A 236770-nucleotide genomic window follows, 5' to 3' on the forward strand; every position below is an offset into this window, starting at 1 on the left:
CTTTTCACAAGTTTTCTCCTTGCATTATTATTCGTAAAATTCTTTCCCTAGAGTTATGTTTCATTCCATTATCTCATCTCTGAATATTCATAAACTCGATAGATACATTTTTTAAAAAATGAGATGATTTTCTGTATTGATTTACTCTTATTGATTTGTAATAAAATGAAAATTAATGGAAACATTTGCTAAATAAATAAAAAATCCTGAAAACTGTTTGCTTCCATCTTCTGCATTCATTTAGAAGTTTTATTTTTTTTCGAATTAAAAAAAATAATGCTAAAGTTGTATTCCAAGATCTATCTATTGATCTTATCAGATTGTCAGAGATCCAACATACAAGTAGAAATTAGAATAAGGTTTTTTTTTTAAATTCTATATGCTCACTCTTGAAGTGCGCCTACAAAAAAATTTACAGACTTACCCATTCTTTGGCGATGGGAAACCATTCAAAATCATCAGTGTATCAAAATACTGTACATAGTCGTGTATAAGCCAAGTTTTCCAGCACAAAATAATGTGCTAAAAAACTCAACTCGGCTTATAAATGAGTCTATAGGAGAGGGGGCGCTGCAGGCAGGGGTGTACCTAGCCTCTCTGCTGCCTGAGGCGAATTATAGAAAGAGTTAGGCCCCTTCTACACTAGCGAGTGTGATGCGATGAACTCGCATCACACTCGCAACGCAAGCTGCCGGGAACGCACGGCCCGAACCCTGCACCGCGGGAGTGAACTGACATGCTGAGTTCACTCCCGCGGTGCAGCGTTCGGGCCGTGCGTTCCCGGCAGCTTGCGTTGCGAGTGTGATGCGAGTTCATCGCATCACACTCGCTAGTGTAGAAGGGGCCTTATACTCTTAGTGGTAGTGGTAATATTCAATTGGGGTAAGCACAAATCACAAAATTAATAGAGAAGCCGGTGACACATGCTCCCTCACATATAATGTGCCATTTCCAGCAGCCCTCAGTCTAAAATGCCGATTTCCTGCATTTGCCCCCTTTTTTATAGCCCCTCCTGATAGTGTTACGTTTTGTTGTCTTTCTTCATAACACTCCTTTTTCTATACCACCACCACCCACCACCCACCATATATAAATACTATATATACCCAAGTTTAAGCAATGACACCTAATTTAATCACAAAAAAAGGAAAAACTTATTGGGGTACATTTACTTACCCGTCCAGAGGAGTTCACAGAAAGTGCATTGTCCGACAATCATGCACTCTGCGGCAATTCACCAAAATCGTGCACCCGATATCCTACATGTGTCGCGTCCCCGCTCAGGTCCGGCAGAGTTCACCTTCTTCTTCGTGGTGCATGTAAGTGCTTGATCTTGCACCCCCGACTTCCATCGCATGAAAGCCAGCACAGCTGCGCCAACAATCCCCTGTTAAATATCTGTGACATCCGCGCAAAATCTGAAAACATCGAAAGTCCGGCGAAAGTACGTCTGCGGACCTTTAGTAAATAAGCCCCATTGACTGGAGTATAAACCAAGTGTAGGAAATGCAGCCGCTACTTTTTAATGAAAATTTCCAGCAGTGGCCTCCCCTGACTAATGTAATGTCCACTGAAGAGCCCCCTTGATGTAATGTCCACAGCAGAGCTGCCCCATTAATGTAATGTCCACTGCAAAGCACCCCTTTAATTAAATATCCACAGCAGAGCCCTTTAAAAAATGTCCACAGCAGAGACTCCTTCTAATGAAATGCCCTCTGTAGAGCCCCCCCTTAATGTAATTTGTACTGCAGAGCTCCTCTTTAGTGTAATGTCTACTGCAGAGACCCCCATTAATGTAATGTGAACTGCAAAGCACCCCTTTAATGAAATATCCACAGCAGAGACCCCTTTAAAAAAATGTCCACTGTAGAGTCCCCTTTAAAGAAATGTCCCCCATTAATGTATTGTCCATTGCCGAGCCCCCCCCCCCCCCCATTAATGTAATGTTCACTGTAGAGCCCCCCTTTAATGAAATGTCCACTGCAGAGCTCGCTAATGAATTGACGGCAGCAGAGCTTAAACCCCTCCACCCCCACCAATTAATGAAATATCCAGAGCAATGCCACTTACAAAATAACAACTCTATACTTACCTCCAGCCTCTTCTCCCTGTGGCTCAGTCTTCTTCTCTTCCTAGCAGTGCCCTGCAACCACGCACACACTATGATGTCACATGGCCGCAACACAACGTATGTGTGCTTACAGGGAAGACGATGTAGGCGGAGAGAAGAAGCCAGTAAGTATAGAGACATAGTTTTTTTTAAAATTTAAGTTCCTCAGCCACGAATAACTGTTTTACTGACAAGAGGAGGAGGTTAGCACTGTCCCAAGATGCCGTCCCTCCCTCCCTACCGTCATGCAGCAGGAGGCGCTGCCCGTGAGCCTTCCCTCACTAACAAAATGCCCATACAACCTCCCCCAGCAATGAAATGCCCCATGCAGCCCATCTAGTAATGATATGCCTTTCAGCCAGGGTTGCGCCACCCGTGAGGCAACTTGAGAACTGGAGGAGCTGCTGGGCATATTACTGATGGAGGATGTGATCAATGCATTTCCCACCCTAGAGAAAAAGTGCCGGGCAATGGTGGGTTGGGTTTTCAGAGGAGGGAGGATTAGAGAGTGGAGCCACAGTCTGAGTGTAAGGGGAGCACTTAAGAAAGTAACTAAGGGTAGCATGGTGGCTTAGTGGTTAGCATTACAGCCTTGCAGTGCTGGTTTACCTGGGTTCAAGTCCCATCAACATCTGCAAAGAGTTTGTAGTTCTCTCCATGTTTGCGTGGGTTTTCTCCCACACTCCAAAACATACTGGTAAGTTGATTAGATTGTGAGCCCCAATGGGGACAGGGACTGATTGGCAATCTGTGTGTACTATATAAGTAAAGGAATTATTATTATAAATAAAGGAATTATTATTATTAAACCACTACATAGAGGCTCAGCTATGGCAACAGTCAACAACATGTAGAAGAAGGGATGCATCCTAATAATACCTGAGGTTGGTCAGGCCCACCTGCACTCCTAGATTTCAGAATGTACAGGAGAGTATTCAACATAAAGTAAATGTTTGTGTCTCATTGCCAAGCTTAACAGTTTCACTGAAAAGTAGAGGAACAAGCAAAAAGGGATTAACTTTTATTATATTAATAAGAGTGCGAGTACGAGTGCAGAACACTTACAGCCAGACAACATATATCTAAAAAAAAGCTACTAAAGCTAATTAATATCTTTTGTGCTATGGCTGTCAGACATGGCTATCTAGTCTGTCCTATGTAGCCTGCAGCCCCATGGGGAATAATGGGCTAACCCTATGATTATTCTTCAACCCTATAATGGTATATGGCTGTAGACAAAGTTATGAAGGTGTAAAGTAGATGGGGTAGTACATTCATTATATAGACAGCACTCCAGCCAATCAAGGAGTATAGAACCTTAGATCACTTGGAAAGGTCCAGTCTCCCCGTTTACAGTATAGGGTAGATGAGTCTAGTACTCTAGTAAAGGAGTCTGTTACCAGTTGGAAGTGGAAAGAAGAAGGTTGGTTTGAAGGGATTGCAGGAGGGAGATGTTAAGGCCGCCGACATTCTGTAAATGAATGAACAAGTCCTTAAACCTATGGAGTTTGGCCACAAGATTGGGAAAAGAGATCAATGGTTCAGTGATGAATAGTAAAAAAGCATTGGCATAAAGGGTAATTTATTCCCACATTCAATCCACAGATGCAGGAGCCATCCCAAATTTGCCACAGGAGCGGCTCTAATCTCAGGAGAAAGGTAAGCGGGGAGAGGGGGCATCTCTGCCTGGTACCATTTCTGATGGCAAATTGTTCCGTTTTCTTCACAGACGCTAAGGAAGTCTGATATAAGGACTGCATCCAAGTCCTTATAGTGGGGCAAACACAGCCAGCAGACAAGGGCATGGGGGATGGCATTCAGGACTTTCACAGTGTTGTCTCTACCTTTCCCCGATCTGTGTTAATTACATCAGGAAGGAATTGGAAAAGGTTATTGACCAAAACTTTTGCAAAAAGCCTCAGGTAAACGTTCAGAAGGGAGATGAGCAGATAACTACTGTCTTAGGGATGACACAGCGCATCATTAAAAGGATGATCTACTTAGATATCTGCATTGATCTGTTGCATATTCCCGTTCTGATTTATTCTTATTTTGACTAGTATTATGTATTAATAATTTTTCGCCAAACTATATTAAATGCAAACAGCTAATTTCAGTTATTCGCCACATATAAATGCACTAAAATGTCCCAGATAACAATCTCCGTCTGCCTTGCCACCAACAACATTCTATTGGCAGAATCCCATTACAATCAAAAGAAGTATAGAGCGGAATTAGAGAGATCGCATTTATAAGTTATCAGTCCATATTATTAGCTAAAACCAAGATAAGGTAAAGCTAACCCCCATATACAATACCAAAAAGAGGTGAATGAAGGTGCAGACAGGGGTCACTTCATCAGGGGTAGAGGTTCCAACTCCACTCTATACTTCTTTTCTTTGTAATTGTACATTGGTAGTTGATTGTTGTGGGTGGCAAGGAAGAAGGGTTTTGGGATATGGGTTAAGCCAGCTTCACATGACTGTGGCAAGGAGATCCTGCTAGTGGAACAGCAGCACCAAACCTAAACACTCATAGGCATATTTCACTGTGATGCAAGGACTCCAGTCTCCAGCACTATGCTTAGTCCATGGAATCTGTCCAGTGTGCAGCCAGCCTTGTAGTGTACAATCCCCATAGATATCCTTGTATAGAGATGTATGGACTATTTCAAGTGGTTTTGATGTTGTGAGTCTATTCCATGTGGGTTTTTAGCAAATCTCTTTTCTCTGTTGCTTGTTGCAAACCATCCTCAATGCAGTAGTCAGACTCATATTTCTGCCCAACATGACTCACCACAGCTTTCATGCAGTGGTGTAAATTGGAAAGGCACCACATAAACACTATAGGCTGAAATACACATCATTATGACTGTGTCCTATGGGTGTCCATACACAGTCGGGGTCATTTATTAATAGTCACGTTATCATTATTGCAATAGAGGCAATTATCAAAGTCTCATGTTTGGAAAAAAAAACAGTATCAGGAACTTATACATCTGCAGGACTGAGACTTATAAAGAATGTCCAACCGCTTCAGTACAGCACCACGTAAATTTACAGCAGCTTTTACTGTGACAGCCAACTTTAAACTGCTAGATCTCCTGATCCCTGGCATCTAGAAACACAATTCTGGTGTCAAATTAGACAGGAGAATATCCACCCTTAAATTTGCACTGAAAAAGTAACTTTAAGAGTGCATATCTCAGATTCTGTCGAGCATCCATACACAATATGGCACAAATATTTTATTTCTAGGTGAAAGGGTTCAGGACATATAGGCGTTTAACTTGTTCCCCCCTTCAGCCGGTCAGCAGAAGCTGCAGAAAACACTTTCACCATTGCGGAAGTACATGCACCCTCTGAATCTGTAGCTGAACCTGAGAAAGGGTGATGGAATAATGCTCTACATATTTATAACATAGTTTGGTAAAAGTTACTACTTTTAAAAAAACACTAATTGGAGAAATGAGGAAAAAATCTTATTTTTTCACATTTGTAGTCAATTATTGGCAATTTTTAAATATGTAATTATCAAAACTATATTATCACGATGAAGTCTCACATGTTTTAAATAAAACAGAGTTAAATGTGTTATTATATTTAATGCTTGTTTCTATATTTAATGCTTTTCCAGAGATATCGTCATTTCACTCACTAGTGATGCGTCCTGAAAAGACTAGTGACCGGGCAATTTTAGCAAATTTTCATATTCACCGTTTTTTTTGTTTAAAAACAAGTTTTTCATTTCGGGTTAAAAGTTTTTTTTTGTAATGTATAGTACTTTTCTGTAATGTATAGTTAATTTTTTAATTAACTCAAAATGAACATTATTAACGAATTCCCTATTTTGTTTCGGTCTTTCGATATATAATATATATGGCGTTGTAGTGTAGCAGGGGATTTTTTATTATATTAGGAAACGTCATACCAAACTTATTTTTTTTATGTTTTACTAAATTTGCCAAATAAAACCTAATGTGGGGGGAAAAAAAATTATCTTTTTTGCATCGCCGTCTTCCAAGTGGCATAACATTTTTAATTTTTTTTTGCTACAGAGCTGGTTTGATGTCTTGTTTTTTGTGAGACATGTTGTACTTTACAACAGTATCAGTATGGTTTTTTGATCACTTTTTATTGCATTTTTTGTGTGATGAAATAGATAAAAAAATCATAATTTTTGGTGAGTTTTTAATGTTTTATTTCTGCAGTGTTTATCAAGCGGGTTCAATAATGATCTTTTTTAACTCTTTGGGTCCTTACGGACAAGTGATGTTATTTATATATGTGGGGTTTGCTTTATGATTTAGATTTTTTTTTTTGCATTATAGATCTCTTTATATGTTTATGGGGATTATGGGCATTTTTATTAATTTATTTAAGAGCATTTTTTCCTTTTTTTTTATTAGTTCCACCATAGGAAATGAACAAGCAATGATCTGATTGCTTGTTCATGATAATATCCTGTAATACTGATGTACTGCAGGGTATTAACTGCCATTAAGATCTCGTCACAGACGACAAGCAAATTATTCACATCATTGTAGCACATATTTATTAACCCTAAGTAAACAGCATTGCTGTAATAGTAGCCACTCAGGCAACAAGCAAATTCTACAGCATTAGCCACCTAGGGAACAAGCATTTTCTATAGCAGTAGCCACCTTAATGTTCATTGCCTAGAATCTAATTTTTACAAGTTGGGGGGACGTTTCAAACCGACATACAGTATATAGGTGCAATAGTTCTACCTGTGATATATATTCTTCAGAATATCCTGAGAAATGGGGAAGCACATATTAGAGAGAAAATAAAATCTGAATTATGACAAGTTCCCAGAAGAAGTAAATCATGTTGAAGTTTAATTATGTCTGAAGAGCTTGAGTCCCATCCATGTCCACAGGTGAAAAAACACATAGACGGGGAGGGTGATGGGGAGCAGCAGACTGTAGAAACACACACTCGCCGTGCTGGTACATCCCTGGGGGAAATCATCTTCCACTGAGGCAGAATAAAATATTCCAGACAGTGACAGGAGAGGCACAAGCACAGTCAGCGTGGGAAGAGATAGAAACATGGCTTCAGATTCCTCCAGGAGGCTACTGCTGAGTATTATCAGATTCCTCAGACTTCTGCTCTTTATGGATCATCCTTGCATCCTGAGGAATCATATTGGGGATCCCATCCACTATGGGATAAGCTATGCCAAGCTCATCATTAATAAGTTCATTAGTAGATTCCTTATACCTACGATACAAAAACAGTGTTATATCACAATATATAATCTGACATATTCACCAGTAGATTACAGAAGACCCATAAACTAGAATGGAGAATGTACATCTATACCCATGTGTAGCACTGGGAAGCCAGTTACATTCTCCTCTGGTAACACATACAGAGTTCCACACGATCTTCTCTCAGACCACATAGAAGTTATCCTGGAGCTCCCCAGGCACCAGACTAGGTGACTACCTCAGGGTCTTCCTGGAGAGGGGACACACCAGGAACTGCAGCACTGACGGGTTAAAGGCGGCGCTGCCCGTCACCTCCTGCCCCTGTGCAGCTCTACAGGCGGGAGCAGTGTGCAGGCCCTGCCGTGTGATACAGGAGCCGAGCGCCGTGCGCTGTATCACCGCCCTCCACACACTCATCCCCGGCATCACCCAGCGGCCCCTTACCCAGCAGCCTCTGCACGTTTACATGCACACTCCTATAACACATTCGGAATGGTACGTTCCTCCTTGTGTATGCGGAAGTGCCGGCAACTGCAATAACTTTGATAGCGTTAGACGAACAGCAAAATCACAGGCATATAATATACAATGTATTGTAATACTTGTTGACTGTTGATTGTTTAACACACTCTTTACTAGACTGAATTTGCTCATAATGAACTCCAAGTGTACTTGCGCGTCAAATAGGGATTAGTTCATCCCGGACAACCCTGCACCAGCGTGCAATGTACCTGTACCATAGGAAATGCACGGGATGTTCCATATGTCCAAATAGGGGGAACAGATACCTATGTGGACAGGCTACCATAGTTATAATAAGCATAAGCGCCTCACTCTCCCTGCTTTCTTATCATATTATGGCGTCTTACTTTAAAGAATATTGAGGAGAAAAACAGAAAGAAAGAAATGTATAAATCATGAAGGAGATTCCAACCTCAAGTGATTTGTAAAAGTGAGACTAGTATATTTTATTTCATATAAAAAAATCAAATACTTTACCTGAATGAAAAATATAAACACTGTTTTCGCTCTTATTTCTCATCTTCACTGTATTGGGAACTTTTGATCACATACAGATTATGGAATATATTCAGAATATACCAGGGGTGTAACTAGGAGAGGCAGGGTCCCATAGTAGAGTTCTGAATCTCATAGAGGAGTAGAATTTTTGGGTCTCTTTTTGTAGTGCCTAGAGAAAGGAATCTTTGTGTGGTCACCACTGTATTCATAGTGGTCATGATACACAGTTGGCAGTGAAAATACCCTCATCTATCCGATGTTAATGTTATAACTGATGTAAATGCCAAAAAGGTAATAAATGATGAATGGAGATGCTTCTTCCTGCTCTGACTGTACCGTAGTGCTGCACTGGCACCCTACAGGACAGCTACTAAAAAAATCCAAGCAGTGGACATAGCATATAACATAGCAATATGTAATTTGCTTTTTATAACAGGAAAACCCCTTCCATGGCTGACACTGGAAATGTTAGCCAATAAAATCAAGTAGAAAAACCTCTGTTTAGTGTTTAACTCTTATTAAACACCAAAAGGGGTATTCTCACCTGGGCATTCACATTTTATTTATTTCCCTCATACATCCATTACTTTAATTGAATGTTATTTAAACAATTTACCTGTGTTACAACAGATTAATTTTGCAGCATCCCACCAGAGTTCCCCTTGAACAGGAAGAATTACAAGTAGGAGCTTTAATGACAATCCAGCTCTATCCACACCTCCATGCTCCTTCAGATGTCTCAGGTAGAGTTGTTTAAAATACAGGCGGTCCCCTACTTAAGAACACTCGACTTACATACGACCCCTAGTTACAAACGGACCTCTGGATATTGGTAATTTATTGTACTTTAGTCCTAGGCTACAATAAACAGCTGTAACAGTTATCACAGGTGTCTGTAATGAAGCTTTAGTGTTAATATTGATTCTTATGACAACCCAACATTTTTAAAATGCAATTGTAACAGAGACCAAAAAAGTTCTAGCTGGGATTACAATGATAAAATATACAGTTCCGACTTACATACAAACTCAACTTAAGAACAAACCTAGAGACCCTATCTTGTATGTAACCCGGGGACTGCCTGTACTACTGAGTGCAGCATATCATGGGTTACCCAGGACTGGTTACCCGATTGTGCTGGGTGATGCCCTAGGTCAGTGATGGTGAACCTTTTAGCGACCAAGTGCCCAAACTGCAACCCCAAACACTCATTTATCGCGAGGTGCCAACCAAAAATTAATCTAAAATTCTTCGAGTCACCCGTGCCATAGGTTCGCCACCACTACCCTAGGTGAACACAGAGATGGCTCCGAGTGACATCTTTGCCAGGTACTTGCCAGGTTCGCCACCACTGGTCTACGCCTTCTTTATTACAACTCCAGCACATAGTTCCATTTCTGTGTAGAAATGTCCATATTTATAGATGACGTGCAATATTACATAATGGCCTTATACCAGATATGCAGCACATACAGCTGCATTAATTTATACTATACATAAACATACTAAAATGTGACTGGGGTCAGGGTATCCAATGTGTAGCGGCTTTCAATAGCTTTATACATGGACTGGTCTACCACCTAATGAACTCCTATACAATCTCAGCTCTACAATGCATATACAGATCTGGATTCTTCCGCTGTACATCAGATCCATACTGCCTTTCCATGCACAGATGTTGACATAAGTTTAATTACATACATTCTTAGATCAGCTATTGAATGAATATGTTTGCATGTAGACATCTACAGAGTTCATACAGCACTTAACACAAGATGCACGCATGTCTCAGACTAACACAACCATTTTTTTTTCGATAAAAGAAGCCTGCTTATATTCACTGCAGGCACAATGATGATGCATCACTCTATACCCTAGGAAGAGGGCCTGGGGCTGGTATTCCCAGCTGGAATGGAGGTCCCGGAATGAGGAGAATTTTATGGAGCTACTTACTAGTCTTGCAGTCAGTTTTGCTGGAGATTGTGTAGACAAACACTTGTACCACATTTACAAACTGATACTATAATTCTGGCACATCTTTAGTTTTGTCCTGAAGGGTTACTACACTTTATAAACCACTCCCTTCACTGAGTTTGAGGAAAAACCTTGATAAGTTATATGCTGGTTAAACATAAACAAATATGTTGCTGTGTGTGTACCAGACTAAACCTTAAACTGTCAAATTGACATGCTGAGTTCAGTTTGGTCAAGTAAATACTGTACACGGGTGCCTTATTTATCAGGGCTTGTACGTATGAAATCTGGCATACTGGTCTTGAAATATACCCACTTCCACTGGCGTGGCCAATTGAGGCATGCAGGGGGATGGCTGGTAGCAAAGTGGACTGGAATGGATCGTTCCTGCCCCACACCTACACACAACAAAGATCCAAGGAATATTTCGATTGAAAGATAAAAATATAGATTTAAAAAAAACGTACACACATTTAAAATCTGAACAAAAACAACATACACTGAAGAGATTATATTGATTGAGCTCCACTATGGGAAAACAGCTCTGCTTGCAATAACCAAAACACATTAATATATTTCCACAGTGGTTTTATTATAAAAATGGCACAGAAGTATGGTATAAGACTACACAAAAGATACATTGCAGCAGAGAACATTAGCTGAATAGCCGCTATCAAATGGCTTAAGAAACCACTGCAGTAACAAATTAAATTACAAATAATCATTTTAATACAAAATAACAAGCTAACATAGTCATACTAGCTAGCACGCACGGTTATGTTCACTCCCCGTTAAGAGTCTGAAATTCAGACTTGTAAGGTAGAACGCAAATCAAAAAGTGAAGTAATTACATATTTTAAACACAAATGTTTAAAAATATTGCTTTCGTCATTGCCAAGTTGGATGGAGTGGAAAACAAGCAAGTCATTTACAAGATGTTCATACAGAAGTTCTAACCTTCAAAAAATTGCATACTCAATAGCAGCATAATTTTTTTCACAGAATAACTGCAGCTACATGTAGAGAAGGGGGAAAGAAAAAAATATATATAAAACCCACAGGTGGCAGTTCTTTAAACTTGGGATTGAGAACAGGTACCCATTCATGCACCTATGGAGCAGCCCTCAAATTACTTTCAGAGTAACAACTAAATGTTATAGGCTCATCCATAATGTATCAAAAGTGCGCCATCCCAGCTACTTCAACAGGTCTCTGGTTATTACAGTATGTGCACAGGAGGATCATAACATAAAAACATGAAGCATGTCAGAAACTTTCTTGTTTTAAATAGACTGCGTGAACAGAAATGTTGCTTCTTTGTAAACACATGAAGGACAAGTAGAATCTAAAGCAAACATCCATGTGCACATAATCAAAGCTGGACAATCATCTATCTTCGATATCTTCCTCGATCTCCTCTGTCCCTGTCGCGTAACCTTTCTCTGTCCCGATCCCTGTCACGGTCACGACCTCTATCGCGCCTGTTGTCTCTTGGTCGTTCTCTTTCACGTTCTCTCTCCCGCTCTCTTGGGCGACTTCTCCTGCTACTGACAACAGCTTGTGTGCGTCTAAGGAAATCATCCACTCTCATATCGTAGTCATGCTGCAGGGGGAAGAAATTTGGTGGAAGAATGTGTGTGTTAGGACTTATTCACACTAGCTTTTTTTCCCCTCAGTATGCAATCTGTTATTTCCAAGGACAGCATAAGGCCCCCCCTGTTTTATTTCTTCCCAACGTTCCCATGGAATCCATTGATCTATTTATTTTCACGTCCGCAAAAAAAAAAAAAACACAAGACAAACAAAATGTATTCAATTGATTAGATTGTAAAACTGGTTGCTTAAGTAAATAGAGAGAAAAGGGCTGCACATACATGTCAGCGTTTGAGGAGCTATTGAAGCCAAAGGCGGCAAACGTCAAATAAGGGCTTATTCAGGCAGGCGTGTTCAAGTAGAGTACACCAAAGCCACGTCCAAATGTAGTCTGTGGTATCCTCATTGTATTTGCATCAGTTATTTTTTAATCTATATTGCTTTTTTTTTTTTTTAAATGAAAAATATTGCTTCCCACAAAATTCCCACCCACAGTTAACAACACCTGTAGAGAGATTTTCCTAGAAAAAAAACCCCACACCAAAAAAAGAAAAACCCCACCCATCACACATTGTGTACAACTTTATTTTTTTTTCTTTTTACAGACCCAGTTTTTTCTGGTATAAAATAGGCAATAGACATTTAAAATGTTGTCTGAATGAGCCCAATCAAAACACACCGCAAATCTTTTTCCACAGACCACTGAATCTTTGAAGAACCCCCCCCCAAATAAACACAAAACAGGTGAAGCGAGAATACAGAAAAGGGTGAGTATGCTCTCCTTGTAAATTGGGGACAGAATGCAAACGAAAATAGAAATACTAATATATGAATGAGCCCTTAGTGTTGCTTAGTGTGAAAAAAAAAAAGATAAAACATTCAGACCCAAAATTAGCTAGTTAAGGCTAGACAGGTAAAAGAAAACAGATATTAAAAGTGACTTACAACCCGTTTATCCCGGTATCGTGTATCATGCTGAACTGGATGGTGACCTGAGAACTGTGGATGTGCTTGAGGAGGGGGAGCATGATGTTGATAATATGGGTGATGTGGGGGTTGTTCCATTGCAGGATATGAAGGCTGAGGGAAAAAAGATTTATTTCATAAACATAAACCAGCAAAAATGTTACAGAAACGTTACCGCAAACTAAACATCTTAAACCTCATTTACAATCCCTACATTTCAAAAAGTAATAAAATAGAAAACCATACAAACCATTCCCTGCCATGGCGGAGGTGGACCCATGTTATGGAATTCCCTCACATAATCATTGTATGACTGGGAAAAGAAAAAGAAAGGCATTTGTAAACATTTTAAAAAAGGCAAAATATCAAAGACAAAGAACAAGTCACTCATTTCTGCTTTTAGGTTATATTCTACATTAATGCCATCAGTGTTATTTAAAAAAAAAAAAAAAGCTAAAAACTAGCTTCCTGTAAAATATACTCAAGATGAAATTTCTACGCTGCCACTTAGTAGCAGAGTTGCCAAAAGCGTTATACTTACTCCATTTAAGAACACATCCCTGCGAACACCAGTGTATCTTCTGCAGAAAAAGAAGAATTAGACCAGATCTATGACAGCTCAGACAGAAAATTCAAGCTGTAGAGCTTTGTTTTTTTTTTTTTTTTACCTGTCCACTTCTTGGAAGCGAGGATCCTTGACAAAACCTGGGATTAGAAGGAAAGGTACCATGTTATCCAAGTGTACTATGAGTGGATCTCTACAACACATGCATTGGGCTAATATAAAACAATTCAAAGAACAAAAAGTATATGCAGTTTAATGACAAATGTTGGGTTGGATTTTATCCTAATTTAATAATTTTCTCTATTCAGGTCCATCATTTTACCCAGTAAGTACACTAGATAGCATATAGGAATGATTGCTATGGATCCGATCCAATGTCAATAACTATCTTTACAGTCAACCATTTTGAGGATTTAACATGTTCACAGCAAGCACAAAACAATATTAAAAATTCTTCAATAGAATTAGCATAAGAAACTGGTTATATGGTCCGTTAAAGGAAATGTTGCCAAATCATTGAAATATATGGGCCAAGTATGAATATATTTGGGGATGGTTTGTGTACTCTAAGTTTTAAAAAATATTTAACATTTATAGACACACACACCTGTCAATAAAAGAATCCTGCTCTTGTTTTCCCGAAAGCAGGAGATCAGGTTTTGAAAACACTAGTGTGAATGTTATGCAGTGCTGACCTGACTGCTGTAGATCAGTAAAGATGCCTATAACATTGCAGTAAGCTGTGTACTCATCATATCACAGGTATTTTTCACGGAATATAGGTGGCGATCGAGTAAACACTAACTTTTTGAACAATGCCTCTAGTAGCCAACTGCAGAATATATCTAAAAATTATCCTACCATTTTAATTATTTCCTCAAGCATATAAAGCAGGAGTAAAAGAGCGCAAGAAAACAGGACTTTGAGGCCACAAACAGGTGACTCATCACATGCTTCAGGTCGGCCAATTACAAACATGCTGTCCTGACTCATGTGAAAGGCCTTTGTGTCTGCCAACGCACCTTCAGTGATGTCACAAGCATAAGACTTATCACAAGCTTCAGATTGGCCAATTAAAAACATGCCCTTAGCTGATGTCACAACCAGAATGAAGTGCCGCCCACTTCAGGAAGAGCTGAATATGATTTTATAGAAGGGATGATAGATATACCAGGATGTATCTCAGGCTAGGAAGAAGCCAGTAGCACGATACAGGTGTTTTTTGTCAGTAACTTTACAGTTACAAATTAAGGTATAACACCTTTAGCAAATGCACGGAATACAGGAGAGTTATCAGAAGTGTCAGAGCAAAACTATTCTAGTTGTTCAATACAACCAGAACTCCGCTTTGATTTTCCCTGATTAGTTCCCATGAGCAACTAACACATTTATGCTCTCAGACACATCTGATAAATCTCCCTCAATACCTATTTGGCTCTATTGATTTACACTTATTGTTCATTTTAAGGTTAAGTGTTCCATAAAAGTCTGGCTAAAAGGGGAATCATTGGAGAAATCTTGACTTTTCACTCTCCTTAAGCCTGAATAAGAAAGTAAAACTTGATGAGAAGTTTTCTTAGAGATGTTGAGATAGTAAAACATATTAACCTGGTCGCTGGTGAAACTCAGGTGGATAGTCAATTCTTGGTTTCTTTCTGTTGTTATGAATATCATAATCTTCTGGCCGACGCCTATATAAATTAAATGTAAGAATTAAACAGAAAACTAAGCGAAGATATTACCAAGTACATACCTGGAAAAGCCACTCTGAAGTAACATCATGAAGCCAAAAAAGGCCTGACACTATATAGTTAAAACACAGGATATGGCAGAAAACCACTGCGCTTCATGCTCACACTGCTAACAGTGATTCACCCTGCATGCCTAGCATTACATGCAGAAAAAAAAAAAAATACAACATATTGACAGTCAATGTGAACTTCAGTAGTACATAGGCCTGATAAACTATACAGTAGGTATATAGTCATCAATGTCCAAGTGGACAGGATATGACCAGAACATATAACACGTCACAGGATCTCTTAGGTCACTGTATGTCGTTTATATCATCATAGTGGATGCTTTGGCTTATTGTGTGAATCTGGTGAAAGGTCTTGGATTTTGACACCTGAGGGCCCCCGGTCTGCTCTCCTGACATGTTATAGGAAATACTTGAACATTTTCTGTATGATTACAATCATAGATCACCCTACCTTAAAATTCTATGACCTATGCTTTGTTATTTCAACTGGAAACTTGAATTAATACTCCTGCTTCTCGGTAAGCCACTGAAAACTAGCTAAAATGTATGGAATCCAAAAAAGCCTTTTTTTTTTTTTTTTTTTAAAGGGGAACTACTAATTGTTTTAAGCTTAAAACGTTTATGAATTGGGAGTGCTATTTTTTCTATGTTTTGAACTTTAACTGGCACAAGGTTCCAGTATACCTACCTGTGCTGGTGTTTTGTCTTTTGCTCTATTTATTTATCTATCTATCTTTCTATCTATAGATAGAGATAGATATGTAGATAGAGATAGCTAGAGATTTAGATAGATAGAGATATAGATAGAGAGACAAAGAGATATGATATATATGTGTGGATATATAACCCAAGTAATCCCGTCTGCTCAGGCACCTCTATTGGTCTGTTGTCCTGCGGCGATGAGGTAGTGACGTACATGTAGGACAACTTGAACGGTCTCTGTGGTGATGGGTATTAAAAAGTTTATTTTAAAAAATTCCCTGCATTTACAAATTATATGTAAAAGTTGTTTTGCCTACTTACTACCCAACCTAAATCAAAGTCAGATTTCCAGGGTCAGCCTACTGAGATCCATAGTGATGATGAGAATGGTGTGCATGCATGGCTACTGCTCCATTACGTTCGGTAGGACACATATTAGGGAATAGTATGTTCTGTAGTCCTCGTAGGGTAAACGGAGCAGTGGTCAAAACACTTTAAAACTAAACCAAGTGATTCACTTTAGCAGTCCTGAATTATTGTACCTGGGCAGTTCTAGATTAGAATGTATCATACTGAAAACTTACTTCAGATAAAATTAAAAACATTTATACATTTGAACACAAATGAATAGATGAAAATGGCCTAAAGCAATTATTTACAAAATTGGTTTGTTCAATATGTCATCAAATCCCCTAGTAAAAAGCTGGGTGAATTTTTATATTCTGAGCAAGAAGCACAGCAGTTGCACATAAAGCAAAAAAAATAAAGTAGCAAAAAAATAAAAAAAATAAAAGCTGGTGTAAAGAGGGAACATACCGCATTCTTGTAGAGTGCATTTATGACCGGTATAAAATTTAGCAACAGTTCATATAGAAGTCCACTAAGGTTTTTAAGATGTATGCCCCCACATATACAAGGCGGACCTGAGAAGGTGTAGTGGTGCCGTTACAATATATTTTGCAGTCCATTGCAAAAGTGGCGTAAAAAAAAGATCACATGTATGCCCTTTAGTGTAATGGTAACCTCAGCTTACAACTTCTTTGCGCTCAGTCCATACAAAGCAAAAACGGGGGAGAAAAAAAATGTAAAAAGAAATGAAACGGGGCGGTCAGGTTTCCTCCTACCTAATCGGTGGTGTCCAAGATAGAAATGGGGAAGTGGAGCTGGCTCTCTACCTACCACCGTATCACCCACAGTAAGCCAACACATCCAGTCTTTAGGGGAAACCTGTAAGCTTTATCTTTTTGCAATAAGCCTATATATGGGAAGGGATTGGTTGAAGGGCTTTTTAAGCATCAGTTCTTTGAAAGCCTTCTCCAATTCTGAAACCATGTTACACCCTTTTTCCATGGTACAGGCTGTTAAGTTCATAAAGCAGTGAGATATTATTGTCGATCCACTAAATATTTATAGTCCACAGGTACTGCCAGCATCTGGAAGGGATGTACAGACACAGCAACAGCCACACTTTCTGGTTTGTTGCCGGGTCTCCAAGTGCAACTTGCTCCCCTTTTCACAGAACCTAAAGCGGTTTCAGGAGCTCAGCAAGATGTATTCACTGTGGGTTACTTATAGATCACATTTGTAATCTGCTTCTAATACACATCATGGTGAAGCCATATGGAAATAGTCCCAACAAGGCTCCTCTTGAAAACAAAGCAACATTTTTTAAAGCTTTATCTCCCCCATAGGGAGGTGGCATCTTCTGCAACACCAATATTGATCCATTTAAAAGTCCCATATCTGATAGGGGATATCCTTGGTTATACCTGAAAGAAAAGGCTTTTAACAAGAAATTAACATACTTTCTTCTGGCAAGTAGATTTAAATCCTTAATTTTTGTTCTGCCTAAGCATTTAGAAAGGCTCTGAAATTTAAGCATCTAGTCTATTCTAGTCTACAAAAACTGCTCTCCAAGCCTTAATGGTAACCACCTCTGCAAGATCTTGAAAATCGGAATGCAACAATGAGGTTGGGGGGAGAATGGGTGGGGCAGGAGGAATCGAATCAAAATGAAATCCTCAATGAAGCCACAAACTCTTCCATGCAGCTTGATTTGAGGATTTTTGCTCTTCATCACTGGCACCGACATGTGTGCTGTGTTGTCCGTCATGTTACTCCAGCACAAGTGCCTAATATCAGTCCAAAGAACGTTTCTAACCTTCCCACTTCTCGTGTCGCTTCTCGGCGTGAGGGACGACCACGGGATCGGGGCTGTGAATGCATTCTTCTCTTGTGCCTCATTTTGTGAATGACTTGATACAAGTCAATGCTTTCATCCGTTGGAAACAAAAGGCAAAGTTGGGTTCCACAATCTGGTTCAATTTCCTGGAAACAGAGAAAATGTGTTTAACAAATACAAAATTATAAAACAAAAACACACCTTCTACTACGCCTTTAATAATGGTGAAATCCACTCAAACACAGTACAGGATAGGAGCCTTAAACCACCGCAACCCTTAATGGTTAAAGGGAGTTTACTAGCAGTTGTGAACATACATAGATGTACACAGTTTTAGCAGCAAATGTTATATCTGCCTGAAAAGAATACTATATTTTGGCACTCATTATTAACCAAGTTTTTGTGTTTAAATTTTTTACTCTCTACCTTCAAAAATCTATACCTTTTTTCCCCATGCTAAGAGCTGAGTGAAGGCTTGTTTTCTGCATAACAAATTGCACTTCATAGTGATGTTATTTAATATTCCATGCTGTGTACAGCAGTGAAAATTGTGAAAGAATGTATTTGCACCATTTTCTTGTGGGCTTGGATTTTACTGCTTTCACTGTGTGCCCCAAATGACATGTCTTTGTATGACCTAAGGCTGTCATAGCAACCGATCACCGCCTCTCGATGACCTCACAGGGGAAGATGTTTGAATCCAATATGGCGGTTCCCACACGCTGCCGCGGTTTAAATGCTTACAGCAATATGCAACAAACACCCACCTTGTATGGAGAGGGACACGTAGAAGAAAGTAACAGCACTCACCCACTTGCAGGGGGAAGCAAGCCTTGGCAACGGGGCAGTTTCTCTCGAAGTGGGTGAGTGCCGTTACTTTATTCTACGTGTTGCTTGTGGACTTTTATGTTTATTAACTGAGCACCACCGCATGGTCCTCTACCACGATCTCCGGTTCCAGGATTGGTCTGTGGCTTAATGTGTGTCGAGCGGGGATACTGCTCTGATGGAAGATAGTGCCTGCCAGTTTTCCTTCATGTGAACTTGTATGGAGAGGGCTGAGCCCATACAGCGGGAGTAAGGGGTTAAAAAATCATAGTAAGAAGTGGTATCTTTAAGTACAGCTGGTGTTAGGCTATTAGCTTAGTTTGCAGCATACATTTCCTAACAATACTGAGTTTAATGATACATCGAACTTTAGTAGAGCACCTATGTAAGGCAGATAGGCTTGATTAAAATCACATTCTAACTAGCTGACTGAGAGGCTGGAAAATCTGCATGATAGAGCCAGTGCTAGGACACATCTATCCACCCATACTTAATTTCTCTAAGCACCTTTGAGGAGTCCTCATCCACTGTTGCCCTAACTGCTTAATGGCACGAAACACATAAGGTGCAGGTGCAAAATGCTTAAGAAGCAGGTTCCCAGAGTGTTTGTATGAGATATGTCATACAATGGAATCGTGCATTGGTCTGAGAAATAGTCACTGGCTGTGTGAAATGGGGCTGCAAATAGAGGAACAACTATCATTAGGATAGGAAGATACCAATTTGCAGATGATGGATACGGCAGTGGAATAGATTAACTACTGTGTGTATCTCAACGAAAACATACATCACATTTCTGTGTGTGTTTTCGGGTGGTTGGCCATAGCGTTTTCGTATGTGTGTGTTAGTAGCTGCAGGACTGTGAAAAACAAAGTCTTTCAGGTTTGTAGCAAGATTTTGATTACCCTTCACTGAACACAGCCCCTACCCTCTTCCCTGAGCACCAGAAAGCGTCTAGGGAGTAGGGGGAAAGTTGAATGCTGAGGGTCAATTAACAATACCCACAAGGGTATGATTACACAACTCTCCAGAGCAACTCCCTTTAAGACATCATAAGTGGTCAAGTTATTGGGGAGCATTTGATGATCAGATCAGCTTCACAACAATTGAAAATATGCTACATGTACATTTCTCATACCTGACCATCACGTCCAATTTTCACTTGCTTATGTTCATTCCATGGGTTGGTCAAATGGGCAGATTTGGTAAATGGCAGTTCTCTCCTAGTTAATGAAAGGATGAAGAAGCATCCGAGGGAAAGGGCATTAGTTTATAGTATTAAAAATAAACATACATACTCTAACACCATAGCTTTAGGTCAAGTTCTTCAACCTCAAATTGTCCAAAAAAAAGTCCACGGAGTGTGTCAAAACATCTCATTACAATTTTGTACTTTTCTTTCATATCCATCATTTTACTAAAAAAAGACTCCCCCACAAAAATAGTCTTGGTTACTGCCTACTAAAAGTATTTGCTGTTGAATGATTTTAAAATGCCAATAACGAAGTTGCCCAAAAGACAGTCTTACCGTATTTCCAAGGCTAAAGACCTGATTCTAGAAATGTGACTCGCAAATGAACCCAAAATTACTACACCTTGGGGTGATCCAGGAAAACAGCAGATTTCAGAAGAATTTTAAAATTATGCTAGACCAGCAAGTGAGAAGGTAAGAGGTCATTTACATATTAAAAACTAAAAAATCTAGTCATACAGTGTTCCAGCTATGAAAAAGAGGGGTACAAGAAGCGGCCATCATTAACTTTCTAGTAACAATTGTTACAGAAGTTCTCCAAACCTGAATATTTCATGATCTTCTCATGGACCAGATGGGAAGAAAGAAATTGAAAAAAGAAAGGCTGGGCAACTTTGGTAAATGCAAAATGACAGGACAACATACTAACGTTTCTCAGGGCTATTGCATATAGAAGTACTTTATCTGAGCATACCTGCATATCCAATCAATCTTGAAGACTCCACCAAGCATCTTTGCATTCATTCCTGCAGGAAGCACCCAGTGTATTGGTGAACCACCATGGTGAGATTCGGATGACAACCGTGCAAACCCTGAGAAATGAAATTGTTTTAATGAAATTAATAAAATAAAAGGACTCAAACTCTTGGCACATTTGTCATTTAAAGAGGGCCCGTCACCCTTAAAAACACTAGGAGCGGTTATATACAGTCCCAGCAGTGTTACACTGCTAGGGTTATTGGAAACCTCCGATACTGCTAGCAGAAAAACCGGACAGCGCTCAAAGCAGTCTTTGGTAATCATGAGGGGGAGGGATTAGGGGTGGGTACTGCCACATGACGATCAGCAGTCACCCCCGGCCCATGGAGTGGGCAAGGCGCTCCTGGGAAGAGGCAGCCCCTTGGATCGCCCCCTCATGAATATGCCGGCCTGCTTTAAAGGGAACCCTACCACCCCGATTCTACCTATAAATGTAGAAGGGGTGGTAGGTGGATGAATGGGACGCGAGGATAGCCCTTTTTGGGCTAATCCTCATGTCCCGGCTATCTTTTAGAAAAGTTCATTGTAGGCATATGCAAATTTATTTATGCTGGAGCGTGGAGTAGCCGGACATGAGGCTACTAGTCGCGGCTACTCCACGCCCCAGTAGCCACTTTACTCCGCCTACCATTTAATTTTCGGCGCGCAGCTCCTCGTAGCTGCACGCCCTCGTCCGAGTCCCCCGGCATCTACGGCCTTCTGCGCATGCGCAGTAGCTCCGGCCCCGCGCAGCCGAAGGCCTACGTTCTGCGCGCAGAAGATTAAATGGTAGGCGGAGTAACGTGGCTACTGGGGTGTGGAGTAGCCGCGACTAGTAGCCTCATGTCCGGCTACTCCACGCCCCAGTAGCCGCATAAATAAATTTGCATATGCCTGCAATAAACTTTTCTAAAAGATAGCCGGGACGTGAGGATTAGCCCAAAAAGGGCTATCCTCACGTCCCAGTCACCCACCTACCACCCCTTCTACCTTTGTAGGTAGAATCGGGGTGGTAGGTGCCCTTTAAGAGCGGTCCAGCGTTTCTAGTTTCTACATCGCGGCAGTGTCTGCTAGCGTTAACTGAGGTTTCCGATAAGGCTAGCAGTGTAACACTATAGTAAGCAGCTCCTAGTGCCGTTTTTATGGGCGACAGGTCCTCTTTAAACGGTAATATCAGATTCCCAACAAAACATTGTCATAGTGGGAGGACTTTATTAAGACTGGCATATTAAGTTCCAGTCTTTAACGACAACTATCATCACTGATGGTAGAGGTGTCCTAATAAGTTCCTGAGGAACTTCTGTTATGACTCTAACAGAGTGACGGGCGAGACCAGTAGCACTACAGGGCGAGCACGTAAATTAAAATACAAGGCTTCTTAAGGCGCTCAGTGACGTAGCATAACTTTTATAACTCTACATTTTCGCAATTGTTGCATATAGAGTTATAACAAAACATGTCCTGAGGAACATATCAGGACACATAAACCATCATTAAACTGACAGATGTCCTTTAACCCCTTAACAACTTGGTCTTTCATCTTGCGTTTCCATTTTTTGCTCCCTACCTTCAAATATCTATAAATTGGGCTTTGAAGTGATTTATCTAATATTCCATGCTGTGTACTGGTAAGCAGAAAAAAATTCCAAATGTGGCGAAATTGGCGAAAAAACACACCACTTTCTTGAAGGCTCTGTATTTATTTATGCCTTTCACTTTCGTTGCAACGGACACCTCCACTTACCTCCTTTTTTTGGTTTAAAAGAAGAAAAAAGAAAAAAATATCTTGGTTGTGGGAGCTGACAATTGAAAAGGTTACAACTGAAAAGGTTTTGACTATAGCCAAATGCAGTCCTGAAGGCTTACCTTGAAATTTGCCACTTTCTCTAACAGAGAATACCAATATCACACTTCTTGCAGACCTAAATGCTGCGTTCAGCTTTTTCTCGTTTACTGGCAGGGTTGACCAAACACCCTGTATAAATTAAATATAACATCAAGTCAAAATGATGCATAAAATGTCAGAGAAAAACCAAAGCAAGGAAATCGTAAGATGCATTATGCAGTATATTATGGAAAAAGGCAGGGAATGATAAGTGCAAACCTGTGTTCAGCAGGTTCCATCTTGCTACCTTTATTAATAGAAAAAAACAAAATACACCACACCTGCATCTTTCAGCTTCTGTTCACCGCTTTTAGTTTCCAATACAGGCATGAACTGGTTTTAACCACAAATGCACCACTGACTCATCTATGTTTAGAGACCAGAATCATACAATCATGGCAGCCATGTTTATTTCAAGTGATCAGTGTAATTGTTTCCAGGGAATTTAGTATTTCAATGCTGCCCATTTCCCTTATACCCTTGCATAAGAAGCAGATTATTTCCTTGTAGTCTTACAAGTCATAAAAAAGGTGTTTCAGCAGACACAGATTCCAGAAATACAGACATCCTTTCTGTCTTTAGGCTGTGTAAAAAGGGTACCCAAATAAAGTACATCCATTTATTTGTGTCCTTTTGTATAAAGCCAGGGTTTCTGTGGATTCTGTTTAAAAACAAAGCTGAAAGCAACAGTATATAACAGAATATGTCTTTCAATAGGATACAAAAATGTGGTTTGCATCTTGCAAAAGCCCAATATGGTACCACGCATCTTTACATATGGAGGATTTAAAAGAAAAAAGTAAAATTTACCTTTGCTTTGGCCAATGAAACATTTTCATGATTGTTGCTTTTAATAAGGAAGAATCTGGCATCTTGGAGAATGTACCTAATTTTATTAATTCTTTCTGAAAAATAAAAATCAAACAAGAATTTTAAAAAAGACATGGTAGCAGTTTACACATTTTTCACATTACACATGACCCTCTAATCTGAAACCCCTCTCTACACTAGGCACAACTTTTTAGAGTTGTGTTTTATTACAAAAGCACAACTGAAAATATTAAAACTCTAAACTCAAAAGACATCTACCAGGATGAAGGATTGTAAACATAGTACACTTAAATGGAGGTGTATTCCCAACTGATAGGATGCGCTCTTTTAGCTACTTTTGCCTTTGCTTTTAAATTAAAATTTGCAAATTTTTTAAAGCTTTTCTTTCTTAAAAACAAGGGCATAAAGAGCTAATCCTTCCAGAGGGGGCACACACTAGTATGTCAGTGTGCTTGGTTTACAATGCTTCATCCTGGTGATAGATGTCATTTAAAAGGCATTTAGTTCCTGTATGTAAGGTTGGAGGTTTTTTCACACACAAATACTACTTCTTAAGCCCATTGCTCAAGGCCAATTGCAACTTGTGAGATGTATAAGTGTACAGAACCAGTTTGTTGGATCCAACTTGCTCTTGAACAATGGACTATAGACTGGCCCATTAATATCAGCCTAGTAGCCATTTGATAAGATTGCAGATCTTTTATGGGCACTGCAACCACTTTGTTTCCAACATTACAGCTGTGGTGCAGGGTAAAGAAGCTGTCTCAATCCAGTTAATGGGATAAGATGCCCTTCTATGCACAGCAGTTACTATGTAGATAGAGTACAATGTAAACAGTGGAGAGGCAGCATAGCTTGTAGGGAACCATTTCTAATAACAAATGACCACTGAAGATGACCTCAACTAATCAGATAACAATGGCTTGTCCTAAAGGCATTACAACATGTTATCATGAAGAACATAGTTTAATTTGCTTACTTTTATTCACAAACAAACCAAGCAGCAAGTCTACAAATCACTAAGCAATGAACCATCATTTCAATAATGTATGCTCTGTGAATAACAGCAGGACACGTCTTTTCAGAAGAGCTGCATTACAGAAAAATAAGAATAAATGCTATTTAACAATTATTTGGCCAGTATAATGGCCCACTGGATCTTAAAATGTAAACTACAGGGTGGGCCATTTATATAGATACACCTAAATAAAATGGGAATGGCTGGTGATTCCAACTTGCTGTTTGTTGGCACATTAGTATATGGGAGGGTGGAAAATTTTCAAGATGGGTGTTGACCATGGCGGCTACTTTGAAGTCAGCCACTTTGAATTCAACTTTCTTTTTCCAATGGAAAGAGTCATGTAAAAAATAATTAAAACTTATTAGGAATTTCACAAGAAAAACGATGTTGTGCTTGGTTTTAACATAACTTATTCTTTAATGAGTTATTTACAAGTTTTGACCACTTATAAAATGCGTTTAAAGTGCTTCCCATTGTTTTGGATTGTCAATGCAACCCTTTTCTCCCACTCTTGACACACTGATAGACAGAAGAAATTCTAGCACAGGCTTCCAGTATGCATGGTTTCAGATGGTGCACATCGTGTATCTTCATAGCGTAGACATAGCGTTGCCTTCAGATGGCCCCAAAGATCTAAGGGGAACAGATCAATGGCCATTCAACTGGTCCATGACAACCAATCCACTTTTCAGGGGATTGTTCATGTAGGAATGGTTGGACAATTGGGTCATCTGAAGTCAAAGAAGTCAAAAGATACGAGATGTGCAGCATCAGGAACAATGGATACTGGAAGCCTGTGCTACCATTTCTTTTGTGGCGTTGCTATCAGTGTGTCAAGAGTGGGAGAAGAGGGTTGCATTGACAATCCAACACAATGGGTAGCACTTTTGACAGAGGTCATAAACTTGTAAATAAATCAAGAATAAAGTTATGTTAAAAACCAACCTCATTGTATTTCTAGTGAAATAAGTTTGATGTATTAAATGACCCTCTTACCATTGGAAAAAAAAAGTTGGATCTAAAATAGCCGACATCAAAATGGCCACCATGGTCAAGAACCATCTTGAGAAGAGTGCCCTTTCCATATACAGACAGTCACCGGGTTACATACAACATGGGTTCCATGTTGTACATTTTATAATTATAGAGGCAGCAAATATTTTTGCTGCAATGGGACCATGGATTATAAATAAAGCTTCATTACAGACACTTTACAGCTAATTATTGCAGCCTCCAGAGAGCTTCAGAAGTAGAGGAATCCATCTTTAACTAAGGGTCATCTAAGTCGAGTGTTCTTAAGTAGGGGACCGCCTGTACTAATGTGACTCAAAACATGAAGTTGATATGACAAACCATTTCATTTAGGTGTATCCATATAGATGGCTCACCCTGTATATTACAAGAAATTTTAGCAAAGATAAGTCAACTTCCCGGCCCAATGATGCATTCACAGGTTGATGTGAAAAATTACATCTCAACGACATTGTAAATAACGCCATTCATTCATGTTTCTTTTGGGGAAGTTTTTTATTTTGCAGGTAAAACCTGTCAAAATTGATTCAACTTGTTCAATTTATTTCTTTTACCTGTTAAATGAAAAAACACACCTAAAATCCCATCAAAACCAATTGCAGTTATTTACAATACAGTTTGAACTGCAATGTGGGTGCACAGCCTAATTCAGTTTGCACACCAGTGAGTTTTTATGTAGGGGTGCTTGGGGGATGTATAATTGTAGTTATGACACTTCTGCCTTTGTCCAATCAACTCCACTTTTCACTTCAGGCTACTTACTCCAGATTTAACATGCATTAAAGGGGTTTTCCCATCTGGGCAGTTACATTTAATTAAATTCATTTTCCATATGTAAACATTTCTTCAATTGGATGTTAATTAAAAAAATGTTCCTGTGTGAAGATAATTTCTCATAAATGTAGTCATGTTGTCCCTTAGAAACCAGATAGCTTCCTCGGATAGGACCACGTCACACTCTGGCAGCGGTGGCCAGACTTGCGCTAGAGTCCTGCCGGACCACCAGGATTCAGCAATCATTACCACAGGACGGCTGTGCGACATGTAGTAACTCCCAGACATTTTATATACAAAAACCTTTTGTTTCTTTGTGCACTCAATTCATCAGAGGTGGCCGTATCCGAGGAAGCTATCTCTTGTTTCTAAGGGACAACATGACCACATTTATGAGAAATTATCTTCACACAGGAGCATTTTTTTAATAACATCTAATTGAAGAAATGTTTATTAATGGCAGATTAATGAAATAATGCGAGTGCTCAGATGAGAATAACCCTTTAAGGTATAAAGCACATACAAATTGGAAATTCCTCCCCACTGTGCTTGAATATAAACGCAGCATGTGAACACTGCCCAACACTTATTCTCATAAAACAGAATAAAAAATAAAAGTGATCAAACTTAGAAAAGGCAATTTTCATGAAAGATTATTTATCCAGTGAGTAAGAAAGGTTTGTGAAAAAAAAACCCGTTATGGCCTTGGAAACAAGGATTAAGTCCTCTAAACCTCAAATTTGTGGCGATAGGTGGATGTAACTCAACCTTTGGTTTGCAAAGGCTGAATGTTAAACTGAACACAAAGCAATGATTCTCATGCTGTGAAATCAGTATCCTAACAAGGTTTTTTTCAGAAAAAGCACATGGGATCTGTATACTGCTCAACCACTAGGCAGTGACTAAATTGTTGAACAGAGGCTAAAGTGACAGGTCAGAATAGCTACAAACAGTCACCACCTCTGACACTTGTACTAAATGCAATTATTCACATAGGCAACAACAATTCTGGAGCATCTTTTCACACAATTGTGTTCTGCCATTCCTTTGTTCCTTAAGTTAAAGGTGTTGTACTAATTTTGATTGTTATCTCCTAAGAGTGATCTTTATCGGTGGGGTTTAAAAAGCTGGGACAACCCCTGAAAAGGAGAGGGGTGCCATTTTTGCTGATGAAGCAGAAAATTACAGATGCGATCTGCAGCCCCATTTAATACTACGAGATCATCAGGATTTGTCCTAGCAGTGTCAGATACTGTAAAATCAGTTTAGACAGTTCTAGACATTAGGAACATAGCTGCAACTCATAACATCCAGCTGTCAATTTACTCAAATATTACGGGAGTATGGGGTTACAAGGAATGGCAAAACTTTCAGCTATGCAAATTGCTTTAAAATTTTTATTTCATTGGAAATTCAAATAATTATTAGGAGAGAATTATTAGAACAGAAGTGTCAGGAAAGGCGAGATGTTATCTACAACTTTAAAAATGCAGATCTAAATCAATCATAGCTCCGGCTAGCCTGAGTCAATACTGATGCAGGATCTGTTCTTGATAATCCAATAAACCTTGTGTTTTCCAAATAAAATAACATTTGAAATCATACGAATTAGCAGTTGGCACTCTAGCACTTGGGCCGTTTCTAATAATGTATGCCTACTGGGTTTTGTATTTTCTATTCACTCCCTTCCACAGCTCCAGAGACGTCACCTGGTCCTCGGGAATTCTTGCGCATGCACGCTTGTCACTGAGGAGTAGATGGCTGCATGATACGACCCCGCAGCCGTCTGGGCAACAGAAGTGACGAGTGCGCATGCATGAGAGTCATGATAGCCAAGTGACGTCACCAGCTCTAGGTAGCTGTGGAAGGGAAGGAGTGTATAGAATATACAAAACCCAGTAGGCATGCATAATTAGAAACAGCCCAAGTGCTGGAGTGCCAGCTGCTAATTCTTATTATTTCAAGTTTTATTGGATTATCAAGAATCCTGCATTAGCATGTACTCAGCTAGCCAGAGGCATGCTTGGTTTAAATCAGCATTTTCAAAGTGGTAGATTTCCTTTATAGCAAAGAAACAATTCAGATATAACAATTACATGGAAACCCCTGCCCTGTCAATGCTACACAGGAGTGGCACTACCGTGTATGTTTAAGATGGTACATGTTTTCTGCTGCCTCCTGGATGAGGGGTTTAAAGGGAGTCTACAGCAGCAATGTATACTATCCAACACAGTTGTAGACAACTGTTTTGGATAGTAAAGCAATCATGGAGATATGTGTAACCAAACGTATGTGTTAGTTGCAGCAGGACTGTGAAGTTATAATCCAGGTCTGAAGCTCCTGAAAGTCCTCTGTGAGGGTTCTTCTGGTGTTTTCTGTTCCCTCTATTAGCAACTACTGCAGCAGTCATTCACTTCGCAGTTCTTCTGCTATTAAATTCATAATGATATGACTATACATATTTGCAGGACTGCTACCTAACATTGATTGCAGTTCTGCATGGTCAAAATGGCTGACTTGTCCCCTTAAAAACATGTAGGAGCCACAGAAGAAAGGTCAAGAAGGAAAAATGAGAAGAATAAATGTATACATGGGTTTTAATGAGGTGGAGATATCCGCATATTCTCAGCTAAGGTTTATTCCCAGTGACAATTGAATATTGTGCATAATACAGCAATCTAGGCAAATGTAAATCCTCCACTGAGTATAACATTGACAAGCCTTTGAGGGGGGAGAAGAGAATCAGAAGGGAAAAATTGAAAGGATACCTTTTCGAACATCACGAACAGAGGAGGACAATTTTTCATGCTTCTTTTCTGAACCTGTGTTTAGTCAAAGTAAATGGATTCAGATTGCGCCTTCAGACAAAAAATACATTTTCAAAACAGCTGTTTTCAAATGCTACAAAAAAATAAAAATCTTGCAAAATCAATAAATTAACACGGCTGAGCAGATCTGGTGCAGGAAAACAGCACAGGACTGTTTAATCCTTACATGAGCTTTCGATAGTAAATAATTGTCACAGTGGGTTAAGCTGTTTTTCCGTCGGGTTATATTAGGAGAGAATTTCATCTAAATCCCATAGACATCAGAGAGGGAAGCACAGTTCCCAACCTCCACAAAAAGGTTACAGGCCGACTACAGCCCACTCACCTTCCCCACTAAAGATTCCCATGCCAACAGAGGCTTTACTAGCAATGTGTTATTGTGGAAGAAATCAGAAAAAGGATCTGAGAAAGAAATAATACCTGCATAAGAGTCTGATGCAGAACTTCCACTTCTATCAAACACAATTGGAGAAATACCTCTAGCCCTTTTCCTTTCCTTCTTTTTCTGATCTAGAAGATACGTGAAAAGATAATGTAAGCAAGGCAGGGGTCTAAGTGCTCCAACAGCCAAGCTCTCAACTTGCAGGTATTTTAGACAGCACAGAATACTAGAGCCCTGCTACATAAGAACTACACAGACTGTAGTCTACTCTCATCACAAAGGCCTAATAGTATGGTGTACAGACCAGACCTTATTGGAAGAAGCTGTAATTGGGATAGGAGGGGGAAAAAAGGAGGAAGATCACCTCCAGCTCTCAAACATGCTTTGGCATGAGACCCTATAGTATAGTTTCAACACTATGCAATGAAGAACAAAATTGCTGTCTAAGGATAGACTCACATTGGTGTTTATTCACTACAGCCATTTTGGCCTATGGACATACACAGATTGGTTTTCAGTGAATTTTCACCAATGCCTTACTGAACCATTATTTTCAATTGGCCTTCTCACACATTTTTGTCTTACTGATCAGTGGTCAATTTAGAACCTGAAGTGTGAAAAAGCAAATTGAAAATAAAGGTTCAGTAAGGCATCAGAGAAAATTAAATCATGGAGTCCACCCTTAGACAGCAATTTTGTTCTTTGGTGCATATTGTTGAAACTATACTGTAGGGTCTCATGCCAAAGCAGGTTTAAGAGTTGGAGATGATCTTCCTCCTTTTTTCCCTCCAATCCTCCTAACACTGAAGCCAGGCGGAGAAAACCAATCTGTACATGTCTATTAGACAAAATTCACTGATGTATATTAAAAAAAAAAAAAAAAAAAAGTGAAACCACCCAAAGGGTCAGGGTACCAGTGTAAAATTAAAAGGATAGTCGCACAGATATCCAGGGACAGCTTTGATTTATTAAATCTACATTCTAACTTTCTATGTACATCAATCAATTCAACATGATGATGATCATTGATATACAACATTGGGACAGGGAAGAAAAAAATTCAACTAGGTAGTGGAGCAATAATATTATAGTGGTATAACATGAGAATCCTCTCACCCAGTGCAGCCCTCTTATCAGCAGCACTTCCCCCAAAATCCACCACTGCTTACAAGTTTATGAATAGTCACTCAAGCAGAAATGCAGGCAAGTAAACACCCCAGACACGACTGGTCATTAGCAGATTACTTTAAAAAACAATCATAACTGCTCCCATTTTTTTCTCTACCGAGAGGTAACCCGTCTACTTTAGCTTTGAGAAAATTATCACAACTTTTTAACACAACTCAAAATGTTAGGCCCATGCTGTGACTACTGTTGACAAGATACTGTACAATGGTCATTGACAAGAAGATTTAATTTAAAACATCACTGTTAATGTCTAGTGATTTCTGCTAACCAATAAGACAGGCTATGAGGCCCTGTCATATGTAGGCTTATGTTAGAGAAGGATTTCTGAATAATACAAAAAAAGTAGGGCATGTTCTGACAGAACCCCTATTCCTATTCAAAAGCACACAACAATGATTAACCTTTAGCTTCAGCACAACAACTCTGTAAGCCAATGCATTGGTATGGCAACCAAGGATCTAGTGAAAGCCCCCAGGATTGCCAATGTTAAAGGGATTGCCCACTTTAAGCAAATAATTCATAAGGTTTATGCAAGGAAAAGTTATACAAATTTCCAATATACTTTATCAATTCTTCATGGTTTTCTTGATCTCTGCTTTCTGTCATTCCATAGGAAGCTTCTAAGTTTACTTGATAGACAGGTATACAGCTCATTATATCACATGGTGATAAGTATTCAGAGCCTTTGCACAGTATTGAAAAGAAACACCTTTAGAGCTAGAACAGCCATGAATCATCTTGGGATTGATGCAACAACTTTTTCACATCTGAATTTGGGGATCCTCTGCCATTTTTCCTTGCAGAGCCTCTCCCGGCAGCCATTTCCAAGTCTCTCCAGAAATGGTCATTAGGATTTAGGTCTGGGTGGACCAGTTAGGAATGGTCACAGAGCTGGAAGAGGTTTTCATCCAGGATATCTCTGCACTTAACCACATAAATCTTGCCTTCAATTGCAACCAGTCTCCTGTCTCTGCAGCTTAGCTTAGAATGATGCTACCACCATGTGTCACTGTTGGGATTGTATTTGTCAGAAGATGAGCAGTACCTGGTTTTCTCCACACATTCTGCTTAGAATTGATACCAAAAAGTTCAATCTTTGTCTCAACAGGCCAGAGAATCTTATATCTCATATGCAGTCTTTCATGTGTTTTTTTAGTCCTTTGATCTTGGGGTTCCTCTTCACCAAGGCTCTTCTCCACCAATCGCTAGACTGCCAGGTCAAGTAGGAGTTGTAGTAGTCCCAAACTTCTTCCATTTAAGGATAATGGAAGCCACTGTGCTCTTCGGAAAACTTGAATGCTGCAGAATTCTTTTTGTAACCTTGGCCAATTATGTGCTTTGCCACAATTCTGTCTCTGAGCTCCTTGGGCAGTCCCTTAGACCTCATGATTCTCTGACGTGCACTGTGATGTCTTATATAGACCGGTATGTGCCTCTCCCAATCAAGTCTCAAGGAGGATCAGAAGAAAATGCACAGCAAGTGAGTTAAATGAGTGTCACAGCAAAGGGTCTGAATACTTATTCCCATGTGATAGTTTTCTTATTTGTTAAATAATAATTTAAATATCTACATTTGTTTTTCAAGATGGGGTGCAGAGTATACATTGATGAGCAAAAACAAAAAAATGTTTAAACCACTTGCCGGCAAGGAAACAAAGAAGAAGAAGAAGAAGAAAAAAAAAAAAAAAGGGGTCTGAATACTTTTCGTACCAACTGTACATGCTGCAAAGAGCATTTAGAGTTAATAGATTCTCTGCATTGTGCAGAGTAGCAAGTGGGGAATGGGTACAGAATGAGATAGAGAGAAGTTTCTGTAGAATCATAGACTGGGACAGAGGGTCTGTTGGAATCAGAGAAATCGTGTACCTCACTATTCTGTGTAACACATCTGTATACACAGCACTGAACACATTCAGCTCTGCTCTAAATACAGAGAGCACTGTCTCTTTAGTTGAAATTGTATTCAAGTCGGAACTGTATGTTTTATAATTTTAACCCCAGCCAAAACTTATATCAAAACAATATTAGCGTTTTATTTTTATCCTCCTCAGAAAATTAATAAAGTACAGTCAAGTTCTAAAAACTCCAAATGAGTATCAAAAAGTACAATTTGTCTTGCAAACAACAAGCCCATACAGGGAAAAAATTTTAAAAAGTGAACTCCCATCCACAGAAGGCCATAGCCTGTTTACACAATATGCTATTAACCATGCTGTGTGGGCAGGGTTAGCAGGACTCGTCTCTCCTAGTTGTTCAACTTTTTACTCAAAAACCGCATTTGAAAATAAACATATTACCGAACTCAGCTCTTAGGCGATTTCTACTACCCTAGTTGAAAAACACATTACAGGATCACTTTAATACAAGACCTTGGAAACAAAAACACATTCCAAAGCGAGAAATGAAAATAAAACGTTCATTTGCTTTGTTTGGTTTTCCTGGAACAGCTGAAAGAACAATGTATTTTGTCTGCAAAAGGCAAAATCTTCCCCTCTCAAAGGTAGAGTTTTCATTTAGATCGAAAAAAACCCTCTAACATGCACAGCCATGCCTAGCTTGCTGTAGCCGCTATAGACAAATGTTTATACACACATGGCAGATTGCCATAGGCATAAGAATATTATCACCTCCTCCATTTGCTTTACTAAGTGTCTCTTTCAAAATAACACATATTCAGGTATAACTGTTGAGTACCCTCCAAGAAAAAATTAATTCCCAACGTTGCCATGTAGTCTGCTGTGTGACTTAGAAACAGCACTGTTATGCACCGAATAATAGGTAATCCAATTCAGCAACATTTAGCTAGGTATGGGTTTTAATTTCCCTTTATATGTATGTCCAGGACCTGAAAGGACCACAAGTAACTGCCTGACCTTAATCCCAATAACTTAATAAGGCTCTAATTTTGGTTATTGATATAGGAAAAGTCTCTTACTGACTTAATTTGACAAAATGTCATCTCAGAACAAAAACAATTCACTATAATGCCACACCAAATGCAAGATTACCTGAAATATCTGAGCCAGATCCAGAACGAATGGAGTCACCGTCAGAAAATGAAGCAGAATCAGATTCAGAGTCACTGGCTTCACTGCGAGTATCATAATCATTTCCCTCTCGCTGGTCTCTTTCATGTTCTTCTTGGTCATATTCCTCTTCATCCTCGCCTTCCTCCTCTTCCTCTTCAGCTTCTTCTCCTTCATCCTCATCTTCCTCCATGCCTTCCTCATTCTCACTGTTGTTAGCCTGCTCTTCGTCAGATGATTCACTACCACTGACACTATCCCTGTCGGACCCATATTCTTCAGAGTTGCCATCAGAGGAGCGACTTGAGCGGCTTGGCCTTCGGCTTGAATCATTCCGTATTTTCTAGCATAAAAAGGATGGTAAACTTCAAGTGAATGATTTACCTTTGCTTTAGATGCAGGTTTAATACATAAAGTTTTCAAACAGCATGTATTCCCTATACATAAAACAATTGCAATGAGGATGAACAAACAATCTCTGCTACTCCAGTCTGTATGGAGCGGTAGAGTACGTGTTTCCAACACTCAAAAATATTTACTGAAGTTGTGCAATTTATGTGCCCCTTTCTATTGATAGAAAGGCCTCTATAAATAACATATTTATTACCTATCTGGGGAAAACGACAAAGCCCCTTCCAAATTCTAACGTCTTAAAATGTGGCTTTGAAGAAAAAGTCAAGTGAGCTAATGATGCACATAGTAGTACATGGTAGTCTTCTTATGTGCTAAACATAAGAATGAGGTAGATTCCCTTTTATGTAACATCTCACCTGTTTACCTTAAAAAATCTCCTCCAAAGTCGTGTGAAAATGAGCACTTCACTTCAGATACCCCTATCTTTGGTATTACACAGCAGACACCGGCAGGTTACTGTCAGCAGTTACTGTGGCAATTAACCTGTTAGGTCACATGGTTGAGCCAGACAGCGGCACCTAACAGTGTTTTACCTGGGCACCGACATCTTTAAATGGCGGTTGTTGCCTCACCAGGGCATCTGCTGAAGGCACAATAACAGCCTGTTAAAGGCTCCAATAGTGGTCATTTGCATATGAATGCTGTCGGAGATTCTGTTCGGATTCTGTTCTACAGGGCATCTACAATATAATGCAAGATTAAGTACCCTACGGGACCGAATATATTAAAAATAAAAAGTTCAAAAAAACAAAAATGTTAAAATTTATAAAAATACTTATCACTCTCCTTTTCATAAAACATATATAAAAATAAACAAGTAAAAAACAAACACGCTAGGTATCCCTAAAACATCTGGTCTATCAAAATTTAAAAACAAAATTATTCCCAGCTGTGAATATGGTGCTCAAATTGCCACTTTTACGCCATTTTGCAAAAAAAAAAAAAAAAAGGGATCAAAATGGTATCAATGAAAACAGCAGCTTGTCACCCAAAAATGGCAGCTAACACAGGTCTATGAATTGAACAATGAAAAAGTTATTGGTGTTAGTATATGGAAGAACTACTTTTAACATTATGTTAATGGGTGTGTTACCAGAGTCCATCTGCGTTGTTGTTTCAGAAGTTGTTGCATTCTGAAGGACACCCCCCCCTCCTCACTGAGACATGCTCCTGCACAGTATAACAGCCTGTGAATAGCCCTTCTGGCTTATTAGCATAAATTTAAAAAGTTTATTTTACAAGGGAAAAGGCCATGGATAAATTTAAGAAGATTACCAGCAACGATGCCTGGATCTATGAGAAAGTGCCCCTGGTTTATCTTGCTTGAGTATGATTTCCTTTAGGCCCCTTTCATACAAAAGTATTTTTTCTCCAGTCCTGCATTTCTGTACCGTATGAACCTACCTATGGCTGGCTGACAGAATGCACCTCCCACTGGTTCTGGTCTCCCTGGATACTGCACATACACACGCCTGCAAACGGCACACAACCGTTTTTGCAACACCTATTTTAAAATGTTCCCATAGACTACTACTAAAATTAATGAGGACGTATGAAAACAATACGGGTTGAATATGGTCGTTTTCATACGTCGTTTTGCTAGCAAAAGAGGAGTTTTATGCTCATTTTCACATGACTTTAAAGGAGATTTCCACATGAAATAGGGAATTCTAGAAAGGAAATTTAAAACACTACCTTCGGGGGCAAGTTAATGTGAAGGAAAGAAACCGAAAAAATGTAAAAAGGTCTGCTTTTCAAACCACAGACTTGACATGCAACAACTATGCCAATGACAGTAAGAGTCTAAACTCATTTATGACAAACACTGTAACCCAATACCTCGGCAGCCACATCGGGAGTACTGGATTTGGGTCTTCTCTCAGATTCTCTTTTCCTTGAGCTCATTTTATCTTGCGGTCCTTTAAAGCCATCCCTAGAGGTACTGCTAGATGAATGGATTCTTCTATCACTGTCTGGTCTTCGGTTCCGGTCGTGTCTCTGGTAATCGTCGCTCTTATAATCAGAAACCTGCTTTCCTTTGGAGCTGACAACTCTTTTTGCACTTCCAGATAGCCTTGGAGGTGGAGGCCTTGCTAAATGAGAGGACTGTTTCTGTCTCTTTGGTTCAGTCATTTCAGTTCTATCACTTTTTCTTTTTGACCCTTTAGATACAGGGGAAAAAAAAATCCCATTAATGTATTTAAAATTACATTTAATTACATGTAAAAAGATTATAATTAGGTTTCCAACAACAGACAATAGGTGAGTAATCAACAAGGACCAACTGCTGGGACACACACTAATCACAAAAAACAGTGCTCCCATGTTTTCCTGTATAAAAGTAGCAGTTTTTGCATAAAAAAACCTGCTGACCAATTCATACATGGGCATTTCCATGCAGTACAGCTGCTGAAGCAGAACTGAATGTACCACACTATAAACTGTATAGCACTTAATCACTTATATACAGCTACTGAGCACAAGCATTGTAACCATCACCGAAAAGGTTCACAAACTTCTACAAGCAGGGACCTTAAAAGGACATCTATCACCAAGATCAAGAACTGTAAACCAAGCACACTAACATGTGTACGTGTGTGTGTGTGCGTGTGTTCCCTAGGGCAGGATCTGCTATTCTTTTACCTTCTATTTTTATATACATATCCAAAAAAAAAACAAAAAAAAAAAAACCTTAAATAATTACGCAATTATGCAAATAATTGATCCAAGAGGATCATTTTTGCTCTTCATTTTTAAAGGCTTTTTTCAGTAAAACAAGGGAATAATGAGCTTAAAGAAGAGCAAATCCTTCTAGAAGGGTACATACCAGCAGGCAGACCCTAGTTGTGAATTTACTTTGAAGGACATCGACCACCACATATAAGGGTGGTAGATTGTCCCCAAACGTATGCTTGTTACCTTAGGGGTGATGAGGACCTCGTGCTAGCATGCGTCTTCTATACCAAAATATGCAGCTAAAAAATGTATGCAAATGAGCTGGATGTGCTTACCTTTTGGCTAGCTGAGGGCCTTGAGGCTCCGTTGGAACATAATTTATGCACACCCCCTCATCTATATACATCCCCGGTGCCGGCGGAGAGCGCTGCAAACAGCTTGTGACGTCACACAGCTGTCTGCTAATCTTGAGCATCCGCAAGAACCTTCCTTGTGCAGCTGGCGGGAGAGAAGCGCGACTGCGTAAGAAAAACGCATGTGCGACTTTGCAGGTGCCGAGGATGTATACATATGAGGGGACAAGCATACATTATGCTCCAACAGAGCCAGGAGGCTCTCGGCTAGCCGAACAGTGAGCGCCTCCGGCTCATTTGCATAAGGTTTATCATAGCCTATTTCGGTACAGAAGACAGTCCGGAGCATGCCAGCAGGAGGTCCCCATCACCCCTAAGATAACAAGCATACATTTGAGGTCAGTCTACCACCCCTAAATGTGCCGGTAGATGTCCTTTAAGTGGTTAAAATTTCCCTTTTGTGTAAAATTGTGTGTAGAAGAGTGATTTGTACAGGCATTGGAGCAACTTCTGTCTGAGGAATTAAAGGAAACCTACCACTTGTAGTGGCAGGTTTCCGATGGCAATACCGAGCACCAGCTCAGGCTGAGCTGGTGCTGGAGCTTATTTTAGTTAGAGTTTTAAACCGCGGTATCGCGGTTTAAAACACTTTTTAAACTTTATAGCCGGCGCAGGCAGGTACGCGCTCGGCGCTTACCATGCGCGCGGCTCTCATTCACTTCCTATGTAGCCGCGTGCACCGTAAGTGCCGAGCGCGTACCTGCCTGCGCCGGCTATAAAGTTTAAAACACTAACTAAAATAAGCTCCGGCACCAGCTCACCCTGAGCTGGTGCCCGGTATTTCCATCAGAAACCTGCCACTACAAGTGGTAGGTTTCCTTTAAATGAACCTACAGTGGGGCATATATACACAGCTATATCCAGAGAGCAATTTCTTGGCAACTAGGATGCTGCCAGCTAAGCATTTTGGAGAAGATTATCAGCATATTACTTTAGGCTACCAAAGATTTACCTTTCTTCTCATTCACATCCTGCTCACTTTCAGGGTTATACAATTCATCATCTTGATCTGGAGCTTCAGTTAAAATGTCATCCAAAACATTCACCTCACCATCTAAGGGAAAAGGAGAATAAAAAATATGAAGGATACAGCAGAATATTGATCTTCTATTAATGGCTTTCCACATGATAGGCCATCAATACCTGAAAGGTAGGGGACGGATATTCAGAGGTTATGGAGCCAGAAGCAGGTGCACCATGCTCTGAGTACTGGGTGTACTGTAACTAAAGAGCAGAACCTGCAGTACCAGAAAATACAAAACCAATGGCCTCCAACTCCATACACTGCCAAACAGCTGATTGGAACAGGGGCCAGAAGATATGCCATGGGGTGGGGAATGCATTGGTCAAAACCTTCAGCCAGTATAATACAGGCAGCCAGTCGCCCCCCCCCCTCCCCCAGTATAATACAGGCAGCCAGTCGCTCCCCCTCTCCCAGTATAATAAAGGCATCTAGTCGCTCCCCCCAGTATACAGGCAACTAGTTGCCGCCAGTTGCTCCCCCCCCACCCCCAAGGTATACAGGAAGCCAGTTGCTTCCCCCCACCCCCAAGGTATACAGGAAGCCAGTTGCTTCCCCCCACCCCCAAGGTATACAGGAAGCCAGTTGCTTCCCCCCACCCCCAAGGTATACAGGAAGCCAGTTGCTTCCCCCCACCCCCAAGGTATACAGGAAGCCAGTTGCTTCCCCCCACCCCCAAGGTATACAGGAAGCCAGTTGCTTCCCCCCACCCCCAAGGTATACAGGAAGCCAGTTGCTTCCCCCCACCCCCAAGGTATACAGGAAGCCAGTTGCTTCCCCCCACCCCCAAGGTATACAGGAAGCCAGTTGCTTCCCCCCACCCCAAGGTATACAGGAAGCCAGTTGCTCCCCCCCCCCCCCCAAGGTATACAGGAAGCCAAATTTGTATAGGTTTTATAATGTTTTCATACATTTAAAAAAATTAAAACCTCGTGTACAAAATTTTGGGGGGCGGATTTTGCCATCTTCTGGCACTAATAACTTTTTCATACTTTGGTGTATGGAGCTGTGGGTGGTGCCGTTTTTTTCGGATTTTGATGACGTTTACAATGTTATCATTTTTAGGACTGTGCGACCTTTTGATCACTTTTTATAGAATTAAAAAAAAAATTTTAAATGGCAAAAAGTGCCATTTTCGACTTTGGCCGCGATTTTTTTACGTTCCGGGGTTAAACGCAGTGAAAAAACGTTATCATATTTCGATAGATCGGGCATTTTCGGTCGCTGCGATACCTAATGTGTTTATGATTTTTACTGTTTATTTATATCAGTTCTAGGGAAAGGGGGGTGATTTGAATTTTTATTATAATTTTTTTTTAAACTTTTTTTTAATTTTTCCTATTTTTCAGACTCCCTAGGGTACTTTAACCCTAGGGTGTCTGTACGATCCTATCATATACTGCCATACTACAGGGATTTTACTACTCATACATTACAATGTGCTGATAGCACATTGTAATGCATGGGTTAACCTGAAGTAGCTTCGGGTCTTCGTGAGACACGAAGTTACCATGGCGACGGACCGCCGTTCCCCGATGACGTCACGGGGAGCGACGATCCTCACAAAGATGGCGGCCGTGTTTTTGAGGCGGCGATCAGCAGTAAAACACCCGCGATCGGTGCCGGTGTTTAATAGTCTATAAGCAAGTTAGGTTTTTTCAGCACATTTTTTGTGCTGAAAAACTTGTCTTACATTTATATAATGTTATGGGACACGTAGGAATAGGTAATGTCAAAGGTCGCTAACAGGGCAGTTAAGGGGGACTTTCGGTCACACATTCTGCTGAGCAGAGGGGCACCAAGACTCCCTATTATCTGCCATTTTTTCCCTTAGCCTGTGAATAGGGAATAATTTATGGGAATATCCTTATAGAGAATCACTACGGACTTACAACCATCATAATTTACACATCATTCATGATATTTCTGACCAAAAATATACATGTATAAAATACCAAACATGAAAACAGATTGATCTGATCTATGTTTTTTACTCTTGTATAATGTGCATTGACGTGTGGCAAGCTAGGTATTACTCTCTAGGAAAAACAGTGTAAGCCCTCATATGCGCATATTGTTTGGGATCGTTATGACTAGCTCATAAATATCGCTGTGGTTCCCCGTGTATAAGCAGACAGTCAAAGCCCAGAATCTCAGCGCAGGTCCTATTCCTGCCAAAATTTGCAGCTCTGCTCTCCTATAGAACTCTATTGTGACATGAAAATTACAGATGCCACGCAGGCGTCATCCACACTGGTCCACGTTTATGGATCAGGCAAGAATCATGTGACCCTACAAGGGGTTGAGAACTTGTGAAAAGCTAATAACAATTAACCAACCATCTTTTTTTTTTGGGCAAAAAATGGTTCCGAAACTTTAAATATATTGAAGACACGCTGACCACAAAAAGCGAACAAGAGATTTGTGGTTTGCGGGCAGAGAACAAATGTTTGGGTAACCTAAGGCCAAGATGACATTGGTCTGGGCATATTTTTGTTATAATAAAAAGGTAATAAACCCTTTAACCCATTATGACACTGATGGATCCACAAATATGAACAGAGCCCTAGAAAATATTTATCTCAGGTTTACACTCTCTACATAAAATCCTGACCAGTATTGCAACCCAATGGAAAGCGGCTGCACACAAGTATGAACATAGGTGTCGCCGTCTAACTAGTATACGTTGCATTCGCTGAAAAAGGCAGCAACATATACGCTCAGCAGAGGCAACAGTAGCCTATGGGGAGCGGATGCAGCATATTGTATCCTGGAGCCACAGCTGCTGAGCTGTTATGTCACTCAGCAGAAGAAAAACCATCACCGATTAAGCAGCACAGAACTTGCCAAATCAGTCCCTGTCCCCAATGGGGCTTACAATCTAATAAACCTGCCAGTATCTTTTGGTGCGTGGGAGGAAACAGGAGGACCCCAAGGAAACCCACGCAAACACGGAGAGAACATACAAACTCTCTGCAGATGTTGACCCTGGGACTTGAACCCAGGTCCCCAGCGCTGCAAGGCTCTAATGCTAGCCACTGAGCCACCGTGCTGCCCACAAATTGACATTATCACTTGTGGATGGCTTTACTTTATACAGATGACCACCTTATGAGAAGCAAGGACTGAAGAGCAGCATGCTTATATTAAGTGCTAAATAATCCCATCTATTTACCATACACATAGCTGACAGCATCCTACTTCCATTGCAGTTTTGTCTGATAGTAAATGAGGGTTTATACATAATCTAACGCCAATATGAGCCTATGGTGCCCATCAGTAAGCCCTCCAGTAATACAGTACAGGTTTATATGTCACACAATGAGCTACTTTATTATACAGTAGAATGAATGTAGTCACACTGGCTGCGCCCCATTCACACACAGGTGCCATGTCCTGGGCGTCTTGTGTAAGAGCAGGCACCTGCACCCCAAGGCCTCACATCATGTGCCGGGGCCGCTCACCTTTGCTTTGCTCTCCTCTCTCAGGCTCCATTCTTCTCCCGGATCTCCTTCCTTCTCCCTTCCGCCTCCTGCCCCGGTGGTGGTGGGCCTCCTTGGAGTCTTGGCCGCTGGAGGATGTCACAGTGGCCCCCCCGCCCCGCCGGGCGCCCCTCTCTCCTGCCGTGGCGAAGCAGATCCCGTGTGGGAGTAACCCGTCCTAAGGACCTAGTGGCGGTAAACGCCGATCACGTAGCGAGTGCTACGGACTGTCCAGTGCGCGGCGCTGTGCTTCAGGGCCCGGTACAGCAGACTGTTCTTTCTTCTCCTCTCTCCGATGTACGCACAAAATGGCGGCACAAAACTATGGCCTCCTGCGACAACAACACCCACCTCCCAGAATGCAGCGGGAACCGTCCATCGTGCGTGACGTCACCGTGCACCGCCTTCTGAGGTGTTGAGACTAGAGCGGATGTTAGAATCACATGTGACTTCTGAGGGGACTCCGGTGAGGGCAAGCGAGGCTGACAAATGTCTGAGGAGTCCTGCAATGGGTCAACCCAGCACTGACGATGATGAAATGGGCTATAAGTGGTATTGTTAGGCCGTTGCGTTTTGGTAGCGGTTTTGACTCATTGAAAACGCAGCAAAAGACCAGTTTGCAAATGTGCTTTATAATCCAAATCAGATGAAAGCAAGTTGGGACTTTGATGAAAAAGTGAAGGAAACTGCTCAGCAAAACGTAAATGAAAAAAACTCATTACAAAACGTGACGCAATGCAATTTGAAGTTCGTTTGCATTTTAAAAACGCAAAGGCAAAAATGTGACAGAGACAGGAGGGCCACAAACACATGCATTTAAGGTTCGATAACAATTTTATTTGGTATGCACATTGACGTTTAAAGTAGGTTATATCAAGTTTAAAGGTTCCATTATGTCGAATGCTTAGATTGGCAGGATTAAGTGTGCAACATCCCCCACCGGGGCCTAGCCCTTGAGGTGAGGCCTGGAGACAGCCGGGGCCCGCGGTACCGGAGTGGCTGGCGGTTGCGGCCTAAGCACGCTATTGTCACGGTGCTTGGTACGGGGGAACCGGAGGGCTGTCCTACAGCCTGGCAGGTCTCCAGCAGGGTGGTGTTGGCAAGAAATGATGAGGGAGCGGCTGCTATAGCGGATCTCCCTGGGGCAACCCCTTAATGTCCCGAGTGTGAGTCTCTGGGTGATGGACAGGGTGCCGGTGATGAAGGCAGCCGTATTAGCAGGGACCAGACGGAGGCAGAAGTTGAAGAAAACAACTTACAGTTCTTTATTTGAACCGCAGGAACCGCAGCAAACGTGCCTTTAACAGGTAGGTAGGGTGCCGAGATGTGAGTTGGAGGGAGCCTCAGGAGATAGTTCACCAGCCTGGAAGTAGAGGGCAGGCTGGGAGGCAGCTGTGTCCTGGTAGGAAGCTTCAGCTTGTCCTGTAGGGCTTCAGGTATCACCTTCAAAGGTAAGATGATACCCCTTTTCCTCACTACACTAACTCTAGTCTAATGTTCCACTCTTCAGAGGCAGGGGCTAAGCTCTTCCTGCTCTGGTATGGGCTAGACAGAGATTACTCACTCACTCACTGATTCTCCTAGGATTCCACACTAGAATAATCATCTAATGTTCTGATCTGAGCTGAGCTCAGACTAAACTGTTCTCCAGAACATTCCTGGCCAGAGGTTCCATTACCTCCCCTTGGTCAGGTGGTGGCTGCTCCTCCAATCACATCTCAGCTTACAAAGGACAGGATGTAACACATATGATTGGACAATAGCATCTTGCATTATACAAAATACTTAACCTCTGCCTTGCCAGGCAGGATTCACCACTGCAATACCCCTTTCCCTATCAGGACCATGTAGTATCATGTGGGTATATGCAGGTGGGACGTATTCGCAAGCACTACCTCGCCATTGCATCGGCGAGGGTGTTGCATACCCCGGGGGCAATTGAAAGAGCCGCCCTCGGCTCGACTACAGATGGTTTGGGGCACAGAGGGGGCTAAGGGCACTTCTGGGAAGTGCAGGCTATGTGAGGTGTAGGGACAAACCGCCCATGGTCCTGGAGACAGGCACCTGGGTTGGTGTCGGACTAAGACAAAACATGTAGCTGTATGACAGTTGGTCGCTGACGCCATTAAACCGAACTGTACAGTAGGAAAGGTGTGGTGTCATGTCCTGTAATCCACTCCTTGCACCAAGGCCTGTATATTTGTTTGATCAACGCTTCTTCCCTGGCGGCAATTATATAATGTGTATATGCATTGCATTAGCATATGTGACACAATAAAACATTGTACTACATAGAGACGGTCCGACACAGCCACACTACAACCTGAAAAGCCTATGAAAGGGTTAATGCAGACTACTGGCAGATATGACAGTGTGCAACAGGTTAGCAAAATCACATTGGCTTAGCAGCCCAATGGGTACACATCTTATAACATAACGTTACAGATAGATAGGCTACTCAGAGTAGCACGGTAGCAAATGTCTCTTTTCCTGCAAAGAAAAGGCATAAAAAGTGCAAACAGAATGTCCATACCTAAAAAGGAAGGCATTAAGTGCAGAATAATAGTCAATAGCAATAGCAACTTTTCCCTGGAGTATCTGGCAAAAGTCTCACAGAAGGTCTCTACTGACAAAGTCCATCTTCTGGGTACAGCCCTTGAGGTGGGGAAAAGTGCACTGAGAAGCAAAGGGTCTCCTCTTTTTTTGGAGAGGGACAGAGTCCTTTGAAGCAATCTCTGCTGTGGCAGAGGAAGGGTGCTATCATAGCACATGACAATAATCAGTTCAAGGTATGTCTCTTGACTGAGATAAATAAGGGTGAGAGTCTCAGGAAAGTCTCTGGCTCTTTGGGGTAAGGACAGAAATATACACAATATGTACAGTACCTGAAGTGGGCTACAGCCCTTCAGGGGTTACTCTGCATCTTCTTCGGTGGTAAGTACTTCGGTGTCAGAAAAACGTACCTGCCTCCTGCTTCTGCGTGTCACCAGCTGGTACTCCTGCAGGTACGCAGGAGCTTTACCTTTTGTCTCCCTTTGAGACCTTCGAAGTTCCGGCCTGGAGAAGATAACAACCTCCTCATCGTCCTCCTCTGAGTCAAGCACTGGAGTCGGAGTCTCAGCTGCCTCTGATGCTTCAGGGGTTGCAGACACTGGAGCCGGATCATCCTCCACAGGCAGCAGTATTGGAGACTGCGGTGGGGATGATGGTCTCTCCGAGGTACCTCTTACTGGAGTGGAAACAAAACAGAATTGAGGCACAGTCACAAGTTCCAAGAAACTGGGGGTAGGTGAACACAAGGAGGTCTGTAAGTTGGGGGTCGAGGTGAGAGGTGTAGACATAGGGGCAAAAGGACGAAGACATCTCTTCAGCCGGTTCCTATGTACCCGGAGTGGTGGACGGTCTCCTCTTGAAATCTCGTAGACTTCAGGGGAGAGACTGTCCCTAACTAGGTATGGCTCACGCTCCCAACGCCCATCTAGCTTACTGGTAGGATGGTTGTTGCGCAGCCACACCCGATCTCCTGGGGCAAAAGGCTCAGCACAGGCATTACGATCGAAGTCCCTTTTTTGTTTCTCTCGGGCCTCTTCCAACCGCAGATCCACAACTTCTCTGGCATCCGCCAGGCGCCTCTGGTGTTCGTGAACCCAGTCAGTCTGGGGGAGTAAAGACTGGGAATCAGGGGACTCCATGTCCCAGGTCATATCCGCAGGGAGATGTCCGTGTCTCCCGAACATCAGATAGTACGGGGTGTACCCTGTGGAGCAATGATTGGTATTGTTGTACAGGTACACTAATTCGGGCAACAGCTTTGGCCAGTCAGCCCTTTTTGCAGGGGTCAGAGTCCTCAGCATATTGATTAGAGTCTGGTTCATCTTTTCACAAAGCCCGTTGCCTTGGGGATGATAGGCTGTGGTCCTCAGCTTCTTGCAGCCATAAAGAGTGCACAGCTCCTGGAAGACTTGGGACTCAAATGCTGTTCCTTGGTCTGTAAGGATCTGGTCCGGACAGCCATAGGGGAGGATGAAGCTCTTCCACAGGGCCGCTGCGGTGGTCCTTGCAGACAGATCTCTGACAGGTACTGCAACCACAAATTTGGTATAGTGGTCGATGATCGTAAGGGCATAACTGTGACCGGATCTGCTGGGCTCCAACTTCACGTGGTCCAATGCCAGGATCTCCAAGGGCCGTTGGCTCACAATGGGACGGAGAGGGGCCCTTTGGTTGTGTCGCTCTCCTCGAGCGATGGCGCAGGCCGGGCATTCTCGACACCAGGCTTCAATGTCGGACTTCATGTTGACCCAGAAGAATCGCCTTCGGAGGGTGGCTTCAGTCTTCTGAGCGCCAAAGTGTCCAGACTGGTCATGATACATTTCCAGTACTATCTTGGCGTCCCTCCTGGGAATCAGAATCTGGTATATCCGATCATAAGTGATAGGGTCCAGAGTTCTTCTCTTGAGCAGACCTTGGTGCATGCTCAGAGTCTTTCTCTGGCGCCACAATTGAGACAGTTCTCCATCAGCTCTTCTGCGCCGGATTCTTTCAGGCACTCGCCCACTAGAGAGATAGTCCATTACTTCTCCTATGGCACGGCTATCAGCCTGAAGACTCATCCAGAGGTCCTTCTCCGCAGGGGGCTCTGACTCTTCTTGAGGAGTAGCTGGCTCTGCCTCTGTCGGTAGGGAGTAAACTCTCTGGGCATCTTGATGCACAAACCGGGCATAGAACGCTGGCATCTCCACATCTTCCCACTGAGCATCCGTGGAGGGTCCCTCCCACTGGTCAGGGAGACGGGACAGAGCGTCGGCGTTGTCATTGGTCTTACCAGCCCGGTACTTGATGGTAAAGCTGAAATTGGCAAGTCTGGAGGCCCACCGTTGTTCCAGTGCTCCAAGACGTGCGGTGTTCAGATGCGCCAACGGATTATTGTCTGTGAAGACAGTGAAAGATGATGCAGCTAGGTAGTCCTTGAACTTTTCGGTCACAGCCCAGACTAACGCCAGAAACTCCAACTTGAAGGAACTATAGTTCTGGTCGTTTTGCTCCGGTTCTCGGAGGGAACGGCTGGCGTAGGCTATGACCCTTTCAGTTCCGTTTTGGAGCTGGGAAAATACCGCCCCTAGACCTTGCTTGCTGGCATCAGTGTATAGGGTGAAAGGCAGACTATAGTCTGGATATCCCAACACCGGAGGTTCAGTCAGCCGTTGCTTGAGCATCTGGAAGGCAGCTTCTCGTTCGGCCGTCCACTCAATGGATACTCGGGAACGTTGGCTCTCTTTTGGCAGGCCCCTTAGAAGCTCTTGCAGGGGAGCCGCCAGCTGGGCAAACTTCGGGATGAAACGCCTGTAATAACTGGCAAATCCCAGGAAGCTTTTGATGTCCCGTACGGTTGATGGGGTAGGCCAGTCGTGAACAGCTGCAATCTTCTCTGGATCTGGCTCAATTCCATGAGCGCTCACCACATGTCCCAGGTACTTGACGCTAGGTTGTAGCAGGTGGCACTTGGATGGCTTGACCTTCAACCCATGTTGGGTCAGGATTTGGAAGACTTCAGCCAGATGGTGGAGGTGATCTTCATAAGTCTTGGAGTAGATGATGATGTCGTCCAAATATAGCAGGACGGTCTCGAAGTTGCGATGACCCAAACATCTCTCCATCAGCCGTTGAAATGTGCCTGGGGCGTTGCATAGCCCGAACGGCATGTTGTTGAACTCGAACAGGCCCATTGGGGTGGTGAAAGCCGTCTTCTCTCTGTCTTCCGGCGCCATGGCTACTTGCCAGTAGCCACTGGTCAGGTCCAGGGTAGAGAAGTAGGCAGCTGACCCTAGGGCTGCGAGGGATTCCTCGATTCGAGGCAGAGGATAGGCGTCCTTGTGGGTGATATTGTTGATTTTCCTATAGTCAACACAGAATCGAAGGGTTCCATCCTTCTTCTTCACAAGGACCAGCGGGGCAGCCCATGGGCTGCGACTCTCCCGGATAACGTTGGCTGTCTTCATCTCTTGTACCAGCTTCTTCACCTCTTGGTAACGGGCTGGAGGTATGGGCCGATATCGTTCCTTGATAGGAAGATGAGAGCCAGTAGGGATGGTGTGTTGGATCAGAGTAGTCTGCCCAAAATCCAGTGGGTGTTTGCTGAAGGCCTGGTGGTGCTTCATAACGACATCCAGGACACCTTGTACTTGGTCTGCAGGAGTAAAATCGTCGTCTCCAATATTGAGCTCAAGCCACCAGGATTGCTCGGCAGGCTCACCTTCAGCACTTTGCTTCACTTCCAACTGTTGGGAGGCAGACAGAGCGGTTTCCACCAAGTCTTCAGGATGCACGCTGAAGAGAGTGGCTACGGCTTGGTACTTTCTCAGATCCACTGGGGAGTCTCCCACATTTAGTAGTCGAATGGGTACTTGTCCTCGGGATACAGTGACTAGGCTCCTGGCGGCTAGAATGGGCAGGTCTTCATCAGCTGGTAGAGGTTCTACTATCGCCTGGTAGTCTTGACCTTGGACGCCCATGCAGGCTCGACACCATACTAGCGTCTCAGTCCCAGGTTGAAGACGGACAGGTTGGGGATCCTTGATCCGGGCTCTGCAGATTTCTCCATTAGGGCCAGCAAACTTCTGTTGTGCCGCTAGAACCTGCATAGTCTCCTGAATTACCTTCCGGGAACCGTTGGGCACTGTTGGCAGGGAGTCGTGGAGAGCCTTCAGCACTTCAGGGTAGCAGTTGCGGAGGACATTGGTACCCAGTACCAGGGAGAAGTTACCGTTTTCGGGCACACGTGTCACCACTACGCCCTGTCTGGTTAACTCAGTGTCCCCAATGGTTAGCGTGGGCTCCCAGTAGCCGCGGATGGGTACGGGTTTTCCGTTCGTAGCAATAATGTTCAAGTAAGACTTGGGAGGCTGGATTAAGGATGCTTTTCCTCGGCATTTCTCGAAGGCAGCACTCCGGAGGGTGGTCACTTGAGAGCCGGTATCAATTAAGGCCGGTAGGGTAACTCCATTGATGGTTACATGAACCATGGGGCGAGTCCCCACGAACCTGGGCATCCAATTGGCATCTCGGGGACTTACAAGTTCTTCCCTTGGAGGTCGTCCCTTAGCTCCAAGGGTTTGTCGTTTAACTGACGACAATCATTCTCTTCAGGCCCATATTTATGGCAGTAGCTGCACCGCTGACGGGATTTATTCTGACTCCAGGTGCTTAACGACCTCGCTTCTTTTGGGCGCTGTTTAGTCGGAGATTCACGAGGAGTAGCTGACCGTACCGGGTTCTCTGGAGGTTTCCTCCTCCTAGCGGAGACAGTTACTTCCAACTGGGTCAACCGATCGAGGATTTGATGCAGGGTGTCCGCCAGATTAGAGACCTGTCCTGCTAAGTCAGCAACTTCTGTAGCCGCAGGAGTAGGTGATGTCGACTGCATTGGATAGCAAGCTAGAGCAGATTCCTCCATTTCCACGGATTCAGGCTCTTTCTGCGGTCCAGTAGGCGGTCGGTCCCCTAATATGTCAATGGCAATTTCCTTAAACTCAAGGAAGGAGGCCTGGGCATGTTGAGAAGAGATGATCTTTAGTTGACACCTTTGATTTCTATCAACAAGTCCATTAATAAATTGTTCCCTTAAGGTTTGATCAGAGGTTTCAGCGTCTTTGGGCTCCAGGCAGGTGATGGCCTTCCATGTCTCCTGTAGGGAGAGGGCAAAGTCTCGGAGGGACTCTTGAGGCTTCTGTCTTTTCCCGAAGAATTTCTGCTTCAACTCGGAGACAGTACACTTGTCAAAGGTGTTACGTAGCCTATCAAGAATCTGGACCACATTCTGACACTGTTCTCGGGGCCAAGACTTGACTTCCCGGAGAGCGGGTCCTTTCAACTGCCCGATGAGGATGCCCACTTTCTGTTCCTCTGTGAATGGGAGCAAGGCGAAGGTGGCTAACAACTTGTCCCTGAATTCAGGGAGAGTATGTGATTCTCCCTCGTAGTAGGGTAACCAGGGGGCCCCCAGATAGTAGGGCATAGTCAGAGGCATCATGGTGGGAGTCCCAGGGACACTAGCTGTAGCAGGGCTGAAGGGACTCTCTGGAGGACTTAACATGCTCCGGTACCCTGAGGAGGGACCAGGGGACGGGACTTGCTCCAGTCCCGTATCTTCGTCCTGGGCGGACATGACTGGCCTAGCTGAGGGAAGTCTGTAGGGTTACACAATGTCCGTTGCTATGGGCGATGGCTAGAATGGGACGTGGGCACTTTAAGACACAGTCACTATTCCCTGGGAGGTGAGCCAATAACCTAGCATCGGAAACAATCTCTACCCCCCTTTAACTTCCCCAGCGGTACTCACTCAGGATCAGCCGCGGTGACAGGACAGCTCCGGTACACGAAGGTCTCCGTTCCCGATGTCCGGCAGGCAGCAGGGTTCAGTGATGCTCCGCGGTGTTCTCCAGTCGCAGGACACGTGCGCCGGAACTCCGGATGAGGCGCACACTGCTGGCAGGCTTCAGGCGCGGCCTGCGCCGAAATCCAAGATGGCCGATTAACCCTCTTCGTTGCCGGCTGCACTCGCTCCAGCTCCTCCTCCACGGTAGTTCGCGCCACTCGAGCAGGGGGCGGAGCCTAGTGACGCCTCTGGAGTTCCCGCCAGTGAGGATTTGGCGGGCTGGAAATACTTGCTGCGCCACACGCCTCTGAGGTAAATGCTTCAGGCGCAGCAGCGCCGGATGTAGCAGAGCTGACACAGTTCTTGCAGGAATTAACCTCTTGAGTGCTGGAGCGGCGCTCGACAGCACATGGCAGCAGTATAAAGTTCAATGTAGAAACACACAAATACTTGGGCCTAAACCCGGATGGCAGCAGGGTTAGGCAGCACAGTCTTTTTCTTAATAAAGTACAGTCTTTAGTGCCAGGATAAGGCACAGAAGTATATATCCTGTGATTCGTGACGCCACTTGCAACATCCCCCACCGGGGCCTAGCCCTTGAGGTGAGGCCTGGAGACAGCCGGGGCCCGCGGTACCGGAGTGGCTGGCGGTTGCGGCCTAAGCACGCTATTGTCACGGTGCTTGGTACGGGGGAACCGGAGGGCTGTCCTACAGCCTGGCAGGTATCCAGCAGGGTGGTGTTGGCAAGAAATGATGAGGGAGCGGCTGCTATAGCGGATCTCCCTGGGGCAACCCCTTAATGTCCCGAGTGTGAGTCTCTGGGTGATGGACAGGGTGCCGGTGATGAAGGCAGCCGTATTAGCAGGGACCAGACGGAGGCAGAAGTTGAAGAAAACAACTTACAGTTCTTTATTTGAACCGCAGGAACCGCAGCAAACGTGCCTTTAACAGGTAGGTAGGGTGCCGAGATGTGAGTTGGAGGGAGCCTCAGGAGATAGTTCACCAGCCTGGAAGTAGAGGGCAGGCTGGGAGGCAGCTGTGTCCTGGTAGGAAGCTTCAGCTTGTCCTGTAGGGCTTCAGGTATCACCTTCAAAGGTAAGATGATACCCCTTTTCCTCACTACACTAACTCTAGTCTAATGCTCCACTCTTCAGAGGCAGGGGCTAAGCTCTTCCTGCTCTGGTATGGGCTAGACAGAGATTACTCACTCACTCACTGATTCTCCTAGGATTCCACACTAGAATAATCATCTAATGTTCTGATCTGAGCTGAGCTCAGACTAAACTGTTCTCCAGAACATTCCTGGCCAGAGGTTCCATTACCTCCCCTTGGTCAGGTGGTGGCTGCTCCTCCAATCACATCTCAGCTTACAAAGGACAGGATGTAACACATATGATTGGACAATAGCATCTTGCATTATACAAAATACTTAACCTCTGCCTTGCCAGGCAGGATTCACCACTGCAATACCCCTTTCCCTATCAGGACCATGTAGTATCATGTGGGTATATGCAGGTGGGACGTATTCGCAAGCACTACCTCGCCATTGCATCGGCGAGGGTGTTGCAAGTGCATAATGATATCAAATGTACTGGAACAGGTAAAACAAAAAACTGGAACAGTCCAAAAAGGACCGTAAAAGACTCAATTAGCTTAGTACGAACAACATGGGAACATAAGACAGGAAGGGTAGTGTGTATGGGGGAAAGCAGAGACACAACCTAGGTCCAGAAGTTACATTTTAAGATGTAGGGTTGCAAACCGTTAGCCAAGTTTCCATAGCCGGGAGGGTTCTAAAAGTGATTTAGGGACTCCCAAGTATTTTGAAAAAGGTCATGTTTGCCCTCATTGCTAGCTCAGCTCCTCCATGTGTAGTATTGCATTGAGTGCTTCCACCCACTGTGCCTAAGGCCCCTTCTACACTAGCGAGTGTGATGCGATGAACTCGCATCACACTCGCAACGCAAGCTGCCGGGAACGCACGGCCCGAACGCTGCACCGCGGGAGTGAACTCAGCATGTCAGTTCACTCCCGCGGTGCAGCGTTCGGGCCGTGCGTTCCCGGCAGCTTGCGTTGCGAGTGTGATGCGAGTTCATCGCATCACACTCGCTAGTGTAGAAGGGGCCTTAGTAGGTGGGTTAGGGGATCTCCATAGCCTTAGGATTATCTGCCTCGCTGATTTTTGAATTTGGAGATAGTCCCTGGGAACATTGAGAGAAGGGCCAATTTAGGTGATGGGTCGATTCTTGGTGAGATATGTCCGTGTACAGGTTAAAGATTTTCCTCCAGAGTTTGTATATCAGATGCATAGACCGACAATTCCAATGCACTGAAACACATTGTTATTGCAGTGCATTAGTATGAACTAGTGATCACATGATCAGTAGTTCATATGATAGTACTGTAAAAATTTAAAAAACCCAAAAAAATAAAATTCATTAAAATCTCCCAAAAGCCCATAACACACATTAAACAATAAAGAAATAAAATGAAAAAACACAACATATTAGTTATCACCGCATCCCAAAATTCCCAATCTATAAAAATGTAGAAACGATTATTCCCGGCGGTCAACCCCCTAACAGAAAAATGGATTTAAATGTTTGAATTGACACTTTTTTGCCCTTTCACAAAAAAATACAAAATGTAATATATAGTGATCTAAAGGTCGCACAGTCCCCAAAATGGTAGCAATGAAAATGTCAATTTGTCCCGGAAAAAAGGACACCTCCGTATTCCTAAGTGTGAAAAAGTTGTTGGAGTCAGAATATGGTAAAGGTAATAATTTTTTTTTTTTTGGCACATAAGTGTTTAATTTTTGGTAAAATCTATTAACACCAATAAATGTGGTATCCCCGTGATCATACTGAACCAAAGAATATATCAGAGATGCAATTTGGAATGTACAGTGAAAGCCATAAAAACGGAGCTCACAAGAAAATGTTGCAAATGCAGGTTCTTGTCAATATTACCGCAATTTGAATTATATTTCTTACTTCCCAGTACACGGCATGGAATATAAAATACCATCATTAGGAAGTACAATATATGCAGAAAACAAGCCCTCACACAGCTCAGAATACAGAAAAATAAAAATGTTATTGAGTTTTTAAAATGGGGAGCGATAAACAGAAAGTAAAATGGAAAAGCCCATCAGTGGCTAAGGGTTGAAATGCCCCCTATACTGTGGTAAAAACGTACATATTCTCTGGGATAAAGGTTTTCGGTACCTGAGGCCACGTTCACATGTGGCATTTTGGTTGCATTTGGAAACGCAATCCAAAGGCTCCACTTGTGATCTCATGTTTTGTTAACATTGTGTTTCCAACACGTTAACAAAACTTGAAGTAAATGCGATCTTACCTCAACGTGCGATCACAGATGGAGACTTTGGATTGTGTTTCATAACGCAACCAAAATGCCAACATGTGAACGTGGCTGCAGGGGCTCCACAAACACGTCATGGCACCTGAAGACTAATCTGCCCTACAAAAGCTCAATGGCTCCTTCCCTCTGCACCCGCCATGTACCCTGTACCACCTGTGGGGGGTCCTCTTACTCGGAAAAAACTGCCCAATATATTGATGACTAATTTGGGTAGTAAGACTATCAGTTTGAAAAAAAAGAACATTTTAAAGTTTGAAAATAGCACATTTTTAAAAAATGTTTACCAATTTCACCCTTTTTTCATAAATAAATGCTAAATATATCAACCTAAATTTCCCACTAACTTGAAGTACAAAATGTCACAGAAAACGTCATCAAGGTGCAAATGAGCTTGGTCACTAAGTGGTTAAGCAAAAATGCATTGAAAACGCCATGAAAACATACGTTTTTACATAATACTCACATCAAAGCGAAGGTTTAAGCACAAATAGGGATTTAAAAATAATAGCGGTATATATACCACAATACACAACCTCAACAAGAATTTATTCTCCCAAAAATGCTAAAACAAAAACCATGCCATACTTGGTTAAAATCCACAAATGTGTTTAAAAATATATTACAAACAAAGAAAGAAACTCCTATCCTGTCAAAATCATTTTTCCCCCAGAAATCACTGCTTACCATCCATACAAAAATAACAATTTTCTGTAAAATATATAGAAATTCAGAATCTGCCATATATACTCGAGTATAAGCTGACCTGAGTAGTAGCCCCATGTAGTGTATACCCAGCCAACCCCCATGTAGTGTATAGCCAGCCAACCCCCATGTAGTATACAGCCAGCCAGCCCCCATGTAGTATACAGCCAGCCCCTGTAACATATAGCCTGCTAGCCACCAGTTGTATACAGTCGGACAGCCCCCCATGTAGTGTACAGCCAGCCGGCCCCATGTAGTATACAGCCAGCCCCCAGTAGTATACAGCCTGCCAGGCCCCAGTAGTATACAGTCAGCCAGCCCCATGGAGCGTTATCGTAAGTCATTCCTTCCTGCTGCCATCAGGCTGTTCAACAAACAAGGCCCAAACAGAAGTAACCTGCGCCCCCCACCTAACCAGTCCCTGCAAGTCCCATCCACAGACTAAACATCAAACTGCCGATCATTGCTTGTCTCTTCTTTTGTCTTTTTATCCCCCTTTTCTTTTTGTTCATTTATCCCTAATATTATTGTTGTCATAGTTTCTGCTGCTGTAATGCTGTGAATTTCCCCACTGTGGGACTAATAAAGGATTATCTTATCTTATCTTAGTATACAGCCAGCCCCATGTAGCATACAGCCAGCCTTCATGTAAGTTGTCTGACTTAGTATGTTGGAGAAATAATGAATGGGATTATTTAGGATCAACACAAAAATATGTTGGTATGGGTAAGGGATTATTAGGGGGAGAACCCATTTAAGGCAACAAAAATACATTCAATGAACAAAACTTTTCAATCAACTTAACCAAATGAGTCATCCAGCTCAGGTTGATTATTCCTGTCTGGACAGTTCAGGAAGCTCTGTGTAATGTGTTTATGAATGTCAGCAGTCAGTTTTCCCAGGGTCCTGAATTTCTATTATTGTTTTTTGAGCAAAACTACTGGAATCAGGGATTAAAATCCACAAATGTGTTTAAAAATATATTACAAACAAAGAAAGAAACTCCTACCCTGTCAAAATCATTTTTCCCCCCAGAAATCACCGCTTACATCCATACAAAAATAACTTAAATTCATACAACTTTGAGTAATAAAATGCAAATATTACAATTTTCTGTAAAATATATACAAATTCAGAATCTGCTGTATATACTCGAGTATAAGCTGACCTGAGTAGTAGCCCCATGTAGTGTATAGCCAGCCAACCCCCATGTAGTATACAGCCAGCCAGCCCCCATGTAGTATACAGCCAGCTCCTGTAACATATAGCCTGCTAGCCACCAGTTGTATACAGTCGGACAGCCACCCATGTAGTGTACAGCCAGCCGGCCCCATGTAGTATACAGCCAGCCCCCAGTAGTATACAGCCTGCCAGGCCCCAGTAGTATACAGTCAGCCAGCCCCATGTAGTATACAGCCAGCCCACCCGCAGTTTGCCAAGCACATTAAAAAAATAAACATACATACTCACCCTCCGGCACCCCGATGCTCAGCACGGCTCCCGGCGGCTCCTCTTTTATCTCCTCTTTGCGCTCTGCTGGCCAGCGCACACTGTGACATCGTCAGCGGCAACACCCCCGCATCTTAGTGATGCGCCAGCCGGCAGATCGCATGGACGCGACTCTGTTGGCAATACAGCAAAGAGAAGATAGAAGAGGAGCCGAAAAGGTGCTGAAAAGCTTGGCTTATACATGAGTATATACAATAATATATAAAGCTGAGTGTATGTGTGTGTGTGCATGTGCGTGTGAATGTATGTATGTATGTCTGCTAAAGGAATCTGCACCGTCGCGTTTACAATCACCAAATTTTGGACAGCCGCTGTCTGTGACTCAGGAAACGTCATAGACTAGGTTTTGAGCCAAAATTTTCACCCCACGCTTACCAAAATCCACTTACTGACCAACATATACAGGAGCCATTGTCTGTTGTGGCTGTGGCAGTTAGAAGCTGAGTCGTGAATGGTTGCTGTTCTACCCCAGGTTATTAATATGAGCTCTGAGGTTTTGATTGGTTACTATAGGCAATGAGTATAAGCCTCTTATGTGTGAGGTAAGATGGATAGAGACAGAAAGGCACACAAGGAGTGTTGGTGACATAGAGACAGACAGGGAAATTGAGTGACAGAGAGACAGTCAGTGAGTGTGAGTGAGAGACAGGAAGAGTAAGTGAGTGAGAGACAGACAGGAAAGGTAAGTGAGTGAAAGACAGAGTGACAGCCAGGGAGAGATAGATTAATAGATATATATATAATTTTTTATTAACCGATTCTATTTTGTTATAGCTAAGAAAAGTTATTTACTATACTTTTCTAAAAACAGTAAGATGTGAGGCGATCATAAATACCCCACATTTGTATATTCACCAAAATTTGCAGCAAAGGGAACGTTAAATCCCCAGGGGGCGCCACACAGATATATTATTGCATGCTCCCTTACACAACGGTAACCAAAATAAAAAAAAAACATGTATCCATAAACCAAGCTAATGAGATAAAAGTAATGTTTAGATGTGCACCATTGTATTAACCACGCAATAAAGGAACCATCCGTGGTTCATAAGAAGTTGAGTAAGAATTCCATAACATAGATATAAATAATGGAGACCGGAGATATTAACTGTTAAAGTGCTGTTGAGCGATTTTATATATAAAAATGTTTCCGAAATTCTCACTTTAAACGTAAATATCTAGGGTTCGCTGACACTTAGAAACACACTTTTAGATTCATTTGAAAGAAGAGGAGCCACAGGAGCCGATGTTTTAGCCTTAAGAAGTGAGGACGTATTACATTCTATACTACACTGCTATAAAAGTTGGGAGGTATGCATTTTTTCACAGAAAATTATGATGGCATCAGTATTTTTTTTCAGTTTTTAAAAAAAAAGTACTGTATACACCGATTACAAGCCAAGTTTTTCAGCACAAAAAATGTGCTGAAAAACCCAATGTCTGCTTATACTCGAGTCAAGAAAAAAGAAAGAAATGTAATACTCACCTGCAGGTCTTTACATCTTCCATCCATAATGGCAAAATATTGTGTGTGCTGGCTTATACTTGAGTATATTCAGTATGCATAATGGATGTTAGAATTTTTACATTGAAGACACATAAAAAATAACTTTTACCAACTATCAGTTATTACATCAGTTTTTTTCAGATAAATAGATACATATCGATAGAAAGACATAGATTGTTAATCTATTGCATGTAAGGGTGGTTTCAAATTGGCGTTGTTTTTCACATCTGTGATTTTTCACTGAACCTATTGTGGCTTATAGACACATAAAGTTTGGGTTTTGCTTCCTGGCTTCAGTGATTTTTCACTGATGGCTTATTGACCTATTCTTTTCTATATAGTTTCGGTTTCAGTTTTTTCGACTGATCTGAACACAAATAGAACAGGTTTTAAACTGCCACTGATCAGTGGAAAAAACTGACTGCTATTCATGTCTTTAAGATCTGACCTCTGATGCGACTGGCCCCATAAGTGCCCACCTTAACCCCTTAACGACCAGGCCCTTTTTCATTTTTAACTCCCCTCCTTCAAAAATCTATAACTTTATTTTTCCATGTAAAGAGCTGCGTGAGGGCTTGTTTTCTGCATAACAAATTGTACTTCATAGACACGGTATTTAATGTTCAATCCCATAGGATTGCACGATGCATCGAAATCTCGGTACTTATACGATACTTTCAAAGCCAGAAATGATTCAATACAGGTTTCTTTTACGTCTGAAATGTAATGGAGAAAGGGGCGCTCCAATAGTATAGTACCCTCTGTTTGACGTAATAGAATAAAAAAAGTAGCAATGGAACTACTAACCTGCTGGCAGACACAACTCTGGGATTCACATGTATCTTAGTAATTTTCCATTGGCGTCTTCCTGAAGCCACTCTCTAGGAGTAGATCGTTCTCCAACACCGGGAATAAACTCCTACAGCAAAAGCTTTCCAATTGCACTAGGTTCCAGTGCTTGATGAGCTTTCTGTACATCGCTGGAAGACTCGATTAGTAGTTTAAATTCCAATTTTATTTATAAAAATTCAATATGAAAAGAACACAATAATGTAAAACTTTACAACTTTTCCCCTGAGGAAGCCAGAGAGCTGGCGAAAAATGTTGGGGGGCTGTTAGAATAAGTCTTTTAGCAACAATGAATGTGTGGGAGTACTGAGCTAAATAGCTGCAGACAGAGTTAGCCTACATTCAGGCACGTAGCCTGCAAATAGTACTAGCTTTCAGTCCAGTATAGGCTAAGCAAGTGCTTGCTTGAGTGTTGTGGACACCTCAAAGACGTACTTGCATTAACACAGATATTCCCTGTTAGAAAAGAAACATTAAACAATACTGACACCTAGTGTCAACAATTAGACACTTCCTGATACAGTGTATCTATTTAGAGGGCACCTACCACCCCGATTCTACCTATAAAGGTTGAAGGGGTGGTAGGTGGATGGATGGGACGTGAGAATAGCCCTTTTTTGGGCTAATCCTCACGTCCCGGGTGTCTTTTACAAAACTTTATTAAATCTATATGCTAATTTTTTTATGCGGCTACTGGGGCGTGGAGTAGCCGGACATTAGGCTACTAGTCGTGGCTAAACCAAAAAATGCCCCGATATCCAATACACCAACACAGCTCTCAACAGTTCAAACTAGTAAATATCAGCAGAAAAACGAGCTAGTCAAATCATTACTTGAAAAAACACATATCTTTTTATTCGTAATATTCCAAGTCAAACATATAAATATACACACAAGTCATATTAAAAATATACCAAGGGAACCAAGCGTCCCGGATGACAATTGGGACCACACAGAGTACCAGAACGGCCCCCTCCGTCTAAAGCCCCGAAGGTAAACAATATGTAAATAAATATGATAGTTTATGCCCGGTGATAGGGCCAACAAGGTGAGAAAGGGGTAAGTGACAGTGCAACCCTAGCCTGTTTAATACCCCGGAGGTACCTTCCGGAGTATGTAATTAATGGCTTAGCATATTGCACTTACCCGCGGGCATGATGACAAAGGGCAGACAGGAGGAAGACCGAGCAGGCACACCCCGACGCGCGTTTCGCTGATGCTTCGTCAGGAGGTGAAGAGTGTGTGTTGTGTCCTCCTATATATACATCTAACCGGCGCATCCGCTTAAAGACGCGCCCACCGCGTGATGCGTCGGTCCACTGAGGTTGCGCACCGGGCATATGTCACCATGGTGCGCCCGGCCCCATCACGTGGTCAGGTCGCCGCTGCCATGGAGACGCGTCCCGTCTATGTGCACTCCCCCATGGACCGGCGCGGCGCACGCGCCTAGGCGCGTCAGCAGAGCGTCGAAATGTACATAGCAGGTACGCATGAATACAATACAATCAAATGATAAAAGAGCCTGTGGATACTTGGCGCTAAAGGGTTTGGAAGGCAGAAAAACAAAGTAATTAGTCAATATGCTTTGTGCATACATTATCCAATTATTCCATCTATAATCAGACCCTTGTGCTGGATGAGCGAAAGCACATACATGTTCATTATACATTATACAGTGAGTGCATAAAAAACATACTTATAATTACACAGAACGAAAATAATAAACAGATACACCGGTACATTCATATATTTACACAGAACGAAAATAATAAACAGATACACCGGTACATTCATATATTACACAGAACGAAAATAATAAACAGATACACCGGTACATTCAAATATATGAATGTACCGGTGTATCTGTTTATTATTTTCGTTCTGTGTAATTATAAGTATGTTTTTTATGCACTCACTGTATAATGTATAATGAACATGTATGTGCTTTCGCTCATCCAGCACAAGGGTCTGATTATAGATGGAATAATTGGATAATGTATGCACAAAGCATATTGACTAATTACTTTGTTTTTCTGCCTTCCAAACCCTTTAGCGCCAAGTATCCACACTCTCTTTTATCATTTGATTGTATTGTATTCATACGTACCTGCTATGTACATTTCGACGCTCTGCTGACGCGCCTAGGCGCGTGCGCCGCGCCGGTCCATGGGGGAGTGCACATAGATGGGACGCGTCTCCATGGCAGCGGCGACCTGACCACGTGATCGGGTCGGGCGCACCATGGTGACATATGCCCGGTGCGCAACCTCAGTGGACCGACGCGTCACGCGGTGGGCGCGTCTTTAAGCGGATGCGCCGGTTAGATGTATATATAGGAGGACACAACACACACTCTTCACCTCCTGACGAAGCATCAGCGAAACGCGCGTCGGGGTGTGCCTGCTCGGTCTTCCTCCTGTCTGCCCTTTGTCATCATGCCCGCGGGTAAGTGCAATATGCTAAGCCATTAATTACATACTCCGGAAGGTACCTCCGGGGTATTAAACAGGCTAGGGTTGCACTGTCACTTACCCCTTTCTCACCTTGTTGGCCCTATCACCGGGCATAAACTATCATATTTATTTACATATTGTTTACCTTCGGGGCTTTAGACGGAGGGGGGCCGTTCTGGTACTCTGTGTGGTCCCAATTGTCATCCGGGACGCTTGGTTCCCTTGGTATATTTTTAATATGACTTGTGTGTATATTTATATGTTTGACTTGGAATATTACGAATAAAAAGATATGTGTTTTTTCAAGTAATGATTTGACTAGCTCGTTTTTCTGCTGATATTTACTAGTCGTGGCTACTCCACGCCCCAGTAGCCGCGTTACTCCGCCTACCAGGAAATCTTCGGCGCACAGCTCCTGGTAGCTGCGGGCCCTCGTCCGAGCCCCCCGGCTACTGCGCATGCGCAGTAGTTACGGCCCCGGAGCCACGGCCGCGCAGCCGAAGGCCTGCGTTCTGCGCATGCACAGAACGCAGGGGACCCGGACGAGCTCCTGGTAGCTGCGCGCCGAAGATTATCTGGTAGGCGGAGTAACGCGGCTACTGGGGCGCAGAGTAGCCGCGACTAGTAGCCTCATGTCCGGCTACTCCACGCCCCAGTAAAATAAAAAAATTTGCATATAGATTTAATAAAGTTTTGTAAAAGACACCCTGGACGTGAGGATTAGCCCAAAAAAGGGCTATCCTCACGTCCCATCCATCCACCTACCACCCCTTCTACCTTTATAGGTAGAATCGGGGTGGTAGGTTCCCTTTAAATGAGCTCATGAGCCGAACCCAAGCAATGCAACTGTGAATAACACTTTGATTGCTAGAAAACATTAGCAATCACATTGATAGCTATACAGACAGCAAAATAAATAATTTCTTCCACACAGACATTGGGTTTTTAACACCTTAGCGCTCTGCGCCGTAGCTGTACTGCGCTGAGTCCCGCGATTAGCGCTCAGCGCAGTACAGCTACTGCGCAGAGCCGATGCCGGTTCAGCGCTGTATAGCAGCCGAACCGGCATCGTTAGCCGCGGGATTTCAGCGGTAATTTACCGCTGACATCCCCGGCTAACACCCGCGGTCGGAGTGGGCTCCGATCGCGGGTGTTTAACCCGTTAAATGCCGCGGTCAACGCGACCGCGGCATTTAACCTGCCTTCTGGGGGTCTTTACCCCACGATCGGCCCCCCCGCACCGTTTTCGGGGGGGCCGATCGCTGTTTTGGCTCCTCTGGGGTCCGATCGGGACCCCAGAAAAGCCTGGAGGGTTTACCTTTAAGATGGCGTCTGTGACGTCATCTTAAAGGCAAAGTGTCAGCCTATGCATCTGCATAGGCTGGCACTGATAATACCCTGCAATACATTAGTATTGCAGAGTATTATCAAGAACAAGCAATCAGATGATTGCTTGTTCATATCCCATGGTGGATCATGTAAAAAATGTACAAAATAATGTTTTTCAATAAAAAATTACTTTATAAATCACTAAAAATGCCCATAAGCCCCAAAACATATAAAGAGACATATAATGCTCAAAAAAGTCTAAATCATAACACAAACCCCACATATATAGTATCACCGCGTCCGTAACAATCCATAGAATAAAACTGAATAACTATTGAACCCATATGATGAACGCCGTAAAAAAAAAACGCCAAAAACCCGCCAAAAATTATGATTTTTACCTATTATATCCCACTAAAAATGCAATAAAAAGTGATCAACAAAACATATGTACTCCAGAATGATATTGTTGTAAAGAACAACATGTCCCGCAAAAAACAAGCCATCAACCAGCTCTGTAGCCAAAAACGTAACAATGTTATGCCACTTGGAAGACGGCGATGCAAAAATTATAGATTTTTCCCCACATTAGGGTTTTATTTGGCAAATTTAGTAAAACATAAGAAAAAATATTCATGTCTGGTATCCCCGTAATCGTATCGACCCATAGAATAAAGATAACATGATTATTAGGCTATACGGTGAACACGAAAAAAAAAAAAAGTAAAAAATCCAGTACAGAATTGATGCTTTTCTACTCATGACCTCAAAAAAAGTTCCAAAATTTTCAACAATAGGTGATACCAGCCCCAAAATGGTAACACTGGAAAAAGCATCTCGTCCCGCAAAAAAAATGCCATCACATGACCCCAATAACGGAAAAGCGAAAATTTTATAGCCTTCAAAAGGGGGCAACCAGAAAACTAAAATCCTGGCAGCTGCAGGGTGCTCCTTCCCTTCTGTGCCTCGCTGTGCCCCCATAACACAAGTAATGTCCACGTGTGGGGGGTCGCTGCACTCAGGAGAAATTGTGGAACAAATTTTCTGGTGAGTTTTCTCTTTTTATCTTTTGGAAATGTGTAAATTTTAGGGCTAAATGAACGTATAACCGACAAAATTTGACCATTCTAAATTTCACCGCCACTTTGATTCAATTACTATGAAGATCTCAAGGGGTTAACAATCTTTGTAAATGCTGTTTCTGATAGCTTGAGGGGTGCAGATTTGAAAATGGGTTGGTTATATAGGGGGTTTTGTTGCTAAATATGTAAAATTTGATTTCAAACAGTATTTATCCCCAAAATAGTCAATTCCGAAAATACGGAAAATCGCTATTCGATTTGTAGGCCGCGTGACGTCAAAATAAATTATCCAAACATTTCAAAAATTATGAAAATGTAAAGTAGACAAATGGGAAATGTTATTCTGCAAGTTATTTAGGTGGTAAATTTATCTGCCTGAAAACGCGGTGATTTTGAATTTCGAAAATGGCAAATTTTTCTAAAAATTCATCATTTTTTTCTTTTTTTTGTAAATAAACGCAAAACTTATCAGCCAAAATTTACCACTAAAATGAAGTACAACATGTGGGGAAAAAACAATCTCAGAATCGCTTTGATAAGTAACAGTGTTCAAAAGTTATTACCACAGGAAGAGACACTGGTCAAATTTCAAAAAAAAGTTGCGAGCCTTAACCTGCAAACAGGCTGCGTCCTTAAGGGGTTAAAGAAGTTTATTTGCTTAAATAATTTCTGTTTATTTTATTCAACTAATAAATAATGACTTATTCTGTTAAATAAGTCAACCATGCCGAGTTTTATTAGTCCTCAAGATGGTATATTGAGAGGGATCTTCTCAGAAATTATTGATGATGATTGATATTGATGATGATTGATATTGATAATGATTGATGATGATGATTGATATTGATGATGATTATATTTTAAGCATATAATACAGTTAAATTACTTGACAAAAAGACAAAAAATAAGGGGTCATTCAGACAGGCATGTCCGCTGCCCATCTGCAAAAAATGTGGACGTTATGCCTGTGTTCAGACCATATTGTATCCGTTTTATTCACGTCCGTCTAATCTACTTCTTGCAGTTGGTTGGCTAGCAACATTTGATAGAAAATACTCTGCATACAGATATCATGCATGTGCCGTCCATTTTTTTGCGGATCCATTGACTTGGATGTACGTGGTCCATATGTGAGACAAAATAAGGCATGCTTAAAAAAAATTGACATGTGAACAGACCAGGAAACAGTGGGTCCGTTTGTCATCCACAAAAAAAAAAGGATGGCACACAGACATCAAAAATGCCCGTCTACATGAGCCCTAAATTATACTATTTATTATACTATTTTAAATACCAGGACAACCTTTACAATTCGGTTACTACATTGTCATAAAGCAATAAAGCTTCTCCTGGCAAATCACTGCCTGACCATTGCTGATTACATGTGTTTCAAAGTAAATGCAAATGTGATCAGACTGAGCCCCTCCCCCCAAATTTTTGCGTTTGATTTCTAAACGGAATGTAAATGCCCCATGTGACTGCACCCTAAACATTCAGATAATACTTTTTTTCTTTTCTTGAAAGTACTGTATCAAAATTGAGTATCGCAATACTTTTCTGGGTATCATTGCAATCAGTGCAACCCTACAATGCCATGTACTGGGAAGCAGGGAAAAAATCCAAATGTAGTGAAATTGGAGAAAAAATACTTTTGCACCATTTTCTTGTGGGCTTGAATTTTACTGCTTTCACTTTGCATCCCAAATGACATGCACTTTATTTTTTGGGCCAGTACAGTCACGTCGATACCAAATTTATATAGGTTTTATGATGTTTTCATACATTTACAAAAATTAAAACAAAAAAAAAATTTTCATTTTGCCATCTTATGGGGCTAATAACCTTTTTATACTTCAGTGTACAGAGCTGTGTGTGGTGTCATTCTTTGTGACTTTTGATGATGTTTTCAATGCTATCATATTGAGAAGCCTTTTGATCACTTTTTTTTTTTTATGACATTCTATTTAAGTAAAAAAGTGGCATTTTCAACTTTGGACGCTTTTCCATTAAGAGGTAAATGGCCGGGAATAATCGTTATTATATTTTGATAGATTGGACATTTTGGGATGCAGCGATACCCAACATGTTTTTGATTTTTACTGTTTATTTATATGAGTTCTAGGGAAAGGGGGGGGTTTAAAATAAGCCCTTTTTCCAAATTGCCAAAAAAATAAAAATTGTATAGCCGTTCTAAAGGAACAATGCATAATCTGCTCTGAATGGCGGAGTTTCCCTTCAATGCCCGGGCACGTGCCCATCCAGCAGGTTACCACCTCATATGGGGTATTAGCGCACTCAGGAGAAATTGGGTATGAAATTTTGTGGAGCAAATTAGTATTTATCCACTGAGAATTTGTACATTTTTTGAAAAACAAACTTCATGAAAGTTGTTTTGCATACATGTCACGGGTGGTCCCGCGGGTTGCGGGCTCACCTGTGCCCTTCTCTCCCTGCCAGCACGTCCCACAAGCAACTTACTGGTCCCAGCTCCTGCTCTGCCCTCTTCAGGCGTGCGGTTTCAAAAGCTTTAAAGGGCCAGCGCGCCGCTAATTGTCGCTGGCCCTTGGAGCTGTTTTCCAGATGTTCCAAACAATCGGAAAGGGGATTCATCAGAGAAAATGACATTACAGCAGTCCTCAGTAGTCAACTCCCTGTACTTTTTGCAGAATATCAGTCTGTCCCTGATGTTTTTTCTGGTGAGAAGTGGCTTTGCTGCCCTCCTGGACGCCTTGCTCCAAGAGTCTTCGCCTCACAGTGCGTGCAGATGCACTCACACCTGCCTGCTGCCATTCCCAATCAAGCTCTGTACTGCTGGTAGTGCAGAGCTCGATCCCAAAGCTGAAACACTTTTAAGAGATGCTGGTGCTTCTTACGCGACCTGGAGCCTTTTTGGCAACAATGGAACCTCTCTCCTTGAATTCCTTGATGCGATAGATTGCACCTCAGTTAACAATCTTTCTAGCTGCGATACACTTCCCTGTTAGGCCAGTTTTGTGCAGTGCAATGATGACTGCACATATTTCTTTAGAGATAACCATGGTTAACAGAAGAGAAACAATGATGCCAAGCACCAGCCTCCTTTTAAAGTATCCAGTGGTGTGATTCTTACTTAATTATTACAGATTGTTCTCCAACCCTGTCCTCATCAACACCCACACCTGTGTTACTGGAGCAATCACTGAAACAATGTTAGCTGCTCCTTTTAAGGCAGGCCTGCAATTAAGTTGAAATGTGTTTTGGGGGAAAAAGTTAATTTTCTAGGCAAATATTGACTTTGCAATTAATTGCTGTTAAGCAGATCACTCTTTATAACATTCTGGAGTATATGCAAATTGCCATTAGTAGACTTTGTAAAAATTAACATTTGTATAATTCTCAAAACTTATGGCCATGACTGTAGATACGTCACTGCTTCTGATCACTGGTTCAAGGCTGAAGTACTCCTAAATTCTTGCTCCACAGTTTAATCATCGCCACAGCCAACCAATCCACCACCTTTTGTGCCGGTAGGAAGGACTGTTACCAGACTGTTTCTTGTTGCTATGTGGTCGGTGTCTGCCTTTAAAGAAACTGTGAGTTTCTTGAGGATTCCTATTGTCCCACGTGGGCCCTGGGCTGCCGATAACTTTACTGGCCCCCCTTCTCCATCTGCTCGGGTATCTCATCTACATTGTGCCCTACCCTTCTTCTTGGTCTCCCTGCTGACCCTGACGGGCATCGATAAAACCTTTTCCCATGGAAAAAAAACACCATGACACATTCTGGTGCTAATCCTCAGCTACAGCCAGCCACTCTGGTGCCTGAGAATCCATCTTCCCCTGCACTCAGGTCAGGCCCTGTTGGTTTATGTTGCACTTTCTTCTAAAATCAACTTCTACATTTATGTTAATGTACTTATCTTTAAATCTTTAGCCATCAACTGTGCTTGCCTAGTAAAATGTTGGTAAATTCAAGGTAGTGACAATATAGCTCCAGCATAGAAGCAAGAAGCTGAAGGGTGCGGGTGCATGGAGAGGTTGAGCCCTCTCCATAGCCGGTAAGTCTTTGCTGCATATTGCAACAAAGGCTTACTGATAACACCCGCGATCGGTGCAGGCGATGTTTTCCCGTTGATCACCGCTGGCGAAGCTGCTGGTGGCTTCAAAAGGATGGCGTCGCTCCCCGTGACTTCAGCACATTGTAATGAATAAAATATATATGATATATGAGTAAAATCCACATACACTCACCGGCCACTTTATTAGGTACACCTGTCCAACTGCTCGTTAACAGTTAATTTCTAATCAGCCAATCACATGGCGGCAACTCAGTGCATTTAGGCATGTAGACATGGTCAAGACAATCTCCTGCAGTTCAAACCGAGCATCAGTATGGGGAAGAAAGGTGATTTGAGTGCCTTTGAACGTGGCATGGTTGTTGGTGCCAGAAGGGCTGGTCTGAGTATTTCAGAAACTGCTGATCTACTGGGATTTTCACGCACAACCATCTCTAGGGTTTACAGAGAATGGTCCGAAAAAGAAAAAACATCCAGTAAGCGGCAGTTCTGTGGGTGGAAATGCCTTGTTGATGCCAGAGGTCAGAGGAGAATGGGCAGACTGGTTCGAGCTGATAGAAAGGCAACAGTGACTCAAATCGCCACCCATTAAAACCAAGGTAGGCAGAAGAGCATCTCTGAACGCACAGTACGTCGAACTTTGAGGCAGATGGGCAACAGCAGCAGAAGACCACACCGGGTGCCACTCCTTTCAGCTAAGAACAGGAAACTGAGGTTACAATTTGCACAAGCTCATCGAAATTGGACAGTAGAAGATTGGAAAAACGTTGCCTGGTCTGATGAGTCTCGATTTCTGCTGCGACATTGGGATGGTAGGGTCAGAATTTGGCATCAACAACATGAAAGCATGGATCCATCTTGCCTTGTATCAATGGTTCAGGCTGGTGGTGGTGGTGTCATGGTGTGGGGAATATTTTCTTGGCACTCTTTGGGCCCCTTGGTACTAATTGAGCATTGTTGCAATGCCACAGCCTACCTGAGTATTGTTGCTGACCATGTCCATCCCTTTATGACCACAATGTACCCAACATCTGATGGCTACTTTCAGCAGGATAATGCGCCATGTCATAAAGCTTGAATCATCTCAGACTGGTTTCTTGAACATGACAATGAGTTCACTGTACTCAAATGGCCTCCACAGTCACCAGATCTCAATCCAATAGAGCATCTTTGGGATGTGTTGGAACGGGAGATTCGCATCATGGATGTGCAGCCGACAAATCTGCGGCAACTGTGTGATGCCATCATGTCAATATGGACCAAAATCTCTGAGGAATGCTTCCAGCACCTTGTTGAATCTATGCCACAAAGAATTGAGGCAGTTCTGAAGGCAAAAGGGGGTCCAACCCGTTACTAGCATGGTGTACCTAATAAAGTGGCCAGTGAGTGTATACTGCCATACTGTAGTATGGAAGAATACAATAGGATCGTACAGACAACCTAGGGTTAAAGTACCCTAGGGAGTCTGAAAAAGAGTAAAAATAAAAAAAAAGTTTTTAAAAAAATTATAATAAAAAAACCTAAAAACGCAAATCACCCCCCATGCGCTAGAACTGATATAAATAAACAAAAGATCGCACAGTTCTAAAAAATAACATTGTAAACATCATGACAATGCCACCTCCCAAAGCTCTGTACACCAAAGTATAAAAAAGTTATTAGCCCCAGAAGACGGCAAAATCCCCCCAAAATTTTTGTACAGGAGGTTTTAATTTTTTAAATGTATGAAAACATTATAAAACCTATTCAAATTTGGTATCAACATAATCGTACCAACCCAAAGAATAAAGTAGACATTTGGGGCGCTCAGTGAAATCCGTAAAATCCAAGTCCGCAAGAATACGGCACAAATGCATTTTTTTTACCATTTTCACTACATTTGGAATTTTTTTCCCGCTTCCCAGTACACGTCATGGAATAATAAATACCACCATTTTGAAGTATAATTTTTGGAGGTGGGAAATTAAAAAATGAAAACGCAAAAACGAAAAAGGGCTGCGAAGTAAAGGGGTTAATGTGTAGTAGGGTAGTTCATACACAGACAATAGCACTTGTTATTTATAGGCAATTCCTTCATGGATCATTATTTCTGCATTAGTGACACCCAGTGGCAAAAACTGGGAATATCACTCACTATATTTAAAGCTTAACTGTAAAGTTACTGACAAAAAACTGTTTTAGCACAGCTGGAGAGGGCCTTTGATAACAGTTCTAACAATGCCTGTATCATGTTGCTAGCTTCTTCCTAGCTGGAGATATATCTGGTATATATAAAAATTAGATAAAGATTGAGCTATTCCTGATGTGGGTGGGTACTTCCTGATTGTGACATCAGCTCATCCCACTGTAGCCAGAAGAGGAAAGCATGTTTGTAATTGGCTGATCTGAAGCATGTGATGAGTCACATGCTTGTGACATCACTGAAGGTCCTTTACATCAAACTGAGTACTTTCAAATGATGCAGGACTGTTTATTTGTAAGGTGCAGGCCTGAAGCATGTGATGAGTCACATGATTGTGACATCACTACAGGCTCTACAGACCATCTCAACAAGCCTCTTGTTGTCTTTAGCTGTGCTATACAATTTCCCATGGCAACCAGGAAGCATGGCAAATGGAGATTAGCCTGGGGGGCAAGGTAAAACCTCTGCTAGCTGCTAAACAGCTGCAGATAGCTAATCATAGTAAATTATTTTTGCTTCATACAGAGTTAGGAAAAAGTTTTTATACTTTACAGTTGTACTTTATATGTATACAAATTGAAATCACCACACTGCCCTTTAGAATGTGTTTCTAGTATATAGAATCAATCAAACAAATCGCAAAAAATATTGGGGCACATTTAATTACAAATTCGGACATTTCACTAAAAGTGCATTGTCTGTCTATAATACTGTGTGCGGTGATTCACTAAGATCGTAGTGAATGGCTCTACAGAGTTCAAAATCTTTTTTGTGGTGCACTTTTAACGTAGGGTGTTTGACAAAATTTGAAGTTAAATACGGCGCATGGTCCAAATAAGTCGGACTATCCGATGACACGCCCCTAAATTTGTGTTACATGGACGCCAGCGCAGCGGCTCCACAAAAGGGTTGCGTGCAACACAATTGCATCACAGACACTTCTTAAATACCTGTACAAGCCGTTTTAAGCCTTGAAGAATGTGCATAGTCCAACAAAAGTGCACAGCGCAACCCTTAGTAAATGTGCCCCATTGAACATCACATTATGTAGGGTTGAAAAAAGATGCAGGTCCAACCTATAAGAATTGAATAAATGTTTTGTCCCTAAAACCTGTAATATTTTTGCTTTCCCGAAAGTCATTTAGACCTTTCTTGAACATGTACATAGAGTCCGCCATAACAACCTCCTGCGGCAGAGAGTTCCATAGTCTCACTCCTCTTACAGTAAAGAACCTTTGTCTATGTAGATGGTAAAACCGCCTCTCCTCCAGGCGCAGAGGATGCCCCCTTGTCCTGGTCACAGGCCTAGGTATTAAAAGATCTTTGGAAAGAACCTTGTACTGCCCATTCAAGTATTTGTACATTGTAATAAGGTCTCCCCTCAGCTGTTGTTTTTGTAATCTTTCCTTGGATTTTTTTTTTAAAATCAGGTAGTTTTTATTGAAAAGTTTTTAACCCCCCCCCCCTTTTCTCCCCAACAGGTAAAAACATTACATAAATAAAGCATATTTAAAGACTGATTCAACAGTGCTTCTTTTACAATACCACATTTGCATATAGCAGCCATAGTTACAGTGCAGTATGGAAATTTGCAGCCTTCAAACATACAATATATTAACCCAAGCAATACACAGAAATCCCCCCTTATACCAACCCCCAACCCCCCCCCCCCCCCCCCGTGAGCCAGCTTCAACTATAACCATTCGCTACCTTGTTTCCTGACTTGGGCATATGCAACCTAATATTTTACCAGTGATAATTAGTATTCAAGACTTGCTCTTAATCTTAAAAGAGCTGCTGACGGAAGTCCAGGAGTATCCATCCACTTTCCCCAGATTTTTTCAAACTTCGGGATGCCATTCCGCTTAGCAAAGGTACTGTATTCCAGTCTTATAACTGCGTTCATGCGATCTACAAATTCCTTCTTGTCCGGAGGTCTAGGCATGATCCAATGTGCCGCAATAACTTTCCTAGCCTGATATAAAGACCTTTGGATAGCAATGTTGTAATACCGTACACTTGGAGTACTCCCAGAAGACATGCCAATGGGTTTCCATCTATTGACACAGAGTAGGCCGTGAGTATGATCTCCAAAACTGCATTCCATAGAGCTCCCAATTCCCTACAACCCCACATCATATGTAGTATATCAGCTGCCTCTGTACCACATCGAGGACATTCAGAATTGGGTCTAATACCTATCTGGAACATTAATTGGGGAGATTTGTATGCCCTGTGCAGCAACAGTAATTGAGACATTCTTCGAGCTTCATTGGGTGAAAGGAGAGGTATCAGCTCTAGCGCCTCTTCCCATTGTTCGTCTTCTAGGGAGCCTATCTCGCTGTCCCATTTGGCATGACATTTCAGTTGTGTATTATTTGTAGAATCATTAAGCAGTACTGTATATGAGTAGGAAATCAATCCTTTTGTTGTGTCTGCCCGCAGTATCCTATTCAGCGCCCCTCTAGCCCCCACGTCCATGGATTCTTCCCTTGCCTGTGTGTCAAAGGCATGGTGGATTTGCAAATATTGGTAAAACCATGCGTGTGGTAGCTGAAATTCTTCCTGCAATTGGTTCTTTCCTTGAATTCTAGTTCCCCCATTCACCTAATAATCTTGGTTGCTCTCCTCTGCACTCGTTCCAGTTCTTCTATGTCCTTTTTATACACCGGTGCCCAAAACTGTACACAATATTCCAAGTGTGTTCTGACCAGTGATTTGTATAAGGGTGAGGATATGTCCTTATCATGAAAATCTATTCCTCTCTTGATACATCCCATAATTTTATTTGCTTTAGCTGCAGATGCCTGGCTCTGGTCACTAAAATTAAGTTCACAATCCACCAATACCCCCCATTCTTTTTCAGCTACAGTTTTACCAAGAAATTGACTGTTTAGAACATAATTGTACTTTTTGTTTGGCCCAAGTGTAAATAAATTTACATTTATCTACATTAAGCCTCATCAACCATTTCTCTACCCACTTCTCAAGCTTTAATATTAATTACTTTACAGAACTTAGTATAATCTGCAAATATTGAAACTATGAAAACCCTTTATAAGATCATCAATAGAAATATTAAAAAGGGGCCCAAATACTGAACCCTGTGTCAACCCACTGACAACTTCCACCCACTCTGAGGATGTGCCATTAATGACAACCCTCTGTTTTTTGTCAAGCCAATTCTAACACAAATGCACAGATTTTCCAGTAGTCCCAGCAGTCGCATTTTATGTTCTAACCATTTATGCAGCAAAGTTTTAAAACCCTTCGAAAAGTCCAGATACACAACATCCACAGCCTTACCCAGGTCCAGTCTAGAATTTATTTCCTCACCAAAGCCAATCAGATTAGTCTGACAGAAACAATCCCTCATAAACCTATACTGATGATGTGTTATAAGATTAAGTACAGTGAGATACTCCAGGATTGCATCTCTAACAAACCCCTCAAATATTTTCCCAATGACTCATAGGTCTGTACTTTCCAGGATCGTTTTTTGATCCAATAATGCCTGAATGGAGGAGTTTCTTTCATCTCCTTCTTCAACCTCTTCTACCCATTTTAGCTTCTACCAGCCACAACTACTCTCTGCAGATTTAGCAACACAAAAAGTTTAGGTTTACTTCATCATCATCTTCTCTATCTTCTTATCACAAATTTATTACTGCTCTATTGTTCATCTAGAGATCACTATGATGTCCCTGCAGCATTCGATATAGCAACATTCTCCATACAGTAGCTAATATAGTACCAGTACCACATATAGTAGTCAATATAATCACAGTTCCCTCGCACAGCAGCCAATATAGTAATGGTACTCCCCCCAGTTGCCAAAATCGTAATGGTTCCCTCACACAGTATCCAATATAGTCATTCAATGTGTTCAGCCACAGTAGTTTATCTAGTTATCCTGCAAATGGTTCAAAAAGCTCTCACACTGAAGGCAATAGTCAAATTGTCCCCACATAGCAACTAATAGTCACAATCATCCACAGTAGCCAGTTGTCTTCACAGCACCTGCCCCACATTAGCCAGTAGTAACACCGGCAGACCCCTGCAGCCATTAGTCACAGTGCCTGTCCCCAGTTGCCAATAGACACAGTGCCTCCCCCAGTAGACAGTAGTAACAGTGCTTGCCCCATTAGCCATAGGGTCATAGGTTGATACACCTTTGACCAAGCACAGGCAGATACTGGAGACTTGTGCGATTGAAAGTAGTGGAGCATGGGAGCTAAACGAGGGCAAGCAAAGCAAGCTCTTTGACCTGGTCCGTCCAGCTTGGTGGTCATGATTTTAACAACTGGCTTTTCCGAGCCAGGGCAAACCATTTGGATCACGCCCCTGCTTGACATGTTAAGGTGGGCATACCATGCAGTCAGTTCCTACGACTGAGATGTTTTAATAACAATGATCCTTCTTATGAGACTCAGGCGAGGGAGGTAAATTCCCAAGTTGTGGATAGAGGTTATCCCTTACCTTTATTAGAAAGCACCCTGCACTCACAAGAAGGTCTGCTGGAAAGAAAGCAGGTGGATAGGAATAAAAAAAGTGGGCTGCTGCTTTTTTTTTAAAACACTTTGCAGGTTATGAGGTCTCCTGAAAGTAATTTTGGGATTGCCTGGAATAATGTCCCTCAGAAAGGGATCATGGAGTAACAAGTCCCAATGTTTCTTTAAAGGGGTTTGGCCACAAAAGAAAATTCTCAAATTTCAATCCCCTAATGATGTTTACACAATAAAGATAATTTTTAACCCCAAACTTAACAATTTTACTCAGTTTTATTGCTGTGTTAGTTCCTATAACTCAGTGTTGGTCATTGTAAGATTCCAGAGTGTAGGCGGAGTCTTTCAAAGCAGACACATTGGGGCAGATTTATCAAGCTGTCTGAAAGTCAGAATATTTCTAGCTTTTTCACAGTTCAGCTTTCATTTTACCACTGCTCATGAATATTTCAAAGGGGAGCTGTGATTGGTTGCCATGGACAGCTTGATAAATCTGCCCCATTATGAACCCTGTAGTGCTGTGAGATGCTGTGTGCTGACAATGTGGTTAGATCAGGGAACAGGTTTATATACACTTTCTTCGGGTTGTTGCTGCAGCCGACGACTTTTCACATGTGATAAGTCGCCGTCTGTGTTTATTTTTACGCCAGACAGGGCCTGGTGTATAATTAAACTCTGTGCAGGGCTCTGCCTGATACATCAAGAGGCTGAAGTATGTGTGATGTATCACGCTGCACCAGCGCACAAGCCATATGATAAATATCCCCCATAGAGTAGTTGTAGATAAAACAATGCTCCACTAGAATGCTCCACAAGCTCTACTACACAATCTCTAATTGTGAGTATTGACTCTACTTTCCTCAATATATCACCTTGGAACTGTACAATCGTATATAAATGATTTAGCTGGACGTTGGTACGGACATTGGTACAGGTACGGACATTGCCAATGACGCATGCGGCTTAATGTGAGATATTTTTTCACTATTTCTACTTATGAGATTATGATCTGACGTGCTATATTGTTACATGATGAGATTTTGAACACATGTTCATCTATATTTATAAGAAAGAACTTGCATGAGCTCTCTGTTTGTACATGTTTACATGTTTATTTTATGTATAGGTATTTTTAGATATTTTATGTACTAAATTTAATTTATTTTATCTACATCTGCTAAATATTTCCATCCATTCAATCCATTTTTAATTTTGTATATATCTTTTTCATTGGTGATATCCTAACTTTTTAAACGTGTGCACGCTCTATATGTGGTCAAAGTGTTTGTGCATCCCCAAATCCATAGTTATTTTTTCAGCACACCAAAAGATGGCTTCTGGTAACATGTTTAAAAAAGCATTGCAAATGCCACGTATAACCACACCTTCAGATATCTTTGTTGGGGGATCTGTTCATGAAGGTGAAAAGTGAAGGTGTGTGAGGCAGGAATGTACAATAGTGATGCAATTTATGTTAGGGGAGTAATGTATGTACATGGGACTGCATGTTAGAAGGCTGGAGGACAGGAGGGATGGCTTACACGGGACTTCATGTTAGGAGGCTTGGGTACGGAAGGGATGCATTTACAAGGGACTGCATGTTAGAAGGCTGGGGCGCAGGAGGGATGCATTTACAAGGGACTGCATGTTAGGTGGCTTGGGGTAGTAGGTATGCATTTACATGGGATTGCATGTTACGATTTTGGGGGGCATGAGGGATGCATTTTCACTGGGCTGAATGTCAGGAGGCTGGGGTACAGAAGAGATGCATATACATAGGACTGCATGTTAGGAGGCTTGAGGGGGGCAGTAGCAATGCATGTACATGGGACTATGTTGGAAGGATTCAGGAAGTGCCTTATATGTAGCACTGTGGGGCAAATTTACTTACCCGGTCCATTCGCGTTCCAGCGGCGGCTTCTCCGCTCTGGATTCGGGTCCGGCCGGGATTTAATAAGGTAGTTCTTCCGCCGTCCACCAGGTGGCGCTGCTGCGCTGAAAGTAAACTCATCGCGCCGGAATGCACCGAGCTGGACCAGGTGAAGGTAAGCGGTCCTTATGCGACACATTTTCGGTTTTTAAATGCGGCGGTTTTTCCGAATACGTCGGGTTTTCGTTCGGCCACGCCCCCCGATTTCCGTCGCGCGCATGCCAGCGCCGATGCGCCACAATCCGATCGCGTGCGCCAAAATCCCGGGGCAATTTAAGTACAAGCGGCGCAAAACGGAAATATTCGGGTAACACGTCGGGAAAACGCGAATCGGGCCCTTAATAAATGACCCCCTGTATGTTGGGCAGGTGATTTTTTTTTTTTACTTTGCTTGTTGGTGGATTTAAAGGGGTTGTGTCGGTGTCTTCTAACTTCCATAAACAATTAATACATGTGATTAATGACATTGGTACACATTTATTTATTTGTCCTTACTTAAGCCAGCGCAGATGCGGCACAATCCGATCGCGTGCGCCAAAAACCAGGGGCAATTCGGTGAAAAACGGAAATATTCGGCAAAACTTGATAGAAAAAATAGTTTTGTCATTTTGATGGGGGTAAGAAACAGAAAAGCAAAGACACTGAAAAAGTGGAAGCATCTTGTTTGAGTGTCAAAACAAAAATAGGTAAGTACATAGACAGCTAGCTGTTCAGTACTTTCTTTTTAGTCTTAGCTCAATGAGAACACATTTCAGTTCACACGTATGCACCAACAGAAAACAGTTGACTAAAACCTAGGCTTCACTTTATCCAAACAAAAACTGAGCACTGTCTATGTAATAAGGATACTACAACATGATGACAATAAGCCTGTGATTGAGAATGATATTACAACTCTTAAGTAAATATAGAACACAAATAACTGAGCAGTGCCAGCTGCGTGGGACAGGTATACTTTACAGATCACAAAAAGGAATAATGTGGCATTAATCTCATGGGAGTAATACCCACCTTATATATAACCCTTTCTCACTCAATAAACTGTTCCTCCACATGTAACTGGCAATTTATACAGAAGTATTTTATTTGGATCGTCATTGTCAAGGGAGAGCTAAGTTTGTCAGAACATTATTGCATACATGTACAATACAAGTCATTCACACCTTTGTCACCTTTGCAGCAGGCCTGCTTGCCTCTCCATGTTGGTGCTAGCCGGCCGCCTTTCCAGTTACATTCCCGGCCACTTCCTGTGTCCCTTGTCAGAACTTTGAGCCTCGTGCCTTAGAAAAAGCTTGTTCCCTATGTCCTGTGCGTTTATAGTGATTTTCCGTTGTGATCTAGCTTTGAAAGCTAGCTTTATGGCCAGATCGCCTATGGAATAATTCTTCTCTGTGGCTGTGAAGGTCTTTGAGAAGTAGCCGTAGGTGAGGATTCAACCTTTGGGCCCTTTCTGGGTGAGAGCGGCTCCAGCACCAACCGAGGAGGCATCAACCTCTAGCGGGAATGGTTTTTCAGTATCAGACCGGGTGAGAATAAAAACAGAGGCAAAGGCAAACTTCAGTTGGGAAAAAGCCTCTTTAGCCACCAAAGGCCAGAGTGCGTTTTTTATGGTCAGTGCCACAATGGGAGACACAAGGGAGGAAAAATGCGGTATGAACTACCGGTAGTAATTAGCAAAGCTACAGGAATCTCTGGATTGTGCAAAGTCCTACTGGGCGAGGGCATTGAAGTACCGCAGACAGTTTAGTGGGATCCAACTGTAGTCCTTTGTCAGAGATGATATACCCAAAGAAATGAAGACTCTTTTTGTGGAACTGGCACTTCTCGAGTTTGGCATATAGGCAATTGGCCCTTAGGCGCCTGAGAACCTGTACATGGGCCTGATGGGACTCAAGATCTGTAGAGAAGACTAGGATATTGTCCAGGTAGACCACAGCACATGTATGTAGCAAGTCTCTGAAAATATCATTGACAAACTCCTGGAATATGGCTGGTGCATTACAGTCCAAACAGCATGACAAGATACTCGTAATGTCCATCATGAGTAATGAATGCAGTCTTCCATTCATCACCTTTGCAGAATTTGGATGAGGTTATACGCCCCACATAGTTCGAGTTTGGTAAAGACCCCCTTCTGCAGGTTCTCCTTCATGTAGGCTGACATAGCTGCAGTTTCAGCTATGGAGGAGATGTGCCCGGCAGCAGGTCTATTGGGCAGTCATATGGCTGGTGTGGTGGCAGAGTCCCTGCTTGCTTCTCCAAGAAGACATTTGCAAAGTCCATATATGGAGCGGGGAGACCCTCCAGAGTGATTGGCATTCTAGTCCCCCACGAAGAACCTCCCCCATATGCCAGTTGAGCACGGGTGTGTGACGCTGCAACCACAGAAGGCCCATAAGGACGAGGAAATGGACCAGGGTAGCATATAAAATGATACTCTTTCTTGGAGCAATGCCCCGACTTGCAGAAATAAAGGCTCAATGCAGTACTGGAACGGATCGCAGGGGAACTGTCCACTGACTGACCACAGGGAGATGTTGCTGGGAGACCAGAGCCAGAGTCCAGAAAGACAGAAGCTTGAAACTGGCCACTTGTTCCTGAGCTGAGTAGGACCGGAATATTCAGGTGAGGCTTTGCTCTCACCTAGGGACATTTCTCCCAAGAACTCTAGGTGCATGCATTTCACGAACACTGTGGACGGACTGGACAAGAATCAAGAAAGTGCTCCGGGCTGGCACAATAGAGGCAAAGATTCTTCTGTCTTTGTCTGAAGCGCTCTTGAGGAGTCAGATGAGCCTTGTCCACCTGCCTGGGCTCCTCTGCAGCAGACATAGAGGTGATCTCTGGAAGATTGGAGCCAACTTAGGCAGTCAATGGGTCCTGATTTGCGCTTGTCCAAGACGCTGCTTGTCCAAACGCTCAGAGAAACGGATGTTGATCAGAGTGGTCAGGGAGTTAAGGTCGCTCAGTGAAGACGGCAGGTCCCGTGATGACAGAGCATCTTTAATACGACAGGCCAAACCCTTCTTAAAGGTGGTGATCAGGGCTGCTTCATTGCAAGAGAGCTGAGAGGCAAAGGTGTGGAATTAAACTTTGTAGTTACCAACAGAAGAGTCCCCTTGGAGCAAGTTCAGCCCAAGCTGTTTCCTTGAAGACGGAATGGAATTCAGCGAGGAATGAGGTGAGATTAGCCGTGACCGGCTCATTCCTCTCCCAGAGGGCCATGGCCCATGCCAGGGCTTTTCCCAGAGAGAAGACCGATCAAGAGAGCCACTTTAGAGCATTCAGTGGCGAACTGCAAATAAATCAGTTCCATGTGCAAGGAGCACTGGGTAATGACTTGGCATCTCCATCATACTTGGATGGCATTGATTGTCAGGATTCTGCAGTAGATAGTGTAGCGGGAGGAGCCCAGGTACTGGACGCTGCTGCAGGGTAGCCAATAATTTCTGCAAGATGGTGATGAGCTGTCCCAGTTGCTGGCCCTGCAGAGTCATAGTCATGCAGAAGGTCAGGACAGGTGGCACAGGATCGGAGTCGGGGACGTAGCGGAAGGTCAGGACAGGCGGCAGAGAATCGAAGTGAGGAGCTTAGCAGGAGGTCACAACAGATAGTACACAGACAGTCAGGGAACGCTTTCTCAATGGTATTAGGGCACAAAGATCCAGCAGGTGTCACAGGAAAAGGCCAGCTATTTAACAGGTCAGCGGCTGGCCAGCGTCAATTAGTGGTGCACCTTCCCTTTAAAGAGAACCCGTCATGCAAAATAACCCCCTAAACTAAATATATTTTCATAAACTGCCATTAGAGACCATTGTCTCTATCCCTTCATTGTCCCTCTACATGCCTGTAAACCTAAGCCATGAGGTCCTAAAGCTGTATGCAAATGACCTGTGAAATGTCCAATGAAGCATTAGCATATTCAAGCTGTCCACTCTATTCATGAGTGGGAGGCACAGCCACACCCCCAGTGCATGACTGACAGCCTGTATAATGATGTGAGGCTGTATAATGATGTGCTTCCTGGTGCTGGAGGCCATGCCCCCTGCAGCCTGTGTGTGCATGTGTGTGTTTAGGAGAGATACAGCAGCTCCAGGCAGCCATGTTACAGCAGAACATGTCAGATTCATGTGTAGCTGATGTCTGTGTCTCTCACCTGTGTATTAGGAGGATGCAGCATGTCAGCAGATGCAGCACACACTAGCCATGCTTTACTATACATTACACACAGACATGAGCAGGGGGAGGAGAGGGGAGGGGTAACAGAGGTGACATCACTGCCTCTGACCATGTGACCAGTCTCATTTACATGATAAAGAATAGATGATTTTACAATGAATAATGTATGAAATAACTAGATAAAGGCTGGGACGGGATCCTTGTGAGCTGCTCCAACAGGTAGAGGTGACAGGACTAGTGACACAGACCTGATGACAGGTGTCCTTTAAATTTAACAGAGCCAGCACCCTAGGAGGCAGGGACACGCACCAAGCAGCGGGAGACGCTGCTGGAGCGCATAGAAGTAAGTGAGGTGCGGAGGAGCTCATAGGGGCACACAAAGGCACATGGGTGCGCCTATGACCCAAGATGTGGGTTGCAGGGGCACCTGTTACAAGTGCAAAGTACAGGCTGGGCCATTTATATGGATACAACTAAATAAAATGGGAATGGTTGGTGATATGAACTACCTGTTTGTTGCACTTTAGTATATGGGAGGGGGAAATTTTTCAGGATGGGTGCTGATCATAGTGGCCATTTTTAAGTCCGCCATTTTGGACTTTGAGACAGGGACAGGAAAGCACCACGCCAGTTGCATTTGCCCGCTGGCTGTGACACCACCCCTCCTTCCTTCCTTGGAGATGGCAGAATGGGGAAAATAATCGCAATTGCTAGCATATGCAATTATTTCAGGGCTTCAACCAAGGGATTTTTAAAAAGAAATACATCCTCTGGTCCACATGCAGGGGGTTCCTTTAGTACCGGGGCCCTGAGCAAATGCCCAGTTTGCTGCCTCCCAACGCAGGTCCTGATGACAGGACAACAAGTCACTATGAGACATATAGACTGTCATTGTAATTGATCAGCTTCCTCGGACATCCAAGATGCCGGCCCCATGGTTACAACCGTGGAACTTAACAGTTTCACTGCTTCAATCGGTGAACCACAGCCGTTAGCAGAAGGTGTCAGCAGTGTTATACAGTTGACACCCACCATGTATGGAGAGAGCTCAACCCTTGAGCTCTCTCCAAACAACCCCCGTAGCACCACGACGTTGTATTACATTATAGTACATTGTGGGCTGTGAAGGGGTTAAGACTGGCATGCAAAGAGTCACTCTTCATAAATCACACACACACACACACACACACACACACACACACACACTGTTTTTTTCAGATGCCAAATTAAAGACGAACCCCAACTCCAAAAAAAAGGGAAAAAATTAGCTTGTAAAGGTTACTGTTTGATGATGTGATCAGATACTGAGGAAAGGAGGAGAGAAAAGAGTTTGATTGGGTAATGTTATATTCTTACGAGATGTTTGAAACCATGGAGGTTAATCTTCACAATTGCATCAGTGCATTTGTATGTTCTCTGTTTAAGGAAAGTGTACAGAAACTAAAAAGGAAAGGTGAACAGATGGTTTTCTGTTCACGGCCCATTCCCCATAGACTTGAATGTACAGAAAGTTATTTTCTGTTAAAATTCTGTAATTAATATCAGAAGATTATGCCGTTTTTTTCTTCTTTTCAATAACAGGATGTTGCAGTGGACCCTGTCAAATGCAGGTGTGAACTCAGCTTTACAACTAAAGCAGAATTTAGGAAAATAAAAAATATTCAGAACCTGAGCACTATGGTAGCAACACATGGTAGTCATGTTATATTACGATAACTCTAATCCTTGTAGACTGTTAGAGCAGCATATGAGGGATTGATCAGAAGGAAGGTGTGTCCTCTGCTCCCTGATCATAGCTTAAAAGAGGATAACAGCTATAAAATGTCATTTGTACAGTATGAAAATAGAACCAAAGGTACACCCTGTACATGACACAGGGTGCTCAACCAAGGGTGCAACTACAGCGGTAGCAGCCATAGCAACTGCTATGGGGCATGCAGTGTCATGGGACCCTGGCATCTGACACTAAAGAATGGAGGATGTGCACCATTATATACATAATGGGGCACATTTACTTACAAATTTAGACAGTTCACTAAAAGTGCATTGTCCGTCTATAATGCTGCGTGCTGCAATTCGCTAAAATTGTGCGCCAGAAATTATTGGCGCTTCCCAGCAATGATCCTACAGAATTCACCATCTTTTTTTGTGGTGCACCTTTAACATGGGGTGTGCGACTCAATTTGAAAGTTAAATACGGGCTCGGTCTGAATCAGTAGGACCGTCTGATGGACAAAGAGTACAGAACTATTATGTTTTACCTTTGTAGCTTTAAAAACTCACAAATCTCTCCACATCACCATGCATCTGCTCCCTAACTCATGCTTTTCAATCTTCCCGTGACCTGTAAAAACTCTGTAATGGAACCTTATATTCTCTTTTTTTGGAATCACGTTTCTTTTCCATGGCTTTCCAGGGCTTTTTTCCCACCATTTTTATATGAACGCATTTGCAGGATTTAAACAGTAATGTATTAAAAACAATGATAATAATCTCTACAAACTCCCCAGGTTGAAGTAAATAGGGATACCATTTTTGAGAGGGAGTAGATAATGTATTTCTTTAGATTCTGTAAAGGAATTTAAATATGGTTGGCACCTGTGCTGTTTTATTTACTAATTATTAACTTACAGCTCACAAACTACAGTTAGTAATAAGTTCAAAATATTACGTATTATTCATGAGAAAGGAAAAGCAATAATTGGTAAAAATGTTGCCCTGAGTCAAATTTAAGCGAAACCTTTAACCCCTTATCACCGACGCTTGTTTTCAGCTCAAGGACCAGACTAGATTTTTCGCTTTATGTCACTATAATTGGTTATAACTTCGGAACGCTTTGACATATCCAGGTGATTTTGAGATTGTTTTCTCGAGACACATTGTACTTCATGATATTTGTAAAATTTAAGTGATAAGTTTTGTGTTTCATTCTGAAAAAAAATTTTAATTTGGTAAAATTTGGTAAAAATTCTTCATTTCCAAAGTTTGAAATGTTCTGCTTTCCAGGCAGATAGTTAAACTGCCCCAAAAAATAGATAACTAACATTTCTGGAATGTCTGCTTTATCTTGGAATGATATTTTATCTCTCATCTTCTTTTTCTAGGATGTTATGAGGCTTTATATGAGGATATTAGAACTGTAGGTGCGATTTTTCAAATTTTCATGAAAAATGCCAAAACACACATTCTGAGGGACAACTCAGCTATCAAGGTTCACTGACTTTGGAGTTATTTTTGAAATTAAAACGTAACTTTTATTTCACATAAATAAAAGAGGGCAAAACTGTGATTGTCAACATACAACATAAATGTGATTGTTTTGTTAGTTTTTCTTTAAGTAGGTACATAGACTGATCATGCTCGTGTGTCCTACTTTAGTTGTTGCATCTCTTTTTTGGCAACATTACTAACAACTGTTTAAAAATGTTTTATACAGCACAGTGGTGATTTTAGGTATGCTGTTACATCACCACTCAGTGTTTATGGCAGGGCGACTGCAGCAGTACTAGGTCTGAACTGCTGCTTCTTAACTGATAGTTTTTCGGAGTAGTTATATGGTGTTGTTAACTGCCTTTGGTTAATAGAGACTGTGTTAGAGCCATAGGCGAAGGTTGGCTTGAGCCATTTGTGTTACTTTTTATGTATATTCCTTCTACCGCTCTTGTCTACTGCTTGTCTGACAGTATCATTCACACATATACTCCTGACTATTCAGCTAATTACTAGAGGCTATGGACTGGCCCTATCACTGCCATACACACTGAATTGACCCTAGGACCCAACGCGTTTCGTTTTGCCAGAACTCATCAGGGGTCTTTAAGGAGAGGCACGAAAAACTAGGGTATAGATTGTTTAAACGGATGTGCTGTGTGCACGCCCGGCATGTTGTTAGCCGCGGCGCGCGCCGCATCTGTCCTCCTTTTAAATCAGATCCTGGGCTCGTCACCGCCGACGAGCCTCCCTGGGTAGCCAATCAGCTGGCAGCGCGTCATCAGTGACGCTGTGTTTGATTCTGATTGGTTTGACCAATCAGCGCCTGGGGGTGGTGTCTATGTGGAGAGGAGGGCCGTTCCCTGCCTGATCCATACTGTACTGTGTCAAGCACTTATTCTCTGTACAGTAGGAGGCACATCAGAAGGATTGGGTAAGTATTCGCAATCAATTCAGCAGTCGTCGTGGATTCAGAAGTGACTGCGTGTGGAGTCCCCGACGCAGCAGTATTCGTGCTGCCTCTAGGGTCCACATGTGTCACAACTGTCAGGTACTGTCTGCAATTGTTACTTATGCTGAATACCAATCCCTATAGTATAGATCTCTCTTTTCACATTCTACAGGATTAGGGGGAGTAACAGATCTGACTCCAGACTAAAACCTGAGTTTATGGCCAATATTCTAAAAAATGTTGATGTGGATTGAGTTTGGATTTCTCTGTACGTTCCTCCATCAGTGTATACGAGGTGTTGGTTCCATACAGCTTATCCTAATTCAGATGACCCCCATAGTTGGTGGGGAATCATTACACTCATTATCCATTCTATTTTATGCATTTCAACGCAGGCCCATAGATTCTGAGAATGTGATATAAGGTTCTCTTATAGAGTGCCCGGGGTCCTCACCGGGTTCCATTATTCCCTAACTCACATACTGGTCAACTCGTTTCGTTCCGTGCCTGCTCAATGCACTTTAAACACCGTAAAATTTGAAATATTACTTCGTTAGGCGGTATTGGGGCAAAACTGTGTCACCCTGCCAGTCGGCTACTGGTTAGGACTGTTAAAAACGGATCTGAAATAATTTTTGTTTCATGGAACAGCACTGCTTCCAGTGCTTTTATTGCAGGAACGAACTGGCAGTCCTAATGATTTCTGAAAATATATATCTCTAGAGGCGTATTCACGATGCTCTCTAATGGTTTTAGTGGGCACACTACTCGGTAGTTATGCTTACGTTGGGTATTATTGGCCATACGACAAAGGGGGGGGGGGGGTGTTTCCGCTATGTCCATATGTGAAGTGTCCTGGATGTTACTATCAAAAGGGATGAGGGATTTGCAGAGAGGGCATTATGTACCCAAGCAAGGTCTCCATTTTATCATTCAATGAAGCTGGCGTAGGATATGAAATCGTTGATTCCATGTGGTTTGATGGAATTAATTTTGAAGGTCCACTGGGCCTCTTTCCTGAGGATTGTTCTATCCCAGTCACCCCCTCTTACAGATTGTCTTACCATTTCTATGCCCCTGAATGATATTTCTTTCACGTTACTCTCATGGTATCGCCTCATATGCTCTGCTATTGGAGTGTCCCTATTGTCCCTTATGTCCCGTAAATGTTCCTGGATCCTTTTCTTGAATTGCCGGAACGTCTTCCCCACATAATCTTTAGGACATGTGCAGGTGGCCAAATCCAACCGTCGAGCAGTTTATAAAGTCCCTTATCTCGTAGCTCTCACCTGTGGACACACTTGTCACCTGTTTGCAAGGTGTTATAGATTCGCATGCCGAGCAGTGCCCACAGCGGAATGTTCCTTTCGGTTTTCTATCCAACCATGTTCCTTTCGGTTTGGATGGAGGTAGATAGCTATGGACCAATAGGTCCTTCAAATTTCTCCCTCTTCTATAGGTAATTGCTGGGTTAGGAGGGATTATTTTAGCTATCTCCTTGTCATGTAGCAGGATATCCCAACAGTTGCTGATGATTTCTCTAATCTCTTTGTTGTTACCATCATATGTACCAATGATTCGAGTTGGTTGTTCACCACTACCATCTTTTATTTTTGGTGTGAGTAGAGAACCTCTATCAACCGTGCATGCTTCGTGGTAGGCTTTGTGCAGAATATCAGGTGGGAAACCCCTTCGTGTAAAACGATCATGCAACTCTCTGGATTTTTTTCTAAATTCTCCAAAACCGCTGCAGTTCCTTCTCATACGAAGGAACTGTCCTTTTGGGATCCCCTTTTTAAGGGGGTACGGGTGACAGCTATCCCATTTTAATAGGTTATTCGTGGCAGTTGTTTTTCTATATACTGTTGTTGCTATTTGCCCTTCAGCGGTTTTACTGATCTCTAAGTCCAGAAACGCTATTTTGTGATCCTGTATCTCTGACGTGAAGCGTAGGCCCAGGTTATTGCGGTTCAGTGTCTGCACAAATTTTTCAAAGTTCTCTAACGAAGATGTCCATATTAACAGCACGTCATCTATGTACCTCAGCCATAACGGAACATATTGTGTCCACTCTATCATCTCCTCTCCGAAGACCACCCTATCCTCCCACCAGCCGAGGTACAAATTTGCGTATGTGGGGGCACAGGGTGTCCCCATAGCTGTACCCCGACACTGGTGGAAGTAGGTGTCTCCGAAGAGGAAATAGTTATGGCTGAGGACATACTTAAGGAGATCTGTGAGGAACTCGTTATGTTGGTAATATTGTGTTCCCCTTGTCTGTAGGAAGAATCCCACCGCCTCGATCCCCTGTTGATGTGGGATCGAGGAGTATAACGCCTCGACGTCTAGACTTGCTAGATAGTGGCTTGTGTCGACCTGTAATCCATCCAACTTTTTAAGAACCTCCATAGTGTCCCTCACATAGGATGGAAGGGACAGTACGAAGGGTCTCAGCACTTTATCTAGATAGCAGCTGGCATTTTGTGTCAGATTGTTCATGCCAGACACAATTGGTCTACCCCTCAGGGGTGGGTACCCCTTGTGTATCTTCGGGATAGAATAGAAGGCTGCTATTTGTGGGTGTCTAGGGAACATAAACTTGTGCTCTGTCTCCGAGATGAGTTTCCGATCCAATGCTGAATCCAGGATAGTTTTTAACTCCTCTCTGAACTTCATCGTCGGATTTCTGTCCAGTTTTTGATAGCATTGGACTTCACTCAGAATAGACAGACACATGTCATTGTATGTTTCCCTATCCATGCATACTATGTTCCCACCCTTGTCTGATGGTTTAATGACAAGGGTGGGATCATTGCGCAGGGAGTTAAGTGCCTCCGTGTCTTCTTTGCTGAAGTTGTTGTGCTGATGGTGTTTAGGATTAAGCTTTTTCAGTTTTTTTGTGACCAGGTCAACAAAGAGATCTACCTCTGCATAGTCTCCTATTGGAGGAGCTTTGGTGCTTTTTAAACTGAGCTCTGTAAAGGGACCTTTCCCTTCTTCTCTATTTGCTTCACTGAATAGAGATTCCAGATCACAAAATCCCACAATGTCTGACTCTTCAAGGCCATGTTCAATACAATTCTTTCTATTCTGTATCTGAAAATATTTGCGCCATTTCAGCTTTCTTGCAAATAAATTTATATCCTTTGTCCATTCAAAGATGTTCGTTTTGACATCTGGGACAAAAGATAACCCCCTCCTAAGGACGTTCATCTCGGAGTCAGTTAGAGGGTGAGTGGATAGATTTATCACTTGGAGGTCGTCTGTTCTTCCTGGTTCTGGGTTTGTCTGCCCCTCAGGGGGTATGGTGGTGGGCCCGGGGGAAGATCTAAAAAATTTCCCCTTTGGCCTCTACCTCTTCCTCTTCCTCTACTCCTACCCCCTCTCTGTCTATTATGACCTCTTCCACTTGATGTGGTACCAGTCTCAAAATCAGAGGCTTCTGCCTCTGATGACGTGATGTCTGTATCCACTACCCTCGTTGTTTTTTTCTGTAAGACTTCGTATACCTTTTTGTCCCTAAAATCTTGTGTATCTCTTATGTATTGGGCGTGTTTACGTTCTTTTATGTACGAGGTATATTTATTGTTGTTTCCAGAATTTTTTCCCTTTTCTCAAAACTTGGGTCTGATGCGAAACTCCTCACTTTCTCTATAGTTGTATTTAGTTGTAGTAGTAACCTATCTAGTTGGATTTTTTCTTCTTCGGCTAAGATGTGCATCAGTCTGAGAGAGCTTTCAGTTGCCTCTCTCTCCCATCTTTCTTTGATATTTGTCGTCTTAATTCGATTTGCTGGGAGTAGGGGTATCCTCAGACCTCTTGGAACTATCTTATCAGCCAGATAGGTCTCTAAACTATGGAGCTCCCACCATGAGCGTATATGCTCTTTATACAAAGTTGTTAGTTCATTAAACACGGCCTTTATTGAGGAGGATTGGGACTGAAAAGATACAGAATTTTCGGAAAACACCTCTTTCGCCTCATCTAGCCATTTTTCGTTATTCACATTGGCTGCCAGAAAACCTGCCATTCCTGATTTTCTAAATGATTAAATTTAATTATATTATTTCACTGAGAAATTGTTTAGCGGTGTTAAGCCAATAGCTCCTTTTATTAGGCTAGGTTCACTGACTTTGGAGTTATTTTTGAAATTAAAACGTAACTTTTATTTCACATAAATAAAAGAGGGCAAAACTGTGATTGTCAACATACAACATAAATGTGATTGTTTTGTTAGTTTTTCTTTAAGTAGGTACATAGACTGATCATGCTCGTGTGTCCTACTTTAGTTGTTGCATCTCTTTTTTGGCAACATTACTAACAACTGTTTAAAAATGTTTTATACAGCACAGTGGTGATTTTAGGTATGCTGTTACATCACCACTCAGTGTTTATGGCAGGGCGACTGCAGCAGTACTAGGTCTGAACTGCTGCTTCTTAACTGATAGTTTTTCGGAGTAGTTATATGGTGTTGTTAACTGCCTTTGGTTAATAGAGACTGTGTTAGAGCCATAGGCGAAGGTTGGCTTGAGCCATTTGTGTTACTTTTTATGTATATTCCTTCTACCGCTCTTGTCTACTGCTTGTCTGGCAGTATCATTCACACATATACTCCTGACTATTCAGCTAATTACTAGAGGCTATGGACTGGCCCTATCACTGCCATACACACTGAATTGACCCTAGGACCCAACGCGTTTCGTTTTGCCAGAACTCATCAGGGGTCTTTAAGGAGAGGCACGAAAAACTAGGGTATAGATTGTTTAAACGGATGTGCTGTGTGCACGCCCGGCATGTTGTTAGCCGCGGCGCGCGCCGCATCTGTCCTCCTTTTAAATCAGATCCTGGGCTCGTCACCGCCGACGAGCCTCCCTGGGTAGCCAATCAGCTGGCAGCGCGTCATCAGTGACGCTGTGTTTGATTCTGATTGGTTTGACCAATCAGCGCCTGGGGGTGGTGTCTATGTGGAGAGGAGGGCCGTTCCCTGCCTGATCCGTACTGTACTGTGTCAAGCACTTATTCTCTGTACAGTAGGAGGCACATCAGAAGGATTGGGTAAGTATTCGCAATCAATTCAGCAGTCGTCGTGGATTCAGAAGCGACTGCGTGTGGAGTCCCCGACGCAGCAGTATTCGTGCTGCCTCTAGGGTCCACATGTGTCACAACTGTCAGGTACTGTCTGCAATTGTTACTTATGCTGAATACCAATCCCTATAGTATAGATCTCTCTTTTCACATTCTACAGGATTAGGGGGAGTAACAGATCTGACTCCAGACTAAAACCTGAGTTTATGGCCAATATTCTAAAAAATGTTGATGTGGATTGAGTTTGGATTTCTCTGTACGTTCCTCCATCAGTGTATACGAGGTGTTGGTTCCATACAGCTTATCCTAATTCAGATGACCCCCATAGTTGGTGGGGAATCATTACACTCATTATCCATTCTATTTTATGCATTTCAACGCAGGCCCATAGATTCTGAGAATGTGATATAAGGTTCTCTTATAGAGTGCCCGGGGTCCTCACCGGGTTCCATTATTCCCTAACTCACATACTGGTCAACTCGTTTCGTTCCGTGCCTGCTCAATGCACTTTAAACACCGTAAAATTTGAAATATTACTTCGTTAGGCGGTATTGGGGCAAAACTGTGTCACCCTGCCAGTCGGCTACTGGTTAGGACTGTTAAAAACGGATCTGAAATAATTTTTGTTTCATGGAACAGCACTGCTTCCAGTGCTTTTATTGCAGGAACGAACTGGCAGTCCTAATGATTTCTGAAAATATATATCTCTAGAGGCGTATTCACGATGCTCTCTAATGGTTTTAGTGGGCACACTACTCGGTAGTTATGCTTACGTTGGGTATTATTGGCCATACGACAAAGGGGGGGGGGGTGTTTCCGCTATGTCCATATGTGAAGTGTCCTGGATGTTACTATCAAAAGGGATGAGGGATTTGCAGAGAGGGCATTATGTACCCAAGCAAGGTCTCCATTTTATCATTCAATGAAGCTGGCGTAGGATATGAAATCGTTGATTCCATGTGGTTTGATGGAATTAATTTTGAAGGTCCACTGGGCCTCTTTCCTGAGGATTGTTCTATCCCAGTCACCCCCTCTTACAGATTGTCTTACCATTTCTATGCCCCTGAATGATATTTCTTTCACGTTACTCTCATGGTATCGCCTCATATGCTCTGCTATTGGAGTGTCCCTATTGTCCCTTATGTCCCGTAAATGTTCCTGGATCCTTTTCTTGAATTGCCGGAACGTCTTCCCCACATAATCTTTAGGACATGTGCAGGTGGCCAAATAGACCACTCCAACCGTCGAGCAGTTTATAAAGTCCCTTATCTCGTAGCTCTCACCTGTGGACACACTTGTCACCTGTTTGCAAGGTGTTATAGATTCGCATGCCGAGCAGTGCCCACAGCGGAATGTTCCTTTCGGTTTTCTATCCAACCATGTTCCTTTCGGTTTGGATGGAGGTAGATAGCTATGGACCAATAGGTCCTTCAAATTTCTCCCTCTTCTATAGGTAATTGCTGGGTTAGGAGGGATTATTTTAGCTATCTCCTTGTCATGTAGCAGGATATCCCAACAGTTGCTGATGATTTCTTTAATCTCTTTGTTGTTACCATCATATGTACCAATGATTCGAGTTGGTTGTTCACCACTACCATCTTTTATTTTTGGTGTGAGTAGAGAACCTCTATCAACCGTGCATGCTTCGTGGTAGGCTTTGTGCAGAATATCAGGTGGGAAACCCCTTCGTGTAAAACGATCATGCAACTCTCTGGATTTTTTTCTAAATTCTCCAAAACCGCTGCAGTTCCTTCTCATACGAAGGAACTGTCCTTTTGGGATCCCCTTTTTAAGGGGGTACGGGTGACAGCTATCCCATTTTAATAGGTTATTCGTGGCAGTTGTTTTTCTATATACTGTTGTTGCTATTTGCCCTTCAGCGGTTTTACTGATCTCTAAGTCCAGAAACGCTATTTTGTGATCCTGTATCTCTGACGTGAAGCGTAGGCCCAGGTTATTGCGGTTCAGTGTCTGCACAAATTTTTCAAAGTTCTCTAACAAAGATGTCCATATTAACAGCACGTCATCTATGTACCTCAGCCATAACGGAACATATTGTGTCCACTCTATCATCTCCTCTCCGAAGACCACCCTATCCTCCCACCAGCCGAGGTACAAATTTGCGTATGTGGGGGCACAGGGTGTCCCCATAGCTGTACCCCGACACTGGTGGAAGTAGGTGTCTCCGAAGAGGAAATAGTTATGGCTGAGGACATACTTAAGGAGATCTGTGAGGAACTCGTTATGTTGGTAATATTGTGTTCCCCTTGTCTGTAGGAAGAATCCCACCGCCTCGATCCCCTGTTGATGTGGGATCGAGGAGTATAACGCCTCGACGTCTAGACTTGCTAGATAGTGGCTTGTGTCGACCTGTAATCCATCCAACTTTTTAAGAACCTCCATAGTGTCCCTCACATAGGATGGAAGGGACAGTACGAAGGGTCTCAGCACTTTTTCTAGATAGCAGCTGGCATTTTGTGTCAGATTGTTCATGCCAAGCTATCAAGTGACTTTGAATGGCCTAAATAATAGTAAAACCGCATAAATTACCCCACTTTAGAAACTACACACTTTACACTTCACGCTACACACGTCTACATATGTAAAACAACTTCTATTAAGTCTCTTAACCCTTTTAGTGTTTTATATGGCTTTAGATACTTTAGAATTTTGGGGGAAAATACATTCATTTAGGCCAAAAATGCATGTTCTTAATGAATAAAATGATGAAATGCTCTGCAAAGTTTGATGCCCAATTTCTCCTGAGTACCGATACCCCATATGTGGTGGTAAACTGCTGTATGGGTGCACGGCCGGGCATGGAATAGAAGCAGTGCCATTCAGAGCAGATTTGTATTGTCACAATGTACAACCTATAAATTTTTTTTTTTTTTGGTAATGCGAACAAATGAGGGCTTATTCATTTGGGGGGTCTATAGCTTATTAACTATATCAAGCGGGACACAAACAAAATTATCCAATTTTATTTTGAATTTTTAGCACTTTTTTTCCCGTTCGCCATAACATAAAAATAATATTTTATCAGTATTCTCTGGTTCACTACGATTACAGTGATACTTCATTCATATACCATAGATACTCGAGTATGATGTGCTGAAAACCCAAACTCGGCTTATGCTCGAGTCAAAAAAATATATCAAAACTCACCTTCCAACGCTGCTGGCTATATACTGGGGCAGGGGGCTGGCTATATACTGGGGGCTGTGATGAATGCATTTCCCACCCTCAGTTTATACTCGAGTCAAAAGGTTTTCCTAGGTTTTGTGGTAAAATTAGGGGCCTCGGCTTATACTTGGGTCGGCTTATACTCGAGTATATACGGTAGTATATACGGTAGCATAACTTTTTCTGTTGACAGGTCTAGTTGAGGGCTTATTTTTTGCGAACAGAGTTGTTCTTTTCAGTCATATCATAATAGGTCATGTAACTTTTTTTGATCACTTTTTAAAACATTTTTTGTGAGGGTATTTGATTAAAAATAGTATATTACAGGAAGTTTTCATGTTTTTTTTGTCATTCACTGAGCGGGTTCAATATTGTTTTAGATTTATTGCACAGATTGATACGGACGCGGTGATACCAAATATGTACTTTTTTGTGTGTTTTTGTGTTTTATATACTTTATTTGGATTTTATAAGTAATTGGGCTTATTAGAGGACTTTTATTTTATTTAATTATAAAATGATGTCTACTTTTTTTTTTAACATTTTTTAAATTTTCCAGATGTGGGCTTGAACAAGCCTTCATCCGATCTCTTGTTCAAGCCCTTACACTTGTATTGCAGTGTACAATGTACAATGCTGCGCATGCTCAGTGACCTGGGACCGGGTCTTGCCTAGAGTCCTCGCCGGACCCCAGAGCTGCCGCAGAATGGATCGGATCCCCCGGTTAGCACACAAAGGCGGGGGTGTTCCAATCCACAGGGGATACATGACCGCGGCGTGTAAGGGGTTAAATACCTGGGATCAGAGTTTTTCAGATCCCGGGGGCTAGTGCTGGGTTGGGCTGTGATGTCACAGCCCGACACCGGCACCAGTGAGAACCGATGTCCCAAAATCTTCTTCTGATGCACTGCCATAGAAAGGCGTCACGTCAGAAGAAGTACCCTTGATGACCGATAGGGCAGTCATTAAGGGGTTAAACCTTTGAGTCATTTAGTATTAATCCAAGTGGCGGTGATTTGTTTTCCAAGTGTAAATGATAACATGAGAACATTAATACCCATTTTATAAAGTGCCAATGACCTTGTCTAACTTGTTAGTGCTCATGCTTTTAGCATGAATAAGACAACACAATGCACACACATGTATTTTGTTTATCTGAAACTTAGGAGAAATTGAAGAACCTCAAGGACATCACGTTTCTTTTAGATAAACAGTGTTATAATATTATTGCCTTTGTTTTGCAAATAAGGCTGCTTAGGGGTTAACAATCATTAATGAAATGTCCTTCAACAGAGCCTGTCTTTACTGAAATGTCCACAGTAGAGTCCCCATTTACTGATATGTCAACCGCCAGGGTCACCCTTTACTGAAATGTCCACCAGCAGGGTCCCCCTTTAATGAAATGTCCACACCTGATGTCACCGTTTAATGAAATGTCCACTCCAGATGCCCCCCTTTAATGAAATGTCCACTCCTGATGCCCCCTTTAATGAAATGTCAGCTGCAGATGCCCCCTTTAATGAAATGTCTGCTCCAGATGCCCTCTCCATCATTACTGTTATGTCCACAGCCGCGCATCAATTCGACACGGCATAAACTATGACGTCACGCGGCCGCGACACACTGCTGCGTCATAGTGATGCACCCGAACAGAAGACGAAGCCGCGGGGCCAAGGAGAAGAAGTTGAAAGGTGCGCATAGTTTTTATTTATTTGAAGACTGATGGTGGATCTTCGTATAGGGAAAAATCGCTTGTGGGTGGGATTACACGGTGAGACCCAAGAGGTCCTTGGTCAGTCAGGCCAAGTCAAGTCTGATGGTTTAGTCAACATTTGAGAAGAAAGTCCAGTGTGCAGCTCCTACAGAGCTGCCATCCAGACCCACTACTAGGAAGCAGAGGTGTCTCAGGCCAGCTGCCTGACACCTTGGGCAAGTCAGGAGACTAAGCCCCAGAGCAGAGATCCACTGTCCATACTCGGCTCCATCTTACCCATCCCAGTCTGAAGTTATTACCAGGCTGTAAACAACACTTCCTGCGGACCAGCTACTACCAGCTTTTCAGCCTGCTAAACCTACTGTTGTTGTTAGGCCGTTGTCTGCTGTTTGAGTTACAATAAAGAACTGTCAGTTGATATGCACAACATGTCTCCATGTGATCCCTGGATCAGGCTACTTCACCATCACGGGTTCCCCATCCCCCATCCCCCAGGGATAAACCTCTTTCATCAGCGACTCCCTCCATCTTTTCTTTCACACACCACTTGCTGGAGACCTACCAGGCTGTAGGCCTGTCCTGCAGTCCCAATACCAAGCACCATGACCATAGCATTCCCAAGGCTGCATAAGCCAGCCACTCCAATATTCTGGGCCCCAGCTGTCTACAACCACTGAAGAAAGGGTAGGCCCTGGTGGGGGATGTTGCCTGGTTCCAAAGCCCAAAAAAGCTATAGTGATTGTCGGTTCTAGATCAATGTCAAGGCCCCTTTTTAAACCGGATTGGGGCAAGAAGGGGGAGGACAACATAACCGATTGTTAATAGTTAATAGTTACCAGTTAACAATTTCATAATTAGTACTGTTAGTACCATAAACACAGCAAACCAGATCTCTCATTCATATAACATTAAGCAAAAACATTACAAATCATAGAATGAGGGGGAGCGATGCATAATTGACACCGAAAGTCGAGAGGGAGTAATAGTTGTGTTCCAGTAAGAGTTACTTATCACAGAAGCATAGAGTTAGCCGTTCCTAAAGATGAATTGTTAGTAGAGTTATTAAAGGAACTCTCTTTTTTTCTGGTTTGTCATATTAGAAGGAATAGGGAAGATAGCAAAACAGTTATTAGCTGTTAGTAGTCTTTAGTTCGTCCCGGCTATTAGTAAGGTCACAAAAGGCAAGGGAGCGCAAAGTAGGCAAGCGTTTTCCTTAAGAGAACACCATAAAGAAGTAACTTGTACAACCTGAATCGTTGAGCATGGGGATTCTCAGAAGAGTCGCCGCAGCATATTGAGCACTAGACTCCTGGCGTCGCCACAAACCATCGGAGAGACGTTCTCTGCAGTTCCTGATGAGAGTTTGGGCCAGTGTACACTTCTCGTTGGTCCGATTTCAGAGCTGATGCCTGGCGTGTGCAAGGCCCCAGCGCTTGGCGATTCCTCCGATGAGTGAAACACGTGGCTTCTGCACTGTGGTCCGGAACCCTCCTTCCGGTCTCTCCAGCGGTTCAGGTCACCCTTGGTCTCGGCAACCGCAGCTTCCCGTCCGCGGCAGCGTGGTATTCTTCACCCCCACAGCTTCATAGAGGGCAGTGGGGGATCAGCAGTAGGGGATCAGCGGGGACACACGTTACCGGGTCCCGCCAATTCCCGGCCCGCGGTACAGCGTACTGACGGTCCCGGAGATGCGCACCCTTCAACCCTCGTTTCGCTCAGTTGAGGCGGTGGGGAACGCTAAGGTGCCGGAGCAGTCGCATCAGCATGCGAGTGTTGGGAGGCGGAGCGGCGTGCAATCACGTCATCCCGTCACGCGCCCTCGCTAATTGGACACTACTATGTCATTTTTTTATATGTAATTGGTTAACGGTCGGCTGGGGAGGTTAACACTTAAACGGGTAACCCGGCTGTACTGGTTCCAAAAAGTGGAACGCACTACCGCCGGTCAATCAGCTGTGACACTAGGTGACCCTGCTAGGGTCACCTAGGACACTGCTCCCCCCCTCCCTTTTGGAATACCCCTCACCCCCCCCAGTGTAACAATGCCTCCAAAAAAAACAGAAAGGAAATCTGGGGGTTTAGAGAAAATGTGGAAAACATCACCCACAAAAACGAGACAAATTAATAGGGATGATCCCCAACTCACATCAGCCAACCCTGACCCAAGTAGAACTATCCCAGATAGTGAAGACACAAGCATAGGGAACGAGGGGGTCTTGGCCCAAATACTACCTACGGTCCAAGAAACCAAAATATCAATAGCAGAATTAAAGTCAGATGTTGGGAGTGTCCGATCAGATATCTCAACCATGAGAGAAGAGCTGAATTCATTAAGGGATAAATTTAAGGAAATAGAAAGAAATGCTAAGAAAGAGGAGGAGGACATTAAATTAATCCAGAAAAGTATGAAGGATCTGAGGGCAGAAAACGGAACCCTAAAAGAGAAACTGGTGGACTTTGAGAACCGGTCCAGGAGATCCAACATAAGAATAGTAGGGTTCCCAGAGCAATCGGAGGAAGGGAATTTGGCAAAGCAAATCCAGAAGTGGCTACTGGAGGTATTTGGAAGTGAGGGACTCTCTTTAGGATTCGCAATAGAAAGAGCCCACAGAATTCCATTTCAGAAACCAATTGCTGGGGCTGCCCCCAGAACAATTTTGGGTAAATGCCTGAATTCCCAAGATAGGGAATATATTATTAGAAATTCTAGAAGAAAAGAACAGGAGTTGATGGTAGATGGTAACAAAGTTGCTATCTTTCCCGATTATGCGAGGGAAACTCAAAAGCAAAGAGCAAGTTATAAAATGGTGAAAAAGAGGCTGCACGAGGGAAATATTCAATTTTCCCTGTTATTTCCAGCCAAGCTGAGAATTATTTACAAAAACAAAACGTGGTTTTTTGATTCGTCTGAAGAAGCCTCGGAGTGGCTGGAAAGACAGGGGATTTAAGTTAAAATGTGAAGTAACTGAAGTAGGAAAGAATTAGCAAAGAAGAAAAATGAACGCTTAATAAAATATGAGTAATGAAGATAAACGGGTGTTGGGAGGGCGATGGGAGAAATGGGGATCTACCTTATGCTGGTAAAGGTGGATCAAGTTTGTGGGGGGTGGGACCTACTGACAGGAGGGCTTTTTTTTTGTTAAATGGAGAAGGTAACAAGGATTTTATGTTGGAATATTAGGGGTCTAAGCGACAGGAAAAAGAGATGCGCAATATTTGATGTAATAAAAAAACATCTACCGGCAGTGGTAGTACTATTGGAGACACACTTAACACTAGAATTCAGACAGAGAGTAAAGAGACGATGGGTGGCATGGGAACTACATTCTTATGGAGACAGCTACTCTAAGGGGGTTTCAGTCCTTGTCCATACTAGTGTCGATTTCAAATTAATGAATAAGAGAATTGACAGCGAGGGGAGATTTATATTTATACAATGTTTATTGAATGGCTATGAATATCTTCTGGCATTTCTGTATATCCCTCCCCCCTCCTCATTGAAGGTGTTGATGGAGTTCACTGATTTTACTAAAGATAAAGACTGTAGTAGGATTTTGATAATGGGAGATCTGAATATGGTATTTGATCCGACCCTCGACCGCCTTAATCTCCTGGGGGAAGGGAGAATAAAAACCTGCGAAGGGAGAAAACTGAATGGTTTTTGCCAGGACATGGGGCTAGAGGACGTATGGCGAGCCAAATACGGCAGGAAGAAGGCCTTCTCCTGCCACAGTAAGCAAGTCACAGTTTGTCCAGAATAGACCATGTTCTGGCAAGTTCGCAACTAATTGGGAATATTTCCAGAATGGTTTATGAGCCAATCGTAATATCAGATCATGCCCCAATGATGATATCACTTGGGGCACCCTTACTTTGCAGGAGAAGGTTCAGACTCAACCCCTACTGGTTAACTATCCTCGAACCCACTCTGGATCTAAAATCAGTCATTGAAGAATTCTGGGACTTGAATATTAACACCGCAGATACACGGGTAGTATGGGATACTCTAAAATTATCTATTAAAAATACTTTGTCCCACGCCATTAATATATCAAAAAAGAATTTTAGAAGTAAAGAAGACGACTTAAGAAAACAGGTTGGACAGACTGCTAAGAACCTAGACAAGCCAGGAGAAAGGAGACACACACAGGCGTTCAATGTAGCCAGGGAAAAATATAATGATTTTTTGCTAGACAAAGCTCAACATAGAGGGGGTCATTTACTAAGGGCCCGATTCGCGTTTTCCCGACGTGTTACCCGAATATTTCCGATTTGCGCCGATTGTACCTGAATTGCCCCGGGATTTTGGCGCACGCGACCGGATTGTGGCGCATCGGCGCTGGCATGCACGCAACGGAAATCGGGGGGCGTGGCCGAACGAAAACCCGACGGATTTGGAAAAACCGCCGCATTTAAGAAAAAAAAATGTGTTGCGAAAATTACACTTACCTTCACCAGGTATAGGCCGGTGAATTTCAGGGCATTCCAGCGCGCCACCGGGGAACTTCAGCACAGCAGAGGCGGAGGAACTGCCTTAGTGAATCCCGGCCGGACCCGAATCCACCGCAGAGAACGCGCCGCTGGATCGCGAACGGACCGGGTAAGTAAATCTGCCCCAGAGTGTTCTTCGAGGGACAACGATATTTTACAGAAAAGGGTAAACCAGGAAAACTCCTAGCCAATATGATTAAAAATAATACAAAAGGGAATGGTAACATTCGAGCCATAAGGGGACATAAAGGCCAAATCTGTAGGGAACAAGATGAGATCCAACAAGAATCTAGAATGTTTTTCCAACGGTTATATGAAACCTCGGAAGACATAGACTCAAGGAATATTACAAATTTTTTTCAAGATATCACCTTCCCTCGTCTAACTGGGAGCCAGGTAGAAATGCTGGACGCCCCCATCACGCTAGATGAGCTGAAGCAAACAATTGACTCCTGTAGTACGGATTCAACTCCAGGCCCAGATGGAATCCCCTTTAGTCTGTATAGGAGATATAGGGAGGTACTGGCCCCTATGCTGTGGTCGACATTACAAGTAATTCAAAGCAAAGGAAGGGTATCAGACTCAATGTCGGAAGCCAGTATTATACTCATCCCCAAGAAGGACAAGGACCCTCTAGAGATGGGCTCATTTAGACCAATATCTCTCATTAACACAGATGCAAAAATTATTGCAAAAGTCCTCGCCATACGGCTTAAGAGGGTAATCACCAGTATCATTCATGGGGACCAGAGGGGGTTTATCCCAGGTAGGAATGTGAGCGACTGTTTAGATAGATTGTTTGTATCTATAGAGAGGGGTAGGGGGGATCTCTGCTCGATCCTGTCCTTGGATGCGACAAAAGTCTTCGACAGGGTCGAGTGGGGATTTCTATGGGAAGCTATGAATAGATTCGGATTCGGAGAAGAATTTACGAAGTGGGTAAAGTGTTTATATGACTCCCCTAAAGCCAGAGTTTATATTAATAACAGAGAATCTGAGTCTTTCCCCCTTTCTCGTGGTACAAGACAGGGTTGTCCCCTCTCCCTTCTCCTTTTTGCTATTTTTATTGAACCTTTGGCCATTAAAATCAGGGCTTCTGAAGGTATAGGAGGAGGGGGGAGCGGTGGACCCCTGGACAAGCTGATTATGTATGCAGATGACATCCTGCTGTGCCTCCGTGACTCCCCAACATCCATCCCTAATACGGTTAGAGTAATTACAGAGTTTGGTCAGTTCTCCGGCCTGGAGATCAATTGGAGTAAATCGGGTCTGATGCCCCTTGATGGGAATAGGACGGAAGCCCTTAAAGACGGTAACATCATGAGCTGCCAAGACTCGCTGAAATATCTGGATACTACGATATCAGCACAGGTACAAGACTATGACCTTCTGAATTTGAAACCCCTAATAAGTTCTGTTAGATGCAGGATTCATATCTGGGATAAACTACCTCTCTCCTTTGCAGATAGGATTGCATTAATAAAGATGGTCCTCCTGCCGCAGATTTTATGTTTCCTAATCTCATGTCCAATCTGGATAGATAGCTCTTTTTTTTAAAGCATTGGAAGCACTGTTCAATGAACTTATTTGGGGTCGGAAAAGAACCCGAATCAAACTTAGCTATCTATATGCACCTATGGGAGAAGGAGGACTGGGAATCCCTTTCTTGTATGAATACTTCCTCGCAGCTCAGATGTCCCGTATAGTGGGGTGGAAGGATAGAAAGGAACCGTTAAAAACATTACTTATGGAAGATGGGAAAACCTACACAGTTTTTGAAGCCTTAGAGAGCGGGATAGAACAAAATAAACAAGATAAGAACCTGATAAAAGAAGCCATTCATAAAGGATGGAAAGCTTTAAAAAAAATTAATCTTATCTGTGGTCAAACGTTAACTTTCCAGAGCTACGAGACCTTCCTGACCCCATATTTTGGGAAAACAGAGGGGTGCGTTTGTTTTCACAGGTTTTGGAAGAGGGGAAAGTCATGAGTTTCTCAGCACTTAAAGATAAAGCAAATTTGAATAATGGTGATTTTTTGAGATATTTACAGTTGACACATGCAATTAATGCAATTAAAACCCACAGGAGTATAAAATTTGAAACACATCAATGTATAGAGTTTATTAAGCACACTGGGAGGAAAAAAGGTTTGATATCAGGGATTTATAGATTCCTGATCAAAGGGAATAATTTAGGGCTTAAACACAAGTCACAGGAACATTGGGAAGATAAGATAGGAATGATTCCGAGGGAGGGATGGAGGGAAATATACAGGAATGTAAAAATTGGATCAATTAACGAAAACCACAGAGCCATGCAGACAAAAATTTTATATATGCTGTACTACACACCGTCCGCTCTGTGCAAGATGAAACTAAGGGAATCTTCTAAATGCTATAGATGTGAAAGGGAGGAGGCTGACTTCCTTCACTTAATATGGATATGCCCAAGTATAAAAATATTTTGGGATAAAATATTCTCGAGGATAAATGAAGTTCTGGGGAAATCCCTGATCCCATCAATTAATGTTGCAGTTATGGGAATTTGCGGAACCAGCCAAAATATTAGCGTAAAGGAAGGTATATCAATAACTAAATTAGTGATGATTGCTAAAGTCCTCATAACTCGAACTTGGGGAAGTCATATATCGCCAAATATAGATCAATGGTTTAACCTTACTCAAAGAATCAAAAGATATGAGCAAATTTACGCTAATAAAGCTGGGAAAAGTGGGAAATGGGCAGAGATATGGATGAGGTGGAGAGGGAGAGAAGGAGGAGAGGGAGAGGGAAAAAAGAAAAAAAAAAGAGAGAAAGGCAATAGTGAACTCAACAAGAATTTCCCTTTTTTTTTTTACTTTTTTTTAAATTTTTTTTATTTATTTATTTTTTTTTCTGTCAGTAGGCGGGAGGGATGGGGAGGGTAGGGGATGATTAACTTTAATATGAATTATTGATGTATATACGGGTGATGATATGTACCTATATGAAATTGATTTGTATAGACTATGGTGAATGTCTCTCTCCCCCGTTTTTGTAAATAAATCATCAAGGGTGGGCAGGGGAGGGAATATATGGGTAATTAATATGGGAATTGCAAATTTGGTATATACTTATTAATGGAAGTAAGAATTGCTGATAATTATTGTCACATTTTGTATTGATGTACACTTTGCATATGATAATAAAAAAATGTATATTCTAAAAAAAAAAAAAAAAATGTCAAGAGTTACTGAGATCTTCTTGAAGATCTCTTCCCAGTAAGTGCGTATACCTGGGCAACGGCAGACTAAGTGGATGAAATCTGCTTCTGCTGATTGACATTTCCAGCAGTTAGAATTTGCCCTAATCCCCATTTAATATAAATCAAACGGTGTATAGTATAGTTGATGTAAGAAAAAAAACTGAATCAACCCATGGTTCCAATTAATAGATCCTTTCTTCGCGTTCCTGTGGCTTTCACACGATTCTTTCTCATTAAGAGTCCCTATGACTTTTTCCCATCTATTCCGTGAATAATGTTTCATATGTGCTGAAAAACTATTTCTTATATGCTTACGGTATATATTTTAGATATAATTTTATTACAATGTCTAATAAGATCCAAACACTCATGCGAATCTAAAAAAAATATTATTCTGGTGTACTTTACTATTAATTACATGTGCTAATTGACTATAACGCAACCAATCACCTTCTTTCAATCCATAATTTGATTGTAATGCAGTAAAGGGCAATATTTGACCACCCATCATTATTTGGGAAAGATGTCTAATCCCTAACTTCCACCAGAAGGGTTCTATCTGAGATTTTCATCATGTCCATCAGAATAGGATTATACCATAATGGAGTTTCCTGTATGTACCCTTGTAACTGCAGGATTTGTTTGAAACCTTTCCAAGCTTTTGCCAACGTCTTAGATAATAACCAGTTTATTTTTTTGAAGGGAGCTTTCTAATAATTCCAATATTGTCACCACTGTCCCATCTGTTAACTGGATCATTTTTGTGAAAAAATAGTTACCGGTATCTTTCCATTTCACTAATCTTCCAATCTGTGCAGCTATATAGTTCCCCTGGAAAAATGGTAAACCCAACCCCCCTTCCCCAATAGGTCTATATAGAAATCCCATCACTCTCACTCTTTTCCTTCCCCAAATCAATTTATTAAGTATTGATTCTATCAATTTAAAAAAAGAAGGATCAATCCACATAGGTGCGGAAGACAAAGTATACAAGATTTGGGGGAGAAGAACCATCTTGATCAACCCCATTTTATCCGCTTTGGACAAAAACAGTCCATTCCATCTATGTCAGTGATGGCGAACCTATGGCACGGGTGCCAGAGGTGGCACTCGGTGCCCTTTCTGTGGGCAACCAGGCTATCACCAGACAGGACTCCGGGTATCTTCCTGCAGTCCCAGACAGCCCAGGACTTGCTGTGCACAGAGCTATTTTAAAGTGACAGTTCTACCTGGGACTACTGGAGGTGTGGGAAGGTGTGTACAGATCTGGATTATCATTGTGGCTCCTGCTTCGGCCCTGACAGTTTTTCCTGTTTATGGGACCCTGGAGGGAAGCTACACTGATCATCCAAATTTCTCCTATTTTCTGCATTATTGGTGTCATCTGGGGGCTGGTATCAATGAAAGCTGTGACAGAGCAAGGAGTATAAATCACAAGTTAAATTTCTGTGTTGGCACTTTGCGATAAAAAAGTGGGTCTTGGTTGTAGTGTGGGCACTCGGTCTCTGAAAGGTTCGCCATCGCTGACCTATGTATTCTGCCAGGCAGGGCCTGGCGTAGAAAAAATGCAGCCGGCAACTTTTCACGTATGAAAAGTCGCCGGCAGCAGCAAGTGCGCAGGCGGGGGGACAGTAACGCCCCGCGCCGGCCCACTCCCGTCCGTCCGCGCCCTCCTCTCGTCCGGCCGCGCCCCCCCCCCCTTTCACGCCCCTTCACGCCCCCCCTGGCGTGAAGGTGGCGGATCGGGGAAAATAATCGCAAAAGCTAGCAATAAGCTAGCATTTGCGATTATTTCAGGGCCTCTGCGCCACTGGCGTTGCGCAGAGGTCCTGATAAATATCCCCCGATGTTCTTATACACATTTTGTAAATTAAAAAACTGTTTGCCTTTGGTAAAAAGGAAAACAAATGCGCTATTTATCAAACGCAAGAATTTTGGTCAAAACGCACATTCATTTGGTGCCAATGTACATGTATTGTGTTTCAAAACGTAAACAAAGCACTTTGTGTTACAAGAGTCAAAAGGTCCTAAGCTGATGATGGCGAGCAACAATTTCAATTTAAATGAACTGACTGGCAACCATGGAGAGCAAGTAAGGGCACTACCATACTGCAAGCACTGCAGCTGTAGTTATCAGGGTGATGGACGCATCCTCATATGATAAGGATTATCTCATTCAAAATATTATTCAGTGTCATAAATTTATGTATACTGTTATTTGTCAGGTCACACGTGGATGCTTGGGTTTATGATTTAGACATAAACGTGTTCATGTGACCAGGGCAAATCATTATGCAGACATCCTGGCATTCCTGAATGAATCAAGATCCGGTATAGCATGTAATTATAGGGTGATGATACGTGCACTCATATATGTCTACGTGAGAACTGTGGCAATAGTCAGGTGACCGGGTTTTCTTTCAGATCATAAGTGTGCTGCCTCATTGTGCAGTTCAATGTCATGCCCTGAAATGTCCTGCTCTTACCTGGAATACATGCCTTTGTTTAGTGCTTATCAGCAGCATTTCATGAGAATAACTTCTTTATGATCAATAAGGAACTATGTGGAGATAGCATGCGTGTAGTACTCCTCTTATATGTATAATGTCTATAAATATTCCCCCAATTCTATTTTTATTTATGAGAACAGTAAATCAAAGTAGGATTGTAACTTCATATTGTGACAAAATGACATTACATGGAAGATTCTAGTGAAAGAGGCAGGACTGTTTCGGTCAGGTGAAGTGTGCCACTGAAAAAAGAACCAGACTTGGGGGAACAAGCTAGATATTTGACAACCCTAGTATAACACGTAAGGACGGTATGGAATGTGAATAATGGTATAGCGGGGCCCTGGGTAATTAAGACTGTTTTTACCCATCTATAAATGGGTCATCTGCCAGTGGCCCATTACCATTCAGTGGCTCATCTAACTATATTGGGGGCCTCAAGACACTGATGTTGTTAAAGCCTAGGTCAATGCTGGGAGTGTCACAAAAACTGTGTGGGGGCATTATGTATCTACGTGGACACAGTATAAAATTAGGAGGCAGTTTAAAACAATAGGATGTACTATAAAAAGTTCCCCTGGGCAGCAGTACAAAACGTATAACAATAAAAAGAATGTTAGATGAGCTCTATAAAAATGTGGGCAGTATGAGGGGAAATAAAAAAGACTACAAAGGGAAATTATAAAATCATAAATGGTCACTAAAAATATGGGCACTATAAAACTATAATAATAATTTAGTCATTATGTAAGGTACTGATCATGGTGGCCAATTTTTTTGGCGCCTGAGTACTACACCAATAGAGGTGGTATTCTCATTTGCATGGTATTCAGTAACACTATGATGGTAATATTAGTGTGAAAGTAATATTTGGTCCCGGTACAGCAATGTAATTAATAATATTTCTGTGTATAGTATCAGATTGGTGGTATCATTCATCACTACTATAGTAGGTATGGTGAGGCAGTTTTATTTGGCTTTTGTATAGTGGTTTTATGGTAACTTGACTATGATAATTTATAAGCTGTGTTCCAGAGCTGCACAATCTACTGGCTAGGGAGAAAGCTCTTAAAGATGTAGATGGCATTGATGTTTAGAGATCAGGCAAAATTTGTCAGGTCCCTACTTTTGGTGGACAATTTGGGATGCTCGGATCCAAGAGGGACAATCAAATAGCCCACATTATAATCTGCCATTTCTTCATGGAAAAAGTTATACATGGATGTCCAAATTGGTGCATTGTTGCTGCATTTAGAAGAGCAGGTACTTTCTGAAAAATCTGATTCCAGTGAAGTTGGATATTATTCTGTAGTCCCTACGGTTCCTGAAGAATCTGTTTCAATATTGATGTCTCTGTTTTGTCATTAGTATTGAAAATATTCTTTCACTACAATACACACAGCTCTTTATGCTATGCGGAAATAATTTGTCAGCTTCTTAGACACAAATATCTTATTACCATGTGTCCTAACACACCCTCCCCACTGGTTTCTACTGTTGCAACCAATTTAATTGAAGAAATAGATATGACTTACTTATTATTAATCCTACAGTACCTTCCGTCTAGAAGACTTTCAGAGTTATCTGAAGATCAAGACCAGTCTGACAAGTTTGTGGCTAAGCACATTTGTATTTGCTTATTTAAGCATTGTCCAACCCTAGGGCTCAGGATAGTTCAAGAACTTTTTTATACCAATGAAAGATTCATAGCGGCACAATCACAGAGGCGAATAATACGACGGACCACAGAAGCGAATAATTAGACAGACCACAGAGGCACTTATATCTCCCAGGTAAATAGTTCATTCTAAATGTCTTAAGCTAAATCAATAGAGCACAGTAAGCAATGTTAAGGATTCAAGCAATATAGATTTCATTGTTCTTTTTTTGTGTTGATGTACACATCTGCAGCTTTTTGACAACTTGCTTAAAGAGGATGTCTGTTTTTTTTTTTTACCACAGGCAGGGCATAGCATAATGCTATTCATTTAGTATTTTAAACAATCTTATACCTGTCACTGAGTTTTTTCCAAACTGTTTAAAATGTGTGTTGAATTACTTTGTACAATAGATATTGTAATTATTCAGTGTTTTTTGATCTTTCACTATGTCGTGCACGTAATTGCTAATATATAGCATTATTTTGTATGCTAATGAAAATGAAAACTTACACTGAAAATAAATTCTAGTCCCTAAATTATTCTGTAACAAATGTTAATACTTAACCGAAAAACCTTCATATTTCCCCCCCAGTAATTTAACTACATTCTGTCCTCTCAAATAAATGTCTGCACTTGTCATATACTAATTATGGCTGGATCCACTTGGGTTATTGGAAAATGGTTGTTCTTGTAATCCTTTAACATCTTAAAAGGGGTCATACTTTATTGTTAAAAAAGGGAATCAGAGAGGGGCCGATATGAAAATAACATTGTATTCTTCACCTATCTGGCATTTTCAAGCCAGAAGCACACATTAGGCTACTCTCCTCTTTATCTCAAAACAATGCATGGCACAATGTGCATATAGAAGGCAGCAGTATTATTGACTCTTTAGTAGAGAAGAAGTTATTGAAGGTACAAGGCTTCCTCCTACAGAAGTCTGGGATGGGATGTATATTTACTAAAAGGCAGAGGAAGGAGAGTAGGTGAAGTGAGTTCTATTAGTCCTGACAACATGACAGGATTCCATTCAACATATTCATGTAGAAAATCCGGCTGACCAAAACTGAATTAGGATTATAACTCTCTCCCTATTCCAGTCTGACCTAACTGCCCCCCCCCCCCCAACTATGGGCTTTTGTAAGAACCTGCCAAATTTCTCTTCTCTGAATGTGAACGGGTTTGCCTTTCAGGATCTGGGGAAATGCTTGGTGTAAGTTTGAATTCAGTTTGTTTGCAACTGTGGCTTGAGTGATGGATGGCTGAATCATTCAGCTGCTGGTGGTGGCGCCTATTACTCCCTTTATATTGTGTCTGTGTTTTTACTACTTGTTTTGCTTTTCTGACCTTTGCTTGTTCATTTGACTATTCTCTTGCCTCTTCTTTCTGTCCTGCACCGCCATGTTGGTTGTGATCCTTTTTTGCTTGACATCTCTTGTTCTGTCTTCTTTATTGTTTGCCATCTTTCCTGTGCACCCAAATAGTGCAGGGAATGTCCACCAGAGGTGCCTAACCAATAGGGTTTGCATGGCTTGATAGATAGGTGACAGGGGTTGTGGGTGATTTTTGGGCTTGCAGCTTTTCTCTAACATGATAGCTTTTCTATATTTAGCAGCATTGCTATATGTATAATAATTTTTTTTACACAGTATATACAGGGGAACATGAATCTTTATACCTCTCAATATATATAACTTTTCAATTTATTAGGAAGTTAAACTTTAAAAATTCATGAGGTTATGTTTTTTTTTTGTAGTATATCCGTCGTGTATTGGTATCTTTATGTAACATCACACTATTTACTTGGAACTTTACTAACATGGCCATAATGAGATTATTATATTCTACTACAATTATATAAGGATGCTTACAAAGCAGAACAAAATTCATACGTAAGATTATACAATAATTATTATATTTAACACCATGGCATAAACTGAAAGTGAAAATTTACAATTTTAAATTCAATCTTCCTCTATATACTATGCAATTCTATATCACAAGAGCTTAGCACCCAAATGCAGTAATAAAGGCCAATTCTGTGCCTTTATTAAATGTAATTATAGTTTTATAGAATCAGTCAGGGAAGTCTAGACTAACCTGGTGGCTGGGGAGGTGTACAATACAAAAAAAAACCACACCTATCATAAGCGTTTCATTACAACATCTAAACCACCATTCTCTCAGTATCTATGGCCTTAAGTGACCACTGTGGGCCAATCACTGGACATGTGTGCATGGAAGGAGACCTCATTACTGAAAAGACACTATTCTTATAAATGTGACTACTGAGGCCAGTAATTGACACACAGACTGGTCAGGAAACGCTACTGCTTTCAATGCTGATGAATTGGAAGTAGAGGTACAGGGACTTCACTTCTGGAAAGGGTCACCAAGCACATGTAAGTATTTCTTTTTTTTTTTATCTCGCACCTTCCCTACCGATCATGAGATTTTCCTGTCATCCCATGAAAACCCTTTAATATTTACATATTACAGGTGTTACATAAATGTTATGTTTCATCCATTTCTTAACTCTTCATGAAGAAACCCCAACATTACCTAAGTGTTTTTAATCACATGATTGGATGCTCCACCTGTCAGCAAAACACTTATATAACTCCTTCCAGTAGCAAAGATTCTGGAGCAGGGCTACAATAGGTAGGGACTAGCCTCTATGCTGTAATTCTGGCTCTGCCATCTGTACAGACAAGTTCTTGGGTCTCATTAGGACACGTGCCAGCAGGCATCTCTTTCTGAAACTGCTGACTCACCCGATCACTGAGCAGAGTGGTAGGTGATTACATGATGTCCTGCATACACAACAGGACTGCCGTGTAAAAACTCCTTCATTTCCTTCAGACATTACATACAAAAAGACATAATATAATAGTTTTATACTTACCTCTCCAGCACTATCCTGCATGTTTATAGCAGAACACATACAATTGTGCTGTTATTCTCACCCATTATCCTGCTCAGTGTCTGTACATACAGTACAGGACACTAAGCACATATAAGAGGACCAAATGTCTATATAGACAGGGAACGTATCTTGTCTTTCTTATGACCCCTACAAATAACCTACTGACAGGGCCAGTTTTAGATATGCCTACTGCATATGCTTTGATTATGTGTATGTCACATTTCCCTGTAGGAGATTTTTTAGAAGAACTAGAATAAAAGTCAAGTTTTACTATATTCACTCACCACTAGAGATGAACAGACCTGATGTTCAAGTCCAGGTTTGGTGTTTGGGTCCCACCTCTTGACCCAGACATATAGCTAGCAAATGGACGTCCCTATCAACTAGTCATGGCTATGACAAGCCAGGTATGTCCTCTGTTTGGCTGTCAATCCAGTAATATGTCCATGTCTGGCAGCCAAACCCAAACTTTGGGTCCACTCATCTGTACTCATCTTTTTCCTCCCTCTTTTCCAATCTTTTGACAATTACTGATTTGTGGTGGTTTATGAATAAATCTACTATGATAATAATCATAATACACAGATCTCACAAATGATAATACGAGATTCAGTGTTTTGAATGAATGTGCTTTGCCTAAATGTGACATAATTTCCAATGTATTTACATCAGAAAACTACAAAAGGATGGATAAATCTGTCCTATTATCCTATTTAAAGCTTGGCTTTTCTTCACATAGAGAAAAGATTGTGTTCAATAACTTTTTAAAATTATTTTTATTGATAAACGCTGTCTCTAAAGACACACATCAAAAAGTGTGCTTACCTCTGCAAAAAATGTGTGCGTTTCTCACGTTTTACAAAAAAAACCCCAAAAATGTCACCAATGACATGCAGAAATGCACCCCAAAAAAATCAAACAGTGAAGGCCAATAAGAAAAACAGATTGCAGCACCTCCAATTAAAAATGTCTTTTATTTAAAGGATCTTTAAAAGGCATTTACAGGTAGGTGCAGGTCATGGAGCCTAGGTGTTTGGAGCGGGAGCTCTTAATCATGGCATGTACACAAATGGATGTGTGGGGTGCCCCTTATACAAGGCATAGTATTCGTCCCCCTCCTCCCCCCATGTATTTCTCCAGCCTACGGCACCCAGAAACTAAAGACATGCTGAACTTTGCCATGCTAGGAACAAAAGCCATATAATAGTTTATTTCCTCATATCAAGATTATTTCTAAGAGTGCCAATGGTGTTACAGGCAACATGGAAAACAAAAGATAAAATCGCTATTTCAATGACTAAAAGCTAAGTAATATCTATGACTCATACAATTAGCCAATTAATGGAAATATTGAACTATAAGTGGAAACTTGTTGTAACCATGGGACTTAAATTACACATTTGTTGATTTGTTAATGAATTATGATAAATTGTCTATATGAGAAAAAAATATACAAGTCAAACCTTTGTATTGTTTCTTTTCTGGTGAGATCAAATTTCTAGGCAGAATTGCCATGAAAAGGTGAAAACTTTTTTTCTCCTGTAATTTTTTTATCCTGCCAGACAGTCTTTTAACGATATACAGGATAGAGAAAAAAAACAACTATTGTTATTAGTGTTGCTAATGGAAAGTAGCAGTTGCTCTGTGCTTTTTACCCTCTTGGTCACCAAACTGAATACAACTAGTACATTATGAAGCAGCAGCAAAGGAAAAGGATACAGGAGACCAACACCCTTGTTTGAACAGAACATGTCACAGATCCTTATCATTCCTTTCTTTAAAACTTGCCAGGTGATTTAGTTGTTCCAAGGTACTAAGTAAATATCACAAATTTATACGCGGATCTAACATGTTCAATCTTCTCTTAAAAACTACCATTTAGCCATGATTTAAACTAAATATACATACAGCTTTGGGTTTTCTTCTGTATAACAGAACATCTCCGCATTAGGCTTTAAATGGCTAAATTGCGGAAAATACTTTTAAATATATGCTAATTAGCGGCGGGCGCTACTGTGCACGCCACACAGGCTGCCCCGTGTTCCCTCACCTCCTAATTGTAGGTCTTGCACACAGGACCCTGTTGTTTCATCTGATCAATTTATTACCATGTAATGTCTTATCTAAACTTTATTTCTATACCTTCAGCAATTTCCAACACCACTTCCATCAATATTTTACGGCATCTCTTCTCTCTACAGATACACTACTACTCTTCTCTCGACAGATACTTGCAACCCTTCATCTTTAATTGGACAACTACCGAGTATAAATCTTTATATATGGAGGCAGTAACGGATCTTAGGTGAGTTCAGATGAGAACATTGGGAATTGCCATTTTTATGTACAGACAGTCCCTGACTGAAATCAACCATCAAAATCAAGCATGATAAACCAGGGACACTTACTCACAGTTCTAGATACAGTGATTGTGGTAATCTTCTTATATTAGTTATCCATGGCCTCCTTCCTTCTAAAATCAACATTTATAATTATGCAACGAGTCTGAAGGGGTACTGGAGCAGTCCCTTCGTGCTGCATATTCAAAGGCTGTTACAATGAGCAGAACATGTCTCACCCAAGCCCCTGCTCTTTCTCTCCTCCCCTTGACTGTGTAATCTACCAGAGGCACCCCCAAGCCCTTCTATATAATAAGCATAATTTTAAAAGATGATTTTATAAGGAAGGAGGCCATAGATAACAAATATAAGATTACCACTGTCACTGTACCTGCATCTATGAGTAAGTGTCCTGGTTTCTCATTCTTGATCTTAATGGTAGATTTCCATTACAAGGCTACATAAATAATTTTCCTTTGTATGAATACATATTTATTGTTGTACAATAAATAGGTGTTCAGTCTACCAATTTGCTTTTTTCTTGAAATTCTCACAATTTTATTGGCCTCTACTTGCTATAGGTAAATGAAAAGATATTTGAAACACCTTGTTATGTAATAAAATGCAAACTTGTACATGAGGTGTTCATTTTTAAATTTGCTGAAACGTCCCTCCGTCAGATTAATGGAGCAGGTGGCTGTGCATGACCGTTCTGCTCCATTTATATCTATGGAGCTGACAGAGAGGAAATTAAGGAAATTTCCGTCTGCTCCATAGAGATTAATGGAGCAGAACGGTCATGCGAAGTTAGGTTAGGGCCTAACTTTCCTGCTCTGCCATAGACGATTGGATGTAAAGAAAGATGCTGGTGGCGTAGAGGGTGACATCATGGCGCCGCGCTGTATGTAGTGAGTGCTGGGGGATGTACATAGTGATTGCTGGGGGAGCTGTACATAGTGATTGCTGGGGGGCTGTATATAGTGATTACTGGGTGAGCTGTACATAGTGATTGCTGGGGGCTGTATATAGTGATTACTGGGGGCTGTATACAGCGATTACTTCGGGAGCTGTATATAGTGATTACTGGGAGCTTTATACAGTGAATGCTGGCTTAGCTGTATACAGTGATTGCTGGGGGAGCTGTATACAGTGATTACTGGGGCTGTATTTAGTGATTGCTGGGGGATGTATATAGTGATTGCCGGGGGAGCTGTACATAGTGATTACTGGGGGCTGTATATAGTGTTTACTGGGAGCTGTATAGTGATTGCTGGGGGAGCTGAATAAGGTGTTTGCTTGGGGGCTGTATATATTGATTACTGGGGGCTGTATATAGTTATTACTGGGAGCTGTATACGGTGATTGCTTGGGGGCTGTATATAGTGATTGTTGGGGGAGCTGTATATAGTGGTTGCTGGGAACTGTATATAGTGATATCTGGGGGCTGTATATAGTGAATACTGGGCGCTGTACTCCCCTAGTGAGGTGGCAGCACTCTCCAATTAGCTTCCAGCTTGCTTTACAATAAGACAAAGGATATAATTGGTTAAGGACAACCAACATCTTAACTCTTGCCCTCCCTGGCACATGGACTCACCCAGCTCCTCACTATATACATGGACAGATCCACCTCCTCCCTATATACATGTACAGAGCCACCTCCTCAATTTATACAAGGGAAGACCCATCTCCTCACTACATACATGGACAGACTGACCACCTCACTATATACACAGACAGATGCGCAACCTCACTATATACACGAACTGACCCAGCTCTTCACTATATACATGGACAGATCCACCTCCTCCGTATATACATGAATAGGGGGTAGATAAACTGAATCAACTTTAGAAAAGTAAAGTTCAGAAAAGGGGAGCTCTATGGTTTCTAGAGAGCTAATAAGGGACTCCTGTTTTATCAAAAGTGAGGCAAACCACTTTAGGTGCATCATTAACATAGAGATGCTGTATTAAATGTGTTGCAAACTCCGACTAAGTACTAACACACCCCTTCGGGCGCACATTTTTCCTGTCTTGTTGGAGACAGTGCAGCTGCGACACAAATACATGTGCAAGTGATTGAACGTTTTTTCTAGTGTGAAGTCAGACAGAAGACTGGCGCAGCCTGTTCAAAAGATCTGCCCCATTTACCGTATATATATTCGAGTACAAGCGAAGTTTTTCAGCAAAATTTTTGCTGAAAATTCCCCACTCGGGTTATACTCGGCTTATACCTCTTCTTCTATCTTCATATGTGTGGCAGGTCCACGACAGCTCCATGGGCAGCGCCTCTTCTTTCTTCATGCAGGCTGCAGGTCCTCGATAGCTCCGTGTGCACGGCCTGGCCTGCGCACAACTGTGATGTCAGCCGCACGGAGCTACCGCGGACCTGGTGCCAGCGCATGTGAAGAAAGAAAAGGCACTGCCCAGGGCGTAGGAATGGTGAGTAGTCATTTTTTTTTTCTTTTACCGGCAAGCTATACCCTACAGGCTGGCAGGCAATATATTCTAAAGGGGGTACTGGCTATATACTTCAAGGGGCTGGCAGGCTATACATTTCAGTGGGCTGGTAGACTATAAACTACTAAACTACAGTGGGCTGGCTATATATTACAGGGGGCTGGCAGGCTATATACTTCAGGGGGCTGGCTATATACTACAGGGGGGTGGCTATATATTATAAGGGGCTGGCAGGCTATATACTACAAGGGGCTGGCAGGCTATATATCACAGAGAGCTGGCAGGCTATATACAACAGGGGCTGGCTGGATATATACTGGGAGGCTGTGACCAATGCATTTCCCACCCTCGGCTTATACTTGAGTCAATAGGTTTTCCCAGTTTTTGGTGGTAAAATGAAGTACCTCGGCTTATACTCAGGTTGGCTTATACTTGGTATATACGGTACTTCTGAAAGCTGTACTTGTCTTCAGAACAGAGGACTTTTGAACTCGGCTTCAATGCCTCCCTAAATGCAGAAGTCATCGTGATTTCATGATAGATGCAGTCTTGGATATTTTCATGCTGAAAATGCATATTAAATTCATCTCTGGCTGGTCTACTGCAATGTTGTGTATGAATACCCTTTCACAAAGGGGACCTTTCCTGTCTGTGTTTTTTTGCTTGTTGTACAGTGTGTGTTTTTGTTTCTTTTTTTCACCTATTCCAGTGGATTTTTATACAGAGAGGCATCTGCTGGACTTAGGGATTAAAAGAAGCAGTGCACACAGTATTATTTTCCAGTAGGGTATATATGTAATGAGATAGAGGATGGTATAATGGGATTATTTTGTTCTAACTGGAAACTTTATTTACATAAGAGCCATTCACATTGCTTAAGATATTTAACCCACAAATTTGTATTTTTTAGGACTCCTGAATCAGAAGTACCAGCAAAGGCTTCTCAACGCAAGAAGATAATCACAATAATTGTCATTGGGGTGACCATCTTTATTATTGTAGGAACTATTGTTGCTGCCATTGTTATCGATATGGTCCTTGGTAAGAAAACAGGAGTGAGACATTTTGACTTTTTTTGTATTAAGCATTGAGTAGAATAAAATGGTAATTTAAAAGAAATGATTCAAAATGTGACATTTCACAGGACTAGAGAGTACACCAGAGTGGTATACAAAAAAGAGGTTCCCTGTTATAAAGTATGGTTTAACAATTGTTGGTTAAGGAAATCCATCATGATAAACCAGGGGCACTTACTCATAGATCCAGATACCAGTAAACTTCTTATATTTGTAATCCATTGCTCCCTCCCTTCCTAAATCAAATTTTTTAATTATGCTAAAGACCCAGAAGTGCTATGGTGGGCATTAACTAAGCACCTTCATGCTCTGCTTTCACAGGCTGTTACACTGTGTGGGAGCATGTCTCCTTCTCCCCTTTGCTACCTTGACACTTCCTCCCTCTGCCTGTTGTAATCTCAAGCAGTGGGAGTGGGGAACTGCACTGTGTAATAGCCTGGGAAGCTACAGCATGGAGGGTCTGTAGCTTCATAGAACTTTTGATACTTTAGCACATTAGCAAAAAGGTGATTTTAGAAAGAAAGTCATGGACAACAAATATAAGAGGATTACCATAGTAACAGTGGCTGGATCTATTCATAAGTGTGCCTGGTTTATCATGCTACTCAATACTGAGTAATGGGTAAGATCTTTGTGCTTTCATGCCTTTGAAAAAGCTGTGTTTCTTGCCCTGTGCGTTTATCCTGATTTACTGTTGTGACCCTGGTTCTGTCCCTAACTTCTCTACTCTGCTGCCAGCCTTGACCTTTTGCCTTGCTCCTGACCTCGATCCTGTGCTCCATGTCTCAACCTCCTGCCTGTCCCCGACCACGATTCTGCCTCACGACTAACCTCACTACCTCACCTTGGCCACCACCACGGACAAAGCCTGTCGAGCGACCTGGTGGTACTATGCCAAAGCAAGTCCAATCCGCTTTGCTGCAGGCTCTGGTGAAAACTGGGTGCTACTTAGACTCCGCTCCCAGGTGTCGGCTTACGTCATCGTCGGTGGTGGTTCAGTGTGTTCACTATCCCTGAATCCTGACAGGTCTGAATGGTTGCTATGCTTTCCATACCCACTATATACACACATTTATGCATTCAGTATTGTCAGGATAGGTGGTAGTGTATCCTCTAAACGACCATGGACTATGACGTAAGCCGACACCTGGGAGTCTAAGTGGCACCCGGTTCTCACCAGAGTCCGCCGCAAAGCAGGTTGGACTTTTTTCTTTATTATTCTTTCTACAAATGTATAAATTGTTAGGCAAGCGCCTGTTACTAGATGAAGTGAATCCCTGCACAATCTGATATTGTAAGGAATGATTGGACATTTCTTGTTTCAATAGTGAATAAATACCACAAGTTACAAAAAATTTTTCCAGAATTGTTTGAACGATTATTGATACAAATTTTTGCTTAAACAACCGTATCAGGATAAGTTGATATTTCCTCTTGGAAAGAATACACCTGCCACAAAATACTATGTACCTTCTAGTCATTTGCATTTACAATCAATTGTAATTTCACCTTTTATATCAACAGTTAAACATGGTTCAGAACTCATTCATAATCCCTATTACTTCAGGGGGTCATTCCGAATAATTAACTACAACTACGATAGTACTTTTGAAGACAGCAGCAGCTTTGAATACAGAATGTTAGCAGCTAAACTGGAAGTAATTGTAAGTATATCATAAATAGAGATTACTGCTTTATTGTATATGCATCACTATACCATTATACAATATTCTTTACTGAAAGGGATCCTGGCAGGGCAACATGAACCACGCACTGCTTCTTCTTTGTTCTAAATCGCCCTTTATGAGCCCGGACTGGGGCCACATAAAAACAAAACACAGCTCTTTTGTCCGCTGTCCATGTTCAGTGGATCAGTGAAGCTGCTGTACTACTTTTTGTCTCCAATGGGTGCCCTCCAAGTCCATGCAGCTCATTAGAAACATCTCTGGGTCAGTATAACTATTCATTTGTTTAACACGGCAGAGCTGCTATCATGTAGGAAAATTGGAACACCAAATCACCAGTCAATTATAGGGTTGTATGGTGATCGAAATTTCGGTACTTATTCGATATTTCCATTTTCGGTACTGAATGACTTGTGCCGTTCCACAGACTCCTACCGTAGTATCTTTCTGCAAGGGAATCCTCAGAGTAGACGTCAGACAGGAAATCCTCTGAATAGATGTGTCAGGTAGAGGAATCCTTTGAAAAGATATGTTGGGCCAGCGGCAGACAGGGACCACATCATCAGGGAAATATAATGAACTGTCCATGTATGGTGTTTCTACATTTCCTAAAGCTTTGCCTGACACAAGGTCTCAGAATTATTTTATGTTATTAGGTTCACAGACATGTAGAGGGACAATGAAGGGATAGAGGCAATGCTTTCTAATGGCAGTTTCTGAAAATATATTTAGTTTAGGGGGGTTATTTTGCCTGACAGGTTCTCTTTAAGTTAGTCTATTGGTATTTAAACAAAAGGGCCAAGTTGCAGTACTAGATACCGTGGGGGACATTTACTGTGGGGATTCCTTCTTTTTTGTGGTGTTCTCCTTTCCAACCCATTTATTAGTGGTAGATGCAAGAAAAAATGGCAGAGAGTAGACCAAAATAAAAATGGTCTAAAAGAATAGAAACCAGCTCTCCACTTGTGGAAATAGGGTTGCTGATAGACAAAATTGGCTCCATCCTCTGGCTATTATTAAAGTGGCCATTGATGCAGTTCCTCGGCAGCCTGCTCAGCAAATTCTCTCACTTCTGCACACTTGGCGCACTCAGAACAAAAAGAGGTCCCAGAGACAGAAATATTATCTGCTAAACACCGCCCGAAAGTGGTGCCCAAAAATCCGGCCGACCATCCCCGACTGCCCGCCCAGCTGCCCGCCCTGTACCACGCCCCGCCTTCCCAGTCGCCCGAACAGCGGCCTACCCACATGAACAGCAATTAACATTATATGTATTTCTATGTATGTCCATATATGAATACATTTATACATTTATATATATGTATAATGCTGTATGTGTATTTTTGTATATGGTATGTATTTGCTGTATGTATATGCTATATATGTTTGTATATACTGTATATCTGGAATGTAGCATGCGTGTATATCGTGTGTTTATGTATGTGTGTGCATGTATGTGTATATATGGTGAGTGTATACTGTATGTGTAAGTATATTATATATACACTATATGTATATAATGTGTGTGTAATTACAATGCGTTTGTATACATACATACATGTATGTAAAAAAGTATAGATGAGTACAGAAATATGTGCATATAAGTGTATACATTTATGCATGTGGGTACAATTATAGAACAGTGAGTGAATGAGTGTACAACTTTATATGTGTGTTTAACCCCTTAAGAACGCAGGGTTTTTTTTTGTTCATTTTTCTCTCTCCACCTTCAAAAATCTATAAGTTTTTCATTTTTCTGTGTACAGAGCTGTGTGAGGGTTTATTTTCTGCGTAACAAATTTTAAATTGCAGTTGTTGTTATTCCATACCGTGTACTGCGAAGCTGGAAAAAAATGTGGTAAAATTGATGGAAAAACGCATTTGCATCACTGTCTTGTGGGCTCAGATTTGAATACTTTACCTGTGCGCTCCAAATGATTTGTCTCCTTTTTTTGGTTTGGTACAATCACAGTTATACCAAATGTATATAGATTTTATTGTGTTTTAATACTTTTTCAATCATTGAAATAATGTGTATGGAAAAAGAAAATTGTTTCCCCATCTTCTCACAGTAATAACTTTTTCATACTATAGTGTACGGAGCTGTGTGAGGTGTCATTTTTTGCTAAATGAGCAGACGTTTTCATTACTACTATTTTGAGGACTGTGCGACCTTTTGATAACTTTTTATTTCTTTTTTATCTGATGTAAAATGGTTTAAAAGTGGCATTTCGGACATTTGGCTCTATCCGTTATGGGGTACACCACATTTTGGGACGCAGCGATACCTAACGTGTTTGTGATTTTTACTGTTTATTTAGTTTTATACCAGTTCTTAGGAACGAGGGGTGATTTGAATTTTTAGTTTTTTGAAGTATATGTCATTTTTACATAGGATTCATTACAGTGAGCCACTGGCGCATTTTAATGAATCTCCAGACGCCATATGGCATCTGATGGTGGTGGCCACAAAATCAATGTACCAATTGTGTGTATTAGCAGTGTGTGTTTGCTTCAATATGCAGCAAACCAAACCTCTGTATGAAGAGGGCTCACCCCGGGAGCCCTCTTCATACACCCTTTGTGGCTCTGTACGGTACAGAGCATGAATGAGATATAAGTATATAAATGTGTGCATTTGTATAAACCTGTTTGTACAAATATGTATATATTTTTTCAGGGGAAGGGGGGTCACATGCAGAAGTTTGCCATGGGGCCCTGCCTCTCCTAGTTACGCCACTGGAGGTAGCCGTACTTTCATTGTATTTTCATGTTTCAATGTTTTATTCTATGTAACTACATAAGAATTAATTTTTATGTTCACAGTTGCAAGAAACATTTAAAAATTCAGAACTGAAGAAGTATTACAACATGTCTAAAGTGATCAGCTTTAGGTAAGCAATTTTCATTTGTGCAGGAGGTGTTGTAGAGAATGCAGCTGTGAAGTCCTCACTGCTCCTGGGTCTGGATCAGGACCCAGAGAAGAACACCTGCAAGAGAGGACCCAGGAGTAGGAACTACTTGTCAGCTGTTGTGTACTTATCCTGGGTCCTCAAAATTATGTTATGAGGCTTAGAACTTTAGGCGCAATATTTTAATTTTTTTTTTTAAATCGCCAAAACTCACATTTTAAGGGACAACTCAACTTTCAAGCTAATTTGAAAGGCCTAAATAATAGTAAAACCCCATAAATTACCCCACTATAGAAACTATACCCCTCAACATATGTAAAACAACTTCTATTAAGTTTATTAACCCTTTAAGTGTTTCACATGGGTTAAAACAATATGGAATTGCGATTTAGAAACTTGAATTTTTTTGGAAAATACATTCATTCAGGTAAAAAATGACACTTTCATAATGAATGAATAAAATGATTAAATGCTCTGCATGCTGCACATACTCAGTTACGGCCGGGCTTTGTGGCACACACCGGACCCCGGGGCTACTGCAGGATGGATCAAACCCCCTAGTAAGCACCCCTGGGGGGTCCGATCCGCAGGGACACACTTACATTCTGCGGTCATGCTTGACTGTGGCATACAAGAGGTTAAACACCCAGGATCGGAGTTTTGCCAATGCCAGGTGTTAGTGACGGGTCTGGGCTGTGATGTCACAGCCCGACATCGGCACTTGCAGGACCCGATGTCCCGTAATCTTCTTCTGATCAGACGCTGTAGAAAGGTGATACCAAATATGTACTTTTTTGTATTGTAGTGTACAATGTAAGTAATTGAGCATGCTGCACATACTCATTTAGTTACAACCGGGTCCTGCCAGGAGGCGGAACCCAGCCTGAGGAGGAGCTGGCAGCTTTGGGGCACTCGCCTTCCCCCGGGGCTTCTACAGGATGGATCGGCTCCCCCAGTAAGCACACTGGAGGGGTCCGATCCATGGGGGCCCACTTACACGCTGCCACTAACAGAATATTCTGGAAAACAATTATTTCCTTAGTCTGCATGTCAAAATGTAAATCTTTTGACATCGGGCTATTGGGCTAATAGTTGCTAGACCCTTTTGAAAGGACTCATCACATCTCCTGACATGCTCATTTTTAAACAAATACTTGCATTCCCCATGGTAATAATTCTGGATTATATTTTCTTAGAATTCTGTATTGTGTTGTTTCTCTATTAGTCCTACTAAAAATGTATGACTAGCACTTGAGGCATACAGCTCCATTCTCTGGGTACAGTCTGAACCCAGTCATTACTGCTCAGATCCTATTCAAATGCATGGCTTTCTGTTCCACTCATAAATAGGGAAGGGATTGCTACAATATTGAGGACCTGATCTATTTTACCTGAAAAGCTCTTTAAGGAAATAGTGGTATGATTTTATACAATACTCTTTTGTATACTGTCTTGAACACGTTAATAATGTATGTTAATATTGTATATGGAAAAAAAATGATAAAATTGTTTAAAAAAAGAAAAAAAAAGATTTTATACAATGCTCTGAAGGTTGAAAAATTGGTTATGTTTAGCACCTAAGTTGAGTGATGCAAGTATATGTGCTGTGTTGTATTAAAGAGATTTTTGCCTTGCATAATTCTATCTATCGGTATTTGAAATTTATTATTAACATAATACTGATATTTTGCAGCCCTGGAAGTATTATACCAACATTTGTGACCCTGTTTAAAGTTCCAAATGCTGATAGCAAATCATTTTCATCAGCTTCTGCACAGAACATATTTATGGCTAATCTAATCAGTGCTTCCAATTCACTGTATACTATTGACAGAGGCTCCCTACAACTATCAGGTAATCATAAATCTTGCTCTCTATAATGTTACAAAATGATGTATTATAGATATGCTTATGATGGATGGATTGTGTATGGATCAGTGAAAATAACCGCCATTGTTTGATGGTTACCTCAGTGTTCTTCAATTATAGCCATAACATCTCATAAAGCCATTGCCAAGTGGACCTATTATCGTCTACATATCTGTTATTTTGTGTGCTAGCATTTTGTATAGTCGTGACTGATATTTGGTCTGTGATGGGAAGCAGCCTGCTGGGCTCTATTCCAAGCCTTTATCACAAATTTCATAAAATTGGCAAATAAAGTAACTTGTTACACCATTTCAATGGTCATGTGATGTCACACAGGTGCACGGCTCGTCATATAACAAGCCATGCACCTGTGTGACCATGGACAGAAGTCCATTGGAAGTAAAAAGCTTTCTATAGAATGACAGCAGAGATCTAGAAAACTGTGAGAAAGTAAATAGAAAACTTGTATACCTTTTCATCATACAAACAATACCATTTATTTGCTGAAATGGGATCACCCACTTAAGTTGCTTTCTAGACTTAGTTGAGGAAGGTACAGTGTTCTATTTATCCATGGAAGAGTTTCTGGCACTAAATGCACATGGCTGTTTCACATTGTACACTGTGACAAATATAAATATAGGAAACCAGGTGGTTCCTATCAATGAGCCTTAGGTGACCAAGGTGGAGATGTGTCATTTCCGATATTTCGAAATAGTACATGTGCACACATGCCTTGTCATAATAAATGATTTGCATATCTAGTTATATGAGATGAGTGTTCATGTGGAATGAGGAAATTCCGAGCATAAAATGATCACAATTCCAATCACTGTATATATTATAATTATTATTATTATTATTAATCCTGACAACTAAATACTACAAACACTTATCATAAGAAATAACTAATACAGTCTAGATTTAATACTGCTTAGTTTATTCCCTGGAATTCATGTTTAAAAATGTCTAAAAGTGATCTATTACATTCGAAAGTTCAAACATTCATTCAGCTGACAGCAACTGACTGCTCTATGAACATGGACATTTGGCAGGACTGAACATGCATGTCTATTGTCACACAGAGAAGGGAGTCATTGTAACTTTTTACAATAACTTAGGCCCCTTTCACATTTACATTGTGAAGACATATTTGTGGCCGGATAAACGTCCCCATAGACGCCTATGGCACCTAGGCATGGCACGGCGAGCACACACGTGTGTCACTTTACCGTGCATGCTCTATATTTTCCCTTGTTTAAGACCAGGCACCATGTCTCGCTATGAATGGGCTATATTCTTGCCGGGGCTACATCCGGGCGAGCAGAGGTCAGTGTGAAAGAAGCTTTAAATGTATTGCCAAATACCGAATCACATCAAAATTGAGTTAAATCAAATTTGTGTAGCCAGCTTAAAAGGGTTTTCTAGGCACTAACTATTGGTGAGCATTCAACAGTCAGCACCCACATGGATTAGGCACATGTAGCAATTACTCTGAGGTCAGATTAGGAGGCAGTCAGCTCCACCATTGGCAGACAATCGGGTGCAGCCCATTTACTTCTTGCTTTATTACCATAGGATAGTTTATTAACAGTTTAAGCACCTAGAAAACTTCTAGTAAAGGAAATCTTCCATTTGTTTTTATGCATTGTGAATCAAACACACCTTGAGAATGCTGTAGCTACACTGATTCAGAAATATATCTTGTTCAATCCCTGAGTCGAGTGGTTTTGCTGAAAAAACAATTATAAAATTCAGGACCTTGGGGAAGCTGGTTTACTACATTTTATAATTTTTTTCAGCAGATCCACTCGGTTCAGGGATTAAACAAGATGTTTCTACATCAGTGTAGCTACAGCATTCTCAAGCATTCATAATGCATCAAAGCAAATGGTAGGTTTCTTATAGAGGGGTTATTTAAGACTGTGGTGTTGGTATAAGAACTTGTCAGCAATGGTGAAATTTTACAAAAAAAGATTTTCTAACGATAAGTTTTTCCTCATTAGAAATCTCAGTCACGGATGCAGAGAATCTTCTTTATTCTGGTAAGACCTCTTATATATGTATAATACATTAACAATAAATTGTGATCTTGTATTATTTTGTTCCTTTCTTTACCTACAAAATATACATACACTTGAATATATGATGCAGCCAAAGCATCCTGCAGACTTTCGCTGAAGAAAGTTTGTAGCAAGTGCACACTCCAGTTTTCAAAAAAATACAGCTACGACGATACCTAGGAACACGTCAATTAAACATACTTTTTCAAAAAGGTGCTTAATGCAGAACACCCATATATGACTTATTTGTACCATATACCCTTTCTCTGTCAAGGACGTATCTCATAGGCGGTATCCGTATCTTCACAGTGGCATTTGTATGGCCATAATTACGTCTTGTCTTCAGAGGGATATAACTTCAGATCCATGCCACCTAGAATCTCAATTTTTTTTTCCTTTGAAAGAGGAGAATCTCCTCTTAACAGCACATAGTTAGATTCATATGAAAGAATGAGAATATGGGTGCCGAAGTTATAGCCGTCAGAATTGTACTCCCTTCAGCTTTTTAGCCACAGTCTTCGGGGAGAATTTGGAAGAGGCTGCACATATACACGCGGACAAAATTGCTGATACCCCTTGTTTAATGAAAGAAAAGCTCACAATGATCACAAAAGTAACTTGAACCTGATAAAAGTAAAAATAAATGACAGCATTGCTTTTCAACCTTGCTTCAAAAGAATTTAAAAAAAATTATGAAACCTGGACAGAAATGATGGTTCCCTTAACTTAATATTTTGTTGCCCGACCTTTTGAGGCAATCACTGCAATCAAACTATTTCTGTAACTGTCAATTAGACTTCTGCAATTCTCAACATGTATTATGACCCACTCCAGTTGTGGGGGGTTTGAAAGGTGCCATTACCAGTGCCGTTTCAGCTCCTTCTAAAGATGTTAAATAGGATTTAGGTCAGGGCTCAAAGAAGGCATTTGAGACTAGTCCAGTGTTTTTCTCTAGGCTATTCTTGGGTGTTTTTAGTTGTGTGTTTTGGGTCAATATCCTGTTGCAAAACCCATGTCTTACAACTGAGACGAAAATTTCTGACACTGGGAGTCATATTTCTCTCCAGCATCCCTTGATAGTCTTGAGATTTCATTGTACCATGCACAGATTCAAGACACCCTATGTAGGATGCAGCAAAACAGCCCCAGAACATAACAGAGCCACCTCCATGTTTCACAGTTGGGACAGTGTTCTTTTAAAAATAAGCTTCATTTTTCCGTGAAAATAAACAATGTGAACATAAAGGTGATGTGTCTTCCCAAAAGGTTTGATTTTATCATTCCATAGGACATTCAGAAGATTTGTCATCATGTAGTCTTCCAATTTCCAGTTTCTTTTTTATGATTTGTTTTTAGCAATGGTGTCCTCCTTGGTTATTTCCAATTAAGTCCACTTTGGCTCAAACAACAACGGATTGTACAATCTGACACACATGTTCATTGAGCTTGAAGTTCACCTTTAATCTCTTTAGAAGTTTTACTGTCCGTTTTTGTTACCATTTATATTATTCATCTCTTTGATTTAATCAATTGTTCTCCGGTGGCCACTCCAGGGAAGTTGGCTACAGTCCCATGGATCTTAAATTTCTGAATAATATGTGCAACTGTAGTCACAGAAATATCAACCTGCTTGGAGATGGTTTTATAACCTTTACCTTTAACATGCTCGTCTATAATTTCTTTTCTAAGCTCCTGAGACAACTCTTTCCTTCGCGTCCTCTGCTGCATGTTGAGTGTGATACACACCATGTCACCAAACAGCACAGTCAGTAGCTGTAGCCCTTTATACAGGTCCGCGAACTGATTATTCGATTATTAAAAGAAACTAGTAAAGAACTTAAGATTTATTATGTTGCTCTGTGGCATAATTAGAGTCCTTCGGGGCCCGGGGACAAAATTCATAAAGCCCCCCCCCCTCCTTCTGTAATCATGACCACCATTACACCAAAAAAACAAAAACTACCATCATACGATGAGAAACATAAATCATATTTATCCTGTGCCAGGAGCAAATATTACCCCAGTACAGTGGTTGATATTACCACCATAGACTAATATTAAGGGTATTGACAATTAAAGGACAATATTAGCCAAGATAAGGATGTATGAGGTGCAAATAACACTGCTACACCATGAGGGTTTCTCTAAAATTTCTTAACCCCCTCACACACACTGACGGGACTGTCAGTGTCACTTAAAGTCACTTCTAACTAAATTCATCCCTCCAAAAGTTAGTTTTGATGATTTTTGTGAAAATCTGAAAAATAGCACCTAAAGTTATAAGACTCCTAACATCCTAAATAAAGGAAAAGATGTTTGAAAAATGAGGCCAAGTTCAAGCAGACATATGGAAATTGTTAGTTATCAAGTTATTTTAGTGATATGGCCAACTTTCCAAAAAGTAGAACATTTTGAATTTGAAAAGCATTGTTTTTTTCAAAATTTTTGCCAAATTTCCATTTATTTGATAAATAAATACAAAACATATTGCTTAAATTTCTCAACCAACATGAAGTACAATGTTGTACGAAAAAACTAACTCAAAATCAACTGGATATGTTAAAGGGTTCCAAAGTTCCAACCACTTAAATAGGCACGGCAGATTTTTAAAAATGGGCCGTGTCAGGAAGGTGAAAAGTGGCTTCAACGTTAAGGGGTTAAAGGAAACCTTCCATCTTGGATCTACCTATTAAGGTAGATCCGGTGGTAGGTTCAGCTAATAAATGCCACCGTAGCCCTTTTTAGGGCTAATCCTTTAGTGGCCGCTGCATTTGGAAAAGTTTTATTGCTCTAATATGCAAATTAGAGGCTAATAGGCTACTGGGACGTGGAGTAGCCCTTTATACAGGTCCGCGAACTGATTACAAGATTGCAGACACCTGTGATGCTAGTAAGTGGAAACCCCACAAGGGTACCATCATTTTTGTCCAGGGCTGTTTCATGAGTTTTATTTTTTTTAAATTCTCTTGAAGCCTGGTTGAAAAGCAATGTCTGACCTTCATTTGTTCATTCTCATACAAATTTATTTAATTTTTGTCAGATTTAAGTTTCTTCTGTGACCATTTTGGGTTTTTCTTTCATTTAACGATGGGCTACAATCAGAATCCCAGTGTAGGAGCTGCTTACCCCTTAGGCTGCATTCACACGACAACAGATAGAGCATGTTATATCTTTTTTGCTAGCATGGCACCGTACTGAGCCTAGGGCGGACTTATATCCGGCCGAAATTTTTCAGCCGTATATGCTTCCCCCATACGTTAGTGTGAATGCAGCCTTACAGATAAAGTAAATTTTGATAAGAGATAATATCAACTAATGTTCATGTTATTAACCCTCTTCTACCCAGAACAATCTAAGAGAACTTTCTCTCTGATTATCATATACTGAGCAATTAATTTGTAACCTAAATTGAGTGAAACGATAAACAATCCATCCCCTTTGTCTAATGTTGCTACATATTACCACCGCAACCAGGAGTGAATTTTAAATCCGCCTGTTAGCGATTGAGGATTTGAAAAATATAAAAAGCTAATTCACTATAGGTTCCATGACGGTATAAATGAGGCATGAATGCCACCTAGAGTTGTTGTGTAGGAATGTCATTTAAAAGAAACTAGTAAAGAACTTAAGATTTATTATGTTGCTCTGTGGCATAATTAGAGTCCTTCGGGGCCCGGGGACAAAATTCATAAAGCCCCCCCCCCTCCTTCTGTAATCATGACCACCATTACACCAAAAAAACAAAAACTACCATCATACGATGAGAAACATAAATCATATTTATCCTGTGCCAGGAGCAAATATTACCCCAGTACAGTGGTTGATATTACCACCATAGACTAATATTAAGGGTATTGACAATTCAAAGGACAATATTAGCCAAGATAAGGATGTATGAGGTGCAAATAACACTGCTACACCATGAGGGTTTCTCTAAAATTTCTTAACCCCTCAAACACACTGACGGATATATCCATCAGCGAGCTATGAAAGTTGTATTAAGAGGGCTCATGGGCTAAGCCCTCTTCATACAGAAATAGGGTTTGCTGCATATTGAAGCTAACATCCACGGTCGCTGCTATAGTATATGTATATGCTAGGAACGATTAGACCATGTAGGGTTAAAGTACCCCAGAGGGTCTAAGAAATAGTAAAAAAAAGATAAAAAAAAGTTAAATAAAAAAACTAAAAATATTAAAAATTCAAATCTCTCCCCTTTCCCTAGAACTGATATAAAACTAAATAAACATAAATTACAGACATGTTAGGTATCGCTGCGTCCCAAAATGCCCGATCTATCAAAATATAAAAAAACGGTTATTGCCAGCGGTGAATCACATAATAGAAAATTGCCCTCAAATGTCCGAAATGTGACTTTTATACCATTTCACAGAAAATAAAAAATTTTGATCAGTGATCAAAAGGTTGCATAGTCCTCATCATGGTAACAATGACAACGTCAGCTCATCTCGGAAAAAAATTACACCTCACAGAGCTCCATACACCAGAGTATAAAAAAGTTATTAGGGTCAGAATATGGCTAAACAATGATATATTTGTGACAATGTATTAAAACACAATAAAACCTTTATACATTTGGTTTCACCGAGATCTTACTAAACCAATGAATAAAGTAGATGTACCATTTGTAGGGTCAAAGGATCCAAGGTAAAGATATTCAAAAAAGGAAAAAGTTAAACAGTCTGCACTGGCAGCTGTTCTTAGAGCTTTATTAAAGGGGTATTCCAGGAATCAGCATAATTCATATAGAAGTGGGCACTCAAAATATAAGCTAATGTGTAATTAGTTGTTATTAAAAATTTTGCTCCCCTTAGCAGTAAATGCTTTGCACATACACTGTGATGGAGAATTAAAATGCTACTGGCCCTTTAATCAGTCCGTTAATTTCCTCCGCGCGGTCCGTTGCAGGACAGAAGATGACTGCTGGTCACATGTCCACATCACATGTCCTGTAACTGCCTGGCCAGGGTCATGTGATCACCACCACGTTTGGCTGTAGTCGGTTGGTTGCAGTGCATTCAGTATGGCCAGTGTTGTGGTGATGTCAGTTACACATCATTACTATGGTAACAGAGCAAGAAAACCTGTTACATCATCACTGGGAGCAGAGTATAAGAGGTAGGAGGAGTTACTGAGAACTAAAGGATCATGGAACTTGTAGTTTCCAGTGGCGGAAGTTAATGATAACTCCACCTACTTTAGAGAGGTTATAAATTTTGTAAATCACAAAATCAAATTATTTAAGCTCCATTTTGTTACTAATGACATTGAGTATTGTTGTATTCATTTATTTATATCATCATGGGTTTTTGTGTCAGACGTTCGTATTCCCGGAATACCCCTTTAAGTACATATTAATTGTACAATTGTGTTTCCGTTCTCCTCCATATAAAAATATATCATGATGCTTGCTCTAACAGGTATGATTAAGGGCTGCTAATCGCTTTTGTCCAAAACACATCACCAGCATCTTTTTTTGTGATGTCACTTTTTTAATATGTACTTAACCCCTTCCCGACATTTGACGTAATAGTACTGCATCGCGGGAGGTGCGTTCCTGCAATTTGCAGTATTATTACGTCAAGCTTCTGAACGGAGCAGGCGCCAGACACTGTGGGTGACGGCTATATATTATAGCCGACACCCGCCTCTAACAACCGCGATCGGAGATTTCTCCTATCGCGGGTGTTAACCCCTAACACGCCACGGCGCTTACCGGGGGGTCCGTCGCTCCGTTCGCAGCCCCGGGACTGTCAGTGTCACTTAAAGTCACTTCTAACTAAATTCATCCCTCCAAAAGTTAGTTTTGATGATTTTTGTGAAAATCTGAAAAATAGCACCTAAAGTTATAAGACTCCTAACATCCTAAATAAAGGAAAAGATGTTTGAAAAATGAGGCCAAGTTCAAGCAGACATATGGAAATTGTTAGTTATCAAGTTATTTTAGTGATATGGCCAACTTTCCAAAAAGTAGAACATTTTGAATTTGAAAAGCATTGTTTTTTTCAAAATTTTTGCCAAATTTCCATTTATTTGATAAATAAATACAAAACATATTGCTTAAATTTCTCAACCAACATGAAGTACAATGTTGTACGAAAAAACTAACTCAAAATCAACTGGATATGTTAAAGGGTTCCAAAGTTCCAACCACTTAAATAGGCACGGCAGATTTTTAAAAATGGGCCGTGTCAGGAAGGTGAAAAGTGGCTTCAACGTTAAGGGGTTAAAGGAAACCTTCCATCTTGGATCTACCTATTAAGGTAGATCCGGTGGTAGGTTCAGCTAATAAATGCCACCGTAGCCCTTTTTAGGGCTAATCCTTTAGTGGCCGCTGCATTTGGAAAAGTTTTATTGCTCTAATATGCAAATTAGAGGCTAATAGGCTACTGGGACGTGGAGTAGCCGGAGCTGAGGCTACACTGTGTGGTTACTCCATGCCCCAGTATCCTCTTTCGATCCTCCTACTATGCCATCTTTAGCATGCATCTCCTGGTAGCTGCGCACACTTGTCTGTGCTCTGCATAGACTCTCTATGCAGAGCCAGTGGCTGCACGTACTCGGCTTCAAAGCTGGAGCAATTGAGCATGTGTAGTAGCTCCGGCTTCGGAGCAGAGTACAAGGAGCCGCTGACTCTGCATAGAGAGTCTACCAGGAGCTGCACGCTTAAGATGACATAGTAGGAGGATCAAAAGAGGCTACTGGGGGTGCAGTAGCCACACCGTGTAGCCTCAGCTCCGGGTACTCTATGCCCTAGTAGCCTCTTTCACAAATTTGCATATTAGGGCAATAAAACTTTTCTAAATGCAGCGGCCACTAAAGGATTAGCCTTAAAAAGGGCTACAATGGCATTTATTAGCTGAACCTAGCACTGGATCTACCTTAACCCCTTACATCACACGTTGGATGAAGGTGCATGGAGAGAGCTTACGGGCTGAGCCCTCTACATACCGGTAACCCCGGTAGTGGTAACCCACTGATCGTGGCCAGATGGCAAGGATCGCCCCCCCCCCCCCCCGTGACGTCATCGGGGAGGGGAAAGGGGACAGCAATCGGCGCCATGTCAGCCTCGGGTCTTCCGAAGACCCAAGGCTGCCTTGTGTTAACCCTTTCATTACAATGCGATTAGCACATTGTAAAGAATGAGGAGGAAAATCCCCATATACTGCCATACTGTAGTACAGACAACCTAGTGTTAAAGTACCCTATGGAGTCTGAAAAATAGTAAAAGTAAAAAAAAAGTTTTTAAAAAAAAATTATAATAAAAAACCGAAAAATTCGAATCAAACCTAAAAATTCTAATCCCCCTCTTTCCCTTGAAGGTAGAAATTTCATTGGGGCGTACAGTGAAATCTGTAAAATCCAAGCCCACAAGAAAACGGCGCAAATGTGTTTTTTCACCAATTTCACTGCATTTGGATTTTTTTTCCCACTTCCGAGTACACGGCATGGGATATTAAATACTGTCACTATAAAGTGCAATTTTAGACAAAAAAGTGAGTACAAGAGGGTGTTTATGATGTAAATTCATAAATCTTTATTAAACAAATCATTAACATGATTAAAAACCATTAAAAAGCACTCATGGTGCATAAGACAAAAAACAAAACATTAGTCCCGGCATATGAGTCAATCAGGTAACACAATGATTAGGCAAAGGGTAAAGCACATGTCCAAAGATGAAATCAAATAAATAGATAATGTAAAGGTAAATTCACATTCCAATAATGTACATCAGGTAATAAATATGAGGACAATCATGAATCCATTGTTACCTACATGGTCACAGTTGCTTGGTCATAAAGAGCCAGGGGCTAAGGAGGAATCCCCACGCGTTCCGCCTGTGCAAGCAGGCTTCCTCAGGGGTAGTGTGTAGTCTTACAAACTTTAAAGTGTATATAAAGCGTTCCCTACCCTTGAAGTCTGACACCCATCAGGTGTGTAGTGCTGTCCAGCTCTGCGGCGTGCGTGCCAGTCGCCAGAAGCAAGGGATCCGCGTCAATGCGTGTCACAGACCGGAGCAGAATAAGAGTAAAAGACATTACTGCGCATGCGCAGGTGATATGACAGCCTACATATCGCGTAAATAAGTATACAAGGTGAGTGATGTGAAGTGAGATGAGTGTAGAATCAGTGGACAGAATGGTGTGGTGTATATTGAAGTGTGAAGTGAAGAATAAGCATACCTACAAACTGTGGTGTTGAAGGTTTATTGTATAAAAATATGTGTGTCGGACTCCAAAGGCAGGGAACAAAAATTAATTAGGTACAGTATTAGCGATATACAGCTGCTATGTTGTTCCAAACATCTTGGAGACATTCTTTGTATGTAGTTTTGCTTTTTTCCTTCAGTCTCTTCATAACGTCCACAACAAACCTGATGATGTGTAGATCAGAGGTCTCTGGAGGCAATATAATCACTTCCAGGACTCCTTGTTCTTTTTTACACGGAAGATAGTTCATAAAGACATTCTGAAAATGAATTTGGATCCAGACACCTTGATAATAATTTGCTGTACATCAGCTCCAAAACTTGGTAGAATCTTCTAACATGCTATACTGTCACCTGTAAACAATCTTATTGTACTACTGTCCAGCTCTTCATGATGAACACGTTGCTAAAAATCAAGCATGATAATCCAGAGCCCTTCAAATTAATTAGAATATTTTTAAAAGTTGGTTTTCGAAGAAAGGAGGCCGTTGTTAACAAATTTAAGATTAACACAGTAGCAGTATCTAGATCTATAGTTTATTCATACTTGATTTTGAAGGTAGATTCCCTTTAAGCCTTCAAAACACCTCTTTCAGTTACTTCCTATGTTGAAACCTACATATGAAAATGATGATTATTAATATGTTTGGTATAACAAACTATTTATACATCCAAACTATAATCCTACAAAATACTTTTGTTAAAGTCTCACTAGAAGAATTGATATTATGGGGGTATTCAGGAGTTTTTTCATAACTGGACAAATTCCCCCCTTTACCCTAAACCAGACAAGACATGATAAATGCCCCCAATATGTTTTGAAGGCAAAGGCAGATAACACTGAATATTGATTTGATTTAGGTTTTTCTTTTGCTGATAATATTGAAATATGTTAATATGTATTACATTATTTTCTGCACAGATTGTGGTGTTGGAGGGCCTGCGGGATCAAGCAGAATAGTGGGAGGAGTATCTGCAGATTTGGGATCCTGGCCCTGGCAGGCCAGTCTGCGCCTTAATGGTTTTCATAAATGTGGAGCCTCATTGATCAGCAATACCTGGCTTGTCACTGCTGCGCACTGTTTTGATTTGTAAGTAATTCTTATCCTCTCACGATTGTAGCTGGGAAATGTCTTGTACATGTACATTGATGTACTTAGCACAGACTTTGTCTTCCGATACTTTGTACTTAGCTGATTTTGCAGGGTAGTCCTACAGGTTACATGATGTTTTATGGAAGGAAGATGGTAATAGCAAAAAATCTAAATGATCAGCTATGTAAGGTTTCCATTTCATTGCATGGAAATGAAATGGTGCCTCTATGAAATACAATTTGTACTGCAGTTAAAAATCTCTTACAGAGCTATGTAAAGATGCCATTTGAATGGTGGGAAGCAAAATTTGGAAACACAAAAATGGATAGGGCTGCATCCTTAAAAAAATTTTCCGGGTACTGTAATGACTTATTTAAAGGGAACCTGTCACCAGGGACCTCATTTTCACTAAAGACAGATTGTAAAAGCCCATGACACCTGCAGTGCACATCTGCCTCTCTTCCTTTTCTAAGCACTTGCATTACAATATAATTGTGTGTTAGAACTTACTGTTGCATCCTGACAAAATCCTGGGGTAGTCACAGGGGCTGGACTTTGGTTTGGATGCATTTAAAAAAACAACATGTGACTTGTCTGAGCTGCAGGCTGCCTCCATCTTTGTGCTCCTGTACAGCTCCTCCCTCCCCCACTGATGTCAGGCTGACCACGCTGTGACCTCTGAGAAGGAGCAGGAGGAGGAGCTGTACAGGAGCACAAAGGTGGGGGCTAAGATTTGAGGAATGAGTAACACAGACAAGTCACGTGTTTTTTGAAATGCATGCAAACCAAAGTCCAGCCCCTGTGACTACTCCAGAATTTTGTCAGGGTGCAAGGTAAGTTAGAACACACAATTACATTGTAATGCAAATGCTTATAAAAGGCAGAGAGGCAGGTTTGCACTGCTGGTGTGAAGGGCTTCTGTAACCTGTCTTTAGTGAAAATTAAAGACAGGTGACAGGTTCCCTTTAACTATTTACTTAAATGTAAATGTAATGTAAATGTAATCTGTAGTTCTCCTATCCGGCATATACACTAAGGGAGGAGCTGTATTCTCTGTGCTACATCACTAGTGAAGTGGTGCACAGATATTACTGCATGCAGCCTTATGGTACGGCTGCTGGGTGTAGCTTTATGCTGTTCATGTAATACCGGACATCTAGACCACTAGGCAGAACGGCCCAGGTCATACAATACAAGCAAGGACTTTGTAGTTATCTGTATTTCTATTTCATAATTATCTTTTTATTTATTTTCCACAGTAACAAAAGTTACAAGATGTGGACAGTAGTACTTGGTACAATTTCAATAAAGCCTAAAGATGGATTAAAACTCAAACAAATCATAATCTTTGAACCTTATACCAGTGAGACACACCAAAATGACATTGCGCTTCTTGAATTGTCTGAACCAGTTAACTTTAAGGAAAACATCCGACCTGTATGTCTTCCAAGTGCATCTGAGAACTTTGCAGATGGGAAGTCATGTTATGTTACCGGATGGGGAGCACTTGAATTTGAAGGTCAGTTTTACATATAGCACAATTAAAGTGAGTGTTCATGAAAAATAACACTGTTTTCTATTTGTTGGCTAAGTTATATGCTCACATTTATGTTGTTTATGTACAAGTTTTAACCTCTTGGGGTTTGCCCATTGTACATGTACGTCCCACAATGATCGGTGCTGGCAACAGTTGTGGCAGTTAACCTGTTGCCATGGTAAGCCGATCATTTCATATAAACAGCAGCTTCTCCTGGGCACAGACTTATTGCTGCCAATCGCCGCCCACCACAACATCAACAGGGGTTACTGATTGGTTGCCATCACAGTTGCATAGCATTTAAAATTAAAAATTAAAATCACTTCCCTTTCCCTATATATACATATAAAAATAAACAAATCTAAAAAATGGTCATTACCAGGTGAACCCTGTAACAGAAAATAGGGACAATATTTTTCGCCATTTTAAAACACATACATTTTTTAATAAAAAGTGATTAAAATCTTATACACTCTCCAAAAACACACCTTACACCGAATTCTGAAAATGTTATTAGTGTCAGAATAGGGCTAGAAGAAAAAAATTACTTTTGTACAAAAGGTTTTAATTTTTTTTTAAATCTATTAAAACATAATCAAATCTTCATAAAATCGGTATCCAAGTGTTTTTCCACAGATTTCCTGTACATGGCATGGAATATAAAATTCTGTCAATAGGAAGCACAATTTGTTATGCAGAAAATACAGGTTTTTTACAGCACTGTCAAAAGTTGGTTTTGTGGATTTTTTTTAAGAGGGGAAGTGAAAAATGGCCTGGATCTGAAAGGGTAAAAAATATATGCAGATATAGAAATTTAGTATTATATGCAAATGGCAGGAGATACCGAAGACAAGGGAACTATTTATTTTATTCCTTTCCTGCTTTATGGGACAATGAAAAGACAATTCTAAAAACCCATCAGAGAATTTTAAAGAGCTTGCATAAAATGTAATTCTCTTCCTTTACAGGACAGTATCCAACCACCCTACAGCAAGCTGAAGTCAAAATAATAAACTCAGAATTATGCAGAAGTTCCCAAATGTATGGAAATTCAGTAGATCAATCTATGATATGTGCCGGATACGCTGAGGGAAAGATTGATGCATGTCAGGTACAGTAGCACTAGTTTAGCTCTAGTCAGTTTTGTTTGACTTTTTTTTGTCATATTCTTTACACATGTATTTATAAAGTGTCGCAGCTGCACTATACCCGACACAACAAGGGGCATTCCAGTGCACAGAATTGTGTTGCACGCCCTATGTTAAAGGTGCATGTGACACAATTAATGAATCAGGCGCAAAGTGCAGTTTTCACCGTTTTTGATAAATGTTGTGTGCATACATGAGTGTCAGGATTTGAACCTGTGTTCTGGTGCCTGGTTCTGTGTCTCTGTGTTTGCTGAGCCACTCAGCTAGTTGAATAGTTGTCTGCTGGAATATTGTGTTGAACCTACTGGAAAACCTGCCACCTGTTTCTCCTGATTAGAACCTCCCTGAGTTTACCTTGATTGTTCTGCCTATATATGTGTCGCTGAAACTTCCTGCGTTGTGTTAGTTTTGTGTTCAGTTTACTGAGTACAGGCAGCCTGTACACCCTGGAGACCTCCTTGCTGGAGATCTTCTTCTAGTTCCTTGGAACATCACCTTTGCTGACTGCAAGTTGTCCATACTGCTCCTTTAGCTCCTGAGATATGACAGACTATTACTCTGGTCTCTACGTTACTGTTTAAGACTCTTATTGCGGCTATCTGTGTACTGCCTAAAGCCTCCTCAGCCTTACCTGACTACTGGACTCCTTCTCCTGTCCCACTAGCATTGTGACAATGAGGTTCATGGGCATATTGGCCTCTGTACTGGGTATTACTTCTCATGTACAGTACAAAAAATCTAATTGGCTCCCATTTATCAAAAGCAGTACAGACTGCACCATTATGGATGGTGAAGCTCTGAAATAATCTCAAATGCTAGCTTTTGCAATTATTTTCCCCAATTCGATACCTTCACGCCAGTGGGACGGGGGCAGGCGTGAAGGGGGGGCTCAGCCAGCGTGGAGTGGGTTGGCCCGATACAATGATGTCCCCGCACCTGCTCTGCAACCAACATAAACTCTGCGCAGGACCCTCAGCCGGAGACATCAAGAGACAGAAACCTTTTAATGTAACCGGCTGAGCCAGAGCAGCAGCGGGACTATCACTCGTTGGCACAGCTTGCCATCTCAGCTGTCTTTACCCAGGAGAATCCCATGGTGGAAAACATGATGGAGAATACTGTAAATTCTCTTTGGAATGTCAACAGTTTAACCCAGGAAAAGGCACCGTGAGGCACCGCCTCATAACCACTAGATGGTATACATCTCGGGTACTGCATGAACTATGTACCGTGACAGACAGACCATTATTTTTAGTGTTTGAAGATTCCTTGAGGAATAGTTTTGTTCCACAGGTCGTGTGCATAGCAAATATGGTGCTGCTGGGACTAGGGGAAAATCTGTGTATTTGAGTAAGCAATTGGCTTAGTGATAAAAAATAGAGGGTTGTCATTAATGGCACATTCTCAGATTGGGTTGATGTAAATAGTAGAGTCCCACAGGGGTCAGTGTTGGGGGCGACTTCTTTAACATGCACCAGATTTAACATTCAAAGTCCAACAGAATTGTGTCACACACCGCAAGATGCACCAAAAAAAGTTGTGCACTCTGTCAGAGCTGTGGAGGGAGCACCAGATTAATGAAAAAGAAATTCTGAATCTGGGACACCATGCACTCTACACAGGCAAACAGCATTACGTGTAGTTTGCACTATTGTTAGTAAATGTGCCCTATTGTGTACAGTTTTGGGAACGCGTATATAAAAAGGACACAGTAGAATTGGAACAGGTGAAGAGGAGAGCAACCAAGATTATTAGGGGAATGGGGGGATTAGAATACGATGACAGATTGCAAATTTGGGATTATTTAGTTTAGAAAAAAGACGACTGAGTGGAGACCTCATTACAATGTACAAATACCTGAACGGACAGTACAAGGATCTCTCCAAAGATCTTTTTATACCTAGGTCTGTGACCAGGACAAGGGGGCATCCTCTACGCCTAGAGGAGAGGCGATTTTACCATCAGCATAGACAAAGGTTCTTTACTGTAAGAGCAGTGAGACTATGGAACTCTCTGCCGCAGGAGGTTGTTATGGCGGACTCTATGTACATGTTCAAGAGAGGCCTGGATCCCTTTCTGGAGAGAAAAAATATCACGGGTTATGGGGAAAAACATTTGTTTCATTCTTAAATGTTGGACCTTCTTTTTCCAGCTTTATATACTATGATAAATAACCTCCTATGTGTAGTTTGCCCATGAATCTGGATCCCCCCCTGTGTCGTAGACTAGTACTAAGTGCCCCTTTAGGTGCGCATTGTCTTGTCGGACAAAGTGCAGCCGCGACACAAAACTGGCGCAGACACTAAGTACATGTGCAAGCATTTTGCACATTCTTTTCAGCTTTAATAAATGTGGGCCATTGTGTTTTCTAATATGTTGTTTTTCTTTACACTTTTTCTAATAAAGGGTGATTCCGGAGGTCCATTGGTAACTATTCAAAATAATGGCAGGTGGGCACTTATTGGAATTGTCAGTTTTGGAGATGGATGTGCCTCACAAAACAGGCCTGGTGTTTACTCTAACGTCACATATTTGCAGAATTGGATCAAAAGGAATTCAAGCCTGTAATTCTCAAGACTTGAAATTATAGTTATGAAGATTACAACATATCAAGAGCAGATTCTCATAACTAACACAAAGACATCAATGGAGATGAAAACCTGTAAATAGCGTGGATTGTAGTTTTCATTGTTACATGTGTTCCTGTTATACAGGATTATGTATGGTACATTTTATGCCAAATGTGTACTTTTAATTGATATGTAGAAATATACAATTGCATAAAAATTCATCTGATTAAGATCTAAAAAACAAATTTTGATTATTAAAACATAATGGTGATATCAAACGCTGGTGATAGCCCTGTTGACCCTAATAGCGCAAGCGCATACATCGAGAGGCTCTGGCCTCTTGATGTATCCAGTTGGTGGCTAGGCAGTGTTTATTTCTACACTAGGTCCTAACTGGTGTAAAAATAAGCGTTGTCAGCAACTTTTAGGGTGCGTTCACATGTTGCAGTTAAAACTGCATCGCAATTAGTTTTGGGTTGGTTTTAGGTGGTACTACTTATTTTAACAAGTGAAAGACATCAAATCAACAGGTGAATGAAATTTGTGGAACAGCTTTCTCCTTCAAAATCAAATTCACCCATTCAGTTCATGTCTTTCACCTGTGAAATTGACAAAACTTCACCTAAAACCACCTCAAAACTAATTGCGATGCAGTTTTAACTGCAACGTGTGAACGCACCCTCTACTGCCCTCCAGTCTGCAGCTGGCTGCGCCTTCCTTCACCCCCCCCCCTCCAGGACACCCTGGTGTGGAGGTGGCACAGGTGCTAGCAATAAGCCAGAATTTGCTATTATTTCAGCCCCAATTACTACCCCTAAATGTATTGTTCACAATGTATTAATGACACCGCTTATGGTTAAATACTGTGCATAACTGAAAACACAATGACATATTAAGAAGTCATTACTATTATTGTTATGACTAACACACTGTCAGATATGCACCTTTTTTCAAGGTACTTGTCTTGAATTTGACAGCACATAAACGAGGTTTCCAAATATACTTCAAATGTGACAATACAAAAGTGAACCCTGGAGCAGTGCTGTGAGTGACCAGATATCTCCCTATTGAAGGCACAATTCTTTTTATCTTGAAGTTGATTTAATTGCATTTTTGCACTATTTCACCAGTATGTAATTATTATTAGTATATAATATTATATTATTTTGTAAACCAATATTAAATATTTTTTATTTAACAACACACTATGAATAAATATTGTGTTTTATGTATTTTATGTTCACTTTGAGAATCAGGTGTTTGTGAATATTGACCATTATCACCAACCTTGTTACTTTAAGATTTAGAGCTAATGGAGCTTATTAAAGCCCTTGTGTCAGTTTTTTGTCGGACTATGCAAGTTCTTTTATGTACAAACTGCTTGCACATGCATTTAAAGGGTTTTTCCCATGATACATTTATTATGTAAAGTCCAACAGAAGTGTGTTGCACTCCATATGTTAAAAGTGGTACACACTGTCAGAGCAGGGAGCTCTAGGTTCATGCAGAACGTGCACCACAATTCCTGAATGCCTCCAGTAAATCTGGCCCTAAGGCACAGATTTATTATACAGTCTGCGCCAGAATTCTTGTGTAGACTGTATATAAATACACATGCAAACTGATTGCACATGTATATATGAAGTGTTTATTATTATAATAATTCTTTATTTATATAGCACACACAGATTACGCAGCGCTGCGCAGAACTTGCCAGATCAGTCCCTGTGACCCATGGGACTCACAATCTAATCAACCTACCAGTATGTTTTTGGAGTGTGGGAGGAAACTCACGCAAACATGGAGAGAACATAACTTAAATATTACCCCTAGTTACAAACAGACCTCTATAGCCACTTTGAACTTGGTGAAGATCTCTGGATGCTGATAAATTAGTGAATTTTGGCCCAGGCTGCAATTAACAAGCGCATAAGAGTTTTCAAATGTGTCTTCAAAACTTTATTGTTAATCCTCATTCAAAATGATGAAAATCCTATAGTCACTTAAAAAAAGTACTTGTCTAGAGTTACACTTACAAAGTATATCAGTTCTGACTTACATACAAATTCAACTTAAAGGAAACCTACCACTTGTAGTGGCAGGTTTCTGATGGAAATACTGGGCACCAGCTCAGGGTGAGCTGGTGCCGGAGCTTATTTCTGTTAGTGTTTTAAACCGCGGTATCGCGGTTTAAAACACTTTTTAAACTTTAAAGCCGGCGCAGGGAGGTACGCGCTCGGCGCTTACCATGCGCGCGGCTACATAGGAAGTGAAGGAGAGCCGTGCGCATGGTAAGCGCCGAGCGCGTACCTCCCTGCGCCGGGTATAAAGTTTAAAAAGTGTTTTAAACCGCGATACCGCGTTTTAAATCACTAACAAAAATAAGCTCCGGCACCATCTCACCCTGAGCTGGTGCCCGGTATTTCCATCAGAAACCTGCCACTACAAGTGGTAGGTTTCCTTTAAGGCTACATTCACACAATGTATGCCTGCCGTAACAAAGTACGGCGGACATACATCAGCACCGGGGAAAGGAGCAGGGGATGAGCGCAGCTCACTCCCGCCCCTCTCCATAGGAATATACAGCACACAGCGCCGTATTCCGACGACAGATAGGACATGTCCTATCTTTATATGGGCTACGGAACGGCACGGTGCCGCACGTGTGCAGCACCGGACGGCTCCCATACAGCGCCGTGAGGCTAAAGAAGTGTAGGGGGACGTAAATTTGTACTTAACCTGAGAACTGCCTATATTGGAAAGTTGCTGAACGTTAAATTTATACAGTGTATTATCTAAGCACCACGAGACATGTATTTTACAAAACAAATTACACCCAAGAGGATAAAGCAAACTACCAACTTGTTTTACTAGTCATGAGGAACGGACCTGTCTTAATTGATGGTATGTGACCTGCTCTGACCCCCTAGTTGGAAGAAAAGTATAAAGATGGAAAACAAAACAGGAAATTGCGACCTAAGGGAAGGTGTCAGTTGTATCTAATTCTGCTGTTTTCTGCATGCATCCTTGGGGGCACAGGTTATTCTTTGAAAAGAATTATTAACCCCTTAAAGGGTTATTCCCACGAAGACAAGTTTCTTATATGTACTCAGGATAACAAAATAACTAATTCACGGTTACTAACAAAAATACAGCATTTCACAAATATAATTCCAACCTGTCTATCAGTCCTGGTGTACGCAATTTCAGTTGCCCCTGGACACGACCCAGTAACTTCTGACTTAGGGGTTGGGCCAGTATCTTAGATTTGTGTGTGACTGCTGAGGAGCTGAGTTTCTTTGTCTCTGGTCTCTGCACTATAGTTCCTCCCACCTGAAATCAGCATGGAGCTCACTCACTGCTGCACTGAGACACAGGAGGAGATTTATCATTAGGCAGGATTTTGAGCTTTTGTCAGTCGGGCTCATTTACTAAAGGTCCAAACGCTGCACTTTCGTTGGGTTTCCCAAATATTTTGGTTTTGGGCCGAGTTGCCCCAGAATTTTGGCGCGCCAGCTTGCACGCGACAGAAATGGGGGGGGGGGAGCGTCAGACAACCTGGCGGATTCAGACAAACCACGGAATTTAAAAAAGGAATTGTGTCGCAAGATCAAGAACTCACATGCACCGGAAAGAAGCAGGTGAACTCCGGCGGACCTCGGCGCAGCAGCGACACATGTAGGAACTCGGACGCACAATGTTAGTGAATCTCGCCGAACCCGAATCCTCGTCGGACAACGCACCGCGGGATTGCAACGGGACCGGGTGAGTAAATCTGCCCCTATGTGTTAGACTGGCAGGTTTCCGACCGCCGCACGTATGTTTAACATCTGCTCAATTTCTGCCTTTTTGCAATGTTTTTGCACAGGAAATTCTCAGATACCTCAGACATAAAATTGAGCAAAAACTTCCCCCTGTAGTAGCAGTGGACCCACATACACCACCTCCTATGTGCTGTAGTTTTGCAATTAAACTTGCATTCTTTTGAAAATTCTCAGTTGATAAATGTGGTGTTGCACACTCTGTGGTGTATTTTTTCCGCCATTGCAAAAACAATGTTTGTGCAAAAATTTGCGACAATCATACGCCAAGAAGCTACATAGGACTAATGATAAATATTCCTCATAGTATCTGAGCTCTTGACGCAGCAGCAGCAGCCAAAGGAGAAGCTACAAACTACACACAGCTAAGTTCTTTATCTGGGGAAGCACAGCAGATCTAGTGTGCTGTGGAATAGCAGAGATGTAGTAGTGCTGATTGTGGCATTACATGCAATAGGCATCTAATGGACCTCATCATCTCTCATCTGCCTCATCTCTCTCTATGTGTCAGATAGATAGCTCCCATCCCTTGCATGAGACTGTGGTGGCATTGGGGGGCACATTCAGTGACCGACTGCTTCACCCCAAATGTGAAAGGGAGCGTTATCGTAAGTCATTCCTCCCCGCTGCCATCAGGCTGTTCAACAAACAAGGCCCAAACAGAAGTAACCTGCGCCCCCCACCTAACCAGTCCCTGCAAGTCCCATCCACAGACTAAACATCAAACTGCCGATCATTGCTTGTCTCTTTTTTTGTCTTTTTATCCCCCTTTTCTTTTTGTTCATTTATCTCTAATATTATTGTTGTCATAGTTTGTGCTTCACTCTCTGTACCCTCTCTGCTGCTGTAACGCTGTGAATTTCCCCACTGTGGGACTAATAAAGGATTATCTTATCTTATCTTATACTAATACAATTTTCAGAGGCCAGATGAAAGTGTATATAAACCACATTGTCTGCTCCCAGAACTAGATGGATTATAATGCATCTGCTTAGAGAGGCCCACCCACACCTTGGGATGTCGCACCGAGCAGCCTAGGGAGTGATAGGAGCTAAAACAGCAATAATTGTGAAGTAAAGGGTTGAATCTCATCTTAATTGTGCAAACATCACTAGGGGATTACAATTTGAGAATGATCTTTCATGTTTTTGCATTTCCATTTTTAACTCCCCACCATTAAAAATAATATTATAATCTTTTTTTAGTTATAATTTTATTTTTATTTTATTTTTTTTTTGAAAATACATGTTCAGTTAAATACAATACAGCTGAATTACATCTTTCAAACAAATGAGCATCCAAAAATACCAACTGATGTCATTCTGCCAATAAGGTTCTCTGTTGCTTCCAGATATAAATCAACGGTTCATTCTTTACTTAAATATAAACGACCACTCATAACACCAGATTATGTCCCTAACATTAAATTATCTTCAACAAGAAGGCGTACTGGGAGCCCTTTGTTTCCTTAAATACCCTCAATATTCATTTATTGAGGAGTATCAAAAAAGAAATTAACAGTAATAAAATCCTGAACCGTACTAAAGTATATTTTGAACTTCTTCCCTTTATTAGAACCTTATTTCTTACTAAATCTGATTTTTAGTGTCTATCAAAGACTATTTAATCCCCCCCCCTCCCTACCCTCTGTGGCTTTCAGGCTTCCATCTTTGTTTCACCAAAAAAAAAAAAAAAAAAATTTAAACAAAAAAAAAAATTATTAAATAAATGAAGAAAGAAAAAAAAAAAAAATTTATATTTATAATCCTTCAGGGTCCTGAAGGAGAGCAGACCTCACTCCTGTACCTTCTATCCCCAAACCATTTCCCCATACTCCCTCTTACCTTTTGTTTTATAATAGGTAATCTCATACCTCCCCACTAATCTAACCAGGTCTTCCCAGTGCCTAAACATTGGTGGGTCCTTACTGCCCCACTGTTTCACCACTAACAATCTTCCTAAGAATAGCATTTTGTTACATCTGTCTCTTTCGACCCTCGAGAGCCTCTCCATGTCGATTACTCCAAATAGGGCATCCATTCTTGAGACTTTCCTGTCCCCCGTACACCTTCGTTCTACTTCCTCTATCACTTTCCTCCAGAAAGGCAAAATCTTTGGGCAGTCCCATATTTTGTGAAGGTAGCCAGCATTTGGATTAAAGCATTTCTCACAGTCAGCATTTTCTCTCAGCTTCATTCTATACAATCTTTCGGGGGAATAATGCAGTCTTTGTACAAAGATTACCACTTAGTGACGAACTTTTAATATTCCTATAAATCTCTAACCATTTCCTATCTTCTATATTTCCTAAATCCCTTTCCCATCCTTTACGAGCAGGGTAATCTTCACACTTACATTTCTCCTTCATTATACTCTTATATACTCGTGACAAAACCCCTTTTTGTGTGCTGTCTAACCTTATAATTTCCACACTTTCATGAATCTCTAAACCCAATCTTTCCCTCTCAATTTTGTGTGCTGCGTGATAAATTTGAAAGGCCCTAAACGACCCCATCCGAATTAATTCTGGCCTTTTCATCAAAAAATCCATAGTGACTCTACCATCCTAATCGGCTATTTGTGAAATATATTTAATCCCCTGTCCAATCCAAGCGTTCTGCTCTGGAATAGAAAAAAACTCTTTAAAATTTAAATTGTGCCATATTGGACTAAATGAAAACACCCCCCTAACCTTCAACCACTCTTTTATTTTATCCCAACATTTTTTCAATAGTTTACTAGTATGCATTTCCCGATATTCATCTTGCGCTAGCACGCCACTCTCCAATAATTCAAATAAGTTTCCATATTTACTTTTGCTCATATCCAACAGTTTTTGAAATGCTGAACAATCCTTTCTGAGGGCCAAATAGCTCAATTGAGATGCCAGAAAGTACCCCCTGAAATCAGGGATAGCTAAGCCCCCTTGATTCACTGGGTTGTATAGGTGAGAGATCTTTATTCTAGCTCTCTTCCCTCCCCAAATCAAGTCTCCCAGCATACCTTCTATTTTTTTTTAAATACTTAATTTGATCCAAACTGGAGAGCAGCTAAGAGGGTACAATAACTGCGGCAGGACCACCATCTTGATGAGACTAACTCTGTCTGCTTTTGAGAACGGCATTTTTTTCCAGCCATTGACCCTTTTCTTGATTTTTACAATTAGAGGGTCGATATTCAATTCTATAAATCTACCTAGCTCCTCCGCGACCTGAACCCCCAAATATTTGAAATTCCCTCCCTTCTTGAGGTTCCTCAGCTTGCAATCCTGTAAGTTAATTTCCTCCCCCAATGGGAGAACTATAGATTTTTCCCAGTTGATAAGTAGTCCGGAAAACCTCCCAAACTCTTCCACTGCTTCAATCACTTTGGGGATCCCTTCCTCTGAGTCCTTTAGTGTAAGCAGAATGTCATCCGCGTACAGGGATATCTTATCCCTCTCCCCGCCGCTCCCGCATCCCCGAATATCCTTCATTTTTCTTATTTTTATAGCCAAGGGCTCGATATACAATGCAAAGAGAAGCGGGGAGAGGGGACACCCCTGTCGCGTACCCCTGCTCAGAGAGAAGCAGGACGATCCACATCCCCCCACCCTGACTCTAGCCTTCGGGGACTGGTACATTATCCTCACCGCCTCGACAAACCCTGGTCCCAACCCAAATTTTTGTAGTACTGCCCAGAGGAAGCACCACTCCACCCTGTCAAAGGCCTTGACAGCATCCAGTTATAATTTTATTTTTAGTTTTTCTATTTTTTAGACCACCTAGGGTACTTTAGCCCTAGGTTGTCTGCTTGATGCTACCATATACTGCCATACTACAGTAGGGCAGTATATGGGGATTTTCCACCCTATTCATTACAATGTGCAAATAAGACATTGTAATGAATAGGTTAAATCCAGACAGCCTCAGAGCTGTCATGGCAACCGATCGTCCATGCACCACCATCTATTTGAAGCCGCCGAAAGCTTTGCCTGCCGCTTTGAATGGGTTAATACCCACGATCGGTGCTAGCAATATAAAGCAAAGACTTTCCAGATATGAAAAGGGCTCAGCCCATGAGCCCTCTCCAAGCATCCACAGCTGACGTGTGCCGTACTATTACGGCTTGTGTTGGGAAGGGGTTAAAATAAAAATACTGTTTTCGATGAAACCACAGTTTAGTAGCTGAAAGCTTTCATTAAGGATCTCTTAGGAGCCTAGTTTGTATATCAAAATATCAGAGTAGATTGCTAGAAAAATAATGGACTCTTCAGTAGAAATTCAATTGACCCAATCAAAGGCCATAATGGTTATCTGTATGTGTGGAATTAAGCTCTAGTTTTCTGTTTTACTGTTTATGTAGTGGAGCAGATAAACTTAAAGCATAATGGAAATGTTATCTATGACCAAAAGTTCCCAAGCTCTGAGCCTAATGCTACTAAAGGGTGCTGTTAATGACATTGTAATATAGTAAGTAGTGAAGTAATACATTTTCTAAAGACAACTGTTGGATCAAATGCAAGTTTTACCACAGCCTATGGGCCTTGTTCATACAAAATTTATTGTGAAGGGTTCTCATCTCAGTCCAGGGAGTGACTGTTGCATACCATTGGCTCTAGTCAGGCTCCAGTGGTAGTGGACCCACTGGACCACCGCGGACGATGAAGTAGGCCGACACCTGGGACCGGAATCTAAGTGCCCGCCGCAAAGCAGGTTGGACTTGCTGCGGTGTGGTACCACCAAGTCATTCCACACGTGCGACTTTGTCCGTGGTGGTAGCCAAGGCGAGGTACACAGACGTTGAGCAGATTCGTGGCCGGGGACAGGCCGCACGGGATCAGAGTTGGGGATGCAGCAATAGGTCAAGGCAGGCAGAGCAGGATCAAAGTCAATGGCAGAACCGGGGTCACAACTGGAATACAGAACAATAGCACAAGGCATCCAACAAGTTTTTTCTAAGGCTGTGAGTCACAAAGATCCAGGTGTGCAGGGAGAGGCTGGTTTATAAAGGCCCTTTTAAATCTTCTGAAGTTGAGGAGCGTAGCGGGATTACCTGATTAACCCGTCGCTTTGGTCCCACCCCCACCCCCTTGTGCCTTGTGGCTCGGCAAAGTTATCAAGGCCCCGGCCGGCATTAACCCAACCTCCTTAGCGGACAGCAGATGCAATGTTATCCGCCGCTTGACAGGCAGACGCATCTAGTTCATCGGGGACGGATCTGGTTAATCCGAGAGATGGTGGGGTCAGTACTGGCAACGGGCTTGGTGCATGTGGATCTAATACCTATACTCAATAACTAAGGGAGCCAGGTGGCTCTGTGTTTGCGGCAAAATCCCACGCTGCACTGAATTTAAGGCTGCTGCCAATCTAAATTTGTTGATAGCTTTAATGCTCTACTATTCCTGAGGCTGTTGATAAGTCTGTTCTTAATCTGAGTCTGCTGCTAACTTCTCTTAAACTCGACTACGTTGATATCCTGAGTCTGCTGCTATCCTGAGTCTGCTGCTTACATGAGTCTGCCGCTAACCTGCATGTGCTGCTAACCTGCATGTGCTGCTAACCTGCGTCTGCTGATGACCTGCGTCTGCTGCCGACTTGACCCTGCTGCCGACTTGACCCTGCTGCCAACTTGACCCTGCTGCCAACTTGACCCTGCTGCCAACTTGACCCTGCTGCCAACTTGACTCTTCTTCTAACTTGACTAGCCTTAGTCTGCTAGCCTGAGTCTACTAACCTGAGTCTGCCGGCTTGACTCTGCCGGCGTGACTCTTCTGCAAAATTTAATATGCTGAAAACTTGACTATGCTGCCAACTTGACTCTTCTGCTAACTTGACTAATCTGAGTCTGCCGGCCCGAGTCTGCCGGCCCGAGTCTGCCGGCCCGAGTCTGCCGGCCCGAGTCTGCCGGCCCGAGTCTGCCGGCCCGACTCTGCCGGCCCGACTCTGCCACCTTGACTCTGCCACCTTGACTCTGCCACCTTGACTCTGCCAGCTTGACTCTGTCAGCTTGACTCTGTCAGCTTGACTCTGTCAGCTTGACTCTGCTGCAAACTTGACTCTGCTGCAAACTTGACTAACCTAAATCTGCTAGCCTGAGTCTGCGAGCTTGAGTCTGCGAGCTTGAGTCTGCTGGCTTGAGTCTGCCAGCTTGACTCTGTCAGCTTGACTCTGTCAGCTTGACTCTGTCAGCTTGACTCTGCTGCAATCTTGACTCTGCTGCCAACTTGACTCTGCTGCCAACTTGACTAACCTGAGGCTGCTAGCCTGAGTCTGATAGCCTGAGTATGCTAACCTGAGTTTGCCAGCTTGACTCTGACGCAAACTTGACTCTGCTGTCAACTTGACTCTTCTGCTAACTTGACTAACCTTAGTCTGCTAGCCTGAGTCTGTCGGCTTGACTCCACTGTCAACTTGACTCTTCTGCTAACTTGACTAACATGAGTCTGCTAGCCTGAGTCTGCTAGCCTGAGTCTGCAAACCTGAGTCTGCAAACCTGAGTCTGCAAACCTGAGTCTGCTAGCCTGAGTCTGCTAGCCTGAGTCTGCTAGCCTGAGTCTGCTAGCCTGAGTCTGCTTACTTGACTCTTCCAGCTTGACTCTGCTGCAACTTGGCTCTTCTGCTAACTTGACTAACCTAAGTCTGCCGGCCTGACTCTGCCGAACAGACTCTGCTGGCCCGACTCTAATACCTTAAATCTGCCACCTTGACACTGCCACCTTGACTCTGCCGACTCTGTCAGCTTGACTCTGACTCTGCCGACTCTGCCGACTGCCGGCTTGACTCTGCCGGCTTGACTTTGCCGGCTTGACTCTGCAGGCTTGACTCTGCTGCTAACTTGACTCTGCTGCCAACTTGACTAACCTGAGTCTGCTAACCTGAAACTGATAGCCTGACTCTGCCGGCCCGACTCTGCTGCTAACTTGACTAACCTGAGTCTGCTAGTCTGAAACTGATGGCCTGAGTCTGCCGGCCCGACTCCGCCACCTTGACTCTGCTGTCAACTTGGCTCTGCTGTCAACTTGGCTCTGCTGTCAACATGACTCTTCTGCTAACTTGACTAACCTGAGGCTGCTAGCCTGAGTCTGCCAGCTGACTCTGCCGTCAACTTGACTCTGCCGCCAACTTGACTAACCTGAGTCTGCTAGTCTGAAACTGATGGCCTGAGTCTGCCGGCCCGACTCCGCCACCATGACTCTGCTGTCAACTTGGCTCTGCTGTCAACTTGGCTCTGCTGTCAACATGACTCTTCTGCTAACTTGACTAACCTGAGGCTGCTAGCCTGAGGCTGCTAGCCTGAGGCTGCCAGCTGACTCTGCCGTCAACTTGACTCTGCCGCCAACTTGACTAACCTGAGTCTGCTAGTCTGAAACTGATGGCCTGAGTGTGCCGGCCCGACTCCGCCACCTTGACTCTGCTGTCAACTTGGCTCTGCTGTCAACATGACTCTTCTGCTAACTTGACTAACCTGAGGCTGCTAGCCTGAGGCTGCTAGCCTGAGTCTGCCAGCTGACTCTGCCGCCAACTTGACTCTGCCGCCAACTTGACTCTGCTGCCGGCCCGACTCTGCCGGCCCGACTCTGCCGGCCCGACTCTACCACCTTGACTCTGCCACCTTGACTCTGCCACCTTGACTCTGCCAGCTTGACTCTGCCAGCTTGACTCTGTCAGCTTGACTCTGTCAGCTTGACTCTGTCAGCTTAACTCTGTCAGCTTGACTCTGTCAGCTTAACTCTGCTGCAAACTTGACTCTGCTGCAAACTTGACTAACCTAAATCTGCTAGCCTGAGTCTGCGAGCTTGAGTGTGCGAGCTTGAGTCTGCGAGCTTGAGTCTGCGAGCTTGAGTCTGCTGGCTTGAGTCTGCCAGCTTGACTCTGTCAGCTTGACTCTGTCAGCTTGACTCTGCTGCAATCTTGACTCTGCTGCCAACTTGACTCTGCTGCCAACTTGACTAACCTGAGGCTGCTAGCCTGAGTCTGATAGCCTGAGTATGCTAACCTGAGTTTGCCAGCTTGACTCTGACGCAAACTTGACTCTGCTGTCAACTTGACTCTTCTGCTAACTTGACTAACCTTAGTCTGCTAGCCTGAGTCTGCTAGCCTGAGTCTGTCGGCTTGACTCCACTGTCAACTTGACTCTTCTGCTAACTTGACTAACATGAGTCTGCTAGCCTGAGTCTGCTAGCCTGAGTCTGCTAGCCTGAGTCTGCTAGCCTGAGTCTGCTTACTTGACTCTTCCAGCTTGACTCTGCTGCAACTTGGCTCTTCTGCTAACTTGACTAACCTAAGTCTGCCGGCCTGACTCTGCCAAACAGACTCTGCTGGCCCGACTCTAATACCTTAAATCTGCCACCTTGACTCTGCCGACTCTGTCAGCTTGACTCTGACTCTGCCGACTCTGCCGACTGCCGGCTTGACTCTGCCGGCTTGACTTTGCCGGCTTGACTCTGCAGGCTTGACTCTGCTGCTAACTTGACTCTGCTGCCAACTTGACTAACCTGAGTCTGCTAACCTGAAACTGATAGCCTGACTCTGCCGGCCCGACTCTGCTGCTAACTTGACTAACCTGAGTCTGCTAGTCTGAAACTGATGGCCTGAGTCTGCCGGCCCGACTCCGCCACCATGACTCTGCTGTCAACTTGGCTCTGCTGTCAACATGACTCTTCTGCTAACTTGACTAACCTGAGGCTGCTAGCCTGAGTCTGCCAGCTGACTCTGCCGTCAACTTGACTCTGCCGCCAACTTGACTAACCTGAGTCTGCTAGTCTGAAACTGATGGCCTGAGTGTGCCGGCCCGACTCCGCCACCTTGACTCTGCTGTCAACTTGGCTCTGCTGTCAACATGACTCTTCTGCTAACTTGACTAACCTGAGGCTGCTAGCCTGAGGCTGCTAGCCTGAGTCTGCCAGCTGACTCTGCCGCCAACTTGACTCTGCCGCCAACTTGACTCTGCTGCCGGCCTGACTCTGCAGGCCTGACTCTGCAGGCCTGACTCTGTTCGCTTGACTGCGGTGGCTTAATTCTGTTAATTTACCATTCTTTGAAGGTCTCTGCTGGCTTGTAGTTAGCTTGGACCGGCTGACTCGATTTTATTAACCAGACTTTGCTAAACGGACAAGAACAGACAGTTGAGTTATTAGTCACTCAGGACGGTCTGCTTTCCTCCGATCTGGCTACGTTGAGAGAGGATATGCTAAAAGTCCGTAACAAGGTATCAAATACCTCTTCTCAGGTGAAAACATTAGAGGTGGAGGTAAAGGGTCTTAAAAAAGAAATGCAGGGATTTTCTAAGAAAATTAAGCTCCTTAAAGAAAAATTAAAGGACTTAGAAGATTGCCCTAGATGAGCAAACATCCGTATAGTAGGAATTGACAGAGGATATTGAAAATAAAAAATTGGAGGGTTGGATTCAGAATTGGATCACAGAAGTGGTAGGGGCTGAGAATTTTTTCAGATTGAAAGGGCGCACAATCCCGGGCAAACCTTGTCCAGTAGGATCGACACCCAGTACAATAGTGGCAAAAAATGTGCTGTTTCAACATAGGGAATAAATCAGAGGATAGCTTACAATAGAACAAAAATCTTTGTCTTCCCTGATTATTCGATCGGAACGCAACAAAAGAGAGTTAAATTTAAGTAGGTAAAAAAAAATAATGAGGGAAGCCGGTATGAAATATTCATTGCTATATCTCGCAAAAGCTAAGTGTGATATTTAAGGACCTCGCATCATTGCCACCAGCCTTGACCATCTGCCTGTCCCGGACAAGTCGCGTCTGTGGAAAGACCTGGTGGTACCGCAGGTGGTGAAGACCGGGTGCCATTTAGATTCCGGTCCTAGGTGTCGGCTTGTGTCATCGTCCGTGGTGGTCCAGGAGGTTCACTAACCCCGAGCCTTGACAGGCTGGAGATGGTGGGGTGTTAAAATAAATGCAGGATTTTTTGCGATTATTCCCAATTATCAGAGATACAAATTAAGGGGTTAAAACTAGATATCTCCATCTCCACTCAAGAACTTAATGAAACTTTGGACTTCTTTTCGGGGGACTCCTCACCAGGCTTAGATGTACTCCCTTTTTCATTCTATGAACGGCATAGAGAAGTGCTAGTGCTTTTCCTTTTGGAAACATTTAAAGAAATTTTGAGTGGTGGTTCTATGACCGGATCGGTGGCAGAGGCTGCATTTGCATTAATTTTAAAGAAAGAAAAGGATCCTTTGGAAATAGGATCTTACAGAGCAAACTTGTTGTTAAATATGGATGTGAAAATCCTGGCCGAAATTTTAGCAAGGAGACTAAATGGTACCATGTACCACTAAGTGCGACAATAGTTCACCCGGACAAGAACAGATTTATTCCAGCAAGAAACCTAAGTGCTAATCTTCATAGATTGGTTTCGGACATTCAGCTGGAAAGAGGGGAGGTTCGCTCCATTCTGTCATTGGATGCTGTCAAATCGTTTGATAGGGTGGAGTGGCACTTCCTGTGGAAGATTATGGAGCACATTTTTTTGGACAGAAATTTTTTAAATGGGTCATTATTTGAGATCATTATATGAAGCACCAGTGGCACGGATTAATGTAGAATGGGGGCTTCTCAGAACCTTTTGCCTTGTCTAGAGATACCCAGCTGGGATGTCCCCTCTCCCCCATCCTCTTCACCTTGTTCATGGAGCCTGTGGCCATTTTGGTCCAGGCGACAGAGTGGATTCATGGATGGGTGGGGTGGGGGTTAAACGGATAAGATATCCCTGTATGCGGATGATGTCCTTTTCATAAATTGGGAGAAAACTTTGTTGCTGCCCCTCGACAATGAGATAAGCACTAGTATAAATTCTCTCTCTGTGCTGGATATGAACTGAGTATTGAGGTATTTAGGAGTTTTTGTATCAGTTGATGTGAGGCGATTTCTGGACTTAAACTTATTTCCTTTGCTAGAGAGAATTAGGTTAAAATATACTGAAGATGCCTTTTTCAAGGCAGAATCGCCTTATTGAAAGTGGTTATCCTCCCTGAGAAAATTGAGGGCATGATGACAGATCTGACCTGGGGGAAAAAACACCAGAGTAAAACTTTCACGGTTGTATTGCCCGCTGGAAAAAAGTGGATTTAACATTCCATGGATGTTTGAATACTTCAATGGCCGATTGCCTGTCCCCCGATTTGGGTCGCGTGAAAGCTGGTGCGATTGCGACACAATCCCCAGCGCGATCCCCGAAAAGTCAGGAAACCAGACGAAAATGCAGCCGCAGGATCCTTAGTAAATAAGCCCCATTGATTCAAAAGGGTACCCCAGGGTACCCCAGAAATGGGGCGAGGTTGGTTGAGGGATGGAATTTGGAGAGGTAAAGAGAATGTTGTAAGGGTATTAGTTTGTCATCATCTTCATGGAATCACAAAATGATCCATTTCACTATTAATAATCAGCTTTACTACACTCTGGTGTCACTTTGTAAAATGAGGATTAGGAGAGACACAAGGAGTAAGAGATGTTCTATTTAGGGTGCAGAATTCTTGCATATTATCTGGGGATGTAACAGAATTAAAAGCTGTTAATTGACAAAATTTATTGACAACTTTATTGACAACTTTATTGACAAAACCCTGGTAGTGGTCCTAGATAAGACGATTGAAGTAGCTATTTTAGGTATGATCAGGTTAAATGAAGGGGAAGCACATTAAAGGTCAGTTTTAGAGAAGATGTTATTTTTGGCAAGACTGGGCATTGCCAAGAAATTGGGTTGTAGTGCAATGCCAGAGGTCTCAGACTGGTTGAGATTAGTGAGTAGAGTAAAAATGTTTGAAAAAATTGCTGCTTTAAGAAAGGATGCAACCAGAAAGTGGGCTAGAATATGGGAGGTAGCCCAAAGCCGGTTTCAGAAGCTATAACCAAAGGTCAACACGAAACAGTATTAAGTACTGTACTAATATTCATAAGGAGTTTCCATTTACTTAATTTTTTATTTTTATTTGTTTTTGTTTTTTTTGTGTGTTACTTTGTTGGACGAAGAATGGGGGGGGGGTGGAGCGAGGGTTATAATGAGGTTGTTATAATGATATATGACTTTTGATATTATGTGATATTGAGCTAATGACTATGTTATGTATATGATGAATGAAAAAGAAAAAAAGTTCTAATAAAGATTTATGAGATGAAAAAAAAAAATCTTCTGAAGCCGGCACGTGCGCGCCCTAGGTGACAGGGACACATGTACACGGCCACCGGTCCGGAAGCAGGAGCAAGGGCGGTTGAGTTGAAGCTGCGGGGTGCTAGGGCACATGGAGGGACACAGGTGAGCCCGCGACCTGAGACATGGGTCCATGAGACATGACCCCCCCGCCCCTCTTCTTGTGCTGGAGAAATCTCTGCAGAAGACCATGGTCCAGGATATTTTCCTTGGGCTCCCAAGATTTTTCCTCAGGCCCGAACCCCTTTCAGTCAACCTAGAAAAACTGCTTGCCTCTCACCATCTTCATGTCCAGGATCTCTTTTACCTCGAAGACATCGGTGGAGTCAGCCTCAGGAGCAGGAGGAACTTGCTGGGAGAAGCGGTTCAGGATGACTGGCTTGAGTAGAGACATGTGGAAGGAGTTTGGGATGAGCATGATGTGAGGAAGGCGCAGCTTGTAGGCCACAGGATTGATGCACCTGAGCACCTCGAAAGGACCCAGGAAACAAAGACCAAGTTTGTAGCCAAGAATCTTTAGCCGGAGATACCTGAAGGACAACCAGACTTTGTCACCTGGAGAGAAGATAGGAGGAGGCCGGCGTTTCTTATCAGCCTGGAACTTGGTTCCAGCAGAAGCCTGTAGCAAGTAAAGGCGAGTCTGCTCCCAAATGGACTTCAGATCCAGTACCAACTACTCAACTGCAGGAACGTCTGAGGACACAGGTAGAGGCAGAGGAGGGCATGGGTGCAGACCATAGTTGATGAAGAATGGAGCAGAGCAGGCAGATGCAGAATCTAGGGAGTTATAAGAAAACTACGCCCATGGCAACAGAGTGGACCAGTCGCCCTGATGGGCAGAAACAAAATTCCGGACATAGCAGCGCAGAGTCTGGTTCACTCTTTCCACTTGACCATTCGACTGTGAGTAATAAGCGGCAGAAAAGTCCAATTTTACTTGAAGCTGGTTACACAGGGATCGACAGAATTTAGAAACAAACTGAACCCCACGATCAGAAACAATGTGCTGAGGAAATTTCTCTCTGCGGAGGGGAAAGTCCTAAAGAAAAACCAGCAAGGGAGAGTTTGGCCTTTGGGCCCTTTCTGGGTGAACACCACCCCAGCTCCTACTGAGGAGACATCAACTTCCAGATGGAAAGGCTTCTCTGTATAAGGCCGTGTGAGAAATGGGGCTGAGGCAAAGGCAAACTTTAATTTTGAGTAGGTTTTTTCAGGCTCTGGAGGCCAGAATCGGGCATTGGCGCCCTTCTTGGTAAGCACCACAATAGGAGACACAAGAGAGGAGAAGTGCAGGATAAACTGCTGGTAGTAATTTGCAAAATCCAGGAATCTCTGTATTGCATGTAGTCCTACTGGGCGTTGCCATTGAAGAACTGCAAACAACTTAGCAGGATCCATCTGTATGCCCCTGTCAGAGATAATATAGCCAAGGAAGGGAAGACGCTTCTGATGGAATTGGCACTGAGGAGTTGCCGTACGTGGGACCAATGGAACTTAAGGTCCATAGAGAACACCAATATTTTAGGGTTTCTGGGTATGGCCAGCGCCAATTAACTGACCGTTTAAGTCTTCTGAATCCAGCATGCGGGCGCCTGAGGAGATGGGGACATGCGTGCACGGCTGCCAGAACAGAAGCAGGAGCGAGGATGGATGAGTAGAAGCTGCGGGGCGCTGGGGCAAACAGAAGGGCATGGGACAGCTCTGATGGTAGCATGGATATATTGGTGATTTTCATTGTATTCACCAATGTTGCAGATGGATACATGCAGGATATACTGGCAGCAGATTAGGTCCTCTGGCATACAATTGTTTTATAGTTATCTAATAATAATAATCTTTATTTATACGCCATCATATTCCATAGCGCTTTACAAATCATTATCTATACGATAGCTGCCCTTTTCAACACACCGTGAACTGGCTGTGAGACCACAACACAAAAAACAGAAATTGTGCTATATTATATGCATAGATAAAGACCACGCCCCCCTGTCCCTGGCTGATACATCAAGAGGCATTTTTATAAAGTACGCAGAAACTGCCATAGAAGCACCACAATAGGAGACACAAGAGAGGAGAAGTGCAGGATAAACTGCTGGTAGTAATCTTTTTCGGACTATAAGACGCACTGGACCATAAGACGCACCTAGGTTTTAGAGGTGGAAAAATAAGAATTTTTTTTTTCCCCCCAAATAGTGTGCTAAAATATTTAATAAAGTAACAGTAAAGTTACGGCACCGTACGGGGCGGTGCAGCCATGTTTCTCTTTGGAGAGGGGTACGGGGCGAGCAGCCCTCACCCCCTCCTCCTCTCCCGGGCATCAACGTATGCCAGCCGTGCTATGGTACGGCGGGCACACGTTCATGTGAGTGTAGCCAGAGGGGACTGTGTAGGGGATACTTTTATTAGGAGTCACTGGAGGTCATTTAATAAGGGCCTGATTCACGGTTTCCCAACGTGTTACCCAAATTTTTCCGATTTGCGCCGATTGTACCTGAATTGCCCCGGGATTTTGGCGCACACGATCGGATTGTGGTGTATCGGCGCCGGCATGCGCGCGATGGAAATCGGGGGCGTGGCCGAACGAAAACCCGACGTATTCGGAAAAACCGCCGCATTTAAAAACTGAAAGTGTGTCGCTTGGGATGAGCTTACCTTCACTTGGTTCAGCTCGGTGTACTGAAGTGCGTTCAGATGCTTTTCAGCGCAGCAGCGCCACCTTGTGGACGGCGGAGGAACTACCATCATAAATCCCGGCCGGACCCGAATCCAGCGCAGAGAACGTACCGCTGGATCGCGAATGGGCCGGGTAAGTAAATCTGCCCCATTTTGTGACATTTGGTGAAGTTTTAATAGTGTACTGTGTTTGGGGTGAATTAATGGGGACAATTTATTAGGGGACATTTTATGGGACACTGTTACCTGATGCTGAAGGATGACTCCCGTGCCGACAATACAAGTGTTCTGTTAGATTTAGCCCTATACAGAAAACTTGGTGGTCGGGGGAGTGTTGTTACTTTGACCCAACACTGATTGGCTAGGGCTTGGCTAGCAGCAAGCTCAGCCAACCAGTGTTGGGGGCAGAATTAGTGATGGGAATTATAGAATTATGTTGACACATAGTCAGGGGGTCTCAAGAGTTACCAGGGCTGTATAGGTATGAGTATATGTGACAAATCCTCACAAGAGCTTACAATCTATGAGGAGCAGGGGACAGGAGGTGACAATGCTTGTACAATGGCCACAAGAGCTTACAATCTACGAGGAGGAGATACCGGATGTGACAGTGCTTGTACAATGGTCACAAGTGCTTACACTCTATGAGGAAGAGGAGGACACAGGGTGACAATGCTTGTACAATGGCCACAAGAACTTACAATCTATGAGGAGGAGGAGGACACAGGGTGACCATGCTTGTACAATGGTCACAAGAGCTTACAATCTACTAGGAGGAGGGGCACTGGCAGTGACAATGCTTGTACAATGGCCACAAGAGCTTACAGTCTATGAGGAGGAGGACACAATGAGACAATGCTTGTACAATGGTCAGAAGAGCTTACAATCTATGAGGAGGAGGGGACAGGAGGTAACAGTGCTTGTACAATGGTCAGAAGAGCTTACAATCTATGAGGAGGAGGACTCAAGGTGACAATGCTTGCACAATGGCCACAAGAGATTACAATCTATGAGGAGGAGGGGCACTGGTGGTGACAGGGCTTGTACAATGGTCACAAGAGCTTACGATCTAGGAGGAGGAGGACACAGAGTGATAATGCTTGCACAATGGCCACAAGAGCTTACAATCTATGAGGAGGACGACACAGGAGGTGACAGGGCTTGTACAATGGTCACAAGAGCTTACACTCTATGAGGAGGAGGAGGACACAGGAGATGACAGTGCTTGTCCAATGGTCACAGGAGCTTACAATCTATGAGAAGTAGAGGGGACACATGAGGTGACAGGGCTTGTACAATGGTCACAAGAGCTTACACTATATGAAGAGGAGGAGGACACAGGAGGTGACATAGACTGTAAGCTCCTGTGACCTTGTACAAGCACTGTTTGGGAATTGTTCAGTTTCACACACCTGTGAGAACAGCACAGCAGGCACAGGAGCAGAGACTCCAGTACTGGTCACATGTCCTGTCCCCTCTTTAGTGTTATGTGATGCCCCTGCAGCACCAGCAGCAGGGACTCTGGGAGAAGATACTCACCTATCCGGCATCAGTCACAGTGAGTGCTCCGTGCTGAGGGGGCGTGGCTTCTGCTTCCCTTCATCATATAACCTGGAAGTGGTGTCAGTCAGTGTGCACTGTGTGGAGCTGAGCTCAGCACTGCCCCTGCGCTTACTGCCATGTGCCATCCTCCATTTCCTCCTGCAGTGGAGGGCTGAGATGCCGGCACATCTACATTCAGACTATAAGATGCACCACTGTTTTTTCCCCATCTTCTAGGGAAAAAATGTGCGTTTTATAGTCCAAAAAATACAGTACATCATGTATGACTTACTTTTTACTGGCTTTTTCATTACGGCGCACACAATTCTGTAGACAGCGCCCCCTGTAGTATGGCAGCTCTTAAAGTGTAGTAACGATTCTTCTCCATCAAGCACATTTCATAACCAGCTGTGATGTATTGTGCAAAAACTGCCATCAAATTTCTTAAGTTATTTGCAAAACATCTCCATATTGCACCCTTACAGTATAGAGTCCCCAGAATGAATACACAGCAACTCTGCGGTAGAGTGCCCCCTGCCATGACCCTGCCCCAAATTAAATTACAGACAATCCCTGGCTATAAAGAAAAAATGTTCAACGGCTCACCTCTATCCTAAAGGACATTATGCTCTGGAATGTGTCCGGACCCCGACATTTGAACACTTGCACCAAAAAATGTAGTTCACTCTGCCACCAGATGTCTGTTTCAAGTCTTTATTTTCTTATGGTCCAAGCCTTACATGGTAAAAACAAATATCAAGTGTAGCATCACTGTGTGTATCATCAGGATACAAGCCTACGCATTTTGAGTGTACCGAGCACTCTTAGTCATGGCATAAAAGTTACTGGATGACGTGGAATACGTACATCCGGTAATGGCATGTCCCAGATTAACCCTAAAAGCACTGCTATATTTTAAAATACAATTGAGATTAAAAAGGACCCCATATGTGTATCAAAGCTACATATATACCATGGAAACATATACAACGAAGAGGAGAAATACAACAATCTAAAGTAGTAGTGAAAAGGGTGTAGAATAATCTGTATATAACCTTAATGTTTTGTGCAACAGAGTTTCTATCCTGTGAACTTCTTACATATGAGTACATGTCAAGTTATGCTGAACAAATGTTCAATCGGAGTTAAATAATGTTCAAACAAACAATTTTAGTAATATACGATCTAATTCTCTTATGCACATGCACATCTCTGACACCTCTGGTGTACTGCAAATCTCATCAGATCTGTGGATGTGACCGGGAGCCCTCCTAACCTTACAGAAAAAACTGTAAGTGTCATAATAGGGTAAGCATGATAACCTAATTGTGTCTGATACCAATACCAATTGTGTCTGATGAACAAATAGTTAGACATGTAATGAACTCACATATATTTATTTATTAATACTCCTGTTAATTATTATGAGTTATTTATGTGGTAACAGGATGAATATTTATGGATTTTTTTATTTTTATTTTTTTAATAATGAAACAAAAATTCATGCTTGTAATTAAGACCTTTGGGAACTCTTGTATTTAAATAAAAAAATTCAAAATGCCTCTCTGTTGCGTAAAAACCCTTTGTCTATCGCCTCCTCTTTTGTTTTTATATGTCTGTTCTATAGCCTAGGTTTCAAAACTGCATATGTTGCAACTATGTTCTTCTACAACATGTTTAACAGCTCCAGAGACATTCCTTTTGTGAAAATTATCCTTTTTGCTATTTGTAATGTCCCTCAAGTGTTCCGTCAGTCTTTCTTTAAATTCATGAATAGTACAACCCCTGGTTATACAGCAATCTCCTGCTATACAGTCCCCCTTCATACATTTTATTTACAGCCTCCCCTATATACAGCCCCCTCCACTATATAGTAGTCCCCCCTTCTATACAGCATTCTCCTCTGTACAGCATTGCCTCCTGCCCCCCCCCCCCAACGCACTATACTGTGCTTCCCCCCTCACCTTTGTTCAAAAGCGGACCCATCCTGCCACCAATATTCAACACTCCTTATTATAACACAATCCCCAAATGATACTGCTGTCACATGGTCTGTCTCCATTGGAGGTACACCACTGTTGATTACTATTTGGAGTGTTTTTTTGCTGAGTCCCAGATGAGTTCAGCCTTCAGCTAGATACAGACATAAAAATCTAGTCCTGATCTGACAAATAAAGATAAAAATATTTTACATGATTTCACATTTGTTATGAGAGAAAAATTATTCATGTGTACTCTTTGGATACACCACACAAAATTCTGGACTTGTAAAATGTAAACTATTGTTCCTGTTGTAATAGAAGCCACAATTATTGTTTACTCTCCAAAAACCAGTCTGATCATAAAAAATTGTTGTGAAATCTCTTGTCATCTATTGCCAGCTTTATCCATTGTACACTGGGAGCTTCAAGTATTTAATGACTCTGTCTATGTGGCTGAAAGAAGGAAATGATACCCTAAAGACATGTTCTCATATGTATCAAACAATAAATCTGTATTACTTGCCAGGTAAACTGGTGACATTTCTACTATGACTGCTTACTCTACAGTATGTGCTTCTCTGTATTTTGCTTGTCTGGTGAGGTCTCCTTCACAGATCTACTAGCACATTAACATTTGCACTGATTAAAGGTTCTGTGTTTATCCTGTCTACTAATCCTTTGTAATGTAGATACCTCTCTAGCATGACCAATTTCCTCCCTGGGGACCACGAAACTGAAACTTTTTCGCCCCTACTATTTCACACCATGAAATGTGCCATGCCTACTTCTACTGTGATATCCTAGATATCCTGTGTAGTTGAAATGCACAGTAAACATTGATGGCAATTTGTTTGTATATTATTTCTGCTTAAAAGTTGTTAAAACTGTCTAGAAATTTTGGGTTTACAAAAAGAAGTGAAAATAACCAATGAAAAAATGTTTATTAAACATATTTTAAAATATTTTTACTTTAGTATTTGACTCTTGGCCTCTTGCATCACTTTTAAAAAATATGGACATGGAGGGTGGGACACATGGCAAAGCAGTGGTAACACTGCCAGTCCCCGGGTTATGTAAGATAGTTCTTGTCACGGGTGGTCCCCTCCGCGGTGCGCGCGCGTCACCGACTGCTAGGGCTGCTGTGTTCCCATACCCCTCTGCTTGGACCTCCTGTTGATGACCCCGGATTGAACCCTGACGTTGCGTCTCTGTCGCCTGCCCTGACCCTGTGCCTGGATTTTGACCACGAGATTGATTGCCTTTCTTATACCTCAACGTTGGCCCCCACTGCAGACAAGTCACGCCTGAGGAACGACCTGGTGGTACCACGCCGCAGCTTGTCTAACCCACTTTGCGGCGGGCTCTGGTGAAAACCGGGTACCACTTAGACTCCGGTCCCAGGTAGTGGCTTGAGTCATCGTCTGCAGTGGTCCGGAGGATCCACAACCCACAATCCTGATAGTTCTGTAGGTTGTTCTTAAGTTGAATTTGTGTGTAAGCCGGAATTTTATTTTTTATCATCGTAACCCCAGACAAATTTTTTTTAAACATGTTGGGTTGTCATAAGAACCAGGATTAACAATAAAGCATCATTGCAGCGACCTGTGATAACTGTTATAGCTGATCATTGTAGCCTAGGGCTAATATACAGTAAATTACCAACATCCAGAGGTTCGTTTGTAACTAGGGGTCGTCTGTAAATCAGGTGTTCTTAAGTAGGGGACCGCCTTTAGCTGAAATCTATGCCAGGGCAAAAGAAAGATACAGTTTCACAAGCATTCCGCTCAGTACTCATTAGTGAAGGTTCAGAGTACTACTCATAATGCAGTTGTTTTAAGCTATGTGGTAGTGAGGAAGCAATAATAAATAACAATACCTTTTCAGTCATAGTGGTTCTTTAATTATCCACCCAGATCTACCACACTGGTGGCGGGTAAATAACTGCACCACCGATCCTTGTGATACTGTTATTATAAGTAATTTCAATTGATTATGTAACAGAACTTGTTTTTGCATTATGTCCATCTGAATGAGGACAAATATGTATAAAATTGCACTTAACATATTTTCTATGCTTATAGCTGTATTTTTAGCTTATCTTGCTTGTAGTTTAACAGCAGAAGTTTCCCTCTATGATGTGCATACCCATGAATTATATGGATAGGGATTGTCTTCTAAAAAACAGCTGTAACTCATATGGAAATATTGATCTGACTTACAAATGAAACTGACCATCATAGTTGTTATTGTTAGTGTTCAATAAGCAACAAACACCTGAAGCGACATCTCACACAAAAGACATTTATGGCACATGAAACGTCTGATAAGTGTGATATGTCTTATATCTTATCTAATTTATCTTAAATCTTATTTTATCCATAAACTCTCCACAAAGAATGAAACACTGATGATATTGTGTATCTAACCCTATTAATTCAATCAAACTCGCTTGTGTAAAAATGAGGAACATTAAAATGTAACCTTTATTGGAAATAGAAAAAAGAAAGGGCAACTGTATGTACTGTATATTAGCATGGGTCATAGTTTTGCAGTAGGCCGTTTGTATGCAATACACATAATAATAATAATAATTCCATTATTTATATAGCGCACACAGGTTAAACAGTGCTACACAGAACTTGCCATATCAGTCCCTGTCCCCAATGGGGATCACAATCTAATTAACCTACCAGTATGTTTTGGAGTGTGGGAGGAAACTGGGGGACCTGGAGGAAACCCACACAAACACAGAGAGAACATGCAAACTCTTTACAGACGTTGACTTGGGACTTGAACCCATGTCCCCAGTGCTGAATGGCTGTAGTGCTAACCACTAAGCCACCATGCTGCCCCATAAAGGGCAGAGTCAAAACAGCTATTACGTGCAATTACCCAGGTGTTGAAATTTATATGGGTACTTCAATATGCACTACTAATCCAATGAATCCTGTGGCCCTGCCCACTAAATCGGCTGCATGGTCTATCTCGAAATAACACCCAGTTTAGGTTCCAGAGAAAGGTATATTTTAAGGATGGTTCCTATATTGAACATCTGATACTATCCTGTACATTGATACCTCCCTATTATCTGGAGGAGGCTGTCAGAAATAGCTCCCTGTTTACACCTGACGCGTTTCAGCTGGTCAAATACTAACAAATCATATCCAACCAGCTCTTCAGAGGTGTCCATAAGTGCTAGCCCATAACATTGTATTGTATGGCCACCAATTAGAAATTTCGTCCCCCCCAAGACACACAGTCTCATCACTAGCAAACTCGGGAATTACAGGACTAAACTAACTGGCGTGCAGCATAGCCTCCAGCACTAGTATAAACTCTCCACACCCTATCCCTTGATACTCTTTCCATAATGGACTTTTACCCTTGCTTTGAAGTGCTATACCCTTTTTTTAAGGGTTGTCGAGATTATTGATGATAATGACCTATCCATTAGATAATTCATTCACATCAGCTGATTCTGGCAGCTTATGGCACTGAAATCAACATATAGAACGGAGCCGAAAGTAAGACTTTTATCCCTTTGTGGTGACCAGCATTGGTAGCTCTTATTTACTTGAAGTGTAGGGCCACCATCAATTTCATAGTCATGACTTATCTTATGAACACGTCCTAAGTAGTACTAATATAAAAAAAAAAAACAGTTAATCCCTATAAAAATAAATGAGAGCTAGGTTTGTTGTTCTTCTCATCCTATTCACTCCCATGGGAGATACACCCAAACAGCTTTCTTAAGAGAGATATAATGGGGGTCATTTATGATGGCCTTTCAAACAGAATACTGGTGATTTTGCTGCCGCTTGTGAATCCACCAGTTTTTTGGCTCTTTCCAACACGTTTTTTTGCGCAATTTGGGCTTCACAGAGAGAGCAGCTAAAAGCTAGTCTAGAGAGTTCTAAACCAGGACCACCCTACACCAAAATTAATAAATGTCCCTCAATGTCTCCACAAAACCTGATGGAAATATGCAGCACACAATTCTGGGGGTTCAGTTTAAAAGGCGTTGAAGATGTCAGAGGAGAGACCAGCAACTAAACTATGGAATTTGTTTGCCTAGAAAAAACGTTTGGTGCTAGATACCTTTAGTTTTGTGATTTCAATAAATGGTTATCAAATGTAGGACATGGGTAAGAAAACTGTCTGCATTTGAAATGCAAAGTGTAACACATGTCCTATGGTTTTTTTTTTAAACAAAAGTCTCTTTATTGAATTGTATCAAATTCCATCTCAACATTAAAATATTAACGGACATATTTCTAACCCATATTATAATCACAGCGTTGACATCACAATCTTAACATTCCCTCTGATATAACCAAGGAAATACAAAGAAGAGCATTACATAACATTTCTGTTTTATTGCCTTCTTATAGGTTAGAGACTCCTTTTTCTTTCCTTTATATAGCGATATATATACCATTTATATCCATTTTTATTTTCTTTCGATTTAGAATAGAATAGATTTAGAATAAAGTCCAAAGGGAAGATCTTCAGCACAGATACATATTATTTCAGTGGATTTCAAATAAAAAACAAAAATTCCTTGTTCAACTTTGGTATTCGAAAAAAGGGAGATTCTCTTTGGAAATTTAGACTTCAGAAAACCTGGTCTAGACACTGTAACAATGAGTCCACACAAGGTCCAGTCAACAGGAGCTGTATATTGTCGTGAGGATAGTGTGCAATCTACATATAATACACAAAGTGATCTTTGGATGGTAGCACATAGTTGGTTTGCAAAATATATGTCATCATAGGTATATCTTTTTCTAGTAATTCTAGTTCTCCATATTTCTGTTCTAAAATGTATACATTTACACCATGTCTTACCGTGTTTTGTTTTCCATCATCTATCATTCTACAGCCAAAGGAATCCAATAAAAAAATAACATAATTAAAATGTTAACTGAAAAAATTGATGCTGTTTTTTTTTTTTGTGTTAACATGAAAGATTCTATGTTTGCCATTGAGAAATGTATTGGAATGAAAATCACATCCTGGCCTATTGTATATAATGCAGAAATGAGGTAATGCACCATGTGATTATGGTATGCATTGTATTTACCTACAGCTGACTATCACCAGGAAGTAAGTGGCCTTTTAAATACAACCCCAAAACATCACACTTAAAAGAAAATGTGTGTGACTTCCTTCATTGCTGGTGTAAAAACTCAGAGCTTGCTAGACAAGTTTTATTCAAATCACATGGCTTCTTAGTTACTGTCAAAGCCCCATGCACCGAGGACTTTTCATTCAGTTCCTGAACTACTGAGTACAGTTAACAAGGATTCGTCTACCAGGTAAGCACTCACTCAGTGATCAAGTTAGTTGGAGAATACTCTTCATGTATTATTTCATGTACTGATCTATATAATCTAATGTTACGTGTCCTGATATAAATCTTCTCAGATTAATGACCCCTAATGATTATTTTCTTCAGATGTTATAGAACTAAGGATTTACTGTGTACATCATAGTTATACATGATAGTAAATTTGCCTGCATTCTGGCGTTTTGTGATGATTTTTAGTGTGAAAATATGCAACATTTTGGCAATATTTTCTATACAGTGAGATAAACTTGCAACTGTTTCACCACTTTGGGAGAGAAAGCTAATGTTGTCATCAATCTTGAGTATATTTTATGTTGGCTAATACAGAAAATATTGTGTACAAGTATATTAAACTAAGTGTAATTCCAGACACCATTTTTTATGCCCCTGGGACAATTGGATTTTCAAAATGTCTGTTTGTAATTGGAACAAGGATTAATAATAAAGCATCATTGCAGACACCTTTGATAATTGTTATAGTTGTTCCCTGCAGCCTGGGTAGAGAACTTACATTATTCACTTTACTCCATACTATGGTATACCGTAATCACATTTGTGGACTTTGTATGACAATTGGTAAGTTTTTAAAACTTGAGGGCATTTTTAATTTTATAGGAGTCACTCCATTGGACAAAAACCTATATATTTTTTTTTTTTACAAAATTTTATATTTTAATAGTGTGAGGATTTTTTTTTCAAGTTTATTTAATTTTTCAGGTAAAATTTAGATGGATGAGGATTTATTATTTTCTATTTTAAAAACTAAAATTTCAACTCATTTTCTTGCAGTAATTGTATTACTTGTATCAGAGACAGCATCATAAAAACTGCATTAAATTCCAAAGTTTTTGTGTGATCAATCCCCATCTCAGGCAGATATGGAACAGGTTTCAGGTTATATTTATTCCAGTCTTCTGAAAAAAGCAATGTTATGTATTGTGGTGTGAGTGACAGAAGATGAATCATTCCCCAACTCTAAACAAAACAAGATAAAGGTGGGATGTGTACACAAGGCTATAATAACAGAAATAACAAAAAATGTTTATTGGATAAGCAACAATTTTAAACACAATCAAGACGGGACAACAATAAATATAAAAACACTTAAAAATTACACCAGAAGCTGCCAAGGGCCAAGTTTCCCTAGAAACCCCCTACTACAGTCTGCCAATAGTAGAACTACAGTAACATAAGGACCAGAATATGAATAACCATATAGAGCTAACGTGCAAAAAATGATGCATGAAAATTTGAACAATGTAACAAAGCTCTGATATATTGATCCCTATATGCCCAACATATACAATACCATGTTGTTGTAGAATGAGACAATAAAGCACGGCAGGCATGGGTAGGCAGATCCCATGCGTATCGTCACCTATTCGGTGACTTCCTCAGGGGTAAGTGGGCCCTTGGCAGCTTTGTACACCCCTCTGGTGTACTTTTTAAGTGTTTTTATATTTATTCTTGTCTCGCCTTGATTGTGTTTAAAATTGTTACAAATAGCCCAACACCTGTAAACTACAATAAGACTACAACAACACTAAGAATGGTGTCCAAAAGGTCAACTTTATATGCCAATATAAACACAATTATATTGATATGCAATAAAAGCATTAAACAACGCATTATGGAGGACATTAATCATACTGTGTTCAGGTTTTGCTTTAGTAAATGTGTTTTGAATTACAGCACGGCTGACTCATTTGCGCTTAATTTGTTGCAAATTATTCCCCTACAAAGTAGATCTTATTTGGAACCAAAAAGGAATCGAGATTGAGAAAAGATGTGACAGAACATTCAAAGTTTCAATTTTGCACAAAAAAGTAATGCATGTACAATATCGAGACTACATTTAGTTGTAGTAAATTAAAGATACAGGCAGTCCCCGGGTTACGTACAGTATAGGTTCTGTATGTTTGTTCTTAAGTTGAATTTGTATGTAAGTCTGAACTATATAATTATAATTGTAAACTATTATTTTTTGGCCTTGTTGACAATTTGATTTAAAAAAATGTTGTATTGTCAAAAGAATCAGGATTAACAATAAAGCTTAATTGTAGACACCAGTGATAACTGTTAGAGCTGATCATTGTAGCCTTAGGCTAATGTACAGTAAATTGCCAACATCCAGTGATCCATTTGTAACTAGGGGTCATCTTTAAGTCGGGTATTCTTAAGTAGGGGAGCGCCCTTATGTTAAAAAAATATATAGTATTTCTTGCTCATATGAGTCTGCCTTTTTTATTATAATGTATAGGAAATAGAGTCTGATAACATTTTTAGATTTGCACATTAAGATTGACAATAATCCTGTCCTATAGAAAATGATGAAGTAGTTATTTGAGGTCATTTTAATGTTGAGATGATGAAATTTTACATTTTTTAACTGTGCTGAAGTATTTTTTCATGTTCTATTTAGTTAATTTTTCATTTGAGAAGCATTAACCTTTTTATCCAGTAATGAAAAGGGAAGTTTTATTTCAAGTGCATCTGCTGAGAGCAGGTGAAATTTTTTTGCACTTTTTTTGCGACTTTTTAGGCACAAAATAAAGATAAATGCCATGCAAACATCTGCAGAACACCCATTTACTATGTCAAATAAGGAAACTCAAAACTACTAAGTGACGAATTTTAACCAACAGCCAAAAAAAAAAAAAACGCTAATTTGAGACAAATCTATTAACTGTGCCAAAATATTGTGCAAAAAAACGCCAAAATGACACACAAATTTAAGATAAATGTCTCTCTATGTGCGATGTGTGTATATTCAAACAAGCTCTGTCACCTCCATGAAGATGAAAGGAGTAGAACGGTCATGCGCAACCTTCTGCTCCATTAATCACGGGGAGCGACAAGGGGACCAACGGAGGTACCCAGGACTTCATCGGACCCCTGGTACTCATGATCTGTGGGCGTCTCATTAATGAGACCCCCACTGATGGATAGGGTCTATCTTGTTTGGTAGGAATACCCCTTTAAGAGCATTTCCCACTCAGGATCCCATTCCTTGTGATAAAGAATTGTGTTGGTACAAAAAAAAGGATTGTTTGTTATATAATTGATTTTAATACTAATAGTATATTACCTGCTGCCTGTTTTAAGAATCATACCATAATGTCCCTAGCATCGACCATTTGTAAACAAAAATCTGGACTTTCTTGAAATCCCACCGTGGACAGAACAATGAAACTGGGTGATAGTACAAACAAACTGGTTCTTTGTTAAACTGACTTTTAACCTCTTCAATGTTAAATACGTTCAGAAAAAATGTGTCAAGTTCATTGTTATATTTTAGATAATGAATTGACAATATTTAGAATAAAATGATTCTACATTTTCTATAAATTATAGAATAGTTTATAATAAAACAGCAAAATATATTGCTGAATTGCATCCTCAAAAACACAATGGCCCACATTTACAAAAAACTGTGCAAACTGCACTAAATGCACTTTGCCCGTGTAGTGTGCAGATTTTGGTTTTCTGACGCACGTTAGCATAAATCTGGCACCCTCTGCAAAGCCCACATTTTCTTTGGTGCACCTTGAACATAGGGTGTGCAACACATTTCTGATGGACTCTTCATAATAAATGTGGCGCACGGTCTGACTGAGCATGAATATGCCCAATTCAGTGTAGGAAATTGTGTTGTATGAAGAATAGTGCAGCTGTGCCACAAATCCGTTGCAAGGGACACAAATATGTCCTTCTTATTCTTCTTATACTAACACCACAGCTTAATAAAAACCCTTTAAAGGAAATCTACCATTTGATTTGATGCATTATGAAGCAAACATACCTATAGAATGCTGTTTGATGGTTAATTGCTTAAACACATACTGATAGTGGTTTATTAGGCCAATTTATTAGGTTCCCTGTCACATACAATTTGCTTTTATGGTTCAGTGAGCTGACTTCATTAATGTATGTAAATGACAGATCTGTTAAAATAATTTTTTAAATTATCCATAAAGTTAATGTCTTAATTAAAATAAATAAATAACTTTCTTTTATTTGTTAAATAATAATAAATAAAAGTGTTTAAATGCCTGAATCGTTGGTTATTTACCACTTTGCCTCAGATACAAATTTTAATTGAAAGTTACAAAAAAGTCAGACATTTTACAAAATGATCAAAAAGAGACTACAGCTTGCCCACCAAAAATGACTCACCCACTAGTAAATAATTACTGATGTCAGAATATAATGATATGGAAAATATATTTTTCAACAATTTACATTTAAAAAAATGTCAAAAAGTATATGAATTTTATATATGAATTTGATATCTCTGTGACTAGCAAAATAATGCACATTTGAAAGAAAAACTGCTGTTATGGTTTAGCTCAACTAAAGAAGAAAGAAGAATGGTAGTTTCATAACAGAGCTAGTAATGTGTGTTAATCTATCCCATTCTCAAATGTTTTTTAGCTAAGAATAATTTTCTTTTGTTTTATTAAGATCACACACATCCTGTCTACCAATGAAATCACCTGGACGAACGGCAGTAATAGCTGTTGTCAGTATTTTGATAATATTGGCCATTATAGCAGCAGTGACTGCTGCAGTAGTAATACTTACAAAACACGGTAAGAAATATTCAGCTTTTTTCTTATTAAATGTATACTTATTCTTGTATAGCTAGCCTGAATGGTATACAGTCAAAATAAATATCTGCCCCACTTTCACATGACATTATTCTTAGTATTTTGCCTAATATTGCTATGTGTAGGTGGTCCTACAGATACTTAATGCCACTTTGAAGTCAATGTCAGGAGAAAGTCAAAAATGTTTCCATAGCCTTTACATCCTTTAGTGTTCTACTTTTGGCTATATTCAATTATGCACATTGCTGAGCAGAATATTGCCTCGTATAAATTCCCTGATGAAGGCATGAAACAGGATACATCAGTATTCATTTTGTAAGTATTGAAGCAGTATTTAATATGTAATATGTATTATTCTCTATTATGCCAAAAATTGATCCATCCATTTTGTCCAGCAGAAAGGAATATCAGCGATTACCTCTTTCTGTAGACTTTGTGTTTCAAACAACAGAAATGTAGTCAGTAATTTGCACCCACCCCAAAAGAAGAAAAACCTGTACAATTTTTTTTTTATTTTGCAAAAGCTGTTATGTGGAAAATCTGCAGTAAAAATGTAATTGTTTAATTATGTTTTTTTATAGATTCAACCAATATCAACAATGTTTACTATAATGGTTCCTTTAGGATAGTGAACGTAAACTATACAGCTCAGTATAGTCGCAGTAACAGCCTTGAATTCCAGTCCCTGGCTGCTCAGATTGAAGAATTTGTAAGTCATTATTCTTTCTTAGCAATTCCACTCTGCAAAAAACTGTCTAGATCCGTTTCCTAATTTTTCACTCAAGCAATATACAGGCAGTCCCCAGGTTACATACAAGATAGGGTCTGTAGGTTTGTTCTTAAGTTGAATTTGTATTTAAGTCGGAACTGTATATTTTATCATTGTAATCCCAGCCAGAACTTTTTTGGTCTCTGTGATAATTGGATTTTAAAAATGTTGGTTTGTCATAAGAATCAGGATTAACAATAAAGCTTCATTACAGACACCTTTGTGTTATAGCTGATCAATGTAGCCTAGGACTAAAGCACAATAAATTACCAATATCCAGAGGTCCGTTTGTAACTAGGGGTCGTATGTAAGTCGAGTGTTCGCCGCCTGTATATATTTACTAACAACTAAAATCTCATGTAGAATGATGTAACATGCTCGTCAGTTTGTCAATATAGTAAAATCTAAAATTACATGTGACTGTAATGTTTTTTTTCCTAAACTATTGTAATATTTACTTACAAATTAATTGTATTGCCTACAGGTTAATGAAGCATTTAATAACTCAGAACTCAAAAGCCAGTACAACAGATCCCAAGTTGTTAGTCTAAGGTACAGCTTACCTTTTGTTACCTTGTATGCCAAAATACAGTCTCCCTTTAGATGAGATACCAATGGATAAATTATATTTTTTCATTTTAGTTTTTTCTTATCTAGTTTAATTTGCTGACTGTAGATTTTTTTTTTAATATTTTACATATAGCCTGGAAGGGTCATGCATAGCATGCTGCAGGATTTTACATGGCGCCATTTAGGGTCTTGCAGTCATTGCTTTACTTAATGTGGTCAACATGTTAATCGGGACTGGCACAAAAAATGCTCAAATCACATATCAAATCTCCAAAACCAAAAACTGGGTGAATTTGGATAATACATGTGAAATTTCCATAAACTACTTATTGCTACTCTAAATATATATATGCTTGTTTAACTTTTCCAGCCCTGGAAGTGTCATACCCAATTTTATCCTGATTTTCAATATTGCCGATGCTGTGAAGACAAATATATCAGTTGAGAAAGTACTTTCTGCGAAACTACAAAATACCTCTCTGGCAGTTTTCAACATTGACAACAGCTCCATCCGTCTGACAGGCAAGTAGTTTATAAAATGGATATTTTAATGATCAGGGGCGGACTGGGAATTTAAAATTGTCCTGGAAAAAAAATAAAAGTGGCCCCATGATATAGGCAGGACCAATTTTCTATAGGCATGGCCATGTGTCAACTAACCATAAGCGACAGTAAGGCTGGGTCCACATCTCGTTATTTGCCTACTGCTAACGGACACATTTTTCACTGAGAAAAAAGGATCAAAACGTGGGCTGTGTTTTTCATGTCCTTGTGGAAAACATATGCAAAATGTATACTTTTCACATTGGCGTCTATAGACGATGTATGCATGAAATGTTTACATTAGAGATGAGCGAACATGCTCGTCCGAGCTTGATGCTCGGTCGAGCATTAGGGTACTCGAAACTGCTCGTTACTCGGACGAATACTTCGCCCGCTCGAGAAAATGGCAGCTCCCGCCGTTTTGCTTTTTGGCGGCCAGAAACAGAGCCAATCACAAGCCAGGAGACTCTGCACTCCACCCAGCATGACGTGGTACCCTTACACGTCGATAGCAGTGGTTGGCTGGCCAGATCAGGTGACCCTGGGATAGACTAGCCGCTGGCCGCGCTGCTCGGATCATTCTGTCTCTGGATGCCGCTAGGGAGAGAGCTGCTGCTGCTCAGGGAAAGCGTTAGGGTGTTCTATTAGCTTACTGTTAGGCAGGAGTGATTCTCAAAGAACCCAACAGCCCTTCTTAGGGCTACAATAACGTTCTACTTTTTTTATTTTAATTTGCATCTTTTACCATTTTGTGAGGAATTAGCAGGGGGACTTGCTACCGTTGTGTTTAGCTCTTAGTGGCACACATATCCATAGCAAAGACCGAAGTGGGAAAATTCAGTAGGGGTTGGATTTCTATTAGGCAATAACTCAGTGTCATCTCATCTGGCATAGTACTGTGCTTCCTTTGATACTTGGCTAGAAAATAGCCATAGGAGAATACAAACAGCTTCTTGAAGCCTACAGTAGCGTTCTATATATTTGATTTCTGGTTGATCTGCTGGTGGCTGTAGTTTCTGCAGTGCATGTACTTGCCAATTCTGAGCAATTTGTAGTGAGACTTGCGACCGCTGTGTTCTGCGCTTAGTGGCGCACATATCCATAGCAAAGGCTGAAGTGGCAAAATTCAGTAGGGGTTGGATTTCTATTAGGCAATAACTCAGTGTCATCTCATCTGGCATAGTACTGTGCTTCCTTTGATACTTGGCTAGAAAATAGCCATAGGAGAATACAAACAGCTTCTTGAAGCCTACAGTAGCGTTCTATATATTTGATTTCTGGTTGATCTGCTGGTGGCTGTAGTTTCTGCAGTGCATGTACTTGCCAATTCTGAGCAATTTGTAGTGAGACTTGCGACCGCTGTGTTCTGCGCTTAGTGGCGCACATATCCATAGCAAAGGCTGAAGTGGCAAAATTCAGTAGGGGTTGGATTTCTATTAGGCAATAACTCAGTGTCATCTCATCTGGCATAGTACTGTGCTTCCTTTGATACTTGGCTAGAAAATAGCCATAGGAGAATACAAACAGCTTCTTGAAGCCTACAGTAGCGTTCTATATATTTGATTTCTGGTTGATCTGCTGGTGGCTGTAGTTTCTGCAGTGCATGTACTTGCCAATTCTGAGCAATTTGTAGTGAGACTTGCGACCGCTGTGTTCTGCGCTTAGTGGCGCACATATCCATAGCAAAGGCTGAAGTGGCAAAATGCAGTAGGGGTTGGATTTCTATTAGGCAATAACTCAGTGTCATCTCATCTGGCATAGTACTGTGCTTCCTTTGATACTTGGCTAGAAAATAGCCATAGGAGAATACAAACAGCTTCTTGAAGCCTACAGTAGCGTTCTATATATTTGATTTCTGGTTGATCTGCTGGTGGCTGTAGTTTCTGCAGTGCATGTACTTGCCAATTCTGAGCAATTTGTAGTGAGACTTGCGACCGCTGTGTTCTGCGCTTAGTGGCGCACATATCCATAGCAAAGGCCGAAGTGGCAAAATTCAGTAGGGGTTGGATTTCTATTAGGCAATAACTCAGTGTCATCTCATCTGGCATAGTACTGTGCTTCCTTTGATACTTGGCTAGAAAATAGCCATAGGAGAATACAAACAGCTTCTTGAAGCCTACAGTAGCGTTCTATATATTTGATTTCTGGTTGATCTGCTGGTGGCTTTAGTTTCTGCAGTGCATGTACTTGCCAATTCTGAGCAATTTGTAGTGAGACTTGCGACCGCTGTGTTCTGCGCTTAGTGGCGCACATATCCATAGCAAAGGCCGAAGTGGCAAAATTCAGTAGGGGTTGGATTTCTATTAGGCAATAACTCAGTGTCATCTCATCTGGCATAGTACTGTGCTTCCTTTGATACTTGGCTAGAAAATAGCCATAGGAGAATACAAACAGCTTCTTGAAGCCTACAGTAGCGTTCTATATATTTGATTTCTGGTTGATCTGCTGGTGGCTGTAGTTTCTGCAGTGCATGTACTTGCCAATTCTGAGCAATTTGTAGTGGGACTTGCGACCGCTGTGTTCTGCGCTTAGTGGCGCACATATCCATAGCAAAGGCCGAAGTGGCAAAATTCAGTAGGGGTTGGATTTCTATTAGGCAATAACTCAGTGTCATCTCATCCGGCATAGTACTGTGCTTCCTTTGATACTTGGCTAGAAAATAGCCATAGGAGAATACAAACAGCTTCTTGAAGCCTACAGTAGCGTTCTATATATTTGATTTCTGGTTGATCTGCTGGTGGCTGTAGTTTCTGCAGTGCATGTACTTGCCAATTCTGAGCAATTTGTAGTGAGACTTGCGACCGCTGTGTTCTGCGCTTAGTGGCGCACATATCCATAGCAAAGGCTGAAGTGGCAAAATTCAGTAGGGGTTGGATTTCTATTAGGCAATAACTCAGTGTCATCTCATCCGGCATAGTACTGTGCTTCCTTTGATACTTGGCTAGAAAATAGCCATAGGAGAATACAAACAGCTTCTTGAAGCCTACAGTAGCGTTCTATATATTTGATTTCTGGTTGATCTGCTGGTGGCTGTAGTTTCTGCAGTGCATGTACTTGCCAATTCTGAGCAATTTGTAGTGAGACTTGCGACCGCTGTGTTCTGCGCTTAGTGGCGCACATATCCATAGCAAAGGCTGAAGTGGCAAAATTCAGTAGGGGTTGGATTTCTATTAGGCAATAACTCAGTGTCATCTCATCCGGCATAGTACTGTGCTTCCTTTGATACTTGGCTAGAAAATAGCCATAGGAGAATACAAACAGCTTCTTGATCTTGAAGCCTACAGTAGCGTTCTATATATTTGATTTCTGGTTGATCTGCTGGTGGCTGTAGTTTCTGCAGTGCATGTACTTGCCAATTCTGAGCAATTTGTAGTGGGACTTGCGACCGCTGTGTTCTGCGCTTAGTGGCGCACATATCCATAGCAAAGGCCGAAGTGGCAAAATTCAGTAGGGGTTGGATTTCTATTAGGCAATAACTCAGTGTCATCTCATCTGGCATAGTACTGTGCTTCCTTTGATACTTGGCTAGAAAATAGCCATAGCAATAGGATAGCATTGTTTGGTTTTAAAAACTCAAAAAAAAACAAAAAACACAAAAAAAAAAAAAAAAACACAAAAAAAAACAAAAAAAAGTAAAAAAAAAAATAAAGTTATAACTCTCATTTTAAAAATGTTTAACCCGAGGGCTAGGGGTAGAGGACGAGGGCGGGGACGTGGGCGTCCAACTACTGCAGGGGTCAGAGGCCGTGGTCCTGGGCGGGGTGAGACACCACCTGCTGATGAGGGAGCAGGGGAACGCCGCAGAGCTACACTCCCTAGGTTCATGTCTGAAGTTACTGGGACTCGTGGTAGAGCACTGTTGAGGCCAGAACAGTGCGAACAGGTGATGTCGTGGATTGCTGACAATGCTTCGAGCAATTTGTCCACCACCAGTCAGTCTTCCACGCAGTCCACCCATGTCACCGAAATCGCCACTCCTCCAGCTCCTGCACCTCAGCCTCCTCCCCCCCAGTCTGCCCCCTCCCAGGAAAATTTGGCATTTGAACCGGCATACTCTGAGGAACTGTTTTCTGGACCCTTCCCACAGTCACAAACCACTTGTCCGGTTGCTGCTGAGCAATTTTCCGATGCCCAGGTTTTCCACCAGTCACAGTCTGTGGGTGATGATGACCTTCTTGACGTAGTGGAAGTGTGTAAAGAGGTGTCCGACGATGAGGAGACACGGTTGTCAGACAGTGGGGAAGTTGTTGTCAGGGCAGGAAGTCCGAGGGGGGAGCAGACTGAGGGATCGGAGGATGATGAGGTGACAGACCCAAGCTGGGTTGAGAGGCCGGGTGAACACAGTGCTTCTGAGACGGAGGAGAGTCCTCGACCTGAACAGGTTGGAAGAGGCAGTGGTGGGGCCAGACGGAGAGGCAGGGCCAGAGCTGGTGCATCAGCGCCACTGTCAACTAGTGAAGCTCCCGTGGTGAGGGCTCTTGCGGCGAGGGCTAGATCTTCAGAAGTGTGGAGGTTCTTTAAGGAAACACCGGATGACCGACGGACTGTGGTGTGCAACATTTGCCAAACCAGGCTCAGCAGGGGTTCCACCACTACTAGCTTAACTACCACCAGTATGCGCAGGCATATGAATGCTAAGCACCCCACTCAGTGGCAACAAGCCCGTTCACCTCCGGCCGTGCACACCACTGCTCCTTCCCCTGTGTCAGCTGCTAGTCAGCCCCCTGCCCAGGACCCTGCCACAAAAACCCCATCGTCGCCTCCACGATCCTCCACAGCATCCACCAGCGTTCAGCTCTCCATACCCCAGACGCTGGAGCGGAAACGCAAATATAGTGCAACCCACCCGCACGCCCAAGCCCTTAATGTGCACATCTCCAGATTGCTTAGCCTGGAGATGCTGCCCTATAGGCTAGTAGAGACCGAGGCCTTTCGCAACCTCATGGCGGCGGCCGCCCCTCGGTATTCGGTCCCCAGCCGCCACTACTTTTCCCGATGTGCCGTCCCAGCCCTGCACCAGCACGTGTCAGACAACATCATCCGTGCCCTGACCAACGCCGTTTCTGACAAGGTCCACCTGACCACGGACACGTGGACGAGTGCTGCCGGGCAGGGCCACTATATATCGCTGACGGCACATTGGGTTAACTTGGTGGAGGCTGGGACCGAGTCTGACCCTGGGGCTGCTCATATACTGCCGACGCCGAGGATTGCGGGGCCTACCTCGGTCCAGGTGTTTCAGGCCTACTATGCCTCCTCCTCCTCCCACCCCTCCTCCACCTCCTCCTCCGAACTACCATCCGTGGGCACGGCGCCATCAGTCGGTAGCTCTAGGCACAGCAGCAGTGCCGTCGCTAAGCGACAGCAGGCGGTGCTCAAACTGCTGAGCCTAGGCGACAAAAGGCACACCGCCCAAGAGCTATTACAGGGCATCACGGCGCAGACTGATCTGTGGCTGGCACCGCTGAACCTCAAGCCGGGAATGGTTGTGTGTGACAACGGCCGTAACCTGGTGGCGGCTCTGCAACTCGGCAGACTGACACATGTGCCATGCCTGGCCCATGTGTTAAATCTGATAGTGCAGCGTTTCCTCAAGACATACCCCAATCTGTCTGATTTGCTCACGAAGGTGCGCCGCATCTGTGCGCATTTCAGGAAGTCCAGCCCAGATGCTGCCACTCTCAGGGCAGCGCAGCGCCGCCTCCAACTGCCCGCTCACCGACTGTTGTGCGACGTGCCCACGAGGTGGAATTCAACACTGACCATGTTATCCAGAGTTTACCAGCAGCGCAGAGCGATTGTAGACTGCCAGATGTCAACTTCCACCAGAACTGGTAGTCAGGTCAGTCAGCTTCCTCAAGTCTACAATGAGGAGTGGACGTGGATGTCTGATATCTGTCAGGTGCTGAGTAACTTTGAGGAGTCAACACAGATGGTCAGTGGCGATGCCGCCATCATCAGCCTCACCATCCCGCTGCTTGGCCTGTTGAAAAACTCTCTGGTCAGCATGAAGTCGGAAGCTTTGCGCTCGTCACAAGAGACGGGGGAAGAATATTCCCTTGTTGATAGCCAAAGCACCCTGAGGTCTGTTTCTCAGCGCATATCGGAGGAGGTGGAGGTGGAGGAGGATGAGGAGGAAGAGGAGGAGAATGTTGGCGAGACACAAGAGGGGACCATTGTTGAGTCCTTCACTGTTCAGCGTGTATGGGCAGAAGAAGAGGAGTTGGAGGAGTTGGAGGAGGAGGAAATGGACAGTCAGGCCAGTGAGGGGAGTGAATTCTTACGCGTTGGTACTCTGGCGCATATGGCAGATTTCATGCTAGGCTGCCTATCCCGTGACCCTCGCGTTCAAAGAATTTATTCCAGCACCGATTACTGGGTGTTCACTCTCCTGGACCCACGGTACAAGCAAAATCTTCCCACTCTCATCCCTGGAGAGGAAAGGAGTGTGAGAATGCATGAATACCAGCAGGCCCTGGTGCACAAGCTGAAACAGTATTTCCCTTCTGACAGCGCTAGCGGCAGAGTGCGTAGTTCTGCGGGACAAGTAGCGAGGGAGAGTAGGCGAGCAGGCAGCTTGTCCAGCACTGGCAAGGGTACGCTTTACAAGGCTTTTGCCAGCTTTATGTCACCCCAGCAAGACACTGTCACCTGTCCCCAGTCTCGGCAGAGTAGGGCTGATCTTTACAGAAAGATGGTGAGGGAGTACGTAGCTGACCATACCATCGTCCTAAATGATCACACAGCTCCCTACAACTACTGGGTTTCAAAGCTGGACATGTGGCACGAACTGGCGCTCTACGCCTTGGAGGTTCTTGCCTGCCCTGCCGCTAGCGTCTTGTCCGAGCGGGTTTTCAGTGCAGCTGGTGGCATCATCACCGATAAGCGTACACGCCTGTCGACTGACAGCGCTGACAGGCTGACGCTTATCAAGATGAATAAAGCATGGATTTCTCCTAATTTCCAATCTCCAGCAGGTGAAGGAAGCTCAACCTGAATAATTTATCCACTCCTCCTCCTCCTCCTCATTTTCCTCCTTCTCCTGCTCTTTGTACAGTAAAGCAGAGGAAACTGGCTATTTTTTGACAGGGCCCACTGGCTCTACCTATAGTACTTTATGCATTTAATTTTTCTGGAGGGCCACCTACCCGGTCCTCTGTTTGAAACAATTTTTGTGAGTGCCACATACAGGCACTCAATCTATTCCATTTTTCTGGAGGGCCACCTACCCGGTCCTCTGTTTTAAAAAATTTTTGGGACTGCCACATACAGGCACTCAATCTATTCCATTTTACTGCAGGGCCACCTACCTGCTCCTCTGGTTTGAACAATTTTTGGGACTGCCACATACAGGCACTCAATCTATTCCATTTTACTGGAGGGCCACCTACCTGCTCCTCTGGTTTGAAACATTTTTGGGACTGCCACATACAGGCACTCAATCTATTCCATTTTACTGCAGGGCCACCTACCTGCTCCTCTGGTTTGAACAATTTTTGGGACTGCCACATACAGGCACTCAATCTATTCCATTTTACTGCAGGGCCACCTACCTGCTCCTCTGGTTTGAACAATTTTTGGGACTGCCACATACAGGCACTCAATCTATTCCATTTTACTGCAGGGCCACCTACCTGCTCCTCTGGTTTGAACAATTTTTGGGACTGCCACATACAGGCACTCAATCTATTCCATTTTACTGGAGGGCCACCTACCTGCTCCTCTGGTTTGAAACATTTTTGGGACTGCCACATACAGGCACTCAATCTATCCCATTTTACTGGAGGGCCACCTACCTGCTCCTCTGGTTTGAAAAATGTTTGGGACTGCCACATACAGGCACTATCCAAATTAAATTGTCTCCATAGCAGCCTCCACACGTTGTCTCCATTGCTACCTCCAAAAGTCGTCCATATAGCTGCCTCCATACATCGTCCCTTTATCAAACGAGGTGTGTCAGGCAGAAATTTGGGTTGTTTTCATGGATTCCACATCAAAGTTGTTAACTTTGTCACCACCCTGCTGTGTAATCCCCAAAATATACTGGCAAACTTTTACCATTTAGGGATATTATTTCAGCGCTTCTTGCGCATCTGTTTACATTCCCCTCACCCGGCATATCCTAAACTTATAAGAACGCTACTACACTTGATCTTATACAAAAGGTTCTTAGAAGTGCTGTTTGGGGAGTAGCCTAGAGACAGGGGCTTGGATTGGCGAAAGCTCGCCTGGCAGCGGAACGCCAGCTCCATGCGCATCATGCGCTTCTTGCGCATCTGTTTACATTCCCCTCACCCGCCATATCCCAAACTTATAAGAACGCTACTACACTTAACTTGGTGCAGGCTGGGACCGAGTCTGACCCTGGGGCTGGTCATATACTGCCGACGCAGAGAATTGCGGGGCCTACCTCGGTCCAGGTCTCAAAGGCCTACTATACCTCCTCCCACCCCTCCTCCACCTCCTCCTCCTCCGAATTACCATCCGTGGGCATGGCGCCATCAGTCGGTAGCTCTAGGCACAGCAGCAGTGCCGTCGCTAAGCGACAGCAGGCGGTGCTGAAACTGCTGAGCCTAGGCGATAAAAGGCACACCGCCCAAGAGCTATTACAGGGCATTCCACATCAAAGTTGTTAACTTTGTCGCCACCCTGCTGTGTAATCCCCAAAATATACTTGCAAACTTTTACCATTTAGGGATATTATTTCAGCGCTTCTTGCGCATCTGTTTACATTCCCCTCACCCGGCATATCCTAAACTTATAAGAACGCTACTACACTTGATCTTATACAAAAGGTTCTTAGAAGTGCTGTTTGGGGAGTAGCCTAGAGACAGGGGCTTGGATTGGCGAAAGCTCGCCTGGCAGCGGAGCGCCAGCTCCATGCCAAGATCCAACTAACATAGTTTTAACTGCAGCACCTTTAATCTACTACTAGTTCACTGCCTCCATACATCGTCCCCTTATCAAACGAGCTGTGTCAGGCAGAATTTTGGGTTGTTTTCATGGCTTCCATGTTAACTTTGTCGCCACCCTGCTGTGTAATCCACAAAATATACTGGCAAACTTTTATCATGTACCGATATTATTTGAGCGCTTCTTGCTCACCTCCTTTGGTTCCTCTCTGCCACCCATTGGTTTGAAGCCTGAGTCCATTTAGGGTATGTCGCCATGACACTCTCTAGCCTGCTGCCGCTGCCTCTGCATGCCGTCCCCTATAGTGTCAGGGTCAATTATTGGATGTTTTAGATGCTATCTAGCTTCATTCTGTCACTCTGTCATGGCCATGCTGTTGCCCATAATTTTGGCATAATGGTGCGATTATGCAGCCTCAGAGGCATCCATGCATGCTGCCCCTGCTGTTTCCTGTCCATTTCCGTGGTGTTTCCATCCTTTTCTGAGGTTCCCAGGTGTTTGGCCAAGCTTCCCTGTGCAGAGCCTTGGTCCCCTTGAAAAATGCTCGAGTCTCCCATTGACTTCAATGGGGTTCGTTATTCGAGACGAGCACTCGAGCATCGGGAAAAGTTCGTCTCGAATAACGAGTACCCGAGCATTTTAGTGTTCGCTCATCTCTAGTTTACATTTACAGCATTTGCATCAATCCATTTTTATGCCCAAATATGGATTGCGTTTAAATGGGACGCAAAGTATTGTGGGAACACAGCCTTTGTGTGCGTCACACACGTTTAGTTTTTCAGATGCAGTTTTTGATGCCCAAAGCAGGAGTGGAGTAAAAGTAGGAGTAAGAGCAGCACATTTCAATTATTTGTCTTATCCCTTACGATCCACACCTTCTTTTGGCTCCAAAAACTGCATCTGAAAAACTGTGGGTTACGTTCACACATTGCAGTTAAAACTGCATCATTATCAGTTTTGAAACCAAAACCAAATTCACCTGTTCATGTAATATCTTTCACCTGTTAAACAAACCTGCTCCTAAAACCACCTCAATACCGACTATGATGCAGTTTGAAGCCGCATTCACACATTGCGTTTTAAAGCGTAAGTTGTAAATAAGGCAAATTGCCTCTCCTCAGCTGTAATGTGTTTCAAAATGCAACATGTGAATGCGCCCTGAGGGTGTAGTCACACATTCCACTAGCGTTGCATAAATTCTCCTGGAGCACAAACTCTCTGGGGAAGATGGGTGTGTGGATGGAAGTATGGAGGTGCAGAGTGAGGGGGCAGCTAGTTGGGTAACATGTAGAAGGCGGGGTAGAGGGAACCCCTAGGCCTGCGACCAGGACAAGGGGGCATCCTCTACATCTTGAGGAGAGGCATTTTAACTATCAACATAGACAAGGGTTCTTTACTGTAAGAGCAGTGAGACTATGGAACTCTCTGCCGCAGGAGGTTGTTATGGCGGACTCTATGTACATGTTCAAGAGAGGCCTGGATACCTTTCTGGAGAGAAAAAGTATCACGGGTTATGGGGAAAAAACGTTTGTTTAATTCTTTGAGGTTGGAATTGATGGACTTTTTCCGGCCTTATATACTACCGTATGATACTATGATTAAGTGATGCTGCTTCTTTTTTTTACTCCACTGCTGGTTTGGACATTGGCAACTGAGAGCCATAATCAGAACAAAATCAGCCACATATGTATCCATGTGCACATATAAAACAATGCATGACTGTGCATGTTTAGACATTGCATTGTAACCCCTCCCTCCCTGAGCCACAAGTCCCACAACTCACATCCTCCGCTCACAACACAAACGAGCCCCCCCTCCCCTGCTCACAACATAAACCAGCTCTCCCCCTGCACACAACATGAACCAGCTCTCCCCCTGCACACAACAAGCAGCAGTGCCCATGCCCCTGTACACAACATGTAGCAGTCCACATCCCCTGCACACAATATGCAGCAGCTCCCATCCCCCTGCACGCAACATGCACCAGCTCTCCCTCTGCACACAACATACAGCTGTAACGTGCAGGGCAGGGCCACTCCCAGTGCTAGGGCTAACTTCCTCAGGGGAGAACAGGCTGCCTGCACTGCCACCCCTGCTGTCCATCCATATAATAAGGTTAGTTTATCATATGGATGCATAGAGGGGGAGGGCAGTGCAGGAGTGTATAGGAAGTGATCTGCCCGACAGCGCCGCACATGTGTAGTGAGAGAGAGAGGAGGAGGGGCCCCGGCCCTTTATGAACTGAGGAGGAAGGGACCGGTCCCAACAGCTGTTTCAGCGGCCCACCGGGAAGTCTTCCGCTAAACTCTATGGCCAGTTCACCCATGGTAATGATAACAGAAGAAGAATGATATTACTAATATGAGTGGAAAGTTTTACAATCTGACAACTAATATTAGATGAAGCTAAATACATGTGCATTGAAAAATAATTTCCTTAACTTTTCAGACATCAGTGTGTATATCTCTGAAATTATTCACCTTTCTTATTAAATTTTTAAACTTTGAAAATCTTTTTCACTTTTAGAGATTAAAGTTGACCTGGCACTGAATCTCCTTTACAGTGGTAAGTTAAATCTTTCATGTGTGACCCTTGTCAATACATTAAAAGAGGCTAGATCGATTCTCTTCTACAGTGAGTGATAGTAATAAAAACATCATCAACGCAAGTTCATCAAAAACAAGTATTACTCCATCAGAAATTGCTCCCAGACAATTGTGGCACCAATTATATAGAAGTAAACACAGAATTCACAAGTAAAAATCTGTATAGTGAATCTATCTGTCAGACCCCAAAGTATTTATGCAGAAACAATTTATTCATGGTCAATATCTGTTCTTCCTAGAACCCAATACCTACTGTTGTGAGTACAAAGGTTATAAGACCCAAATTATGTGCACACAGTGTTTATACAATCTCCAGGGTAATTATGCTACCAGTTCTTCGTGAGGATTATGAAGTGCTATACAAAACTGTAACAACTATAATTCTCTTCTTATAATAACTTGAAAAGGTCAAGAATGTATGTGCAAAAGAAATCCACCCACACTATGTCTAAAATAAGACTGACATGGGAGGAACATGCATAAAAAAGCATCTTTCATTACTCAGCAGCTTTTATCACCAGTATCCCCAAAAATATAAAGTTATTATGTCTAATATGTCTATTTGCAGTGTAGGGGGGGACAGTGTAAACTCTAGTGAGAGAGGCCAGTAAGCACAAAAATACAACATGGTGAACTAAAGTTCCCTGTTCCCAGGGGCATTTCTAGGGCTGTAAAAGTTCCAGCCCACGGGCACCAATGCATATGTACGAATTTCAGTAGTATCCACTCCTGTACATACCCCCTCTCACGTGGGGTTGGGCCAAAAACAACTGTATCTAGCATATACCCCAACTCTGGTTGGCTGAACTTGTTGACAGCTAAGTCTTAGCCAATCAGTGTTAGGTTTACTTCCTCACAGATCACTAGGCCTGATATGTGAGAGGAGGAGAGAGAGAGCTCTCTGGAAAGCAGTGGTGCATGGGACTGGCCAGGTGACTGGGACTAGTAAACAGCTTGCTTAACCCCTTAATGACCGCCGTATCGGCTTTTTACGGCGGTCATTAAGGGTACTTCTTCTGACGCTTACGCCTTTCTACAGCGGCGGTCAGAAGAAGATTTCGGGACATCGGGTTCTGCAAGTGCCGGTGTCGGGCTGTGAAAAACTCCCATCCCGGGTGTTTAACCCCTTACACGCCGCGGTCAAGCATGACCGTGGCGTGTAAGCGTGTCCCGCGTGGATCGGACCCCCTCCCCCCCCGGTGCTTACCAGGGGATCCGATCCCTCCTGCCGAAGCCCCGGGTTCCGACGAGTGACCTGGGGCTTCCAGCTCCTCTACCCGCCGGGTTCTGCTTTCCTGGCAGGACCCGGCTGTAAGTAACTGAGAATGCGCAGCATGCTCAGTTACTTTCACTATATACTGCAATACAAGTGTATTGCAGTGTAAAGGCTTGAATAAGCGATCGGACGATCGCTTGTTCAAGCCAAGAAGTAGAAAATGTAAAAAAGTAAAAAAAAAAAAAAGATGAAATCATTTTATTATATAATTAAATAAATAAATAAATAAAAGTCCCATAATCTCCCCAGTTACACATAAAATGCAAATAAAGTATATAAAACACAAAAACACATGAAAAATGTACATATTTGGTATCACCGCGTCCGTATCAATCTGTACAATAAATCTAAATCAATCTTGAACCCGCTCGGTGAACGACGTAAAAAATAAACTCGAAAAACTCGTAATATACAATTTTTCATCAAACACCATCACAAAAAATGTTTTAAAAAGTGATCAAAAAAAGTTACGTTCCCTAATATGATACGACTGAAAAGAACAACTCTTTTTGCAAAAAATAAGCCCTCAACCAGGTCTGAAAACAGAAAAATACAGAAGTTATGGCCCTAAAAAGTTGTCAATAGTAAAAACAATGCGATTTTCTCCAATATTGGTTTTGCTCAGGAAAATTGAGCAAAGATAAGAAAAACTATATAAATGAGGTATCACCGCAATCGTAGTGAACCAGAGAATAAAGATAAAATATGAATAAGCTATAGACCCCCAAAATGAATTATCTATACATTGCATCTCATCCCGTAAAAAATAAGCCCTCATATGTTTGCATTACCAAAAAAATAAAAATGTATAGGTTGTACAATGTGACAATACAAATCTGCAGTGAATGGAGCCTCCATTCATTCTATGCCCGGCCGTGCGCCCGTACAGCAGTTTACCACCACATATGGGGTATCAGTAAACTCGGGAGGAATTGGGCATCAAGCGTTGCAGTGCGTTTCATCATTTAATTTATTCTGAAAATGTCAGTTTTGGCCTAAATGAATGTATTTTCCAAAAAAAATTCTATAGTTTCTAAATCGCAGGTCCATATTTTTTAACCCATGTAAAACACTTAAAGGGTTAATAGACTTAATAGAAGTTGTTTTACATATGTTGAGGGGTGAACTTTCTATAGTGGGGTAATTTATGGGGTTTTACTATTATTTAGGCCTCTCAAAGTCACTTGAAAGCTGAGTTTTCCCCTTAAAAATGTGAGTTTTGGCAATTTTCATGAAAATAAGAAAAATCGCACCTAAAGTTCTGCACCTCATAACATCCTAGAAAAATGACCAGAAGCATAAAATATCATCCGAACATAAAGCAGATGTTCTGTAAATGTTAATTATCAAACTTTTTGGGGAGTTTTACATCCTGTCTGGAAACCAGAACATTTCAAACTTGGAAAATGAAGAATTTTTACAAACTTTTGCCAAATTTTCACTTTTTTTCAGAACGAAACGCAAAACTTATCACTTAAATTTTATAACTAGCATAAAGTACAATGTGTCACGAAAAAACATTCTCAAAATCACCCGGATATGTTAAAGCGTTCCGAAGTTATAACCAATTATCGTGAGACATGTCAGATTTGAAAAATCGAGTCTGGTCATTGAGCTGAAAACTAGTGTCGGTGATAAGGGGTTAACAATGCACAGTGAAGCAGGAATCCAGGAAAAAATATGTACTTTATTTCAGGTGTTCACTGCAATGTTTCACCTTCACATGGATTGCAGTGAGTGCTATGGTGAAATGAAATTCCTTTTTTATTCTTGTTTTAGCCAACTAGTGGACTATAGGATACCACCAATCTGATATTTATGACTATCCTATGGATTGGTTATCAATACCTTCTTTACACAATGTATGATCATAGATTCGGGGTAATTTGCTTCAATGAGGGAGATTTATCAGAAGTGTCTGAGAGCAAAACTGTTCTCGTTGCTCATGGCAGCCAATTAGAGCTCAGATTTAATTTTAATTTTTAATTTAAAATTTTTTAATTTTATCTCACTGCTGTGAGAAAATGAAAGCAGAGCTCTGAATGGTTACTATGAGCAACTAGAACAGTTTTGCTCAAAGTATCAAACTGTGTATCATTTTTAACAACAAATATTAGGTGTTTTCCCATTGGTATTTGTACTTTTCTATGAGATTCCTATTTCTTGATAATAATTGATCCACAGAAAAGTTTTAAAATTATGCAAGTGTGAGCAGGACCTTTGCTTTGAATTTTATTTTACATTTTATCGTATGTACCATGTATATGCTTCCAAACAGTTTAAGACTGTTTAAGTGTTAAACCTGCCATAACAAACCAGTTTTGAGGCATGGTCGAGTAGTATATAGTTATAATCCTATAGTAGGACAGATCTAAGACCCAAACTAAATTGTATTTGTGTTAATCCTACAGACCAGATTATTTGGTATTTGGCCAACAGTTAAAGACAAAATACGTGACACAGATCAGGGAAAACAAATACATTAGAAAAACTTCTGTCGAATTACCTATGTAACTCATTAACTCAGAGATTAACTGTATTAATGGACTTTCTGTGCAATTAAATAACTAAGGCCTATTTAGAATACATGGAGAATCACTTAAATGGGGTAATCCATGCACTTTGACAACGAATGACCTATCTAAATGTATACCGCCAGTGGGACTAATCAGCTATTTTATGTTTATAAAATTGTGACAGCATACAAACTCATAAAGCAAACAGTTTCAATAACAATATGTGGGTACTGACGACGGGACTCGCACTCTATCACACTTGTAAGGAATTTAAGAGGACCTTTCAGTTCCCTTGATAGTCCTGTATCAGTTAATATTATTCAACAAATAACAATTCTGCAGAACCTTCAATCTGAAACATGCAGTTCATCTTTCAATCCTCAAAAAAAATGCATTAACAAATTGACAACTTGGTGTCCCGATTATTCTTATCAAAGAGTCATGTCCTTCAACCCTTGTCTTGCCGAATATTGAAGTAATTTGGGCCACAAAAACTGTCCGAAATGTTTTTGAAAACAGATATTAAGGGGGCATTTATTAATATGGGCACAGGGCGGTAAAGGAAGCTATAATTTTTAGTGGGAAGTAAGTTTGTGGCGCAAACTTAGTGGGTTTAATGATTTGGCGCACAAACAAAAAAGGTTTAAAACTGTCCTCCCATTAATGAAGGTGAAATAAAACTACCTAGACCAACTTATAGCTGCTCTAATTATGTGCCTAAAACTGTGTCAAAAAAGGAGTTTACAAATTTACAAGCCGGGTACAATTTTGTGCTAAAATGAACAAGTCACGAGTGTCAGAAAACCACCAATATAGTGGCATCAACACCTCATCATCTTATTCCAGCCTCAAATTAACCAGAATTTTTTCTCATTCCTTAGCTTTTCCAGTTTCAAGCAATATTACACTTAGTGTAACTACTAAGGCCCCTGTTCAGACATCTACAGGTGTGTATTACAAAAACAATCTACTACAAGCCACTATTAATAAAACTCAGAAACAGCACAAATATCATCCATGGACATGTCTGGTTTATTATCTCAGCCCTATTTCACTGAATACATTACAAAATAATTACAGACATAATTAGACTCTGTTCATCTCTGACCACGTACTAAATGTGATAGTAACATTAGTATACTTACCATCATCAATTAATATAATCTGCAATAATCCCCTAAACAATTTACACGTATCACATTTACACATGTCACATTGTGACCAATTTTAGTCTATCATTGTCATGAGTAAAATTAGTATACATTGTAACCCTGACCATCATTTTATACTAACTTTATTCCTTAGCTTTTCCAGTCTCAAGCCATGTTACACTTAGTGTAACTACTAAGGCCCCTATTCAGTCATCTACAGGTGTGTATTACAATACACTACTAACAATCTACTATAAGCCAGTATTAATACAACTCAGAAACAGCACAAATGTCATCCATGGACATGTCTGGTTTAGCATCTCAGCATCATTTCACTGAATACAGTACATTACAAAATAAACCAGCAGACATTTACATGTGTGTATTACACTACTAACAATCTACTATGAGTCACTATTAACACAACTCTAATTTACATTCCACAGTTTAACCTAATCTGACCTTCTCTTAACACTAGCTAATACTAGAATTTAGGGATGGATTATGGTTTGTGGCGGCAGTTAGGTACAAAATCTGCTGGAGGCCCCCATTGAATGTAGTCCAAATAGGGTGTACATTTAAACATCCTCCCTTAGTTAGTAATCCATGTAATAGGTAGGGTATAAAGTAACCCCTAATTGATAAACAGCACCCCTTATACGGTTATTTATTTATTTTCTTGCATCCCCTAATAGATATATCCAGCCCCCAGTGATGAATATGTCCAGCCCCCCAGTAATTAATATATAGAGCCCCCTACAATAAATATATTCATCCCCCCCAGTAATACATATTTACAGACCCTCAGTAATACACATATATATAGCCCCCAGTAATATGTATACAGTCAGTTCCTTAGGTTTATTCATAAGTTGAATTTGCAGGTAAATTTCATTAAACTTCATTACAGAAACCTTACAGCTGATCATTGCAGCCTGAGACTAAAGTTAAGCATCCAGGGAGCTTCACCAGAGGTCACAGCGGTAACCAGACTCCGGTGTCTCATATTGTTTAAATGCAAGACACCAGGGCCTGGTTACCAATCGAATATGCGTATCCCTGGAAATGTACACGCGATCGGGCGCCGTGGCCCACCCCCCCGTGCACTAACTTTATGAAGGCAATGCTAGCTGAACTTGTGACTGCGGCCTTACTAGGGATCATCTATAAGTTGGGTGCACTTAAGTGGGGGAACGCCTGTATGTACAGCCCCCAGTCATACATCTATATAGCCACCCCAGTAATACATATACATAGCCCCACCACAGTAATTAATATATACAGCCCTTAGCGATCAATATACAGCCCTCAGTTTTCTGTGTGTGATGACACTACACCACCTGCGTTAATTGGGGTGATTTATCATAGGTTTTTTTGCTTGTGTGTGGTGTTTTGGCGCAGTTGAGGTTCAAAGGCTGTTTTGTGACTTTCCATTGCGCCAAATGAGCATGGAACAATATAAAGTCACTTTGACTTAGACCCTGTTTCACCAAATTCATTAAACTTACGAAGTTTTCACAATAGGACTAAATTCATGTATTACAACTATCCTTATAGGCATCAGTTTTGGTGCAAATTGACTCTATTCCCACCCTGATCTATGTGTTGCGACTTTTCATGGTTTTTTCATGACTTTTTATGCAACTGTTGTAAACAAACCAAATAGCATAGGAACACTTCCAGCAGATTTATCATGGGCAGCAGAACCCTTCAGTACAGGCATAGAACTGTCTTAAGGAGCCAGACTAATGATAAATTCCCCCCAATGTGTAGAAATATTAGTACAACAAATATATGAATACCAAATGATCACAGAATAAAGTGTTCAAAGAGTTCTCAGATTTCATCTAACATTCTCTCAATCATTTGAATTTCAGCTCTTGGTAATTCTAACACAGCTAGCGCCCAAACCAATTCAGGAGATAAATCAGGTCTGTATTCCATTGGACTACAAAGTCCTATTTCACAGGTTTACTAATTCTAAAGCAAGGATCCAGGACCAGATTAACATTTGGCGACAGTTAGCCCTCTTGCGTTGCAGATCACGTGAGAGTGCAACGTTTGAAAATGTTTTTGCTTGCGATTTTCATCACCTTTGATCTGATGCCTTAGCATTTTGAGTTTTTCAAGCACAGTTTTTGCGTTTCAAGCATTTTCCCCGGGGAGACAACAGACGCGAAAAGGACTCATGACTGGTGGTCTATCTTTTCTATGGCAATTGATCATTGAAAAACACACTGCACTTGCATGTATGCAATGCATTTATTGATTGTATGGAGTTTTTTGGGTTTTTTTGCACTGTAAAGAAGTTCTTTAAACTGCACATGACTGCACCATTTTAGATAAATTTGGACATTTGGGTCAGAGTGCAATGTGAATTCTGCATGCCAAAAACATCTGCAGAACTTGCACATGAAAAAGGCTAGTGTGAAAGGGGCCTCAACCTATGTAGTCACAGGTAACTTTGCTTGAGGGAAAGTATTGTGTGGATATAAGATACAGACCCAGTGACAAACAAGGTGAAGACTCAATGTGGGTGTGTGTGAAAGGTTTGGATTTGAAAATATTTGAATTAAAGGGGTTATCCGGGTTTAAATTTTTTTTTATGGCCGGGCTGGGGAGGGATAGTTAAACATAATAAACATGGACTTACCTCCTCCGGCACCGCTGATGTCCCGCGCCGCGGTCACTTCGATCCGTGCCCCTGTAAACAAACAGGGGCACGGAAGCCGCGCACAGGGAGCTTCCGGTCCGCGTTATGGACGGCTCCTCCCATCCGTCCCTATCTCTCAGCGTTGTAAGCGCTGGGAGATGGTGCGCATGGGAGCATCCGGCCGGCCGGAAGCTCCCTGTGCGCCCTCCTACTGAAACCGGCGCACGGAGAAGATGGGCCACGGCGCGGGACATCGGCAGCACCGGAGGAGGTAAGTCCATGTTTATTATGTTTAAATAGCCCTCCCCAGCCCGGCCATAAAAAAAAATTTAAACCCGGATAACCCCTTTAAAGCCATACAAAACGTTAGGCTAACTGCCTACACAGCAGAATGGCTACAAAATTTATTCCTTCATAATTCTCATTTTTTACCTTGGCCTTTGCAAATGTTAATTTCCATACTATGATCCACAGCAATGAAATGATTTGATGTTTATCATGAATCCACAGGGTAAGCCGTTTAACCCCTTAAGGACGCAGCCATTTTACAGCTTAAGGCTCAGTCCCATTTTTTGGATTCTGACTTGCGTCACTCTATATGGTTATAACTTTTGAACACTGTTACTTATCAAAGCGATTCTGAGATTGTTTTTTCCCCACATGTTGTACTTCATTTTAGTGGTAAATGTTGGCTGATAAGTTTTGCGTTTATTTTCCAAAAAAAGAAAAAATGATGAATTTTTAGAAAAATCTCACTTTATCATTACATTTTCAGGTAGATAGATTTACCACCTAAATAAGTTGCTGCATAACATTTCCCATGTGTCTACTTTACATTTTCATAATTTTTGAAATGTCTGGATAATATATTTTGATGTCGCTTGGCTTACAAATCGAATAGCGATTTTCCGTATTTTCAGAATTTACTCTTTTGCGGATAAATACAGTTTTTAATGAAATGTTACATATTTAGTATCAAAACCCCCGTATATAATCAACCCATTTTCAAATCTGCACCCCTCAAACTATCAGAAACAGCTTTTAGGAAGATTGTTAACCCCTTGAGATCTTCATAGTAATTGAATCAAAATGGCGGTGAAATTTAGATTGGTCAAATTGTTCCGGTTATATGCTCATTTAGCTCTAAAATTTACACATTTCCAAAAGATAAAAATAGAAAACCCACCATACAATTTGTTCTGCAATTTCTCCCGAGTGCAGAGACCCCCCACATGTGGACGTTACTTGTTTTATGGGTACACAGCGAGGCGCAGAATGGAAGGAGGGACCTGCAGCTGCCAGGATTTTAGTTTCCTCTTTGGTCCCTTTTGTAGGCTATAAATTTTTGCTTTTTCGTTATTGGGGACATGTGCTGGCATTTTTTTTTGCGGGATGAGATGCTTTTTCCAGTGTTGCCATTTTGGGGTTGGTATCACCTATTGTTGAAAATTTAGGAACTCGTTTTTGAGGGTATGAGTAGAAAAGCATCAATTCTGTTTTTTTGACATATCCGCCACGGAGCGTGAAGGGGTTAAGCTGCATATTTTGAAATGTGTTTACGTGGCCTGCCAAAAAACTGATTGGTGCAGTGGCATTGTGTGTTAATTGTGCATAATTTAGCATTTTTCAATACTTCCTACTAAGAGTTCATATGTAATAAAAGGAGACATATTAACCCCTTAACAACTTGGCCCTTTTTAGTTTTTTCACTTTCATTTTTCACTCCCCACCTTCAAAAATCTATAACTTTTTTATTTTTCCACATAAAAAGCTGTGTGATGGCTTATTTTTTGTGTAACAAATTGCACTTCAAAGTGACAGTATTTTAATATTCCATGCCGTGTACTGGGAAGCGGGAAAAAAATTCCAAATGCAGTGAAATTGGTGAAAAACTGCATTTGTGACGTTTTCTTGTGGGCTTGAATTTTACAGTTTTCACCAAGCGCCCCAAATTACATTTCTGCTTTATTCTTTGGGTCGGTGCGATTATGGGGATAACAAATTTGTATAGGTTTTATAATGTTTTCATACATTTACAAAAAACTCCTGTACAAAATTTTTTTTTTAATTTTGCCATCTTCTGGCGCCAATAACTTTTTCATACTTCAGTGTACTGAGCTGTGGGTGGTGTAATTTTGTTTTAGACTTTTGATGGCGTTTTCATTGCTATAATTTTTAGGACTGCGCAATTTTTTGATCACTTATTGATTTTTTTTATATTTTTCAAAATGGCATAAGGTGCCATTTTCGATTTTGGGTGCAATTTTCTGCTACAGGGTAAAACGCTGTGAAAAAACATTATTATATTTTGATAGATCGGGCATTTACGGATGTGGCGATACCTAACGTGTTTATGATTTTTACTGTTTATTAATATTTATATCAGTTCTAGGGAAAAGGGGGTGATTTGAATTTTTAGGTTTTTTTATTATATATTTTTTTTTACTTTTTTTATTTTTACTTTTACTATTTTTCAGGCTCCCTAGGGTACTTTAACCCTAGGGTGTCTGTATGATCCTATCATATACTGCCATACTACAGTATGGCAGTATATGTGGATTTTCCTCCCCATTCATTACAATGTGCTGATAGCTGATGTCACGAGGAGCGACGATCCGCGATAAGGCCCATGTGCCGCCATCTTTTTGAAGCCACCGGCACCATTGCCGGCGGCGATTGCCGGGAGAACACCCGCAAACGGTGCTAGCACCGATTGCGGGTGTTACCGGTAAGCCTTTTCTGCAATATGTAGAAAAGACTTACTGGCTATGGAGAGGGCTCGGCTCGCAAGCCCTCTCCATGCACCGGGACACGGCTTGCGCCGTACTAGTCGTGAAGGGGTTAAAATTGGGGAATACACACAAGCTTTTCATTTGCAGGCATCCAGCTCTATGATGTTATCAGAAGATGTAATAGGAGGCTTTTGAATAGTTTGTTTTATAATCCAGCGCAGGAAAAGCATCTTGGTATTATAAAACATTAATATAAGTTATAATGGTTGTTAAGGATTAAAGGGAACCTTTTAGACACAACTAGACCCCAAACCGAAGGTCCTACCTCATTCACTGTAGTGAGTTGCTCTGCATGATGATATTGAAATGAGTCAGCAGCACGTATGAATTATAAAATGAACCCCCCGTCTCCTGTGGAGTCAGATGGCTGTAACACCCCCTTCCTCCTCTTGTAAACGTGCGCCCTGCACAACTCCTGCACATATCATTCATACCCGTTTCTGTGCTGCAGCTTAGCAGGAGGTGTGTGTAGGAGGCGTGCAGGGGCGTGTTTACTAGAGGATGAAGGGGGTGTTACAGCCTGACTCTGCTCAGCTCAGGAACACCCATCTGACTCAATCCACAGGATTATAATGCAGACTGGGGGGGTTCATTTAATAATTCATAGGAGAGAGCAATAATTCATCATTCAAAACAACTCACTATAGTGAGGGTGTGGTCACAGGTACTAGGGGCGGGCCCCAGCCTGCTCACATATGCATTTCTATGGAATTTCAAGGTATCGGTAACCTTAACCCGGTATCTTACATTGTCTAATGTTCTATTACAGCATTTTATTTCACTGAAACGATTGGCTGTAAGCTGCAATGCTAAGGATAACTGTTTCTTTTTATTTGGAAACCCTTGTGAAAGGATTGACTCAGCAACACCAACCCCTTCTATATGATGCTGTGATGAGTTCCTCTGTTAGCACCCATGAAAACTAGCTGATCCAGCTCATCTTTAAATTGTGTTGCAAGGGCTTAATGAATTGGCGCATGACCGAAAGGGTCTAAACTAACTCCACACTCATCAAATACAACTTGGTAGACCAGCTTTTTGCTTGTCTAATTGTGGCAAAAAAGTGTTGGAAGCTGGAAGTACAGGAAAAGTATCCGAAAAAAGCAGGCAAATAAAAGGACGTGAGTAAGAAAAACAGGTTTTTTTGTGTTGCTGACAGTGCATGAGTATGGCACAAGTAGTCCAAACACCAACTATGGACCCAAGAACACCAAAAAGAACTATCCTAAACATGATAATGAATACACTATCTTCATAAAGCAATTACTAATTACTGTATTGTGCCAGGTCGCAAGTAAAAACAGTGTGGCCATTTATTCTGATGCCCCCATATTCTTCTTTCTATACCCTCTCTCTAATTGGGAATTCAATCTTTGTGAAAAGGGATAGATCTGGGCAGCATATAAAAATGGAAATAGCTGCAGGCATGTCCATTCCACTGGGGTACAATGAAGTTAATTTGCATAAATATAAGAACAGAATTTTCCCTAGAATGACAATTTGAAAGGTTTACCTGGTAAATTTCTATATTGTCCTACAAAATACTTACAATGCTTTACAATGATTTAGCAGCTAGTACACTCCCTTTAACTTCTTTGTATAAGGTAAAAGGAATTCACTATGTGAGAGTTCTGAGGACATGAAATGCAATGGGGAAATTAAATAAGATTAGCATTTTAAAAGCCAGCCTTAAAATTTCCCACACTGGCACTCTTGACTCTAAGGCCCGTTCCACACTTGCGAGTGTGATGCGATGAACTCGCATCACACTCACAACGCATGCTGCCGGGAACGCACGGCCCGAACGCTGCACAGTGGTTTAGACCAGTGATTATCGGTCTTAGTGAAATGATCTAAATGTCTAAAATATCTTTGTTCATTTACTATCCCAACAGCTTGTGGTGTTGGAGGTCCATCGGCAGTAAGCAGGATAGTGGGAGGAACAGCGGCTGCCTTGGGGTCATGGCCTTGGCAGGCCAGTCTACACTTCAATGGGAATCATAAATGTGGAGCCTCAATCATCAGCAATAATTGGCTGGTGACTGCTGCGCACTGTTTTTCTTCGTAAGTTAAACATCAGCTGTATAATAAGAACAAACTGTCTATTATTTTTAACTAATCAATGTATATCTGATAAATTAGACTACAACTTCACATTTGGTGCTTATAATAGTGATATTATTACAAAATAATAATAATGCACAGTAATTGAATGCCTTGTATTTATTACCGTATATACTTGAGTATAAGCTGACCCGAGTATAAGCCGAGACCCCTAATTTTACCACCAAAAACTGGGAAAACCTATTGACTCGAGTATAATATATAATGTATGTAGTATACAGCCAGCCCCAAGTGTTATATAGCCTGCCCCCCTAATGTATACAGCCAGCCTGCCCCTCTAATGTATACAGCCAGTCGGCCCCTCTAATATATACAGCCAGCTTGCCCCTCTAATGTATACAGCCAGCCTGCCCCTCATGTATACAGCCAGCCTGCCCCCTCATGTATACAGCCAGCCTGCCCCCTCATGTATACAGCCAGCCTGCCCCCTCATGTATACAGCCTGCCTGCCCCTCTAATGCATAAAGCCAGCCTGCCCCTCATGTATACAGCCAGCCTGCCCCTCATGTATACAGCCAGCCTGCCCCTCATGTATACAGCCAGCCTGCCCCCTCATCTATACAGCCAGCCTGCCCCCTCATGTATACAGCCAGCCTGCCCCCACACGTATACAGCCAGCCTGCCCCCTCACGTATACAGCCAGCCTGTCCCCTCATGTATACAGCCAGCCTGCCCCTCATGTATACAGCCAGCCTGCCCCCTCATGTATACAGCCAGCCTACCCCTCATGTATACAGCCAGCCTGCCCCCCTGTTTGTTGAGCACATTTAAAAAAATAAACTTAATTCTCACCTTCCGCCGATACTCACCCCCAATCCTCGGCGGTGGCTCTCGATACCCGGCGGCGGCTCCCGCCAGCCTGCCCCTCATGTATACAGCCAGCCTGCCCCTCATGTATACAGCCAGCGTGTCCCTCATGTATACAGCCAGCCTGCCCCGGAGGGTGAGTATTATTATTTTTTTTTAAATTGACTCGTGTATAAGCCGAGGTGAGGTTTTTCAGCACATTTTTTGTGCTAAAAACTCGTCTTATACACGAGTATATACCATTTAAAGCTGACTTCTCAAGACTTCTACTATACAACAGAGTTTAGGTTTTTGCAGAAGTCATCCAGCCTCTTAAAAGTATAAACACAAAATGAACCTCAAGTATGAAAAGTAGTTCAAGCAACTGGCTATTTACCAAATCAGTGTATATAACTAGGATATAGCCTTCTGTGGGACATGGTCTGTTATGAGTACAACAACTCTTGTCCACTGTTTATCCATTTTTGTGAAAGCACATAAAAGTCATAATAGAAAATGTACTAATAACTACTATTATGTTTTCACAGGAGCAAAAATGTAAATTCTTGGACAGTTGTCTTAGGTACTGTTTTTTTAAGAACTGGTTCTGGATTACAGCTCCAAAATATCATCATCCATGAGAATTACACAAGTGGAGAATACCAAAATGATATTGCACTTCTCCAATTATCAAGTCCAATATCCTTCACACAGTATATCCAGCCTGTGTGTTTACCAGATACACTGCACATCTTTGCTATTAACTCTTCATGTTACGTCACCGGATGGGGAGCACTTACAGAAGGAGGTTAGGAAAAAACCTCTCACTCAATATAAGAAATTTTATTAATATAAAAAAAATATATATTATGATAATAACAACAACATATTTTTTCTTTCTCAAAGGGATTTTATCGTCTTCTTTACAACAGGCCGAATTGAAAATCATTAACTCAACTTCGTGCAGCAGTTACCAGGTGTATGGATATCTTATGAAGCCTTCCATGATTTGTGCTGGTTATTTAACTGGAAAAATTGACTCTTGCCAGGTATGTTTATTGTAAGTCAGTGGTATCTGACTATGCACAATAAGAATATGCCATTCTAATACTCTTACATCATAGTGCCATCCTGTGGTCAGAGGAAGCCACTACATGTCTTGTGAGCCCCCTTTAAGCCAGGTCATCAGTGCCACAAATAATTCACTGGGCACCCACAGGGTTTCCAGGTTTCCTGTAAAATCCCTTTGAATCTTTATAGACAGTCACTGGATAGACTTATCTCCTTACAGTGCTAAAATATTGAGTACACTAAGCTCTATAGGAGTAATGTATCAGACAGGCTGACTGTGACAGTTCTATGTCTGTCTTCAGAGCATTCAGATTCATGAAATTGGCTTTGGCCTTTGATAAATTTGCTTCTGCTCCATGGGTTATTTGCAACTCTCGCATGAAAAAGTTGCAAACTGGAGCTGAAAAGGAAACTTGTGACAAATCAAAAAATCATAAATTCAATCGCATTGTGAAAACTAGTCTATGCTAATAATGAATTCAGCACAAAGTCAAAGTGACTTTGATCACGTTCATTTGGCGCAATGGAAAGTTGTAAAACCGCATTTGCACCAAAATAATGCCAAACATAGACAAAAAAAAACCAATGACAAATTACCCCCTATGTAATTAAATAGTTATTCTTTACCATCCTGTCCTTATCTATTTGTTGTTTATAGACTTGAAGACATTATATAATAATATAATAATAATCTTTATTTATATAGCGCCATCAAATTCCGTAGCGCTTTACAAATCATAAAAAGACATTGGGAAACACCGCTCACTAAAAGGAGGAGGAGCAAAACATGAGAAGGAGAAACTTTTTCCCTTACTGGAGTATATTACAATGTTTACTAGTATATCCTCTATTATTAATTTCTGAAAAAAAACCCTTCAAATGTTTAGTTATGCTTCAGTGCTGGGATCACATATCATGCAAATGTTGAACCAAAACGATAGTCAAAATCAGCAATAAAATCAGTGCCACTGAGTTCATTTTTTGTCATAGATTTCATCCATAGAAATGTCCTCATGTTTAGAATTCACTGCCAAATTTTTATACATAGCGAATATATAGTGAATATGGCCTGTAAAAACCCTATTTATGTATGTTGTACTGTACTTCGTGAGATGTCCAGAACAGAGATTCTCTGACAGTCTCTTCCATTTTGGTAGGCTCACGTCAGCCATGTAAAGGCTTTTCATCTAAATGACCATTATGTAATGTTAGCCACTGAAAAGGGAAATTCCAGGCAATTGGCTTCCATAGCTTCCATAGCTAGCTCGAAGCCGAACACATGGGAATAGCCAATGATGGCAGTAAATTCATTGTAAATGAGAAGCCAGACCTAAGTAATTTCTTCCATGCCATTGCACAGGACTAATGACACCAAAAATGTTCTATTTGATTCTAGGGTGACTCGGGAGGTCCTTTGGTTGCCCTACAGTCTAATAACAGATGGTCACTCATAGGAATTGTAAGTTTTGGCTATGGATGTGCTTTACCTATGAAGCCTGGAGTATATACCAAGGTCACATACTTTCGCAGCTGGATAACACAGATGGCTGGTGTGTAAAACTTCCATTAATGGCATAAAATGGACACTAAGAATGAAGATTTCACCACATTGTATCAAAGGGGTAAATCTTTAAAAATATAACCCCAGAATACATTCATTGCATAGTTTTTTTGTTGCATATGTATTTTTGTACATATAATTATTTTATTTATTGGACTGTGAAGTATATAAATATATTTTTAAGCTGATGTGAAACTTGAAAATGCAATTATCATACAGTAAAATAATACAAAAACATTGTGCGTGATTTTCTTTTCTGATAATTGTGCTAAAAAAAACCTTCCACTTTTAAACCAGTTTTATTGCCATTGTATTATTTTGCTTTCTGAAAGTCTGAAGCATTTCAAAAAATTATCATAGATCAGCATGTTTTTTTACAATTTACTTTTACTATCACAAAGGAATTGTGCACTTTTATGCAGTGCATATTCTGCCCTAATATTTGTCCACTTTCAACAATGAATAAATTATACAACTTTCAAATATACTTTCTGTATCAGAAATGACAAAAAAAAAACACATAAAAATTTTCCTAAAAATTGATTTTCATTTCCTTTACCAACAAAGATTTAATAAAATCTAACCAATTAGCTATACATGCCCCAAAATTACATACCAGAAAAGTGCATTTCATGTGGCAAAAGAAATAATCTGCTATAGGTCCATAATAAAAAAAAATTTGAAAAATGGGCCCGTGTCCTTAATGCCAAAAGAGGCTGAGTCCCGTAGGGGTTAAGTTGGGGACAGCCTGTATATTCTGTTTGCTTTTAAAGAAAAATTGTGATTGAGACTTCATTTTTCATGTATCACATGTGTCACATTTTCAAAGCAATGTCTATCAAATAATAAACAATAATAGTAAAACCCCTTGAACCAACTCCCTCTCCCCCCTGGTGTTCCCTGTGCCCCATCCCTTAACTCCAGGCATCCATGAAGTGCCGAATGAGAGGTGTACCTAAATATTTTCTTGGAAAAAATACACACCGCTGGAGCGCAGGTGGAAAGTAGAAAATGCGGGTGCTCCCGCTGGAGAAATGAGCGCCCAAGACCGTGATCTGGCCTCACAATTTGCAGCTAGTTCAGGGTCCCCAAAGACATCTATGGCACCCAGTCATGGTGTGATGAGCACACACTATCTCACTGCACCGTGACTAAGCACAGAAATATATAGGACATATTGAGAGGGGAGGGGCAAAGAGCCCCCCAGTGATGAATATATCCAGCCCCCCAGTAATTAAGATACAGCCCCCAGTAATTAATACATATACTGCCTCCCAGTAATGAATATATCCATTCTCCCAGTGACTAATAAATATACCACCCAGGTAATTAATATACAGCACCCCAGTAATTAATATACAGCCCCCAGTAATTAGTAATAAGTCCCCTAGTAACTAATAAATATAACCCCACCAGTAATGAATAACTATCTTCTAGTAATTAATAAATATCCAGCCCAAGTGTTAATTATATCCAGGGGCGTAACTACAGTGGTAGCAGCCATAGCAGCTGCTATGGGGCCCACAGCATCAGGGGGCCCCATCATCCAACCTGACAAACTAAAGAATGGAGGATGTACCTCATTATATACATATTATACTACACATTATACAACATAATATGTGTATGACATGTATGTGATGTATATATGCTGTAACTGTGGTGTATATATGCTGTATGTGTACAGAATGTATGATGTGTATATATACTGCATTATGCTCTATATATGTACTGTATATACTGTGAAACTGTAACTCACATTTGTGAGTATATAAATATATATATTTTTTTAAGGCTAAGGAGGGCCCCATTCAGAAGTCTGCTATGGGGCCCTGCCTCTCCTAGTTACACCACTGATTATATCAGCCACCAATGATATTAAAAAACAGTACTCACCTTCCCCCAATGCTCAGTGACCGCTTTCTCTTGCAGTGTGTGATGTCAATGCGCCACCTGTTTCAGGACGCCGAAGTCCAGTGCACTGCACAGTCTATCGCAGAGCGGGAAATGTATTGTTTAAAGGAAATCTACCATCAAAATTAAGCATAATAAACCAGGGGCACTTACTCATAGATCCAGGCACAGTGACTGTGGTATCTTATTAAATTTGTTATCCATGGCCTCCTTCCTTCTAAATAAAATTTTTATAATGTTGTAATTATAATTACTCCCCTGCTTCCTCAGTACTTGTACATTGAGTATTTCCTGCAGAGGAATCTGAACTGCATACAACACAATTCATCTCTCTGGACAACATCTTGCTGCAAAAGTCTGTGGGGGTCATTTATTTTAGAATGTTCTCTTTGTTTTCTATATTTTTTGGCAAATTTTATATATTTGCACCTAAATTTGCGACATTTCCACTCACCAAGCAAGCAAGTTAGCCACGCAAGAATCCTTCAGAGTTGCACCTGATACATCTTAATATGAAGCTATGTGAATGCTTTTATGCTTGAACAGCCCCACCTAGGGAGTTAAAGGGAACCTTTGCTGCCAGACCTCCTGCGCCATTCCAGACTCTGCACCTCTGCCGTCTGTCCCGACCATCTGCCTGTTCCTGACTCTAAGACCATCCTGCTTTGCCACAGGCTCTGGTGAAGACCAGGTGCAACTTAGATTCCGGTCCCAAGTGTCGGCTTGTGTTGTCGTACACGGTGGTCCAGAGGGTTCACTAACCCTGAGCCCTGACACCTAGGTTATGACGTTCTTACTCAGACTCCTATTATCAGAAGTTTCTATTATTGCGCTGCTAATCCAATGGTGCACATATTACATCAATCTACATAACACCCATCATATTACACCCTCACAGTTGTTGTCCTATTAGCTTGGTTTATGTATACAGGCGGTCCCCTACTTAAGAACACCAGACTTACAGACGACCCCTAGTTACAAACGGACCTCTGGATGTTAGTAATTTACTGTACTTTAGTCTTAGGCTACAATATATAACTATAACAGTTATCAAAGGTGTCTGCAATGAAGCTTTATTATCAATCCTGGTTCTTATCATAACCCAACATTTTTAAAAATCCAGTTGTCACAGATACCCAAAAAAATTGCCTGGAGTTGCAATTATAATATATACAGTTCCGACTTACATACAAATTCAACTTAAGAACAAACCTGCAGAACTTATCCTGTACGTAACCTGGGGACTGCCTGTATATAGTTTTTTGGTGATTTCAGTTTTAGTGATTTTGTGATTATTTTTTCATTTGAACATAGGGCTATGAAGTATCTGAACTCTATACATGTTCATCTATTACATTTCGGAGGTGTGAAGCTGAAGTATCTGCTTTCAGAAAATGTGTGGTTTGTTGGGGTTTAGGATAATAATTTATGCTGTCATTTTGGTTTTAGTTGTACATGTCAAAATTGTAAAAATTGCTCTGCACAATAATGCAACAAAAATTCCAGAGACACCTGTTCAACCCTATAGACACCGGGGTCATAGTGACCGGCCCGTCTATGGTGCATCGGCACAATCAATAAGGACCCAAGGGCTGCCTTCAGTAGCACCCTGTTAGGATTGTGCACTCTGCACGATCTAACAGTGCAGCTGTCAGCCTATGCAGAATCAAGTCATCAAATGATCACTTGTTCATGTCTCACCCTGGGACAAAATAAAACGGTAAAAAAAAAACTATTAAAAAAGAAGTCCCATCAAATGCAATGATGAAATAAAACATAAAAAAGTGAAAATCACCAAAAGACACAACATATAGGGTTATCTCCAACATCCCCCACCGGGGCCTAGCCTTTTTCTTGGGGTCTGGAGGCAGCCGGGGCCCAGAATACCGGAGTGGCTAGCGGTTGCGGCCTGGGCACGCTAGTGTCACGGTGCTTGGTATGGGGACCGGAGGGCTATCTCACAGCCTGGCAGGTCTCCAGCAGCTGGTGTATGCAAAAAATTATATAGAGGGAGAGGCTGTGGTACTGATTCTCCCTGGGGCAGCCCTTAGAGTCTGTAGTGTGTGTCCCTGGTAGATGGATGGGGCGCCCTTGATGTTACAGCCATAGCAGGGACCAGCCAGAGGCAACGTTGTGCAAAAATAACTTACAGTTCTGTATTTGAACCAACAGCAACAGCAGGCAACGTGCCCAACGATTCCTTACAGAGGTAGGATACTGGGAGTGCTCTTGGAGAAAGAACCACAGGAGTCTGTTCACCAGCCTGGATGCAGGGGCAGGGTGGGATGGAGCTGTGTCCAATGTAGGAAGCTTTAGCTTTTATCCTGGAATGGTTCAGCGTTAGCCCTGAAGGTGGACTGATTCTCTATAGCAGTGATTTTCAACCAGTGTGCCGTGGCACACTAGTGTGCCGCGACACATGGTCGGGTGTGCCGCGAGGAAAGTTCCCCAAACTATGGTGCCCCCTGTGTTTTGTTTCCCAGAGAAATGTAAAATGAGAAATACTATAGTCATGAGGCTGTAGTACTACAAGTACAAGCTCATATGCTGAGTATATGAGCTGGCACTCGTACTCTGGCCTCATGGCCATAGTACTTCTCATTGTACCCCTTTATTTTGCAGTATGTGAACCACATAATAATCAGCACCATATACTAAAAACAGGGAAACTGAGAACTGTTGAGGAAGAGCTTTGTGTGTGTCTTTCCACCATTCCTGCCAGGATATTCCTTTTGTGTTTATCGAAACAGACCCAGGTTTCACACTGAGTGAGTAAAATAAATTTAGAATCTATATTATTAACTATATGTATAATATGACTGTTTAGTGTCATTTTGTGCAATTTTGTTTGGTAGTGTGCCCATGAATTTTCTAAGTATAAAAAGTGTGCCACGGCTCAAAAAAGGTTGAAAATCACTGCTCTATAGAGCTGCTGAGGCCTATGAGGCCTGTGGTCAGAGCACGAGCTCTGAGGTGGTGCTTCTCAGTCAGAAGCTGGAACTGAAGAGATCTAACTCCTCCCCTGACTAAGAGTTTAGTTACTCCCTGGTCAGGTGGTCTCCAGTTCACAGTTAAGTGCATTGAGGCATATCATTGGACGATAACAATAAACAACATTTAACCCTTGCCTATCCAGGCAGAATCTACCGCTGCACAATGTATGTGTAGTGTCCTGCAAAGGAGTTGATCAGACTCTCTATGAGGGGAACACACATATTAGGGGCTTATTCGCAACAACTCCTTTGCCTTGCGTTGGCAGGGATGTTGCATATCAAAACGTCCGTATGTGTGTGAGGAGAAAACTGTCTAAAAATCCCCTGGATATGTTAAAATGTCACAAAGTTATAACCTCCTATAATGACACGGTGCAAATTTTAAAAATCAGGCCTGGTACTAAAGGTCTAAAATGGCTTAGACACAAAGGTGTTAAAATGCTACTGGCCCTTTAATCAGTCCGTTGATTTTTTCTGCACGGAGCAGACACAGGACAGAAGATGGCCTCTGGTCACATGTCCTGCATATCATTATATCATGGTAACAGAGCAGGACAGTCTGTTACATCATCACTGGCAGCAAAGCATAAGAGGAAGGAGGAATTACTGAGAACGAAAGGGTCATGGTGTTACGGTTTACACAGATGCAGCAAACCGTGTAGAGAGAGAGTATCAAGAACTAGGGACACAGGGAAAGGAAAACTGTCTATGGCTAAGCTAGTCCCTGCCTACGGGTGGTCAGACAACTTCTCTCTCTCTCGGAACATAAAGACCTATCTAGAAAGTAGGGGAAAGGACTATTACAGGGTCTGATGTACTAAATTTGGGCCCACCTAGTGAAAGATTGGTGCAAGTAAAACTTGGAGAACTAGCAATCCCAGCATGCACACAGACACACAACTGAATACAGGAGGAAGGGCAATAGGGAGGACAGGAATAGTAGCTAACAACTACGGTAGATCAGATCCACAAGGCACTACAATAACATAAACAGAGGCAAAGGGGAACAGACAGGAAAGTGGTGAGTGCATCCAAGAAACAGACAAACTTCAGAATCTCTCAACACAGACGAAGTAACAAGCTACTAGAAAGTATAGATGTTCCAACAGAATACAGCCAGGGATAAGTTGCAAATACAACAATACCTAGCAAATACTGAATGACAAACCAGAATTAAATGGAGCCCGACTACTCCTGATAGGATAACACAAATTACCACAGCTGGGACCTAAAAACCACAGCAGGTAATGCAGAAACACCAACAACAAAAAGGCAGTTATAAAACAATCGGGCCACATAGCACAGTGGTAGAGAACCGACTAGAAATGTCACATGGGACTTGTGTTTTGCAGTTGTGGCCAACTTGGTGATAATTCCACCTACTTTAGAAAGCCCATAACATTTTATAATTCATAAAATCAAACTATTTAAGATCCATTATGTAACTAATGACAAGGTCATAGTGTATGCAGTGGGGCTGGAAGAGGAGAGGACAGAGCCTCAGGGAGAAGGAGTCAGAGGTGAGTGTGGTGTTTTTTTTTCAAGGGGGCTCTGTGTGGACATTTCTGTAAAGGGAAGGGCCCAGCTTTGAACATTTCTTAAAGGGAGGGGGCCTTCTATGGGCATTTCATTAAAAAGAGGCCTTCTATTGTGGCAATTTCATTAAAGGGGGTTCTGCTGTGACCATTTCTGTTAAGGGGGGCTCTGCAGTGGACATTTCTTTAAAGTATATAAGCGTGGGTTTCCTCTGGGTCCTCTGGTTTCCTCCCATACTCCAAAACATACTGGTAGGTTGATTAGATTGAGAGCCCCATTGGGGACAGAGACTGAATTGGCAAACTCTGTGTAGCACTGTGTAATCTGTGTGCGCTATATAAGTAAAGGAATTATTATCTGCAGTGGACATTTTATCAAAGGGAGCTCTGTAGAGGACATTTCATCAAATGAGGGGCTCTGCTTTGCACATTTCTGTAAAAGGGGGCTCATCTGTGGACATTCCTGCAAAGGTGTGGCTCTGCTGTGCACATTTCTGTAAAGGGAGCATCTGCTGTGGACATTTCATTAAAGGGGGGCTTTACTGTGGACATTTCATTTAAGGGGGGAGGCCAGTACTGGCTGCGGTGGTGTCTTCAGTTGGAGGAGATAAGGCCTTGTGGCATGAGGTTGGTTTGGACGCTGGGGGAGCCCTAGTCGTGTGAACAGCCCAGGGCCCATGGGATACTTAATCTGCCACTGGTGGTCATGATATAAGGGGGTATTGACAGAAAATGTGTCTGTGCTAGAAAATTATACATTGTGTGGCAGCAAACTAGAACAACTGATAGAAGGTGCAAAGTATGACTGACCAATCTTATACTGCACCAGATTAATCATGTTGATTAGATCCATAAAATAGATATAAAACACACTAGCACTTCCAGCTCTGCTATATGTCTCCCTCCCGGATTAAGACCTTATCTGTCTGTAGATTGTTGAGTAAGTCTCTGGACACTGCTGTTTGTCTGCAGGAGGTGCCTGTGTCTGAGCTGTTCTTGTAATGCAAAGGGAAGAGGCAGGAGACAGAGAGCACTGCAGTATGTAGCTATTCATGAGAAGAATCTGACCATAGTCACATGATTTACGGTCGGATCCAAGGACTCATAGACACAGGTTAAATTAGATCTGTGAAATGCTTTATTTTCATTAACAACAGTGAATTGGAGAATGTGTTACTTTGTTATATTTGCTTTATTAAAGAATCTTGCCTTCATGTCTGCATAGCGCCGCCTCTCCTTTCTTTACTGCATAGCGCTGAAGTATCTCTACACGGTGAATAGCTGAGCTGTAGACCCAGTGGTAACGTGGGTTTTCTGTGTTTGCAAGGGTAAAGCAATGCTTACCCAGTACATTTGCCCACTTAGTGCGTCATTTTCCTTAGTAACTGGGGCCCATATGAATACCCCAGTTACAGTGGAAAACTTGTAAGAAAAAAACACTGTGAAAATGTCCCCCAGGAGTCTTTTATGACCTCACGGGGAATTAAAGAGAATGTCACCACATTTTTTAACAAATACAGATACTCATAGAGCCCTATTAACTAAATGACAAACTTCTTTTAGCTAAAAGTTGTTTCTCTTACATCCCCATAAAATCAGCTTTGTAATCTTGTCAATGTCCCTCTCAACTCTATGGGGCAGATTTATCAATTGTCTAAAAGTCAGAATATTTCCAGTTGCCCATGGCAACCAATCACAGCTATGAGCATTGGTAAAATGAAAGCTGAGCTGCAATTGGTGGCCATGGGCAACTGGAAATATTATGACTTTCAGACACTTGATAAATCTGCCCCTATGTGAAAGGCAATGTTACAAAGTGGATTTCATGGGAATGTGAGAGAAACTATTTTTAGCTAAAAGAAGGGTGTCATTTAGTTAATAGGGCACTATAGGGACCTGCCAATAGCTGTATTTGTGAAAAATGTGACAGGTTCCCTTTATTTAACTAATGAGTTAATTTAAAAAATATATACATTATACATTACAATAAAAAATCGTTCTAGCCCTATGTGTCAGGAAAAGAATGCTGCAAAAATGTTTAAGGTATCGCACAGAAAATAGAAGTTATTGGTCCCCGACCAACGTCTAAAAATTCACTAAGAATGTTCCAGTCATTAAAACCTTTTCAGGCCTGATCAGAAATGGGTTAATACATCTCACCAATGGTTTTTGTGTCAATTCCACTGCATTTGGTAATATTTGTCCATAAACAACTATGTTTGAATGCAAATAGCAGTCACAAATCCCATAATATATTACCACATATCACAAGTGTGTTTTAAAGGCCATACAAGTTTTACCTATAAAAAAAGTCAAAAACTGTAACTTGTAAATGCACCATTTTTGTGCAAAAAAGCGAATTTGAGCTATATGGTTTCTGTGTGTAAATGCAGTCTTGGTAAGTCTTTAATCCTCAGCTCACTGCTATTTCTTTTAGTGTTTTTTTTCTCATTTTACTTTCTTAAATTAAAATGAATACCATAAAAGAGCAGAAACAAGAGCTGCAAATATTGTTTATTCAGGACTACTTCAGTCCCTGACTGGTTACTGAGGACAACGTGCTTCCCTGTAACTTTTCTCCGATAGGAAAGTCATTTCTATCTAATAACACGGCTGAGACTCGCGGGGCGTTTCTTCCCTCACTTACTCGCTTTACGGCCGACATACTGGCAAGCGCACACAACAAAGATGGCCGCCTGGGAATCCTGCAGGCGGTGCAAAATAGCTGCGCATGCTCCTTAGACTTCACAAGGGAAAGAAGCGACTGAAAGTAGAAGCAGTTGCTGAGCCCTGGAGAGGAGGCTGCTCGTCCGTGCAGTGGTGAGAGAGCGGCTAGTGATGTGAGTGCTGCTGTACGTGTGCTCCGGGGTGACTGCTTACTACACCCGGGGCAGTGCACTGCACTGTACTGTACTAGTGTCTGTGTTTACATGGCAGCTGACAACAAAAGCTAAGCATCTACTTGTAGCTGTGCTGTTGTCACTGTCACTTACGTGTATGTTTTATGGGAGGCCTCCTTCATTGTTATAGACGATCCTTGTACATAAGAGAGTGCACCAACTTACTGTAGTACCATGCAGCATGTGCACAGATAACGCCGTGACTAGTGGGTGCCACCATGGCATATTCATTGCTGCCACCTCTCCTTATACCCCTGGCCTACAATAGCAGAATATTGTAAGGGGAATACTAGGAAGTACACAATCCCTCTCATCATCATTTGGGAGGCAATGTCCTGGTGGCATCTGAAGCAAGGGTTGGGGAGATCTGCAGTGAACACTTTCCAGAATGAAGCCAGCACATATCATGGCAAACATTCATTGTCATGTCAAGAAAATATTGACTTTTTTTGTAATACATCAGACTTTCCCTTTAAGGTTGTATGTATGAATGTACATCTGTGCTGTATAGCAACAAAACACTAGCGCCATCTATTGCTCCTGTCCCTAGGGCAGATTCTTCATTGCCATTGTGTTGTCACATCAGAGCCTTTCAATAGTTAATTATCCTTTACTTTCACACAATATTTTTTCCTGTTTTTAACCAAAAGTCTGAGAGCATCAAGTTTTTTCTTATGGTATATTGTGCGTTTTATACTGACTGCTAAGTGACATGGTTATCACTTATAGTGCCCTGAGTCCAGACCTCTCTGTATGGAGGGGGGGGGGGAGGATATTCGTGCAGAGAGCATCTGTCACTCCATAGAATTACTGACATCAGTGCTTTATATGGATCCTGTTGATTTTAGTGGGTGTTGTGTGTTTCTCAACTATATGTGCAACACACCTGGATAACAGATGATTGATGGTCAAGGTGGGCCAGCATGCCCAAAAAGGGTATCCCAACTGACTTTATGGGGGTCATTTATCTTTTTTTCCCTTCTCTTTTTCTGCCTTGTGTCTTTTTATTGCACCTTATTTGTTTTTGTAGTCCACGCTCTTTGTCAAATCCAGTGTTTTTATTTATTTTTTTTCCAATGTGCCAATGTATGGATGCGAAAGGAATCTTGGGCGTAAACCATGTTTACTGGTAAATTCCTGAGCATTGCCTGAAAAATTTGCAAATGCTACATGAATTCAACCAAAACACCAGTATCCAGCTCATAAATTCCCCCTCCCTATATTTCTATGCATTGGACCATGGGTGGGCATACCATATGCAGCCCAGTAGGTAGATAATAAAATGTATCAACATATCTTTTATTTTCTATTCAATTGTACGTGAGGACTTTTGATAGCTGCAAGTGAAATGCGCCTGGGAAAGTTAGGTCTTCAGAGTGGTGCTGTCTTGGTATAAAAGGAAGTTCATGACTCAAGGAGGTGTCTCACTAGATTGTATTGTAGGAACAATACAACAATGATGTTATTTTCAGGTCAGATAACCTTCAGATGATGAACCCGTATAATTAAGACTGGATAGTGCTTATTCATCAAATAACCTTCTACCAGTTGATAACGAATGAGTATGAATCAGGCGATGAGGCAGGATAGTTACCTGAGGAAGACATCATTCTGATGACTAAATTAGTTGTCCTGTATTTTTAATACTATTCACTGATTACGTCTTGCTCATTCTTATACAAGGCAGCGCTACTCTCAACACCCAGCTTTCTCAGACCTACATAGCTGAAGTCTTTTTCTCTCCTCTATGCTTGGCGGTATTCTGCATCTTGTATACAACTGAATGTGGACTGAGATTATATCATATTTGACTGTATATGCCCTCTAAGATGCCCATAACCCCCTGTTATCACTTCATTAAAGGCAAAGCAGCAGCATGATATCATCTAGCAGCATGATTTTTTTTAAAGGTGCCTTCTTTCCATAGATTTACATGTGGGACAGTCATGGTTATACCAGTGATGCTTATTATAGTATTGTTATTATACATTCACTAGATTCAAGTAGGACACAAGTTTAGATTCACTTGCCAACATCTAGCTCATTACTGAGCGTTTCCATAGTTACTGGATAATTGTTCTCATGGTATCATTTCAATAGCTAGAAGTAGGCAGGCAAGTTTTTCCTGTCTTCTCTTGCAATTAACCCTGTTCCATGATGACTACTGCCGGAAGATTAACGTCTTCTCTAGTTGGATGCAGACGTGTTTATTAGCAAGGAAGAAAGACATTGTACGATGGTCTGTAGAAGAAATATTTACCTTCAGGTTGGCCGCATAGATAATAGGTGCAAAGAAAAAAACTATCTGGACCCTTATTTTGTAATTCTGAATGCACAATGTGGCACCTATCTGCTAATGGTCAATCTACTTTCTGTATAGTATTGTTACCCATGGCATTCGCACAAGGTCTTGGGTTATTGTGTCATCTCATTGTGATATTGTGTTTTTCTCAGATATTTACAGAAAACATGTTTATTATATTAACAGATCAATATGGCTGCTATTGTCAACCATGCTCATTGATATGAAGTATCTGTGGTTGCCGAGACTTTTTTTCACTTCTGATGGCATCGGAATCCATGCTCCCTGGACAACCCAAGCAATCGCATACAAAGGGGAGAAGGAAGCTCCAGCAGGACAAGTCCTTCACTAGTGACACGGAGGGTGATGGCTCCTTTCTCTTTGAAGCTGATGAGGCTTGGAAGGATTTTCACAGCTCACTTCTCCATTTCTATGAAGTGGGAGAGCTGTGTGATATCACACTTAAGGTACCTTTTTTTTTTTTTTTTTCCTTTTAGCAGTATAATGCTGTCAAAGTACAACACTACAATAAGTAACAATATGTTTTTAAGAAGTCCTAAGCCTTAGGGCAACTTTACATGCACTGTAATGTCAATGCTTATTTAACTCTATAGCAATTATTGGGGCTGTATGTATCTGAATGATTGCCCATGTGGATATTTGGACATATACAGTTTTACTATTATTATTATTAGAAGCGTGTTCCCATGTACCTAGTGTGATGTTACAGCAATAATCAATGCTCTCTTATGCTGTGAGTTCACCTATTGGGAGAGGCTGTGTATATAACTAATGGCCTAATAATTGGCAGTGCAATATGGCCTTAACTTGTTTTGTTGGCACAAACACTTTATCTCCCATTCACCATTGTTTGGTTATCTCGGCCTGTCCTATAAAGAATGAATGAAGCAGCAATGTGCCCTGGATATCAGCAGTAGGGGTCTTCGGCTGTCAGACCCATCCAATTGGCAAGCAAGGCCCTGTTCTGTGGATAGATCATAACTTGCTCAACCACTTCAAGTCCTCAATGTACAGTCCCTGACAGCAGTTGTTGGATCAAACCTATATCCCATAAGCTGCTTTCATTGATATCTTATTTCCCCCTTGGATCACAACCTGTTTTCTACATAACAAAAACGGATGCAAAATACTAATGAAATATGTGGGTGTCCTGTCTATAATGTGCCTAAATGCCCACAGGTTTTTATTTCTACCAATAAATGGTGGGAAGATGTCTATGGAACACACTTGTGACAGGTAATATGAATGTAATTATGCTGTGTGTATGAGTATGTGTCAGTTGTCGCATATAATACTGCCTAGGATGATGGTCAGGTAAAGACCTTTTATGGGTGAAAACCAATTCATATGTTCAAAATACTACTACGCTTAGTTGTGTGTGAACATTCCTGCTCAGTGGACTGGTTAACTTGTAATAAAATAACCTGCTCATAGTTTCATTTGTAGATAAAAACTTTCTTAGAACTGTAACTTAATGTCAAGGTTGAGTATAGGGTTGATTATCAGTTTCTATAGCTCATTTATAAGTGTAAGTGAAATGTGATGATTGAGGAGATTTTAGTTTAATAGCCACAAGACAAGTTACAACTAGGCCTTCTATTATATCCCATAAGGTGTCAAACCTTGGTACACCCAGAACTTTAATATGGCGGTTCTGCTGGAACAGCATACCATTATTTGTCTCCTGAGACTGCATAAAAAAGTTAGTGTCCCCGTAGGGAAGACCTTCGATTATCCTGTGACATCCTGCTTGCTAGTGGGGTACAAGGACAATAAACTATAGGGCTCAGAGAAGAAATTGGTGGCTATGGCACTGGCTGATTAAAATACTTTAACAAAGGTGGGATAGGATGTACTTGTGCATAAAAATATATATTCATAGTAATTCATTTTATGTTTATAGGTTGGTTCCAAGCTGATCCCTTGCCATAAACTTGTGTTGGCCTGCGTGATCCCATATTTCCGTGCCATGTTTTTGTCTGATATGGCAGAGGCGAAGCAGACGCTCATTGAGATCCGTGACTTTGATGGAGATGCCATTGAAGACTTGGTAAAGTTTGCATATTCATCGCGTGTCACCCTGACTGTTGACAACGTTCAGCCCCTTCTCTACGCAGCCTGTATTCTGCAAGTGGAACTGGTTGCCAAGGCTTGTTGTGAATATATGAAGCTTCATTTTCACCCCTCTAACTGTCTGGCTGTCAGGGCTTTTGCTGAAAGCCACAATCGTGTAGACTTGATGGACATGGCTGATCGCTATGCTTGTGACCATTTCCCAGAGGTGGTAGAGTGTGAGGATTTTGTCAGTATGTCCCCGCAACATCTCCACAAACTGTTGTCGTCTGGAGATCTGAACATTGAGAGTGAGAAGCAAGTCTACAATGCAGCTATAAAGTGGCTCCGTGCTAATCCACAGCACCATGAAGTGTGGCTCAATGAGATGCTATCCCAGGTATTGCCTTCTACTTTGTGGAAATCTACCATTAAAGCATGATAAACCAGCGGCATTTACTCATAGATCGAGGCATTGTGACTGTAGTAATATTCTTACATTTGTTATCCTTCCTTCTAAATTCAACTTTTATGATTATTCCTATAAGCTAGACTAGAGGCATTACCACAGCCCCTCCCTGAAGTAGCTTCACAGGCTGTTACACTCTGCACTCCCACCTCCATTTCACTGAGGTTACTTCAGGCAAAGGGAGAGAGGAAAATGTTCAGAGAGCACGGTGAGGCAATATAACAGCCTGTAAAGCTGTAGCACATCATAGCTCTGCCTCCCTAGAGCCCTTCTAGCTCATTGGCATAATTTTAAAGTTGATTTTAGAAGGAAGCAGTCGCGTTGCCTGAGTAGTATTTGAGATCTAATTACTTTTTCTACCATACCCTGTGCTTTAGGTTCGGCTGCCTCTCTTGCCCATTGAATTCCTCATGTCGGTTGTGGCCAAGGAAGACATCATCAGACAGGACTTGAAATGCAGGGATCTTCTGGACGAAGCAAGAAATTATCACCTTCACTTGAGCAGCCGGGCTGTTCCAGAATTTGAATACACCATCCGCACGACCCCCAGGAAACAGACTGCAGGTAAGTGGAATCCTTGTTATTGTTGTATTATGCATTTATAATCCCCCAATACTATAACGTCCTTGAGTCTTTCTGTTTTTTTAGCTTTTTATTGGTCACTTTATGTTTTGGACAATCCTCATTTCATCACCATTTAGCACTGACCCATATCTCTCATGTTGTGTGAGATGTGAAACCATTGCATGTATTAACATAATACATTTCCAGGCTATTCATAGCTGCTGAATACATGTACAGCTGCCAATAAACAAGTCCACTGCCAGTAAAACTGATTACTTCAGTCAGTTTAGGGAACAGAAGTGTATCTGTTTGTTATAAGGGGGAGTAATATCTACAATGTCAATGTGACCTTCGGCAGAACAAACCCCTTCAATGTAAGCTGCAATAGTTAGAACCCCAAAGAAAAGTGTCTCAAGGCCACATAAACTTTCTATTGTCGAATGCAGACATTTTATGAAGCATTGTATATTTACATAGTATATACATTTGCAGGAAATGTTATTGGATGCACTATAATGTTTTGTATGCATATGTTTAATGGGGTGGTCCATTATTTTATGTATCTTTTTATTGGATAAGCTGACAGATCAGCTGTTGAAGGCTATTGTCAATAGGGCACAGTGCACACAGCTGGATGCAGAAGGCAGCAATGCACTGTGTTGTGGTTGTGCATATGCCTCCTGTCAGGTGACCCATTGAAGTGATTCTGCGGGTGGAACACACAGCCACTACACAGAGCAGGGTGCCATCTGCTTCCAGCTGACCTAAGCAGCTGTTGAGTGTTGGTGCCATACGGATCAGATATTGATGACTTAGGAAAATAGACTAGGAAAAAAAATAATGGACGATCCCTTTAGGTAAAGACAGTTATTCATTAAGTGCACTTTATTCTTCTGCTTATCCGTTTATGCCTCTTATTAGGTGTCCTGTTTTGTGTGGGAGGACGTGGTGGCTCAGGTGATCCATTTCGCAGCATTGAATGCTACTCTGTTAGCAAAAACAGCTGGTTCTTTGGACCTGAAATGAACAGTCGCAGAAGACATGTGGGTGTTATCTCTGTAGGAGGTCAGTGGAAAGCTTCCTATTAGGGTCACTTTACCTATAAATGTTATCAGAAACCAGCAAACTGGTATCCCCAAATATACTGAGTGTATGAACTCCCTGTTGGAGAAGGCAAAAGAAAAGAGCCTTACTGACTGTATAGGCGACACTCTCTTGCTGGGCCACAAGAATCTTGTTGATTTGGTTAAATAATCCATCTTTGTAGGAAACGCATATCCTGTACTTTCCCATTCTTAAGACACTTGGAAGTATTTTATGGGGACTTGTATAAGTTCTAAACCTCCAGGGCCAATGGTACAGTCAGTTTGATGGACTACTTTTGGGTTTCACAGGAGTCTGGCAGTGGTTTTCTCCCGTCACATGCAAGTTTGACCGTGTGGGTTGAGAGTTCTGGTATCTAAAGTACATGGACGGCATTAAACTAGATAGACTGGAAATAACTCTGGCTGTGACACGTTTTTATAACTTTGCATCAACTGTGGGTGTGATTTACAGCAAAACCTTTAGTGCAGTTTACTGCAGGCACACCCCTTTTAACGTCCTAGACAGACAACCAAGGTGCTGTGGATTATCCCCTTTAGTTAATTTGCCTAATAATGGTGACTTAATGCAATGTTGTATGCAAAAATGCTATTTTAAATCAAGCTGTAACATTTTTTATATATATTTTGCAGGTAAAGTGTATGCAGTTGGTGGGCATGATGGAAATGAACATTTGGGAAGCATGGAGGTATTTGACCCTTTAACAAATAAGTGGATGATGAAGGCATCAATGAATACAAAAAGGTAGTGTGAAATGCTGTTTGGACACTATGGCCGAGATGTACTAAAACCCCTGTACCAGTTTTCAATTTGCATGTTCTTTTATGTGCGAGGCACAAATGTGTCGCACGCCACACACTTGTGTCATGGTTGCACTATACCTGAGGTGACGCAAAATTCTGCACGTAAAGTCGCACCATGCGCCACATTTATCATGCAGTGTCCAACAGAATTGTGTTGCCTGCCCTATGATAAAGGTGCACAAAAAGAAAAGTTGGCGCACGCTGTCGGAGCAGGACGTGTGCCACAAATCATGAATCTGCACGCTCCACAGGCAAACTGCAGTTTGCGTTGTTCTTGATAAATGTGGGCCTAGGGCTGTGTATGAGCCTGTAGAAAAGCATTTGTCTGTGTGCTAGATGGTACACGGACAAAAACTATGGGCCCATTTCTTTCTTTTTGGATGGCATACTGACCCATTGATTTCTGTGGGTCTGTTCACATGTCTGTATTTTTTTCACAGATGTGCAGACAGTTAGGGGGAAAAAAGTGCATGCTGTAATTTTTGTTTTGCACATGTGGACAATATAGAAGACAATGGATCCACAAAAATGGCACATGGCTGACATCCCTATGCGGTCTGTTTTATTTTTTCCCAAATGTTGTTAGGCAAATTACTGTTTTTTTTTGTGAAAAAAAAAAAATAATGAAATACAGACAGGGAAAAAAATGGACATGGTCACAGATTACATTTGGTTTTTTTTTGTTAACGTACATGCCCATCTTAATGAGTCCATAGTTTGTGTGCCTACAGCCTGACTTGGTTAAAATTCTATAATGCAGAAGAGCCTGCTAGATTATTATAAAAAAACACTTATACAAGATATGAATATATCTGCGGATGTAGGGGGGACCTGATATCCAAAGCTCCAATAGCAATTCTGCTTGCACCTTGGCTGAAGTACTGTAGCTCACAAGTTGCAATTATAACTTCAAAAAAATTTACCATGAAAATCCAGCATGATAAACCAGGGACGTTTACTCATAGATCCAGGCACTCCTACTGTAGTAGTCTTCTTATATTTGTTATCCATGGCCTTCTTCCTTCTAAAATAAACTTTTAAAATTATGATAATAAGCCACAGGGGCTTTGAGTGTCTCCAGAGCCCCTCAGTGATGTCTTGTCACTGGTTGTTACAATGAACAGAACATGTCTCCCCTCCCCCTGCACTTCCTGTAAGGAGACATGTTCTGCTAATTGTAACAGCCTGTGATCTCAGCTACCCTGATCTGGGGCCCCTTATATGAAACGCCCTCTTCCATGTTTATAGGACCCATGCAATTTACCAAGGATATCTGGCTTCAATGTAGGGTCAAATTCCAACTAGCCACTCTCCGATTCCCTCTCACTCCTGTCCTTTTTACACCACATCTCCCAGAAAGTACATCTATGGTGAGCATTCAGCCCTGGTTTTAGGCTATTTATTCCAAGTCAGAGACTTCATAGACACCTGCACAAGTGAGATCCTTCCCTTCTCCACACTGGTAGAGAGACGCCCAGCCCTCTCAGGCGGGCTATTCCAATATAGACAGATTAGACATTATGTGATTTCCCTCCTGGGTCCTGATAAGGTCCTGAACCCGACTACCTTCGAATTAGCCTTTGCCAGTGGTGCATCCTCTAAGGGTTTAATCTCTACAGCTACAGCATCCTTCATTCCCCTTCAAAGCCTAGTTTACCATTGCATGCATATATGACCAAATGGTAAACGTGGCTAAATAGGCAATTCTCCCTAGCACAGTGGCCAATCATATGGTCCAATGCCAAAAAAAAGCTCTGTTAATTCCCTCTACAAAGAAAACCAGATTAAACTGCTCATGACACGGTACCATACACCTGAATTACTTCATAAGTTTTATTCGAATATATTAGATACATGCTGGCTTTGTGGTAGGGAGAGAGGCTCACTCTTTCATATATTCTGGACGTGATCTTCCATCGGAAACTTTTGGGCTATGATCAGGAAGCTGCTCTCGGATTTACTTCATATGGATCCCGCAGTACATTTACTCAATTTAGTGCCTGCAAATGTCCATAGTCCAAACTGCTCCTTCATGTCCTTACCGCAGCTAAATATCTGATCTCTCTCTGTTTTGGAAAACCCAGTCCCACCTTCTTATGCGGACTTATACGCCCGTGTTAAAGATGTGAGATTAATGGAACACCTGACTGCTTAGTTGAATGTTAAAATGGATGCATTTGAAGCTATCTGGTCCTCATGGGACCTTTATTGTTCGACACATGGCTCATGTTAATAAGCCACTTGCTCCTACTTTTTTCTTGTTTTTTTTTTTCTTTATGTATGTATATATAATATGTGCATATATGTATCTACGTGCATACCTCCAACTTTCAAGAGAGATAGATGTTGGAAAAACTTGTTTTCTCTGATTCCTAAATTTCCTAGAGCACCCCATTTATAATTGAATACCTTCTTTCCTCTCCCTTTCTTCTGCGTGTGGCTCTGAAACCTGTACGTCTGTGGTCATAGCTACAGTTGAAGGCCCTGTGTTTGCTACAGATTTTGCATCTTATAACCGAGCATTCAGGAACCAATTACATAGAACCTCTTGTTCTTGAAAAACACACACAAATTCTTATTAATGTTTAAATTATATAAAGTGGGGTAAAGCCTATAGGGAGCTGCAGAAAATTTCCATATACTAAGGCTTGTCCCATGTGCTTTGACTTCTTAGTGGCACCACCAGGGATGGATTTGCCATGGGCTTTATAAATATTATAGCCCCTACAAGTCTAGAATTCATTTCCTACATAGGATGTATAATATGAAATCTATGGTTTTGGGACCTTTTGGCGGATTTTCAAATCTCTTGAAATGGCTATTGTGAAAAGGTACAGATGTATGAGTTCATGGGTAAAGGTCCTTCTCAGTATAAAATTTGGTGGGTGGTTTAGATGGCCATGGGCCCCCTTAATAACTTGAGCCCTGGGCTAAAACCGCCTATATTATAATCCACTACTGGGCTATAATGTCAACCCTAATTTAGGAAAAATGGAGGGACACCGGATGTGGCACATGCCACAAAAATGTCATGACCCAAATCATGCCCCTTCTCCTTACACCATGCCCTAGAGTGCTCACACACCGAGTCCATTCCTCCTGTAGTGATCCACCACTAAGAGGCTGGAGCCTCTTGGTGAAAATGAGTACAGGACAGCCAGCGACGGGGAATATCCTCATGTCACGCTGCCGACATCAGAACTGCTGAATGGTGGAGCTGGGAGTAAATGGCTACTTAAGGACAGATCCGCTATACACAAGCTTGAACAGCAATAGCATATATTAGTTACAGAATAATTATTATCTGTGGAAATAATTAAATATTTCTATTTGGAATTTCACATCCATTTTTAGAAATAAGGCACAACACAGTATAGTGAGTTAAATAATGTGACATTTAATTGTAATGTCATTTTTATGTAAGTGGTTGTTGCCTCCAGTCACTCAGACTGTCCAGCAGCGCTCAGGACAGGATAAACCTGCAGGAAAATCATGAAGTCATGGCTGCTTTACTGCCCTTCCTGTGGGCGTACTAAGGGAGGTATCGCCACAACATGTGTGTAGTGGAGATGTATGTAACATACATACAATTTGACTCTGTGGCTGTTTCGTCATCCTCAAATTAACTGGAAAGGTACAGTACTAGGAAGAAGTATTACTTGTACTGTGGGGTGGTTAAAACGAGACCGCCTTGGGCGGAAGATTGCGCGCAATTCCAACACCCCCCCCCCCCCACAATGATTTCACAGGGAATCAACAATGCACCAAGATGCAATGCTATCAACTGATTGAGGGTTTTACCGGTAAGTGTTTGCTGCAAAGACTTACCGGCTATGGAGAGGGCACAGTCTGTAAGCCCTCTCCATTCACCCACAGCAGAAGCGTGACTTGGTACTATGTCATTTGTCAGTAAGGGGTTAGTGGCAGGCTGCTGTCCCAAGCAATGAAGTATCTGATGGTTTCAAACTCTAGGAGTTTCAGAAAAGCCTCCATCTGCTTCTCCATCTTCCTCTACTTAGAGGCAGGCTCCTGTGTACAGTTCAAAAACTGTATTGTAGCAATGAAATTATTATAGCAATGAAAACGCCATCAAAAGTCGCAAAAAATGACACTACCCACAGCTCCGTACACGAAAGTATAAAAAAGTTATTGGCACAAGTAGACATTATATTTGGGCCCCCAGTGAAAGCTGTAGAATCCAAGCCGAGAAAAAAACAACGCAAATGCGTTTTTTCATCATTTTCACTGCATTTGGATTTTTTTCCCGCTTCCCAGTACACGGCATGGAATAATAAATACCGTCACTATGAAGTTCAATTTGTTACGCAAAAAATAAGCCATCACGCAGCTCTTTATGTGGAAAAATAAAAAGTTATAGAGTTTTGAAGGTGGGGAGTGAAAAAAGGAAGTGAAAAAACTAAAAAGGGCTAAGTCGTTAAGGGGTTAATAAGGCCCCATGTGTCTGAATGCGGTCAAAAGTTTTTCTCTGTACTTGCCCTGTGAACGGCTCCACGGCTGACATATTTGTATGGGGAAGGAACCTTTAAGTGGCCGCTTACCCTCCTGGGTAACATGTATACATATAGAGCTTATTTATTTGTCCCGTATGATTTGTAAAGTGCTTCAGGAAATGATGGTGCTATATATTAAGATTATTATTGACAAACCGAAAACTGTGAGGAATTGGCACTAAAAGTATAATGGGAAATGAACAATATCAATTTGCTATACAAAAGGATAACCCCTTTTTGACCATCTGGGTGAGCTTGAATGCCCAACCTATACTTGTGGCTGTGGTTTAGTTCAGTTTATCAATAAATCAAACTTTAAAGAAAATTTTAGTTTAAAAAAAGTTAGTATTGTTACTCCTTAGTAGTCCATCTTCTGGAGGTCAAATTGAAGCATTGCTAATGTATCATTTGCATTAGAAATCCCAGTCATGGACTTCATGAATGTAAGCCTTGGAGGGCATAAACAATTGTGCACAATGCCAGTGTGTGTTAGAATGCGGAACAAAGACCCTTTTTACTGTGCCCTTCTGAGACCTCTTACAGGCAGATTGGTTGAATGGCAGAACAGAAGCATTCTTAAGCTTTGTTCACAATTTGCAAAGCTTGGCACATTTTTGTAAACTCGCTGCCCCCTGTCATTCTTGCCCTCAGCTAATCGGTCATAAAAGTTCATTCTAGTAAGTGGAGCAATAAAACTAGGTTATTACATACAGTAAAGTCCTAAATATATTAATGTAATACATATAATTTCATTTCAATACTCAAAAGGTGGACTCTATTTATAAGATAGAGGATTAATTTCCTTGTTTTCCTTATGTATAGAGATAATTGACTTCTTTTTAATGTAAAGCCTTCATGGCCAAGAGATTTTTCTGTATTTTGGCTTGTTGGACTTGTTCATCCCTCATATTTCTTGATATCCTTAGTTAGCACAGCCCCTATGTCAGTGATGGCGAACCTTTTAGAGACCAAGTGCCCAAACTACAACAAAGACCCGCTTATTTATCGCAAAGTGCCAACACAAATGTAATTTGTGATTTATACTCCCTTCTCTGTCACAGTTTTCATTGATACCAGCACCTGAGGACACCAATAAAGCAGAAAATAGTCCCAGGTAGCACTGTCACTTTAATATAGCTCTGTGCACAGCAAGTCCTGGGCTGTCTGGGACTGCAGGAAGATACCTGGAGTCATCTCTGGTTATGGCCTGGGTGCCCACAGAAAGGGCTCTGAGTGCCACCTCTGGCACCAGTGCCATAGGTTAGCCATCACTGCCCTATGTTATGTCAGTTGGACGTGTCCGCTACATCCTACCTGCTATGAGTATTTATTTCTACATCCACTTATTTTTAAAGGGAATGGGCTAAAATAACAGCCAATGCTTTTTCACACAATAGGTGATTAATGTCTGAGGTGGGAACACATATCTAGTATTAGAAAATGAAGGAGTTGTATTGCATTGAAAGGGGACTACAATGTTTGTTTGTTTTTATTTATTTATATTTTATCCTTGCAAGTCTCTGTGCTTTCACTTGCCATGATGTGGATAGGTGGCAAATTTTAATCTTGTTACAACCCTTTTAATTACAACTTGCAAATTTAGTCTCTTAATGTTTATCATTTGAACAGGAGAGGCATTGCTTTGTCATCACTGGGGGGCCCAATATATGCTATTGGAGGACTGGATGACAACACTTGCTTCAATGATGTGGAGAGATATGATGTGGAATCTGACCGCTGGACATCTGTGGCTCCAATGATCACACCTCGTGGAGGGGTTGGATCTGTTGCTCTAGTGGTATGTATATAGGCAGATAATTACTACAACAGTAATGTTCCATGAAGGAACACAGGAAGCCATATTTATTGATATTTATAGATTTTACTGCAACTGAATACTTTTGGCCTCTGTTGTTTATTGGTAAAAATGTAGCAATTTTACATTTTAGTTCCTTTTTATGTCTTCTTGCTTTCTGTCGTAAACTGAAAATGTGTGGTTTTCTATGATTCCAAGTACAACATTGTTTCTAAGACTGCTTAAGTTTCCAGCTCAGAGCTGTGGTGCCCAGACATACAACTGGATAAGCCATTAGCCTTCTTGCCACGTAGGAGTAAGGTTTTCCTCTGGGAATTGGTACAGTGCCACATCCACAATGCTACTTTCTATTCCTACAACATACATGTAGGTAACGCATTCCCCCAAAACTGATTACAATTGTGTTTTGTGTAATATGGATCAAAGATCTTAATGACAACCTTTCACCTCCACCTTTTCATTGTTGCTACCCTGATTCTACCCTGCTACTCTGCAGTTAGAATTTTAATTCTAGCCCTCACCAATCCTGTGGCATTTGTTTAGTCTCTTTGGTTCGGTGGGCCATCCCTGACTAGAGAAGACACCTGGTAATACCCACCTGACCCAAAAGAGCCTAATTGGTATCTTGTAGCCTAAACTAATGCCATTGATTGCTTGGGAATGGTGGGGCAAACTCCAAACCTGCGGGAATCTTTGAAATGATAATTATTAAAGGAACCCTAGCATTTATTACTGTAAAGTGGACCTCTCTCCACCCACTCAAAGAGATGTAATAAACTTCACTTCTGTTTCTAGAATCATGTTTATGCTGTTGGAGGAAATGATGGCGTTGCTTCCCTATCAAGTGTGGAAAGGTATGACCCACATCTGGACAAATGGGTAGATGTGAAGGAGATGGGTCAGAGAAGAGCTGGTAATGGAGTTAGTGAACTTCATGGCTGCTTGTATGTTGTGGGTAGGTATTCATTTTTCTGAACTTGTGGGAATACTTGTGAATAGCCAAGGTACTAGCATTGTGCTCTTGGTCAATATGTTCGAAGATGCTATTAATGTAATATACATTTCTTTTTGAGCCACAATGAAAGGTTACTTTAGTTTTCACAATAAGTTTTATAAAAGTTCTACGATTTTCATATACCATATATACACAAGTATAATCCGTCCGGAGTATGAGACGAGGCCCCAAATTTTACCACCAAAAACTGGGAAAACGTACTGACTCGAGTATGAGCCGAGGGTGGGAAATGCATTGGTCACAGCCCCCTGTGGTATAAAGCCAAACAGAAAAGTGAAGCTCAAATAGAAGAAGAGATACAGAGAGGGCGCAACATGTGAAATCCTTTAAAGATTTGTTAAATAGTAATGAGAGTTGTTGTGCTCACCTTCTCCTGTTGTACAGCCGGTACAACACGTTTAGCGAGATTTTAGTGGTTTTGGTGGATCCTTCCTGGTCTCTGGTGAAGAATCATCTATGGAGTATGTATGTATGTATGTATTGCTATATAAGCCCAACAAACTGATGTTATTGCATACTTCGTGCAACTGAGGAAGAGCCCGGCCCGGGCTCGAAACTCGTCTTGCTCAAGCTAATAAAGCTAATAACAAAGACAAAAGGTTTTAAGTTTGATCATTTGGCGCCGTATCTAGCCTAGAGACCTTTTCTATCCATAAAGCCAAACAGGCCCCAGTTTGCCCAGCAGATTAAAAAAACAAAAAACTTACATACTCCGCTTTCGGCGCTCCTGATGTTCATTGCGGCTTCACAATGCTCTGTGCGGCTCTCCGTGGCTACTCTGCCAGCGCACACTATGAGGTAATCGGCATCCTAATGTGTGCCAGCCGGCAGAGTGCTCGTGGGGAGCCACACGGAGCATCGGGGACGCCGGAAGCTGCGTATGTGGGTATTTTGGGTTTTTTTTTTTTTGCTGAAAAACTCTGCTTATACACGAGAAGTAACAAGTTGTACCAACTATGCAAGTTATCCCTTATTTACAGGATGGCATATAACAGGCTGTTGGGTAAGGGTCTGACACTGCTGGGACACCCAGCAATCTGGGAAAGATGGGCCCTTTTCCACTTGTGGGTGGAGAGTCAAGTCAAACATGTCATGCAACTCCATTCATTAGTGTGGGAGTGTCAGAAATTGCCAAGCACAGCGCACAATGACGGTGATGGAGGTAGCCAAGTTCTGTCTGCAATTACTGACACTCCAATACTATTGAATAACCAACAAAAATTGCGTGGTGCTGCACCTTCCCTCTTATGAGCTGTCCTTAACGGTCCTAGATGGATCCAGCAAACATCCACTATTCAATAATCCTGTTGAAAAAACTCTTTTGTGACCGGAGCTCAACAACGAAAAAGACGATCCATGCGTCCTCGTGGAGTTATTTGTGATATGCGCATTTTTTATCTACATATGTGAGTAGAACTGGAAATAAAAGTTTTAAAAGTTTGAAACTGTCTACACTATGTCTGATCCCTTGTGTTTGGTGCACATATAAGGAGGAAACGTGCATGGATCGTCTTTTTCGTTGTTGAGCTCTGGTCACAAAAGAGTTTTTTTTCTACTGGAATACTATTGAATGTAGCAGCAGGATACATGCTCAACTTGCCACTTTAAGTTATACAACCCCTTTTTTTAATTAATTTCCATATATACTCGAGTATAAGCCTAGTTTTTCAGCACAAAAATGTGCTGAAAACCCAAACTCGACTTATACTCGAGTAAATAAAATATAGGTTTTACCAGGTTTTGTGGTAAAATTAGCTTATAGTCGAGTATACGGTATATTAAAAAAACCTAAAAATTCCCCTAGCTCCCCATGGAAACCAATCAGTTCTGATCTCAGACAAATAAATCTCCCTCGCATGGGCGCCGCTATCTTGGTGAAGTCTTCCGAAGACCCAACACTCTCTCGTTTTAACCCATTCATTACAATATGCGATTCGCACATTATTATACGAATGAGGAAAATCCCCATATACTGCCATACTGTAAAATGGCAGTATGTGGTAGGATCAGACCGCCTAGGGTAGAAGTACCCTAGGGGCCCGGAAAAAATAGTAAAAAAAAATTAAATAAATTAGATTTTAAAAAACCCTAAAAATTCAGATGCATAATGCCGGGAGCGGGCAGCCACAGCTAGGTGTGTACTTGCAGATATGGAAAGGTATCTCTTCTCTGACTCCCTCTGCCGCTGATTGCATAGTGTCATAGGTTGTTAGCATAATCACACACCCCCACCATTGCAATCCTCCTCTCTGACGATGCAGCACACGGAATAGTCTGATCCCTGGGCTCATATCTCAGGAACAGTGGGCACTAGGAGGAAAATTCAAAGTGCCCCCCGAATCATGATGCAAGTGCCTACATGCTGGTATGTTCACTTTAATATGTTTGGGGTGCCCCGAGGCTGTCATAACGACAGATTCCATATAACACGTCACATGAAAAAAACGCTGACAGAAAATCAGAGCCACAGCAGTCGCTTTGTGTGTATAGACCATAGATCACATTAACGCTTGTACAAGTGTCACGGACACTTGTGCAGGCAGTTTTTTACGCCTTTAATAAGGCCCCATGGTCTAAATGCGGGCAAATGTTTTACTCTTTACTTGCCCTGTGAACGGTTCATATTTCATGAGTAATATTTACCTCCTATGACCCAGTAAACAGATGCCTGAATGCCTTTTTTGATGTACTGCATCCATGTGCCTCATCCCTACTCCAATAGTCTGGGAACTGTTCCCCAAGAGATCCTTTGTGTGTGATATACCTGACTGGTCCAGTTGCTCTCTGGTTGACCTTGTGCTTTGCTTTTTTTGCAGGTGGATTTGATGACAATTCTCCCCTCAGCTCGGTAGAAAGATATGACCCACGCTCCAACAAGTGGGAATATGTTGCAGAGCTAACTACCCCAAGGGGTGGAGTTGGCATAGCAACTTTAATGGGCAAAATATATGCAGTTGGCGGTCATAATGGAAATGCATATTTGAATACTGTGGAGTCTTATGACCCGATAATGAATAGGTAATGTATATGGAGTTGAGTGCTTTTGTAAATGGTTGTCCTGGATCGTAAGATCTTGCCCCCTATCAAAAACCGTGCCACAATATCAATACATATGTGATATTTTAAAACGGAATTTAAAGGAAATCAAATATTGTAAACCAAGCGCACTTACACGAAGGTGTGTGCCCCTTGCACCTGCTTTTGCCCTTGTTTTGACTAGAAAAGAATTTTTAATTTGTGCAAATGGAGCCCGGAGCCTCTCCAGCATAATTGTAAAATAATGACTGGCTCTAGACTCCATTTGCATAAGTTTATTGTAAAAAGTTATTGTAGAAAGCCTTTTTATTGTAAAAACAAGGGCATGCGGGGCTAAAAGATAAGCAGATCCTGTCAGTTGGCACACACCAGCATGTAAGTGTGCTTGGTTTACAATCCTTCATCCTAGTGGTAGATTTCTTCAAGCTCTTATTTTATACCTGTTGTTTGGCGGTAAGGGGTTTTTAACCACCGCTATAATAGTCTTCTAACCAAAGCCTCTTTTCACCTTCATGATACGGCTCATTTTGCAAATCTGCCCTGTGTCACTATAAGTGGTTATAACTTTTAAACGCTTTAAAAATCACTTGGATATGTTAAATTGTTTTCCTGTGACCCATTGTACTTCATGTTAGTTCAATAAATAAGCGCAAAACATATCACCAAAGTTATTAAAGAAACTGATATTTATCCTTTATTTATCACAGTCATAACAGCCTAATGACTTGATAAATAACATTCACCAAATGTCTGCATTATGTTGATTATGGTTTTTTTAATGCGTCCTCATTTTTGTAGGATGGTATAAGACTTAAAAGTATGATTTCGCATTTTAGAACTTTAGATGTGATTTTTCACATTTTCATGAGGGACCTTCTCAGGCTTCAGGTCTCTTTCAGTGCCTAAATAATAGTGCTCCACAAAGCTTAACAACTAATCTCTCCCGAGTATAACAATACCCCATATGTGGTGGTAACCTGCTGTATGGGAATACTGCCAGGCATAGAATAGGAGGCACCATTCAGATCTACATTGTCACTTTTTAAGTATCTTCATTGTCTTAGATCACTACAATTACTGTGATACCTAATTTATTTATATAATTTTTTTATATATATATTTTTAAAATTATACTGAAGGAAAACTAATATAGAGAAAATCTCATTTGTTTTCGTATCGCTATCTTTTTAGGAGATTGCCATCTTTTTGGTTGACAAAGCTGGTTTAAAGGTTTTTTTTTTTGGGATGAGTTATTATTTTCAGTGGTACCATTTTGGCGCACAACTTTTTTGCAACATTTTAGTGAAGGGATTTTTTAAAAATGCAAAAAAAATATATATATATTGTGTTTACTGAGCTGTCCAATAATGGTACCAATTTTTTGTAGATTGTTACTGAAGCTGCGATACCAAATATGTGGGGGGGGGGGGGGGTTGTGTGTAGTAGTTATGTATAGGGAATGTTGGTGTTTAGGAGACTTTATTTTATTATATATATATTTTTTTTATGTATAAATTTTTATTGAAAAGAATGTTTTAAGTTTTTTTTCCTCTTACAGGTTAGCCTGCACCAGTGATCCTCTGATCGCTTGTTCAAGCTTTTAATCATCTGACACAGTGCAATACAGATGTATTGCACTGTTTTATCTAATGCACTGAGGTCCAGACTAAATTGTCCAGCCCTGGGGCACTGGTCAGACCCTAGAGCTGCAGACCCCCCTGGTAAGCACCATGGTGGGGTCCAAATCACTTCAGAAGACCCTTACACGCTGCGGTCAGCGTGACCATGGCATGTAAGGGGTTTACACCCGTGAACGGAGCAATCTCCGGTCGCAGGTATTAGTGATGGGCGTCAGTTGTAACATCTAGCTGACACCCACAGCTTCTGGTGCGGGTGCCATAAGCTGGATGTAGTAGTAAGTCTTGTGTCAGCAAGTCACTGTCACCAATAACTTGCTAGTACCATGTCCAATGTCAGTGAGAGGTTTATATACTACATTAAAATACTACATGTAAATAAGCGCTCATCATCCACAGTACACAGCTTGAATCGGCTCAGATAAGAAATGCCATCGTCCCTCTCCAGGCTCCTCTTTTGCAGTAGTAGCAGCTGCCGTTGGGCCTGTAACATCAGGAGGTCCCGGGATCCCATCTCGCACACTAAAGAATGGTGGATGTGCACCCTTATATACATATTATGCTGTACAATGTGCAGCATAATATGTATATAACAATGCACGTCATCCACAGTACAATGTGCAGAATAATATGTATATTCGGGTGCACATCCTCCATTCTGTAGTGTGTGAGATGGGATCCTGGGGCCTCCTGATGGTGCAGGCCCGATGGCAGCTGCTACTGCTGTAGTTATGCCTCCGGATAAGAGGAGCCTGGAGAGGGCTCCTCTTAACAACGATATTATGGGTGCCGACCACGATGAAGGCAACATAATTGACGATGACGTAGACGACATTGACAACGACATAATGGACGACGTTGGCGACATTATAATAAGTCAGGTGCCAGGGCTCTTGCTCCCAGCCACCCGCTACTTCACAAGTCCTGCTTCACTGGTCATTTTTTATTTTCATGGCCTGTTTGCAGTGCACAGAATGGGACAGTCAATGGATTAGCTATCCTAAGTATAAATAATTTAATAAACTCTAGAATATCAATTTCATCTTGGTTACTACATTAGAAATCATGAATGACTTGCATCCTGTGACTTTTTGTGTTCAGGTCAAATAACAATGTCATTTTTACCTTTTCTACAATAGATGGGAGCTGGTTGGATCTGTGGCTCACTGCCGGGCTGGAGCAGGAGTTGCTGTCTGTGCTTGTCTAAGTAGCCAGATCCGGGATATTGGTCAAGGCTCAAGCAATGTGGTAGACTGCATGTGACCAAATAAAAATGGAATCTTCTCAACTCCTGAGCAACCGTGTACCTTGGTGTTTACCTCCTAACATCCAACTTGTGTGCTAGATCTCCGATGTATACATTGTAGTGTTCAGTATAACATGAAGGTTGGCACTCATACTGTACCTCACCTAAGGTTGTGATGTGTTATCACTGGAGAACACTAGAAATCTATTTTCCTTTTTTGAAACTTTTTACAAAACTGTAGATTTGGATAGTATAACCGTTAATTTATTTGTTGAAGTGCCAAATGTCTTTTGCATAGAGGCTTCACGGTTTATGCTCTCTCTCAATGATCAATGATCTGCAGTGTTTTCACCTTTTTATGTGCGTGTATATATACATAGAAATATATTTATTGAGATATTTTGTTGTGGATTAATGTATGACAGTTATTAGTTATTAAAATTATATTTTCTTTTCCAGTTATATTTTCTTATGGTATGTTTCACTGTACATTGGGAAATACTGTACAATATGTACAGCATAGCAAAGAAAGTTCATCCATATGTAAACATGAATCATAAGAATATGCTGTAGTGAACACTTTGTACAGGATGAGAACATCACACCTATGCACACTCGCCACACCTGGCTACGAGTTGGGGGTAATAATATTCAGGGTCTGATCTGTAATACTAAACACAGACCATGGACAAGTGTGGCACTCTCCCTTTTAAAGAGGTTGGACAGCTTAATACGTCCATGCCAGGAAAAGAGGTCACTGGAAAATTACCTTTTACGATGTTTGATGGAATTTTGGATGATGACATAAAAATATGATTAATTAAAAAATAGCGAAGCAGTGACTTATTTTACATATTGAAGAGAATTACAATAGAAACTCCTTTTTTAGATATCAGATCTTATCTACTACTCCTGAATGGCAAATCATATATCGATTTCAAAAGAGTTTGGATATTCAGTGTCTGAATCATTGACTGGCCAACAGGCAAGTTCTTTTACTTCATGTGCTGTAGGCCCATTTGGTGGCTATATCCAAAACCAAACACACTCATATGCACAATGCAGAAATCTGAAACCAAGAACACCGATACATCCACAAAGGGGAAAGTTACATTATTAGACCATATAAGTTGTCAAAGTAAGGCTCCACCCACATCTCTGGACCGATTTGCAGCTCTGCTCCCTCCCAGAGATGGGAGTGTCTGGAGCTCTCATACCCCCCTCCCCCCCAATCCCCTCTCCCCCAATCCCCTCTCCAGCTGGCCATGTACTCTGCCCTATTAAAGCACACAGCTGTGTGAATGGAGTATTTTGGCAGATCCACACTGCCATTGCCGCTCCATACAGAGTGGCACGGACCAACATCACTGCTGGGGACAGGACTCCTTACATGATGGCGATCTATGATGTAAGGAGATCCTGCCTTTTTACTAAACTGAAGAACCAAGACTGTAAGAATTTTTACACTATTGGTGCATCTTTTTAGATACAAAATAAATAAAAGGAACTCCTTTTAGGAGCTGAGGGTGGTAAATGCATAGGTCACAGCCTTCCACTATATAGCCAGCCAGCCCCCAGTTTGCCCAGCACATAGATAAAGGAACTTACATGCTCACCTTCCAGGGCTCCCGACGCTCCCGTCCCCGTGGCTCCTCTTCTTGTTTCTCTCTGCTGTAACAGCCGGCTTTGACACATAGAATTAAAATAACAACACGTTTATTAGGCTATACCGTGAACACCAAAAAAAAAAGTAAAAAATCCAGTACAGAATTGATGCTTCTCTACTCCTGTCCTCAAAAAAAGGTAATACATTTTCAACAATAGGAGATACCAACCCCAAAATAGCAGCACAGAAAAAGCATCTCATCCCGCAAAAAAAAGCCTTCACATGGCACCAATGAGGAAACTGGCAGCTGCAGGTCGCTCCATCCCTTCTGCAGCTTGCTGTGTGTCCATAAAACAACGGCCACATGTGTGGTGTCTCTGTACTTGAGAGAAATTGCATAACAAATTTTTACCCTTTCACAACCTGTGACGTAATAGCACGTCACAGATCGGCCGCGAGTGAATGGAGAGGGCTCACAGGCCCCATAGCCAGTAAGTCTTTGCTGCATATTGCAGCAAAGACTTACTGGTAACACCCGCGATCGCTGCTAGCACTGATCGCAGGTGTCAACCCGCACCTTGCCAGCAGCTTGAAAAAGATGGCACCGCCATCTTGCCGAGGATCGTCGCTCCCCGTGACGTCATCGTGGAGCGGCGATCCGTCACTGAAGACCCGAGGCTGTCTTGTTTTTACCCTTTCATTAGAATGTGCTATCAGCACATTGTAATGAATGAGGTGGAAATTCCACATATACTGCCATACTGTAGTATAGCAATATATGGTAGGATCAATCGGATCCTACCATAGGGAGTCTGAAAAAAAGTAAATGTAAATATTTTAAAAAGTAAAAAAATTATTTATAATAAAAAAAAACCTTAACATTAAAATCGCCCCCTTTTCCCTAGAACTGATATAAATATAAATAAACAGTGAAAATCACTAACACATTAGGTATCGCCGCGTCCGAAAATGCCCGTTCTACCAAAATATAACAGTTTTTCACTGCATTTAACCCTGTAACAGAAAATAGCGCCCAAAGTCACAAAATGGCACTTTTTTGCCATTTAGAAAAATATTTTAAAAATTCAATAAATAGTGATCAAAAGGTCCTACAGTCCTAAATATGTTAGCATTGAAAACGCAAAGTCGCAAACAATGACACCACCCACAGCTCTGTACACTGAAGTATGAAAAATTTATTAGCGCCAGAAGACGGCAAAATAAAAAAAAAAAGTAACATTTTTGTAAATGTATGAAAACATTATAAAACCTATACAAATTTGTCATCCCCATGATCGAGCCGACCTGCGGAATAAAGTAGACATGTCATTTGGGGTGCATAGTAAAGGCCGTAAAATCCAAACACACAAGAAAACGGCCCCAATTTTTCAGCATTCAGTAATTTTTTTCCCTCTTCCCAGTACACGGCATGGAATAATAAATACCATCTCTATGAAGTGCAATTTGTTATGCAGAAAACAAGCCATCACACAGCTCTGTACGTGTAAAAATAAAAAAGTTATAGATTTTTGATTGTGGGGAGTGAAAAATGGATATAAAAAAAAACAAAAAAGGGCAAGGTCCTTAACGGGTTAAGATGGGTTTTCTCTCAATTTTTTTGGAAATGTGTAAATTTTAGGGCTAAATGAACCGACAAAATCGGACCATTCTAAATTTCACCTGCATTTTGATTTAATTACTATGAAATCTCAAGGGGTTAACAATTTTCCTACAAGCTGTTTCTGATACTTTTAGGGGTGCGGATTTGAAATATATAGGGGGCTTCTAATATTTATATAATTTTTTTTTTTTTTCAATTTTATTAAAAACAGTAATTATCCCCAAAAAGTAAATTCTGAAATCTCCTTGAAAATATGGAAAACCTATGTTCGATTTGTAAGCCCCATGACATCAAATGATCAAACATTTCAAAAATTATGAAACTGTAAAGCAGACATATGGGAAATGATATTCAGCAACCAATTTAGGTGGTAAAACTATCTGCCATTTTCAAAATCATCTTGTTTTCAGGCAAATTTAAAAAAAATATATTCATTAGTTTTTAAGTTTTGCATTATATAAAAAAAAAAATCAATTTACCACTAAAATGATGTACAACATGTTATGAAAAAACAATCTTAAAATCACTTTGATAAGTAACGGTGAATAAAAAAAATGGGGCTGAACCTTAAAGAGGACCGACCGACCCGGACTAACAAAGCATGCTGATAAAACGTTACAAGTCCTAATGTAGTCCTATGACCTAATATTAGCTGCCAGTGGGCACTGTACCTTAATTCCAGACGGTTTTCTGATATGCAAATTAGCTTTTGTGACTCTTGTCTGGTATCTGTGACTCTTCTCTCTCTTAGGCTGGCAGTAAACCACACCCCATTATTCTGACTGACAGCTCCATGTCTCTTCATATCACTGCTCTGCCTCCTTATACTTAGAGACTGTCTGCTAATATTCAACTACAGACCTATAAAGCTCTATGCACAGATGGGAAATATTGTGTCAACCTTTTTACACAGTGCCTTGTGTTACATTCATGACCTGTGATCAGTGACATCATCGCAGGTCCTTCAGGCTTCTAACCATAGCAAACTGTACACCATGTACGTGATCACATAAAATCACAGCAGCCTCCATGGAGGATGAGAAGAAGTCCATGGAGGCTGCTGTGACTTCATGTGGTCAGATACAAACATGGGGTACAGTTTGCTATTATTAAGACACTAAAGGACCAGAGATTATGTCACTTTGGTCACATGGCATGGGACCAGTTAAAAGGCATAAAACATGGGGATTATTAGATGGGATGAGCAGGACCCGTCCTCTTTGATGCCAGATTATACAAGATAAAAGGTGATTTATGTGGATGTAAGCCCAACAATTTTTAGCTAAAAGAAGGGTGTCAGTCAGTTATTAAAGCTCTATAGTAACCTGTCACTGGCTGTATATGTGCAAATGTGGTGACCCTTTAAACTATAAACTGGCTACGCCACTGAAGGGGTTAAAGCTGGATTTGGATACAAAAAGATTTCACAAACTTTAAAGGGAACCCGTAACTACGTTTTTCACAAATACAGGTAGTGGCAGGTTCCTATAGAGCTCTAGTAACTGTCTGACACCCTGCTTTTAGCTATAAGTAGTTTACCTCAGATCACTATAAAATCAGAGTTATATTCTTGCCTGATATCTATGTAACTTTGGAGTGAATTGAGGGGGTGTGGCCTAATGTCATGTGACCAGAGTGACTATTTAAGGTCCTTTAGCTACTTAAAATTAGCAAACTGTACCCCATGTACATATCTGACCACATAAAACAATCACAGCAGCTTCCATGGACTTCCATGATTTCATGTGATAAAATATGCTGTGATTAAATGAGATATATGCTTAGTGTAGAGTTTCTAATGCTACAAAAGCTATAGGACCTGTGATGATGTCACCCTGGTCAAATGACATTACAGCAGCATACAGAGATAGGATGGAGAGGAGCTGCTGGATTCAGCCTGAAGAGGCCACACTCACCTCGACTCGCTGTAGCCATGCTTAGATAGCAGATACATTTTTAGATAAAAGAAAGGTGCCAGATTGTTACTAGGACTTCAAAACATACTGTTAGGTTGTTTAGATTGTGAGCCCCATGGGGACAGGGACCAATTTGACATGCCTGTGCAGCGCTGCGTAATCTGTGTGCGCTATATAAATAAAGAATTATTATTATTATTATTATTAGGGCTCTATGGGAACCGGTCACTACCTGTATTTGTGAAAAATGTGGTGACAGGTTCCCTTTAACCCCTTAGCGCTCCGCGCCGTAGCTGTACTGCGCAGCTTCCGACAATTAGCGCTCAGCGCAGTACAGCTACGGCGCGAGCGCATAGGATTTTAGAATTGTCACCACGTCTCGCGACGTGGTGACATCGGGACGAGATTTGGGTGACAGAGGCAGGAGGAGTTCCTGTCTCCGTCACCCGACCAATCAAATCGGTCCCGCCCGCCGATCGCCGTGATTGGCCAGTCAAACCTGACTGGCCAATTACAGCGATTTTGGGCTAAAAAACGTGGTTTTAGCCCCTTCCTCTTCCTCCAGCGGCACCATTTTGGTTTGGTATCGCTGGAGAGAGGAGAGAGCGTTACTGTGTGCACCAAAATACACTTTTACACTATAAATAGTGTTCTGATCCTTATCTGATCCCTATTGTTCCCTACAAATTCCCATCCCTATCTGTTTTTTCCTGTGTCCTGTGTGTTCCCTGTGTGATCGCCTTGTGTGATCCCACGTGTCTTCCGTTTTTCCCTGTCTGTCCCTTCTGAACCCAAACGCACTTTTCAGTGCGCTGTGTTAGCGTTGTTCTGCACTGGACGCACTTTTCAGTGCGCCGTGTGAATAGCGCTGCACAGAATCTTTAGCAGTCTTAGCGGTAGTTAGTTTGTCTTAGGGCAAGCTAGGTGCATTTGTAGCGCCTTTTTGCGCGGTGCACATAGGTTTTTTTTCGGTGCCTGGTAATATTTTTTTCCAGAGCGCCCGTACGTAGCTACTTTTTGTGTGTGCCATCTGTGCGGCTGGTCCGTGTGGTTTGGTGTGCATTATCTTTTTTTTTGTGTGCTATCTGTGCGGCTTGTCTGTGTAGTTTAGTGCGCATTATTTTTTTTGTGTGCTATCTGTGCGGCTTGTCCGTGTAGTTTAGTGCGCATTATTTTTTTTTGTGTGCTATCTGCGCGGCTTGTCCGTGTAGTTTAGTGCGCATTATTTTTTGTGTGCCATCTGTGCGGCTGGTCCGTGTGGTTTGGTGTGCATTATCTTTTTTTTTTTTGTGTGCTATCTGTGCGGCTTGTCCGTGTAGTTTAGTGCGCATTATTTTTTTTGTGTGCTATCTGTGCGGCTTGTCCGTGTAGTTTAGTGCGCATTATTTTTGGTGTGTGCCATCTGTGCGGCTTGTCCGTGTAGTTTGGTGCGCATTATCTTTTTTTTTTTTGTGTGCTATCTGTGCGGCTTGTCCGTGTAGTTTAGTGCACATTATTTTTTGTGTGTGCCATCTGTGCGGCTTGTCCGTGTAGTTTGGTGTGCATTATATTTTTTTTTTTGTGTGCCTGCTAGACGGTTTATCCGTGTAGTTTGGTGCACATTATCTAATTTTTCTAGTTCTCTATTTTTTTTGTGTGCAATGTCTCAGAAGACGTACACCGTGTTGGAGGCATATAACATGCTTGCCTCTGACACCGAGTCAGCTAGTGGGGATGATGGTCCCTTTTACCTATCATCATCCTCCTGCTCATCTTCCAGTGACCTGGAAGGACCCCCAAGAAGGCGCCGTAGGGTTCCAGGGACTTCTGCAGGAGAAGTGCCTGGGACTTCTGCAGGAGAAGTGCCTGGGACTTCTGCAGGAGAAGTGCCTGGGACTTCTGCAGGAGAAGTTTCTGGGACTTCTGCAGGAGAAGCGTCTGGGGCTTCCACTGACCCCACATGGGTAGCCCCAGATAATTATACCCCTCAGGTCCCTGACTTTTTGGGCCATCCTGGAATTAACTTTGACACGACAGGGCTCAGAGCTGTGGACTTTTTTAAGTTTTTTTTTGATGAGGAGCTGTTGAATTTAATTGTCCAGACCAATCTCTATGCTGCACAACATATTGCCCAAAACCCCACGTCCTTTTATGCACAACCCTACAGGTGGACCCCTGTCACTGCAGCAGAGATGCACAAGTATTGGGGCATAATACTCCTTATGGGGATAGTAAAGAAGCCTTCAATCAGGGACTACTGGAGCACAGACATTCTGTACCACACCCCCATGTTCCGCATGGCAATGAGCAGGATGCGCTTTGAAGCCATCCATAAGTTTTTGCACT

General features: G+C 41.7%; 5 protein-coding genes across 16 annotated transcripts; 3 read left to right on the forward strand and 2 right to left on the reverse strand.

Moving 5' to 3' along the window:
- Positions 1-6954: 6954 nt before the first annotated feature.
- On the reverse strand, positions 6955-7892 carry LOC140070080 (phosphatidylinositol N-acetylglucosaminyltransferase subunit Y). 3 transcript variants are annotated; one of them, XM_072116415.1, is made up of 2 exons: positions 7791-7892; positions 6955-7356 (listed from the first exon to the last, which is right to left on the reverse strand). In XM_072116415.1, the coding sequence occupies exon 2, from the start codon at positions 7184-7186 to the stop codon at positions 6971-6973; it is 216 nt and encodes a 71-aa protein (XP_071972516.1). In that variant the 5' UTR covers positions 7187-7356; positions 7791-7892; the 3' UTR covers positions 6955-6970. The 3 variants fall into 3 exon arrangements, with proteins under 3 accessions (XP_071972516.1, XP_071972523.1, XP_071972530.1); XM_072116422.1 differs by lacking the exon at positions 7791-7892 and adding an exon at positions 7509-7639; XM_072116429.1 differs by lacking the exon at positions 7791-7892 and adding an exon at positions 7459-7592.
- Positions 7893-10911: 3019 nt separating this feature from the next.
- YTHDC1 (YTH N6-methyladenosine RNA binding protein C1) lies at positions 10912-42018 on the reverse strand. 3 transcript variants are annotated; one of them, XM_072116440.1, is made up of 17 exons: positions 41884-42018; positions 38351-38452; positions 36149-36471; positions 33878-34238; positions 29720-29809; positions 29240-29293; positions 23624-23718; positions 22795-22903; positions 20885-21002; positions 20077-20161; positions 18090-18256; positions 15073-15155; positions 13568-13604; positions 13441-13480; positions 13150-13212; positions 12879-13013; positions 10912-11943 (listed from the first exon to the last, which is right to left on the reverse strand). In XM_072116440.1, the coding sequence occupies exons 1-17, from the start codon at positions 41912-41914 to the stop codon at positions 11731-11733; spliced, it is 2106 nt and encodes a 701-aa protein (XP_071972541.1). In that variant the 5' UTR covers positions 41915-42018; the 3' UTR covers positions 10912-11730. The 3 variants fall into 3 exon arrangements, with proteins under 3 accessions (XP_071972541.1, XP_071972546.1, XP_071972554.1); XM_072116445.1 differs by lacking the exon at positions 29720-29809; XM_072116453.1 differs by lacking the exons at positions 29240-29293; positions 29720-29809.
- Positions 42019-42217: 199 nt separating this feature from the next.
- LOC140070127 (transmembrane protease serine 11G-like) lies at positions 42218-139080 on the forward strand. Of its 5 annotated transcripts, XM_072116479.1 has the most exons (12): positions 104589-104638; positions 105890-106129; positions 111125-111228; positions 114635-114765; positions 116325-116464; positions 119312-119379; positions 121091-121251; positions 123273-123311; positions 132485-132653; positions 133916-134175; positions 135162-135304; positions 137748-139080. In XM_072116479.1, the coding sequence occupies exons 3-12, from the start codon at positions 111206-111208 to the stop codon at positions 137907-137909; spliced, it is 1296 nt and encodes a 431-aa protein (XP_071972580.1). In that variant the 5' UTR covers positions 104589-104638; positions 105890-106129; positions 111125-111205; the 3' UTR covers positions 137910-139080. The 5 variants fall into 5 exon arrangements, with proteins under 5 accessions (XP_071972565.1, XP_071972572.1, XP_071972595.1 ...); XM_072116464.1 differs by lacking the exons at positions 104589-104638; positions 105890-106129 and adding an exon at positions 42218-42601; XM_072116471.1 differs by lacking the exons at positions 104589-104638; positions 105890-106129 and adding an exon at positions 42218-42367.
- Positions 139081-169916: 30836 nt separating this feature from the next.
- On the forward strand, positions 169917-199432 carry LOC140101370 (transmembrane protease serine 11C-like). 3 transcript variants are annotated; one of them, XM_072126602.1, is made up of 12 exons: positions 169917-170035; positions 170635-170762; positions 171307-171374; positions 171763-171914; positions 183375-183413; positions 188128-188193; positions 188552-188617; positions 190275-190328; positions 195738-195906; positions 197301-197560; positions 197659-197801; positions 199220-199432. In XM_072126602.1, exons 1-12 carry the CDS (start codon positions 169930-169932, stop codon positions 199379-199381), a joined length of 1413 nt encoding a protein of 470 aa, XP_071982703.1. In that variant the 5' UTR covers positions 169917-169929; the 3' UTR covers positions 199382-199432. The 3 variants fall into 3 exon arrangements, with proteins under 3 accessions (XP_071982703.1, XP_071982704.1, XP_071982705.1); XM_072126603.1 differs by lacking the exon at positions 188552-188617; XM_072126604.1 differs by lacking the exons at positions 188128-188193; positions 188552-188617; positions 190275-190328.
- A 9094-nt stretch (positions 199433-208526) lies between these two features.
- Positions 208527-229764, forward strand: KLHL8 (kelch like family member 8). Of its 2 annotated transcripts, none has more exons than XM_072116506.1 (10): positions 208527-208666; positions 211215-211495; positions 212953-213501; positions 213948-214134; positions 215056-215199; positions 215871-215982; positions 222182-222350; positions 223164-223323; positions 226200-226401; positions 229196-229764. In XM_072116506.1, the coding sequence occupies exons 2-10, from the start codon at positions 211292-211294 to the stop codon at positions 229317-229319; spliced, it is 1851 nt and encodes a 616-aa protein (XP_071972607.1). In that variant the 5' UTR covers positions 208527-208666; positions 211215-211291; the 3' UTR covers positions 229320-229764. The 2 variants fall into 2 exon arrangements, with proteins under 2 accessions (XP_071972607.1, XP_071972613.1); XM_072116512.1 differs by having other exon boundaries at positions 208535-208646.
- The last annotated feature ends 7006 nt before the right edge of the window (positions 229765-236770 follow it).

The sequence above is a fragment of the Engystomops pustulosus genome, chromosome 1 (genome assembly GCF_040894005.1).
Source record: "Engystomops pustulosus chromosome 1, aEngPut4.maternal, whole genome shotgun sequence".
NCBI lineage: Eukaryota > Metazoa > Chordata > Amphibia > Anura > Leptodactylidae > Engystomops > Engystomops pustulosus.

Coding starts and splice junctions, on each gene's coding strand:
- YTHDC1 (XM_072116440.1), bottom strand. CDS start 41,914: ATGGAGCCTGAGAGAGGAGAGCAAAGCAAAG. Junction 15,156..18,089: donor GCGACACGAGAAGTGGGAAG/GTTAGAAACGTT, acceptor TAATTTATATAG/GCGTCGGCCAGAAGATTATG. Junction 13,014..13,149: donor CTCCGCCATGGCAGGGAATG/GTTTGTATGGTT, acceptor TTTTTCCCTCAG/CCTTCATATCCTGCAATGGA.
- LOC140070080 (XM_072116415.1), bottom strand. CDS start 7,186: ATGTTTCTATCTCTTCCCACGCTGACTGTGCTTGTGCCTCTCCTGTCA.
- LOC140070127 (XM_072116464.1), top strand. CDS start 42,548: ATGAAAGCAAGTTGGGACTTTGATGAAAAAGTGAAGGAAACTGCTCAG. Junction 116,465..119,311: donor CAGCTAAACTGGAAGTAATT/GTAAGTATATCA, acceptor TTATGTTCACAG/TTGCAAGAAACATTTAAAAA. Junction 135,305..137,747: donor GAAAGATTGATGCATGTCAG/GTACAGTAGCAC, acceptor TTTCTAATAAAG/GGTGATTCCGGAGGTCCATT.
- LOC140101370 (XM_072126602.1), top strand. CDS start 169,930: ATGAAATCACCTGGACGAACGGCAGTAATAGCTGTTGTCAGTATTTTG. Junction 170,036..170,634: donor AGTAATACTTACAAAACACG/GTAAGAAATATT, acceptor GTTTTTTTATAG/ATTCAACCAATATCAACAAT. Junction 170,763..171,306: donor CTGCTCAGATTGAAGAATTT/GTAAGTCATTAT, acceptor TATTGCCTACAG/GTTAATGAAGCATTTAATAA.
- KLHL8 (XM_072116506.1), top strand. CDS start 211,292: ATGGCATCGGAATCCATGCTCCCTGGACAACCCAAGCAATCGCATACA. Junction 215,983..222,181: donor GCATCAATGAATACAAAAAG/GTAGTGTGAAAT, acceptor TCATTTGAACAG/GAGAGGCATTGCTTTGTCAT. Junction 223,324..226,199: donor TGGCTGCTTGTATGTTGTGG/GTAGGTATTCAT, acceptor CTTTTTTTGCAG/GTGGATTTGATGACAATTCT.